This window comes from Salvelinus fontinalis, chromosome 28 (assembly GCF_029448725.1).
Source record: "Salvelinus fontinalis isolate EN_2023a chromosome 28, ASM2944872v1, whole genome shotgun sequence".
NCBI classification, from domain to species: domain Eukaryota; kingdom Metazoa; phylum Chordata; class Actinopteri; order Salmoniformes; family Salmonidae; genus Salvelinus; species Salvelinus fontinalis.
Window position 1 is genome coordinate 25,817,847 of NC_074692.1, and position 254,395 is coordinate 26,072,241.

Genomic DNA, 254,395 nt, shown 5'->3' on the forward strand with positions numbered 1-254,395 from the left:
CTCCCAATAAGGGATATATATAGGGCATGTGTTTATGGGCCAGTATTAGGCCCTGTCCAGAAGAAACCCTAAACCTGTCACACCCTGATCTGTTTCACCTGTCTTTGTGCTTTGTCTCCACCCCCCTCCAGGTGTCGCCCATCTTCCCATTATCCCCTGTGTATTTATACCTGTGTTCGCTGTCTCTTGCCAGTTTGTCATGTCTTACCAGCGTGCTTTCCCGTCTTCCTTTTTCTCAAGTTTGTTTTCCTAGTTTTCCCGGTTCTGACTATTCTGGCTGCCCTGACCCCGAGCCTGCCTGCCGTCCTGTAGCTGCCTGACTCTGACCTGATCACGAACCCAGACCTGTCCTCAACCTGCCCTTTGCCTGCCCAGTGTTTTCAATAAATCATCTAAGAACTGTACTATCTGCCTCCTATGTCTGCATCTGGGTAATATCCTGAGTCGTGATAAAACCAGCGTTTGCAAACTAGGGGTCGCAACCCCATGTTGGATTGCCTGATTTGAAAATGGGGTCACGAGGGAAACACAAATAAAATAAAATTGAGCTTGGTTCATAGAACTGGGTTACGTCTGTAACCTCAAATAGATGTGGTTGTAATAAACAGAGCAGTATCTGTTTTCTTCTAACAAATGTGGCTCTATCTTTTGAACGGTTTAAGCTACACAATATTATGACCCCATCACTGAAGATAAGACTCTCTGTTTCCTGCTACAATGCCCACAAGCCTCATTCGAACAGAGGGGATAAGATCAGGCACTAAATCAGACTGTGGGGAAAAGAACAATCAATTATGATGTTCTTTTCCACAAAGAAGATCATACAAAATTATTGCCTAATGATCTTATGAACTTGTTCAGTCACTTCAAACCATATTTACTTCAGACTGAAATACTGTCAATACTACTGTCAGACTGATTTGTAATAGACTGTTATAGCCCCAATTAAAAAGTTTTTTGAGTGGGGCCTCAAAATCATTTTTATATCAAATTGCGGGCCAAAGACATTTTGGAATCCCTAACCTAATGAGACTTCTAGGGGAACATTCTTTTAAGTTGTGTGTACGTTTGTTGTTAGCTGGGTGTACAACAAGGTTCCCCAACTGGCAGCCTGCAGGCCAAATTAGTTTTATTTGTCCTCCCAAGTTTTCTGAGCAAAAAACCCCAAATGTATTACATTTTTTATTTTCATCGTTGGACATAAAAGACTGTAAAAACACCAGGAAATCACTTCCAAGTGATATTAATTCAAGAAATATGTTCCCAAGTATTCTCACGCATAATAGAGAGACACATGATTGCATACAAATGTAAGCAAGGTTTGAAATTATTATGTTTTCATCAAACAATATATCGCTTTGGGCAATCTGCAAATTATTTGGAAGTATGTTCCAGCCCCCTGACAATCCGCTCAAGAAATAATCGTCCGCCGGCTGAATTTAGTTGATGATCCCTGGTATATAGTATGACTGAGGAGAGAAAGGAGCATACACAACAAACGAGGGAGAGAGAAAATAGCCTTTGCTCCTGTAGCATGCTGACATTCTGGTTGTGGCAGTCAGACCCACAGGACTGCCAACCCCATCCTTACCAACCGACGATGTCTGATCTCCTAACAGCCATGGGTAACAACAGCCATGGGTAACACTCTGAGGAATGAGAAGAGCACACCCTGTAAGGAAGCCACCCTGCATGTCAGCACACAGCTTCTCTAGCTTCCTGTCCCTGTGCTAGAATAAATGCGTATTACCGCTGGGAGGGAGATGTTCACATGTGATGTCTGTTCATCAAAGGGAAGCAGGCAGTAGCAGATGACTCCTTCACATATGCTACCCAAAGGCTCCCGCTGCCAACTGCAATATGACAGCCTGTGAGGGGGTGAGGGGTGAACATATGTGGACAACTGTCATCAGGCTTGAGATGTCGAATGACCACCTCTCTGGAACACAAACTCTTCTTGAAAATAAACAGGGAAATCTTGTTTGCTTGAACAGAGAAACACACACACACACACACACACACACTGCTATTTTTAATCCTGCCAGGAAATTAAGTGGAATGCTTTAATTAAACATGAAAGGAAACAGCTCTGAAGTTGTAAAATGTTAACACCTTTTAATGTGTGCCCTATGCGCTAATTCATAAAGGGAATGACTAGCCAAGAGCAGTACAAGCATGTCCTAAAGCATACAGTAGTAAATGTTTTTGATGTGTGCAATGCAGCCAGGAGAAGTTATGTAAATGTTGTTGGTATTATAAATATCACCAAACACTTGAGAAGTACGTTTGGGTCACCTATTCTGTTAGCATGAATTAAGGTACTGTGGTCCTCTTAAGACTAATGGAGTGGTTGGTGAACCATAACGCTAGGAGGCCAAAACATGCATATCCAGGAGGACTTACACACACACTCTTTCTCATGTAATTGGGCTACAAATGCAACCTTGTTTCCACTCACGACCACTCTCCCACCAACCTCCTTCAAGCCACAGCTATAAATAGACCTAGCTGTAAACACGGAAATTACTGAGTAATTACTGAGTGATCTGAAATATCAAGTTCCTTCCACAGACATACTTAGAATCTGTGCCGAATTCTGCACGGGAGATAGCTACACTGGTGTAAACATAAAGACGGAGTCAAAGCAGTAGCTACTGTAGCCTCCATGATGTAGCCTTCTTCCCCCTCCCCCCTTTGCAAATCTTACCCACCATGCAGGACTATCACTCTGTCTTTTCTGGAACAGTAAGTAATTACTTCCCTACATCACAGGATATTTGAGTCTTGACTCACCGTCTTCCATTTTAATACAGTATATTCATATGGTCAATGCCAAGAAAACACTCCTATGAACAGTATATATATATATATATATATATATATATATATATATATATATATATATATATATATATATATATACAGTAACGTGAGATCAACCAGAGTCTTGTGTGGAAAGGTGCTGCATCCATATTCAATTTACATATTTTCATATTCTCTCAATGTACAAAAAATAATCCCCCCTAACAGGTTATTTAATCATTCCTTAATGCTGCTGGCAACATGCGAGTCATTTTTTTTCCTCCCCCCACAGTTTTCTGTAAAAAAATGACTGTAAAATCCAGTATTCCCACTAATATATTTTTGGGACATACATGTATGTGATCATGTCTCAATGTAATCAAAGTATGAAATGATTGTCTCACACTGTCACGTTCCTGACCGGTTTTCTGTTATTTTGTATGTGTTTGACGGTCAGGGCGAGTTTGGGTGGGTAGTCTATGTTATGTGTTTCTATGTTGGTTAAAGGGTGACATTTACATCATTACATTTAAGTCATTTAGCAGACGCTCTTATCCAGAGCGACTTACAACTTGGAAAGTTCATACATATTCATCCTGGTCCCCCCGTGGGAATTGAACCCTGGTCCCCCCGTGGGAATTGAACCCACAACCCTGGCGTTGCAAGCGCCATGCTCTACCAACTGAGCCACACAGGACCTGATATGGCTCTCAATTAGAGGCAGGTGGTTTTCATTTCCTCTGATTGAGAGCCATATTAAGGTAGGTGTTTTCACATTGATTGTTGTGGGTGGTTGTCTCCTGTGTCTGTGTTTGTCGCGCCACACGGGACTATCTCGGTTTGTTTGTATGTTCGTTCGTTTGTGTAGTCTGTACCTGTTTCATGCGTTCTTCGTGTTTTTATGTAAGTTCCATGTCCAGGTCTGTCTACTCTGTTTTGTTATTTGGTTAATTATTCAAGTATAGTTCGTTTTTGTCTTGTTTAAATAAATAGAATGTCATTTCACAACGCTGCGTTTTGGTCGAATCCCTGCTCCTCCTCTTCGGATGAAGAGGAGGAGGAAATCCGTTACACACACACACACAAATACAAACACACAGCCAACACTGCTGTCCCATGTGCTGTACATGGAGATATTATACACTGGACTGTTTCATTTATAATGTTTTCGTAAACAAGGCCACCTATTGGTAGATGGGTCAAAATAAAAAAGCTGACACTGAATATCCCTTTGACCATGGTGAAATTATGAATTATGCTTGGGATGATGTATCAATACACCCAGTCACTACAAAGATACAGGCGCCTTTCTTAACTCAGTTTCCGAAGAGGAAGGAAACTGCTCAGGGATTTCACCATGAGGCCAAATGGGGATGTTAAAGCAGTTACAGATTTTAATGGCTGTGATAGGAGAAAACTGAATATGGATCAACACCATTGTAGATACTCCACAATACTAACCTAAATGAAGTCTGAACATAATATAAATATTCCAAAACATGCATCTGTTTGCAATAAGGCACTAAAGTAATGATGTAAAAAATGTGGCACAGAAATTAACTTTTTGTCTTGAATACAAAGCATTATGTTGGGGGCAAATCCAACAACGCACATCACTGAGTACCACTCTTCATCGGCAAGGACTAGGGAGTTTTTGTTGATGTTTATAAAAAGGAATAGAGCTAAGCACAGGCAAAAAAAAACCTGGTTCAGTCTGCTTTCCAACAGACACTGGGAGACAAATGCAATAACATAAAACTCAAAGCCAAATATACACTGGAGTTGCTTACCAAGACGACATTAGTAGTTATTGTAGGGTGGTTTGTGTCAAACTGTATTGCACACCTCTGGATTTAGGATGGGGGCATGTCCGGTGGTAATAACATTTGGTAATTAAAATAGATAACCCGGTGGTTTCACCTGTGGTTGTAAACACTTTTGATCTGAATTGTCTAGGGATCAAACCACACACCAGTTTATTTTTGCTTTCCACTTTAGGTATTTATAATGTCACGTTTAGGGTATTTAGTTCAGACTTGGCTGAGTGAAACTTGGTATGCCCTATCGATCATCTACCATGGAGCTTGGTCAAGTACCTGTGATGGATGTTGAAGCACCTGCAAAATCTACCAATAGGTCGGGTCTACTTTACTCCACCAAGACCATCTTAGCCAGCTAAGGCATTGTTGTTTGTTTGAACCAGATGCTTATTATTTTGAGAGGTACTTTGATGACATCACAAAACCATTTTATACACCAAGACTGAAACCCGCCTTGGCTAGGGCTCTGAAGGCCTTTAGTTTTCAACCGCCATTGCCCAAGATTCAAGGATCTGTTGAAACAATTGTTAGATCTCAAGGACGAACTGTAGTTTTTAAAATTATATAACTGCCTTAATTTTGCCGGACCCCAAGAAGAGTGGGGATCCACTATCCACTCTAATGGGGATCCATAATAAATACAAATACATTGTACAAAAGCTAAGAGAAACCAGGGAGAAACTCCTCAATCAAAAGAGTGAGCAAGCAGTGTTTGACGCTGTGGACTATTGGACTGGCGAATCTGATTCAAAAGCTGAGAAATAAGGATGGGGAACCACCGATGAAACTTTGTCAGCTATCTAACCAAGGACTCTGTGGCTTTAGAGTTGGATGGTATGTTACAAAAAGTTCTTTGTGTGAGAGTTGATGATACAGGATTTTTTTTTTACAGTTACCAATATGTTAATATAACATGTTTTGTTAACCTGATTAAACATATGGATTTGGTCAGGAATACAAACTACCAATGGTCAAAATTGTTGTCAGATGGGTTTGATTCAGCTGTTACTCTGTGAAACCAGTGTAAACTTTTAACAAAATTTTCAAAAGAATGTGAAGACATTGAAGTGGGTAATGTATTGTGCTTGTTTACCTACAGTACCAGTTAAAAGTTTGGACACACCTACTCATTACAGGGTTTTTCTTTATTTTTACTATTTTCCACATTGTAGAATAATATCGAAGACATCAAAACAATGAAATAACATATATGGAATAATGTATAAACCAAAAAAGTGTTAAACAAAAAAACATATTTATATTTGAGATTCTTCAAAGTAGCCACCTTTTGTCTTGATGACAGCTTTGCACACTCTTGGCATTCTCTCAACCAGCTTCATGAGGTAGTCGCCTGGAATGCATTTCAATGAACAGGTGTGCCTTGTTAAAAGTAAATTTGTGGAATTTCTTTCCTTCTTAATGCGTTTGAGCCAATCAGTTGTGTTGTGACAAGGTAGGGGTGGTATCCAGAAGATAGCTCTATTTGCTAAAAGACCAAGTCCATATTATGGCAAGAACAGCTCAAATAAGCAAAGAGAAACGACAGTCCATCATTACTTTGAAACATGAAGATCAGTCAATCTGGAAAATTCTTCAAGTGCAGTTGCAAAAACCATCAAGCACTATGATGAAACTGGCTCTCATGAGGACCACCACAGGAAAGAAAGAACCAGAGTTACCTCTGCTGCAGAGGATAAGTTCGTTAAAGTTACCAGCCTCAGAAATTGCAGACCAAATAAATGCTTCAATCAATCAATCAAATGTATTTATAAAGCCATTTTTACAGCAGCAGATGTCACAGAGTGCTATACAGACACCCAGCTTAAAACCCCAAACAGCAAGCAATGCAGATGTAAAAGCACAGTGGCTAGGAAAAACTCCCTTGAAAGGCAGGACCCTAAGAAGAACCCTAGAGAGGAACCAGGCTCCGAGGGGTGGCCAGTCCTCTTCTGGCTGTGCCAGGTGGAGATTATAAGAGTAATTGGCCATTTAAGGCCATATTGTTCTACACGGAGTTCAAGTTACAGACACATCTCAACATCAACTGTTCAGGGGAGACTGCCTTAATCAGACCATCCTGGTCTTATTGCTGCAAAGAAACCACTACTAAAGAACACCGATAAGAAGAAGAGACTTGCTTGGGCGAAGAAACACCAGCAATTAACATTAGACCAGTGGAAATCTGTCCTTTGGTCTGAGGAGTCCAAATTTGAGATTTTTGTTTCCAAACGCCGTGTCTTTGTGAGACGCCGAGTAGGTGAACGGATGATCTCCACATGTGTAGTTCCCACCGTGAAACATGGAAGAGGAGGTGTGATGGTGTGGGGGTGCTTTGCTGGTGACACTGTCAGTGATTTATTTAGAATTCAAGGCACACTTAACCAGCATGGCTACCACAGCATTCTGCAGCGATACACCATCCCATCTGGTTTGCGCTTAGTGGATTTGATTTTAATTGTTATTTTCAAATACAATATTTTTGGGGGCTTAGTTGTGGTCAATATGCAGTGTACAAATTATTATAATTATGTTCCGGAGCAAAACCAAAGGCCACCACATTTCTTAATTTAAGATAAGAACGAAGTAGCCGACTATCAAGGCACAAGGCGAGACCCAGATGCAGACACAGGAGGCAGATGGTTGGAGTCTTACAATGTTTATTCATCCCAAAAAGGGGTAGGCAAGAGAATGGTCGTGTACAGGCAAAAGGTTCAGACTCAGTTCAGAGTCCAATTCAGAGTCAGTTCAGAGTCCAGTTCAGAGTCCAATAGGTACCGAAGGTCAAGCAGATTCAAGGTCAGGGCAGGCAGGATGACCAGGCAAGCGGGAAAGTAGTCCAGAGTCCGGCAGTGGTCAAAACCGGGAAGATTAGCAAAAGAGAATAGAAAAGGAGCATGGGGAAAAACACGCTGGTTGACTTGACTAAACATACAGGACGAACTGGTAGAGAGACAGGAAACACAGGGATAAATAGACTGGGGAAAATAAGCGACACCTGGATGGGGTGGAGACAATCACAGGGACAGGTGAAACAGATCAGGGTGTGACAGCTGACTATTACTTTCATCACCATGAAACATTGAAATGAATGATGCAGCTGAGATGGCCAGTTAGCCTGTACAGTATACTACTATTGTTCATCCTCTCCTTCCGTCTCATAATCATTCCAGGTGAGTGTCATGCTGTTCTGTTATCTGTTCTAGTCTAGCAGGTATTCTGCCTCGCCTACACTCTATCTCCCCAGGCCAGTAATGGAGAAAATCGCTTTGTGGCGTCAGTTAAGATCATAAACACAGCATCCTATAAAATAAGTAGGCTTTATGTTTTATCTCCTGCCTTTTTCTTTTATGTCTGGTAACGTGCTGAGAGTTCCTTTCATTTTAATCTGATGATGGTGAAAAGCCTAATTTTCCAGCCACACACGGTATTATAAGTTAGAGGCTTTAATTACACTCGCACATAAGTCAGGTAGAAAATAACATGTATTTCTTTAACCTGTCTCCTCCCCTTCATCTACACTGATTGAAGTGGATTTCAAAAGTGACATCAATAAGGGATCATAGCTTTCACCTGGATTCACCTGGTCAGTCTACAGCAGTGGTTCCCAAACTTTTTATAGTCCCGTACACCTTCAAACCTTCAACCTCCCGCTTCGTACCCCCTCTAGCACCAGGGTCAGTGCACTCTCTAATTTTGTTTTTTTTTGCCATCATTGTAAGCCTGCCACACACACACACACACACACACACACACACACTATACGATACATTTATTAAACATAATAATGAGTGTGAGTGTCTTAGCAGTGCGATTTGCCAAGGCAGGATACTCTGAGCGCAGCCCAATCCAGAAATCTTGCAGTGGCTTCTGATTAAATTCAATTTTCACAGAACCGCTTGTTGCAATTTTGATGAGGCTCTCTTGTTCAGATATCGGTAAGTGGACTGGAGGCAGGGCATGAAAGGGATAACGAATCCAGTTGTTTGTGTCATCCATTTCGGGAAAGTACCTGCGTAATTGCACACCCAACTCACTCAGGTGCTTTGTTATATCACATCACAAGCTTGAGTTCATTTACGCACAAAAAATCATACAATGATGGAAAGACCTGTGTGTTGTCCTTGTTAATGCAGACAGAGAAGAGCTCCAACTTCTTAATCATAGCCTAATTTTTGTCCCGCACATTGAATATAGTTGCGGAGAGTCCCTGTAATCCTAGATTCAGATCATTCAGGCGGGAAAAAACATCACCCAGATAGGCCAGTCGTGTGAGAAACTCGTCATCATTCAAGCGGTCAGACAAGTGAAAATGATGGTCAGTAAAGAAACTTTAAGCTTTTCTCTCAATTTTTTAAAAACATGTCAATACTTTGCCTCTTGATAACCAGCGCACTTCTGTATGCTGTAAAAGCGTTACATGGTTGCTGCCCATATCAGTGCATAGTGCAGAAAATACACGAGAGTTCAGGGCCTTGCTTTAACAAAGTTAACCATTTTCACTGTAGTGTCCAAAACGTCTTTCAATCTGTCAGGCATTCCCTTGGCAGCAAGAGCCTCTCAGTGGATTCTGCAGTGTACCCAAGTGGCGTCGGGAGCAACTGCTTGCACACGCGTTACCACTCCACTATGTCTCCCTGTCATGGCTTTTGTGCCATCAGTACCAATACCAATATCTTGACCACCAAAGTCCATTTGATGTCACAAAGCTGTGTGATAGAAAAATGATGTATTCACCTTATTTGTTGGTAATGTAACAAATATTTACTTAACAAACAGTAAGATATTTCTGACCTGCTAATGCTGTGTTTTTTGGTCTCCACTCCAGCACCCTGCAGATAGTCTAGGTGTTGAAGACATGGGTTTTACTAGAGATAGCTTGAAGCTGACAAGTGATTGATGTTGGTGATTAAAAGATGGCATTTCATAGACAACATGTGGTGTGTGTGACCCGAGATGGAGAGAGCCTGGAAGAGTTTAGAACAATGCCTCATTCTCATCTTCCTGGCATCTGGAAAACTAAGCCGGGTTGGGCGTAAAACATCATCCTGTGTAGATAACCAAGGTGGCTTATGGGAGATGGAACCATTGTGACTAAGCATTTTTTAGGTTCTATATAATATCATTTTTTCATTTTCAGTTAGGCTCTCAGCCTAAGTCAGAACAAGACTGTTGCGCTGACGGTTTCATTATTGCAATAATAATCGATATTAAAAAAGATGATTGTTTGAAGAAATGACCAAGTCTCTCTCAGTACTGAATTTCCATGACAGCTGTCCAGTACTTAAAAAATATCCTCACCTGTTGTCCTGGTTTCCAGTGGTTTGCAGAAGAGGATGTCTCCCTTAATTGACCCCTCATAAAAGGTAACTGACATACAGTGGGGCAAAAAAGTATTTAGTCAGCCACCAATTGTGCAAGTTCTCCCACTTAAAAAGATGAGAGAGGCCTGTAATTTCCATCATAGGTACACTTCAACTATGACAGACAAAATGAGAAAAAGAATTCCAGAAAATCACATTGTAGGATTTTTAATTTATTTATTTGCAAATTATGGTGGAAAATATGTAATTAAATACTTATGATCATGAGGAAGGTGAGGGATCAGCCCAGAACTACACGGCAGGACCTCGTCAATAACCTGAAGAGAGCTGGGACCACAGTCTCAAAGAAAACCATTGATCCAGAGGAGGAATGGGAGAAGGTCATGTGGTCTGATGAGACAAAAATAGAGCTTTTTGGTCTAAACTCCACTCGCCGTGTTTGGAGGAAGAAGGATGAGTACAACCCCAAGAACACCATCCCAACCGTGAAGCATGGAGGTGGAAACATCATTCTTTGGGGTTGCTTTTCTGCAAAGGGGACAGGACGACTGCACCGTATTGAGGGGAGGATCGATGGGGCCATGTATCGCGAGATCTTGGCCAACAACCTCCTTCCCTCAGTAAGAGCATTGAAGATGGGTCGTGGCTGGGTCTTCCAGCATGACAACGACCCGAAACACACAGCCAGGGCAACTAAGGAGTGGCTCCGTAAGAAGCATCTCAAGGTCCTGGAGTGGCCTAGCCAGTCTCCAGACCTGAACCCAATAGAACATCTTTGGAGGGAGCTATAAGTCCGTATTGCCGAGCGACAGCCCCGAAACCTGAAGGATCTGGAGAAGGTCTGTATGGAAGAGTGGGCCAAAATCCCTGCTGCAGTGTGTGCAAACCTGGTCAAGAACTACAGGAAACGTATGATCTCTGTAATTGCAAACAAAGGTTTCTGTACCAAATATTAAGTTCTGCTTTTCTGATGTATCAAATACTTATGTCATGCAATAAAATGCAAATTAATTACTTAAAAATCATACAATGTGATTTTCTAGATTTTTGTTTTAGATTCCGTCTCTCACAGTTGAAGTGTACCTATGATAAAAATTAGACCTCTACATGCTTTGTAAGTAGGAAAACCTGCAAAATCGGCATTGTATCAAATACTTGTTCTCCCCACTGTATATATATTTTTTAATGTGAATTTTATTTGGCGTACCCCTGACAGCATTACGCGTAGCCCAGTTTGGGACAGTATGTCATGGAAAGAGGAGGTATTCTTAATGTTTTCTATAATAAAACATTATATTTTGTCATTATATTTCTAATCCATATTTCTCACCAATTTTGATCCTATATACAGTACCTACTGCACATTCACAATTCACTGACACGTTCCTGACCTTATTTCCTTTGTTTAGTCTTTGTTTAGTTGGTCAGGACGTGAGCTGGGTGGGCATTCTATGTTTTGTGTTTCTATGTTGGGTTTGTTTGGCCTAATATGGTTCTCAATCAGAGGCAGGTGTTTGTCATTGTCTCTGATTGGGAACCATATTAAGGTGTCCTGTTTGCACTGTTGGTTTGTGGGTGATTGTCTTCTGTCTTTGTGTTCTGCACCAGATAGGACTGTTTTCGGTTTTCACATGTATTGTTTTGTAGCTTGTAGTGTTCACGTTATTATTCTTTATTAAACATGTTGAACACTAGCCGCGCTGCGTTTTGGTCCTCTCCTTCATTCCAAGAAGAAAGCCGTTACACACACACCATCTTGAAACATTCAGGTCCCTAACTACACAGCTTTGGGATGGGAACACAGTATATAATTCTTATGAAGCCTCATTCACTTGACCCGTTTCCTGATTGAACGCGGTTGTTTTTCTACTTCAGGCCCACTGACAAACAAGCAAAATCATCGTTAAATATGAATTTAATTTGTCAATCAAAACTATTCAATAAAGTGCACATCATTTGAAATATACAGTATGTTAATTCGCTGTTGAGGAAAATTATGAAAAATTAAAACATGTTTTGAAGTGGTATAAGCAGTCGGAAGCCGACGTTAGCATAGTTAGCATTCAAATAGAGGTAGCATGGCTGTTAGCTAGTTATCTTATTTTACTGTATCTAAAGGTCACTATCCATACAGGCTGTATCCCTTATAAATCAATGTTTGAAAGGGAAATGTTGTTAGACGATATTAAGGACCAAAGACAGAAATGGTAGCAAAATGTTTTATCTACCCTTGTAGCTTTTCATTCCAAAACACCTATCTCTCACTTATCTCTCAGCAGCTCACTCAACTCAGTCTGCTCTCCTCTGTGTCAGAGGTTCTCCTCTCTGCCAAAGCGGACTCTCTCTCTCGTCTGTTCTCATCCTCCTAGATCTATCTGCTGCCTTCTACACCGTCAACCATCAGATCCTCCGCTCTACCCTCTCCGGGTTGGGCGTCTCAGGCTCCGCAGACTCCTGGATTGCATCCTACCTGGCAGATCACTCCTACCAGCTGACGTGGAGAGGATCTGTGTCTGCAGCACATCCTCTAACTACTAGTGTCCCCAAGAACCATGGTGTGACCCTGGACAACACCCTGTCATTCTCTGCAAACATCAAAGCAGTGACTCGGTCCTGCAGGTTTATGCTTTACAACGGCCGTAGAGTACAACCTTTCCTCACACAGGAAGTGGTGCAGGTCCAAATCCAGGCACTTGTCATCTCCTGTCTAGATTACTGCAACGTTCTGTTGGCCTGGCTCCCTGTTTGTGCCATTAAACCCCTGCAACTTATCCAGAATGCCGCAGCCCGCCTGATGTTCAACATTCCTAAGTTTCTTCCATGTCAGCCCGCTCCTCAGCACAATCCACTGGCTTCCAGTCGAAGCTCGCATCATCTTTAAGACACTGGTGCTTACCTCTTCCTTACCTTCAAGCTATGCTGAAACCCTACATCCTACCTTCTCATCGACGGGGCTGCAGTGGAGCAGGTTGAGAGCTTGAAGTTCCTTGGTGTCCACATCACCAACAAACTATCATGGTCCAAGCAAACCAAGACAATCGTAAAGAGGGCAGGACAAAACCTATTCCCCCTCAGGAGACTGAAAAGATTTGGCATGGGTCCTCAGATCCTCAAAAGGTTCTACAGCTACACCATCGAGAGCATCCTGACTGGTTGCATCACTGCCTGGTATGGCAACTGCTTGACCTCCGACCGCAAGGCACTACAGAGGGTAGTGCGAACGGCCCAGTACATCACTGGGGCCAAGCTTCCTGCCAACCAGGACCTCTATACCGGGCGGTGTCAGAGGAAGGCCCTAAACATTGTCAAAGACTCTAGCCACCCTAGTCATAGACTGTTCTCTCTGCTACCGCATGGCAAGCGATAACAGATCGCCAAATTTAGGTCCAAGAGTCTTCTAAACTGCTTCTACCCCCAAGCTATACGTCTCCTGAACATCTAGTCAAATTGCTACCCAGACTATTTGCAGTGCCTGTGACTAATAAAATCTGATTTGATTTGACCTCTGGTCTCTTAGCCCTCCCAGCCCTACGGGAGGGCAGCTCCCGCTCAGCCCAGTCAAAGCTCTTCTCTGTCCTGGCACCACAATAGTGGAACAAGCTTCCCCCTAAAATCAGGACAGTGGACTCCCTGCCCATCTTCCGAAAACATCCCCCCCCCCCCCAAAAAAATGTAATAAAATAAGCACTAGTCTTTTCCTGCTATGCACTGACTTAGCCGATAAATACTTTGTTGACGAAAAGTACTTGTTGTAGTCTCACCTAGCTATCTGAATGCAATTATTGTAAGTGACTCTGGATAAAAACTTCTAAATGACAAAAATTTAAATGTGGATAACATTAGGATATTTGCAATCTGTTGTGCCACAAAACTAACTAGCGAACACGTCATGTTAACTATATGGGAAATGCTAATTATGGCTTCTGAGTGATTATGCTACGTGAAAACAAATATTTAACATTTTTCAATTATTTTCCTCACCAGAAAATTAACATATCTTTTCATTTCTGTTCACATTATTTAAAAGTTTTGACAAATGTACTTTATATTTAACGACATTACCAGCTGTGTGTCAATGCCCCGGAAGTTGAAAAACAACCTGGATGAGCCCTTGTTGCCAGGCTGCATAAGGCGCATAGTACAGCCAGGTGCTCTCCAGGTATCTGTCTCAGCCACTTACACAGCTGGTCACTCCAGACCTTCCTGGTGTCAGAGCACATTGGTTCTGATCCATGACTTTAGCTGCTGCTAGACTCTTTCTTCATGGCTGACACCCTGTCTGTCTTTCTGTCTGTCAGACTCTCCCATACCTGAGCCTGCTCCTCGGGGTTCCCACAATGCATTATCAGTCACCTGTGTGTTGGTGGAGGGGCCAGCTAATACCGTACACATACAGTATTCTCCTATGTGTCTCTGGCCAGAACCCTGTCCTCTCTATTTAGTTTTTAGGACCGGAAATACAGAGACTCTCAGAACATTGAGTTATACATGTGCTGACACTGACTAGTGGAATCGCTTCTTACAGTATATTGGCCTGTAAAGTGTATATTGGGGCAACAACCCAAGCTCAAGGTGCCACAATAGAAAATGAGTTTCTCGCCTCGTATTGACCAGCCATATTGAAGAGATAACACAGCCAGCTCAGACGCACAGAGCTACAGTTCTGAAGACCCTGTCACACAAAATCCATGGAGCTGAACAAAATCACCTAGACAATTGACAAACCAGTTTCCTTTTTCCCCTCAACATCTTTTCTACACAGATTTCCATCTCATAAGCCTTGACTTCAGATCGACTTTTTAAACTTCCGGGACAGTAGTTTTTAATGGCTCACATTGGCTGAAAATTATTAAGAAACACAAATCTTTATGTGGTCATACAGCAAAACAGACACAGACACACACACATACATACACACACACAGCTTGTCATCTAAAATGTTTAACAGATGGTTATGTCATTCATTTGTGGAGTAATTCCATTGTTGAGTCTCACTATTCTAGATCAGGGGTACTCTTATCATCCGAGGTCTGGAGCCTGCTGGTTTTCTGTTCTACCTGATAATTAATTAGTCAGTCTCTGACTAGAGGGGAACAATGAACAAATGCAGTAGAACTGGCTTCGAGGTCCAGAGTTGAGTTTGAGGGTTCTAGATAATATAAACGATATTATTGTTTATTAATGAATCAGGTTTTGCCCATCCAGGTGGGTAATTTGTAATCCATTCTTTTTTATACGTTGATTTCTATTTCTTCTCATTGCACAGAATGGAGGTAGGAACAGTATGATGTTCAGCAGGAGTCCAAATCCATTTTCCTCAGATAGCATCAGATGGAACAGGAAGGCTCCTTGACCAGTGACGGTGGTTGCTATTTTCGTCAAGGTTATTAGGGAGGAGTCTGTCTCTGGGAGACAGGGGAGAGAGTGCTCTTGTTTTTGGGGCAAAATGTATTCAGGACAGAGTCATATCTATTTGTGCCCCTGGTCTGCATGCGCCTGGGAGCAGAGTCAGAGTCGGTGCAGATTTAGTGTTCGAGATCTCCTCAGCTGATATCTGAATCCAGATTATTTACTCTTGAAAGGACACCCTGCTCGTTTTAACTTAATCAGGTCAAGCAAACTCCGTTGTGCATGAAGATACATTTCTGATATTTTACATCTCCACTCCAAATTCAAATGCTCGACAAAAAACAACAGCACATTCACACATTACACAAGCACACGCATAGCTTGCATGGCACGCAGAATGAAATATGGTGACACATGCATTGCCATCTGGCTAAAATCCCTTGTGAAAGTGACAATAAATATACAAAACAAGAAATATACAAAACACAGAATGTCCCCAAACATATTCATTGGAGCGTCCACTGCCTCCCTCTAACCCTCGACCCAAGAGCCTGGAGGACGAGTATGATACCCACACCAACAGACAGACAAATAGCAGATGTGAGTGTGGATGACGTGGACTGTTTTAGTCTCATCTGTTTGATACTGAGGATAAGAAGCAGCTCTGGCTTTGGAGAGGGGAGCGACTGAGAGGGGGGCTAAGAGAGATATTCTTCCCACCAAGGTGCTGATGAGTTAAGATGATGATGCAGGTTCTGTGGTGGTAAATATGACGCTGTGCTACAGATTATAACCTCAGTACTTGACTACGTCCCAAATAGCACACGATTCCACATTTAGTGCACTACTTTCGACCAGAGCCCAAAGTATGTAGGGAATAGGGTGCCATTTGAGATGCAGACGCTCTTAGTCATCCCTTATGGTCCTTCAGACAACAACAGCATGTCTATGGCCTTTTCAGATGGCCATGGGTGGGTGGTCTGAGATGGGGAGAATTCTGGCTCAGAGACAACATGCTGCAATGAAAAAAATCCACTGACAAACAACAGTCCATTCCAGACCATATATATCCAGAGTTAATGTGATTTCTATTTTATTTTATACATTTTAATCAATTTATACCTCTCATTCTTTTTGGTTTATGAATGTTTTTGAGGGGAATTTACCAGTCCATTCGTATTTACTATTGGAAATGCATGTGAGGTCAAGTATACTTTTGAAACACTTTATTCAAACAGGCTGTCACTGTCTGACACTGATGTGGGCTAATATGTTGAAGTGATGCTAAATCACGTGGTTAACACCTGTCGATGAATGACGTGGAAGCAAACACACTTTTCACACTTCTCTCCAGTGAAACTTTCAACCAGAAATCCTTCCAGTATGGCATTTCTTTTGCACACAAAAATGAGAAGTGTTGCTCTCTTCGCTGCTCTAATGTCTGAGGCTTGAAACCAATGACCACAACCCAGCAGAAAAAACCTATGTACTTCAACAGATATTGTAATTTTGTTCACAAGCCACTTAACAACATTCCCCTAACAGCTTGTCCACCCGTAGAAAACAAATGTATTGAAATTACAGCTTAGTCAATCCTTAGCACATTATTATTCTGGTGACACATTTTAATATTCATCTCAACTCTCGAGGCTACAGAACATATCAGGATTTTTTTTAAAGCCATTTGTAAACTAACACTCACACTTTTCCCCCCATTACTAACGCGGACTTTGCTGATAGCTACTTTATTGAAGAAAAATGTACTTCCTATGACTGAGATACAGATATGTGGTTGTCCCACCTAGCTATCTTAAGATGAATTCACTGGATAAGAGCTTCTGCTAAATGACTAAAATGCCAATGAGATACCCAGGCAAGCTTGCATGACAACTAGAGAATCAAGTCGCCTGTAGCAAATTTTCCATAGTCTAATCAACACTGCATGCAGTGTTTCAATTGTCCCTTTATCTCCTGCTGCACTGATGATAAATTCCGTCAAGGTCTCCTGGTGTAGGTCTGGAAGTCCATTTTATTCATGGACCAGTGCTATAATATACACTGCGTATACAACAAATTAAGAACACATGCTCTTTCCATGATATAAACTAACCAGGTGAATGCTATGATCCCTTATTGATGTCACTTATTAAATCCACTTCAATCAGTGTAGATGAAGGGGAGGAGATAGGTTAAAGATCGGCCACTCCTGAGGTGCTGACCTGTTGCACCCTCTACAACCACTGTGATTATTATTATCTGACCCTGCTGGTCATCTATGAACATTTGAACATCTTGGCCATGTTCTGTTATAATCTCCACCTGGCACAGCCAGAAGAGGACTGGCCACCCCTCATAGTCTGGTTCCTCTCTAGGTTTCTTCCTAGGTTCCGGCCTTTCTAGGGAATTTTTCCTAGCCACCGTGTTTCTACACCTGCATTGCTTGCTGTTTGGGGTTTTAGGCTGGGTTTCTGTACAGCACTTTAAAAAAAAAAATTCACCTTTATTTAACCAGGTAGGCTAGTTGAGAACAAGTTCTCATTTGCAACTGCGACCTGGCCAAGATAAAGCATAGCAATTTGACACATACAACAACACAGTTACATATGGAGAAACAAAACATACAGCCAATAATACAATAGAAAAATAAGTCTATATACAATGTGAGCAAATGAGGTGAGATAAGGGCAAAAAAGGCCATGCTGGCGAGGTAAATACAATATAGCAAGTAAAACACTGGAATGGTAGATTTGCAGTGGAAGAATGTGCAAAGTATAAATAGAAATAATGGGGTGCAAAGGAGCAAAATAAATAAATACAGTAGCAGGGAAAGCAGTAGTTGTTTGGGCTAAATTATTTATGGGCTATGTACAGGTAATCTGTGAGCTGCTCTGACAGCTGGTGATTGAAGCTAGTGAGGGATGTAAGTGTTTCCAGCTTCAGAGATTTTTGCAGTTTGTTCCAGTCATTGGCAGCAGAGAACTGTAAGGAAAGACGACCAAAGGAGGAATTGGCTTTGGGGGTGACCAGTGAGATATACCTGCTGGAGCCCGTGCTACGAGTGGGTGCTGCTATGGTGACCAGTGAGCTGAGATAAGGCGGGGCTTTACCTAGCAGAGACTTGTAGATAACCTGTAGCCAGTGGGTTTGGCAATGAGTATGAAGCGAGGGCCAACCAACGAGAGCGTACAGTTCGCAATGGTGGGTAGTGTATGGGGCTTTGGTGACAAAACGGATGACACTGTGATAAACTGCATCCAGTTTGTTGAGTAGAGTGTTGGAGGCTATTTTATAGATGACATCACCGAAGTCGAGGATCGGTAGGATGATCAGTTTTACGAGGGTATGTTTGGCAGCATGAGTGAAGGATACTTTGTTGCAATATAGGAAGCCGATTCAAGATTTAATTTTGGATTGGAGCCCTTTCTCTGCCGAGACCTAGACCACGGCTGGCAAACAGACTTTTATACAGACCAGAATGACTGATGAACTTCTGTGGAGTAGGGATTGCAGAGAGCCACATCAAATAACGGGAAATACTCATCATAAACTTTGATGAAAGATACATGTTTTACTTAGAATTAAAGATACACTTGTTCTTAAACCTGTTCGGGACAGGGGGCAGCATTTTCACTTTGGGCGAATTGCATGCCCAAACTGAATTTCCTCCTACTCTGTCCCAGAAGGTAATACATGCATATTATTATTAATATTGTATAGAAAACACTCTGAAGTTTCTAAAACTGTTTGAATTATGTCTGTAAGTATAACAGAACTCATATGGCAGACAAAAACCTGAGAAGAAATCCAAACAGGAAGTGAGAACTCGATTTTCAAAACAGTGCCAAATGATATCCCTTTTAGTTATGGATGAGCAAACACTTCCTAGGGCTTCCACTAGATGTCACTGTCTTTAGATTCTGGTTATATGATTCTACTATAAAGGAGGGGCTCATAGGAGCTATTTTACTGAGTGGTCTGCAGAAATTCTCTGTCTCATTGTGTGCGCTCACGAGAGAGAGTGCTCTCGTTCCAATGCTCTTTCTTCAGACAATGAACTTCTCCGGTTGGATCCTTATTGATGATTAATGTTAAAAACATCCTAAATATGGATTGCATACATCATTTGACTTGTTTCTACGACCTGTAACGGAACTTTGAGTTTTTGTCTGGAGGGATTGCTCGTGCGTCATGAAAATGGATTACTGGGCTGAACATGCTAACAACAAGGGGCTAAATGATGGGCTTTATGGAACAAATCAGTCATTTATTGTCGAACTGGGAATCCTGGGTAGTGCCTTCTGATGAAGTTATTCGAAGCTAAGTGAATATTTATAGTGTTTTTGTAGCTTCTGTTGACGCCAAAATGGCGGCTATTTCTTTGGCTGGATTGTGCTCTGAGCGCCGTTCTCAGATTATTATTTTTCCATAAAGTTAAAAAAATAATAATCTGACACAGCGGTTGCATAGAGGATAAGTTTATCTTTAATTATGTGAATAACACTTGCATCTTTTATCAATGTTTATTATGAGTATTTCTGCAAAATCACCGGATGTTTCGGAATCAAAACATTACTGCACGTAATGCGCCAATGTAAACTGAGATTTGTTTTAATGTATATATGCACATTATCGAAGAAAACGCACAATACATGTATAACATGATGTCCTATGACTGTCATCTGATGTAGATAATCAAAGGTTAGTGATTCATTTGAACTATATTTCTGCTTTTTCTAACTCCTATTGTTGGCTGAAAAAATGGCTGTGTGTGTTTGACTTGGCTCTGACCTAACATAATCATATGTTGTGCTTTCACTCTAAATCATTTTTTAAATCGGACACCATGGGTAGATTAACAAGATGTTTATCTTTCATTTGCTGTATTGGACTTGTTGATGTGTGAAAGTTAAATAATTTCTAAAAATATATTTTTGAATTTCGCGCGCTGCCTTTTAAGTGGAATGTTGTGGGTGTTGAGCTAGAAAGGTTAATGTGAGTCTGGAGGGAGAGGTTATGGTCTAACCAGACGCCTAAGTATTTGTAGTTATCCACGTATTCTAAGTCAGATCCGTCCAGAGTAGTGATGTTGGACGGGCGTGCAGGTGAGGGCAGTGATCGATTGAATAGCATGCATTTTGTTTTACTTGCGTTTAAGAGCAGTTGGAGGCCACGGAAGGAGAGTTGTATGGCATTGAAGCATGTCTGGAGGTTAGTTAACACAGTGTCCAAAGAGGGGCCAGGAGTATACAGAATGGTGTCATCTGCGTAGAGGTGTATCAGAGAATCACCAGCAGCAAGAGCAACATCATTGATGTATACAGAGAAGAGAGTCGGCCCGAGGATTGAACCCTGTGGCACCCCCATAGAGACTGCCAGGGGTCCGGACAACAGGCCCACCGATTTGACACACTGAACTCTATCAGAGAAGTAGTTGGTAAACCAGGCGAGGCAATCATTTGAGAAACTAAGGCTGTCGAGTCTGCCAATAAGAATGTGGTGATTGACAGAGTCGAAAGCCTTGGCCAGGTCGTTGAATACGGCTGCGCAGTAACGTCTCTTATCGATGGCGGTTATGATGTTGTTTAGGACATTGAGCGTGGCTGAGGTGCACCCATGACCAGCTCTGAAACCAGATTGCATAGCGGAGAAGGTACAGTGGGATTCGAAATGGTCGGTAATCTGTTTGTTAACTTGGCTTTCGAAGACCTTAGAAAGACAGGGTAGGATAGATATAGGTCTGTAGCAGTTTGGGTCTAGAGTGTCACCCCCTTTGAAGAGGGGGATGACCGCGGCAGCTTTCCAATCTTTGGGAATCTCAGATGATACGAAAGAGAGGTTGAACAGGCTAGTAATAGGGGTTGCAACAATTTCGGCAGATAATTTTAGAAAGAGAGGGTCCAGATTGTCTAGCTCGGCTGATTTGTAGGGGTCCAGATTTTGCAGCTCTTTCAAAACATCAGCTATCTGGATTTGGGTGAAGGAGAAATGGTGGGGGCTTTGGCGGGTTGCTGTGGAGGGTGCCGGGCAGTTGACCGGGGTAGCGGTAGCCAGGTGGAAAGCATGGCCAGCCGTAGAGAAATGCTTATTGAAATTCTCAATTATAGTGGATTTATCGGTGGTGACAGTGTTTCCTAGCCTCAGTGCAGTGGGCAGCTGGGAGGAGGTGCTCTTATTCTCCATGGACTTTAGTGTCCCAGAACTTTGAGTTAGTACTACAGGATGCACATTTCTGGTTGAAAAAGCTAGCCTTAGCTTTCCTAACTGCCTGTGTATATTTGTTCCTAACTTCCCTGAAAAGTTGCATATCATGGGGGCTATTCAATGCTAATGCAGAACGCCCCAGGATGTTTTTGTGCTGGTCAAGGGTAGACAGGTCTGGAGTGAACCAAGGACTATATCTATTCCTAGTTCTACATTTTTTTGAATGGGGCATGCTTATTTAAGATGGTGAGGAAGGCACTTTTAAAGAATAGCCAGGCATCATCTACTGACGGGATGAGGTCAATGTTATTCCAGGATACCCCGGCCAGGTCGATTTAGAAAGGCCTGCTCGCAGAAGTGTTTTAGGGAGCATTTAACAGTGATGATGGGTGGTCGTTTGGTCGCAGACCCATTACGGATGCAGGCAATGAGGCAGTGATCGCTGAGATCTTGATTGAAAATAGCAGAGGTGTATTTGGAGGGCGAGTTAGTTAGGATGACATCTATGAGGGTGCCCATGTTTACAGATTTGGAGTTGTACCTGGTAGGTTCATTGAGAATTTGTGTGAGATTGAGGGCATCAAGCTTGGATTGTAGGATGGCCGGGGTGTTAAGCATGTCCCAGTTTAGGTCACCTAGTAGCATGAGCTCAGAAGATAGATGGGGGGCAATCAATTCACATATGATAGAGGGCACAGCTGGGGGCAGAGGGAGGTCTATAGCAAGCGACAACAGTGAGAGACTTGTTTCTGGTAAGGTGAATTTTTAGAAGTAGAAGCTCGAATTGTTTGGGTACAGACTTGGATAGTAATACAGAACTCTGCAGGATATCTTTGCAGTAGATTGCAACACCACATCCTTTGGCAGTTCTATCTTGGCGGAAAATGTTATAGTTAGGGATGGAGATCTCAGGGTTTTTGGTGGTTTTCCTAAGCCAGGATTCAGACAAGGGTAAGACATCCGGGTTGGCAGAGTGTGCTAAAGCAGTGAGTAAAACAAACTTAGGGAGTAGGCTTCTAATGTTAACATGCATGAAACCAAGGCTTTTACGGTTACAGAAGTCAACAAATGAGAGCACCGTGGGAGTGGGGCTAGGCACTGCAGGACCTGGATTAACCTCTACATCACCAGAGGAACAGAGTATAAATAGGATAAGGGTACGGCTAAATGCTATACGAACTGGCCGTCTAGCACGTTTGGAACAGAGAGTAAAAGGAGCAGGTTTCTGGGCTCGATAGCATAGATTCAAGGCATAGCGTACAGACAAAGGTAAGGTAGGATGTGAGTACATTGGAGGTAAACCTAGGCGTTGAGTAATGATGAGAGAGATATAGTCTCTAGAGACGTTTAAACCAGGTGATGTCATCGCATATGTAGGAGGTGGAACAGCATGGTTGGTTAAGGCATATTGAGCAGAGGATAGAGGCTCTACAGTGAAATAAGACAGTAATCACTAACCAGGACAGTAATGGACGAGGCATATTGATATTAGAGAGAGGCATGCGTAGCCAAGTGAACATATGGGTCCAGTGAGTGGTTGGGCTGAATGGGGACACGGCGATTCAGACAGTTAGCAGGCCGATGCTAACAAGCTAACAGTTAGTTGGCCGGGGCTAAACAAGCTAGCAGTTAGCAGACCGGGTTAGCAAGCAAGCAGTTAGCAGGCAAGCTAGCAGTTAGCAGACCGGGGCAGGCAAGCTAGCAGTTAGCAAACCGGGGCTAGCAAGTTAGCCTTTGGGGGACGTCGCGACGGGGGTAAGTCTGTTTTTGCTTCTTCGTGCGGTGACGTCAATAGACCAGTCGTGGAATTAGTAGGGTTCCAGGTAGCTCTAGGTAGCTAGCAGGCCTAGCAGGTTAGCAGAATGGGCCTTCAGCGGGCGTCGAGCCTGAGGGGCCTGTTGGAGTCCTCGGGCAGATTATGTCGGTATTCCAGTCATAGAGGATCGGCGGGGTTCCGTGCCCCGTACCGGCAGTAGAAGGGGTCTGGATATTGTAGCCCAGGAGTGGGCTTCGGTGGTAACAGGAGCCCTGGCCTCGCTAGCTTCAGGCTAATTAGTGCTTGCTCCGGGATGGAAACGCTAGCCAGGAGTGGTCACCCGGGATTGTGGTTAGCTAGTTGCGAAGATCCAGATAAAAATGTTCAGAGTTTGCGAAATGGAGAGAAATAGGTCCGTTATGCTCTGGTTTGAGTGACGTTGTTCGAACTGGCGAGGGCTTTCCGAGCTAAAGGTTAGCTGATGACCGCTAGCAATGTTTTGCTAACTGATAGTTGGTAGTTAGTTAGCTGGCTAGCTTCAGTTGAGGGATTCCAGATCCGAAGTAAATAGAAATACTTTAGAAAAAAAGCAGATCCACTCCACATTGGGTGAGGCGGGTTGCAGGAGTATTTAGAAGTTGAGGTTTAGGAAAATATTTTTTAAAGATATGCGAAGAAAAAGATGTAAAAAGATATATACAAGGGACACGACAGGACAAAGACGTCTGACTGCTACGCCATCTTGTATCTGAAGTGACATCAGCTGATGTAAGAAGGGCTTTATAAATACAGTCGTGGCCAAAAGTTGAGAATGACACAAATATTAATTTTCACAAAGTCTGCTGCCTCAGTTTGTATGATGGCAATTTGCATATATTCCAGAATGTTATGAAGAGTGATCAGATGAATTGCAAAGTCCCTCTTTGCCATGCAAATGAACTGAATCCCCCCAAAATATTTCCACTGCATTTCAGCCCTGCCACAAAAGGACCAGCTGACATCATCTCAGTGATTCTCTCGTTAACACAGGTGTGAGTGTTGACGAGGACAAGGCTGGAGATCCCTCTGTCATGCTGATTGAGTTCGAATAAGACTGAAAGCTTCAAAAGGAGGGTGGTGCTTGGAATCATTGTTCTTCCTCTGTCAAACATGGTTACCTGCAAAGACACGTGCCGTCATCATTGCTTTGCACAAAAATGGCTTCCCAGACAAGGATATTGCTGCCAGTAAGATTTCACCTAAATCAACCATTTATCGGATCATCAAGAACTTCAAGGAGAGCGGTTCAATTGTTGTGAAGAAGGCTTCAGGTCGCCCAAGAAAGTCCAGCAAGCGCCAGGATCGTCTCCTAAAGTTGATTCAGCTGTGGGATCGGGGCACCACCAGTACAGAGCTTGCTCAGGAATGGCAGCAGGCAGGTGTGAGTACATCTGCATGCACAGTGAGGTGAAGACTTTTGGAGGATGGCCTGGTGTCAAGAAGGGCAGCAAAGAAGCGACTTCTCTCCAGGAAAAACATCAGGGACAGACTGATATTCTGCAAAGGTACAGGGATTGGACTGCTGAAGACTGGGGTAAAGTCATTTTCTCTGATGAATCCCCTTTCCGATTGTCTGGGACATCCGGAAAAAAGCTTGTCCGGAGAAGACAAGGTGAGCGCTACCATCAGTCCTGTGTCATGCCAACAGTAAAGCATCCTGAGACCATTCATGCGTGGGGTTGCTTCTCAGCCAAGGGAGTGGGCTCACTCACAATTTTGCCTAAGAACACAGCCATGAATAAAGAATGGTACCAACACATCCGCCGAGAGCAACTTCTCCCAACCATCCAGGAAGTTTGGTGACGAACAATGCCTTTTCCAGTATGATGGAGCACCTTGCCATAAGGCAAAAGTGATAACTAAGTGGCTCGGGGAACAAAACATTGATATTTTGGGTCCATGGCCAGGAAACTCCCCAGACCTTAATCCCATTGAGAACTTGTGGTCAATCCTCAAGAGGCAGGTGGACAAACAAAAACCCACAAATTCTGACAAACTCCAAGCATTGATTATGCAAGAATGGGCTGCCATCAGTCAGGATGTGGCCCAGAAGTTAATTGACAGCATGCCACGGTGGATTGCAGAGGTCTATAAAAGCCTTTGACACTTATGAAATGCTTGTAATTATACTTCAGTATTCCATAGTAACATCTGACAAAAAATATCTAAAGACACTGAAGCAGCAAACTTTGTGAAAATTAATATTTGTGTCATTCTCAAAACTTTTGGCCACGACTGTACATTTGATTGATTGAAATAAGTATTTTTAAGCCCTGAGACAATTGAGACATTGCAAGACAAAATATTTAAGTGCCTTTGAACGGGGTGTGGTAGTATGTGCCAGGCGCACCGGTTTGAGTGTGTCAAGAACTCAACAGAATTCAAACAAGCTCAACAGTTTCCTGTGTGTATCAACAATGGTCCACCACCCTAAGGACATCCAGCCAACTTGACTCAACTGTGGGAAGTATTGGAGTCGACATGATCCAGCATCCCTGTGGAACGATTCCGACACCTTGTAGAGTCCATGGCCTGATGAATTGAGTCTGTTCTGAGGGCGTGTTATGAAGGGGTCATAATGTTTGGTATGCTCAGTGTATGTTATTTCCTGTGAGATGAGGTCTGATTCTAGGGTTGTTAGTAGATCTATGAGTCAGGACTACACAGATTTATTCTTATTTACCAACAACAAGAGGCTTAGGTAAAATAGGCCCCTTATAATGAAATAAATATTTGGTTCCACCAGAGACAGACAAACAAGACATTCTTTATGTAATGCAACATTACATTATTATTGTCACAGCAGCAGTTAGCATAAGCTCAGGTAAAATCCAAGGATAAGAATGTCCCACTGTTAGGAAAGGATGATAAAGATAATTGACTTAACTTGAAGAACAACCACAAAGCACAACAGCAACTCTATCAGGAAGCCACTCCCACGTAATGAAGACACAAAATACATAATTGAAACAACAGAAACCCATCATCAAGCATACTGTATGCATAGCTGAACTTAGTTGTATTTGGAATAAAGAATTCTGTTATTTTTTAAATGTTTAAATGGCTTCCTGATTAAGTAGCTGTCATATAGGTGGCAATAGAATCAATTTCCTCTCTCCTCACCCTCTCTGCTCTCACATTGTAATATGCAGAGAATAAATAGATGTTACCTGTTTGTCACACATGGTCCCAGCTATGTAATGTACTGGTACGGTGAGTATCATACATTTTCACCCCCCTTGCATTTTTGTAACATTTGTTGCGATTGAAATAGATGTAATAGTGATTTTTTTTGTAATTGATCTACACAAAACTACCACGGGTGTGCGTAGCCAAAGAGCTCCATATTCATGTCATCCAATAAATATAAACGCCTGGCGATTGCTAGATGGGTTTGCCGTCGAAAGAAAGATGCATATGAAGAAAATAACCCCATACTTACTGTAAAATATGGTGGTGGATCTTTGATGTTATGGGGCTATTTTGCTTCCACAGGTCCTGGGGCCCTTGTTAAGGTCAACGGCATCATGAACTTTACCCAGTACCAGGACATTTTAAATAAAAACCTGGTTGCGTCTTCCAGGAGGCTGATATTTGGCAGCAAGAGGATCTTCCAGCAAGACAATAACCCCAAGCACACATCAAAATCCACAAAGAAATGGTTAATTGACCACAAAATCAACATTTTGCATTGGCCATACCTCATGAGGTGAGGTATTGAAAACAAAATGTATTTCTCTGAGCAATGGTATTAGTATAAAATAATATATTTTTGAGCATACATGTAGGAACATCATTACAGTCCGACAGGCAGAGCAGTGGGAACAATGAGTTATCACACCATTCTGATTCACCGTTCTGGACTTCAGTGTTCCTTTGTTGTCATGTGTGATTCACTCCCACTGGGTACAGATGTCAGTTCAATGTCTAGTTTGGATTTACATTTGGTTGAGTTGTCAACTAATGTGAATTCAACATGAAATAAAATAAAAATGATATGGATTTAGGCTAAAAGTTGGGTGGAATAAATGTGAAATTCCCTTACTTTGATGACTTTTTGCAAATCATCACATTGAATTATTTTGTTGAAATGATGTGGAAACAACATTGATTCAACCGGTTTTTGCCCAGTGGGCTGCATCTGTATTAGAAAGTCTCCTTCATGACTGCTGTGTTTCCTCTATGAACAAAGCCAAACAAAACACAAAAGAATCAAATGCAACAACCCCCACCGTCCATTTCCATTAGGGGGAAATCAAGATGATTCACAATGACATGGCAACTTGGGAGGAAGGCAGGGGAGGCCTTTGCATTGAGCCTCCTTTTATGAGAGCAGAATCGTTTCTTCACCTGGAAACCTCACAGGGAGAAGGCTTTTATTCCAAATGTCTCCTTCACAGACACTCACTTCCCCCACACCTCTCAATACACCATGGGGCTCAGCCTCGGGCGTCATCAATGCTGCTATCCCTTTCTCCACAGCCTCCAGGCACACAGGAAAGCACACCTGCACACAGACACACATGCAAATGCTGAACGCACACGCACATACACACACAGGTAAACATATGGGCACACACACCTATAATTACTGACTATGCCGTCTCTGCTAACGTGAGAACATTGTGATGAAATTTAAATCACGCTGTAACGCTGAACTTCCGCGAGACAGATTGAATAGAGCCTTAATACAAGCTAGGATAGATTTTTGCTCTAACTTACATTGCTCCTGAGATTGATTTTGAGGTCGAAACAGGTTGTTTTTTCTTCTCTCAGATGGCCTTTTTGGAAACCACTGTACAGCCTCTCAAGAGACACAAAATAAAATAAGTAAAAAATTCAAACAATACATTTACAGCAATGGCAATTGCTTGCTACAGTAATACAATCCAGTCATTACAAATACTTATGGAATTCACATTTAAACAGGTCATTCACATCTACCCAGTGGCCTAGTCTTGCTGCTGATTTACCTATGAGCTGTACATATTTCCTCCACAGAAAACAATGAAGGGCAAGCACAAACCAAATCACAGTAATGAGAGAGAGAGAGAGAGATAAGAGGGAGAGAGATATTGAGAGAGAAAGAAAGAGAGGAAGAGATGAGAGAGAAAGAGTGAGGTATAGATAGATCTAAATGGGCTGGGTGATGAGGGCGAGGCAGTGGGCCGCCGGCTGTTTGTTCCACATCAGAATGTCAAGCACTGCAGCAGCAGCCTGCACTGAGTCACAGAGGTGAAAATAATGTCAGGCTCGGTAAGAGACGACGCACAAGGCTCTGTGGACCAAACACCAGTCGCAACACAGAAACAAGCAAGACCGGATAAGGTCAGATAATACAGTAGTACCATCACTATACCCAGTCACAGGGAATAGGCCTGTGTCTTCTCACAGGCAAAGATGCAACTGTAGAGGAGATCATGTTTCGTTTACCAAAAATATTGAATTTCATGTGTTGCACTATTTTTTGTTTGTGTTATGCTCTATCTATGCAACTACAGCCTCCCTGTGTTGTATGTGTCTGTGGAACACAGACTTATGTGGTGGCACCTCTTCAGGCTTCCTCCACAGCAGCTCCACAGGTCATGTCTGGCCCTGCAGGACAGTCTGGTCAGGAAGACGCAGATTCAGATGTGAGCTGCCTTTAAAGGCATGGTTGGTGTCTAATCAATCAGCCATCACCTTACACATAAAACTGCCACTAAAGGCTACTGTGACTCAGAAAGACAGCTGCACTGGGTGCCATGGATTGCATGCAGCAAGTGTTTTTGTTTGTTGTCATAAAAGTTTGTCTCTGCCCTCTTTGACAAAGGGCACATCTGAAATGGTGTTTTCAGACACCTGACATATGACAGACAATGTTAAGATTCATGGTGGATACAGGCTCCATCATCCAATTGGCCTGGCTCTTCTTGACACAGGCTCCATCATCCCATTGGCCTGACTCTTCTTGACACAGGCTCCATCATCCAATTGGCCTGACTCTTCTTGACACAGGCTCCATCATCCAATTGGCCTGGCTCTTCTTGACACAGGCTCCATCATCCAATTGGCCTGACTCTTCTTGACACAGGCTCCATCATCCAATTGGCCTGACTCTTCTTGACACAGGCTCCATCATCCAATTGGCCTGGCTCTTCTTGACACAGGCTCCATCATCCAATTGGCCTGACTCTTCTTGACACAGGCTCCATCATCCAATTGGCCTGACTCTTCTTGACACAGGCTCCATCATCCAATTGGCCTGGCTCTTCTTGACACAGGCTCCATCATCCAATTGGCCTGACTCTTCTTGACACAGGCTCCATCATCCAATTGGCCTGGCTCTTCTTGACACAGGCTCCATCATCCAATTGGCCTGACTCTTCTTGACACAGGCTCCATCATCCAATTGGCCTGGCTCTTCTTGACACAGGCTCCATCATCCAATTGGCCTGGCTCTTTTTGACACAGGCTCCATCATCCAATTGGCCTGGCTCTTCTTGACACAGGCTCCATCATCCAATTGGCCTGACTCTTCTTGACACAGGCTCCAGCATTCAATTGCTGTTTCGTTAAGCTTTTTTTGTCACACAAATTGCCACTACACGAAGAACATGATTACTTGGTGCCTGGAGGAACTTTTTCTTGTTTTACAGTAAGGGCTCAAACTCTATTAAAGGTTGGAGTTGGGGGTTATACGGTTAAGGTCCCACCTATGGCCAAGTGTTGTTACTGTACATATCTTTGAAATTGTCAATTGCTTACAATCTCAGACAATGCTTAGAACAGAGGTGTACAACTCTGACCATTATGTCAACAGTTTTTTGTTCATCCATTTGATTGAGGCTATTCCCGCTGAGACTGAGGCTGTACTAATATGGACACCGTGCAGGTCTGTGGACTCTGGGCAATCAAGTTCCAGGGAGAAAGAAAAATCAGCAGGACTGCATTCATCAATGACTTGAGTTGTGTATGTCTGGCTTAGACACATACAGTCTTCACAAAACCACATGCATTTCAAGGAAATTAGTGTCTGTCCTGGGAAATAAGCTGTTCACCCCCAAATCTCACTATACTAAATAGTAAAGTAATTAGCATCATGCCTTAAAAATATGAACATGTGCTAATGATGGTGCCACACATACATATTCAACATCCATTTGTAGGGGATGTCATAAACAACTGAGCTGGGTCTAAAGCACCTTCGACTGAATCCCTTTCAAGTGCTTAACTACTGACTATTTATTCGTGAATACATCCACCATATGTCAAGTGGTTCTAAGAATGCTCTACTTAACAATCACTTCAGACTTCATATGGTGAAAAAAAGTACTCAATAATGCATCCTTAAAATGTCAATCATTTGTCAATTAGATTCAAATGTTTGTTTGTGTAGAACGGTTTGGACATGCACAACTGCTCGTTGGACAGCTAATTACAACGTCTGGATTTAATTGATTGGGACTTTAATTGATCATTAACCAATACTGTAGAGACAACCACGTCAAGTCAATCTCAGGCCAAAACGTCTGTCATTCGTTCCCTCCCAACCACTCAGACATGTCGATGGCAACGGTTGGCAAACAAAAGACGTCCAGGCAGTTGTTCCGGAGGATGTAACATTACAGAACGTTCAAATAGAAATGTATTGATTGATTTTCCGTCAGCTAGAACAGGGGAGTCATGTCAACTCTATTCATTCTATTTCTATCTGCAACGTTCATAACGTTTCACACCACTAAATACAGCTCTGGTGACGGAGTTACACACGTATCTGGGCGGTCGCCTACCTCGCACGCCTTCTGCCTCCTCTCCTGCTGTGCTGTGCAGGGTGAATCATTCGCTCATGTCTTCAGTGTGCCTGACGGTGGTGGAGAGAGGAGGCCTGCGAACCCCAGTGCACAATTAATTAGTGATCATTATCCCATCTCCGCTTCCCTGAGTGGGCGCATGGCTTTTGTCCTGCCTGATTAACATAGCTAACACAGCCGCCAACGTGACACCCGCTGCCTCTCAATTGAGCACATGATTTAGGAACATGGCAGTGCATCATAACAGGCTGGCTATGGCTTTGCAGCAAGCTTGATAAACGATAGTATTCATTAGGGCCATTGTAAACATGGAACAGAGAGGAAGGAAGGAAGGAAGTACAGGAGGATGGTGGATAGCAACCATAAGAAAGAAACAGATGAGATCACACTCTTTTTGTTCTTATGAAAGTTTGACTTCAACATTGGGGGTGTCATATCATTGGGGAGGACAAGTTTGCTTCTTTCTAAGGGCATCATTTACTTGCCTGACGACTCAAACTGAATTATTCCACTGCTCTATTGTTCGCTACAAAACCAGAGTATCAACGCCAATGACACATTTCAAAATGCCGCTTTACCCACGTGTGTTATGGCTCTTGCCCAATATATCGGTTTCTGGGGCCAATCAGAACATTTTAAAATGTGTTTGCGTTCTAGAAATCGTCGGGGAGGTACTCAGATCCAGACTGGGGAGAAGAACCAAACGGCCGTGGCGTAGCGTTTGGCCGGTGCAAGGAGTTTGGGTAGCCAGCCATATCATTTACACCCCTCGACACACACAAAAACATGGTAACTGGGCTTCTAATTTTGGAGGAGCTTTTCAGGTCTATGAAGGAGCAGTGTAATTCTCACCTTTGAGACCCTACATCAAGTCTGGAGATTACCTTTTTTCAACCCATCCTCTGATACATGCACTGTTGCCCTCCACGCACCCTATTAAACCTTTCATCTGCAGTGATCCAGACAGAAGGCATCAATTACCAGCCTTAATATCCTGGCCTCTGTTTAACATCTAGCTTCCATTCAGTGGAGACATAAAATGAGAAGAAAAGCTTGATGAAGAATGGGAAAAAGTAATTTAATTGATGAAGAATGGAAAAGTTATTTAAGGACAATACTTTTTATTAGCGAGCTGAGGGATAAGCCACTTTAGGCTCTGGACAGGTCTGAAAATCATAAAAGCTTTCTCTGTGTGTGTGATGCCATGGAAATTCCTCCCGAATAGCAGATTTATTTTCTCTAACATTCTTATATCCAGTGGTCAAGTTGAAAGACATTTACATTTAGTCATTTCGCATACGCTCTTATCCAAAGTGACTTCCGGTAGTGAGTGCATCCATTTTCATGATCTACTGTGGTAAACTTTAACTCCATTCGTGTTCAGATCCACTGTCCGTTCCTAGAACATATGAATCCCATTATAAAAGGGCATGAAACCTCCTCCAGTACTGAAGCCCACGCAGCCAAAGTTGATTTGTGTTGACGCTTTTGTCTATTCATCACTTTAGATGCTGCTTTACAGATAGTGTGTTTGTCTTCTATTGGGGTCCTCTGACGCAAATACAAATGAATTGTGACCCTTTTCATATGCTGCTATTAATCAAGTAGGTGTGTGTGGCTTTCTTTCTCCCTGTTGCTGGATTTTTTAATCTTTATTTAACTAGGCAAGTCAGTTAAGAACAAATTCTTATTTTACAATGACAAACCCTAACGACGCCGGGCCAATTGTGCGCCGCCCTATAGGACTCCCAATCACGGCCGGTTGTGATACAGCCTGGGATTGAACCAGGGTCTGTAGTGACACCTCTAGCGCTGAGATGCAGTGCCTTAGACCGCTGCGCCACTCGGGAGCACTCCATGATACTTTCCTTCTAATAAAACACATACATGATGATGAAAGTGGTCCCTACTGGAGGACTCCCACTGACCCGTCATGACTCAGCGGGGTAGTGAGTAAACAAAACATGTGCTCCATTAACAATTCCAAAGTCGATAAACCAACAGGATATCCTACTGAGAATTGTGGCGAGAACCACAGCTGACGCTGATTACTCAAGGCTCAGGTCGATCAAGTCGGCGGCATGCCGTGAGAGAACAGAGTGCCACAGATGGGGGTGGATGCGGAGTATGTCTGGTGGTAAAGTATGGATCGTTTCCACTGTCTCCTCTCAGAGCTCAAATGGAAAAAGGTTAAAAGGTCCAATACAGCTGTTTTTATCTCAATATCAAATAATTTCTGGGTAACAATTAAGTACCATACTGTGATTGTTTTCAATGAAAATGGTAAAAAATAAACAAAAAAATGCTTACAAAGAGCAATTTCTCGAGCACGAATTTTGCTAGGACTGTCTGGGGATGGTCTGATTTGGGATGTGAAAACTGAAAAGTAACTATTATTAGCAGAGAGGTTTGAAACTCTCTTATTCGTCTGTTAACTAATTTACCGCCTGGTGATGTCACCAGGCAGGCAAACATTCCATCCCGATAAAACATGGTGAAATTTCAAACAGCTCTTACATTATCCTAACTTCCCAATTTCACAGTATTATTCCAACCTCATAATATGGGAATATAAAACACTGGAAAATCTTGTTTTTGACTGCACTGGACCTTTAAAGTCGACAAGACAATGTTGTTCTGATACTGCTTTCTCAGCATGAGGAGCACAGGCTGGTGTGTCTGTATGGATCCTTTTCAAAGTCTCCACTTAGAGCTGATACCGAACAATGTTGAAGTCCGAGACAAGAAGTGGTTGTGTGATAAAAGCCACCGACAGCCTGACAGAGACATCCCTCTCAGCAGGCCTCTCTGATCTACAGTCATTCATGTTCAAATGGAACTGAAAGTTTTCCGTTGAGAGACTCATGTTGTTTACCAAGAGATGGATAAAGTTCTATAATTGACGAGAACTAGGAGGGAACATGGTAGCCTTGCTTTGCTTTTTGACCCACATTTTAATGCTTCTTATGAAGATGAATTGGGTTAGTTGGGAGTCAAAAACCAGATGGCACACATACGCATCAACAGTATCACAAGATGTGTTAGAAATGTAAAAATCATTCAACTGCCAGCATCAATTTATCCACGCTTTGGCAATAACATCTTTGGTAGCACCCTCTAGCCTCAGGAAAACCAAGTCAGCCAAAACATTTCATTTTGGAAGGGCTGTCCTTTGCTTTTAAAAATACACTCAGATTTATCTGACCAAATCCAGGCAAATCTTTTCCATTCCCAAATGGGCCCACGAGATTAGCAGGCTTTGTAGAGGTCTAGCAGTCCTCTATTGACCTAGCCAAATACTATGGTTATTGTTAGCGCCTACAGAAAACGCATGCAAACATGACTGTCAGAGTGCTATGCAAGCTAGGACATTTTTTGAAAGCCTGGTATGAAGCAGATGAGTTAAATCAGAGATATGCTCTAGAGACAATGCTGCACCACAGATGAGGTGAATTAAGGGAAATAATAGTGGGATAGTGGGTGAATAGTGAAGGGATAGTGGGCAACCTTGGACAGCATCCAGCCGTGGATTATACATAGTCAGGATCATTATCAAAAAACAAAACCAGATTATGCAGAGGGAAAGAAAGTGAAAGCCAGTGGGGAAGGAAGTGGGAAATAAATACACAGGGAGTGGGACTGCTTAAGCTTTTCTAAACAGCTGGATCTGCCCAGTTCCACACAATTTACATACAATGGAAGCTAGATGTTCGGGGATTTTCAGTGAGCCACATATAACTTGTAGACCCATGTATAATGTGTCTCTTCACAGTTAAGTACAAAGGGTACTGTACTGTGTTTTGTCTGGGGGAATAGTCCGACTCCACACCCAGACCTGCCACTCATACTGCCGACCTGAGAGTAGCGGAGCCACAGCACCAGCCTGTGGTCACTCTTCAGAGGAAACTCTGACTGGCCAATCCTTAGTCAACGGCAGCCTCCCTATTCATATTACCGAGAGTAAGTTAAGTAGAGGGCTAATGAGCAAGACTGAGAAAAGCCCATTCCAGAGTTGCACGTTGTAATATTCTGACAAACAAAAAGAACAATCTGCGTTGTCCAAAATAAAATAATGGATCGATGTGCCTGACTACAGTCCAATTCTACCAGACTGTAGTTGGACAACAATGGTCCTCTGAGAGTAAGGGACCTGAGAAGGTCTGTTGTTTTCTTTTTCCAGGAAATGGATTTCTCACAAGGTGCACAAACCTGGTTTCCCAGGTCAAAATCAGATTCTTGTTTGAAAGAACAGAAAACAGCAGACAATGGGTCACACTAGAGACCAAGGCCTAACTGTAGAACTCGGTCTAGTTTCCATGGAGACAGACTGGAATGATTGACATTTTGACAGACTGCTGTGCTGGTCAATACCCATGTTTGAAGGTTGTTGATAATGGAACTGGCAAAAGCACAGCTGCTTTTTCACATTATAAATCATAAAATGATTTCAAGAACATTAGATTGTAAGACAGCAGACCAATGAAGGGCATATTACTGTGACATAAAACAAAAGACATGAGGCAGCTACCTTCGTCAGTAAAGATTAATAATGTAGTCAGTAGTTTCGATCCAATATTTGGAAAGTACAGTATTAAATACAGTGAACATTCAATAAAAAGTAGATTCAGAATATCAGATTTACCAACTGATTCAACTCCCAGGGACTCTTGGTCTTTGTTAACTGTAACATGTGTACTATTGTGTACCTAATGTTTCTCATTCTATTACTTAGACATGCAGACAACTAGACACTTGGGACAGTTTAGTGCTTGCCCAAAAGAACATTGACAGTGCAAATACAGTAATATTCCTTATTCAGTATTTTTTTAAAGCATGATTAAAAACCAATATTGATTCACATTTTCTCATACGATTTGTGTGACACAAAGAAATAATAATAACATTGATGACAGAGTTCTAAGAGACAGACTCAGTCCGGTCCCTCTCACCCTGTGCCATCTGTTCGACAGCGTTACAGTAGACAGCCCTGCTCCCCAGCTTAATGTACAAAGGCCGTTTCTAAGGCTCTAGTATTTTATGATGACTCAGGGCAATGGGAATGTTCTGGGACACTGTGTGGGAGGTTGGAATTAGTTGGTCAATTCAATCTGTAACAGTGAACAGACAGTAGGAATTAACTGGATACTGAAGGGTATTGGTGTGGGATAAGAGAAGGGGTACAGAGAGATTGTGGTCCAGAGACATCTCTCTCGGACTGCTTTGGAACACTGTGCTAGGACTGGGATATGTGTGTGTGTGTGTGTGTATGGGGGGGATAAACACTTGGGTAGACCACTGGTCAGTAACAATGCATTTGTAAAGGGTGTCTGAAAGAAAGGTTTAGTCCAGAGGCACCTCTCGGGGTATGAGTTCCTGGGGCATGGTGGCCTTTTTTGACTCCTTCATCTTGTCCAGGCCGAACAGCAGGTCCAGCTGGGTGATGGGCCGCAGACGCTCCTCCACCCCTGCTCTGGAGATGGATGGGACAAAGGTCAGAGGTCAACCAAAGATGCAGACATACAGTACCAGTCAAAAGTTGATACACCTACTCATTCAAAGGTGTCTTTATTTTTACTATTTTCTACACTGTAGAATAGTGACATAAAAAGACATAAAAAATATGAAACAACACATGGTCATCATGTAGTAATGAGTTCGTCACCTGGAATGCATTTCAATTAACAGGTGTGCCTTGTTAAAATTTGATTTGTGGAATTTCTTTCCTTCTTAATGCATTTGAGCCAATGAGTTGTGTTGTGACAAGGTAGGGGTGGTATACAGAAGATAGCCCTATTTGGTAAAATACCAAGTCCATAGTACGGCAAGAGCAGCTCAAATAAGCAAAGAGAAACGACAGTCCATCATTACTTTAAGACATGAAGGTCAGTCAATATAGAACATTTCAAGAAGTTTGAAAGTTTCTTCAAGTGCAGTCGCAAAAACCATCAAGCACTATGATGAAACTGGTTCTCATGTGGATCGCCACAGGAAAGGAAGCCCCAGAGTTACCTCTAACTTATCCACTGCAGCAGAGTTAAAAGCCTCAGAAATTGCAGCCCGAATAAATGCTTCAGAGTTCAAGTAACAGACACATCTCAGCATCAACTGTTCAGGGACTGCATGAAATCAGGCTTTCATGATCGAATTGCTGAACGAAACCACTACTAAAGGACACCAATAAAAGAAGAGACTTGCTTGGGCCAAGAACCACGAGCAATGGGTATTAGACTGGTGGAAATCTGTAATTTTGTCTGATGAGTCCAAATTTGACATTTTTGGTTCCAACCGGCGTGTCTGTGAGACGCAGAGTAGGTAACGGATGATCTCCACATGTGTGGTTCCCACCGTGAAGCATGGAGGTGGTGGTGGTGTGCTTTGCTGGTGACACTGTCAGTGATTTATTTAGAATTCAAGGCACACTTAACCAGCATGGCTACCACAGCATTCTGTAGCGATATGCCATCCCATCTGGTTTGGGCTTAGTGGAACTATCATACGTTTTTCAACAGGACAATGACCCAACACACCTCCAGGCTGTGTAAGGGATATTTTACCAAAAAGGAGAGTGATGGAGTGCTGCATCAGACAACATGGCAATCAACTGACCTCAACCCAACTGAGATGGTTTGGGATGAGTTGGACCGCAGAGTGAAGGAAAAGCATTCCATATGTTTTATTTTATAGTTGTGATGTCTTCACTATTATTCTACAATGTAGGAAATAGTCTAAGTAAACAAAAATCCTTGAATGAGTAGGTGTCCAAACTTTTGACTGGTACTGTAGGTGTTTTATGAAAAATGTTCAACCATCGCCAGCTTTTAAGAGCTGAAGACTTCTGTCGAAAGGAAAAAACACAAGCACAACAAAAGTATACTGTAACTTACAGCTACATTCAGCATAGTAAAAAGATCAAAGACCAGCAGTTTGATGCTTGAGTTAGAAACAGTAATGGTTGTTACTTGTCTTCCTCGTCCTCCTCCTGCATCTGCTGGGCTATCTGTTTCATCTGCTGCTTGCGGACGTAGTCTCTAACACGGTACATGGCAGCATCACGACACAGCTCCCTGAGGTCACTGCCTGATGAACCCTCCGACTTCTCTGCTATCTCCTTCAGATTAATGGCATTGCTTAGCTGAGGAAGAGAGGGACAAAGTGTTGGTTTAGTATACAGCACATTTATTCAGGCATGATACCGTAAATCATCACTATTCCAGATTTCATTGTCATTTGTTGTGATGTTTGTTACCATTTAACCTTGAAATCCAACAACAGTGGATAGGTATGAAACGACTCAAACTGGTTGGATATCAGAGGAAACGAAGGGGTGGAGATGGTGTTAGCTTACATTTTCTCCTGCCAGGATCAACTTCAGTATCTCTGTCCTCTGTCTTGTAGTCTACAGAAGTACATAACATAATGAGAGACAGTTTTTAACTTGACAGCTTGATTATCAGAGTGCATTCACAATGTTCAAGTGTGTATATCTCACTGGTAGGCCCACGTGAAAGGTGGTGGGCATTCTGCGCAGTATGGCTGGGTCCAGATCCTGTGGTCTATTCGTGGCCCCCATCACCATCACCTGCAAGAACAATACCACTACATTAACTAACTGTACAACCAGCAAAGCAAGATATTAAACCAATGGCCAATACTCACGTAAGAACAAATAAGACAAATCTAAGTTGGTGGTGGTACCTGGCTGCTTGCCCCAGTCTCCAGCCCGTCCCACAAGCTCATAAACTGGGCCTTCATCATGGCTGTGGCCTCATGGTCCAGACTGGAGCGATTCCTCAGGAAGGAGTCTGAAAAATAAGACTCCAAAAGTGAACACAGCCTCAAATATGATTATATAATGGTTGAGGTTAAAATAAATCAGAAAAGGATATCAATCAAGAGCATTACACTACTGGATATTAAATGAACAGCTCTCACTAATGGTTCACAAATTAGTTTTAAATCAAGAGAGATACGTAACGACACACTCACCAATTTCATCTATGAAAATGATACATGGCTGGATCTTGACAGCCAATGAGAAGACAGCAGCGGTGAGCTTCTGTGATTCGCCGTACCACTTGTCCGTCAGAGTGGAGGGCTGCAGGTTGATGAACTGGCATCCTGAGGCTTTGGCGGTTGCCTTGGCAATAAGAGTCTTCCCACACCCGGGAGGCCCATACAACAACACCCCTGAGGTGGTGACAGAGAGAATCAAATCATTCATTCACTTAATGCCCAAAAGTGTTACCCAAAATAATTTACTTTGGAAGAAAAAAATATGCAAAATACAACATGATGTGAAATGTGCCCTGAAGCATTCACCTTTGGGAGGCTGAAAGAGTTTGGATCCAGCCAGCAGGTGTCTCTTCTGGAAGGGAAGGATGACAGTGTCCTGCAGCTCATAAATGACCTCATCAAGCCCTGCAATATCCCTCCAGGACACCTACAAATGAAGAGCAGCAAAATCATTAGGCTTACAACTTTATAAACAATGTGCAAAACGACTTCTTTCCTCTAACTTACTGTACAAAGCACCGATTATGTAACACCACAAACTTGGTAAGTCACAAAAATACAATTTAAAGAAGAACTGTCACACTTTATAGATTTCCCTTACCCTCATGCTGCGTGGATCTACCAGGTGAGAAGCAATGTTCATCTCATATTCAGTGAGTTTGACACCCTCCACTCCAATCTGCTTCATCAGCTGCTCTGCCTGGAGGAGGAGATGGATGTCACTCTACTGCTTAACACAATTGTTGGTTAATCTAACAATAATAAATAAATATATATTATAAGATGAATCAGATCTAAACATTAACAATATGTGCGCATACCCTTTTCTTGGCCTGGATCTTCTGTTTATGTGTAGGGTCCATTGCCTCCACCACCCATTTGATGCCGTAGTAGGTGGCAGCTCCAAAGATGGTCAGTCTCACTATCATTCCCACTACTTCATTTCGGGAAAGAGGGCGCATCAACACCTCCTGGGGAATGTCTTTCAGCAACATCTCAGCAACCAGTTGTCAGCCCATTGGCAGAGAATGACAATATGCGGTGCACAGGGAACTGCCTGAAAGAGAAACTGGAAGCACAAAAGACAGTTTCAAGCTACTGTAGCAACTGAAGCAATAGTATGTTCAGCTCAAGCTTAGCTCACGTTCACCAAAGTCAAAGACTCAAGCCTACACTCCTTAACAGTACATCTTGGGCTAAGGTCAAGTTTAATCTTGTAACATACATGACTCATGATTAAGGTCATGCTGTTCTACAGTGATTCTCTATGAGATGAAACCACTGTCACGGAACGTCACTCCAGTAAATACAATTACTGCACACTAGCTACTGTCAGCTGCTAGTCCTAACAAAATAGCTCGCTAACGTTAGCCAACATCTCACTTCTGTCAACTGCACATCTGACTGCAAAAATGTGTTACAAATTCTAATTGCTTCCTCTCGTAGTTACGATCGGACACATAACAAACACTCACGATGAAGCTTGCTAGCTAGCTACTGCCTTCGGCTTAATTTGGGTTGCCATGGATGCTAGTTAGCTACCGTTATCATGAATGCTATCTAAATAGCCGGCTAGCTACATGTATAGCTATCTAGTAACGTTAGTCAAGCGTCAAAAGAAACAAATGAATAACTGGTATGTTCAAACTACATATATGCAGTCTCTAGAAAACCGTATGTGATGTCATAAAATAACGAAACAACCCTAGAAATACACTCACGAAATTTAGGCAACCCCACAGCGAACTAGCTAGCATTATGTGAAGTGTTACTGGCACTGTACACCGATCTGAGGCAAAGGTTCAATCCTCAATAGTTCCGGCCTAGTTCCGTCTCCGTAACCAGACAACTACCGTTCTTATTCTTCTTCTGTAGGTTTTATGGCGGACTACAACGCAGTTGCCGCCACCAACTGGATGGGTTGAAACCCAAACAAGGTACAAAGAAAATCCATACGTAATAAGAAACGAACTTAATCCATCCAAATAAAAATAGTACATTGACAAATCAAAACTCCCACTTCTTCCTTCTTTCAAATCTCCTTATCTCCCTTTTCAGGCTCTAGGGCCTGAGAGGGTGGTTCGGCTTGTGACAATATTTAATGTAACTCCTTCACCGAGAAATCTTTCAGCGCAAGGAACTGCTCCACCGGATCCACAATGATTTATATCTTCCTGGACCTTCTCTCCACCTTGGCAGTGCCATTAATCACCATAGCTATAAAAGCCATGAAGTCCACCTTCTTAACCCCTAAAATGTCAGGATCCTGCTGGTGAAAGGCAACCCCTGCAGCCTGCAGTGAAGGCCTATCCACCACCATGGACTCTTCAGGTGCACCATTCAAACCCTCAACCCTTTAATAGCTGCTGCATATGAAATGCTCTAGACAGCCCTGACTTTGGCCACGTCATTCTCTTTCATTCTTGTGCGGCATTTGAAAGACGTGGCTTCATGGATCCCACCACAATTGGAACATGTCACATTTTCATCACTTTTATAACACATTATATGATCTTTTCCACAACTTGGACATCTCGGCTTCTCCCTTCTGCGAACACTTGAAACATGACCAATTGCTTTACAATGATCACATTGCATTGGACTTGGGATGAATGCTCTGACTGTAGTTAATATACCCTAACTACACTTGAGTAGGGAGAGACTCCATATCAAAAAACAAAAGAACAGAGAGACTCTTGACTTTTTCTTCATTCACCACACGATTCATTTGACATGCATCAATCACTCCAGGAATACTTTGAATCTCTTCAACATCGACTTCCCACGATGTGCCAGATATAACCCCCTTGAGGGGTGCCCTGTTTCCAAGAGACACACATAACACTTCACACTTATCAAATCGGGTGAGACGCAACACACATTTTTCTGATCCCCCTCTCGTGATCCTTACAGCCTTCACTCTACCCAGCACTCTCTCTACCAGTTTGGATATCTCAAATTGATTCCTCAAGATAGGTAATTCGATCAGCTGCTCCTCATTTACAAACCGTACTCCTACAAGATACAAAGTGACATTCTCATCACTGTACCATACTTTGCTCCGTTTTCCATTATTTTGGACAAGATTCCAATTCTTCTTGATTCTATCACCATTAGACCGCTCCGCCCTCTTTTTCAGTCTCCCCACTCTCAAAGCCTAGACAAATCACTGTTCCGTCTCCCGACTACCATGCACCACAAATACTACTGAATAATAGTATTATAAAAATTTGACAGGATACCGTGTTCATCACAAATACATTTTTCTATTTAACAAGTAATGACACAAAAGCAGTCATCTGAGAGATACAGCATCCTAATTCCACATAGGAGCCACTGGGTGGCATACTTAGCACACTAGATAAAACAGAGAGGAGCACAATGGAGAGCAGCACGATAAGCATGTACAGTGCCTTCAGAAGGTAATCATACACCTATACAGTGCATTCACATTTTGTTGTTACAGCCTGAATTCAAAATTTCTTAAATATATTATTTTTTTCTCACCCATCTACACAAAATAGCCCATAACGACAAAGTAAAAACATGTTTTTACAAATGTTTGCAAATGTATTAAAAATGAAATACAGAATTATCTAATTTACATACGTATTCATACCCCTGAGTCAGTACATGTTAGAATCACCTTTGGCAGTGATTACAGCTGTGAGTCTTTCTGGGTCAGTCTATAAGAACTTTGCACACCTTTACTGTACAATATTTGCTAATTTTTCATTAAACAATTCTTCAAGCTTTGCCAAGTTGTTTGTTGATCATTGCTAGACAGTCATTTTCACGTCTTGCCATACATTTTCAAGACGATTTTAGTCTAAACTGTAACTAGGCCACTCAAGAACATTCAATGTCGTCTTGGTAAGCAACTCCAGTTTTATACTGAGTGTACACAACATTAGGAACATCTGCTCTTTCCCATGACGTAGACTGACCAGGGGAATCGAGGTGAAAGCTATTATCCCTTATTGATGTCACCTGTTAAATCCATTTCAATCAGTGTAGATGAAGGGGAGAAGGCAGGTTAAAGAAGGATTTTTAAGCCTTGAGACAATTGAGACATGGATGGTGTATGTGTGCCATTCAGAGGGTGAATGGTAAGACAAAGATTTAAGTCCCTTTGAACGGGATGTGGTAGTATGTGTCAGGCGCACTAGTTTGAGTGTGTCAAGAAACACTGCTGGGTTTTTCACGCTCAACAGTTTTCCGTGTGTATCAAGAATGGGCCACCACCCAAAGGACATCCAATCCCTGTGGAATGCTTTCAACACCTTGTAGAGTCCATGTCCTGACGAATTGACACTGTTATGAAGGCAAAAATGGTGCAAATCAATAGTAGGAAGGTGTTCCTAATGCTTTGTACACTCAGTGTATATTTGGCCTTGTGTATTAGGTTATAGTCCAGTGTCTGTTGGAAAGCAGACTGAACCAGATTCTGCCTGTGCCTAGCCCTATTTTGTTTATTTTTATCCTAAAAAACTCCCTAGACCCTGCCGATGACAAGCATACCCATAACATGATGCAGCCACAACCATGCTTGAAAATATGAAGATTGGTACTCAGTGATGTGTTGGATTTTCCCCAAACGTAATGCTTTATATTCAGGACATAAAGTTAATTTCTCTGCCACATTTCCTGCAGTTTTACTTTAGTGCCTTATTGCATAAAGGATGCATCTTTTGGAATGTTTTTATTCTGTAAAGTCTTCCTGCTTTTCACTCTGTCATTTAGGTTAGTATTGTGGAGTAATTACAATGATGTTGATCCATCCTCAGTTTTCACCTGTCACAGCCATTAAACTCTGTAACTGTTTTAAAGTCACCATTGGCCTCATGCCGAAATCCCTGAGCGGTTTCCTTCCTCTTCAGCAAATGAGTTTGGAAGGACACATGTATCTTTGTAGTGACTGGTTGTATTGATACACCATCCAAAGTGTAATTAATAACTTCACCATGCTCAAAGGGATATTCAATGTCTGCTTTTTAAAAAATGTCCCATTTACCAATAGGTGCCCTTCTTTGCAAAGCATAGGAAAGCCTCCCTGGTCTTTGTGGCTGAATCTGTGTTTGGAATTCACTGCTCGACTGAGGGACCTTACAGATGTGTGGGGTACAGAGATGAGGTAGTCATTCAAAAATCATGTTAAACCCTATTATTGCACACAGAGTGAGTCCATGCAACTTATTATGTGACTTGTTAATCAAATCTTTACTTCTGAACTTATTTAGGCTAGACAGAACAAAGGGGTAGAATACTTATTGACTCAAGATATTTCAGCTTTTCATTTTTAATTACTTTGTAAAATATTCAAAAAACATCATTCCTATTTCACATTATGTGTTAATGTGTGTAGGCCAGTGACACTCAATTTAATAATTTTTAAATTCAGGCTGTAACACAACAAAATGTTGAAAAAATGTGAATACTTTCTGAAGGCATAAAATATCATTGATTAGGACTCATCATCAGCTTTCACACAATATTAAACCTCCATCAGTCAGACTGACCAGGGGATAAACTATGGCCAGATATATCACATGATATAGTCTTGAAGAAGGCTACAGTATGTTCAGTGTAAAAAATGATATTGAGACTTACAGAAAACAAGACAACTTACTACACATTATTTTCCCACTTCATCTTCAAATCTGGCACATCTGTAAGGCACTGCACTTTTACCTGATCTGCATTGATGGTCGCCTATGGCATTGACTTTAAAAGGACTATTGCCTGTTTTACTGTATATGTCTGTGATCTACAGTGAGACGGCCAGCCCTTAGCTTTGAAATAGCGTATGGAGGTTTTAGGGCTGCTACTGCTAAAAAAGAAGAGTTAGACCTTATCTGACAGAGCACACTTTATCTCTAGTGACAGGCCTCTGAATCTGCTGAGATTATGGGTGTTTGATCTGTCGCCAAGCGCACCATGAAGTCCTGAGATGAATGTAAATAAAGCTTTTTTTAAATTTGATTTTCATAAAATCTTCAAGTCCTGTGATAATGGATGAGTCAGTCATTCTAACAGCAGCCAGTCAGATAGGAATGTAACAAATGTGGCTCTCCAGCATGCCACTTAGCACACCCGGGCCACAGGGATTACAATTATCACAGTTTGTGAGCTCACATTTGGAGCTGTTGTCACAGCTTGGGATAGGATACCAGAAATTCACTGATACGGCACAAAAAAAATGTTTTTTGGAGCAACACTGGTGGGGATCCATTGCAACATTGTTGTGAAAATAAGTTTAAATAAACAGTTGTAATCATTACTGTGCTTATCTGTGGGTACTTCAATTACATCTCTAAATTGCTTATGCAAAATTCCAATCCATGCAATTAGCTATAGCGTGTACCACCATGTAAAGCCCATCTTTTGTTGTTGTAAAACAGCAATCGACTGGAATTGCCAGACACCTTTGCTCATGAAGCTGTTTCATAAAAAAAAGCTATAATCCCCCTGTAGTGCAAAATCAGGTCCCTTGAGAAAGGCAGCTGACAGGGCCATTTTGATGGGTCTGGGCATGAAAACACAGTGGTGTGTATCTGCAAAGTGCAGCTGGGCCTCTGTATTCCCACAACACCTTACACCTCGCCTGAAACAGCCAGCTCTCTGGGTGTGGTGAAAAACACATTCAGCTCTAACAACTCTCTCTCATGACTTTTTCTAACGACTCTCTTTCATGACTCTGTCTCAGCCTCTCACGTTGTGGCTGAATTAAAAGTAACAACTGCAGTCCCGTGGGAAATATTTTCTGTGATTTTCCCTTTCTTCTGGGGAACATGATGGTTAATTGCTAGATCTCAGTTAATTGCTAGATCTCCCTGTGAAAAGATATTACACCTGGCAAGGTAAGAAAATATGTGAGTGGATTGTTTATTTGCCTGTTGCCCAGAGGAGCAAAATATGTATTTGTGTGATTGTGAATACCGGCAAAATTAAGTCCATGCAAGATGCCACATTTCTCTTCAATGGTAAAATTAGGTGTTTTGCACCACTATAAAATATCTTATTGTTTGCACGATGTGCTTCCATATCAAAACCAGACCACTCAAAACAAGCAATATTACATGAGATATTAATGCAGGAGCTCACACAAATGGTTTGCTCCTCTTATTTTACAGAGCGGTTCGTTAGGCCTGGCATTTAACTAACCTACAATAAACAGCTGCTAAATGTGCAGTACTTGATGAACTAATGGAAATTCAAATAATAATCAAATCAAATGTTATTTGTCACATACACATGGTTAGCAGATGTTAATGCGAGTGTAGCGAAATGCTTGTGCTTCTAGTTCCAACCACGCAGTAATATCTAACAAGTAATCTAACCTAACAATTTCACAACAACTACCTTATACACACAAGTGTAAAGGAATGAATAAGAATATGTACATAAAAATATATGAATGAGCGATGGCCGAACGGCATAGGCAAGATGCAGTAGCTGGTATAGAGTACAGTATATACATATGAGATGAGTAATTTAGGGTATGTAAACATTATATAAAGTGGCATTGTTTAAAGTGGCTAGTGATATATTTATTACATCAATTTTTTCATTATTAAAGTGGCTAGAGATGAGTCAGTATGTTGGCAGCAATCACTCAATGTTAGTGATGGCTGTTTAACAGTCTGGTGGCCTTGAGATAGAAGCTGTTTTTCAGTCTCTCGGTCCCCGCTTTGATGCACCTGTACTGACCTCGCATTCTGGATGATAGCGGGGTGAACAAGCAGTGGCTCGGGTGGTTGTCCTTGATGATCTTTTTGGCCTTCCTGTGACATTGGGTGGTGTAGGTGTCCTGGAGTGCAGGTAGTTTGCCCCCGGTGATGCGTTGTGCAGACCTCACTACCCTCTGGAGAGCCTTATGGTTATGGGCGGAGCAGTTGCCGTACCAGGCGGTGATACAGCCCGACAGGATGCTCTCGATTGGGCATCTATACAAGTTTGTGAGTGTTTTTGGTGACAAGCCGAATTTCTTCAGCCTCTTGAGGTTGAAGAGGAGCTGCTGCGCCTTCTTCACCACGCTGTTTGTGTGGTTGGAACATTTCAGTTTGCCCGTGATGTGTATGCCGAGGAACTTAAAACTTTCCACCTTCTCCACTACTGTCCCATCGATGTGGATAGGGGGCTGCTCCCTCTGCTGTTTCCTGAAGTCCACGATCATCTCCTTTGTTTTATTGACATTGAGTGTGAGGTTATTTTCCTGACAACACACTCCGAGGGCTCTCACCTCCTCCCTGTAGGCCGTCTCGTCGTTGTTGGTAATCAGGCCTACCACTGTAGTGTCGTCTGAAAACTTGATGATTGAGTTGGAGGCGTGCATGGCCACGCAGTCATGGGTGAACAATGTTACTATATCACTTGTGTTATTACTTTCCATGGTTAGTATTCCGTTTATGCATCTACTTAGACTGTCTTTCTTCAGAAGTGCTACTCTCTGAAGCCTGGTTGTACCTTATAGCTGAACACCTCTCGTCTCATTCTTCCCTTTTAAGCATTAGTGTAACCTGTATGATTAATGCCTATCGGATTAGGCAAAAAGCTCTTATCTGGCAAAGGAAGATGAAAATCCAATGATTCATGAGCTGACAGGAGATGTTGTCTGAGCGAGGACTCACGATAGGACTCACAAAGGGGAACTTCACACTGCGTCAAGTCTTCCTCAGGCAATGTGTGCTCTTTGTTAATTCCGAGAAGGTAACACAGACAGGCAGAGATGACCCACTGACATTGGCAGAGTAAGAAGATTACAAATGTAGTTTCACAATGACAGTTCCCCCCTGCTTTGTGTTCACTGGTATTTCCATGGTAACTGAGACACTGTCAACATAACAAGCAACTGAAAACAAAGGCTGATAATTGATGCCCTCTACTGCCATGATGTGTGGACAGCCAGAGAGTGAGGGGGAGTTAATGGCTTAGCATCCCATTTCCCTGCAAGGAAATATGTGGCATTCTTAAGGCGTCTTCTCGACTATACCATTAGGGTTTGAATCTCATTTTGTTGTTATTGAATCAAAGTATGTAGATACGGTCTGAACAAATTGAAAGCAAATCCTTAACATTTTCTTTTGGTGCATTCTAGTAAAGGCATGTTTAAATACAAATAACCCTCTTCATTTTCGATTCGTTGCCTGTTCAAGCAAAGCCACTGATTTAAACCACAGAATTGCGAGTTGTACATATACAATCAATCGTGAATAAGAAAATAACTGCTGAGTTGCCAAAAGAATGTGCACACACATGTATCTTCTCTCTGTAACTGCTGCATGACAAACAAACAACACCACAGTCATCCATCATCATTCACGTTGTGGATAAGCCTATGCATTTTTGGATTCGTTCCAGTATGCATATGTGACACTGCAGATTGTCTTTCCATAGTCCATTAGAGTATGGCAGTGAAAAATAAAGCATGCACTCTTCATTGGCAGCAGTCACATTGTCCACAATAAATCAAAAGGTTAATGTTCATTCAATGTGTCTTTTGATAATTGATGGCTCATTTCCCCGTGAGCTCTTGGTTGACACAATGTATTGGCAGGTCAAGCATTGTCCAGTGTGATTCAGATCAGTCAGTGTGTTTTTTTCTGTTGCCTTGATTTGTCCTTTAAAAATAGCGGCTAATGAGGATTGGATTCCATCACTACAGGGATCTTAAAGGAATACTACACTCTAAAATAATATTTTAGTATTTTGTCTGTTAGTCTACTTTTAATAATACAATTTCCCAAAACGTTTCATGTCAGCAGTCAAGTTTTCAAAATAAAGCAGTTTCAATAGAGCAAAAACTTGCCTTGATGCATCATATAGTATGATGCAAAACGCATGATAAAGGTTAAAGGTGATCTGAGGTGATCTTGAGGCAAACATGCTGCCAACCACCTAGCTAGCTAGCATTATCATTAAAAAAACATACATACTGTCATGTCAACAATCTGCACATCTAGCTTTAGCTGGCTAGCAAACGCTAGACAATGTAGCTAGTTAAAGTAGACTGCTTATTAGTAAGTAAAAAACAATCAGAATACAAGACACAAGATAGATAGATAGCTAGTTTGCTAACATTTGCTTTTAGCTACATTGTTGAACACAAAGGTTAGCAGCTAACGTTAGATAGCAAGTAGCAATCAGGCTAACTTTATTAAGGCAACAATGTCAACGCTGACCTGAACAGGAGAACGTTGGCCATTTGTGTGTGACTTTGTCACTTGTCAGTGCGTGTTGGCTGTGTCTGCTGTGTTTGAGTCTGGCGGCAGTAGTCTCATCTCCTTTCATTCCACTGGCTCCCAGATTGAGGCACAATGAAGGTCTTTTGAGCGCAAAGACACACCTTTCCCCAAGGCCAGCCCAGTGGCTATGGCTCGGCCAAACCCCCATGTTTTCGCTCAAACTCCATATTTCTTCTCTATCACTATACAAGCAGTGGTGCACCTTCTGTTGGGAAAAGCAACTGCAGATTTGGACTTTAAGGTTTGATGATTTGTCGGCATAAATTAATCATACACAGCTAATAATCCTTTAATTTTTTTTGTCCAACAATGTTTTTGCATACCAATTACTGTCAAAAACATGTCCAGAGGTGACTGTGGACAGGTTTACAGCACATACAGTTGAAACAGATTTACACTAATAATCCTGTAACATTAATCATCTTCTATCGCCGGGCCATGACCTATATTTCTTCACTGACTTTAGGAGTATATTCCTTTGATGGCTGTGCTGTAGGTCTCTAGCAGCAGGTTGATGTTTATTGTCATTAGTCTTGTCCTGGAGATAGAACTAAAGGTTGTCTCCGTAGATAGGCCAGCTGTAAAGTCAGAATTGGCTATATTGTAAAAATGCTTTTGGGTCTTAATTTAAAGTTAGGGTTAGGCATTAGGGTTAGCAGTGTGGTTATGGTTAGGGTTACTGTTAGGGTTAGGTTTAAAATCAGATTGTATGACTTTGTGGCTCTGCCAGCTGGTGACCACTCTGCAGAGCTGCCTCCAAAACAAGATTGATGATGAAAAACGCTAACCTGCTCTCTAGTCTGTAATGACTTAACCTTTGCTTGCTTTGTTTTTTATGCCCTAATGCACATGACCCTATGTCCAAGCCAGTCGCCTTACCCCAACCAAACGACCCCCAACAGGAAAGCAAGTGCCATTGTCTACAAGTTTAGTCCTGGTTAATGTACGCTAATGTTTCGTGAAGTTTTTCTGTGAAGTGTGCAATGCCCCTGAATGGGGTTTGTTATGTGTGTATCAATTGTAAAGTATGTTGGACCTTGTTGTACCGTCTACTGTGTTTTATTGTGCTGTGTTGCGGTGTCAACACCCCAAGGCCTCCACACCACCACAGTTGCTCTAAACATCCACCATTCTTACATCATCAACCCTCACCAGAAGAGCCAGAGCTGATGTAACAGTAGTAACTTTACGTCGTCCCCTCGCCCCGACACGGGCGCGAACCAGGGACCCTCTGCACACATCAACAGTCACCCATGAAGCGTCGTTACCCATCGCTCCACAAAAGCCGCGGCTCTTGCAGAGCAAGGGGCAACCCTACTTAAAGTCTCAGAGCAAGTGACGTAACTGATTGAAATGCTACTAGCGCGTACCCGCTAACTAGCTAGCCATTTCACATCCGTTACACTCACCCCCCTTTCAACCTCCTCCTTTTCCGCAGCAACCAGTGATCCGGATCAACAGCATCAATGTAACAGTATAACTTTACGTCGTCCCCTCGCCCCGACACGGGCGCGAACCAGGGACCCTCTGCACACATCAACAACTGACACCCACGAAGCGTCGTTACCCATCGCTCCACAAAAGCCGCGGCCCTTGCAGAGCAAGGGGCAACCCTACTTAAAGTCTCAGAGCAAGTGACGTAACTGATTGAAATGATACTAGCGCGTACCCGCTAACTAGCTAGCCATTTCACATCCGTTACACTGACTTAATAATAACCACCTGGAATGATGCATTTCAGACCTGAGCCAGGATAGAACCGTACAGGGCTGAATCCTCAGGTGACTTCCAAAAAGGAAAACCTCTGGGGATGTCAGTGAGGGTGAAGGCGGGCAGAGGGTAGCACCCAGTTCGCCCTTCTCCTACAGGAAAGGACGTTTAAGTTCAAAGCATGGGAGACTTGTCTGCTGAGTGAAAACAATTGGCCAGTTCCAGCTCCCATTCATCAAAGTGACAGCGGTCGCCACATGGAAATGAATGAATAAATAAAGGGAATGCATTCAGTGTGCAGATGAAGTGGAGCCAGCTGTGTAATGCAAGCAGGCAGCCAGAACTACTAAAGTGAAGACTGTCAGTGGTAGTGGCTGAGCCCATATCAGCAAATGACATCCGCTGTGGTCTGAGGAGCATTCATCTGTATTAACACTACACAATTCTAATTATTTTTCATAGTTGCCCACAAATCACACGTCAATGCTTTTTGAAAGGGAAGCAATTGTTTTTGTGTGTCTCCATAAAAACATTTTTTTCCCCCCACCTGGTTGTGGCAGTTTAGTCCAGGCCAAGGATTTTGTGTATACGAATGGAGAACATTAAGATTCCTTTGTATGTTTGTTGATAGGTACAGTATTTGGGTCATGCAAAAATACAGTGCATTCAGATCCCCTTGACTTTTTCCACATTTTGTTACGTTACAGCCTCATTCTAAAATGGATTGAATAGTTTTTTCCCCATCATCAATCTACTCACAATACCTCATAATGACAAAGCAAAAACAGGTTGATAGAAATTTTGCAAATGTATAAAAAAAAAAAAAAAAGGAAATATCACATTTACAAGTATTCAGACCCTTTACTCTGTACTTTGTTGAAGCACCTTTGGCAGCGATTACAGAGGCTTCTTGGTTATGACACTACAAGTTTGGCACGCCTGTATTTGGGGAGTTTCTCCCATTCTTCTCTCTAGACCTTCTCAATGTCTGTCAGGTTGGATGGGGAGCGTCGCTGCACAGTTATTTTCAGGTCTCTCCAGAGGTGTTCGAGCGGGTTCAAGTCCGTGCTCAGGCTGGGCCACTCAAGAACATTCAGAGACTTGTCCTGAAGCCACTCCTCCGTTTTCTTGGCGGTGTCCTTAGGGTCATTGTACCTGTTGGAAGGTGAACCTTTGCCCCAGTCTGAAGTCCTGAGCGCTCTGGAGCAGGTTTTCATCAAGGATCTCTCTGTACTTTGCTCCATTCATCTTTCCCTCGATCCTGACTAGTCTCCCAGTTCCTGCCGCTGAAGAAATATCCTCACAGCTTGATGCTGCCACCACGATGCTTCACCGTCAGGATGGTGCCAGGCTTCCTCCAGACGTGAACCTTGGCATTCAGGCCAAAGAGTTCAATCTTCTTGGTTTCATCAGACCAGAGAATCTTGTTTCTTATTGTCTGAGAGTATTTTAGGTGCCTTTTGGCAAGCTCCATGCAGGCTGTCATGTGTCTATTACTGAGGAGTGGCTTCTATCTGGCCACTCTACCATAAAGGCCTGATTGATGGAGTGTTGCAGAGATGGTTGGGACGATCTTACCCAATTGCTCAGTTTGGCCGGGCCGACAGATTTCGAAAGAGTCTTCGTGCTTCCAAACATCGTGCTTCCAAACACTTAAGAATGATGGAGGCCACTGTGTTCTTGGGGACCTACAATGCTGCAGACATTTTTTGGTACCCTTCCCCAGATCTGTGCCTCGACACGATCCTGTCTCGGAGCTCTACGGACAATTCCTCCGACCTCATGGCTTGGTTTTTGCTCTGACATGCACTGTCAACTGTGGGACCTTATATAGACAGGTGTGTGCCTTTCCAAATCATGTCCAATCAATTGAATTTACCACAGTTGGACTCCAGTCAAGTTGTAGAAACATCTCAAGGATGATCAATGGAAACAGAATGCACCTGAGCTCAATTTCGAGTCTCATAGCAAAGGGTCTGAATACTTATGTAAATAGGGTATTTCTGTTTTAAATTTTTATAAATTTGCAAAAAAATATAAAAAACTGTTTTTCTTTTGATGAGGATTTAATTTTTTTTACATAATTTTTTAATAAGGCTGTAACGTAACAAAATGTGGGAAAGGGATAGGGGTCTGAATACATTCCCGAATGCACTGTATGTGTTCACCCCTCACTGCCCTCCACTTAAGCTATGACCTGTCACATATTCAATATCCTTTTAAGGATCCGACCCTTTTTAAAAATGTTTGCCTAAAATGACATACTCAAATCTAACTGCCTGTAGCTCAGGACCTGAAGCAGGATATGCATATTCATGATACCATTTGAAAGGAAACACTTTGAAGTTTGTGGAAATGTGAAATTAATGTCGGAGAATATAACACATTAGATCTGGTAAAAGATGATACAAAGAAAATCCATGTTTTTTATTTTATTTTTATCATCATCTTTGAAATGCAAGAGAAAGGCCATAATACATTATTCAAGCCCAGGTGCAATTTAGATTTTGGCCACTAGATGGCGTCAGTGTATGTGCAAAGTGTTAGACCGCTCCAATGAACCACTGCATACAGTATCTGTTCAATATGTTGTATCAAGGCTGCCCAAATGTGCCTAATTGGTTTATTAATACATTTTCAAGTTCATAATTGTGCACTCTTCTCAAACAATAGCATGGTATTATTTCACTTTAATAGCTACTGTAAACTGTATAGTGCAGTTAAATGAACAAGAATTTTAACTTTCTTCCCACATCTGAAATGTCTATGTCCTGTTTTTTTTTGTTTCTTACAACCTCATGCTAATCACATTAGCCTACGTTAGCTTAACCCCAAGGTGTACGCGCAATGCCGTCGGGCGACCGCCAAACAAAAATGTGGTGCACATTAAAATATATATATATATATATATATATTTTTAAAATATATATATATATATATTTTGGTTTCACATTTTCAAACAGTCAATTTAGTATGGCCCACGTCAATAGAAACACAAACCAGCTCTACTGGTAGTACTGCTACTAACAGCAGTACTACACCTGCACCTGTCAACGACACAAGTTGTTCTGTTTCCACGAGCACATCCAATGCTTGCATCAGTAACTCTACATTTGTTGTTAGCCCAGCTAGCATGGACACTGACAGTTGAGAATCTGATGCAGCCGAAGAGCTACTGCCCCCTTACCCGGGAAAGAACCGAACAACAGACAGGGACGTTGGACCATCGAAGAGGTGCAAATATGATTGATTTGGGGTTCACTTATATTGGGAGTCGTGCCTTTCCTCAACCACAGTGTGTTATATGTGCAAAAGTACTATCTCATAACTTGATGAAACCTTCACTCTCGTGCAAAAAAATTGAAACAAAACATGCCAATTTGAAAAATAAGCCACAGGAGTTTATTGAGTGAGAATAAAATTGCCTTTTAGTAGTAAGACATGCATAAAAGCAACAGATACCATTAATAATAAGGGGTTAGAAGCGTCTTATATGGTGAGCTACCGAGTGGCAAGGACAGGCAAGCCCCATACTATTGTGGAGGACTTAATTCTTCCTGCTACCGCAGATATGACTGGGACAATGCTGGAGGAAAAGGCCCCAAAAACTATTCAGACAATGCCTCCATCAAACAACACTGTTTCACGACGCATCAGTGACATGGCAGGAGATATTTTGAAACAATTACTGTTTTAGCATACAAGCCAGTGAATTCTATGCATTACAGCTGGATGAGTCAACAGACGTGGCAGGCCTGGCACAGCTCCTGGTATATGTCCGCTATGTTTATGGGGGGTCAATTAAGGAAGACATACTCTTCTGCAAACCACTGGAAACCAGGACAACAGGAGATTATATTTTTAAAGTACTGGACAGCTTTGTGACATCAAATGGACTTTGGTGGTCAAAATGTGTTGGTATCTGTACTGATGGCGCAAAAGCCATGACAGGGAGACATAGTGGAGTGGTAACGAGCGTGCAACCAGATGCTCTCGACACCACTTGAGTACACTGCAGCATCCACTGAGAGGCTCTTGCTGCCAAAGGAATGCCTGACAGCTTGAAATATGTTTTGGACACTACAGTGAAAATGATTAACTTTGTTAAAGCAAGGCCCCTGAACTCTCATGTATTTTCTGCACTATGCAATGATATGGGCAGCGAGTATGTAACACTTTTACAACATACAGAAGGGCGCTGGTTATCAAGGGGCAAAGTATTGACGTTTTTTAAATTGAGAGACACGCTTAAAGTTTCCTTTACTGACCATAATTTTCTCTTGTCTGACCGCTTGCATGATTACAAGTTTCTCACGTGACTGGCCTATCTGGGTGATGTTTTTTCTTGCCTGAATGATCTGAATCTAGGATTACAGGGACTCTCCGCAACTATATTCAATGTGCGGGACAAAATTGAGGCTATGATTAAGAATTTGGAGCTCTTCTCTGTCTCCAATAACAAGGACAACACAGGTCTTTCCATCATTATATGATTTTTTGTGTGCAATGATTTTTTGTGTGCAAGTTTACGGACAATGTCAAATGTGATATAGCGAAGCACCTGAGTGAATTTGGTGCGCAGTTATGCAGGTACTTTCCCGAAACGGATGACACAAACAACGGGATTCGTTATCCCTCTCATGCCCTGCCTCCAGTCAACTTACCAATATCTGAACAAGAGAGCCTCATCGAAATTGCAACAAGCAGTTCTGTGAAAATGTAATTTAATCAGAAGCCACTGCCAGATTTCTGAATTGGGCTGTGCTCAGAGTATCCTGCCTTGGTAAATCGCGCTGTTAAGACACTGATGCCCTTTGCAACCACGTACCTATGTGAGAGTGGATTCTCGGCCCTCACTAGCATGAAAACTAAATACAGGCACAGACTTTGTGTGGAAAATGATTTAAGACTGAGACTCTCTCCAATACAACCCAACATTGCAGAGTTATGAACATCCTTTTAAGCACACCCTTCTCATTTACCTGTGGTGAGTTATTCACAATTTCCGATGAACAAATAAGGTTTTATTTGTAAGATGGTTAAATAAAGAGCAAATTGATTTATTATTATTATTTGTTCCCTGGACCTATAAGAGCTCTTTGTCACTTCCCACGAGCCGCGTTGTGACAAACTCACACTCATTCTTATGTTTAATAAATGTATCGTATAGTGTGTGGCAGGCTTACAATGATGGCAAAAAAACAACATTTGAGAGTGCGCTGACCCTGGTGCTAGAGGGAGTATGCAGCTGGAGGTTAAATGTTTGAAGGGGTATGGGACATTAAAAAGTTATCTTGGTTGCCTATAGATGAAATCCATGTTGACCAAAAAAGTCCCCTTCAAATCAAATCAAATCAAATTTTATTTGTCACATACACATGGTTAGCAGATGTTAATGCGAGTGTAGCGAAATGCTTGTGCTTCTAGTTCCGACCACGCAGTATTATCTAACAAGTAATCTAACCGAACAATTTCACAACAACTACCAACAACTACCTTATACACACAAATAAGAATATGTACATAAAAAAATGTGGCATTGTAGTGGATAGTGATACATTTATTACATCAAGATGCAGTAGAGGATATACAGTACAGTATAAACATATGAGATGAGTAATGTAGGGTATGTAAACATTATATAAAGTGGCATTGTTTAAAGTGGCTAGTGATACATTTATTACATCAATTTTTCCATTATTAAAGTGGCTAGAGATGAGTCAGTATGTTGGCAGCAGCCACTCAATGTTATTGATGGCTGTTTAACAGTCTGGTGGCCTTGAGATAGAAGCTGTTTTTCAGTCTCTCGGTCCCCGCTTTGATGCACCTGTACTGACCTCGCCTTCTGGATGATAGCGGGGTGAACAGGCAGTGGCTCGGGTGGTTGGTGTCCTTGATGATCTTTTTGGCCTTCCTGTGACATCGGGTGGTGTAGGTGTCCTGGAGAACAGGTAGTTTGCCCCCGGTGATGCATTGTGCAGACGTCACTACCCTCTGGAGAGCCTTATGTTTATGGGCGGAGCAGTTGCCGTACCAGGTGGTGATACAGCCCGACAGGATGCTCTCGATTGTGCATCTGTAAAAGTTTGTGTGTTTTTGGTGACAAGCTGAATTTCTTCAGCCTCCTGAGGTTGAAGAGGCGCTGCTGCGCCTTCACCACGCTGTCTGTGTGGGTGGACCATTTCAGTTTGTCCGTGATGTGTACGCCGAGGAACTTAAAACTTTAAATCTTCTCCACTGCTGTCCCGTCGATGTGGATAAGGGGCTGCTCCCTCTGCTGTTTCCTGAAGTCCACCATCATCTCCTTTGTTTTGTTGACATTAAGTGTGAGGTTATTTTCCTGACACCACACTCCGAGGGCCCTCACCTCCTCCCTGTAGGTCGTCTCGTCGTTGTTGGTAATCAAGCTTACCACTGTAGTGTCGTCTGCAAACTTGATGATTGAGTTGGAGGCCTGCATGGCCACGCAGTCGTGGGTGAACAGGGAGTACAGGAGAGGGCTCAGAACGCACCCTTGTGGGGCCCCAGTGTTGAGGATCAGCGGGGTGGAGATGTTGTTACCTACCCTCACCACCTGGGGGCGGCCCGTCAGGAAGCCCAGGACCCAGTTATACAGAGCGGGATCGAGACCCAGGGTCTCGAGCTTAATGACGAGTTTGGAGGGTACTATGGTGTTAAATTCTGAGCTGTAGTCGATGAACAGTATCTTACATAGGTATTCCTCTTGTCCAGATGGGTTAGGGCAGTGTGCAGTGTGATTGCGATTGTGTCATCTGTGGACCTATTGGGGTGGTAAGAAAATTGGAGTGGGTCTAGGGTGTCAGGTAGGGTAGAGGGGATATTGTCCTTGACTAGTCTCTCAAAGCACTTCATGATGACGTAAGTGAGTGCTACGGGGTGGTAGTCATTTAGCTCAGTTACCTTAGCTTTCTTGGGAACAGGATTAATGGTGGCCCTCTTGAAGCTTGTGGGAACAGCAGACAGGGATAAGGCTTGACGTCCTTAAATACACCAGCCAGCTGGTCGGCGCATTCTCTGAGGACGCGGCTGGGGATGCCATCTGGTCCTGCAGCCTTGCGAGGGTTAAATACGTTTAAATGTTTTACTCACATTGACTGCAGTGAAGGAGAGCCCACAGGTTTTGGTAGCGGGCCGTGTCAGTGGCACTGTATTCTCCTCAAAGCAAGCAAAAAAGTTGTTTAGTCTGTCTGGGAGCAAGACATCGTGTTCCGCGACGGGACTGGTTTTTCTTTTGTAGTCCGTGATTGACTGTAAACTCTGCCACATACTTTCGTGTCTGAGCTGCTGAATTGCGACTCTACTTTGTCTCTGTGCTGACGCTTAGCTTGTTTGATTGCCTTGCGGAGGGAATAGCTACACTGTTTGTATTCGGTCATGTTTCCGGTCACCTTGCCCTGATTAAAAGCAGTGGTTCGCGCTTTCAATTTTGCCCGAATGCTGCCATCAATCCAAGGTTTCTGGTTGGGGAATGTTTTAATAGACGCTGTGGGTACAACATCACCGATGCACTTGCGAATAAACTCACTCACCGAATCAGAGTATTCGTCAATGTTGTTGTTCGACGCTATAAGGAACATATCCCAGTCCACGTGATCGAAGCAATCTTGAAGCGTGGAATCCGATTGGTCTGACCAGCGTTGAACAGACCTGAGAGCGGGTGCTTCCTGTTTTAGTTTCTGTCTCTAAGCTGGGAGCTACAAAATGGAGTCGTGGTCAGCTTTTCCGAAAGGAGGGCAGGGGAGGACCTTATATGCGTCGCGGAAGTTAGAATAACAATGACCCAGGGTTTTGCCAGCCCTGGTTGCGCAATTGATATGCTGATAGAATTTAGGGAGCCTTGATTAGCCTTGTTAAAATCCCCAGCTACAATAAATGCAGCCTCAGGATATGTGGTTTCCAGTTTACATAGAGTCGAATGAAGTTCTTTCAGGGCCGTCGATGTGTCTGCTTGGGGGGTAATATACACGACTGTGATTATGATCGAAGATAATTATCTTGGTAGATAATGCGGTCGGCATTTGATTGTGAGGAATTCTAAGTCAGGTGAACAAAAGGACTTGAGTTCCTGTATGTTGTTATGATCACACCACGTCTCGTTAATCATAAGGCATACACCCCGCTCTTTTTCTTACCAGAGAGATGCTTGTTTCTGTCGGCGCGATGCGTGAAGAAACCACATGTCATATTGTGACTGTGTGTCACACTGGTTAAAATGTACACTGAAAGTAGATATGATTCGGATTAATATGGGATAGTTTTATTTCACTGCATCTTTTTCTTGGCAAAGATCTGTAGGGTCTTGTCACGTTCTGACCCTAGTTGTTTTGTTATTTCTTTGTTTTAGTGTGGTCAGGGCGTGAGTTGGGTGGGTTGTCTATGTTAGTTTTTCTATGATTTTCTATTTCTGTGTTTGGCCTGATATGGTTCTCAATCAGAGGCAGCTGTCAATCGTTGTCCCTGATTGAGAACCATATTTAGGTTGCCTGTTTTCTAGTGTGTTTTGTGGGTGGTTATTTTCAGTCTGTGTGTCTGCACCAGACAGAACTGTTTTCGGTTGATTCTTTGTTGTTTTGTTATTCACTGTTCAGTTTTGATTATTATTAAATATCATGAACACTTACCACGTATACCTTGGTCCTCACCTTCTTCCACCGACGACAGCCATTACAGGTCTTCATATGTATAAAAGCTCCATATTACCGAGACTACAGTATTTCAGTCTCATCTGCCCTTCAAAATCACATAATATTCATCACTTGAAACCAATTTTTTATGTGATATGTTGGATAAATCCATCATCTTGGAGTGAAACAGTAATGCACAGGGCTAGCAACTTTTTCTGAGGACAAAAATATGTTATTTTCATTCTGGTATGCAAGCTGTTGTGGGGTTCTAACTTGAAATATTGACATTTCCTTATTCATGTTACCATATTACAACTGGGTGTATGGAAATCTACTGAGTGAGAAACTGGAGTGCAGAAAGTTGTCATTCTGTCAGAACATGTTATTGTCAACTCTCATGTATCCTATGGAGAGAGGCAAAGAGTAACAGTCTGGTTTCAGTCACTGATAAGGTTGTATAGCCGTGGATTAGGAAGGAATGAGGAATGTGGGCGGAGGTCAGGCCAGATGATGTGAGAAGGAACAGTCCTATGACATACACATATAGGAGGCAGGGCCATGACTACACCAATGAGAGGAGCCACGTTAGTTCCTGCCTAGCAACAGAGGTGTATTGGCTGCTAGATGTGCAAGGAGTTGACTTTGCCCAGTAGAGGGTATAAATACATGTACTTGTGTAAACATGTCTTTGTCTTTGCAGCTGTTTGACCCAGTGGGTGAATAAATTTGGTTTGAGCTTTGACTAGTTGTCCATTAGTTTTTCACTCTGTTTGTCAGAACCTAACACTGTCATCCATAGAGTATCAGTCTAAGAGTGACACATTCATCATAAATTACATGGCAGCAGGCAGCTTGATGTTGCCCAACTTTGTGGAAAGTAGGCTATAACCAGCGGTTGGGATGACTTGCAGGGGGAAAACATGCCGATCCATCTAGCTGTGAACCTTATTGATTGCCTCTGATGTTTCTTTTGAATCAATCTCCATTAACCAATTACCATTTTCTCCATTACAATTCGTTCAGAGAGACAGATAATGGGAGGGCCTGTAGGAGAGGCCTATCTGTGATACAGGAGAGATTCCACCAGGTAAAGGGCTTTGTGTCCCTCACCACAACACTGGCTAATAGAAGGTGGCAGCTCACTGTCACTGCCTTGCTTCCCCTGAGGATTCCACAGACAGCATTTACTTTGGCTGATTAAAACTGCTGCCAAATAACATCACTCCTCTTTTATTTTGGTGGGGACCAGAACCCCTTTAACGGCGGTGATGTCTGTGTTCTTAGAGCTTCTCGTGGTTGGTTCCGACATGCGAGGGGAATTTTTTTTTTAATGGTTCCATTACTGATACCAAAGAAAATCAATGCCTGATTTTAAAACTTTTGTGTGAGATATGGTAAAAATGTATGCTAAATATACTGTGCTGAGGGAAGAATGAATGGGGATATATTTACATGGACATTAAATATTGTAAAGAAAACATTGATCAATTTACAAATAATACATTTGTCAATTGTTCAAATTAGGAAGGACGTGGAGTGCGCTCAACAAATGAGGTGCGACCAAAACATTTAATCGTAATTTGCTTTTAAATACATTTGTAAAATTGCAATATATTTGTTGGACACATGACAAGAGAACCTCAACAATAAAACAAAGCAAAATCTGTGAAGACCATGTAACAGTCCTGACCTATTTATGTTAGTTTTTATGTGTTTATGGTCAGGGCGTTAGTTTTGGGTGGGCAGTCTATGTTATCTGTTTCTATGTTGTTTTTGGTTTGCCTGGTATGGCTCTTGATTAGAGGCAGGTGGTTTGCGTTTTCCTCTAATCAAGAGTCATATTTAGGTAGGGCATTCTCACTGTTTGTTTGTGGGTGATTGTCTCCTGTGATGTCTTCGTTGTTGTCGAGATGTTATTCACTTTCGGAGCTGTTTGGCTGTTCGTGTGTTTTGATGTAACGTTCCTGTTCGTGAGTTTACGTTTGTGATGTGAGTTTATGTTCAGGTTCCGTTCTACGTCGTTTTTGTTATTTTGTAAGTTTGTTAAAGTGTTTGTTTTTTCGTATTGCCATCTTCATCAGTTCATCGTTGTTATAAAATAAAAGATGGCTTATTTCCCTGACTCCGCATTTTGGTCTGAAGATCCTTCTCTCCTCACCTCATCTGAGGATGAGGAGAGCGACAGCCTTAACAGACCATAACATGCTTGAACAGTAATCTTAATGCTGACGCAAACCTGACTGTGGCCACACACCATGGGTTTATTCTTAAAACCAATCTCCCCATTCCACTGAGTATCCTCTCATTATAAAGCTCCGGCTCTTCTGAGAGGTATTTGTATGGAGCCTTTCTCATACCTGATACAGATGGAGTGTGCTTGCTGGATTTATATCCTGTCAGCCCTTGGCCTCTGCTCTCCCAAAGCCCCCTGGTGCTGTCACCAATCTATCAAGTCCATCAGTGTTTCATGTGTCCTGTGGCACACCAGCGGGCAGCTCAAATGACCTGCCTCTCCTCCCTCTGCTGAGGCAGACTGAGCAAGCAAGGACCTCCGTTCCATCCACCAGGTAAGGATCTCTCTCCTCTGGTGTTTTACAGCATGATGTTATTTCAGAGAAACGTCTGATGCCTCAGATCTCATTGAGGTAAAAAAAAAAAAAAAACTATCCCCATTGCTCCACCTGTACTATACATTATTTGCTGGAGTAGGTAGGGGAATGGTTTGGGCTAAAACAAGTGTGGTCAAGTCCAAATGGAATTATAGTTGAATTTTGATGACTGATTATTTAACTATGTGATATTTTGTTTTCTGTATACTTGATATGATTGTATTTAGATCAGTCTGTGCATTTATCAAAGTATAATAGTATTTACAAATCGTGAAGTAGATGAAATTCTGGTCCCTCTTTGGATGATTCATTTTTGTTAATTGTTTTTATTTAACTTTGATTTAACTTGGCAAGTCAGTTAAGAACAAATTCTTATTTTACAATGACGGCTGACTCTGGCCAAACCTTCCCCTAACCCGGATGACGTTGGGCCAATTGTGCACCGCCCTATGGGACTCCCGATCATGGCCGGTTATGATACAGCCCGGGATTGAACCAGTGTCTGTAGTGATGCCTCTGGCACTGAGATGCAGTGCCTTAGAACAATGTGCCACTCAGGAGCCCATATTCATAAGTAATTAGACAGTCAAATGACCGGGCTTTATGGCAAACCGCCAGCTGATCATGAAGTGTAAGTCATCCTGTAAAAGGAAGGCTAAGCTTTATATCATCCTCCATTAAAACATTGTGCACCCCTATAAAAGCACAGCTTGGAGTTTATAGGGCTGTGAAGGGCATTGCAGAGAGTGGTGATATACAACCAAAGCAGCCAGCGACCAGCTGCCAGCAGCCACTTCTCCCTCCCTCAGCCCTGTCCAGTCCACACAGTTTTTCAATGCCAACACTCCATTAAATCAACCAGTAACCCATACTTCCTGATCCAATTTGCAAACAGTACAGTACAGTAATTGTTTGAAAAGAACAACATATTCAATTCCTCATGATAAAAGTTGAAAGATGAAAGAGCACACTGTGTACTCATAAATACAGTGCATTTGGAAAGTATTCAGACCCCTTCACTTTTTCCACATTTTGATACTTTACAGCCATATTCTAAAATTTAAAATTAAATTTAAAATTAAAATTCATCAACCTACAGTACACACATAATGACAAAGGAAAAACAGGTTTTAGACATTTTCCAAATTTAATAAAAACAAAAAAACAGAAAAACCTTATTTACATAAGTATTCAGAGCCTTTGCTATGAAACTTGAAATTGAGCTCAGGTGCATCCTGTTTCCACTGATCATCCTTGAGATGTTTCTACAACTTGATTGGAGTCCACTTGTGATGAATTCAATTGATTGACGTGATTTGGAATAGCACACACCTGTCTATATACAGTGGGGAGAACAAGTATTTGATACACTGCCGATTTTGCAGGGTTTCCTACTTATAAAGCATGTAGAGGTCTGTAATTTTTTATCTATATTATTTATTTATTTAGGATCTGCAGAGAAGAATGGGAGAATCTCCCCCAATTTTTTTTTAAAACATTTTATTTCACCTTTATTTAACCAGGTAGGCCAGTTGAGAAGAAGTCCTCATTTACATCTGCGACCTGGCCAAGATAAAGCATAGCAGTGCGACACAAACAACTCAGAGTTACACATGGCATAAACAAACATACAGTTAATAACACAATAGAAAAGTCTATATACAGTGTGCAAATGAAGTAAGTTTAGGGAGGTAAGGCAATAAACATGGGAGTGATAGATGTGCAGAAGATGAATGTGCAGGTAGAGATACTGGTGTGCAAAGGAGCACAAAGTGCGTTTGGCAATGAATATGAAGCGAGGGCCAGCCAACGAGAGCAATACAGGTCACAGTGGTGGGTAGTATATGGGGATTTGGTGACAAAACGGATGGCACTGTGATAGACTGCATCCAATTTGCTGAGTAGAGTGTTGCAGGCTATTTTGTAAAGGACATCGCTGAAGTCAAGGATCGGTAGGATGGTTAGTTTTACGAGGGTATGTTTGGCAGCATGAGTGAAGGATGCTTTGTTGCAAAATAGGAAGCTGATTCTAGATTTAATTTTGGATTGTAGATGCTTACTGTGTGTCTGGAAGGAGATTTTACAGTCTAACCAGTTGTCCACATATTCTAAGTCAGAACCATCCAGAGTAGTGAGGCTACTGGTGCGGGCAGCGATCGGTTGAAGAGCATGCATTTAGTTTTACTTGCATTTAAGAGCAGTTGGAGGCCACGGAAGGAGTCGAAATCCTTGGCCAGTTCGATGAATACTGCTGCACAGTATTGTCTTTTATCGATGGCGGTTATGATGTCGTTCAGGACCTTGAGCGTGGATGAGGTGCACCCATAACCAGCTCGGAAACCAGATTGCATAGCGGAGAAGGTACGGTGCGATTCGAAATGGTCGGTGATCTGTTTGTTTTACTTGGCTTTTGAAGACCTTGGAAAGGCAGGGTAGGATAGATATAGGTCTGTAATAGTTTGGGTCTAGAGTGTATCCCCCTTTGAAGAGGAGGATGACCGTGGCAGCTTTCCAACCTTTGGGTATCTCAGACGATATGAAAGAGAGATTGAACAGGCTAGTTATATGGGTTGCAACAATTGCGGCGAATAATTTTAGAAAGAGACGGTCCAGATTGTCTAGCCCAGCTGATTTGTAGGGGTCCAGATTTTGCCGCTCTTTCAGAACATCAGCTATCTGGATTTGGGTGAAGGAGAAATGGGGGAGGTTTGGGCAAGTTGCTGTGGGGAATGCAGTGCTGTTGACCGGGGTAGGGGTAGCCAGGTGGAAAGCATGGCCAGCCGTAGAAAAATGCTTATTGAAAATCTTGATCATCATAGATTTATCGGTGGTGACAGTGTTTCTTAGCCTCAGCTGGGAGGGGGTGTTTTTATTCTCCATGGACAAACTTATTGGAGTTTGTGCTACAGGATGCAAATTTCTTTTGAAAAAGCTAGCCTTTGCTTCCCTAACTGCCTGTGTATACTGGTTCCTAACTTCCCTGAAAAGTTGCATATTGCGGGGGCTATTTGATGCTAATGCAGTATGCCACAGGATGTTTTTGTGCTGGTCGAGGGCAGTTAGGTCTGGAGTGAACCAATGGCTATATCCGTTCTATATCTGTTCAAATACAGGTGTGCCAAGCTTGTACTGTAGCGTCATACCCATGAAGACTCAAGGCTCTTATCGCTGCCAAAGGTGCATTAACAGAGTACTGAGTATAGGGTCTGAATACTTGTGTAAATGTCATATTTCCGTTTTTTTCAACTTTTCCCCAAAATTAAAAAAACTTTTTTCCTTCGTCATTATGGGGTATTGTGGGTATGTTGATCAGGGGAAAAACTATGTAATCCATTTATCCATTTTAGAATCACTGTACGTTCGTTCTCACACTCTTACATGGATGGATTATGTCGTGAAAACGTATGTATGAATAAACGGTCTCCTAGGCTCACAGTGTACTGTAGATTTAGGAATTTTACTCAAAACCCCGTACTGCCTAACTAAACCTAAACTCCCTTTACTACTGCTTACTGCTCCAACAAGCTAATTTTATTTTTCTGCTTCTGAGATACATACTGTATATTGCTCACCTAAAGTCACAATGTATTTCCTCCTCTCTATTAACCATAGATGAACTGTGTTGAAAGGTTTTGAGTGGTGAGATGGGAGATGGGAGATTTTTCTTTCCATCTGGCTCTCAACCATTAGCCAGTGAATGCTACTCGTACTCCTTTTGATTGGAGTGTACTTTGTCAATCAACTGTATGGTTTTTTACCCCGCCGGCACATGGAAGACAAAAGTACACTCCAACATCCCATGGATGTTTCATGGAGTTCGTGGTGAGCTCACTCTCCATGCTTCAGCTAAGCTGAAGGAGGAGCACTGCAATAATGCCAGAAAAAACACGATGATGCTTTATTTTACAGGACAGAAATGACCAGATGTTGCTTCCAATAAAATGCATTTTAACAGCCTAACAATATTTCTCTAAAACCATGGGAAGGTATCGCATGATTCGTTTTCTAATGAAGGATTTCAGGCCAGCAATAGGAGGAGTAAGTGACCCTATCAGTGTGGTGTAATGATCAAACAGATGAGAGCAACCAGCCATATCTAGTGCATTGTAAATATCACATTCATTTAATTTATAATTGATTTATTCACCGACTGTTTTGGTTCATTTAGACATCAAAAGTTATTACCCTTTTAAAATATCACGCAGGAAATTGAGAATTAAACATTGAGTGACCAATCAAATGAGGCAGCAGGTTCTGTTTACTCTCATTTCATGTAGAATTTAGTAAGAAAGGGTACAATATCTCTGATAAACTTATTTGTTCTCTGAACTTGGTCGACAAATTCTTCTTAATTTTCAGCAAGATTCTCCTAAATGAAACATAATGTTCCCAGAAACTGTTATTAGTCATCAATTTGTTCTGTTTTCAGTAATATGTACTGTAACTGAGGATTTGTCTCATAATGTGCCATCACAGAGAGGGCTTTCTAATTGGATGTTAGATCTAAATTGGACCTCTTGTACTTTTCTCTTGGATGGAGAGAATAGAGCAGGAAGTACCCTGACAGCCAGGGATAGGAGCCCTGTAGCGGTGTTGGCGTATCTCTTCTCTCCTCCACTCCTCCTCTCATCCTCCTTCTCCTCTCCTTCTCTTCTCCATTTCCTGCACCATACTAAATGCATCCTCCATGTTCCATATGTTTTGGATATGTGACAGGAAATTGACAGTGAAGTGTAGCCGAAGGATTGGTAATTTTTCTTCTGTTAAGATAATGCAATGGTCTTAAAGCCATATACAGGCCCCATTCATTCATACCTACTGTCACGCCCTGGCTATAGAGAGGTTTTTTATTCTCTATTTTGGTTAGGCCAGGGTGTGACTAGGGTGGGCAGTCTATGTTCTTTTTTCTATGTTGTTGGTTTTCTATGTGTTTGGCTTGGTGTGGTTCCCAATCAGAGGCAGCTGTCTATCGTCTCTGATTGGGAGCTATACTTAGGTAGCCTGTTTTCCATTTTGTGTTGTGGGTGATTAATTTCTGTTTAGTGTGTGTTGCACCTGACGGAGCTGTTTCGGTTGTCACTTTGTTGTTTTTGCTTTTTAGTGTTCAGTTTCTATTAAACATGACGAACACTTACAACGCTGCGTTTTGGTCTTCACCATCTTCCGACGACAGCCGTTACACCTACCAGTGAGACATAGAAAATATGTGTGGTAGACAGGATACATACTGTACTGTCAATCAAGACAGGGAATATGTTTTTTGTTTTGATGCCAAACAAAAATGTATTTGCTTTGATAGTAATACAGAGTTGTTGTGACAAAAAAAAGGTAATATCTGAAGTCTGTGGCTTACATGTGTTTTATGTCTCAGGTCTTAATTTAGATTTATTTTTCCTAACCATGTAATGAAAAAATGTCCAATATGTTATCAGATGGTAGAAGCAATCTTCTGAGAATTAAATAGTCAAGGGATGGGATGATTATTAACCTGTTTTTGATTTGACATTTTCAGAATATGGATGTAGAATCAAATGCAATATTATTTTTGTAATGTTCCCTTTGTATTGTTTTGGCATTTGTATTGTGGGTGTACTGGAAGTTAAATAACTGGAATGAGTCTGATAATGACTTATTTCATCTTCCAGTTCTGTACACCACAATGTCACTCATTCACGCCAAAGAGCAAAGTGTCTCGGTCTTCACATTGGTTAGAGTAAAGAGCTCCCTTATGAGAAGTAGCAGTCAAATTCCCCATATTTTTTGACAGTGTCCACCAGTGTGCTTTCTGGAGGTCTGGCTGGGGAGCGGGGATGTTTAGCTGCCTGGAAAGGCAAGCAAGAGGGATCCCTCAGCTCTGATCTGAGAGACCATGGCTGATATTCCATCCCCCGGGGCACCAGGGCAACACTGACTCTTGTCAGACCCTGGAAGTCCCAACCTGTCTCAGAAATACTGTGGATCAAACACTGTGTGACAGAGCTGTCAAAACAGCTCTCGTCTCTTTGAAACTTAAAAGGACTGACTCAGAGTAATGATAGTGTTTATCAGTATGACATGGAGAATAACTGGACTCTATTAACTTGTACTCAAGTTAAAGCTGATGGTTATAGTGTGATTTGACAGTACGTGTTTCAAAATCATTGCACTGTCCTAGTTACTTACCTGTAAGTAAGCATTGTATTCGGGTAGGTGACAAATAAAAATGTATTTGAGTTCTAAGAGGATGGTCAAATCTATTGCAGACTTGCTATACCACCTCTCTCATATTTCACAAACTCTGATGTTCTGAATAATGCTCTGGGGATAAGATGGCCTGTTTATTTTCCCCTTGGAAATCTGAGGTACCTCTGCCAGAATATAAATGAATAAAGATAATACAGAAATATGTGTGTGAATGAAAAAACAATAAGGTAGATCATTTACGATAAGCTGGAAAGATTAATGACCGTTCCTGAGGATCCCAAATGAAAACACTGTTGTTGTACACAGTCCTTTGACAAGACATAATTAATTACCAGCCGCAGTGCATACAATTGTTTTTAAAAAATATTGTGTTTACTACATGGGTAAAATTTCATAATTTAGATGAATTGTTCTTAGGGACGATAATCTCCTAGCCCTGATTGAAGACTTCATGGGAAAGCCGCCAAAATGTGATGCGAGGGAAAATGAACTAGGAAGTCACAATATGCCCTGCTACATCCTTATACTAATGAAGGAAAATGCATAGTGATTTTAATCATGACTTTCAAGCAGTGGAAGCACAGTACCAGTACCCAACAGGAGAAACTATAAACAGAAAACAACTATGGGAAAATTAGGTTTGGGTTTGGTTTGCCACTGAAGTCAACGCGACTCAATAAATTATGGCCCATCTCACAGTAGAGATGCAGCCCCAGAAAGCATGGAGGATGGTTACTGCTTCATCTCATCGTCAATCAAACACTAAAAACATTTAAAGAACTGTCGATTTAGGATGGCACCTTGTATGCTATTGAGAGGTCTTTGGCAAGATAGGAAACAAATGGATGCAGAAGAATCCCAGACCAACCTGTAAAATATACTCTGATCTAAATCAATGCGCTGTTTTAAAATCTGAGTGGAACTGGAATACATTGTCTTTGTCCCAAAATGCACCCTGTTGCCTATACAGTGTACTACTTTTGACCAGGGCCCTGGTCAAATATAGTACACTGTATAGGCAATTTTAACTGTAAAACAGGACTGTAAAACAGTTTTTAACTGTAAAACAGGACAGTGGCATGCCACAATATCATTAATACTGCATTATTTCTCCTCCAAACTTAGACTTGCCCTTTTTTAAACGAGGAGACAAGGAAACGTATTGCAGGATGCAGGCTCCTTCCAATAACTAACGCACAGTTGTGTAATGTGTTATGTAAAAGCAGAAAGGCATGTGGCATTTCAGATTACTGCAAATGGGTAGAAGGTGAACAATTATAAACTGCTATTTTCCAACTAGTCCTATGGCACAGCTTATAGTGAAGGGATAGCATACTGTTCATAGACTACAATATAAGGCATTGATGAGTTTCATGCAGGGAGCCATTCAACACAAATTCTGCATATCAATGATAGATATCAATTTATTTCCACATCACCACACATAATTGGCTTGCTGATGATGATTTGTTTGGGCTATTCATTTCTTACTATTTTGTAGACGCTGTTCAGACAAAATAAATGACATGGGTACACCTGAAAGAAAAAATCTTTTTTTCATGCATGACATTTACCTTTGTTGTAATAATTTCAATTTTCCCCCTTCTGAAGACCATAAATGGTGAAAAGCAATTGATCTTGAGGTTGAGTAAGTGCATTTTAAAAAGCAGATAGAGAAGAGAATCAATTCAGAGGGAAGAGCACTGGTGCCACAATTGTTTGTGGGTATCAAAGGCTAACCTTTCCATCTCATGAAACAAACAGACCATAAATCATTGGTGATTGGACAGTGTAGCTTTACTCTCGCAAGGGCCTTGCAGTAATAGCCGCATCGGCACCGCTGATACAAGCAAGCAAAACTAATTTCACTGGTCTAACTTGAGTCTGATAAAAACTTTGTAATTTTGTTCTTTTTGGGGGTTAAGAAGGAGCCCAGGGGAGCATGATTTCAAAATGAACATGTCACTGGGGCTGTCTTCAACAAAACCAGGGATAATAATCCAGTGTAACCCCGCAATATGTCAATACTCTTACTGAGGTGTATAGACAAATTAAAAATTCTAAGACATAAAAATAAATGTGCGTGTCTGATACTGGTTATTTCTTGATTATGTGGACAGACTGTCCTTTGTGTTACTAAACTCAGCAAAAAAAGAAACGTCCTCTCACTGTCAACTGCATTTATTTTCAGCAATCGTAACATGTGTAAATATTTGTATGAACATAACAAGATTCAATAACTGAGACATAAACTGAACAAGTTCCACAGACATGTGACTAACAGAAATTGAATAATGTGTCCCTGATCGAAGGGGGTGGGAGGGGGGGTCAAAATCAAAAGTAACAGTCAGTATCTGGTGTGGCCACCAGCTGCATTAAGTATTGCAGTGCATCTCCTCCTCGTGGACTGCACCAGATTTGCTAGTTCATGCTGTGAGATGTTACCCCACTCTTCCACCAAGGCACCTGCAAATTCCCGGACATTTCTTGGGGGAATGGCCCTAGCCCTCACTCTCCGATCCAACATGTCCCAGACGTGCTCAATGGGATTGAGATCCAGGCTCTTCGTTGGCCATGGCAGAACACTGACATTCCTGTCTTGCAGGAAATCACGCACAGAACGAGCAGTATGGCTGGTGGCATTGTCATGCTGGAGGGTCATGTCAGGATGAGCCTGCAGGAAGGGTACCACATGAGGGAGGAGGATGTCTGTCTGTGTAAAGCACAGCGTTGAGATTGACTGCAATGACAACAAGCTCAGTCCGATGATGCTGTGACACACCGCCCCAGACCATGACGGACCCTTCACCTCCAAATCGATCCCGCTCCAGAGTACAGGCCTCGGTGTAACGCTCATTCCTTCAACGATAAACGCGAATCCGACCATCCCCCCTGGTGAGACAAAACCATAACTCATCAGTGCAGAGCACTTTTTGCCAGTCCTGTCTGGTCCAGCGATGGTGGGTTTGTGCCCATAGGCAATGTTGTTGCCGGTGACGTCTGGTGAGGACCTGCCTTACAACAGGCCTTCAAGCCCTCAGTCCAGCCTCTCTCAGCCTATTGCGGACAGTCTGAGCACTGATGGAGGGATTGTGCGTTCCTGGTGTAACTCGGGCAGTTGTTGTTGCCATCCTGTACCTGTCCCGCAGGTGTGATGTTCGGATGTACCGATCCTGTGCAGGTGTTGTTACACGTGTTCTGCCACTGCGAGGACGATCAGCTGTCCGTCCTGTCTCCCTGTAGCGCTGTCTTAGGCGTCTCACAGTACGGACATTGCAATTTATTGCCCTGGCCACATCTGCAGTCCTCATGCCTCCTTGCAGCATGCCTAAGGCTGGTGCACACAGATGAGCAGGAACTCTTTTGGTGTTTTGGTGTTTTTCAGAGTCAGTAGAAAGGCCTCTTTAGTGTCCTAAGTTTTCATAACTGTGACCTTAATTGCCTACCGTCTGTTAGTTTCTTAACGACTGTTCCACAGGTGTATGTTCATTAATTGTTTATGGTTCATTGAACAAGCATGGGAAGCAGTGTTTAAACCCTTTACAATGAATATCTGTGAAGTTATTTGGATTTTTACTAATTATCTTTGAAAGACAGGGTCCTGAAAAAGGGGTGTTTCTTTTTTTGCTGAGTTTACATATACCCCCCTATTATCTGTGTGTCCTCTGCAATGTTTCCTGGAAATAGGAGGTAAGAAATTGGTATGCATTAGTCCACATAGTCACTTTTTTATGATGAGCTACTTTCCCCTAATGATAATCATCTCCTGGAGTGGCACAGAAATGGTGATTAAATGTTGATTTTCCATCGGAGAGAAGGTGCGGGTGATGTATTTTATCACACTGAGTTGTCCTCTAAGGGCTGATTGCAGAGGTTATCTAGGAGCAAGAAAATCTCTCTCTCTCCCTCCCCCCAGGAAAGACCTTGATGGATCTGCTTTGTCCCTGAGTAGTAGAAGAAGGCTATGATTCTGTAATGGCCGACTATATCACGTACGTGTGCTGTGCAAATTTCCCTTCTAGAAACTGAATCAAGGGCATGGGGGACTGCATACATCTGAACAGACATGGTTGATTATTGAGTGAGATAAAGAGAGACTCATCTTCATTCACATGGCCGTTGAGAGTACATTGTGGCAACAAGTGGTACAAGTCAAGGCGGACATCATTATTGCAAATGAAAATAGCCTATAAGTGACACCCTTGGTCAAACTGACATTGCGACAATGATGGTAATACACAGTAGCAGCAGAAATTAGTCACTGACTTGAAATTCATGTCCTTATAGCTAGCTTTCATTGGCAGCATTATACTAGTATGAAAGCCATGTACTGTACAATAGGAGCAAGGCTTGTGTTAGGGAAAACATTCTCAGGTTATGCCCAAAGCCTGGTGGCGAATACATCTTTAGTAGAGCCAAGATGCAGTGGCATACATGTATGGCTTTTACAAAGACATTCCAACAATAGTTGTGCAGTAATGTTCTGACAAAAGAAGAAATACTTCCAGTTTTTCAAAAATGATACAAATCAATGTCTGCTCTCTCCTCATCCTAATATGAGCCACATCTGTTGAGACTGGACCCCGAATCTTTCACTTTCTCTCAGTCTGATCTCCGATTGGCATTTAAACAATGATTAGAGTGTTCTAGAATGGATTGACATTTGCTCTGAAGACGCAGGGCGTTGTCTGTTCTGGTCTCTGTATCTATCTATCTATCCCTGCATAATCATACTTGTAATAATTTAACAAACTACTTTCATAAAACTACCATAGTCACCTGCTTTAACATTTTATTTAGAGAACATATTGAAAGTTACTTAATAACTGCCAGAACTATTATGGCGTCCTTTATTGTTGTGAATAGTGGGGTTTCCAAACTCTGTATATGGTTCTGACTTGTATGGATATTGGAACAGAACCTAAGATTTTTATTAAGAAGAGCACCATAGCTAATGGAAGTCTTAATTGAGGTAAGAGCGGCACATTAAAATGCTAATGAGAGAGTGTGCTCCAACAGTGAGGCATAATCTTAATGGTAACTTAAGCACTTACTGCTAACTGTACACTGTGGTCTGAGGGAGCAGGTTGTCTGCAGTTCAGTCTGTTTATTGAAAACAACTAACTTTGGTTGTTTTCAATAAACAATCATCTTTACAGTGGATAAGGTGGACTAGCTATGAAATGCTTACCTACTACTTACAAAGTGTTATGCATTCCTCATATAGGTACCCTTCAAATTAAGTGAAGTGACTACTTTTTGTTGTGTTTTGAAAGTCACTTATTTTTGTTTTTAAAGTCACTACTTTTGGTTTCAAGTGAATACTTGAACACCAGCCCCCATCAAATAGGTAATTGCTGGTACTTTATCAGATGATCTGCAGAGGCATATTGTATTTTCAGCAGGACTCTTCAGTGACCTTCAGGAGAAATCAAGGGACATTTGACTGAGACTATTGAGTTGAAGACCGTTTTGAGCCAAAGTCCTGCAACTACTGTAATGAACATTGTTAGAGAAACAGCAAATGTAACTCCCAGCAAATGAAAGAGCAAATGTAACTCCCAGCAAATGAAAGAGCAAATGTAACTCCCAGCAAATGAAAGAGCAAATGTAACTCCCAGCAAATGAAAGAGCAAATGTAACTCCCAGCAAATGAAAGAGCAAATGTAACTCCCAGCAAATGAAAGAGCATATGTAACTCCCAGCAAATGAAAGAGCAAATGTAACTGTCACAATGATGACGCTGGAGAGACGAAGCAGGTACGGGGAGTAACATTTAATAAATAACGGACATGGAACGAGACATAAACAGCGTTAGCAAACAGAAAACAATCAATGCAGAAGCGGGGAACAGAGCTGGGGAACTGACACATATAGGGGAGAAAATGAACAGGTGATAAGAGAGTCCAGGTGAGTCCAATAACGCTGATGCGCGTGACGAGGAAAGGCAGGTGTACGTGATGGATGGCAGGAGTGAGTGATGCAAGGCATTCTGGCGCCCTCAAGCGCCAGGGGGGGGGCGGTGGGGGGGGGGGGGGGGGGGGCGGGGGGAAGAGCAGTAGCAGACGTGACAGTAACTTCCAGCAAATGAAAGAGCAAATGTAACTCCCAGCAAATGAAAGAGCAAATGTAACTCCCAGCAAATGAAAGAGCAAATGTAACTCCCAGCAAATGAAAGAGCAAATGTAACTCCCAGCAAATGAAAGAGCAAATGTAACTCCCAGCAAATGAAAGAGCAAATGTAATTACCAGCAAATGTAACTCCCATTCATGGAAATAAAAAGGCAGTCACACATGCAGAGGCATATAGCGCTAATGTCCAGTGCGTCTCTAAGGTATAAGTGACATTGAGCAGATCAGCACAGATCACCTAGTCAACTGTGTCCACTCCACTGCAGTACTTGATTCCACTCCACTGCACACATAAAAGTATGAATGTCGTATTACCACATCAATGCTAGGGGAGATTGATTTCATTCAGCCGTGTTATTAGAGACTTGGAGGAGAGCCAATGGACAGGCAGTGCAGTGCAGCGGTTGTCTTTGATAATTCAATTAGATGGCTCCATCCTTGTGCCATTGCCAGTTGACCTGCCTTCTACAGTAGTTCACGCTGATGATGTGCCTGAAACAAATGGCATCATTTGGCAGGGTATTATACAGTTCCTTATGTTCATCCAACCTATTGATAATGTTGACTACAATTAATGACGGCAAACAAATGGTATGAACATGACGAGGCTTTCTTTGCCGGTTCCTGTGAAAAGTTTGTGTCTATATTCCTTTGTAGAAGGTATTCTGATAATTGCTCAGAGTAGCATATTCTACGTTTAGGGATTGATTCATATACATTTACATTTTAGTCATTTACGAAATTGTTATCCAATAATACGACAACATGACATAGTTACTATAGTGCTAATGCTGCTTATCTGTAAGTGTCGACATTGAATGCAGACAATCTATTGCGATGTCAGAGGTCACAACGTAACTCTCAACAATTGGACCTTTGTGCTTTAGCAATGTGTTTAGTAGTTGTTTCCTCTAGTCCTTGGGTTCTGTGTAGTACAGAGATGTAGCTATTTTCCTCTTTCTATACTGGTTTGTTAAATGGATTGTATTGGCTACTCTCCTCATACAATCACTGCTGTAGAATACATCACTCCAGTACATTGTGTCTACACCCCCATTAGGTATTCCTGTAAGCAGCCTCTTTGAAATATCAAAAACGATTAGATGCAGGGCTCCTCTGACAGTCTGACTGCATTACATTGACTGTGAAGACTAGGAACCCCCTTTCAATCATAGCCAGAAAACAAATAAGGAAGGTCTGCATCATTTCTCAGCCACACATATTTGAATCTAATGGTAGATGTGATATCTGCTTAGAAGCCAAATTATTCAGGGAAAATGTACCAGCAGCAGTATACATGGTCACATATAAAATATGCAGTAAAAATGAACCAATACCCAGAGGTGGTACAGCACCGTTTTAATTTCACAGTATAATCTTCCTTTGGTGTGATAAAGCCCCAGAAAGAGTTCAGAGGGTTAGAAAAGCCTTCCTTTAGAGAGTGACCTCACACGCACTCCCTGTTATGATATGGGTAATGCATTCTCCTCCACGGCTCCAGGACCATGCGCTACTCCTTAGGGGATCGGGCTTTCAGCTCGACCGCCCCGAGCGTCTGGAATGCTCTCTATGACCACCTGAAGGCACCACAGACTCTGGGCTCCTTTAAAACGGGCCTAAAGACCTTTCTCTGTAGGAAGGCTTTCTGTTGATAGCTGTGCTCCTTGGTGTCCTTGTCCCTTGTAGCATTATCTGGGTTAATTGTGTCAGTTGCCCTGACTTGTGTCAATTTGGTTTTATTTATTTTTATTTTATGCACTTTGAGATGATTCTGTATAGTGAAAAGCATTTTAGAAATGTAATAAATAATGTATTGTTTTTAATATTCTCCCTCAGGTCATTACATTGTTTTTTGGGCATTTTGGAAGCGGAACCATTAAAACTGTCACTTTTCATGATGCAAAATGAGCACAAAGTAGACTTAGGTGACCTTGATGGGACATATTTGCATAAAAGAACACTCCAGTCCGACAACGTTCTGCTGCCTGTATAACGCTCAGAGTCAGCAAGCTGTTTCCTGCCACACTACACCAAACCAATGAATCTACTCTGAGTCCATGGAAATACAATGATCTGATGAACCTGCTTCACAACAATATTATTATTGTGTTGCCTGTGCTCTCTATACGTGATTCTCTATATAAATTGCATACATTTTCACTTCGCTGGCACACCACACAACACAAATTTACTCTGACTATCGAAAATGATCTCACAATGAGCCTGCTTCATCAAGTTTCAAGTTTTATTAGTCGTATGAGCAGGATACACATGGTATACACCGTCCAACAAAATGCTTACTTGCAGGTTCCTTCTCGACAATGCTACAACAATAAAAAATAATAAAGATAAGAATACGAACATAAAGTAAATGGCTCAGTAGAATAGAATAAACATTTTAGCATAAGTATAACAAAGGAAATAATAATTTATAGTCCAATATTTACACATATTTTTGGAAGGGGTATTGGGGAGCAAGTCTTGAAATGGTACTGCATTTAGTAATCATAATGCGTGTAGCAGGAATGTACACCGAGTATACAAAACATTAAGAACACCTGCTCCGGCAGGTAGCCTAGTGGTTAGAGAATAGGGCCAGTAACTAAAAGGTTGCTGGATCAAATCCCTGAGCTGACAAGCTAAAAATCTGACCTTCTGCCCCTGAGCAAGGCAGTTAACCCACTGTTCCCCGGGCGCCGAAGATGTGGATGTTGATTATGGCAGCCCTCACACTTCTCTGATTCAGAGGGTTTGGGTTAAATGCGGAAGATACATTTTAGTTGTACAACTGACTACTGTAGGTATCCCCCTTTCCATGACATAGACTGATCAGGTGAAAGCTATGTATGGTCCCTTATTAATGTCACTTGTTAAATCCAATTCAATCAGTGTAGATGAAGGGAGGAGACAGGTTAAAACCTCTATGGGATCGGTGTCCCTAAACGGGGACAGTTGTTGCTCAATATGCGATAATGTGACTAGAATGATGTTATAAACAACAGCCAACTTTCCGGGACATAGACATCTTATATGGGCAGAAAGCTTAAATTGTTGTTAGTCTAACTGCGGTGTCCAATTTACAGTAGCTATTACAGCAATAAAATACCATGCTATTGTTTGAGGAGAGTGCACAACAACAAAACACTTTTATCACCGCAACTGGTTTGATACATTCACCTCTGAAGGTAAATAATGCACTTACATTCAGTAATCTTGCTGTGATTTGTCATCCTGCGGATCCCAGAGATAAAATGTAGCATAGTTTTGTTTGATAAAATCAATGTTTATATTCAAATGTAGGAACTGGGTTCTACAGTTTGACCCCACTGCTGTCTCTGGCTCCACACCCACCTCGCCCGGCCATCTAGATGTGTGAAGGTTAGTGTATTTTCTGTAGGGAAGCTAATGATCCATAGTGTATGACATTCCTGGGAGTGTGTAAACTTACATTTTTGATTGTTCTCTATAGTTATGTACTTAAATGTATAAATTGACCAATTCAGCACATTTGGGCAAACTCCTGGCAGACTTGATAAAAATATTGTGTAGTGATGTAAATCTTCACTGGATCAGTCTGACACTTTGCACACACACTGCTGCCATCTTGTAGACAACATATAAATTACACCTAGAATCCTTTCTCAATGTATGGCCTTTCTCTTGCATTTCAAAGATGATGATAAAATATATATATATATATATGTTTTTTGTTCATATTATCTTTTACCAGATCGAATGTGTCATATTATCCTACATTAATTTTACATTTCCACAAACTTCAAAGTGTTCCCTTTCAAATGGTATCAAGAATATGCATATCCTTGCTTCAGGTTCTGAGCTACAAGCAGTCATTTTAGGCAGAAATTGAAAAAGGTTTCCGATCCTTAAGAGGTGAAGGATTTTAAGCTTTAAGACAATTGAGACATGGGTTGTGTATGTGGGCCATTCAGAGGGTGATTGGGCAAGACAAAATATTGAAGTGCCTTTAAATGGTATCCCCTTCAAATTAGTGGATTCGGCAATTTCAGCCACACCCGTTGCTGACAGGTGTATAAAATCGAGCACACAGCCATGCAATCTCCAGTGACATACATTGGCAGTAGAATGGCATTACTGAAGAGCTGAGTGACTTTCAACGTGGCACTGTCATAGGGTGCCACCTTTGCAACAAGTCAGTTCGTCACATTTATGCTCTGCTAGAGCTCCCCCGGTCAACTGTAAGTGCTGTTATTGTAAAGTGAAAACGTCTAGGAGCAACAACGGCTCAGCCGCAAAGTGGTAGGGCACTCAAGCTCACAGAACGGGACAGCCGAGTCCTGAAGCGCTCGGCAGTCCCAAACTGCCTCTGGAAGCAACGTCAGCACAATAACTGTTTGTCGGGAGCTTCATGAAATGGGTTTCCATGGCCGAGCAGCCACACACAAGCCTAAGATCACCATGCGCAATGCCAAGCTTCGGCTGGAGTGGTGTAAACCTTGCCGTCATTGGACTCTGGAGCAGTGGAAATGCATTCTCTGGAGTGATGAATCATGCTTCACCATCTGGCAGTCTGATGGATGAATGCATTGTGCCAACTGTAAAGTTTGGTGGAGGAGGAATAATGGTCTGGAGCTGTTTTTCATGGTTCGGGCTGGGCCCTTTAGTTCCAGTGAAGGGAAATCTTAATGCTACAGCATACAATTACATTCTAGACGATTCTGTGCTTCCAACTTTGTGGCGAAAGTTTGGGGAAGTGTAAGGGGTGCGTACTGGCGGCAGGGTAGTCAGGCGCAGGAGAGCAAAAACTTGGTTTACAACGGAGCAGTTTAATACATAAAACCACCGGCATCCAGAAAAAACTATCAATGGGTACAAAACCTGTCGCACACCAGATAAACGTGCACATGCACTTACAATAAACAAATCCGGACAAGGACATGGGGGGGAACAGAGGGTTAAATACACAACATGTAATGAGGGACTTGAAACCAGGTGTATGGGAAGACAAGACAAAACAAATAGAAAATGAAAAGTGGATCGATGATGGCTAGAAGACCGGCGACGCCGACCGCCGAACGCCGCCTGAACAAGGAGAGATACCGACTTCGGCGGAAGTCGTGACAGTAAGGCTCTTTCCTGTTTCAGCATGAAAATGCCCTCATGCACAAAGTGAGGTCCAAACAGAAATGGTTTGTCGAGATCGGTATGGAAGAACTTGACTGGCCTGCACAGAGCCATGACTTCCACCCTATCGAACACCTTTAGGATGAATTGGAACACTGATTGCAAGCCAGGCCTAATCGCCCAACATCAGTGCCCGACCTCGCTAATGCTCTTGTTGCAGAGTGGAAGCAAGTCGCTGCATCAATGTTCCAACATCTAGTGGAAAACATTCCCAGAAGAGTGGAGGCTGTTATAGCAGCAAAGGGGGGACCAACTCCATATTAATGCCCATGATTTTGGAATTAAATGTTTGACGAGCAGGTGTCCAAATACTTTGTCATGTAGTGTAGATAGAAACTGTCTCTGAGCCTGTTGGTATCAAACCTTGTGCTCTGATACCATCTGCCTGATGGTAAGGGAGTGAACAACATGTGGCTGGGGTGTGTGGGGTCCTTGACGCTGCTGCAGGCCTTCCTCAGGCACCGTTTTGAGTAGTGGGAGCACGATCCCACCACCGGCTGGAGGGTCTTGTGGTCGTGAAAGGAGCAATTCCCGTACCAGGCCGTGATGCAACCAACCAGGACACTTTCAACAGTGCAGCGGGAGTATTTTTCCAGCTGCCTTAGGAAGTAGAGACACTGTTGTGTAGAGACACCCTCTTGACAAGAGTGGTGATGTTGTTGGTCCATGTCAAGTCCTCAGTGATGTAGACGCCGAGGATCTTGAAACTGCTGACTCTCTCTACCGCATTCTCATGTATGCAGATCGCTTCCTCTGCTTCCTAATGTAAACAAACAACTCTTTTGTTTTGCTGACGTTGAGGGAGAGGTTGTTGTCCTGGCACCTGAATGACAGTTCACTTACCAATACCCTATAGGCTGACTTGTCATTGTTGGTTATCATATCTACAACCGTGGTGTCGTCAGCAAATTTGATGATGAAGTCGTGCAAAGCCACACAGTCGTGGATGAAAAGGGAGTACAGCAGAGGGCTGAGGACACACTCCTGGGGGGCCCCTGTGTTAAGAATCAGTTTAGAGGAGGTGTTGTTGCAAATTCTCACAGCCTGTGGTCTGGCTGTCAGAAACTCCAGCATCCAGTTGGTGTCCAGACACAGGGATGTCAGCTTGGTGGCGAGCTTGGAGGGAACAATAGTGTTGAATACTGAACTGTAGTCAATGAACAGCAATCTCACATAGGTGTTCCTCTTGTCCAGATGTGTTACAGTCATGTGAATAATGATGGGAATGGCATCTTCCGTGGATCTGTTAGAGGGTAGGTAAATTAGTGGGTCCAGTGTGCCTGGCATGCTGGCCTTGATGTAGGCCATGATCAGCCTCTCTAAGCACTTCATGGTGAGCGAGGTGAGTACGACGGGGCGATAGTCATTTGAGCATGTCACCTTGTTTTTCTTGGGCACTGGGAAGCAGGTGGGCACTATAGCCTGGGATTGGAACAGGTTGAAGATATTCGAGAAGACACCCCCCAGCTGGTCAGCACACACTCTGAGGACACGGCCAGGGATGCCATCTGGGCTGGCGGGTTTGTGAGTATTCACACTTTTGAGAGTTTTCCTCACGTCACCCTCGGAGAGTGAAAGCACCTGTTCATCCGGAGCAGCAAAAGTCTTCCTGGATGGCTTGGTATTTTCTGCATCAAAGCAAGCATAAAATGTGTTAAGCTCATCTGGGAGGGAGGCTTCAGTGGGCACCACACAGCTGAATTAGCCTTTGTAGCCTGTGATAGTCTGTAGTCCTTGCCACATGTGTCGAGAGTCTGAGTTGTCGAACACCAATTAAAGTTTGACTGACTATGTATATTCCTCATTGTTGATGGATGAGTCCTGGGTGGATGAATCTTTGAACATATTCCAATCATTATCTCAAAACAGTCTTGCAGCATTGAGTCTGCCTCCTCTGCCCAGCACCTCACTATTCTCTGTGTTGGTGGCTCCCTCTTGAGTTTCTGCTTGTAGGGGGGTAGGAGGGCGTGGGATGACGTGGGATGGCTTTGTATGTGTTATAAATGTTGTGTATACATGGTCCAAAACTTGTTTTTTTCTTGTGGGGCAGGATACATGATGATGATATTTTGGAAAAATGTGTTTTAAATGTGCTTGGTTAACATTACCAGCGACAATAAAGACTGCTTCTGGATGAGAGGATTCTTGCTGGCTAATGATCTTGTACAGTTCGATGACTGACGACTTGGTGTTTGCTTGTGGCGGAATGTAAACAGCTGTGATAATAACACACGTGAACTACTGCATATAGTGGGGTCTGCATTTTAGCATCAGAAAGTCTGGTGAACAGGAGCTCGAGATGTTTTTAAGTTCGGTACACCAGGAATTGTTGACGAGAAAACATACCCCTCCCCCCTACTCTTACCTGCAGCCACCAGATCCATAACGAAAATGGAAAAGCCACCTGGTTGAATAGCAGAGTCGAGTGTATTGTCCGTAAGCCATGTCTCTGTAAAAACAAAGACACAGCATTCCCTGACGTTCCTCTGCGATTGAAGCCTTTCTCTGAGTTCAACGTTTATTTTCCAGCGATTGGACATTAGCCATCAGAATACTAAGAGGTATGTGTAGCCAGAAGAAGAGGCTGTGAAGCCAGTCTTTTCAGCCTAGCTTGGAGTCCCCCTTCCTTCCTCTTCTTCATCACCAGCGTTGCCTTTGGTCATCTTGGTCAGAAGCAACAAGAAGCCCACTGTGAGGGGAACAGAAGAGTTAATGTATTATTCCAGATCTGGGAGGCTGAGAGATACAGTCAGTGTATAGATTCTGATTCATGATCCAGAAGTGTTTGTCGGTCATAGGGAAATTATTGCACAAACGTTCTGAGCAAATTAACAATTAACAAAAAAAAATCCATAAAAAAAAGCAAAGTCGAGTAGGAACCTGCAAGACGAGCACCCTCCTCAGCGCCGCCATCTTAATTACATCTCATGATATATTCCTGCTGTGCCACTATATGTCTCTCTATAGATTTTGCTTTCTTTGACTTCACTGCTGAGGAGTTGAACAGGAACACATATTGACCCATTGCTGAGTGTAATGAGCTGAAATGTTTTCTTTCCTCCTGCTCTGCTGTCTAATCAATGTCTTTGTTTACAGCACTCATGCTGGAAGCTGGATATAGACATATGCGTGCTGTTGGAATTGTTCTTATAGTTAGTGTAGTTATTCCCTTTATCTTTGAAGTAGCTCTGACTGACAGCCTTGTTGATAAGTTCAGAGCAGAGCAGTACTGGATATAAGAGAGTATCCCATAATGTACACTCTTGTTGTATATTCGTAAGTACAATAACTACCGTGCCGTAAATTAATTGCTCATTAAATTCATTTCTCTCCCATCTAAGCTATGTGGAGGTCAGATGCCTCTCCATACAATGTCAGTAAAAACATGTCAAATTCTTTACACATACTGTATGTCCTGAGAAGCAGCCAGGAGAGGGCATTAGAAAGCCACAGGAAAGGGTTTATTTTATTTTACCAGGTAAGTTGACTGAGAACACGTTCTCATTTGCAGCAACGACCTGGGGAATAGTTACAGGGGAGAGGAGGGGGATGAATGAGCCAATTGTAAACTGGGGATTATTAGGTGACCATGATGGTTTGAGGGCCAGATTGGGAATTTAGCCAGGACACCGGGGTTAACACCCCTACTCTTACAATAAGTGCCATGGGATCTTTAATGACCTCAGAGAGTCAGGACACCACGTTAAGTCCCATCCGAAAGACGGCACCCTACACAGGGCAGTGTCCCCAATCACTGCTCTGGGGCATTGGGATATTTTTTAGACCAGAGGAAAGAGTGCCTCCTACTGGCCCTCCAACACCACTTCCAGCAGCATCTGGTCTCCCATCCAGGGACTGACCAGGACCAACCCTGCTTAGCTTCAGAAGCAAGCCAGCAGTGGTATGCAGGGTGGTATGCTGCTGCATACTTAAAGACTATAAGTATGCAAATTGTAGCTTGCAATTGAGAGAATACAATTAAAATCCGCAGGTAAAATTGTTCATGTCTATTTGTCTACTTAAAAGCATACTTATAGTGTACTGTTACACTACGCACCTATTATTATATCTTAACCAGCTGATTTAGATAAGAATAAATATTTCAACTTACATTAAACGCCAAGCCTCCAACAAACGCTGGTTTCTTTCAATGGCTGGTCATGCTTCACACAGACAGCATCTGTAATAATAACTCTTTATTATTCATCGCCTCCCAATGGCTTACATACTGTACACACTATTCTTTAACGGTCAATGGTACACAAGCGTGCATGCACGCACGCAAACATACGCTAAGACACACATACAAACACACACACACACACACACACACACACTCGAAGGACACACACTGCACCTCTGTACTATTCTGTACTACTCTAACTTGGAGGTAGAGCTATGCTGGTCTAATTGTGTCTTGGAGCTACTCTTGTCATCTCTGGAGATCTCATTACAGGATCCACAAGCTGTTCAGGCACGTACAACCCCCCTTCGCTCTCTCAGCACATTAACCCATAGTTAATGTACAGTACAGCTCACTCAGATGAATCTCTATTGCACTGCATTGCATTGACGTCATACCTACATCAGTTATTGTTGATGATGAAAGTGTGCAGAGTGAAAGCATCGAGAAATAAAACAGACACAGAAAGAAATTCAAATAGATGGTTCCTCAAGTTAGGTCTCCCTTATTTACTGCATACTATCCATCCATATCTGACATGTCTATTTTCTTCTCTCTTGAGCTAACGATGTGATGTCAGTTCCTTGAATGTTAGCAAAGTTTGGTCGTTGTTGAGGATGTAGCTGTAGTAGGTTACTGCCAAATACCTCTCTCTAGTTGATGACTGCTGACAGTATTGTATAGTAACTCATTGTGGAGAAGTTTAAGAAAGAACATTCTCTCTTCCATTGATTTGTAAAAGGAGAACAAAAATGTGATTTATAATACCTTTCTATATTGTAACTATGCAGATTTTAAGTCCTTACGAATTTCATGTCATGTATCTTGTAAGAGAATTGCAATACCAGGATATTGGGTTCGATTCCCGGGACCACCCATACGTAAAAATGTATTCATGCATGACTGTGTTGCTTTGGATAAAAGTGTCTGCTAAATGTTATATATTATATTTCAGGAAGGCCAAACCTCTATTCCTCTTGGGTGCAAAGTCAATATTGGACCTGACCTCAACTTCTCCCAAAATGCTGTGCTGCAGGATGACACACTCGAAAGTGCAGTCATGCACAGCAAAAAACATTGGTAGGGCCTTTTAAAATCCTTTTAAAATCTTTTTTATGTTTTCTTGGTTTTGTTTTTCCTGGTTTTGGGTTTCCCACATTATTTTATTTTATCCCGTTTTTTTCACACCTTTTTTAAAACAAAAACAACAAAATTAGATTTTCTGAGTTCACAACAATGCTTAAACCACAGCAGAGGATGACTTTTGACGTCTGGAAAAAATCTAAGAAACTTTGATTTTTGAGTGTAGTTGCTCTTTAATTCAGTGAGCATACCCTGCATTGTTGGCGGGTTTTCTGTAGTGCAGTAAGCGCACATGTGATGTGATTCAGCCGCCAATGGAATGGGTGGAGTAAAAGGCCAGAAACACTCTTATTCAGAGTGTCATTTCATGAGGCTCTGAATATCTATACAGGACATTCTACTGACCTTACTGAGTATTACCTACAGGACTTTTACTGCTGCACCCAGAATAGTTATTGCTGTGAAACCAATATCTATTCGATATAGTTATTCACATATGTTGCATTTATTTGACCTTAGAACATGTTTTAAAATGTAATGCAAATGTCATTTAATATGAACAAATATGAATCATTGTTAATGTTTAGACAATTATTTTTCATATATCATGAATGGTTATTGACCCTTTTCTAAATGTTTCTACTATTACGTGTGGGACTTGTATTGTTTAAAAATGTACAAATAAAAGGAAATGTGTGGTTTAAACATATATTTAATGTTTATTTGTTTTAGCTGTTAGATGGTGACGACAGACATGGCAGGTCTGCTTCTAGCCCCTAAGCAACTTTGCAGTATTTTGTTTTTTTGTGTGTTATTTCTTACATTATTAGCCCAGAACGTTTTTGTGTTATTACATACAGCCGTAAATAACTGTTGGAAATCAGAGCGGTGGTAACTCACCAACATTACTACCAGGAATACGACTTTCCCGAATTGGATCCTTTGTTCGCACGCAACAGAGCAATTTAACTTATCCCAGAGGCTGCTCCAAAACTCTGCCGGTGGAGAAGAGGTATTCGGAGTGGACTTCTAGTCCGACTCAGGAGGCGGGCACACCATGCAGAAGTGTCTGGGAATGAGATTAGGTGTAATGTGACTAAAATGACTAAAATCGCTTTAGAGCATTTGCCATCCTTCGACCCAACATGTCACCCTTTATAAAGCACATGTTTATATCATTTTCGACATTGTGCGTTATGTCACATTTGACATGGGTGATTATGTCACACATTTATGCCACATTTATCAACCCTTTATAAAGCATGACATTCAGTTATAGATGCTTTGTAACACATTTATGTAGTACTTACAGTAATGAAGGCATGGTGAAGGCTTTATGAAGCCTTTTTAAGCTGAACGTCATTTAAAGCGGGACCGAATATGGGTGGTTGGAGGAATGGGATGGGATACGGCGGCCTCTCTCAATAGCAAGGCAATGCTCACTGAGTCTGTACATAGATTTCCTTAATTTTGGGTCAGTCACAGTGGTCAGGTATTCTGCCACTGTGTACTCTCTGTTTGGGCCAAACATTCTAGTTTGCTCTATTTTTTGGTGAGTTATTTCCAAAGTGTCAAGTAATTATCTTTTTCTCATGATTTGGTTGGGTCTAATTGTGTTGCTGTCCTGGGGCTCTGTGGGGTCTGTTTGTGTTTGTGAACAGAGCCCCAGGACCAGCTTGCTTAGGGGACTCTTCTCCAGGTTAATCTCTCTGTAGGTGATGGCTTTGTTATGGAAGGTTTGGAAATTGCTTCGTTTTAGGGGGTTGTAGAATTTATTAACCGCTCTTTTATGGATTTTGATCATTAGTGAGTATCGGCCTAATTCTGCTCGGCATACATTATTTGGTGTTTTACGTTGTACACAGAGTATATTTTTGCACAATTCTGCATAAAGAGTCTCCATTTTTAATGTTGTTTTTTACATTGGATAAAAGTAAAGAGTCAGAGCTAGAAAATATCATATCATACACTACAGTTGAGGAACAATGGGAAAGTAAATCTGCTTTGAAAGTTGATAAACTTGTTACGCCACTTTTGAGAAAATGTCCCTTGAATATTTTGGTGCACATACTGGAGAGCTCTTATTTGTCTAGACCCATTCAGCATCGTTCACAACCTCTTAAGCCTTAGCCCAACCCATCTCTTTAAGGATTCACATCAGCAGCCTGGGTGTCCAAAATAGCATAACTGGTGTATTTTAACGGCAACAAACCTATCGGTTTTTAAAGAAATGTAGTATATGTCAATCTAGCAAACCAGGCAACTAACTTTCTAAACAATGTTTTGGTTGGTTTCTAGCACATCATATTGGTGACAAAGTCTTATCTTTAGCTAATTTGTATTCATTATTACAGGAAAAATAAACTCACAACAATATCATTATTTACAAATGAATGGCAAGCTAATTACAGAAAATATCTTACAGTTGTGAGTGTGATGAAATAAAAGCAGGAGATTCTACCAGAGAATGTCTTGTTGGCCTAAAGGTATATATTCTGGTAAAAACTCATATCAAATAAAGTCAATGTTTATTTGTCACATGCATAGGATACAGGAGGTGTAAATGGTACAGTGAAATGGTACCTTGCATAGTGGAGTCTTTTGTTTGGACATGTACTGTAGCTAGCTAGCTAAACAATTAACCATAATGCCAACTCATAACGTTACAACCCTACATGAATCTGCAGGTAGCTAACCAACTAGACTCAATGTTAGTTAGCTAGCTAACATTAGGCTATAACTAGCAATGCAAATGGTTCTGATATACAAATAAAATTACTACACAGATCATACATGTAACGTTAGCTAGCGAGCCAGCCAGGTAACTTTAGCTAGTTAGCTAGCAGTAAGCTTTAACTTGCAATGAAAATGACTTTCTGACACAATCAGAAATGCATACTATCTGAAAATTTAGCTAGCTAGACTCTCTTACCCGGATGAATGCTTATCCTTCTCTGTCACGGATGCCATGGCTGCCCGTAGTTTGAAGATGTAATCCGGAGATATGTGTTTCATACAACACCCTTCTGTGTGTTCTCTTTTCGACTCCCTCTGCATATTTGCAATCAAATGCCAGAATTTTCTCCATCTCCTTATCTGTCATACTCTGCTTCCACCGGGCATTCCACTGATTTCAAAACTCTGTCCTCCAGAAAGTGGAGAGCAACACTTTTGCAGTTATTTGTGATATCTTTAAAAAAAGATGCATTAGAAAGGAATACCTGAGCAGCCCTTTCTCATAGACAGAAGCAGGCTACAGCGAGCTACATGGCAGACCAATCTGAACTCATCTCTCATGTCCAGCCCATCCATTATCTCAGTCAATCATGGCTAGCAGGAAGGTTCCTGGCTTTTTCTGTGGCTAAACCAACTAGAATCGTAATTTAACAATTGTATTTGTATTTACAGATGGCATACAAGTTTGTTATTAAGGCACATGAAAGTTAACATGTTCCAGAATACATTTTTACATTGAAATGCCTCGCCTGTGAAGTAGAGATGCGCGACATATGCCTAGTTTCCTGAAACAAGTCACATATTGTATCACATATCAAAATAACAGAACAGATCATGGATGGATCATTATTCAATGTATTTGAGCCTTCATTGGTACACCAAATATATACATTTTTTTTTATTTGACATATCTTCAAAGGATCTTATATCTACTACAGCAGTTGGGTTATGTTTACTTCCCACCCCCCATTAAACTATGCTTATGAATATCCACAGAATGCTCTGGCTCAGTGGCTGACTAGCTCCAGTGCTGGAAAGCTATCCTCTTTCTGGTACTGTACATTCCAATAATTGCTGTCAATGTTTCTGTAGAATAATTCTCAGATTGCAGTGACGAGCTGCCTACGTACTGTATATGCAATCAGACAACGGAACATAGTTTATAGGCCAACAGTTCGCACTTTTCCCAAACCAAGTCTCACAGAATCTCACAGCAGTACGACTGACTGTATTTGGCAATGAGTCCTATAAGATTCTGTGTGATGCACCCTTCCCCCTTCATTTGTCAGGGATTGCTCCCTCCATCTGTCTGAGTAATGAAGTCACCTCTCCCTGTTGGTTGGGCCCCAGGCATAAAAATACTATTGTCAGCATGACAATGAGTAACTACCTGGTCCCCTGCTCATGACAGCTGTGTGTCCTTGTCCACCTGCAACTCTTGCCCCCAGACCGCTCCTCCATCACTCCCCCCTCTACCACCCTTCTGCCACCCCAGCCCATCACTCACTGTCACACTATCTGTCTATGCAGCACGTAATCAACAATGACATGTGTAATGCATTCTCTGTCGGATGAACTGCTCCAGTCTCCGCTAGGAGTTGCGCAATAGCTATTGTGGAATTTAACTGTGTAATGCTAATCCACTCACACACAGAGTTTCTGTTGTGAAAATGTGGCGACAAACATTTGACCTGCAGCATTTTAATTTACTGGTACATTTCTCTACCAATATGCATTGGGTGTGTATCCTGATTAGGGCGTCCACCCACGGTGCTCACAATGACAAATCACATTTTGTTTATGGTAATTAAATATTAACAGAACATGCAAGTCCAGGATGCAACGATGCGCGGTTCTTCTTAATGAGTTCTGAGTACACTTTGAAGATGTTAGAATAACTGTCCACATTTACTTTTCCTCAGCCAACAAGACCAGTAACTAAGAACAAAAACACTAACCTATGATTAGGTGGCACGTGAGTTTCAAGTTTGGGGAAGCATATTTTCATAAAGCATTTCATGCATCATCACATTTGCAGATTTATGTAAGATAGCCTACTATTCGTAATGTGATGAGTAGATTGGATAGTCGTAATTTAGGCTAATAATATAACTCAATCACTGTTCACAAAAAAAGACAGTTCAATGCCTGGCTGAGGATGTATTGTGTAGAGGCCAGGCTATAGGCTATATCAGATATGTTTCTTCTTTCTTTGCATGGGAAATACACCTTTCATGCAATTATACTACACGTTATATGACTGGAGACATTAGCAGAATCTGTTTTAATACAACAAATGACAGGCTAGTCTACTCTGCTGACACTGACAAACAGGTCAATAAAAACTACGTTGTCCACATAATATACCTACGAGAAGAGGAGACACAAATAGAATATGACGTCCATCTAAACTGGAGGAGGAAATGATTGTCCAAAAACAAACTTTGAAGTGGTACTGACCAAACAATTATAAAGAGTGAATATGCGCAGGGCACACTCAGGACGACCTGCCAATGAGCCTATGTCAATCTACTTTCCCCCATAGTAGAAAAGTTGACCTATTCTATTGGTCAGCTTGTCGAGAAAGAAATAGCCCAAACAGACTCTGGGACAGTTGTGGGACGAAAGATCCCACATCCATACAACCAATAGGCCTAGGCTACATAAAAAAAACAGTAAAAATCAATGAGTCTGATGCAACAGATCAGAATGTTTAGCTTAACATGTTGATAAACTATTATTTCTTTAACATTATTGCGCAGCAATGCTCTCAAGGCAGTAGCTACGCGCGAAAGTGCATTTGGCTATCGACAAATGACAGAAAGTTGAAAACCAATAGAACATAGACTACGGATTTCAATGGTATATGGAAGTCTGTATACAATAATTGACTCCACAGATGTGGTTGGATTTTTCCAGGCTTCACTACCATTCAAAAGTCACTTAGAAATGTCTTTGTTTTTTAAAGAAAATCTAATTTTTTGTCCATTAAAATAACATCAAATTGATCAGAAATACAGTGTAGACATTGGTAATGTTGTAAATTACTATTGTGGCTGGAAACGGCTGATTTTTTTATGGAATATGTGCATAGGTTTACAGAGGCCCATTATCAGCAACCATCACTCCTGTGTTCCAATGGCACGTCGTGTTAGCTAATCCAAGTTGATAATTTAAAAATGCTAATTGATCATTAGAAAACCCTTTTGCAATTATGTTAGCACAGCTGAAAACTGTTGTTCTGATTAAAGAAGCAATAAAACTGGCCTTCTTTAGACTAGTTGAGTATCTGGAGCATCTTCCTTTGTGGGTTTAACTACAGGCTCAAAATGGCCAAAAACAAAGAACTTTCTTCTTAAACTCATCAGTCTATTCTTGTTCTGAGAAATGAAGGCTATTCCATGCGAGAAATTGCCAAGAAACTGAAGATATCGTACGACGCTGTGTACTGCTCCCTTCACAGAACAGCACAAACTGGCCCTAACCAGAATGGGAAGAGGAGTGGGAGACTGCACAACTGAGCAAGAGGACAAGTACATTAGAGTGTCTAGTTTGAGAAACAGATGCCTCACAAGTCCTCAAATGGCAGCTTCATTAAATAGTACCTGCAAAACACCAGTCTCAACGTCAACAGTGAAGAGGTGACGCCGGGATGCTGGCCTTCTAGGCAGAGTTCCTCTGTCCAGTATCTGTGTTCTTTTGCCCATGTTAATATTTTCGTTTTATTGGCCAGTCTGAGATATGGCTTTTTCTTTGCAACTCAGACATTAAAAAAAATAAAAAATTAACAAACGATTGCATTTAGAATTGTTGCGCAATGACTGGACTTATAAAAGTGCTGTCTGACAGATTTTCCGCTCAAAGGCTCTGTATCTGTATGCTGTGCGCAGGTGATAAATAAGATACATAAGGAATGTACACATGCACCAATTTAATTCCACAAACTTATACAAATGAACCCATAGACCAATAAGCATGACAGATCAAATGTATTTACATCAATGGGTATTTCCATCAATGAATAGGCTAAAAAGCCTTATTTTACAATGGGATAATTTGAGGGGGACAATTGGCTGGAGCCAATTTTATTTACTGTGTTTTCCAATTTTTTGCCCCAAAAGCCGGCTATTACCGGCTAATGGAAACCCTGGCACGTGCACGCACAAACACATACACACGCATTTACACAATCAGTGAGTGTACATGAAGGTAAGAGCCTCAGGGGAGCCTCAGCCTCCTCTAGTTCTCAGCTAGCTGCCATTAAGCCAATAGCTGCCATGTGTACTGTATTTGTGTACTGTATCTGTGTACTGTATTTCCCCCAAGGTGGGGAATGTAAAATATCAAGAACACTAGCCTATTTCACGGCACAGTAGTTGGCCTGCTATCAATTCTCCCAAGTAGAACATCATTACTCTGTATGTGTGTGTTCAAACAAGGCATAATTGACAAAATAATAGTTTCCTCTGTATTTACCAACACTATGAAACTGATTTGGCTCATCAGTGCTGTTTGTAAATCTTGCTGGTGTTTGAATAAGACATTGCAGTGGAAAGCCCAAGCCTTATGATGCGCTTGACATTTTTAGAGGACAGAAATGATGCATTGCTTTTATGAAATGATTAGAGGAGAGGTAGCGTGGCATGACACGAGAGCTCCAGCTATCTCTGGTGGTGAACCAGCTGGAAACCAAATTAAAACTGGCCTCAGGAGCACACAGGTGGATATAATGGCCATGCTTATTGGAGGAGGAACGTCTGCCTGCCTGGTGCTGCGCATGATATCTGTCCCTGGGTTTGGAGGATAGATGACATTCAAGGACATCTCTTGCAAGTAATAACAGCATTCAACAGCTTTAAAAAATATAACACACTTGTCAAGAAAATGTTGTCATTTGCACCTCTACATTTTGACCATTCATTAGGATGAATGAGGCACAAAATATGGTACCAAAAAGGTTTAGAGAAGAATTATTTATCTTCAAAGTTGGCCGGGCATTAGAAAATACAGTGGGGAAAGTTTCTTGTTGAGCATAATAAATTGGAAAGCTTTCAGTACTTTGTGAAGACATGCTATCCTGTGGGTGGGTTTTAACGATTAGAGAGTTGAGGCCAGAATCCAGTAGGAGACTAAGTGGAAACACAACAAAGGCAGATAATTGTGCTCGCTGTCAGTGTCAAACAACCACCAGCATCTGTCTTTACATCTGTAAAAATAGGCCCTGGCTTCCATGTAACATGCAGTGAACAGCATTGTGAGTAAGGAACATCTTTAGAAATCTTGGAATGTTCCATTATATACACTACCTTGCTCTGTGAACAATGGTTTACAATCTAGAATTCTTGAATGAATCCAGTTTTACAAAATGTACTCCTGGGTCATCATAAAAACATTTTTATTTTCCTAACTGTTCTTGGAGGACTAATATCAATTTGACAACATATTACTATTATTTAGCCATCTTTACGTTGGTTTATATATTAATTACTTTAAACTAATTTGTACATGCTTGTGGAATTGACATTCCCTGGTCAGATGACTCATAAGGATGGAAAAAGGCACGTTACTGCTCGGATAATCAGTGGCGAGCAATACAGTCAAAAGGAAAAAGAGAAAAGAATATCCTTTTGTATTTGTGAGAACAGTAGTTGCTTTGCATCCTAATCAGTTCATCGGGAGGATGAACAGCTTTTTGAAGCATATTAAATCTCTTAACAGGATAGCGAAATGTCCAAAGAAATTCTCCAAATGATAGCCTGAAGTAATTACAAGTTGATATGGTGACTGATAAGCAATTTCATATTTTGATCTGCAAAGATTCCTGGGATTGGCTTTATACCAAATACACATTGCTTGTCATTGTCAGTGTTGAACCCCCCTAAGGAGTTGCATTCCATTGTCTTATTATTAATTTTGTACATAGGTGGATGTTCTGTAAAAAAGCATTTCAAACAGTACTGTATAGCTCGCTGTAGGCCTATGGTATGCTCTCCATGTTTGACCCCCAGCTCAGCTGAAAACATATATTCTTCTAAAGATTCAGCAGTTGAAAGCTCTATGCCCTAAGGGGAGGGCACAGTGAACACAGTCCATTGAAGAGTCCACACACTAAACTACTCATCTCATCAGTACCAAGGCCTATAGCTATCTCATATGGAATGCTCTCAGACTGTCTGTCCATGGGTTTGCCCTCCAAGATTGAAACGGTATTCTTTTCTCAGAGGTAATGTCTTGCCTCAATGCTTCGGATGCTTTATCCAGTTCCGTATCATCCACTTTTGACCAGAACACCTCTGAACCACCAGTCGAAGGCCGAAGTTGGCATCTTTGGACATCTCCACCTCCATGCACCGTCCAGTGTCCCTGCTGATGATTGGACCATTCTGCAAAACAAGATGGGAAAAGATCATATCAGAAACACTGAGATTGTGTTCTTTTTCATTCTTCCAAATAACTTTGCATAACCTCAAATCACTCTCTATAATCCTGATGGTAGATATTATGGTTCAAATAGTGTTATTATACTCAGTACTGGGACACTTCAAAGTAGAATCCACATTGCTATTATCCTTCTATGAGCCAGTTGTGAATGCAAAAGCACTGAATGAAAGTGGGAAATGTGTTTTGCTATGACTCAGTGGGATTTTGCATAGTCTTCTGCAATGGAGGGACCTTTACCAGCAGCAACCACATTTAATCTAACATTTAACACATGGCTCATCGTATTATACAGAACAAATTATATTACCTCAATGCCTCTATATGTATGCATTACATGACTCAGTTATTCAAAAGAAGCCAGAGGCTTTTTTCAGAAACATTGATCAATTATTTGATTTGAATCCATTTGTGTTTTGTTTTTACCTGTGTAAAATCCCACAGCCTCTGGGAAACCCGCGAAACAGAGTCACATTTTTTCAAGCTGGGCGTGCGCCCTCTTCCGTCGTCAATGAGACATTTGGTGTCAGGCAGAAAGGTGGTCGACCCTAGGGGTCCTAGTTGTAGAAGCCCCTCTGTTGAGTAACGGGCAAGCTGAAACAGAGATGAACATCAGGCAGTTCATTTGATTGTAGCAAAAATAAGCATGGATCCAAAATACTGTACATTTGAGTAAATGCTGCAAATAAAATTGGCAAGTAGTTCATAGATATTGCAGTGCACCGGAAGGTATTTTCATCATCCTACTCTGATTCAATGAGCAAATTCATTAACCGTATGCAGACTTCAATTATCTTAATATTTTTGGAGCTAAGTCTATTATGTGACTTTCCTAGGGCATTATATACAGATAGAACGTATATAGTTAATTAATCCTAAAGATTTTCGCAACCAAATATTATCCCTAGACGTTTAATCCAGTACATGAAATGGTGTATGTCTGTGCCTCATATCTTTTACATAAGGATACAGTAGAGTTAACATATATTATTCATTACACTGATCCTCTCACAGAAATTAGATGCCAAAGATAAAGGGGTCTTCAATACAACCCACTTGACACACACTGTGAAATGCTGCTCTTCTCCATTGTTCCCCAGTCATCCAGCTAAGAGGGGGTATTGTAACGGAGCTACACGTAACTGTATGAACCAGAACAAGAGGAGGGTGATCAATGTAACAGAATGCTTTTGAACCCATACTGTTGAGGACTTGGCTTAGATGGAGAATATGTGAGCCTTGCAGCTGAATGAATGACTGCTGATAGCTGCCGGTTTATATTTTCTGTTACCACTCTCTTAAACCAAATACTCAGAGCTGGATAAACGATATACCAGCCAGCTCATGTGGGGCTGTACTGTAGCTATGACTGAAGCTGACTGGGTGCCCTTTAGCAGAGTGCTGCACTCATAAAAACCTTATAACGATTAAGAGACACCAATTTGGAACATATGAAAAATATGGAATGGGTTTGCCACGTACTTGTCCAGACTTTAAGGTACACTTGTTTGAAGGAGGCTATGGTTTGAGTAAAAAATATAAACTTTTACTACCTTGGGCCTGGTTAATATCCTTTTCACTATTTCTATTGAAATACCAAGAGAAAGTGTTTCTGTAACGGCTCTCTTTCGGTGAGTGAGTTGACCAAGGCGCAGCGGGTTGTGAATACATAATGAACTTTATTTAACAAGACGAAACTAAACACATGAAGAACACTTGAATAATTTTACAAAACAACAAAACGAACTAGACAGACCTAAACTAAGAACTTACATGAAACGAGGAACACATAAACAGAAACGACCGAACGAACGAGACGAGACAATACCGTGTGGTGCAAAAAACACAGACACAGTGACAATCACCCACAAACAAACAGTGAGAACACCCTACCTTAATATGACTCTCAATTAGAGGAAAACGCAAAACACCTGCCTCTAAACAAGAGCCATACCAGGCAACCCAAAACCAACATAGAAACGGAAAACATAGACTGCCCACCCAAAACTCACGCCCTGACCATCACACACATAAAAAAACACCAGAAAACAGGTCAGGAACGTGACAGAACCCCCCCCTCAAGGTGCGACCGCCGGGCGCACCAGCACAAAGTCCAGGGGAGGGTCTGGGTGGGCATCTGACCACGGTGGTGGCTCAGGCTCCGGACGCTGTCCCCACACCACCATAGTCACTCCCCGCTTCTGTATCCCCCTCCCATGACCACCCTCCAACTAAAACCACCTAAATGAAGGAGCAGCACCGGGATAAGGGGCAGCACTGGGATAAGGGGCAGCACCGGGATAAGGGGCAGGTCCGGGCTGAGGGACTCTGGCAGGTCCGGGCTGAGGGACTCTGGCAGGTCCGGGCTGAGGGACTCTGGCAGGTCCGGGCTGAGGGACTCTGGCAGGTCCGGGCTGAGGGACTCTGGCAGGTCCGGGCTGAGGGACTCTGGCAGGTCCGGGCTGAGTGGCAGCTCATGACTGAGTGGCAGCTCATGACTGTAGGGCAGCTCATGACTGGAGGGCAGCTCATGACCGGAGGGCAGCTCTGGCGGCTCCTGACTGGCTGGCGGCTCTGGCGGCTCCTGACTGGCTGGCGGCTCTGGCGGCTCCTGACTGGCTGGCGGCTCTGGCGGCTCCTGACTGGCTGGCGGCTCTGGCGGCTCCTGACTGGCTGGCGGCTCTGGCGGCTCCTGACTGGCTGGCGGCTCTGGCGGCTCCTGACTGGCTGGCGGCTCTGGCGGCTCCTGACTGACGGACGGCTCTGGCGGCTCCTGACTGACGGACGGCTCTGGCGGCTCCTGACTGACGGACGGCTCTAATGGCTCGGGACAGACGGGCGGCTCTAATGGTTCGTGGCAGACAGATGGCTCAGAAGGCGCTGGGCAGACAGATGGCTCAGACGGCGCTGGGCAGACAGATGGCTCAGACGGCGCTGGGCAGACAGATGGCTCAGACGGCGCTGGGCAGACAGATGGCTCAGACGGCGCTGGGCAGACAGATGGCTCAGACGGCGCTGGGCAGACAGATGGCTCAGACGGCGCTGGGCAGACAGATGGCTCAGACGGCGCTGGGCAGACAGATGGCTCAGACGGCGCTGGGCAGACAGATGGCTCAGACGGCGCTGGGCAGACAGATGGCTCAGACGGCGCTGGGCAGACAGATGGCTCAGACGGCGCTGGGCAGACAGATGGCTCAGACGGCGCTGGGCAGACAGATGGCTCAGACGGAGCTGGGCAGACAGGCAGTGCAGAAGGCGTTGGGCAGACGGCCGACTCTGCCCTGCTGAGGCGCACAGTAGGCCTGGTGCGTGGTGCCGGAACTGGAGGTACCGGGATGACGGCACGCACTTCAAGGCTAGTGCGGGGAGCAGGGACAGGGCACACTGACCTCTCGAAGCGCACTATAGGCCTGGTGCGAGGTACCGGAACTGGAGGTACCGGGCTGAGGGCACGCACCTCAGGGCGAGTGCGGGGAGAAGGAACAGTGCGTACAGGGCTCTGGAGACGCACAGATGGCTTAGTGCGTGGTGCCGGAACTGGAGGCACTGGGCTGGAGACACGCACCATAGGGAGAGTGCGTGGAGGAGGAACAGGGCTCTTAAAATGCACTGGAAGCCTGGTGCGTGGTGTAGGCACTGGTGGTACTGGGCTGGGGCGAGGAGGTAGCGCCGGAAATACCAGACCGTGTAGGCGTACTGGCTCCCTTGAGCACTGAGCCTGCCCAACCTTACCTGGTTGCATGCTCCCCGTAGCCCGTCCAGTGCGGGGAGGTGGAATAACCCGCACTGGGCTGTGTTGGCGAACCGGGGACACCATGCGTAAGGCTGGTGCCATGTAAGCCGGCCCAATGAGACGTACTGGTGGCCAGATATGTAGGGCCGGCCTCATGACATTTGGCTCAATGCCCAATCTAGCCCTACCAGTGCGGGGAGGTGGAATAACCCGCACTGGGCTATGCACCCGTACAGGAGACACCGTGCGCTCTACTGCGTAACATGGTGTCTGCCCGTACTCCCGCTCTCCACGGTTAGCCTGGGAAGTGGGCGCAGGTCTCCTACCTGCCCTCGGCCCACTACCTCTTAGCCCCCCCCCCCCCAAGAAATTTTTGGGTGGTACTCACGGGCTTTTCGGGCTTCCGTGCTAGACGTGTCCCCTCATAACTCCGGTTCCCTTCTCCGGTTGCCTCTGCTCTCCTCAGTGCCTCCAGCTGTTCCCATGGGAGGCGATCCCTTCCAGCCAGGATCTCCTCCCATGTGTAGCAACCTTTCCCGTCCAAAACATCCTCCCAAGTCCATTCCTCCTTCTTGCGCTGCTGCTGTCGTTGCTGTCCGTTAACCCGCTGCTTGATCTGGGTTTGGTGGGTGATTCTGTAACGGCTCTCTTTCGGTGAGTGAGTTGACCAAGGCGCAGCGGGTTGTGAATACATAATGAACTTTATTTAACAAGACGAAACTAAACACACGAAGAACACTTGAATAATTTTACAAAACAACAAAACGAACTAGACAGACCTAAACTAAGAACTTACATGAAACGAGGAACATATAAACAGGAACGACCGAACGAATGAGATGAGACAGTACCGTGTGGTGCAAAAAACACAGACACAGTGACAATCACCCACAAACAAACAGTGAGAACACCCTACCTTAATATGACTCTCAATTAGAGGAAAACGCAAAACACCTGCTTCTAATCAAGAGCCATACCAGGCAACCCAAAACCAACATAGAAACGGAAAACATAGACTGTCCACCCAAAACTCACGCCCTGACCATCACACACATAAAAAACACCAGAAAACAGGTCAGGAACGTGACAGTTTCAAATACCAATAAAGGTTTTTAAAACTATATGCTATCTGCTGCAAAATTCCATTTGGAAGTGGGTTCCTGCCTGGCAGCAAGGCTAATAGATTGTAAATGATTAAGTGATTTATTTTGTAATTCATTCATTTCACTCTTCTTTTTCTTCCTTCAAAATACCTCAAAAGGATTTTCTATCCTAGTGTTTACGGGTTGTGAAATGTGTAGTAAATGGCATCATAAGATGATTTATCAGTAGTGTGAACAAGAACTGGGCACAGGCCAAAGACATAATCCCTGTTAAAATGTGTTGACAGCGTTACAGAGTGGATGCCTTTATTTCTTAATGCAGTTAAAATGTTACTATTACAAATACTTAGCCAACATAACAAAATTATTCTGCCAAGCCAATCAACCTGTTCTCAAAGCATTATATTAGAAGCTGATGCTCAATTACTTTCTTGACGCCGTAAGGTTTGGGGGGAGCCTCTTTGGGTCAGGCTAATCATGTGTTCACTAATTGGCTCATTAACACAGTAGGGTAGAGCACAGTAAATTATGTTTGAAATACTTCCTCCTATACAATAAAACACAGAGGGAGACCACCTGCTACGGTAATCCCCTCTCCGCCCCTCGCTCTACCATGGAGTGACAGCACTGCAATGGCCCACTGAGATTACTGTACTTTGTGAGGGGCCATGCAGGCTTATGTTACATGTATGGCCCAGGCAGGTAGGCTGACTGTATATTAGCCTGGACAGAAGACAGGACATGTCCTCTCCCTATGGGGGCTGAGCCACAGCAGGAGACCAGTGTTTGATGTGAAACACCCTGAATGTGTCCCAAATGGCACCGTATTCCCTATGGGAAGGGTGCGAAGGTTGCGATTTGGTATGCAGGCCATGACTACTACAGAGCCCCTGGCTGGGGACTTAGGAGGCCTCTTAGCATAAGTGGTGAAAACAGAAAACAGGGAGCAACATCCAGTGCTCCATGTACACCATACATAGCTGAGATTCCTGCTGGGATGAGCCAGGGGGTTGAGTGGGGAGACCCTGGGCCTGGAACCTCCATCCTCTGCCATGCCCTATATTAGGATTAGCCAAATGGACAAGGTGTGCCATTGTCCTCCTGGTTTTAAATTTCCTTATAGGAGGCATGGTGGAAACAGAGACAGACTTTTAAGAGGCACAATAAAGATTTATTCAGCACAATTACATTTTTCATACGGAATTGGAAAGGTTCAGTAAAATCTAAACGGCTCCAAAAATTGAATTGGATCCTGTGTAGTAGCATAGTGCCAGTCATCGTTGTAATCTAATGATACAATGGCATAAAATTCATTTCCATTTGTTTATTTCCCCTGAGGTTAGGATTAAAGACTTGATGTAGCTTTACATTACTGGACTGCACTGAGCTCTCTCAGAAGGAGGGAAGGAGGAAAGAGCCACCCAGTGCTCAACAATTTATTTATATTCAGCATGCGACTGATAATAAACATGTCACTCCGCATCTGGAGGGTGAAAAAAAAAAAATCAGCCATGAATAATATTTGCATGATTGTTTCTCAGGCATGAGCTTCAGTTTTGCTGCATGTGCACAATAAAAATAGTCGCAAAGCCCCTTTTGCCCTGGCACTCACAGGTCAGCACCTAGTGAGCATTCTCTAATGAAACTTCCAGGGGGCTTTAGAGGCCAGGATTAGAATATTAGAACAAACAAATAAGAAAGCAAAAAGCTACTGGCTGATGAATTACTTCCACTTCAGGAGGACTTTGTAGTGCCTAGACTTCTTAAAACCACATTTAGCAGAATATATTCACAATTCTGAGCTTTTTCCCCAAAATGAAATGTTATTTTGCTTGGCTGTCAATAATGAGATACCATGGCATTACACTGTATAATGTAAGAATAATGCTTAAACACTGTTACTGTTAAGAAAAAAGGTACAGTCACGTTCAACCAACTTTGAAAATATGAACAGAGTCTTTATATTATTTGTAAATATCAAAGATAATAGGAGTGAAATCTGCTAACCTGTGAGGACATCCCGTGGCAGGGATAGAGGATGGCTTTGTCATCGTCCTCTGATCCCTGGTCGAGACAGTAGCCACTGGCTTTACTGTTTCTGACCTGCAACACAACAGACAGAGACCTTATTGTTCCTGATTCAGGTTAAAGTTTGCATTTGTTATTTTGAGAAGGAAATAAAAAGGTATAAATTGAAAACTGTTGTTATAACAGTCTTATCTAACACTTTTTCTATAATTTTGGTGTGTGTTGGAGGAGGTGTGTGTTGGAGGAGGTGTGTTGGAGGAGGTGTGTGTTGGAGGAGGTGTGTGTTGGAGGAGGTGTGTGTTGGAGGAGGTGTGTGTTGGAGGAGGTGTGTATTGGAGGAGGTATGTGTTGGTGGAGGTATGTGTTGGTGGAGGTATGTATTGGTGGAGGTATGTGATTTGAATGTGTATCACTTTATTTCCACCCTGTGAAGATATCTATCATGTTGTGTTGTCAGATAGGCTCTGCTCTGCTGGTCTGGTCAGTGCAGGGGGTGCAGCTGAAGTTCCAATGACAGATGAGCTTCAGCTGCTGCGCTATGGCAACACAAGGTAACTGTTTCTTGGCCTGTCGGAGATTTGAAATAGTGCCACCTAAATGGGAGCTGCTTTGAGGAATCCATTTGCAAGATGCCGGCGTAGAGAGCATTCATATCAAGACTGTAGAAGAACCAGGGCCACCAACATTGTGCTGCTTGATGAATCTGTAGTTTACTTCTGATATATGCCGACCATATATTTGAAAAGGCTGATTTTCTTCCCCTTCTCTGAATTTGAAATCAAAAAGTAAAAGGCTTGACTTATATTTTACAATGATTCTGAATTGACTGTCTGACTTCTTGCATTCAATTTCTCATCCTGTCAGAATATTTTTCGCTGTGCAAGGTTGTGCAGTCGAGCTCGAAACAATCAACTAGGCATCGAAAGCTAATAACTGTTTAATTAAATCTCATTACGGGGAAATTGAATTGAATCTTGTAGCTGTGCCGTGTTGCTATGGAAACATGATACCTTTACCTTTCGATGACTCCCTATGAATGAATTCATTTCCCTTCAACATGTAATCTTTGAAGTGCAGACGGGATGAAATACACTGTCAACGATAGATTGCTTGTGCATACAGTATTTAAACATATCTTGCCTAACACTGTATGTGATATTGAAACAAAAACTGCTTCTTATACTGAAGCATTCCTTACATCAAAGCACACTCTGCAATCACTGCTCGAGACAAGCTAATTCAACAGAAGACTGAAGAGGACATTTCAAGAATGTGTGGGTTGATGAATTAATGATCTCTTGGCAAACTAATGTGATGTTTTTATTCTTTGTAGAATGTTATTGTCAGCTTTCTTCAAACACACAGTTGGCTGCACATATTCCCTCTGTTTTTGTATTGTGTCGTGAAAATTGAATCCAGTACAGGTCTTCCACTACATCCAGTACAGGTCTTCCACTACATCCAGTACAGGTCTTCCACTACATCCAGTACAGGTCTTCCACTACATCCAGTACAGGTCTTCCACTACATCCAGTACAGGTCTTCCACTACATCCAGTACAGGTCTTCCACTACATCCAGTACAGGTCTTCCACTACATCCAGTACAGGTCTTCCACTACATCCAGTACAGGTCTTCCACTACATTCACTACAGGTCTTCCACTACATCCAGTACAGGTCTTCCACTACATCCACTACAGGTCTTCCACTACATCCAGTACAGGTCTTCCACTACAGGTCTTCCACTACATCCAGTACAGGTCTTCCACTACATCCAGTACAGGTCTTCCACTACATCCACTACAGGTCTTCCATTACATCCAGTACAGGTCTTCCACTACATCCGGTACAGGTCTTCCACTACAGGTCTTCCACTACATCCAGTACAGGTCTTCCACTACATCCAGTACAGGTCTTCCACTACATCCAGTACAGGTCTTCCATTACATCCAGTACAGGTCTTCCACTACATCCGGTACAGGTCTTCCACTACAGGTCTTCCACTACATTCAGTACAGGTCTTCCACTACATCCAGTACAGGTCTTCCACTACATCCACTACAGGTCTTCCACTACATCCAGCACAGGTCTTCCACTTCATCCACTACAGGTCTTCCATTACATCCACTACAGGTCTTCCACTACAGGTCTTCCACTACATCCACTACAGGTCTTCCACTACATCCAGTACAGGTCTTCCACTACATCCACTACAGGTCTTCCATTACATCCACTACAGGTCTTCCACTACATCCACTACAGGTCTTCCACTACATCCACTACAGGTCTTCCACTACATCCACTACAGGTCTTCCACTACATCCACTACAGGTCTTCCATTACATCCACTACAGGTCTTCCACTACATCCACTACAGGTCTTCCATTACATCCACTACAGGTCTTCCACTACAGGTCTTCCACTACATCCACTACAGGTCTTCCATTACATCCACTACAGGTCTTCCACTACAGGTCTTCCACTACATCCACTACAGGTCTTCCATTACATCCACTACAGGTCTTCCACTACAGGTCTTCCACTACATCCACTACAGGTCTTCCACTACATCCACTACAGGTCTTCCACTACATCCACTACAGGTCTTCCACTACATCCACTACAGGTCTTCCACTACATCCACCACAGGTCTTCCATTACATCCACCACAGGTCTTCCACTACATCCAGTACAGGTCTTCCACTACATCCAGTACAGGTCTTCCACTACATCCAGTACAGGTCTTCCACTACATCCAGTACAGGTCTTCCACTACATCCAGTACAGGTCTTCCACTACATCCAGTACAGGTCTTCCACTACATCCACTACAGGTCTTCCACTACATCCAGTACAGGTCTTCCACTACATCCAGTACAGGTCTTCCACTACATCCAGTACAGGTCTTCCACTACATTCACTACAGGTCTTCCACTACATCCAGTACAGGTCTTCCACTACATCCAGTACAGGTCTTCCACTACATCCAGTACAGGTCTTCCACTACATCCAGTACAGGTCTTCCACTACATCCAGTACAGGTCTTCCACTCAAAACCTGATTATGTTTTTGTATTGTAAACCTATTATTTATAGTGAATAGGGAATGTCTCACCTCCCCATATGTGATGGTGTTGTTGTAGATGCGCATCTCTGGGTAGACATTCTCCAGGTACCAGCGGAAGCTCCGACACTGCAGCCTCTTCCTCAGGGCCACCCGCTCAGACACGTCCCCATAGTCAACCCCAGGGTTCTGGTAGAAAACACGGAGAAATCACATTAAACCAGGACACAATGACTTAAGCTAAGCAACATATGACTACTCTTCATGTAATTAGAAAAATGTAGGCCTCAAAAGATTTCTGGAAGGAGAAAGGGTGGAAAAAGAAAAAAGTTAAGGAGCCTGAGAGAAGAAGAGTGTATTTGGTTAAGAGATGGATGGAGGCTGTCATGTGGGACAATCATTGTTCTTTCATTAGACATGACAGTATGCTGTGCAAATTCTAATCAGCTGCTTAATTATGAGTGTTCATGGCCCTGCCTCGCCGGGCAGCGTTGTGCATGGAGGTGGCTTCCCAAATTGATGTGGGGAATGCTTAATAACTGCTTTGCTCTGAGGTCTGCACTGTGCCCTGGCCTCCACAGCAGACATGCACTGCCTCATTAAGAGAAAGACTCACTGGCTGCGGTCCAAACAATGAAAAGACACACCCTATCCCCTCAGCCCTCAAATTAAGTGGACACTTCTAATGACGTATCATGACATCTGACGAGTATACACTTGCAGGGCAAGTGGCGAGGGAGGAAGGAATGATTTTGAAATGGACCACCCTTGGCCGGAAATGTGTCACTCGTTCAACCCGTGATGATTGTGTTTTCAGCCACCGGTAGCTTGTGGGTACTTTACATGCGCTACAGTCAATTATGATTGCATGTCTACTTGTCTTCTTATGGCTGTAGTCCCGTTAACGGGATCGATATGACAACAGCCATTCGAAGTGCAGGGCGCCAAATTCAAAAAACAGAAATCTCATAATTAAAATTCCTCAGACATTCATGTGTCTTATATCATTTTAAAAGGTAATCTTGTTCCTAATCCCACCAAAGTGTCCGATTTCAAATAGGCTTTTCAGCGAAAGCACTACAAACGATTATGTTAGGTCACCACAAAACCGCAATAATCACAGCCATTTTTTCCAGCTAAAGATAGCTTTCACAAAAACCAGAATAGAGATAAAATTAATCACTAACTTTCGATTATTTTCATCAGATGACACTCATAGGACTTCATGTTACACATTACATGCATGTTTTGTTTGATTAAATTCATATTTATATCACAAAATCTGAGTTTACATTGAGGCGTTAGATTCACTAGTTGCAAAAACATCAAGTGACTTTGCATAGCCACATCGCTTCAACAGAAATACTCATCATAAATATAGATGATAATACAAGTTATACACATGGAATTATAGATATACCTCTCTTTAATGCAACCGCTGTGTCAGATTTCAAAAAACCTTTACGGAAAAAGAAACCCCTGCTATAATCTGAGACGGCGCTCAAAAGTAAAACACCCCAGCCGCAAAGATGGCGTCAACATAAACAAGAAAATACATGATAAATATTCCCTTACCTTTGATGATCTACGTCAGAAAGCACACCAGGAATCCCAGGTCCACAATAAATGTTTGTTTTGTACGAAAAAATCTGTTATTTATGTCCAAATACCTTCTTTTGTTAGCGCGTCTGGTATACATATCCAAACACTAATTCTGGTCAGCGTTATATCGGACAAAAACTTCAAAAAGTGATATTACCAGTCGAAGAAACATTTCAAACTAAGTACAGAATCAATCATTAGGATGTTTTTAACATATAGCTTTAATAAAGTTCCAACCGGAGTATTCTTTCTTGTTTTCGTGAGCAATGGAAAGCAAGTGACTACCATGAGGAATAAGCATGATCAGAAAATGGCTGCTTGATGGACATCTGACTGATTCTGCTATCATTCACTCCCACAACACCATAGAAGTCTCATTATAATTTCTATTGATGGTTGACATCTAGTGGAACCCCTAGGCAGTGCACAATCATTCATATCTCAAGGTGATTTCATTGGGGACTCTTTCAACTCAGGATTTTGCCTGCCAATATCTCACAGACATAATTCAAACAGTTTTAGAAACTTTAGAGTGTTTTCTATCCAATACTAATAATAATATGCAAATATTAGCGACAATGACTGAGGAGCAGGCCGTTTGATATGGGCACCTTTCATCCAAGCTACTCAATACTGCCCCTTCAGCCATAAGAAGTTATATTACATATATAATTATTAATATATGCCTACTGTGTGATAGCTAGCAAATGTATTAGCTAACTTACGTTAGAAAAATGTTTTATTTCTACCATTTCCAAAATTGTTTTTACTTACGCTTGTACGTTGACTTCTCCATTGATGTTGTTTTTACGTTTTCGCAGACTTTTCTTAGCGGGTGTACAATTGTCGCAAATTGAATTATGGGGAGTTTCAGGCCCCGGAGTGAACATAATTGTACACTCGCAAAGCCGACTGAAAACGAGGGCTGAGGGGCTTATGTTGCTTCCCTTGCTTGGCCAATCATTTGGACGGCCCTCCAAGATGGCGACGGGGATTCCCCAAGGGCATAAGTGGATGAGGGTGTGTCTTTTAAGTGTTTGTACTGCAGCCTGTTTCTGTTTGGACCACAGCTGTTTCTAAACCATAAATATCAAATCATTTGTCGGTAACAATTAAGTACCTTACTGTGATTGTTTACAATTAAAATTGCCAAAAATAAAACATAAATAGCTTCTTAGCAAAGAGCAATTTCTTAAGTGGGGAGGGGGAAACAGAAAACTAGCTGTTATTGGCAGAGAGGTTTGGAACTCTCTTTCTTATTGGTCTTGTGATGTAACCAGGAAGGCCAAAACTCCATCCCACCAAAACAGGCTGAAATTTCAGGAGGTATTTTCAAACAGCTCTTACAATAAAAAAGCATTATCATAATTTTCTCAATTTCTGAGTATTATTCCAACCTCATAGCGTGGAAATATACACTGAGTGTACAAAACATTGTTCTTTCTATAATATAAACTGACCAGGTGAATGCAGATGAAAGCTATGATCCCTTATTGATGTCACCTAAATCCACTTCAATCAGTGTAGATGAAGGGGAGGAGAAAGGTTAAAGAAGGATTTTTTAAGCCTGGAGTCAATTGAGACATGGATTGTGTATGTGTGCCATTCAGAGGGTGAATGTGCAAGACAGAATATTTTGGTGCCTTTGAAAAGGTATGGTGGTAGGTGCCAGTCGCACCGGTTTGAGTGTGTCAAGAACTGCAACACTGCTGGGTTTTTCACGCTCAACAATTTCCCATGTGTATCAAGAATGGTCCACCACCCAAAGAACTTCCAGCCAACTTGACACAACTGTGGGAAGCATTGGAGTCAACATGGGCCAGCATCCCTGTGGAACGCTTTCGACACCTTGTAGTCCATGCCCGACAAATTAAGGCTGTTCTGAGGGCAAAGGGGGTTGCAACTTAATATTAGGAAGGTGTTTCTTGTGTTTTGTACACTCAGTGTATACAAAACACAGGCAATTCATGTTTTGATTGCAATGGGCCTTTAAGCATACTTCACTACATCCAGCCACAGGTATCAGCCATATTTTAATATCTGTGAATAATGAGCACTGGCATTGTCCTCTGTTATTTTTATTAGCTATAACAGATGCATTCCATTTGAGAGATGTTGTTTGGACTACATGATGGTGGTAATCACAGTGAATCAGACCCTGCCACCAGAGTAATAGCGTTCTCCTCCAGCCTTTCTAACCAATAACAAGATTATGTGATCCTGTGTGTGTGGTGTTGGTAATGGGAGATATATTTGTTATAGCATTATGCACAAAATAACTCTGCACCATGGGACAGAGGGTTAATAGAGCACTGTACAACTGTGTTCGTAATTACATTGGACGAAGAATGTTGGGCGATGAGGCAGTTTGTTAATAGGGTGCTGTCTTAGTTACTGTCCTCTTGCCTGTATCCATTGTGCCTCTCCCTGTGTTTTGAATGACCGCTCTGCCATATTAACAAAAGAATTGGCTTCCCTGGGATCATTAACGTAATGTGCCCCTGTGCAGGAGGCCTTGTTTGAGTGAAACACACTCCAAAGTTTGTTTCTAATGGCAATCATGTCTCGAAAACATTACAATTACTACCAGGCTATGTTTTAAAGCATTGTCACCGCCCACTGTGCCACTCAGATCATTGCGGTACTCCTTTACTAGACATGGCAATTAGTATTCTCCATTAATCCCTTTTTATTTATTATTGAAAATAGCTGTTTATTATTTTCCATGCCTATTTCAAAGGCCCTTGAAAGCAATTACGTCTTAACTGATGTGTATGAAAGTGGCACTGATTAAATTAGTCATTCATTTGGTTTCAGCTCTTCACTCCGCTCCACCACTCAGAGCCTGACGTCGTCGTTCAGATCTCACTGAGCTGCTCTGAAGGTTGAGTGGAATGAAATCTGAATATCCATTGAGGCCTAGCAGTCTGTCTAGAGGGGCCCACCCCGCTCGGCACAGAACAGGCTGCTGGTCTGAATGAACAAGTGGTGAGGATGGGATGGATGAATGGGTGGGGTGAAAGACCAGCCAGGCTCTTGTGACCAGCTGCGTTGTGAACCACAAGTCTTCAGGTCTCAAGCAAGGTTCCTTTAGATTAGTATTAGAATGCCTGTTGTGTCATATAATGTAATTATTTTTCTATGGATACAAAAGTCATGACTCTAGCCATTCTAGGTTTCTTCATAGGTCAGGTGCTGTGAGACTATGGTTACACTCACATTCATGGGGATGTTCCAGGCCATGTAGACGTGGGACCTGTACTCATCCATCCAGACCTCGGCGGCCCGCAGGGCGTTCCTCTTGGCGTAGTAGTCAATGTCATTGTTGTATGGCTTCTTGGTCCGCTCGATGTGCGCCACTCTGGCGCAGGGCAGCACCTCCATGCTCCCCCCACACTGCCACACCTAGAGGAGAGAACAGCAGAGAGAAGACAGTGACCCTGCAGTATGCCAACTCCATCACCATGACAAGGCATCAAAGGCTAGACAGAGGCAGAGGATAACATCAGAGCTGGCAAGCAAACTGAATCACCCTCATGTGGCATCAACTGCATCAGCATCATCAAGCATCACCTGGCATCACCATCATCAAGCCATCATCTAACTCAGATTAGGAGCCTGTGATCACTGATCTTCTGAGGGAGTCCTGCTCTATGGCTATGACAATGTCATCTTGTCCTTTATTTTGTTGTGTGTTATTTGTGTAACCCAAGTATGCCTAGTAGGCTAGCTCTACAGTGTAGCCTAGGCCTTCTATGTTGATGTATGTACATTTTTTAACCATCTTCTTTAGTTTTAAACAGCCTGTCTGGCATCGGTATGAGACAGAAACATTCAATCTAGTGTCAGAATTTACTACAAAGTGTAAATAGGATAATTTTGGTAATAAAGTCAGTCTCGTCCAAAACTGAGTTTTGTGTTTGTCAAAACTTACTGGAGGGTTGGGTATGAACTATGATCATGTCCACTTGCCCAATGCCCACTAACACAAGAGAAGCAGCTGTGCTGATTGCGCTCTATCAGCTGTGCGCTTTATCCAATCATAGCAGCCAGAACCTCCAGACAGTGAGACAGACCTGCCCATTACGCAGTGCCTCAGACTTGTTTAGTTTACATAAGACAACACGTCGCCAATGTTATGTTGAAATCACCCTTGGCACTAAGCCTTTTACGGAGTGGCCTCTTTCTTTTGTGTTTGATAGTGTCAATCGCTCTAGTCTGCCCATTTGTTGGGCAAAATGAGAATTGAGACAATCACAACTGTAACTTCCCATTTGCGAGCATTTGTGTCCTCCCACGACCTGTTTTGTAACATGATTCCCTATGAAACACTGCCTGACAGACTCACACTCCGGTAAGTGAGAAAGTTGTAAAAAACTAAACGGCACTGAAGCACAAACGTCGTCACTCACCAATGACTTGATAAGCTGATTGTGGCCTGGCTGCTCAATGTGCCTACTGGCTACTATTTGCTAGCTTCATTGAGTTGAAACTTAGCTAGCTAGCAAGTGATTTTGGGCACTGATAAATAACGTGTAGCTTGTGCTTTATTTACGATAGTTTAACAGCTTGCAGACATGTTATTGTTCTCAGAAATCAGCCTTGAGTGCACAGACAGAATGTCCTGACTCAATAGACTGTATGCAGTGCATTTTAGCACATTTTTTTACTTAATAAATACTGCACCAAACACTTTGCTAGATGTAAAACTGCATTACTAGGACCTCCTTGGCAAAAACGTCTAAATTAATTACAACTTTCTTGATTTATCTTAGATATAATTCTGACTATTTTAAGAAAGTGACTATTTTGAGGAAGTGGCTATGTTGTTGCAATGGTGACTCAGGAGGGACAAACAACCATACCTGTCAGGGTACAATATGCGAACATAACACACCCACATCAAATCACACCCCCAAGATAACTCTCAATTAGCTTCAGTCATTGCCGCTAGCATTTCTTAATGAGCAATCTTCAAAACGAGGCCAAATCAGGACGTGCAGTCACCATTTTAAAAGGACCACAACTTTTTTGTGTCATCCTCGATGATTTCAAATGCATTATCCACGTGTCGTTGTATTATGTTTTAACCTCTACAGGATCGGTGTCCCCCCAACCCCCATGGGACGATTAAGCTAACATAGGCTAATGTGATTAGCATGAGGGTGTAAGTAACATGAACATTTCCCAGGACATAGACATATCTGATATAGGCAGAAAGCTTACATTCTTGTTAATCTAACTGCACTGTATAATTTACAGTAACTATTAAAGTGAAAGAATACCATGCTATTGTTTGAGGAGAGTGCACAATTATGTATAAATTATGTATAAAAGTATGTATAAATAAACCAATTAGGCACATTTTCATTTTTTTTTATTTTTTTTTATTTCACCTTTATTTAACCAGGTAGGCTAGTTGAGAACAAGTTCTCATTTGCAACTGCGACCTGGCCAAGATAAAGCATAGCAGTGTGAACAGACAACAACACAGAGTTACACATGGAGTAAACAATAAACAAGTCAATAACATGGTAGAAAAAAAAAAGAGAATCTATGTACAATGTGTGCAAAAGGCATGAGGTAGGCAATAAATCGAGTAATTACAATTTAGCAGATTAACACTGGAGTGATAAATCATCAGATGATCATGTGCAAGAAGAGATACTGGTGTGCAAAAGAGCAGAAAAGTAAATAAATAAAAGCAGTATGGGGGGTGAGGTAGGTAAATTGGGTGGGTAGTTTACAGATGGACTATGTACAGCTGCAGCGATCGGTTAGCTGCTCGGATAGCAGATTTTTAAAGTTGTTGAGGGAGATAAAAGTCTCCAACTTCAGAGATTTTTGCAATTCGTTCCAGTCGCAGGCAGCAGAGAACTGGAAGGAAAGGCGTCCAAATGAGGTTTTGGCTTTAGGGATGATCAGTGAGATACACCTGCTGGAGCGCGTGCTACGGGTGGGTGTAGCCATCGTGACCAGTGAACTGAGATAAGGCGGCACTTTACCTAGCATAGCCTTGTAGATGACCTGGAGCCAGTGGGTCTGACGACGAACATGTAGCGAGGGCCAGCCGACTAGGGCATACAGGTCGCAGTGGTGGGTCGTATAAGGTGCTTTAGTAACAAAACGGATGGCACTGTGATAAACTGCATCCAGTTTGCTGAGTAGAGTTTTTGAAGCTATTTTGTAGATGACATCGCCGAAGTCGAAGATCGGTAGGATAGTCAGTTTTACTAGGGTAAGTTTGGCGGCGTGAGTGAAGGAGGCTTTGTTGCGGAATAGAAAGCCGACTCTAGATTTGATTTTGGATTGGAGATGTTTGATATGAGTCTGGAAGGAGAGTTTGCAGTCTAGCCAGACACCTAGGTACTTATAGATGTCCACATATTCTAGGTCGGAACCGTCCAGGGTGGTGATGCTAGTCGGGCGTGCGGGTGCAGGCAGCGAACGGTTGAAAAGCATGCATTTGGTTTTACTAGCGTTTAAGAGCAGTTGGAGGCCGTCTTGGGCAGTCTTGATACAACATTTTGAACAGATATGCAATGGTTCATTGGATCAGTCCAAAACTTTGCACATACACTGCTTCCATCTAGTGGCCAAAATATAAATTGTGCCTGGGCTGGAATAATACATTATGGCATTTTGTAACGGGGTGCGTACTGGCGGCAGAGAAGTCAGGCGCAGGAGAGCGAAAACTGATTTACAACAGTGTCGTTTAATAAACATAAAACCACCGTAAACAGAACAATAAATGAATGGGTCAAACAAAACCCGGTATCCACGAGCATAACGTACACAAGCACTACAAGAAACAATTCAGGACAAGGACATGGGGGAAACAGAGGGTTAAATACACAACATGTAATTGATGGAATTGAAACCAGGTGTGAGGGAAGACAAGACAAAACCAATGGAAAATGAAAGGTGGATATGCGATGGCCAGAAGGCTGGTGACGTCGACCGCCGCACGTCGCCCAAATTAGGAGAGGGACCGACTTCCGCTGAAGTCAATTTCAAAGTTGATGGTAAAAAATAAAATAACATGTTTTTTTTCTTTGTATTATCTTTTACCAGATCTAATGTGTTATATTCTCCTACATTAATTACACATTTCCACAAACTTCAAAGTGTTTCCTTTCAAATGGTATCAGGAATATGCATATTCTTGCTTCAGGTCCTGAGCTATAGGCAGTTAGATTTGTATATGTCATTTTAGGCGAAAATTTAAAAAAAAGGGGCGGATCCGTAAGAGGTTTCAAATGGTCAAATAAATATATCTATCTACCCTAGACCAACGCCTGTTACAGGGAAAGCAACATCACTGATCTTCCATAATGGCAAATGGTAAATGGCTCTGACAGACAAAACATTTGTATCTGCAGGATTTCTTGTTCGCTGTTATAGCTGCCTCCTTGTTTATCTTTTTACAAAGGAGTGCTTTTCCTTGATGCAGCAATTAGGTTGCATGGGCCATTATTTTCTGCTGAAGTAGGCAAAAAGGGGCCTAATAAATGGGTGTGTGTTGGAATGGCCCATAAATATGAGTGTCCCTGGAAAACTTCCTGTGACACATATAAACCCTGACACTGGATTACTCCCGAATAGTGTCTGCCTGTGCATAAGGGGTAATACATAAAACTAGACAGTAAATGCGTGTCATCCTGGAGAAAAACATCCATCACTGCCGAAAGTATTGATTGAATACAGCCTGAAAAAATGCTGTGACTCTTGCCCAGACACAAAGTTACAGCATAAAAAGAAAGTGTCACAACTAGTCACAACTAGAGAGAGAAAGAAATAGCTTAAATGAAAACTTTGTCCAGAGCAGAAAGACATTAGAGACGACAGCATATGGTAATGAACTTCTTCTCTCTTTTAAACTGCAGAGCCACCGGCACCCTGAGAGTCTCTTAATAACGATCATCACAACATAACAGATGTTCCAAACCATTAACATTCCACTGAACCCAACATTTACATCATTCTCAGAATACAAGGAGACAGACAAGGAGACTGCCTGCATGCCGCAGAAAAATACCCTGAAGAAATCATGGAGCTCCACCAGAGAACGTTATCGTACCGAAATACAAAGATGTACACTGAACAAAAATATGAACGCAACATGTAAAGTGTTGGTCCCATGTTTTATGAGCTGAAATACAAGATGTCAGAAATGTTCCATACGCACAAAAAGCTTATTTCTCTCAAATTTGGTGCACAAATGTCCTTATATCCCTGTTAGTGTAACGGCAGCCTTCCCTCTCTTCACTAGAAGAGGGGGTGAAACAGGGATCGGACCAACACGCAGCGTAGCCAGTGCTCAACATGTATAATTAAATGAAAACAGTGAACACTTACAACGAACAAAATAACAAAATGTGGCAAACCGAAACAGTCCTATCTGGTGCAGAACACAAACACAGAGACAGGAAACAACCACCCACAAGCCCCAACACAAAACAAGCCACCTATATATGATTCTCAATCAGGGACAACGATTGACAGCTGCCTCTGATTGAGAACCATATTAGGCTGGACACAGAAACAGACAAACTAGACACACAACATAGAATTCCCACCCAGCTCACGTCCTGACCAAAACTAAACAAGCAAAACACATAAGAACTCTGGTCAGGACGTTACAGTTAGCGAGAATTTCTCAGGTGAGGAATATCAAGAAGCTCAATAAACAGCATGATCAGTGGACAGGTGCACCTTGTGATGGGGACAATATAAGGCCACTCTAAAATGTGTAGTTCTATCACACAACACACTGCCACAGATGTCTAAAGTTTTGAGGCAGCGTGCAATTGGCATGCTGACTACAGGTATGTCCACCAGAGCTGTTGCCAGAGAACTGAATGTTAATTTCTTTACCATAAGCTGCCTCTAACGACATTTTAGAGAATTTTGCAGTACGTCCAACCAGCCTCACAAACGCAGACCACGTGCAACCACAGTAAGATTTGGACCTCCACATCCGGTTTCTTCACCTGCGGGATCAAGTTAGACCAGCCACCCGGACAGCTGATGAAACTGTGGGATTGCACAAGCGAAGAATGCTTGCACAAACTGTCAGAAACCATCTCAGGGAAGCTCATCCGCGTGCTTGTCATCCTCACCAGGGTCTTCACCTGACTTCAAATTGGCATCGTAACCGACCTCTGTGGGCAAATGCTCACCTTCGATGGCCAATGGCACGTTGGAGAAGTAGGCTCTCCACGGATAAATCCTTGTTTCAACTGTACTGGGCAGATGTCATGTGGGCGAGCAGTTTGCTGATGTCAACGTTGTGAACAGAGTGCCCCATGGTGGCTGTGGGGTTATGGTATGAGCAGGAATTAGCTACGGACAACGAACACAATTGCATTTCATCAATGGCAATTTGAAAGCACAGAAATACCGTGACGAGATCATTGTCATGCCATCTTCCGCCATCACCTCATGTTTCAGCATGATAATGCATGGCCCCATGTCGCATGGATCTGTACACAATTCTTGGAAGCTAAAAATGTCCCAGTTCTTCCATGGCCTGCATACTCACCAGACATGTCACCTATTGAGCACGTTTGCGATGCTCTGGATCGATGTGTAAGACAGTGTGTTCCAGATCCCGCCAATATTCAAAAAACTTTGCACAGCCATTAAAGAGGAGTGGGACAACATTCCACAGGCCACAATCAACAGCCTGATCAACTCTATGTGAAGGAGATGTGTTGCGCTGCATGAGGCAAATGATGGTCACACCAGATACTGGCTGGTTTTCTGATCCACGCCCCTACCCTTTTTTTGTAAGGTATCTGTGACCAACAGATGCATATCTGTATTCCCAGTCCTGTGAAATCCATAGATTAGGGCCATATTTATTTATTTCAATTGACTGATTTCCTTATATGAACTGTAACTCAGTAATATCTTTGAAATTGTTGCATGTTGTGTTCATATTTTTGTTCAGTGCATTTGAATGACATACTAATGATTCACCTCCCTAAGGGAGAATTTTGTTTTTGACTAGCAGTGACGTCACCATTGTTTTGGAGGGGTTAGTAAGGAATGCTTGACATGATGGGGGCTTTATACTGTAGGTGTACTGCTAATGTTGCATATGTTGTGCTAGCATGGACTTACACTGTGCTTTATGTCAAACATAAGGTGGTTTCATACCAAACCACATGCAACGATGCATGGTGGTCCACTGAGTGCCTGTTGGTATAAGGCATAGCAGAGAGAATTGAGGCAGGAGGATAAAGGTCATTGCTCAAATTCGATTGATAGATGGATCCCCAGTCAGGATGAATTGGGTCAAAAGTTCTATCTCTAATCTTTCTGTTGGACAGGGTTGCATAAATAAACATAAATAAATAAACCCATTGCATTCACTAGGGCCTTCCACTGACACATTGAGAATGCTCTCATTAGGAAATGTTGGTTTGGCTGCGTTTCTGACGCATCATTTGTGCCCAGAGGGGACATATAGTGTATGCTGTAAGTGTATGACCCCAAAAAGACTGCTGCTATGCAGAGCATATACTCTTCCATCTTTTCCCTAGTAGTTTGTGGCAGCTTATGTTTTAACTTGTTGTGATTCACCACACATTACGCAGAGGTATTTGAGCGATAGTGTGACAAGTACTATACTAATATAGTATGCTGTGCAAATACTCAAATAAGCCAAACAAATTCTTGCTGATAAGTGGGTCTGTGAAATTCATCGAGGTAATATGTTGGAGCCGCTGAGCCACCGAGCTATATGGTACAGTGTGACATGTTCATGGAAATTACAAACATGAAATATTAATAAAGTTGTTGTTACCATAATTTACATTTACAGTAACATTCAAGTGTGTTTATGTGAGTGTGTGTTTAATTTAATGTTTCATTCACTGAATTAATATGGATGCTTTTTGACCCATTTCATAGTTGTGAAAAACCTTTCACCTCCTCCATATCACACCCTCAATGGTTTCCTTTCACTCAACCAACCTCCATAATTACCCAGATTGGCTGTAAACCCTCTCTTAGATTAAACAGCAGTGGACCTTGGAGTGACTCTGGACTAAGAAATCAATCAGCCCCATTACCATTACTTACCCAATACGCACCTGCATGGCTACAACGTACCAACTACTTGCTTTCATTGTGAGTCTGTGGATGTCATTGTAATGCATTCACTAATGGATGACTTCTCGTTTTACTGATCAATGATTAGGTTTCAAACAACAAACACAGACTTAATCAAACAAACACACACTAATCTTCAATGTTGCCTCTAATAAAGCACAGGCACTTCACAGATGAACATTCTGTGGTAATGCACTATTGAAACTTCTCTTTGCGGTAATGCACGTAATGGGAGGAGATCCAGGCCGGAAAGAATCGCCTTCCATGGGAGCAGACGGAGGCAGCGAAGGAGGAACAACGACGACACCGGGGATCACGACCACGATGGAAGCCCGAGAGGCAGGCCCCCAAAAATGTTTTGGGGGAGGCACATGGGGTGGTTGGAGGAGCCAGGGTTTGAACTAGAGCCAACTCCCCGTACTCACCGTGTGGAGCGTGTGACCGGGCAGGCACCATGTTTTGCGGTGATACGCACTGTGTCTCCAGTGCGCATCCATAGCCCGGCGCGTGCTGTGTCAGCTCCCCGCACTTGCCATTGCGAAAGTGGGCAGCTGTCAGGACGGGTGGTGCCGGCTCAGCGCGCCTGGTCTCCAGTGCGCTTCCTCTGTCCAGGATATCCTGCGCCGGCTCTACGCGCTGTATCTCCGGTGCGCCTTCACAGCCCAGTGCGTCCTGTGCCAACTCTCCGCACTTGCCGTGCGAAGGTGGTCCTTTGTCCAGGACGCGTTGTGCCAGCTCTACGCTCCAGACCTCCAGTGCTCCTCCACGGCCCAGTATATCCTGTGCCGGCCATACGGACTGTGTCTCCAGTGCGCCTTCACAGCCCAGTGCGTTCTGTGCCAGCTCCCCACACTTGCCATGCGAAGGTGGTCCTTTGTCCAGGTCGCGTTGTTTCAGCTCTACGCTCCAGAGCTCCAGTGCGCCTCCACGGTCCAGTATATCCTGTGCCAGCTTCACGCTCCAGAGCGCCTCCACGGTCCAGCATATCCTGTGCCAGCTCCATGTACCCGGCCTCCAGTGCGTGTCTCCAGCCTGGTACGTCCTGTGCCTGCTCAACACACAAAGCCTCCAGTGATGATCCATGGCCCGAAGCCTCCAGTGATGATCCATGGCACGAAGCCTCCAGTGATGATCCATGGCCCAAAGCCTCCAGTGATGATCCATGGCCCGAAGCCTCCAGTGATGATCCATGGCCCGAAACCTCCAGTGAAGATCCATGGCCCAGAGCCTCCAGAGACGATCCAAGGTCCGGAGTCTCCATTGACGGTCTGCAGTCCAGAGCTTCCAGCGACGGTCAGCACTCCAGAGCCTCCAGCGACGGTCGGCAATCCAAAGCCTCCAGCGACGGTTTCCAGTCCGGAGCCTCCAGCGACGGTTCCCAGTCCGTAGCTACCAGCGACGGTTCCCAGAACGTAGCCACCAGCGACGGTTCCCAGTCCGGAGCATCCAGCGATGGTTCCCAGTCCGGAGCCTTCTGCGACGATCTACGGTCCGGAGTCCCCGGCGACGGTCTACGATCCGGAGTCCCCGGCGATGATCCACGGTTCGATTCCTCCGGCGAAGAGTCACGGTCCGGAGCTTCCGGCGACGATCCCCGCACCAGAGGCGCCACCGAAGTTGGCGGAGCCACAAGCGGAGTGGGGTCTGCGTCCCGCACTGGAGCCGCCACCGAGGGTAGATGCCCACCCGGACCCTCCCCTATAGGTTCAGGTTTGCGTCCGGAGTCCTCACCTTTGGGGGGGGGGGGGGGGGGGGGCTTTGGGGGTACTGTCACGCCTTGATCTTAGAGATCCTTTTAATTCTCTATTTGGTTAGGTCAGGGTGTGACTAGGGTGGGCAATCTAGGTTTTCTATTTCTTTGTTGGCCGGGTATGGTTCCCAGTCAGAGGCAGCTGTCTATCGTTGTCTGTGATTGGGGATCATACTTAGGCAGCCTTTTTTTCCACCTGTAGTTTGTGGGATCTTGTTTTTGGTACTGTGCTGTTTAGCCCTACTAGACGTTACGTTTCGTTTTGTATTTGCTGTTTTTTCGGGGTTCATTTAATAAATTTAAATGTACGCATACCACTCTGCACCTTGGTCCGATCCTTCCATCGACGAACGTAACAGTAACTGCTGATTGACACAGAAACACAGTTTCATAGTAATCTATTTACGTACACTTGTATGAATATATCAAATGTAATTTGGAACAACATGTAAACAAATATTGTTTATGATACTGTAAACATACTGAACTTTAATAATAGAGTATATTGTTGTGAAATTTTAAGTATTTTGTGTGCCATCTCTGCATTGGCTTGCCTCATTGAATAAAATGTATTTCTTAAAGCCTAACTGTTCTTTCTTTTACAATTTAAACACATTTACCATAGAAAATGTAATTGTTGTAGTAGTCTTAGGCAAACCATCTTCATTATCACAGTGGTACTTCCTAGTGCCACTCAGACCTTCTGGGGAAAAAAGTATCTGGCATTGAACTTGGTAGTAGTAGTAGTACGTTTTAAACTAGGACCCATCATCTCCTGCTTCGACATTTCATCTACCTAGATTACAAGGGTTGGATTCGCACTAAACAATTTCATGTCAGCACAAGGCATGTACAACATCTGGTATAATAATTAGCCTAATTTACATTGTCTACTGGTATGGTACTGTTTTTTAAATTGAGAACATATAGCTCAACAATATGTAAACAATGTGTGAGTTAAGCTATTCTCTGCTTCAGATGCACTTTCCAGTGGTGAATCATAAAGGCCCTAAAGGCTAATACCATTATACTGTACGCCTATGGCTGCAAAGGCATTGCATGCCATTATCATCAAATGCAAAATGGGTTCACAGGCAGATATCCAGAGATTACAATTGAACAAAAAGGTAATGTTAATTTGAGAATACAACACAGAAACACAGACAAATAAGAGACAGATTCCCTTCCCCTCTTTATTGCAGGATTGTGATCTGTGATGAATCAACATTGAATAATAGTTAAGTTAACAATTAAAACAAGTTTAAACACTTCACTTCAAAGAATCAACACTTTATTTAATATAATTTTAAAGTGTATAGGTAAGCTAACTCAAATATAAGGTTAGTAACAAGTTAGCTATTATTACTAAAGCATAATTTCAGGTGAACAAAAAAAAGTAAATACCAGAGGAGGCCAACCTCACTCTACGGATCACTGATCTACTTGGGCAGCAGATTTCTATGCAGCCCAGCAATAGCACACATGACTATCAACTCATTTGCTAAATTGAATCAGGTGTTAGTGCTGGGCTGGAACAGAAACCTGCACACCCAGCAGGGTTGGCCTGCTCCAGTTACAATAGGTTAATACATTGTGTGTGACTTTAAACTGTGTTTTTGTTTACAACATTTGCTAACATAGGCACACACACTGAGTGCACAAAATATAAGGAACACCTTCCTAATATTGAGTTACACCCCCATCTGCCCTAGGAACAGCATCAATTCATCGGGGCATGGACTCTGCAAGGTGTCGAAAGCATTCCACAGGGATGCTGGCCCATGTCTCCAATGCTTCCCACAGATGTGTCAAGTTGGCTGGATTCCCTTTGGGTGGTGGACCATTCTTGATACATACGGGAAACAGTCGAGCTTGAAAAACCCAGCAGCGTTGCAGTTCTTGACACACTTAAACCGGTGCGCTTGGCACTTACTACCATACCCCATTCAAAGGCACTTACATCTCTCCTTCATCTACACTGATTGAAGTGAATTTAACATGTGACATCAATAAGGTATCATAGTTTTTACCTGGATTCACCTGGTCAGTCTATGTCATAGAAAGAGCGGGGGGGGGGGGGGGGGGGGGCTCGAGCTATGCATTTGGTTTGCTAACTTGCTAGCTAAATGGCTACTTGCAAGATAAAGCTTCTTGGTTAAAACCAAACAGACAATCAATTCCCCCCCAGTTCCTTAATTTGTTCTGTGTGTAGATAAAATGTAATAAAATTACATTTGAAAAGGACTAATGATCCTTATGTTGGCAGTACTGTATAGTACAGGAACGGTATGAAGGTATGAAAATATGAATACCGCCCAACCCTATCTTCCATGTCTGGATTTTGTACACTGACCTTCTTCTCAACCCTGTTCTTTGCGCACTGTTGTATGACGTCAGTGTCAACACATGGGCACGTTCGAGGTCTTTGTTATTGCGAGCATGTTGCGCAGATGGGCAGATCTTGAAATATGTATAGAAACCCTGGATTGCTGATGCTATGTATTGTACATTGAGAGGCTTAGAAGCCACCAGTAGGAGCAGTCCTCCATAGGAATGATTGGATTTCTACAGTATTTCAATCAATTGTTTCAAGGACAAAATAACATGTATTTAAGTATTTTTATTGTTGTAATGGGGACAGTAGCATTAGTAATCTAAAAAAAATGTACTTCAATTTTTTTCCCTCCATTTTATGTTTTTTTCACATAATATTTGAAAGTATATATTGAGGTGTCTGTAATAGAATAAATGTCTCAAAAACGAATGTAGACGTTAATAAATGCATTTCTATAGCTTCCAAAATATATATTTTTTATAATGTTGGGGGAGTGCCAAGTAGAGGTACAGTGGTTTTACCAGCACCCCCTATCAGTCAACTAGTGTATATAAAAATCATTGGGATCTTGGCATGATGCCTTAAGTAAATAATTGCACCATGGAATCCCATCCAAAAGTGAGAATGTTCCTCAACAGTAAAACTCTTGCAAGGTTACATGATGGAATAAGAGTTTCTCTTATGACCATTTTAAGTGAATTTATATTTAGACTTTTATTATATTTTAACTTTTTATTAACGGTTGTTGCTTAATTGCAGAGTTGTGTCAATGAGGCTGTCGATTTTCAATTGGCTAACACTTATCATGTGGTTTGTGCAGGCTGAAATATGGTGCGTTGGGATGCTATCGGAAACTTTTGCAACAAGCATGGTAACAAGCATTTGTTGTTACACCCCTCTAATTACAGACTGCAATTACCACCAGTTAGTTACATGTTGTTATTACAAGGTAACTATGAGTTATTACAATTAATTACAATACTTGTTACAGTGTAATTACATTTGTAATTACACTGTAATAAAAAAAACTTAAATTAAGTGTTACCCTAACTGCAATCTGGACCCAGTCTTGTGAATTACAAAAGCATATAGGCTTCCTGTAGTCTCTTAGTGACGAGAGAGAAGAAGACTCACATTGAGATAAAGCACAGTATGCTTGACTGCCACTGCTCAAATAGAGCGTAATACTTGGATATGACATGTTTGGACATGTAGTGGGTAGTCGCACATCAGAGAGAATTGATAAAAACGTTAGCTAGCAGAGGAATAGCACAGTCAGGGACATCAATTAGCTGCACAATTTCACTTCACTCTCCACCATTAACTTTGACGTTTTATCTGTCCGTCTGAAATTGCCTGTACTGTATCTGGTATGTAATGGCTGGTGTTGTTTGTCATGGTTTTCTCTCCCCCTTCTCCCCCATCTCAGTCACTGTGCACACAAGAGTAATAGCTGGATCATTGCAGGGATTTGCCAGATAAACGTTGTACTCAGTGTCATAATTTGTGCCCAGAAGGGACATATGCTGTAAGTGTATGAACCCCAAAAGACTGCTGCTATGCAGAGCATATACTCTTCCATCTGTTCCCTAGTAGTTTGTGGCAGTGTAACAGGGTTATATTGGTGATTCCCCTTGCCACTTTATTGTTAAGCCAATGGATTTTTGGTTTTAGTTTTGTCTTGCCTTCACCTACTCAACATGGCATCTTATTGGCTGGTTTGCGTAGCTTGCTTACGAGGGAGGATGTTTCAGTTAGAATCATCCCAGTGAACAAGCACCGAACCAGCGGTAGGTTGTTGGTTGATGATTTAAATGTACAATTTATATAAATTTGTTTGTAAATGTTATTCGAACATCACTCATAAGATGCAGCGTTTTTTGGTGAATAGTTATTGTGCATTTTGTTGTAGAGAATTCCCGCCAATACTAGCTAGCAACTTACTGTGTCTGGTGGGGGGGTTCGTATATTTTGTACAGTGCGTGAGTGCAGAGTTGGATGGTGAGCCGTGCATTGCATGACGTGCAATTTTGTGCTGTTTCTATCAGGTACATTGTTCAAAATATTATATTGTATATTGTAATTGTTGTATTATTTTGGTAACTACATTGCCCAGTGAACAAGCACCAACCCAGCGTGCATGAGTGCAGAGTTGGGTGGTGAGCCGTGCATTGCATGACGTGCAATTTTGTGCTGTTTCTATCAGAATAAAGCTCCATGACTGGTGCTACAAGTTGGAGTTCGTGTCGATGATAGATTGTACACAATGCAAGAAGAGTACTGTTACAGCAGCTTATGTTTTAACTTGTTGTGATTCACCACACATTACGCAGAGGTATTTGAGCGATAGTGTGACAAGCACTATTGTAACGTTCGTTCTCCTCCTCGTCTGAGGAGGAGCAAGGATCGGACCAAAATGCAGCTTGGTATGTTTCCATATTTATTAAAGAAAGACGAAGACGGAAAACACTTAATAAACTACAAAACAAGAAACGACGTTACAAGACCTGAACATGTGAACTTACAGACAACGAAGAACGCAATGAACAGGAACAGGAACAGACTAACAAACGAAAGGAAACAGCCCCGTGTGGTACAACCACTGACACAGGAACAGGCTAACACGACAGGCACAGACTAACAAACGAAACGAAACCGCCCCGTGTGGTACAAACACTGACACAGGTACAATCACCCACCAACAAACAGTGTGAACAGCCTACCTTAATATGGTTCTCAATCAGAGGAAACATAAAACACCTGCCCCTGATTGAGAACCATATCAGGCTAATTGAAAAGAACCCAACATAGAAACACATAACATAGAATGCCCACCCAGCTCACGTCCTGACCATACTAAACAAAGACAAAATAAAGGAAATAAGGTCAGGAACGTGACAACTATACTAATATAATGCCGTGCAAATATTCAAATAAGCCAAACAAATTCTTGCTGATAAGTGGGTCTGTGAAATCCATCGAGGTAATATGTTGGAGCCGCTGAGCCACCGAGCTATATGGTACAGTGTGACATGTTCATGGAAATTACAGACATGAAATATTAATAAAGTTGTTGTTACCATAATTTACATTTACAGTAACACTCAAATGTGTTTATGTGAGTGTGTGTGTTTAATTTAATGTTTCATTCACTGAATTAATATGCATGCTTTTTGACCCATTTCATAGTTGTGAAAAACCTTTCACCTCCTCCATATCACACTCTCAATGGTTTCATTTCACTCAACCAACCTCCATAATGACCCAGATTGGCTGTAAACCCTCTCTTAGATTAAAAAGCAGAGAACCGTGGAGTGACAATGGACTAAGACAAATATACAACATACCAACTACTTGCTTTCATTGTGAGTCTGTGGATGTCGTTTTAATGCATTCACTAATGGATTACTTTTTTTTATTGATCAATGATTAGGTTTCAAATTACAAACACACACTAATCGCACTATTGAAACTTCTCTTCCTTTTAATCTGTAGCAGAACCACATGCCTATTGTAACATTCTGTATCTATTGAAACATACTGTATCTATTGTAACATTCTGTATCTATTGTAACATATTAATACAGCTTGTTTTCTTTGTATACGGCATGCTGTTCAGAATGGATAAACAAACAGGGTTGTGTGTGTGATTGCAGTGCTTGGCTACTAGAATATACCCTTTCTTGCACTAAAAGTCCAATCAAGATCAATATCTTTCAGTCGTGATTTCCAAAGTGTCAAACTTGTGAATTACAACAGCATATAGACTTCCTGTAGTCTCTTAGTGACAAGAGAGAATAATCAATTTGTGATGAAGCACAGTATGCTTGACTGCCACTGCTCAAATAGAGTGTAATACTTGGATATGACATGTTTGGACATGCAGTAGGTAGTCGTACATCAGAGAGAATTGATAAAACAGTTAGCTAGCAGAGAAAGAGCACAGTCAGGGACTTCAATTAGCTGCACAACCCGCGCGGCGTGCAGGTCAAACGATTTGCCGTAAGCACCAACACTTAGTGCACTTAGTGTTAAATAGTGCAAAAACAATTGTAAAGGATGAATTGCAAAAAGGAATATTTGTGGAAATATATCCATGAACAGATATGAAAAGAAATAATTTGTTTTCCGTGTGTACCTACCGACCTGGCAATGTCTCTTCTTTTCTCTCCCGGGTGTGAGCTGTGCGGGGGGGCTTTCAGATGAAGACCCCACAATATTATCAGCATGGTCAATTTCAGGCGGCTCCATATCCAATCCATCCGACTCCAGCTCATCCAATACTGTAACATCTGCAATGATGTCAGCATCCATTCCTTTGGTTCGGCTTGCAATTGTGAACTACACACATCATATGTTGTAGTCAGTGTCTGATTATAATCTCGCAGAGGGAATATTACATACAATTTCCAGCCTTTCGTAAATAAAATAATTAGACCGCTCAAAACGGCCACAATTGTTTATCATTACACTATTGTTCTAAATTCAATCACCCTCTTTACCCTCATCATTCAGTTAATTGAAATTCAATTGGGAAGTAACATGCACAAATATCAATTTCTATCGCCCATTCATCCATTTATGCCATTTATTCAGTGAGGAGAGGCAGATTTAGGTACCAACGTCCTACAGCGCATTTGTCATGGCCCCCTAATAGGTGTAAAGAAAGAAAACAGGTAAAAAGCCTCTTTTTGTGGTTTTCTGACAACTGTGCAATGTAAAAAAAACAAATATTAAGGAAAGATCCGGGAAGGAGCAGGATGTTGCTTTTTTTGGCAGATTTTCTAAATGTACAAAATCAAACATCAATGACCTTTGGTGGTTGTAGTGTTAAAACGCAAAATCATCAGTGATGATGTGACCTTTGCAGCATGATGAGACAGCGAGAGAGAGCATCCCAGTGTTAGTCAATCAGAGCGAGAACAGGTGGCGTGCAGCAGACCAGTACCAGGCAGAAGGAGCAGACTGCTGGCTTCTCATGTATGTCACGTCTGTTTCAGGATGTCTTCTCACACTGCTGTCTCGCTCTCGTATCTTTGGAGGTGTCAGCCAGGGCATTAGCAAAACAAATCAGACCAAATGCCTTCTTTTCCCTGGACACAAAAGGCATAATGATGATGTGATGATTGTTCCAGGGCTGCGTGGAAAACACATTTACGCCATGCTGAGAGAGCCTTGCCTGTAGCACAGCTCTCGCCTGATCTCCTCAAATAGGCAATAATTGATCTGCAGGTGCATCATCTGGCCTGTCAAGTCACATTAAGAAGTGTTTTTTTTTTACCAGCAGTAATACACATTTGTACCAAGGTAAAATAAACATTTGTTTCAAAGTTTGGTGTTTTACCCTGATCTATGAGCGTTGACGTTTGTGCCTTTATAGGACTCCTATGGCATTCTATGGAGTCAACAGTCATGTATCATGGTCAGTTGGTAACCTACATAGAAGCATCATTCACACATGACCTTTTTACCTCTGAATAGATCAGGAAATAAACATATGTAAAGTCCTACACCAGTCTCCTTTTCAGCTCATTTATCAACTGATTTATTTAACCTCATGGCATGGCACAAATGGGGAGTGGCCCTTTCTTCTTTTGTTCTCTATTGCTCCTCTATTGTAAATCAAGCAAGGGGGAAGCCAATGACGTCATTAATCCCCATCAGACTAACTCCTTGAACGCCCAACTAATTGATGTTTACAGTTGTGTCTAAAAAAACACTATTTTATTATTATTATTTTTTTGTGTGTACTTTACTGTATTTATACTAACAGTAAAAGTTCAAAAATCACTGGAGGACGTCTTTAAGTATCCTTCTATGGTTTCATAGGAATACTATATACACTGAGTGTACAAAACATTACGAACACTGGCTCTTTCCATGACACCAGGTGAATCCAGGTGAAAGCTATGGTCCCTTATTGATGTTAAATCCACTTGTTAAATCCACTTCGATCAGTTTGGATGAAGGTATAAGGGCACAAGGTGAGATCCAAATGCAGACACAGGAAGCAGATGGTTGAGCTCAGATATTTATTAATCCAAGGGGTAGGCAAAAGGTAGGTCGGGGACAGGCGAGAGTTCATAAACCGGGTCAGAGTCCAAAACAGTACCAGATGAAGGGCAGTCTCGATGTCAGGCCAGGCAGGGGTTCAGTAACCAGATCCGAGTCAAAACAGTACAAGGGGATAGGCAGGCTTGAAGACAGAACAGGAAGAGTGGTCAGGAAGGCGGGTTCGGAGTCAGGACAGGCAAGGGTCGAAACCAGTAGGGCTAGAACCAAAGGAGACTGTAAAAAAATAGGAGCAAGGAAAACCGCTGGTTGACTTGACAAACAAGACGAACTGGCACAGAGAGACAGGAAACAAAGGGATATATACACCGAGGATAATAAGCGACACCTCTAGGGGGTGGAGACAATCACAAGGACAGGTGTGACAGAAGGGGAGGAGACTGGTTAAAGAAGGATTTTTAAGCCTTGAGACAATTGAACCTGGATTGTGCATTTGTGCCATTCAGAGGGTGAATGGGCAAGACAAAATATTTAAGTGCCTTTGAACGGTGGCCCGTTCCTGTAGGTTCATGCTCTACAACATCCGCAGAGTACGACCCTGCCTCACACAGGAAGCGGCGCAGGTCCTAATCCAGGCACTTGTCATCTCCCGTCTGGATTACTGCAACTCGCTGTTGGCTGGGCTCCCTGCCTGTGCCATTAAACCCCTACAACTCATCCAGAACGCCGCAGCCCGTCTGGTGTTCAACCTTCCCAAGTTCTCTCACGTCACCCCGCTCCTCCGCTCTCTCCACTGGCTTCCAGTTGAAGCTCGCATCCGCTACAAGACCATGGTGCTTGCCTACGGAGCTGTGAGGGGAACGGCACCTCAGTACCTTCAGGCTCTGATCAGGCCCTACACCCAAACAAGGGCACTGCGTTCATCCACCTCTGCCCTGCTCGCCTCCCTACCACTGAGGAAGTACAGTTCCCGCTCAGCCCAGTCAAAACTGTTCGCTGCTCTGGCTCCCCAATGGTGGAACAAACTCCCTCACGATGCCAGGACAGCGGAGTCAATCACCACCTTCCGGAGACACCTGAAACCCCACCTCTTCAAGGAATACCTAGGATAGGATAAAGCAATCCTTCTGCCCCCCCCCCCCCTTAAAAGATTTAGATGCACTATTGTAAAGTGGCTGTTCCACTGGATGTCATAAGGTGAATGCACCAATTTGTAAGTCGCTCTGGATAAGAGCGTCTGCTAAATGACTTAAATGTAAATGTAAATGTAAACGGGGTATTGTAGTAGGTGGCAGGCACACCGGTTTGAGTGTGTCAAGAACTGCAACGCTGCTGGGGTTTTCACACTCGACAGCTTCCCGTGTGTATCAAAAAATGATCCACCACCCAAATGACATCCAGATTCAGATCAACTTTATTTTCCCACCAGGGGGAAATTCATTTGGTCATATGCTTTAAAAGGCAGTACATAAAACATGAAAACTACACAAAATAATTTATTCAAAGTGCTATAGCTACACATTTAAAGTGAAAGTGCAATATGTTTTATACTCGAGGGACCAATAGACAATTTATTATACAGCCTAATGGCTGTTGGAATAAAGGAGTCCCCTTATCTATCTGTTTTTATTTTCTTTTGAAGATGTTTCTTTCCCCTTGTCCGGCTGCTGCTGTGACTGAATTTTGAGTGAAGGGGATGAGTACTGTCCTGTAAAATGCTTTCAAGTTTTAGGGGGATGAGTTTTGTGTACAGGTTGGGGGCTGATTCTTGATCTATACCAATTATCCTTCCCGCCGTCTTAATCAAGCGCTGAAGCTTGACTTGGTCTTGCACTCGCATGTTTCTGAACACGCATATCAGACCAAAGGACAGCACACTCTGCAGGGCAGATTTATAGAACATTTGTAAGACATGGCGGTCAACTTTAAAATGGTTCAGTTAGACTGGAATTTATTGCAATTTCTTTATCTTTGCAAAGGCACAGTCATTGAATTTCAGTTTATTTTCTATTTCGATTCCCAGGTACTTATGTGGTCACTCTATCGACTGATTCCTCATTGATCTTAAAAGGGGGTAGTGGAGTTTTGTTCCTTCTGAAATCAATTTCCATCTCTTTTGTTTTCTTAACGTTTATTTCAAGAAAGTTATCTGCACACCACAGGACAAATTTGACTGTTTTCTGTCAAAATCTTGGAGAGGCTTGGTCTGTGTAAGGGGTGCGAACTGGCGGCAGAGAAGTCAGACGCAGGAGAGAAATAACTGTGTTTCCAACGGCGCAGTTTATTAACAAAACCCACCGGAAAACAGAATAATAAAACACATGGGTACATAACCCAACGCACACCAGGACAGACGTGCACAAGCACTTACAACAAACAATCACAGACAAGGACATGAGGGGGAACAGAGCGTTAAATACACAACATGTAATTGATGGGATTGGAACCAGGTGTGATGAAGACAAAACCAAAGGAAAATGAAAAGAGGATCAGCGATGGCTAGAAGGTCGGTGACTTTGACCGCCGCCCGAACAAGGAGAGGGACCAACTTCGGCGGAAGTCGTGACAGTCTGGGTGGAGGAAATCCACAACAGCGGTGTCATCTGCATATAAACAATGTGTGGGTTGCGTCAGAGGCTTGACAATTGTTTGTGTACAGTGTTGCATGTATCGGTGAAAGTACGCAACCTTGAGGGGTTCCCGTATTCACCGTTGTAGTAGAAATGGTGGAGTTAAACTTAACTTGTTGAGTACGGTTTACAAGGAAACTATTTATCCACTTGATCGGTAGAGAGTTAACACCCAAATTCACCAGCTTATCCATGAGTAGGTGGGGTTGGATGGTGTTAAACACACTACTGAAGTCAATGAATACAATTTTCACTAGGCTATTTGCCTTTTCTAAATGTTCGTAAATATTGTTCAGCATGCCCAGTAACGCATCATCAACACCCCTGGAGTCATGGTAGGCAAATTGGTTTGAGTCTATTTGGGACGAGAGACCAGAGAGATTATTTTTTTCCATTATTTATTCAAAATGATTCATAGGTACAGATTTCAAGGGCTACAGGGCGTAATCGCTATATTCTTTTGGCCTGTTGTTTTTAGGTATTGGGACAATCAGTGACTTCTCCCATGAGTCTGGACTTATCCCACTGTTCAGTGACAGCTAGCACACCTTCTGGAATGGAAATGCGAGTTCGTCTGTGCCTTGCTGCTGACGCCGTCTGGACCATATAATTTTCGTGGGTTTACACATTGAAAGTATTGCTTGACGTTATTCTGTATATCAACAGCTGGTATGCTGTCTATACTGTCCAATGCCACTTTCTGCTGCGATGTAAAATCACACATGTCAATAGAAACTGTTCAAATAATTTGCAAAAGCAAAGGTCATACACGATCATGCAATGTCTCTTTGGTTTGTAGACTGTGATGGTTTGTAGCCCTTGCCAGGGTTTCCTACTGTCTTTCTCCTTGAAAAGGTTTTGTAATTTGTCCTTGAATGGTATCTTGCACTCCTTAATTTATCTTTTAAGTTGCCTCTGAATATTTTTCCTTTCCTCTTTACTGTCACCTGATTTAAACACTCTTTTTTTCTGGTTGAGGAGCTCTTTTAATTCCTGAGTTACCCACGGTTTATTATTGAGGAAGATGTTAACTTTCTTTAGGAACTACATATCCTAATGTTAGAAAGCAGAATATAAACTAGATATAGGCTACTGTGGGTGGGGTAGGCTAAATAATTTAAATGGAATAAGCTTAATTAAAAGAATAGTGATAATGGAAACTAAATATTCAAGGCAAAGCATGCCCAAAGCTTGTGGCTGGACAGTACCATAATGAAATTGGAGCCAGAGACATGTTTTTTTAAACTGCTCAATTATGCTATGCGCCTCGCTCCACACTTGCCCATTTACATGCTCTGGCATTCAAAAGCAGCCATGCTTTAGGCTAACAAAGAACTGTCAATCATATCAATGGATGGAATCAGTGAATGAATGGCTGCAGCAACCATTACATGGTCTGACAAGCGGCATAATAAATTAGGCCTAATTAATCTAATCAAATCAAATTGTACTTGTCACATGCGCCGAATACAACCTTACAGTGAAATGCTTACTTACAAGCCTTAATCAACAATGCAGTTTTAAGAAAAATACAAAAAAATAAATAAAGTAACAACCAATTAAAGAGCAGCAGTAAGATAACAATAGCGAGGCTATATACAGGGGTACCGGTACAGAGTCAATGTGCGGGGGCACCGGTTAATCAAGGTAATTGAGGTAATATATACATGTGGGTAGAGTTATTAAATTGACTTATGTATAGATAATAACAGAGAGTAGCAGCAGTGTAAAAGAGGGGGGCATTGCAGGTTGTCTGGGTAGCCATTTGATTAGATGTTCAGTAGTTGTTTGGCTTGGGGCTAGAAGCGTTTTAGAAGCCTCTTGGAGCTAGACTTGGCGCTCCGGTACCGCTTGCCGTGCGGTAGCAGAGAGAACAGTCTATGATTAGGGTGGCTGGAGTCTTTGACAGGGTTTTGGGCCTTCGTCTGACACCGCCTGGTATAGAGGTCCTGGATGGCAGGAAGCTTGACCCCAGTGATGTAGTGGGCCGTACGCACTACCCTCTGGTGTGCCTTGTGGTCGGCGGCCAAGCAGTTGCCATATCAGGCAGTGATGCAACCAGTCAGGATACTCTCGATGGTGCAGCTGTAGAACCTTTTGGATCTGAGGACCCCATGCCAAATCTTTTCAGCCTTCTGAAGGGGAATAGGCTTTGTTTAGCCCTCTTCACAACTGTCTTGGTGTGCTTGGACCATGTTAGTTTGTTGGTGATGTGGACACAAAGGAACTTGAAGCTCTCAACCTGCTTCACTACAGCCCCATCTATGAGAATGGGGGCGTGGTCGGTCCTCCATTCCTGTAGTCCATAATCATCTCCTTAGTCTTTATCACGTTGAGGGAGAGGTTGTTGTAATGGCACCATGGCTCTGACCTCCCTATGTGCTGTCTCGTTGTTGTTGGTGATCAGGCCTACCACTGTTGTGTCATCAGCAAACTTAATGATGGTGTTGGAGATGTGCCTGGCTGTGCAGTCATGAGTGAACAGGGAGTAAAGGAGGGGACTGAGCACGTACCCCTGAGGGGCCCCCGTGTTAAGGATCAGCATGGCGGATGTGTTTTTACCTAACTTTACCACCTTGGGGTGGCATGTCAGAAAGTCCAGGATCCAGTTACAGAGGGAGGTGTTTAGTCCCAGGGTCCTTAGCTTAGTGATGAGCTTTGAGAGCACTATGGTGTTGAACCCTGAGCTGTAGTCAATGATAGCATTCTCACATAGGTGTTCCTTTAGTCCAGGTGTGAAAGTGCAGTGTGAAGTGCAATAGATATTGCATCATCTGTGGATCTGTCGGGGCGGTATGCAAATTGGAGTGGGTCTAGGGTTTCTAGGATAATGGTGTTGATGGTGTTGATGTGAGCCATGACCGGCCTTTCAAAGCACTTCATGGCTACAGATGTGAGTGCTACGGGTCGGTAGTTATTTAGGCAGGTTACTTTAGTGTTCCTGGGCACAGGGACTATGGTGGTCTGCTTGAAACATGTTACTATTACAGACTCAGACAGGGAGAGGTTGAAAATGTCAGTGAAGACACTTGCCAGTTGGTCAGTGCATGCTCAGAGTACACGTCTTGGTGATCATACAGTTGTCCGGAACAGCTGATGCTCATGCATGTTTCAGTGTTACTTTCCTCGAAGCGAGCATAGAAGTAATTTAGCTCGTCTGGTAGGCTCATGTCACTGGGCAGCTCTCAGCTGTGCTTCCCTTTGTAGTTTGTAATAGTTTGCAAGCCCTGCCACACCTGGGGCAGCAAGTAGCATAGTGGTTAAAGCATTGGACTAGTAACCGAAAGGTTGCAAGATCGAATCCCCGAGCTGACAAGGTAAAAATCTGTTGTTGTCCCCCTGAACAAGGCAGTTAACCCACTGTTCCTAGGCCGTCATTGAAATTAAGAATTTGTTTTTAACTGACTTTCCTAGTTAATTAAACAAAGGTTAAATTAAAAAAAACATCAGATGAGCGTCGGAGCCGGTGTAATTGGACAAAATAACAATTATCTTGTTTAAACGACTTAGTATCTTATTAGAAAGACTTAATATCTCGTTTGATAACAAAATATTTGTATTTTTCAATTAAAACAAAAAACTAAATATCCTTGGGATGTTCAGTCGACATTCACTAAAATGTTGTATACAACATCTGTAACGACCACCACATAACATTCTCCCAAAGTTCTCATTAGGTTTTCAGGTAATAACCAGTAATTAGTTCTGTGAAAGTTCCCAGAACATTTGTTTGGTCGCGGCAAATGTTCTCATAATATGAATGAAACATTTGCCTGTCGTGAAAAGAACATTCCCATAACACATTTAATCTGTTCTTTAAAGGTTCCCAGAATGTTTCAGTAAGTTGTGGGAACAATCTGGTGAAAACAATATGGAGACAACAAAAAAGATATGTTCCCAAAACACAAAAACTGTCCAGTTTGTATAACATGAACGTCTAGCAACCCAAAGGTTGCAAATTTGAATCTCATCATAGACAACTTTAGCATTTTAGCTAATTATCTTCTCTGGGATATGTGGGACGCTAACGTCCCACTTGGCCAAAAGCCAGTAAAAATGCAGAGCGCCAAATTCAAATAAATTACTATAAAAATCAAACTTCATGAAATCACACATGAAAGATACCAAATTAATGCTAGACTTGTTGTGAATCCAGCCAACATGTCAGAATTCAAATAGGCTTTACGATGAAAGCACACCAAACGATTATGTTAGGTCAGAGCCAAGTCACAGAAAAACAGCCATTTTTCCAGCCAAAGAGAGGAGTAACAAAAAGCAGAAATAAAGTTAATCACTAACCTTTGATGATCTTCATCAGATGACACTCATAGGACTTCATGTTACACAATACATGTATGTTTTGTTCGGTAAAGTTCATATTTATATAAAACAATCTGAGTTTAGGCGGGACGCTACTGTCTCACTTGGCCAAAAGCCAGAGAAAATGCAGAGCGCCAAATTCAAATAAATTACTATAAAAATCTAACTTTCATTAAGTCACACATGAAAGATACCAAATTAAAATTACACTGGTTGTGAATCCAGCTAACATGTCAGAATTCAAATAGGCTTTCAGCGAAAGCAAACGATGCTATTATCTGAGGATAGCACCATAGTAAACAAAGAGAGAGAAGCATATTTCAACCCTGCAGGCGCGACACAAAACGCAGAAATAAAAATATAATTCATGCCTTACCTTTGATGAGCTTCTGTTGTTGGCACTCCAATATGTCCCATAAACATCACAAATGGTCCTTTTCCGTCGATATATATCCAAAATGTCCATTTATTTGGCGCGTTTGATCCAGAAAAACACTGGTTCCATCTTCTGCAACGTGACTACAAAATCTCTCAAAAGTTACCTGTAAACTTTGCCAAAACATTTCAAACAACTTTTGTAATACAACTTTAGGTATTTTTTTACGTAAATAATCGATAAAATTGAAGACGGGATGATCTGTGTTCAATACAGGATTAAAACAAACTGTAGCTAGCTTTCTGGTCACGCGCCTCTAACAAACAGTACACTTCAAGTGACCCTCGTTCAAGATGGCCGTACTTCTTCATTACACAAAGGAAAAAACATCAACCAATTTCTAAAGACTGTTGACATCCAGTGGAAGCGGTAGGAACTGCAAGAAGGTCAATTAGAAATCAGGATTCCCAATGAAAACCCATTGAAAAGAGAGTGACCTAAAAAAAGAAAATTCTGAATGGTTTGTCCTCGGGGTTTCGCCTGCTAAATAAGTTCTGTTATACTCACAGACATGATTCAAATAGTTTTAGAAACTTTTTCCATCCAAACCTACTAATAATATGCATATCTTATCTTCTGGGGATGAGTAGCTGGCAGTTGAATTTGGGTATGCTTTTCATCCAAACGTGAAAATCCTGCCCCCTATCCTAGAGAAGTTAACAACTTTTCAACTACTTACTACTGTTTAGCTACTTTGCATGCTAGCAAACCCTTACCCTAACCCTAACCTTAACCCTTTTGGCTAACCCTTCCCCTAACCCTAACCATACCCTTTTAGCTATCCCCTCTAACCCCTAGCCTAGCTATCTTTAGCCACCTAGCCACCTAGTTAGGATTTGTAACATATCATACAATTTGCAAATTTGTAACATATTGTTAATTTGCCAAAATTGTAAGTTGTTCTATGGTTTATAACACAAATTGTAATTTGTAACATATCATACGAAATGGGTGATGGACATCCACAAATTAATACATATCATACGAAACGTAACATATTCTAAATGGAGTGTCTCAGATTTACAGAATAATACGAAATGCTCTGAGACCAAGTTTCCCCCACACCGCTGGTGTTGTGGTGCGTGAGCGAGTGTGGGGGAAGCCAATCGCTAAAATAGAACTTGGTTCTATTTGAGACGCTCCAAATGATGCAAATCCCCTCCTAACTGTATATCAGGAAAATACAAACCCATGTGGTTGCTTGAAAGACGAACGAGGATACTCATACTAACCACACTAACCTTACTATTTGTGATGTCATTTGAGTATGTAGTATGCTTATTGGTTATAGTATGGATATAGTTAGTATCCCAAAAGTTCCCGGATGTCATACTATATTCGTTAAAATACGAAGTGTACAAGCAGTGGACACTATTTCTGTGCTTTTGGGGCCCATAATGCAAATCTGTAATGCAAATAATGCAAATCTGTCCATCTATAAATAGCACACCCAACTACCTTATCCCCAAACTGTTCTATTTTTTTTGCTCTTTTGCACCCCTGTATCTCTACTTGCACATCATCATCTGCACATCTATCACTCCAGTGTTAATACCAAATTGTAATTATTTCGCCTCTGTGGCCTATTTATTGCCTTACCTCCCTAATCTTCTACATTTGCACACACTGTACATAGACTTTTTCTATTGTGTTATTGACTGTACGTTTGTTTATCCCATGTATAACTCTGTGTTGTTTTTGTCACACTGTGTCACGTCCTGACCTTAGAGATCCTTTTTATGTCTCCGTTTTGGTTGGTCAGGGCGTGAGTTTGGCTGGGCATTCTATGTCTGGTGTTCTATGTTGTCCTTGTGTTGTATTTCTATGTCTGGCCTGATATGGTTCTCAATCAGAGGCAGCTGTCATTCATTGTTTCTGAGAATCATATTTAGGTAGCCTGTTCCCACCTGTGTTTGTGGGTGGTTGTTTCCGGTTTAGTTTTTGTGTCACCTCTCAGGACTGTGTGTTTGTCGTTTTTGTTGCTTTGTTTAGTGTTGCATATTTTATTAAATTATATGAATATTTACCACGCTGCACCTTGGTCCTCTTCTTCTCCTCCAAACGACAAGCATTACACACTGCTTTGCTTTATCTTGGCCAGGTCACAGTTGCAACTGGCCTACCTGGCCTACCTACTGGCCTAAACTGGCCTACCTGGTTAAATAAAGGTTAAATTTAAAAAATGAATAAAAAATTCTTCAGAAAATGAGTGTGACTTCACAACATTTTCAGATTTGAAGAAAATGGCGGAAAATAAGCAGACAAAGTCTGACGAGAGCGGATACAAATTCATTGTTTTAACTAATTATGACAAATGTTTAGAAAATATTTAGCAATGTAATAAAGTAACGCCTTTTCAAATAATACGTTCTCAATGGACATTATTAATGAAGTTGTAAGATGTCTAGCTAGTAATTTGTTAGCTATGCTAACAAGATAGCAAGAAGTTGCATATCAACAGCATCAACTTCCGGTAGATAGGCGAAGCGCTAGTACACTCAAATGAAAGGATACCATTCATTTACACTATACTAAAATGAACTAATAGTATATAGTATGTAGTATATACTCATTAAGTATGTAGTATACAGTATGTTAGTATGGGTATTCGAACATAGCTTAAGTTTCCCTTTTTATCTGTAGATTAATCGTCGGAGTAACGAAACACAATTTTATTATGATCTACAAAGAACCAGCTAGAAAGGGGACCATATGCATGATCAGGTAAAATAACAACCCAATGTCTCCCAGGACAAACTGCTAGCAACACCTATCTAGCTTAAAACCTGATGAGGACAGAGGGCGCTGTTGTCACTTTGGGGGAAAAATGTGCCCAATTTAAACGGCCTCGTACTCAATTCTTGCTCGTACAATATGCATATTATTATTACTATTGGATATAAAACACTCTCTAGTTTCTAAAACCGTTTGAATTATATCTGTGAGTAAAAGAGAACTCATTTGGCACAAACTTCCTGACCAGGAAGTGGAAAATCTGAAATCGATGCTCTCTTCTGGGTCCTGCCTATAAATGGGCATGATACCTATTAGTATACATGCACGTCATACACCTTCCCCTGGATGTCAAGTTGCAGTGAGAGAAGAAATGGAGTGTTTAATGTACATTAATATTTCATGTGTGTTTCGAACTGTCCCTAAATGTATATAGTTGGTTCACGGATGGTTTTAGTATTTTAACCTGCGTGTGATGATCACGTCTAGTGGGAATCGACAAAATCAACAAGCATATTCGCATGCACACATGTAGCCATGGTGTCAGTCTGAGATCTTCAGAAGTTTGGCTGAGGTCCTGCAGACTTAATTTTCTGCCTCATCTTACTTGACAGGCAGCTGACTGATTTGACAGAGAGTGTGGGAAATTAGTAACTAATACTGGACAATGTTGGTCCTTTCCAGTGACTGTAGAAGCTGCCTGGGGGGTCACAGAGAGTTAAGCTCTAATATTTACTAGTCATGTTGTTAGCATGGATGGCTGAGACAAAGGCAATGTACCGAGGTATGACCCAAGGAGACCTCCATGTTGGAGTTTATAGCCAAAAGAAAACATACATTTTCCATAACTACTTCACTGATAGTCAACTGTAAATGTACTGTAAAATGCCCCTCTTTTGCAAATTGCACACCTTCTGAAATTGGTAACAATTTATAAATACTTTATAAATGTGGGTATATACCACTATGTGTCTATGCTCCACAAAGGGAGGTTTGCAATCAACCATATGGTTATGCAAATCTATACCTTAGACTTAGATAATGGCCTTCTCCCACTGACAATCACACAAATCACAAAATTGACATTTCTGAGTTATAACACTTGAAACATTCAAAAGTCTATACAGATCTCCCCTATATCGCATACAGTACATTTCTACGATTAGCATATACAACGGTCTGGTAACAGTCAAGTTGTCACGTTCGTCATATGAATTGGACCAAGGTGCAGCGTGGTATGTGTACATTCTTCTTTAATAAAGAAAGAACACTGAACAAATTAACAAAACAACAAAACTAATGAAACGTGAAGCTATATGAAATAGTGCAAACAGGCAACTAAACATATAATAAGAACCCACAAACACCAAAGGGGAAATGGCTACCTAAATATGATCTCCAATCAGAGACAACGATAAACAGCTGCCTCTGATTGGAAACCATATCAGGCCACCATAAACATACAAATACCTAGACCTACAAAACCCTAGACAATACAAAAAACCCTAGACAATACAAAAACTAGCGTAATCCACCCTAGTCACACCCTGACCTATCCAAAATATAAAGAAAACAGAGATATCTCAGGTCAGGGCGTGACAGTACCCCCCCCCCCCCCCCCCCCAAAGGTGCGGATTCCCGGCCGCCAACCTGAACCTATCGGGGAGGGTCTGGGTGGGCATCTACCCTTGGTGGCGGCTCTGGTTCTGGACGCCGCCCCATCTTTACGCTGATCCCTCCGCCTTTGTAGAACCGGACCATGGATCGTCGCCGGAGACCCCGGACTGTGGCCCGTCGTTGGACGTTCCGGACTGTGGCTCGTCGTTGGAGGTTCCGGACTGTGGCCCGTCGTTGGAGGTTCCGGACAGTGAAACGTCGCCGGAAGCTCTGGACTGGGAACTGTCGCCGGAAGCTCTGGACTGGGAACTGTCGCCGGAACCTCTGGACTGGGAACTGTCGCCGGAACCTCTGGACTGGGAATTGTTGCCGGAAGCTCTGGACTGGGAATTGTCGCCGGAAGCTCTGGACTGGGTACTGTCGCCGGAAGCTCTGGACTGGGTACTGTCGCCGGAAGCTCTGGACGCCGGAAGCTCTGGACTGGGTACTGTCGCCGGAAGCTCTGGACTGGGAACTGTCGCAGGAAGCTCTGGACTGGGGACTGTCGGCGGAAGCTCTAGACTGGGAACTCGCCGGAAGATCTGGACTGGGAACTGTCGCCGGAAGCTCTGGACTGGGAACTGTCGCCGGAAGCTCTGGACTGGGAACTGTCGCCGGAAGCTCTGGACTGGGAACTGTCGCCGGAAGCTCTGGACTGGGAACTGTCACCGGAAGCTCTGGACTGGGAACTGTCGCCAGAAGCTCTAGACTGTGGAAGCGCACTGGACGCCTGATGCATGGTGCCAGAACTGGTGGTACTGGGCTGAGGACACGCACCTCAGGGCGAGTGCGGGGAAGAGGCATAGTTCGTACTGGACTGTGGAAGCGCACTGGAGGCCTAATGCGTGGTGCCGGAACTGGTGGTACCGGGCTGATGACACGCATCTCAGGGCGAGTGCGGAGAGGAGGCACAGGACATACTGGACTGTGGAGGCGCACTGGAGGTCTGATGCATGGTACCGGCACTGGTGGTACTGGGCTGAGGACACTCACCTCAGGGCGAGTGCGGGGAAGAGGCATAGTTCGTACTGGACTGTGGAGGCGCACTGGAGGCCTAATGCTTGGTGCCGGAACTGGTGGTACCGGGCTGATGACACGCATCTCAGGGCGAGTGCGGAGAGGAGGCACAGGACATACTGGACTGTGGAGGCGCACTGGAGGTCTGATGCATGTGCCGGCACTGGTGGTTCTGGGCTGAGGACACACACCTCAGGGCGAGTGCGAGGAACAGGAACAGGACGTATTGGACTGTGGAGGCGCACTGGAGGTCTGATGCGTGGTGCCGGCACTGGTGGTACCGGGCTGGGGACACGCACCTCAGGGCGAGTGCGGAGAGGAGGCACAGGACGTACTGGACTGTGGAGGCGAACTGGAGATCTAGAGCTCAGAGCTGGCACAATGCGTCCTGGCTGGATGCTCACTTGAGCCTGGCAAGTGCGAAGGGCATAGAGCGCACCGGGCTATGAATGCGAACTGGAGACACCGTGCGCATCATTGCGTAACACGGTGTCTGACCAGTCACATGCGCCCCAGCACGCCCGCTCTGTAGCGCTGTCAATGCTAGCATCTCTCTCCGGAATCTTGCCGAACTCCTCATCCGACTCCCTGACTGGCTCTGGTTCGCTCCTCGGCTTCGCCGACTGCTCCATGTGCCCCTCCAAAACTTTTCTTGGGGTTTCTGTGGCCTACCTCGTTGGTATAACTCCTCGTAATATCACTGTTCCGCTTTTTCTGCCTCTATTTCCTCCTTCGGAAGGCGATACTCCCCAGCCTGCATCCAGGGTCCTGCTCCATCCAAAATCGCCTCCCAGGCCCATTCCTCCTGAACACGCTGCTTGGTCCATTTATGGTGGGTTCTTCTGTCACGTTTGTCATATGAATCGGACCAAGGTGCAGCGTGGTATGCGTACAAACTAACAAAACAACAAAACTAACGAAACATGAAGCTATATGAAATAGTGCAGACAGGCAACTAAACATAGAATAAGAACTCACAACCACCAAAGGGGAAATGGCTACCTAAATATGATCCCCAATCAGAGACAACGAAAAACAGCTGCCTCTGATTGGGAACCATATCAGGCCACCATAAACATACAAATACGTAGACCTACAAAACCCTAGACATACAAAAACCCTAGGCAATACAAAAACCCCTAGACAATACAAAAACTAGCGTAATCCACCCTAGTCACACCCTGACCTAACCAAAATATAAAGAAAACAAAGATATCTCAGGTCAGGGCGTGACACAAGTTTCTCTAACACAGAGGCTCCTAAACCCTTTTTGCCTTGTAATATACAGTACCAAATACAACAGTACCTAGAAAAATTTGAATAATCTTGTGATACCAATGAAACCAACTAAATTGAAACTAATTATTATAGCCTTTACCCAGTTTTACTTCATGACACCGAATGGGACTAGCCACGAGCCACCAGTGATTCCTGACTCATCGTTGGGAGGGAGACTGCCCTAAAGGTCCTTATTTCCATTTCTGCCACGGAGCTGCAATTCTGTGAAAAATGTTGCGTTAAATTAGAGTGAAGCAACAAATGGATGAGGGAGGATTAAAGGGGATTGGGATATCTTATTGCTTTTTAACAAAGCCCAGTGAATCCCTCAACAGCTTTACTGTCAGAGCCTTACAGAGATTTACACTACAACGCAGAGCGGAAATATTCACAACTATAAGAAGAAAGACTTGCATTTGTGGGCTTGTTTTACCACTTGACTTAATAAGCTGTGTGTGTGCTCAGTTGTGTCTTAGGAATTTGTGTCTCTGTCTCTGGTCTTAACTGAAATTATTCTCACTGGCTTCTAGACCCAGGAGAGATCTCCTCCTTTTAACATAAAATCTGAAAGATTTGCCCATTTCAAAGACATAGCAGGAAATCCTGACCACAACGTGATATCTTCTCCCATAAAGCTGTTTTGCTTTGTAAAGAAAAATAAATATCCCTCACATCCGTTTCTTGTATGCTTTTCTGACAGACAGTGTGACTTTGAAGACGAATTAAATTTGAGAACCCCACTGTGCAGTGTGGACACCTAGCATTCAAAGCACTGATGTAATCCCTCCTCCATGCATATCACATATACTGTACATGAATTGATTCAGTACGTGGACATGAAGAACAAAGCATTTTAAAAGGAACTTAAAATCTTTCCCTCAAATGTTCAGTATGAAAAGTAGAATAATTAAGCATGTCCTCTATAACAGAGAGATGGGCCATTAAAAAATAATTGCTACACCTTGGCTTGAGCATAATTCATTCGGCCTACACCCCCCACTGGTGGTTTTGTCAGTATTTACAGTACCAGTCAAAAGTTGTCACACCTACTCATTCACAAGTTTTTCTTTATTTTTACTATTTTCTACATTGTAGAATAATATTGAATTCAAATCAAATCAAATTTTATTTGTCACATACACATGGTTAGCAGATGTTAATGCGAGTATAGCGAAATGCTTGTGCTTCTAGTTCCGACCATGCAGTAATATCTAACAAGTAATCGAACAATTTCACAACAACTACCTTATACACACAAGTGTAAAGGAATGAATAAGAATATGTACATAAAAATATATATGGATGAGCGATGGCCGAACGGCATAGGCAAGATGCAGTAGATGGTATAGAGTACAGTATATACATTTGAGATGAGTAGTGTAGGGTATGTAAACATTATATAAAGTGGCATAGTTTAAAGTGACTAGTGATACATTTATTACATCCAATTTTTAATATTAAAGTGGCTAGAGATGAGTCAGTATGTTGGCAGCAGCCACTCAATGTTAGTGATGGCTGTTTAACAGTCTGATGGCCTTGAGATAGAAGCTGTTTTTCAGTCTCTCGGTCCCCGCTTTGATGCACCTGTACTGACCTCGCATTCTGGATGATAGCGGGGTGAACAGGCAATGGCTCGGGTGGTTATTGTCCTTGATTATCTTTTTGGCCTTCCTGTGACATCGGGTGGTGTAGGTGTCCTGGAGAACAGGTAGTTTGCCCCCGGTGATGCGTTGTGCAGACCTCACTACCCTCTGGAGAGCCTTATGGTTATGGGCGGAGCAGTTGCCGTACCAGGCGGTGATAAAGTCCGACAGGATGCTCTCGATTGTGATTCTGTAAAAGTTTGTGAGTGTTTTTGGTGACAAGCCAAATTTCTTCAGCCTCCTGAGGTTGAAGAGGCGCTGTTGCGCCTTCTTCACCCCGGTGTCTGTATGGGTGGACCATTTCAGTTTGTCCGTGATGTGTATGCCGAGTAACTTAAAAGTTTCCACCTTCTCCACTACTGTCCCGTCGATGTGGATAGGGGGGTTCACCCTTTGCAGCACTTGTTGACTGCTGTTCCTTCATTCCGCGGTCCGACTCATCCCAAACAATCTCTATTGGATTGAGGTTGGGTGATTGTGGAGGCCAGTTCATCTGATGCAGCACTCCATCACTCTCCTTCTTGGTCAAATAGCCCTTACACAGCCTGGAGGTGTGTTGGGTCATTGTCCTGTTGAAAAACAAATAATAGTCCCACTAAGTGCAAATCACATGGGATGGTGTATCGCTGCAGAATGCTGTGGTAGAGGGCCTCCCGGGTGGCGCAGTGGTCTAAGGCACTGCATCGCAGTGCTAGCTGTGCCACAAGAGACTCTGGGTTCGAGCCCAGGCTCTGACGCAGCCGGCCGCGACCGGGAGGTCCTTGGGGCAACGCACAATTGGCTTAGCGTCGTCCGGGTTAGGGAGGAGTTGGCCGGTAGGGATATCCTTGTCTCATCGCGCAATAGCGACTCCTGTGGCGGGCCGGGTGCAGTGCACGCTGACCAGGTCGCTAGGTGTACGGTGTTTCCTCCGACACATTGGTGCGGCTGGCTTCCGGGTTGGATGTGCGCTGTGTTAAGAAGCAGTGCGGCTTGGTTGGGTTGTGTTTCGGAGGACACATGGCTCGCGACCTTCATCTCTCCTGAGCCCGTATGGGAGTTGTAGCGATGAGACAAGACAGTAACTACAAACAATTGGATACCACGAAATTGGGGAGAAAAAGGGATTAAAAAAATGAATAAAATAAAAAAAGAATGCTGTGGTAGCCATGCTGGTTAAGTGTGCCTTGAATTCTAAATAAATCACAGTGTCACCAGCAAAGCACCCCCACACCATCACACCTCCTCCTCCATGCTTCACGATGGCAACTACACATTCAGTGATCATCCGTTCACCTACTCTGCGTCTCACAAAGACACGGCAGTTGGAACCAAAAACCTCACATTTGGACTCATCAGACCAAAGGACAGATTTCCACCGGTCTAATGTCCATTGCTCGTGTTTCTTGGCCAAAGCAAGTCTCTTCTTATTATTGGTGTCCTTTAGTAGTGGTTTCTTTGCAGCAATTCAGCCATGAAGGCCTGATTCACGCAGTCTCCTCAGAACAGTTGATGTTGAGATGTGTCTGTTACTTGAACTCTGTGAAGCATTTATGTGGGCTCCAATCTGAGGTGCAGTTAACTCTACTGAAATCCTCTGCAGCAAAGGTAACTCTGGGTCTTCCTGTCCTGAGGCGGGTCTTCATGAGAGCCAGTATCATCATAGCACTTGATGGTTTTTGCGACTGCACTTGAAGAAACTTCTTGACATTTTCCAGATTGACTGACCTTCATGTCTTAAATCAAGGATGGACTGTCGTTTCTCTTTGCTTATTTGAGCTGTTTTTGCCATAATTTGGACTTGTTCTTTTATCAAATAGGGCTATCTTCTGTATACCACCCATACCTTGTCACAACACAACTGATTGGCTCAAATGCATTAATGAGGAAAGAAATTCCACAAATGAACTTTTAACAAGGCACACCTGTTAATTGAAATGCATTCCATGTGGCTACCTCATGAAGTTCGTTGAGAGAATACCAAGATTGTGCAAAGCTGTCAGCAAGGCAAAAGGTGGCAACTTTGAAGAATCTCAAATATAAAATACACTGCTCAAAAAAATAAAGGGAACACTTAAACAACACAATATAACTCTAAGTCAATCACACTTCTGTGAAATCAAACTGTCCACTTAGGAAGCAACACTGATTGATAATAAATTTCACATGCTGTTGTGCAAATGGAATAGACAACTGGTGGAAATTATAGGCAATTAGCAAGACACCCCCAATAAAGGAGTGGTTCTGCAGGTGGTGACCACAGACCACCTCTCAGTTCCTATGCTTCCTGGCTGATGTTTTGGTCACTTTTGAATGCTGGCGGTGCTCTCACTCTAGTGGTAGCATGAGACGGAGTCTACAACCCACACAAGTGGCTCAGGTAGTGCAGTTCATCCAGGATGGCACATCAATGCGAGCTGTGGCAAAAAGGTTTGCTGTGTCTGTCAGCGTAGTGTCCAGAGCATGGAGGCGCTACCAGGAGACAGGCCAGTACATCAGGAGACGTGGAGGAGGCCGTAGGAGGGCAACAACCCAGCAGCAGGACCGCTACCTCCGCCTTTGTGCAATGAGGTGCACTGCCAGCGCCTTGCAAAATGACCTCCAGCAGGCCACAAATGTGCACACCATGGTTAACAGAATCAGAATTAATCAGACCATCTTCTAAGCTCTTGAGAATGATTAGAATACCCGGCGGCAGCATCATCATAATGTGTTGCAATGCAAAGGTAGTGTGTGTCTACCCTGCCCCTCCCAACGTTAATCCTGGACCTATGACACGAGTGATGTTTCAAAGCAGAATGAACTGAAGGCTTCATATACTCTTCCTCTCTCTCTCTCTCTCTCTCTTTCTACATACAGAAATTGTATAGTTCAAACCAGGACATCTCAGGGATGTGATGCTGCTCTTTCAACTCTACTGTCAAAACATGCAAAGCAATTGAATCCCCTGCTTCTCCTCGGTAGTCCCTCTTGATTGTACTGCAGTGAGTTTGTTTGTGAAATGTCTAGCATACTTGCGAATTCCGCCGTTTTTTGTGTTACAGTAGATTAGATGTCAAAATAATGTATATCTTGTCAAACACATCGAACATCTATCTAACACCATCAAACACCACTCAATTAAAGTTAAGTTAGTAAAGTTAAGTAAGTATGGTGACTTCAGACAGAGTTGGGTGGTTAATAAGCTTCACTTTTTCGGGGCATAATAGTTTCTGAAAACAGAGGGTTATGAAATGAACAATACGTCTTAATGCCTCATCAATGTGTGTTTAAAGATAGATGCAAGTGAAGTCACACTTGAAAGAGGCCTTTAATGAAGTTTATGACTCGTGATAATAGGTGCACCGACAAGTTCAGCCTTATTGCTACTCCCTCTGGCCCTGAATGGGTAGAGCTAGTCAAACTATCTGACTGTCTGTCAAGTGCTACATTATGTTTTTGATACCCACATAACCATGGCAATCTTCAAAAGGCTGTTGGATTCAAGAATTTTAAAGTCTTGAAAATAAGCTGCATGGGCTGTTAGGGGATAAGTTTGCTTTTCAAAACCTGATTCACCATAAATTACTGGCAGATTACTGTTACAGCACTATACTTTATGAAACAATATAAACTCAGTCCAATTATCTGTGCCCACAGACACTACAATGCAAATTCTAAACGTGTTTTAATGCTATCTGGTTTAAATGAAACAGCGCATTAAAACAACTTTGCATCAAAATGACTGCTTATGTAAATACATGTAATGTCATCGCTAATCACTTTGACATAGAGTACACAAAAGCTGCCCATATCTATAGCGTATTTACTTCAATATTAACTTTGAGAACTGGGACAGCCACATTTTGTAAACTCACACCATTGAATGAATGGAGCTTTAAGAGTCCCTATATGGTATTATAAGAAAAAGAAAGCTATATATCACTGTAGTTCCTATTCTCCTCTGTCCTCCCTCCTGTGACAAGTGGTGAGGTAGTGAGGCACAACCTACTGTAATGAAGCATAGAGTAAATACCTCTGTCCATTAAGCTCTAGCAGATTGATTCAGGCCCTCTAAATAATGCATGTATTGAAAAAGACAAATGCTTGATCAATATGGTATGGTCTCCCCCATTGTTACCTTTGCACTGTGCCTATTGATAAAAAACGGATCTTTTCTCCCATGTCCTCTCGGTTAAAGGACTGTATTATGTGAGAATGAATCATTCATGTAATGGGGAGATGAGCCAGTGGAGGAGAGGAAGAGATACAGTATATCTGTATATCTGTAGTCGATATTTGATATACGACACAGATCAGGTCTCCTGTTGCAGTGATCTTTCACACTAATGTAAATATTTCTCATCTATCACTTTCTTCTCCCAAGGCTCATCATGTCTACCTTCAAACCATGACGTAGTTTAGCCAAATGATCAAATTCCCTCAGTAAGTGGCTCAAATCAGTCCTATTTTTTTTTTTAAAGTGGTCTGTTTGTTTTAGTGGGCCCACACATGGTCAGCCACTTTGTCATTTGCTGCCTGATGGACGTGGGCCTCCGGGTGATTTAGCTTTAGCAGCGGCTGGAACTGGAATGGCTGGTTACCACAGAAGGCTGAGGCTTAATGTGGGCTCATAATGACAGGGCTGACCTTTTCAAGGTGACTCTCTCGCTCTCTTTGCTGTGGATGTGGGGATACGGAGGAAAGCAAAGCAAACACCATTACAGAGAGATCTCCTCTCCTCTTCGATATTATGATTGTGTACCCTCTTCCCAGTATGAACTCTATTGTGATTTTGTAAACATCATAGAGCTATAACACTATTTAATTCTGTGGTCAACATGAACTGTGGTAAGTGTAGTGTGAGGACATCTTGAAATGTGTAGCTAACAACTATGTACCACCACCACCATTGCAAAATGACTTGTGTTTTTGATAAAAGGAACTATCCTCTAACAATCCATTTGGCAGAGTGTCGGTCTCCCGAGCATAAAAGGAACATTTGCTGTAAAAGGAACAAACAGTGGACAAACTAGCCACAGCATCTGAAAACAACATTTCAAAGTGGTGAGTGTTTTACCTGAAAGCTTTGGCATTACCCAAGTTCAATAGTGTACCAATCTTTGTCTGGTTTTCTTTAACTACAGAAATGTTTGAAGTTTCAAGACACAAACTCCCTCCAATTATGTTCAACTGTAAAAAAAGAAACAAAAAAAGAACACAGTCTTATTTAAAGGCATGTGAATGTCCTTTTCTACTGTGTGGATTCCCTTTTCTCCCTTTTCAACAAGTACCTGGAAATATCCTGCCAAACAACAAACCCTGAAAGTGAAGCGGCAGGAGTGTATCCTATCTTTTGGGTAAGAGAGGACCCAGATGAGTTGAGCGATGTCCGTCTCCTCTACAACTTTGTGTTGATGTTTCTGGTGTTTTAATTAAGCCAATTCCCTCTCAAACTGAAGTGAGATTATGACCATATGCCAGGGATGAACCAGAGCCAGTGTGGATACGGTAGAGGGGCTTTCAGGAAATGATTGCACAGTTTTTGTTAAATACATGTGCAATGGCTTGGGTTGGTTGAATTAATTTGATTGTCCCAAGAGAAGTGCCCTGGTGGGATCACTCACAGATGAGTTTAGTTAAATTGGGGCTGAGTAAAACCTGAATTCTTGAAGAAAACCCTGCAGAGCGCATAGTGCCTATATACCGACAAGACCATTTTGGTGGGAACTAACCTGTAAAGAATATGTCTGTTTATCATTTATTTCTAATGTAACAGACTAACAAATGTCTTACAGACATACTTGATTTGTATCTACAAATTCATAAGTAGGTATTTATACTCCCTGTAACTCTTGATAAACCCTTTACAAACACGTGCAGTGGCACTCTTGACCCCTAGATATATTTTATGGATGTATGTACAGTACCAGTCAGTTTTACCTAAATGACCTACATTTTACACATACTGAGATAGATTGGCAAACGGTGTTATCAAGGTACTTTAGGTCATTTAGCCATGATATTAATGTTGTTGATTATCGATGCCATTGCAGCTCTTCCAATAAAATATTAGTATTAAAGTAGTTTATTTTTGATGCAGTTCACTTTGACTTACAAATGACTGTAATTTTAAACCCATCCCCAAGCTATGTACTGAAACATTTACTTTAACGTCATTAACGTCAATAGTCAATGTATCTTATTGTTTTTACACATTGACTACCTCTCTTGTATCTGTCTTTTCCTCCTCTTCTCTCTAGTGTAAATACATCTCTATACCGTACATGAAGAAATCCAACAAGGATCTTATACTTCTGATCTTGATTCCCTCCAATGCCCTTGTTTTATTCAGCTACTGCTTACTCAAGGTCTCCACAATCACACAAAACACCACTGTGGCCTATGAACCCAACACCAGCTCATCTCAACATCTCTATCCCTCTCACTCTCTAGCTTAACTTAACCTTTCTCTTCTTTTAAAGAGGCCAGCGCCTAGATGCCAGCCCAGAAAACCCTTTTATACGGAGAGTAGAATGCACAGTAAATTACAATACTCCATAACCTTTGGCTGTGAACTTGGCCTTACATCCACGGCCATGGTGAAATGGTCCTGGGCAGCAGACAGCTACTGAGAGCTGCCCTGGCTAATTGTTAAACATGTTCCTGTCAATCTCTCTCTCTCTCTCTCTCGTTGTCTCTATATCCATTCATCCATCCCTCTCTGTCTCTCTCTGTCTCTGTCTGTCTGTCTGTCTGTCTGTCTGTCTGTCTGTCTGTCTGTCTGTCTGTCTGTCTGTCTGTCTCTCTGTCTGTCTGTCTGTCTCTCTCTCTGTCTGTCTGTCTCTCTCTGTCTGTCTCTCTCTCTGTCTGTCTGTCTCTCTCTGTCTGTCTCTCTCTCTGTCTCTCTCTCTCTCTCTCTCTGTCTGTCTGTCTCTCTCTCTGTCTGTCTGTCTCTCTCTCTGTCTGTCTGTCTCTCTGTCTGTCTCTCTCTCTCTCTCTCTCTGTCTGTCTGTCTGTCTCTCTCTCTCTCTGTCTGTCTCTCTCCCTCTCTGTCTGTCTCTCTCTCTCTCTCTCTGTCTGTCTCTCTCTCTCTCTCTCTGTCTGTCTCTCTCTCTCCGTCTCTCTCTGTCTCCGTCTCTCTCTGTCTCTCTCTCTCTGTCAAATTCAAATTCAAGCTGCTTTATTGGCATGAAAAACATTGTGTCAATATTGCCAAAGCAACAATGTATACAATATACATTGTAATAAAATTATAAACAATGACAAATAATAATATAGAATGGCAGTAAATAATAATACAAAATTAAATATAAAAATAGTAACAAGAAAATGGTAACAGTCAATAATCGAATGTAATGTAATAAAAAATGAAACTTTAACTAACTTAAAACTAAATAACGGTCATCTTCACCATTACATCGGTACTACAACTACTACCATCATTACCACCACCACCACCACCACCATCATTAAACTGCTATCATTACCATTACCACCCATACCACTACTATTTGGAATGATAAACAACAATAATAATAGTAATAACAATAACAGTAATAACAATAACAGTCATAATAAGTAAGTTACTGCTTACTATGCAGATGTTATTATTCAGTGTCCCTCAGGCTATGGCAGGCAAATACATATTTGGCTGCAAGAGGAGCCATTGCTCCTTCTCCCATGAGTATTTTTCGTTTTTCCTCTGGGTTTAATTTTTAAGTTAAAATTTGGAATAAATGTAGACATTTCTGTGAATAATGAATCTCTTGGGGAGGAATATTTATCACAGTAAAGAAGAAAGTGCATCTCTGTTTCTACCTCCCCTGTCAGGCAGTGACCACATACACGCTCCTCTTTGGGTAGCTATGTCTTTTTATGTCTGCCGGTTTCTATTGCCAATCGGTGGTCACTCAGCCTGTACTTGGTAAGGATCTGTCTCTGCTTCGTATCTCTGACAGAGTAGAGATATTCAGCCAATTCATATTCTCTGTTTAGGGTCAGATAGCAATTTAGTCGGCTTTGGGATTTTGTTTTGTTTTTCCAATGTTGTATATATGAGTCCTTTGATTGGTTCATGATTTTGTTTATTGGAATTCTTTCTTTTGAAGCAGTGCTGGTGTCAGCTTGGTTGGTGAGGTCCAACACCAGCTGACTGAGAGGGCTCGTTTCTGGGCTCAGCTCTTGGGTTTGAAGTGCTTTAAATTGCAGACTCGAATTTGGACTTGAATTTAGATGTAGCCAAAATTTTAATGATCTTTTCTGTATTTTCATTATTACTGGAAAGCGGCCCAATTCTGCCCTACATGCATTAGTTGGTGTATTTCTCTGGACTTGTAGGATTTTCCGACAGAATTCTGCATGTAGGGCTTCAATCGGATGTTTGTCCCACATTTTAAAGTCCATTTTATTGAGTGGCCCCCAAACCTCACTTCCGTAAAGAGCTATTGGTAGGATTACACTGTCAAATATTTTGGTCCAAATTCTAATTGGGATGTTGATTTTGAATAATTTCATTTTTATTGCATACAATGCTCTGCGGGCTTTTTCATTTAGTGCATTCCCTGCCCTATTAAAGTTTCCCGATGCAGATATGGTCAGACCAAGGTAGGTGTAATTTTTTGTGTGTTCAATGATGGTGTTGTTCAGGGTGAATTTATATTTGTGTTTCTGACATCTATTTTGTTTTTGGAAAATCATGATTTTGGTTTTTGGGAAATTTATTGCCAGGGCCCAATTATGGCAATATTGCTCTAGAATATTAATGTTCTGTTGAAGACCTTCTTTGGTTGGTGATAGAAGTCCCAAGTCATCAGCATATAGCAGGTATTTCACCTCTGTGTCAAATAGTGTGAGTCCTGGGGCTGGAGAATTGTCCAACATGTCTGCTAATTCATTGATATAAATGTTGAAAAGATTTGGACTCAAACTACAGCCTTGTCTCACACCTCGACATTGTGAAAAGAATTCTGTTCTTTGGTTTTTGATTTTTATTGCACACTTGTTTTCTGTGTACATACATTTTATTAAGACATACACCTTACCACCAAGCCCACTTTGTAGAATTTTGTAGAATAGCCCTTCGTGCCAAATAGAATCAAATGCTTTTTTAAATTCAATAAAGCAAGCAAAGATTTTGCCCTCTTTTTTTTGGTGGACGTGTTTATTAATTAGTGTGTGTAAGGTGTATATATGGTCAGTAGTGCGATGGTTAGGGAGAAAGCCAATTTGACATTTAGTTATTACATTTTTTTCTTGAAGAAAGGTTTGAATTCTTGAATTCAAAATACTACAGAAAACCTTTCCCAAGTTACTGTTTACACAAATTCCCCTGTAATTATTGGGGTCTGATTTGTCTCCACTTTTGTGGATAGGAGAGATGAGCCCCTGGTTCCAGACATCAGGGAAGCAGCCAGAAGTTAAAACCATGTTGAACAATTTAAGCACAGCATTTTGCAACTCAGGTGTGCTGTTTTTCAGCATTTCATTTCTGATGTTGTCTAGACCACAAGCCTTCTTTGATTTAATAGATTTGAGCTTTTAATTTAGTTCTTGTTGGGTTATTGGGTAATCTAATGGATTTTGGTTGTTTTTAATGACTGATTCAAGGATGTTCAATTTTTCTTTAATTTCTAATTGGTTCTGTTTTAAGTCTTTTTGTGGGATGTTTTTGTATAGATTATCAAAATAAGTTTTCCAAATTCCTACATCTTGTATGGCTAAATCTTGTGGCTTTGTTGTGCTTAAATTGTTCCACATTGTCACGATCGTGTGGCGGATTAACGGACCAAAATGCAGCAGTTGGAAAATATGCCATCTTCTTTTATTATAACACGAAGATGAACACGACACAAAAACACTTTAACAAAACAACAAAATAACAAAACGACCGTGAAGCTACAAACGTTGTGCACATACAAACAGGCTACAAACGTTCTACATAGACAATTACCCACAACCAATGAGAGCCTATGGCTACCCTAAATAAGGCTCCCAATCAGAGACAACCGAAATCAGCTGTCTCTAATTGGGAACTCATTCAGGTAACCATAGACTCTCCTAGATAACTAACCACCGTAGACAATGCTAAACATCTACACTCAACACAAAACCATATACTACACCCATTAACCCCTTTACCAAATAAACACCCAAAACAACAAAACATAAACATTCCCCATGTCACACCCTGACCTAACTAAAATAATAAAGAAAACCAATAATACTAAGGCCAGGGCGTGACATAACCCCCCCCCTTGAGGCGCGAACTCCGGGCGCACCATACACAGTCTAGGGGAGGGTCTGGGTGGGCTTCCATCCACGGTGGCGGCTCCGGCTCTGGTCGCGGTCCCCACGTCACCACAGTACCTAAACACCTCCTAGGCTTCCTCCAAACGACCCCCCTCCACCTTAACCCCATTGCATTCAGGGGCAGTTCCGGACTAAGGGGCAGTACCAGGGTAAGAGGCAGTACCAGGGTCAGGGGCAGTACTAGGGTCAGGGACAGTACCAGGGTCAGGGGCAGTACCAGGGTAAGGGGCAGCACCAGGGTAAGGGGCAGCACCAGGGTAAGGGGCAGCTCCGGACTGAGGAATGGCAGCTCCGGACTGAGGGACTGCAGCTCCGGACTGAGGGACTGCAGCTCCGGACTGAGGGATGGCCCATGGCTGGCTGACGGATCTGGCTGCTCATGGCTAGCTGACGGATCTGGCTGCTCATGGCTAGCTGACGGATCTGGCTGCTCATGGCTAGCTGACGGATCTGGCTGCTCATGGCTAGCTGACGGATCTGGCTGCTCATGGCTAGCTGACGGATCTGGCTGCTCATGGCTAGCTGACGGATCTGGCTGCTCATGGCTGGCTGACGGATCTGGCTGCTCATGGCTAGCTGACGGATCTGGCTGCTCATGGCTAGCTGACGGATCTGGCTGCTCATGGCTGGCTGACTGATCTGGCTGCTCCTGTCTGGTTGGCGGCTCTGGCAGATCCTGTCTGGTTGGCGGCTCTGGCAGATCCTGTCTGGTTGGCGGCTCTGGCAGATCCTGTCTGGTTGGCGGCTCTGGCAGATCCTGTCTGACGGACGGCTCTAGCGGCTCCTGTCTGGCTGGCGGCTCTAGCGGCTCCTGTCTGGCGGACGGCTCAGTGGGCTCATGGCAGACGGGCGGCTTTGTAGGCTCATGGCAGACGGGCGGCTTTGCAGGCTCATTGCAGACGGATGGCTCAGATGGCGCTGGGGAGACGGATGGCTCAGATGGCGCTGGGGAGACGGATGGCTCAGATGGCGCTGGGGAGACGAGCAGTTCAGTCATCGCTGTGCAGACGGCAGACTCCTGCCGGCTGAGGCGCACTGTAGGCCTGGTGCGTGGTGTCGGGACTGGTGGCACCGGGCTGGGGACACGCATCTCAGGGCTAGTGCGGGGAGCAGGAACAGGGCATACTGGACCCTGGGGACGCACATTAGGCCTAGTGCGTGGGGCCGGAACTGGTGGTACCGGACTGGGGACACGCATCTCAGGGCTAATGCGGGGAGCAGCAACAGGATGCACAGGACTCTGGAAACGCACAAGAGGCTTAGTGCGTGGTGCCGGAATTGGTGATACCGGGCTGGAGACACGCACCATAAGGCTAGTGCGTGGAGGAGGCACTGGTGGTACTGGGTTGGGGCGGGGAGGTGGCGCCGGAAATACCGGACCGTGCAGGCGTACTGGCTCTCTTGAGCATTGAGCCTGCCCAACCTTACCTGGTTGAATGCTCCCGGTCGCCCAACCAGTGCGGGGAGGTGGAATAACCCGCACCGGGCTATGTAGGCGAACCGGGGAAACCATGCGTAAGGCAGGTGCCATGTATGCCGGCCCGAGGAGACGCACTGGAGACCAGACGCGTTGAGCCGGCCTCATGACACCTGGCTCAATGCCCAATCTAGCCCTACCAGTGCGGGGAGGTGGAATAACCCGCACCGGACTATGCACACGTACAGGAGACACCGTGCGCTCTACTGCGTAACACGGTGTCTGCCCGTACTCCCGCTCTCCACGGTTAGCCTGGGAAGTGGGCGCAGGTCTCCTACCTGCCCTTGGCCCACAACCCCTTAGCCCCCCCCCAAGAAATTTTTGGGAGTTACTCACGGGCTTTTCGGGCTTCCGTGCAAGACGTGTCCCCTCATAATTCCGGTTTCGAGCTTGATTCTCCGGCTTCCATCCACGTCTCCTAGCTGCCTCCTTAAACCACCTCTCCTGGGCTGTGGCTGCCTCACCTTTCACACGAGAGCAGCGATATTCTCCAGTTTGCGCCCAGGGTCCTTTTCCCTCTAATATCTCCTCCCAAGTCCATGATTCCTGTGTAGCTAGGTCCTGTTGCCGCCTTCCATGCCGCTTGGTCCTATGGTGGGTAATTCTGTCACGATCGTTCTCCTCCTCTTCGTCGGAAGAGGAGAAGCATGGGTCGGACCAATACGCGTCAAGGTATGCAGTCATAATGAATTTATTTAAATGAAAGACGAACACTTAATACAAACTATACAAAATAACAAAACGACCGTGAAGCTACAAACGTTTGTAGCCTGTCTGTCTATGCACAACGTTTGTAGCTTCACGGTCGTTTTGTTATTTTGTATAGTTTGTATTAAGTGTTCGTCTTTCATTTAAATAAATTCATTATGACTGCATACCTTGACGCGTATTGGTCCGACCCATGCTTCTCCTCTTCCGACGAAGAGGAGGAGAACGATCGTGACACACATGTCCCAGAACTGATTTTGGTCAATTGCGTTTTCAATTTCATCAAGTGTCTTGTTGGTATAATTCAGTTTCTTGCGTTTCAGTGTATGTTTATACTGTTTCAGAGTTTCAAAGTATTCATATCGTAGCTCTGGGTTGTTTTGCTGCTTATGTTTTTTGTTTGACATTTGTCTTAGGTGTTTTCTAATTGTTTTACATTCATTATCAAACCATTTGTCAGAAACATTTTGTTTTTTGTTTCTGATGTTGCATTTCTTTGGTTTTCTCAAATTTGCTTTCGATGCTGCTTTTTGAAATATGCAGTTGATGTTTAGAGTAGCCGAATTGACACCATCTTTATTGTTTTGGTATTGTAAGTTATTGAAAAACTGTATAGAGTTCATCATTTCATTTGAGTTCAATGTTTCAATGAATCTCTGCACTGTTTGGAGCCCATCTGTACGATTGGTTTATGTTGTAGAGTTTATTGGGCAGTTTTTTTGAATGAATATTGCCGGTTAATTTCTTCAAAAACACGTTGATCTGACTGTGATCTGACAACGGTGTCTGTGGTCTGACAGTGAATGCACTAATGGAGGGGTCAATGTCCGTGATGGCATAATCGACTACACTTGTCCCAAGAGCTGAGCAGTAAGTAAACCGACCTAAAGAGTCCCGTCTGATTCTACCATTAAGCATGTACAGGCATAAGGCTCGACAGAGATGCACTAACTCCTTCCCATTTTTGTTCAGTATTTGTCTCTCTCTCTCTCCGTCTCTCTCTCTTCGTCTCTCTCTCTCTCTCTCCGTCTCTCTCTCTCTCCGTCTCTCTCTCTCCGTCTCTCTCTCTCCGTCTCTCTCTCTCCGTCTCTCTCTCTCCGGCTCTCTCTCTCCGGCTCTCTCTCTCTCTCCGTCTCTCTCTCTCCCCCTCTGTCTCTCTCTCTCCCTCTGTCTCTCTCTCTCTCCCTCTGTCTCTCTCTCTCTCTCTGTCTCTCTCTCTCCCTCTCTCTCTCCCTCTCCCTCTCTCTCTCCCTCTCTCTCTCCCTCTCTCTCTCCCTCTCTTTCTATCTCTCTCTCTCCCTCTGTCTCTCTCTCTCTCTCCCTTTCTCTCTCCCTCTGTCTCTCTCTCTCCCTCTGTCTCTCTCTCTCTCTCCCTCTGTCTCTCTCTCTCTTCGTCTCTCTCTCTCTCTCCGTCTCTCTCTCTTCGTCTCTCTCTCTCTCTCTCCGTCTCTCTCTCTCTCCGTCTCTCTCTCTCCGTCTCTCTCTCTCCGTCTCTCTCTCTCCGTCTCTCTCTCTCCGTCTCTCTCTCTCTCTCCGTCTCTCTCTCTCCCCCTCTGTCTCTCTGTCTCACTGTCTCTCTCTCTCTCTCTCTCCCTCTGTCTCTCTCTCTCTCCCTCTGTCTCTCTCTCTCTCTCTCTCCCTCTGTCTCTCTCTCTCTCTCCCTCTGTCTCTCTCTCTCCCTCTTCGTCTCTCTCACCAGTTTCAATGAGTAGGCCTTGGAGACATAATTGCTCCCAATCTCCATTCCATTAAAGGAATATACACTGCTCAAAAAAATAAAGGGAACACTTAAACAACACAATGTAACTCCAAGTCAATCACACTTCTGTGAAATCAAACTGTCCACTTAGGAAGCAACACTGATTGACAATAAATTTCACATGCTGTTGTGCAAATGGAATAGACAAAAGGTGGAAATTGTTTCTTGGCCCAAGCAAGTCTCTTCTTATTATTGGTGTCCTTTAGTAGTGGTTTCTTTGCAGCAATTCGGCCATGAAGGCCTGATTCACACAGTCTTCTCTGAACAGTTGATGTTGAGATGTGTCTGTTACTTGAACTCTTTGAAGCATTTATTTGGGCTGCAATCTGAGGTGCAGTTAAGTCTACTGAACTTATCCTCTGCAGCAGAGGTAACTCTGGGTCTTCCTTTCCTGTTGCGGTCCTCATGAGAGCCAGTTTCATCATAGCGCTTGATGGTTCTTGCGACTGCAAAGTTCTTTAAATGTTCTATATTGACTGACCTTCATGTCTTAAAGTAATGATGGACTGTTGTTTCTCTTTGATTATTTGAGCTGTTCTTGCCATAATATGGACTTGGTCTTTTATCAAATAGCCCTATCTTCTGTATACCACCCATACCTTGTCGCAACACAACAGATTGGCACAAACGCATTAATGAGGAAAGAAATTCCACAAATGAACTTTTAACAAGGCACCCCTGTTAATTGAAATGCATTCCAGGTGACTAACTCATGAAACTGGTTGAGAGAATACCTAGTGCGTGCAAAGCTGTCATCAAGGCAAAGCGTGGCTACTTTGAAGAATCTCAAATATCAATATATATTTTTATTTGTTTAACACTTTTTTGGGTACTACATGATTCCATATGTGTCATTTCATAGTTTTGATGTCTTCAATATTATTATACAATGTAGAAAATAGTAAAAATAAAGAAAAAACCTGGAATGAGTAGGTGTGTCCAAACGTTTGACTGGTCCTGTACATGCAGGTATACAGTTGAAGTCGGAAGTTTACATACACTTAGGTTGGAGTCATTAAAACTTGTTTTTCAACCACTCCACAAATTTCTTGTTAACATACAATAGTTTTGGCAAGTTGATTAGGACATCTACTTTGTGCATGACACAAGTAATTTTTCCAACAATTGTTTACAGACAGATTATTTCACTTACAATTCACTGTATCACAATTCCAGTGGGTCAGACGTTAACATACGCTAAAGTGACGGTGCCTTTAAACAGCTTGGAAAATTCCAGAAAATTATGTCATGGCTTTAGAAGCTTCTGATAGGCTAATTGACATAATTTGAGTCAATTGGAGGTGTACCTGTGGATATATTTCAAGGTCTACCTTCAAACTCAGTGCCTCTTTGCTTGACATCATGGGAAAATCAAAAGAAATCAGCCAAGACCTCAGAAAAAAAATGTAGACCTCCACAAGTATGGTTCATCCTTGGGAGCAATTTCCAAACGCCTGAAGGTACCACGTTCATCTGTACAAACAATAGTTTGCAAGTGTAAACACCATGGGACCACGTAGCCATCATACCGCTCAGGAAGGAGACGCATTCTATCTCCTAGAGATGAACGTACTTTGGTGTGAAAAGTGCAAATCCTTCCCAGAACAACAGCAAAGGACCTTGTGAAGATGCTGGAGGAAACCGGTACAAAAGTATCTATATCCACAGTAAAAACAAGTCCTATATCGACATAACCTGAAAGGCCGCTTAGCAAGGAAGAAGCCACTGCTCCAAAACCGCCATAAAAAAAGCCAGACTATGGTTTGCAACTGCATATGGGGACAAAGATCGTACTTTTTGGAGAAATCTCCTCTGGTTTGATGAAACAAAAATAGAACTGTTTGGCCATAATGACCATTGTTATGTTTGGAGGAAAAAGGGGGACGCTTGCAAGCTGAAGAACACCATCCCAACCGTGAAGCACGGGGGTAGCAGGATCATGTTGTGGGGGTGCTTTGCTGCAGGAGGGACTGGTGCACTTCACAAAATAGATGGCATCATGAGGCAGGACAGTTATGTGGATATATTGAAGCAACATCTCTAGACATCAGTCAAGAAGTTAAAGCTTGGTCGCAAATGGGTCTTCCAAATGGACAAATACCCCAAGCATACTTCCAAAGTTGTGGCAAAATGGCTAAAAGACAACAAAGTCAAGGTATTTTAATGACCACCACAAAGCCCTGACCTCAATCCTATAGAAAATTGTGGGCAGAACTGAAAAGTGTGTGCAAGCAAAGAGGCCTACAAACCTGATTCAGTTACACCACCTCTGTCAGGTGGAATGGGCCAAAATTCACCCAACTTATTGTGGGAAGGCTGTGGGGGGCTACCCGAAACGTTTGATCCAAGTTAAACAATTTAAAGGCAATGCTACCAAATACTAATTGAGTGGATGTAAACTTCTGACCCACTGGGAATGTGATGAAATAAATAAAAGCTGAAATAAATAATTCTCTCTACTATTATTCTGACATTTCACATTCTTAAAATAACTGACCTAAGACAGGGACTTTTTACTTGGATTAAATGTCAGGAATTGTGAAAAACTGAGTTTAAATGTATTTGGCTAATGTATATGTAAACTTCCGACTTCAACTGTATATTAACTCAATAGCCTGTTTGTTTAATGATAATGTCTTTTATTTTCTTCACACAATACCAGAACTAAAGAAAAGGTTTGAAATAAAAATACTATTTTATGGTGAAAGACAAAGAGAGACTGTTATGCCGATGTTTGTGACATTGGTGTAAAGTTATTATTATATGACTCAAGGAGAGTGCAATTACTTTATGTAAGCACAGTGCAAATGTCAGACCTGACACAAGTCATCCAACTGAGCAGAATAAGAAAGAGTAGTAGATCAGTACAGAACACAAACTCCAGTGGATTTGTTATAACACTCTACTTAGTGGCCTTGTCTGAATGAATCTCCTACCCTTTGAACCCACCCAGTGGCATGGTTTGCTGTGTAAAGACAGGTCCGGTGAATAACACAACACAGTTAACCTTGAAGACTGAAATTCGGGATGGCACACCGAATACTGAAATAACCATTAGGAGCAATGAGGAAGTTGACTGTTCACTGAAATTAAACCTGAAACAAACATTTACTGCATAATGAGACATGGAGAACATATTACTGTCTGAATGCCTCTTACTATTTGGGGGGGAAACCTTGCTATTGATGAGGATATGTTACGCTAGTCCAGTTGGAATGATGAGGACTCTGAGACGGTCATTAGCTACTATAACACTGCCTTCAGGTTCATCTGAGGGGTTGAGTTATCAATAAACCAACCAGGATCTATCCTCTCGCCTCTGGAGTCAGTTTTCAAAGGCTACAGATACCCTTCTGAAGCACCATTCAAGCATTCTGAAGATTTTGAAATGGAAGTGATAACATTAAATGAAGAAGGATCTTTCAAGCATTTCTCATTTCAAAAAGCAGAGTGAGTTTACATTCAGAGTGCTTCCACTTGGCTGAGGAGAAACATTTTCTGAATTGAAACGCTACCAATTCTTCAACCAAGCTGCCGCTCACATGAAGCATTAAATTCAACTAAAATCAGCTGCAAAGATTTTTACATTTTCAGTATAGGGCTTTAAGGCCTTTGTGTTGACTGAATATTTATTTGCATTAAGGGTTTTCCCTCCCATCTGAGAAACTTTCTGACTTTGCAGAGTTTAAACTTCTCTCTGTTGATACCTCTGGGTATTGAATCTTAAGCTGTAACCCTTTAAGCTACAAAAAATAAGGAAACTTAATCATGAGCCATTCCAAAGACGGGAAAATATATTTCATAAATATTTTCACCAGTGACTTCTAAGTGATCCGGCGCTACTGTACCTAATATTGGATTTGTAATGACTGCTATTGTGTTCCGGCACACTAGCCTTTCCTTTCCACCTAGCAATCAGAACCCAAACCCACTAGCTTTAGCTGAATAGACTCATTAACAACCCCAACTTTTCTAATGGCATTTCTAACTACTGTTCTTGTGTGGTTATGATGTAATACCTTCATGTTGTAACTTCTCAAAAATAAATGTCTCCATTTGAGTATAGGAAAGGAATGTGGATGTATTTGATAAGCAGAATGAATCAGTGTTGTTGTACTCACCCGCATGCCAAGCTCAATGTTCTCGCCTCCATAGACTTCCATGCCAGGATCAAGGAGGCCGATCTCACCAAAGTATTCTCTGTCCACCACAAAGGAGCAGCCGATCATAGCTGGCGTCCTAGATGAAAAGAGAGAGGGAGAGAGGGGGAGAGGCTTTCAAAAACTGTGTTCAATTGTCTTGATCAGCTTCAGTGACAAACCTTTATACACCCACTGTGCATTCTGTTGATTAGAGCCTTTACTAAAACAACAGGATTCATAGTAATGTTTATAATCACTGCACACAAGGCAGTATGCACCCCGGGCTACATTGCAGGTCGATACACGATTGCCTTGAATTTATTTAGTTTCCAAATCTATGCAGAATTAACCTTGGAAAACCCTTGAATAACAATGCATTTTATATGTGTTGCTATAAAAATAAATAACAGAGGACACCATTGTTTTCTCTTAATTTTATATTTGCATGTGAGGTACAAGTGTACTCAGACATGAACGTGTTTTGATAAATCTACAGTCTGTGAAAATACCACAGGCTCAGGGTATGGCATGTCTTTAGATATGCATTTCTCCATGGGTGTTACTGTTAAACATCAAAAGGACCAACTTCCAGAGACATCCTAATAATACAATGTAACTAAGTATACAATAAAGCTTTTCAAGAAAGATTGCTTTAGGGACATTTGAGGGGTATGAGGGGGAAGCTATGATGGGGACAATGTCCTCTAGTAAATATAGATGACACTGTCAGAAATGGCAGGAAGTTTCCCAATGGAACACACACATGCCATGAGATGTGATGGCCTGAGGAGGATAGGATGGGTTACTCTTTTCCACTCCACCCTGCTCTCCCTCTCAGGGTCTCTAAAGTAGTTTTATATCCGGGACTACTGTCACCATAGGCATGCTTTTACTGGCTTTATCCATAGAACTTTAAAGTGCTCTGTGACAAAGATTTCATACTTTATATAGAAATATAGCAGTCCATGTTGTGTGATGGCACGCATCGTTAAAAGGCTTCTTTTCAATCTGATCAGCGTTTAGCCGTTATTTACTACAGCATTGTGCCTGCAGTTAGTACACCATACATGAACATGCACAGTGGAGAGTACAGTCCACTACGACTGGGCCTACAGTAAATTAGTGGAAGGAGGCTATTGGAGAGGAAGGATGAAGAGGAGACTCTATAATGATTTCATTGATAATATTCAAAATAATGTTGTTTTAGGGCTATCAAGGATGCTGTGCATGTATATATTTGTATGCATATATTTGTGTTTAGACGATAACTGTAGTAGTTTCTTTTTCACAATATAATCTGCTTGGAGTGTGCTTTTTGGAATTATTGTGGGGGAAGAAAGAAAGACACACACACACACTCAAAAAACAACCTAAGCATGTCTAATTCTCTCATCAAAAATGCTTTGTCACCACTTCCTACTGCAGTCAGTTCTCTATAGATATCTGGCAAAAAAGCTCCCTTTTCCAATGTACACACTGCTTACACCTTCTATTCTTATGTTATTACGTTTTCATACACTCTTTGTAACCTGACAAAGTTTATAAAAGAGGCGTGTTTGCTTTTATATTGAACGTGCCCAAATACATGAGTGCGAAGGCAATCGGTCTCAGCTCTGAATAGCCATAGGTCTATTGTTGGTGGGCAGAGAGCTTGAGGAAACAAGTACAGAAATGATTTCCAATATGGATCCACACGGCTGACACACTACCTGCCCCTTTAGGCACTCTGTCCAGTCATAGCAAAGTATCAATAACAGGACCGCAAATAGCAAACAGCACCTGCAATTTTTGCTGTTTTGTGACACAGAATTCTTAAGCTCATGCTTAACATTATTTCTGGCACATTTTGCAAGGCACATTTTGGAAAGACAATTTATGTCTAACTGGCAATGCATAGTTCGGTTGTACGCAATTCAAATAATGATAAGCAAAGTAGCATAGCCATATTGTCAGAACAGCCTGTTTGAAATCTTCCTTAAGCGGGTAAGGCTGATTCTTATCTTGTCTCTGCTGTCGCTCTTGGTTGGCTCCTGACATTGTGTGAAATTACAATCATATTCTAATATGCTTTAATGCCTCAACAAGAAGACAAATGGCCCATAAGTTCAGCAGTCACCTCCAGTGTTCAGACACAGCATTTGGGGTTATATGAATAATGAATTTAATCTCTTTATGACCTGATTTACCAAGTGTGTGTTTTCGACCTTGCCCAGCCAAACACGTCTGGAGAAATATGTTTCTGTGTGATGTAGAATATATGATATAACACTTTAATCGTGAACATATTAATTAAGCAATAATACATGAGAGACCATGTGTTATGGCATTTTTATCACAATGGGCTACCAGCGTTAAAAAGCAAGATTCTTTCTCAAACTATACATTTTTCAACAAAACGTGAAGCTACATTCACTAACACTTGTTGTCCAGTGCAATCGTAGGTATTCTCTGGTCGTTAGTTCTATTCATATTGAATGCCATGTAAAGCAAAACTAACCAAAGCTGGTTGATAGTTCCAGAACTTTGCAGGTTGCTATGGTAAACAAAAATGGTTGCTATGAACTTCCCCCCTGCTAGCTAGCCAACAACACAGCTAACACAATCACTTCAGACTGAAGCAGGAAAGACAGCAAACTAGCTACATTTTTGTTTCGTTTTGGCTTTTTTTGTATTGAAATGTTTTTGTATATATCCATAAAAATTATGCTGGTTCACGATTTCGACTGACTGTGAAAAGCTGGCTCTCTGTCTCCTCCCTACTTCCAACAATGTTTCACTTTTGAACAATGTTGCAAATGTCAGAGATAATGTCTAGATGCTTTTTACAGTGGAGATCAAGTTCATAAATTGCATGGCTGGACAGTGCATTTGTAAAAGTAGTAGTAGTAGTGTGTTGCTAGGTAACAACCTAAAGGATGGCAAGTTTTATGAATGAGCAGCCATGTGTAAATTGTCTATTATAAAACTGCTTGTTTGGATCCTGGATGGATTGGACGATCAGCGTTCCAAGACGTGCTGTATTGGTCATCATCACAGACACTCCTATGCTTGCTAACAGTTCCATCTGAAAATGAACACTGCGCCGCCATAAAAATATCATGGTAATTTTACTGTCCGAATCATCTCTTGTATTTATCTCAACACTCACATTATTTCCCTTTGCTTCCAGCTTAGCATTTAGTTTGGTACAGCATGGTTAATATAAGCCTAACTGTCTGCCTGCCTCGGAAACAATGTTTCACTTTTGAATTTCGATTTCTGTAGCTAGTACTATACATAGAGTGAATGGTGCCCAGACCAGACAAAAAAAAAATTCAGCCAGTCAAAATCAAATCCAAGTAAATACCAATAGAAAAGAACCTCAAACAAACGAAAATGCAGCTAGTGTACTGTCATTCCAGGTTAAAAGTTTGACATGAGTGAATGAGTTAGCTGCAGTTGCCTAGCTAGCTAGCAAATAACAAGACATGTTTTCCAGCCTGCATAGCAACCATTTTGTTTAGATCTGAAGACCAGTCCTTTTGCATAGCAACTATGCCAACATAATTAATGACTAGGGTCGTGTCTGTAACATGACCAAAATTACTAACAACCAAATTTTTGTCTGGACTATCCCCCTCATTTTCGAATGTTGCTATGGGCAAAGCCAAACAACGGAAGTGATGGATTCGACTTCCGCTTTACTTACCTACTTGCAGTACACCCGTGGTAAATTTGCTAGAGTAAATTATTTGAACGATTCAATTTATAGTGTAAAAGTCAAGTAAACAAGTGTAAGTGTAATTGTATATGTATTTCATTCAAGTTCGCTAAAGGTGCTAGACCTACAAGTGTAAGGTTCTGTATTTATTTTCTTAGTCAACCTTGTGTTCTGTTTCGTTGTGTTCTTGAACGTAGCCCTGTTTCTTTGTGTTCTTCAACGTAGCTCTGTCTTTCATTTTTGTTCATTGATTTCACCTGTGTTAGTTACTCACCTGGTCTCATCAGCTCCTTATTTAGTTCTTTCTGTTTGTGCCTTTGTGAGGTATTGTTCGTTTTGACTCTACTAAGCCTTTTCCTAGCTCGTGTGTGAGAACCAGTTATAGCCTTCGGTCCTAGTTTTGATTCACCTGCCTGTTTGCCTACCTGTGTATTGCCTGCTTGTGACCACGATTCCTGCCTTCTGTGAAGGCGAAATAAACACCTGCCTCGCTCTGCGTGTGAATCTACACCTTTTTCTCCATGAGTATTCATTACAACAGGTAGTTATGTTGTGATAATTACTTTAGTTGTGTTGTGTAAGAGTTAAGGGCCATCCACCAAGCCTATAACGATAACTATAATGATCAACTAGGCTACATAACTATAAAACGTTGGTGAGCATCCACAGGAAAGTTTGTTGTTCTACAGTCCTGCACCTGTCAATCAACTGATCAACATATCCTATTGCACGCTGCCTATTAATGTGGTACCACAAAACAATTTGAGGTCACTAAGGCACAGATACTGGTTCAGACCATTCAGTGTTTTCAGGGTGTGTTCATTGTCATAGTGACAACTGCAAATAATAATTCAATGTAAATGTAGCCCTAATGAAAAATAATATAGTAACTTGTGTAACAGGGTTGGTTATGTTTCCACTTGCCTCTAAAGAAATGTGTATTTAATGTTCAAGCATTCTTATTGGTTAGTTCAACTCTGATGACAATAAGGTGTGTTGTGATTGGCCCCGCTTGCAGATAGGGGGAGATCGCGAACGTCAGGTCTTCCCAGTAGGAAAATGTGATGCAAGGGGTAGGTCACGTTCTGAATACTGTTTTCTATTTTCTATTTTACAATGTGTACAAGTTTGCTGTACGTTACTGATTTATACATGTGTGGGTATATGGTACCTGTTAGGGATTGAGGGGCTTTGGCATATGATTGCTGTAAATAAGTGTGTTAGCTAGCATACACCGATGTCATGGTCACGTAAGCCACTGCTAACACAGTTGTCTTCATGCTATAGATTTTGCCATCGACAGCCATCAATAACGTTAAGCCCTGCACAACTAACGTGCTGTTTCCCATTTAACAACAGGTATTTACACATGTTATATTTTGTATTCTATTTTTGTATTTTGTTCGCCCAGTAGGAAAATGTGATGCAAGGGATTTTGCCATCGACAGCCATCAATACCGTTAAGCCCTGCACACATCAACAACAGTCACCCACGAAGCATCGTTACCCATCGCTCCACAAAAGCCGCGGCCCTTGCAGAGCAAGGGGAACCACTACTTCAAGGTCTCAGGGCAAGTGACGTCACCGATTGAAAGGCTATTAGTGCGCACCACCGCTAACTAGCTAGCCATTTCACATCCGTTACACTCACCCCCCTTTTGACCTCCTTTTCCGCAGCAACCAGTGATCCGGGTCACGGCACTAATGTAACAGTTTAACTTTATTCCGTCCCTCGCCCCGACCCGGGCGCAAACCAGGGGCCCTCTGCACACATCGACCACAGTCACCCACGAAGCATCGTTACCTATCGCTCCACAAAAGCCGCGGCCCTTGCAGAGACTACTTCAAGGTCTCAAAGCGAGTGACGTCACCGTTTGAAAGGCTATTAGCGCGCACCACCGCTAACTAGCTAGCCATTTCACATCCGTTACACTTGTATTTAAATGTAGCAATTCAACAACAAACGCCCTTTAGCCTGCACATATTTTACGGCATGTCATTGTCTCATTGCTCAAGTGGTTTACAAGTGATTTCCATTTTTCTATTGGTTGTCTATTCCTTTGGGTATTTTTCACTGTGCTCATCTAGGCTATGTCCTGTGCAACTATTTGTGATGCATCAGTGTAACAATGTTATCATAACCGGCCAAAAGTGATCACACCAATGAACTTTCTCTCCTCCCCGAAATTGATTTTCTATGCTGTAGGCCTGTTTTACATTCGGCAATTAGTAAAAACAAGCCTGCTTCTTTCCCCAATTAGGCTATTAGGCTTAGTATTTTTTTAAAGTATCAAAATAAATGGCCTCTAGCTTTTGCAGCCTATAGCTTTCCTGGGATTTCACAATAAGAGGAATGGCCTATTGCGGAGAGGGTTTGTAGCCTATTGCCTGTTGGCACAGGAACAACTGCACAGGAACCGCTGGAAGAGAGGCTTGCGATGTGTAGCAGAAGTAAGAAGCTAAATATTAGCTAGATATTAGGCTATTCGTTAATGGATATTAGGCCATTCGCTGAATATTAGGACTATAAGCTAAATATTTACCCGTCAAAGTGCAAGAAACAAAAGTTAACAGATGACGAAATGGCAAATCTGTACTGCCTTCCTCCAGGCTGCGCTCTGTGGTCCCCGGGCACGCTAGGTCTACGTTTTTAAACCAGTCAATTATTATACCTGGGCTACGACAACACAGTGCAACAAGGAATGTATTATTGTTTTCAAGGGAATACACAATTATTGTCCATAGGTTGTAAACTACAGTGATGTACGCGAATTTTAACCGCTCAAACGTCCTATTTAGTTTCATGCCGAAATAACTGCATAGACCTACAGCCTAGGCCTGATTATGTAACCATTTGGATCAGTTTGGGTTTATTCTCAACAGTTTAGAAGAACAAGCAAGGTACCTTAGCAGGCCGCTCATATGGTTTATTTCGTCAGGATGTATCCCAGTGTCAAGATAGGCCTACTATAGGCCAACACACCGCCCGTTCTTAGTACTGTAGACTATATTACATTCAGCAAGCAAGAGCAAGCGTGCATCTCTCCTCCAATAGGCTATTAGTAGGCTAAAGAAAAAAAGTTTGAATTAAGTGTCCAACAAGCTTTTGTAATCTGGCTTTTCCTGGGACTCCACAAGATTTAAGAGGAATAACCGTGGCAGTAGAGAGGCCAGGTACTTAATTGTGCAACAGAACAGAGACCGGCTTGAGATTGAACCTATAGCCTAAGTAAAAGCATAAGCATATTAGACAATTTATAAGCTCAATGATAGGCTTAATACTGCAGTGAATATATTCAGTACATTTACTCAGCGAAAGAAAAAAAAGTTTATCAGACAACGAAATCATAGGTAGTTACACTATGTGCGCTCTCAAGGCAGCGACAGAAAAGCTCCCATGTTTCAGTTTTTAGGGACAAGAAATGTATTCTACTTAGGCTACAACAACACAGTGTAATGAAGAATGATATTATTGTTTTCAAGTGGGTACAAAACTATAGTCTATGCTGTAAAGTGCAGGGAATAGCCTATGTAATAGTGATGCGAGGGTCAGCTGTTTGTTCACCCGCACCCGTCCACAATTGCTAAAAACCCATCCACAACCACTTACTGTATGTGATAAAGTGAAAATCTGAGGCCGGCACCCAGCCCTAACCTGCAAATATAAAAATGCGCTATAGGCTACAGTCAAAGACTGCAGAACGAGTTTGTGAAAGGGGTGCAGGATCATTTTTTTGCCTGATTTAGATATGTTTCTGCTTATAATTTCCGACATTTTCGTAGGCTATATGTTAGTCGACTTGTCTGTAATTATATACATGTAGTTTGTATCGATAGATTATCGATTAGATACAATGTAATATATCTATAGAATGAATGCTTCAGTCTAGTTGTTGTGTTGACCGTGTTGTTATGTTGTATTGCTACCATGCTGTGTTGTCATGTGTTGCTGCCTTGCTATGTTGTCTTATGTCTCTATTTATGTAAGTGTTGTGTTGTCTCTCTAGTTGTGATGTGTGTTTTGTCCTATATTTATATTGTATATATTTTTAATCCCAGGCCCCCGTCCCCGCAGTAGGCCTTTTCCCTTTTGGTAGGCCGACGTTGTAAATAAGAATTTGTTCTTAACTGACTTGCCTAGTTAAATAAAGGTTCAATAAAAATAAATAAATAGTTGACATCGGTGAAGTTTTCTTTGTCATCTTTCGCGGTGCAAAGCCGTTTAGGGGCTGGGGAGAAAATAGAATAAAGTAACAACAAAAACGTGATTTTCTGTGCAAAATGTGCAAATACATCAGTTTGACCAGTTGTAAGGAAAAAGAAAGCTGTGAAAACAACCGAATGCGTTTCGGATAAGATTTCAGTTCGGCTTCGATGGATATTTTATTTGGTTAAAATACTATCAGCTTTTATGATGTTTTATGATGAAGACAACACCTCTACAGATGGTATCTAACTGAACATTGCATTCTCTCAAGATGCAGAAAGAAAGAAATCATATTTCTCCACTCCTGTTCCCAAGTCCACATTTTGCCTACATTTGGTGTCCAATTTTTCTGCAAGAAATGCTTAATTCTGCAGGGGGTATTATTAAGGTTATAGCTCCATTTCTACGTGACTAGTATTACTAGAGAACGTTGGTTAAGTATGTACTGTATTACCTCAGAATGTCCGTTATTCCAGAGGCGCAATATATTTTAATGATGTATTTGGACATGTTCATTCCATTCGCACAAAACGTTTAAATAAAAACATTCACTGTGAAAGTCCACACATGTAGGCCCTTCATATATAGTCTATGCGCATCACTTTGTTCAATTTATCAATCAAATATTTTTTATTGCTGAACACCTGTCAAACTCAAAACACAGGACGTTGATTCGCACGGGACTAGTATTTTCAGAGGACTTTGGAGTTTGCCAAAAAACAGTAGGTTATTCTGGTTAGTCAATGTCCAGATTCCATTTAACCCATCTAAACAGTAGGCTACAGTTCACTTGACATGCCATAGGTCTATTTCAAGTCCCATCTTGAGACTGTCGAATTTGTATCGAGCTTCACGATCATCACACAACATAGCCAGCACTGCTATCATCCTCTTTTACCACTTCACCAATATTTTCCAAACATTACTTTTCTGGCCCTCCCTTCTCTATATTTTCAACTCTCCTTTTGCAGCTTTTGTCATTTGTAATTAAACCGCTACAATGTCATTTTTGCCTCTAGATTGATGTTAACTTTTTCTGCCCGTTCCCAAAAGCATTATTTGGGGATTGGCTGTGTAGGCTATTTGAATAACCGCTCAAATGCCTTGCATCTACTGTAGCCTGCCTGATTGGGCAACCATTTTAATCAGTTTTTTTCTAGGCCGTTTAGTTTAGATCCAGGCACATAACATGCTGACCAGACCGCTCCAGTCGCATGCGCCAGTGTTGCAAAATAAATGTAAACATACATGTTATTCAATTATTGCACCCACACTGCTCTGCGTTGCCACGGGCTAAAATAGAAGTCAGTTCTATTTGTGACGCTGATCACGGTGAAAGACCTGCCTCTCCCATGTCCTCATTGGTTTATAGAAGCAGATACCCACATACCATCTCCTCATTGGTTATGTCCACGTGGGTGATTGAAAGATGAACTGAGTTGGGTCTTGTTGTGGTAACTATGAAAGTTAGATGCCAATTGCCATATAAAGTTCAAAGAAGAAGTAGCCTGGAAGGAGGAGAGATGACTAGAAACGATTCGGTTGACCGTTTGTGTTGATTAATTGTCGGAGTAGAGGACCTTGTGCATTTCAGGTAAAATAACAACTCAACATTTATATCTCTGGACAAATTAGCTAGCAACAGCAAGCTAGCTAAATAGGACAAATTAGCTACCAACTGCAAGCTAGCTAGCTAAATTGCCATAAATGTTTAATGGTTTTCGACCTGTCCCCAAATTAATATGATTGGTTCAGAGTTTGTTTTGATATTTTAACCTGCGTGTCGTGATTGCGTTTGGTGTGGAGGGGCAAAATCAATTTGCGCACGATGCGCCGGTTTGGGTATGGTTGTAAGGCCAGTAATATGATGTATTTCGTCAGGATGTTTCGGTTAACAGAAACATGCTAATGTAGTGATTTCTAGTGGCTCGCATATAAATTATGATAATACGAGCATGGAGGAAGTTGTATCCATAGTTTCCGCGTTTGTCTTCCGTGTTTTAAAAGCGTTCGAAAATGAGGTGGATATCTTCGGGTGAAAGAATGACATTGTATGAATTGACTTATCAAAATAACATTTTAATGAAAATATGTAAATCATTGTCATTTTAATATGTCGTTAACAGTTTCATAAAAGTAATAAAGCACACTAGACAGTGCGATATCATGCATACAGTCACAGGTAAATGGCCACTGCCTCTTGTGTCTTATTGCTTAAAGTGGATCTGACAGTGTTTTAACTACTTTGCAGATATGAAACAAACAGACATAATCAGTCCAGATATCAAATTCACAGTTTATACTTCAAAATCAACTTTATAAGAGGTTTAAAAAATAGGTTCTATGTCACTGAAAATTCCATGACAAACAGTAATGCATTGTTGGCACAATAGATAAATGCAGTTCAATGCACGATTAACATAATTCCCCAATGCCTTTCTTGCTATCAGGTTGCAAATCACAGCCGGCCTGGTACATTGTTTGCTGCCACAACCCATTCAAGATGCATTGTTTCTGTTTCAATGACTCAATATTTTGAACAAAAACGGACAACTAACTAAGGCTGGGAATGTCAATACAATTAAACTAGCAAGGGCAATGATCACAAGTCAGTCATAACGTGGCTAATAGGCTAGCGTACGTGTCAAACACAGGGCTCGTGGGCCAAATAGGACACACTCGCGAGTATAAAGTCAACAGTTGAGTCATCAATGGGACCCACGAAATTACAGCACTCGCATCAGTGAATTCAACTTCAATTGCGCTGATTTCGTGGGTCCCGTTTAAGCGTGCAGCGGAGGGAAAGTGTATAGACACATGCCACAGTCCTAGCTAGGCTAGTAAAATGTTTTGAGTGCTCCAAACAGCAATGCTGCATTCAACCGCACCAGTGATCCATGGAGTGCAAAAAATAAATAAAACATGTTTGAGGTTTAAATGTTGCAACAACCTATAGCTATGTTTTTGTTATTTAGAGTTATTAAATACTTTTTGATTAGGGTCACAGCATATTATGCACATCTGCAAGTATAGCAGCAAAGGCTGGTCAAATATGATTTCTCTCTTTTGTTTTAATATGTTAAAATACTAAATACAGCATCCTAAGTATATACAGTTGAAGTCAGAAGTTTACATACTGTCACGATCGTCGTTAGGTGGAAGAGAGGAGGACCAAGGTGCAGCGTGATATAAATACATGTTCCTTTTTAATGAAGACGAAACACACACGTTTACAAACTAACAAAACAACAAACCGACGACCGTGAAGCTATACAAAACAAATAAGTGCAGACACTGGCAACTTACACATAGACATAGACAATCACCCACCACCTACCTAATGACTATGGCTGCCTAAATATGGCTCCCAATCAGAGACAACGATAAACAGTTGTCTCTAATTGAGAACCAATCTAGGCAACCATAGACTTACATAAACACCTACACTGAACACAACCCCATGAACTCTACAAACACCCCCTAGACAATACAAACACCCTAGACGAGACAAAAACACACACATCCCCCATGTCACACCCTGACCTAACTAAAATAATAAAGAAAAACAAAGATAACTAAGGCCAGGGCGTGACACATGCATCTAAACTGTTTTTCACAATTCCTGACATTTAATCCTAGTAAAAATGCTCTGTATTAGGTCAGTTAGGATCACCACTTTATTTTAAGAATGTGAAATGTCAGAATAATAGTAGAGAGAATGATTTGTTTCAGCTTTTATTTCTTTCATCACATTCCCAGTGGGTCAGAAGTTTACATACACTCAATTAGTATTTGGTAGCATTGCCTTGAAATTGTTTAACTTGGGGCAAACGTTTTGGGTAGCCTTCCACAAGCTTCCAACAATAAATTGGGTGAATTTTGGCCCATTCCTCCTGACAGAGCTGGTGTAACTGAGTCAGGTTTGTAGGCCTCTTTGCTTGCACACACTTTCAGTTCTGCCCACAAATTTCTATGGGATTGAGGGCTTTGTGATGGCCACTCCAATACCTTGACTGTGTTGTCCTTAAGGCATTTTGCCACAACTTTGGAAGTATGCTTGGGGTCATTGTCTATTTGGAAGACCCATTTGTGACCAAGCTTTAACTTCCTGACTGATGTCTTGAGAAGTTGCTTCAATATATCCACATACTTTTCCATCCTCATGATACCATCTATTTTGTGAAGTGCACCAGTCCCTCCTGCAGCAAAGCACCCCCACAACATGATGCTGCCACTCCCGTGCTTCACGGTTGGGATGGTGTTCTTCGGCTTGCAAGCCTCCCCCTTTTTCCTCCAAACATAATGATTGCCATTATGGCCAAACAGTTCTATATTTGTTTCATCAGACCAGAGGACATTTCTCCAAAAAGTACAATCTTTGTCCCCATATGCAGTTGCAAACCGTAGTCTGGCTTTTTTATGGCGGTTTTGGAGCAGTGACTTCTTCGTTGCTAAGTGGCCTCTTAGCTTATGTCGATATAGGACTTGTTTTACTGTGGATATAAATACTTTTGTACCTGTTTCCTCCAGCATCTTCACAAGGTCCTTTGCTGCTGTTCTGGGATTGATTTGCACTTTTCACACCAAAGTACATTTATTTCTAGCAGACAGAACGCATCTCCTTCCTGAGCGGTATGACGGGTGCCTGGTCCCATTGTAAAGGTTTTCTTCCAGGGGTGAAGGAGAGGACCAAAGTGCAGCGCGGCTAGTGTTAAACATGTTTAATACCAGAACAAGTGAAACACTACAACCAACATACAAAATAACAAATGTGTAAAATCGATACAGACCTATCTGGTGCAGAACACAAACACAGAGACAGGTAACAAACACCCACAAAACCCCAACACAAAACAAGCCTCCTATATATGAGTCTCAATCAGAGACAACGACTACCATCTGTCTCTGATTGAGAACCCGCACTAGGCTGACATAGAAACAGACAAACTAGACACACAACATAGAATTCCCACCCAGCTCACGTCCTGACCAACTAAACACATACAAAACAACAGAAAACAGGTCAGGAACGTGACAGAACCCCCCCCCCTCAAGGTGCGAACTCCGGGCGCACCCCTAAAACTCAAGGGGAGGGTCTGGGTGGGCATCTGTCCGCGGTGGCGGCTCCGGCGGTGGACGAGGGCACCACTCCACCATTGTCTTTGTCCACCTCCTTAGCGTCCCTTGAGTGGCGACCCTCGCCCCCGACCATGGTCCAGGAACCTTCACCAACTCCCCTCTACAATAGAGGAGACAACTCAGGACAGAGAGGTAGATCAGGACAGAGAGGTAGCTCAGGACAGAGGGACAACTCCGGACTAGTGGCAGCTCCGGACTGAGTGGCAGCTCCGGACTGAGTGGCAGCTCTGGACTGAGTGGCAGCTCCGGACTGAGTGGCAGCTCCGGACTGAGTGGCAGCTCCGGGCTGAGTGGCAGCTCATGACTGGAGGGCAGCTCATGACTGGAGGGCAGCTCATGACTGGAGGGCAGCTCATGACTGGAGGGCAGCTCATGACTGGAGGGCAGCTCATGACTATAGGGCAGCTCATGACTGGAGGGCAGCTCATGACTGGAGGGCAGCTCATGACTGGAGGGCAGCTCATGACTGGCTGGCGTCTCTGGCAGCTCCTGACTGGCTGGCGTCTCTGGCAGCTCCTGACTGGCTGGCGGCTCTGGCAGCTCCTGACTGGCTGGCGGCTCTGGCAGCTCCTGACTGGCTGGCGGCTCTGGCAGCTCCTGACTGGCTGGCGGCTCTGGCAGCTCCTGACTGGCTGGCGGCTCTGGCAGCTCCTGACTGGCTGGCGGCTCTGGCAGCTCCTCACTGGCTGGCGGCTCTGGCAGCTCCTCACTGGCTGGCGGCTCTGGCAGCTCCTGACTGACGGACGGCTCTAGCGGCTCGGGACAGACGGGCGGCTCTAATGGCTCGTGGCAGACGGGCGGCTCTAATGGCTCGTGGCAGACGGATGACTCAGATGGCTCGTGGCAGACGGATGACTCAGATGGCGCTGGGCAGACAGATGGCTCAGACGGCGCTGGGCAGACGGATGGCTCAGATGGCGCTGGGCAGACGGATGGCTCAGATGGCGCTGGGCAGACGGATGGATCAGATGGCGCTGGGCAGACGGATGGCTCAGACGGCGCTGGGCAGACGGATGGCTCAGACGGTGTTGGGCAGACGGACAGTTCAGACGGCGTTGGGCAGACGGGTAGTTCAGGCGCCGCTGGGCAGACGGGCAGTTCAGGCACCGCTGGGCAGACGGCAGACTCTGGCCGGCTGAGACGCACTATAGGCCTGATGCGTGGTGCCGGAACTGGAGGTCACGCACCTCAGGGCGAGTGCGGGGAGGAGGAACAGGGCTCTGGAGATGCACTGGAAGCCTGGTGCGTGGTGTAGGCACTGGTGGTACTGGGCTGGGGCGGGAAGGTGGCGCCGGATATACCGGACCGTGAAGGAGGACACGCGCTCTTGAGCACCGAGCCTCCCCAACCTTACCAGGTGTAATGGTCCCCGTAGCCCTGCCAGTGCGGCGAGGTGGAACAACCCTCACTGGGCTATGCAGGCGAACCGGGGACACCACCTGTAAGGCTGGTGCCATGTACGCCGGCCCGAGGAGACGTACTGGAGGCCAGATACGTTGGGCCGGCTTCATGACATCCAGCTCGATGCCCAACCTAGCCCTCCCAGTGCGGCAAGGTGGAATAGCCCGCACTGGGCTAATCACGCGTACTGGGGACACTGTGCGCTTTACCGCATAACACGGTGTCTGACCAGTACGACGCCCTCTTACTCCACGGTAAGCCCGGGGAGTTGGCTCAGGTATCCAACCTGGCTTCGCCACACTCCCCTTTAGCCCCCCCCCCCCCCCCCCAATAAATTTTTGGGTGAGCCTCTCGGGCTTCCAGCCTCTCTTACGTGCTGCCTCCTCAATCCACCGCTCCTGGGCTGTGGCTGCCTCCTTCTCCTCCCGAGAGCGGCGATTCTCTCCCACCTTTGCCCAGGGTCCTTTTCCGTTTATGATTTCCTCCCATGACCATTCCTCCTGGTACCGCTGCTGCTGTTGCTGCTGCCCGTTGCCACGCTGCTTGGTCCGGGTTTGGTGGGTGTTTCTGTAAAGGTTTTCTTCCAGGGGTGAAGGAGAGGACCAAAGTGCAGCGCGGCTAGTGTTAAACATGTTTAATACCAGAACAAGTGAAACACTACAACCAACATACAAAATAACAAATGTGCAAAACCGATACAGGCCTATCTGGTGCAGAACACAAACACAGACACAGGTAACAAACACCCACAAAACCCCAACACAAAACAAGCCTCCTATATATGAGTCTCAATCAGAGACAACGACTACCATCTGTCTCTGATTGAGAACCCACACTAGGCTGACATAGAAACAGACAAACTAGACACACAACATAGAATTCCCACCCAGCTCACGTCCTGACCAATTAAACACATACAAAACAACAGATAACAGGTCAGGAACGTGACACCCATGGTGTGTACACTTGCGTACTATTGTTTGTACAGAGGAACATGGTACTTTCAGGCATTTGGAAATTGCTCCCAAGGATGAACCATACTTGTGGAGGTCTACAATTTTTTTCTGAGGTCTTGGCTGATTTCTTTTGATTTTCCCATGATGTCAACCAAAGAGGCACTGAGTTTGAAGGTAGGCCTTAAAATACACCCACAAGTACACCTTCAATTGACTCAAAGTATGTCAATTAGCCTATCAGAAGCTTCTAAAGCCATGAAATCATTTTCTGGAATTTTCCAAGCTCTTTAAAGGCACTGTCAACTTAGTGTATGTAAACTTCTGACTCACTGGACTTGTGATACAGGGAATTATAAGTTAAATAATCTGTCTGTGAACAATTGCTGAAAAAATTACTTGTGTCATGCACAAAGTAGATGTCCTAACCGAATTGCCAAAACTATAGTTTGTTAACAAGAAATTTGTGGAGTGGTTGAAAAACAAGTTTTAATGACTTCAACCTAAGTGTATGTAAACTTCTGACTTCAACTGTAAGTGGACATTATAAAGAGACATATTTTTTCTAATAAAACAATGGCCAGTTTGGGTCGCAGTTGCTAGCTATTTATTTAACAAGATAAAAACACAGAGCCTAACGTTACCTAGCCATCGATTAAATGCAATTATCTTCATTGTCTTTGCTTATGCCTGCCCATACCATAACCCCATCGCCACCATGGGGCACTCTGGTCACAAAGTTGACATCACCAAACCGCTCACCCACACGACGCCATACACGTGGTCTGCGGTTGTGACGACCTACTTCCAAATTCTCTAAAATGACATTGGAAGTGGCTTATGGTAGAGAAATTAACATTCAATTCTCTGGCTACAGCTCTGGTTGACATTCTGGCAGTCAGCATCCCAATTGCACACTCCTTCAAAACTTGAGACATCTGTGGCATTGTGTTGTGTGACAAAACTGCACATTTTAGTGGCCTTTTATTGTCCCCAGCACAAGGTGCACCTGTGTACTGATCATGCTGTTTAATCGGTTTCTTGATATGCCACACTTGTCAGGTGGGTGGATTATCTTGGCAAAGGAGAAATACTTACAACCATGGATGTCAACAAATCTGTGCACAACATTTGATATAAGCTTTTTGTATGGAGTATGGAAAATGTTGGGTATCTTTTATTTCAGCTCATGAAACATAGGACCAACACTTTACATGTTGCGTTTATATTTTTGTTCAGTGTACATATTTGCGGAAATCTATTCAGGTGTATTCTGTGGCTTTGGCTAATGTGTACTAATGATCTAAAGTCGAGCTGTTGCTACTGCCTGTTTACACACAGTCCAGTTCAAAGTGAACGATGGCAGGCCCATGTGGCACATGGCTTCTTTGCATATAGACCGACTGTATGTCTGATTGGCTATGGAACACCGGTCTCCGTAGACTCTGGTCCTGGTCAGGACAGATGTTTTATTTGCTGCAGTGTCTATTTATTGTCCAAATGCATGGCCGCTATAGAATTTTCACAAATTACTTACTATATGTCATTCCCAAACATTCTGAGAATTTGTGAAAATGACCATATCTGTCACACCCTGACCTTAGAGATCCTTATTTATTCTCTATGTTTGGTTGGGTCAGGGTGTGACTCGGGTGGGAAAATCTATGCTTTCTATTTCTTTGTTGTTTTGCCGAGTGTGGTTCCCAATCAGAGGCAGCTGTCTATCGTTGTCTCTGATTGGGGATCATATATAAGTTGTGATTTTCCGTTTGAGTTTTGTGGGGGTGTTATTTTCTGTTTAGTGTCTGTGCCTGACGGGACTGTTTGCTTTTGTTTTTGGATTTGTTATTTTTGTTTGAGTGTTTCTTGTAAATAAATATCATGAACACTTTCCACGCTGCGCTTTGGTCCACTCTTCCTTCCACCGACGACGAGCGTTACAATATCCAAGTGCTCGCTTGTCAGAAAATGTAGTAAAAAAGAAAAAGTGTCATATTCTTTCTAGGGGTGTATGTGAACAGATTCTAATAAGATTTCATGTTGCTAAAATGCTGTCAGTTCCACTTTAAGTATATCATGAGCAGAATAGGCTCTAACAATGGGAATTCCAAATCACCCGTTGTATAAAAATACATAAAACATGATTTACCTGAGGCCCCTAGATTAATAATTATGGTAATCATAAATTCTATGATTACAGTGACGATATTGCTTCCATACAGTAGAGAACCAACCCAATAAACACAGTTGTGTAAACTAGAGTATTGTACAACGCTCACCCACCGTATGGAAAAACACAAATGACCCAATATTCAAGGCTTCCTCTCGTGCACCGCACTCATCAATAATAAGATATTTATCATTTTAATTAGATACTTTTTTTCAATAGAGAGGTTCACTGTTGGTTGTTTGGCCTGTACACTTGTACCAAAGAGCTATAGAGCCATATAGTTGATGGCTCTAACAATGTACAAGTCATATCCGGTACCGAGCTATCCATATTTCATCAAAGATCCTCATCTATAATGGAGGGGGTGCTCAGCTATGGTGAGGGCTGTTACCTGATGGGAGCGGTCTCATCGCCCTTGTCCAGCCACTCCTGAGGGGGGATGATGTACATGCACCACAGGCCCCAGTTGTAGCCGTGGGCCGCGTTGGCGTACTGCTGCACCTCGAATGTGTTGAACTTGATGTTGTCGATGGCCGGGAGGATGATCCGGGTGTGGTCCTCCTTCACCCTGGTCAGGATAGGCTCCGCCCTTAGTTAAAATAAGAGACAGACATCAGGGATGAGCTACTGTACTGTGACACTGTCATAGAATAGTTCTCAAGCACAACCATCAAACAAACATCCATCAACATATCTTTAGGTGGGTAAAACAGTAAGGAAATAAATTGAAAACATATGCCCAGCAATAAAAAAGCAGTGTTGGCTCCCTTGAGATCTTTAGCTACTATTTCCCATGTACAGGGTTGCCAGTGATCCTCAATAAAAATCCGTTCTCCAAAAGCCTGCTGTTCAACAGTGGGTCGTGCTCTAGGGTGTTGTTTGGCACATTCTGTGTCAGAGTACATCAAGCAGTGAGAAGCACTGTGTTGGTGTCCCCAGGTCATTGAAGTGGCTGGCTACAGAGTTGACGTGTTTTGTGTCCTTTCTTTCCTACTCCGTTGGCCTAAGACATGCATGCTGATACCGATAGGTAGATGGTAAGGGAATAATCCAGGGTCGCTGTCAATTATTTAGCCATACTGTCAGCCCTGGCTATATTTTGATCATCTGTCTAATGTCGGAAGGTCTGCTTCAGTACAGTTTTAGAGCAAATATCCATACCGAGAAGCATTATTCTCAATCTGACAGGAGGCTGCAATTACGACTCATAATTAAGGTAACTCTTAAAAATACCCACTCCCTTATCTCTCTCCATTCTCATCCTCTATCTCTCTCGCCACCTTTTCTTAAACTCTCTTTCCACTTCTCTCTCGCTTCCTCCCCTTTCTCTCCATTTCTTTAAAACCAAGCCCATTTATCTTCCAAAAGCAGAATTATTCTTCATCACATCAAGGTAGGAGAAAGAGTGCAGGGGAATGGATCCAAATGGAGCTATAAGTGGGTTTGCCAGTAAAAATGACTGACAGAGGCACTACTTAGTAAAAGCAATCATTTAATAACAGTGGAGTGATTGTAAAAAGCTTCCCATCTCATTGAGAAAGATTGGCATATGAGCGACCTGGGCCTCTACTTACTTTAAGGCATAATGGCAATGCTAAAAGTCTGTGTGGGAGAGGGTTTGAGTTCACCATCTGCTGTTGGAAAGTTGGGTTGTATCCAGGTAAAGAAAGGTGTTGATGAACCAAATTGTCTGACAAACATTATTTACCATATGTGTTTTGAAGTCAAACTGGAATGATGAAACATAATAATTGAAGGGTGATAAAGAATATTGCAATGCTACTTAATATTGTCAATGAACACTTTGAAATTAATTGAAAATGACTGCATAAAGATTCATTAACTCTAGGATTTGTGTACAGCCCCCCCTACCCTCCCAGTTATTTCTGAGCTATCTATTGACATTGATATGTCATTTCTCAGCCACTACTAAATATAGATTTCATTCTGCTTCGAATGAGTAGGCTGTGTTTTAATTCCATAAACAACCTTCTGTAAGCTTCGCATTGCCATGTGCCTAACATGGATAGGCAAGGATGAATACAATCTCACATGCTGAGATGTTGCTGATGGTAGATTCTGTATGCATTCTCTAACCTTGAGGACCCAGAACCCCCTTCTCCAGTACACTCCATCAGCCATTCATCTTCCCTTGTCCTTCAGAGTCTAGGGTACTGTAGCACCCCAGAGGTAGCTAGCAGCATGCTCAACACTAGCTACCTCAATAGGTACCTCAGGGATCCAAGTGTTGATGAGGGAGAAGACAAGGCGTAGAAACAATGAGGGATCAGGTTTGACTGATGATGCTTGTCATTTTCCCCCTCTGCTCTTCCTATCTTTTCATATGCACCATCACCGGGAGGGTTATTCACCGACATCTGTCCAGATTCAATCTGGTTTCATATTCAAATAGTGTTTTTTCCCTCAGCGATGACTCATGTAATATTGTGAATACATTGTGGCAATAGGTCTTGCCATTAGTTGTTATTCTAGAGCTTCTCTCATTTTATTCCTACCTTGCCTGGTTTCAAGCCTTTTTCAAGAAATGTACAGACGTTTTGGAAAAAATGATTATTGTATCTGTTGTTTATTTCCATGATTTGATTTATTGAATGTCTACATGCTACAAAATAAACAGCCTTAAAAAAACACACGCAAAACCAATTAAAAGATTGTCTAATATTACGATCAACACTGATTTTCCCAACCTAAGCAAAGTCACACATACCTGGGGTCGTGGAGCGTCATATGGTGGGATAAAAATCTGCTCAATCTCTATCTGTGTGTACTTGAGTCTACATGCCACCTTCTGAGGATGGCTCCTCTCCCTATCTGTCCTACTTTGTCCTCTGTACAGAGCCCAGAACGCAGGCCATGTGAGATTACAACTGCATTTTTCCAGATTAATGGAATTCCTGTTTGAAAAGTTTCTCAAGCACGGATTTATCAGATAATGGGATCTAGCTTCATTCACAACCATACACCCACAGAACTGCAGGCACCAAGTGCCTAAAATAGGATCACTTTCATTTGTTTGCAGGCCAAATGCAGCAGAACATGTAAATTGCCTGTGCAGAAAGTAGAGGCAATTTCATTGTGACATACTGTAGCTTCCATTTACGAGAACATTAACGCTGTGTGTGTATGTGCATTCACATTTCTGTGTGTGTTTGTTTGTGTGAGAGAGAGAGAGAAAGAGAGTGGGCATCTCAGACTTCATCGCTTCCGGTCATGTTCTAGCACAGTGATGGGCAACTTTGATGGGGCCACAAAAAAGCTGAACTCATCATGAGGAGCCACAGTGGCTCGTGGGTCTGCGTATCTACATCTGATGATCAATGGCCCCCACCCCGGTCAGTAATTCGACCATGCTTACTGCAAGTTCAGATAGCTGGCCACTTGACTAATTTACCAATCTAAACATGTGCTAATTGAGTGACTGCCGATGCACAATCAAATTTAGAAATTGCACCTTGTGTATTCTATTATTCGAACTCTCAACAGTAAGTTGAGATCCCGACTGAGTTCCTAAAAAATGTAGGGTGAAATTGGTCCGCAGGCCTAGAAAAGGTGGGCCGTGGGCCGCCAGTTGTCCATCCCTGTTCTAGCACATTAAGACTGTACACTGTGCACAGATCTTAAACTATCCAGTCTTCCGAGTTGTTTCTTTGGATAAATAATGCTTGAATCTGTAGCAAAAAGAACAATATTATATACTAATCCTGTAAAAATGACTGCTCCAGATGAAAGGTAGGGAAGGTAATTCACACTGAATTTAAAGTTACAGTGAAATAGATTTTGCCAAAATCCTGATAGATTCTTGATATTACTTTGTACGTTTTCAGTTTACCTGGTAGGTATACAGTATAGGCTTGGGGGTAAAGGCTGATTTGATAGCGCTGTTGCATTAGCAGCATAAATCTCTGTCTATTCTGTATTTTTGGATGCCTGCCTGGTGTGTGGTCTGAAGCACTCACTGTGTAAGCGTTTATACCATCCTTCTCTTTTCAAGATGGATAAACACTGAACCAAGACCAGTCAGTCAGAGCGAGGTGGAAAGAAAAGGCATGTTTCACTTTAGCTCAGAATTCAAAATAATACTTGTAGTAATAGACCTGGACAGAGCAGCAACACTGAGTTCTGTCACGGCTGTTGAAGGAACTGGACCAAGGTGCAGCGTTGTGAGCGTACATGCTTTTAATAGTCTATGTCACCAACAAAATAATAAACAATACCAAAACAAACCGTGAAGCTTAAGGCTATGTGCCATCAAACAAAGTTAACTTCCCACAAAGACAGGTGGAAAAAAGGGCTACCTAAGTATGGTTCTCAATCAGAGACAACGATAGACAGCTGCCTCAGAACCACACCCGGCCAAACACAAAGAAATAGAAAACATAGAGATAAAGAAACTAGAATGCCCACCCTAGTCACACCCTGGCCTAACCAAAATAGAGAATAAAATACTCTCTATTGCCAAGTCGTGACAGTACTGTCCGCAAAACCTGACACTAACGGGGAGGGTCCGGGTGGGCTTCCTTTACGGCGGCGGCTCTGGTGCGGGACGTAGACCCCCCTCCGCCTCTGGCTCCCCCACTTTGGTGGTGCCTCTGGTGCGGGGACGGGAATCCTCGCTGCGGGCCCCGGACTGGAAACCCTCGTTGCGGGCAGCAGACTGGGCACCCTCGCTGGGGATTCCGGACTGGAGAACGTCGCTGGAGGCTCCGAAATGGAGGCCGTCGCTGGAGGCTCCGGACTGGAGGACGCCAGCTGGAGGCTCCGGACTGGAGGCCTTCGTTGGAGGCTTAGTGCCATGACTCCTCACTGGAGGCTTCGTGCCATGGATCATCACTGGAGGCTTCGTTCCATGGATCATCACTGGAGGCTTCGTGCCATGACTCCTCACTGGAGGCTTCGTGCCATGGATCATCACTGGAGGCTTCGTGCCATGGATCATCACTGGAGGCTTCATGCCATGGATCATCACTGGAGGCTTCGTGCCATGGATCATCACTGGAGGCTTCTTGCCATGGATCATCACTGGAGGCTTCTTGCCATGGATCATCACTGGAGGCTTCGTGCCATGGATCATCACTGGAGGGGGGAGACGTATGGGCAGTCTAGTACGTTGAGCTGCCACAGGGCTCACCAGGCTGGAGAAACATACAGGAGGCCCTGCCCTTCTGGGAACAGGAACAGGATACACTGGGCCGTGGAGGCGCACTGGAGGTCTTGAGCGTAGAGCCTGCACAACCCGTCCCGGCTGGATGGTTATTTTCGCCCTGCAGATGCGGGGCGCAGGCACAGGACGCACGGGGCTGTGCAGACGCACCGGAGACACAGTGCGCAGAACCGGCGCAGGATATCCCGGGCCGTAGAGACGTACTGGCGGCCAGATGGGCTGAGCCGGCATCCTCCGACCTGGCTGGATGCCCACTCTAGCCCGGCCGATTCGGGGAGCTGGAGGTAGCGCACCGGGCCGTGCACGCGCACTGGAAACACTGTGCGCTCCAACGCATAACACGGTGCCTGACCAGTACGACGCTCGCCACGGTAAGCACGGGGAGTTGGCTCAGGCCTCCAACCTGACTCAGCCACACCCCCTGTGTGCCCCCCCCAAAACAATTTGGGGGAGCTGCCTCTCGGGCTTCCTTGCTAGCCGTGTCCCTTCGTAACGCTGCCGCTCTGCTCTTGCTGCCTCTAGTTCCTCCCGTGGATGGCGATACTCCCCAGCCTGCCTCCAGGGTCCCTTAACGTCCAGGATCTCCTCCCAAGTCCAGGAATCCTGGACACGCTGCTCCTCCTTACCACGCTGCTTGGTCCGCTGTTGGTGGTGGGAAGTTCTGTCACGGCTGTTGAAGGAATTGGACCAAGGTGCAGCGTTGTGAGCGTACATGCTTTTAATAGTCGATGTCGCCAACAAAACATTAAACAATACCAAAACAAACCGTGAAGCTCAAAGGCTATGTGCCCTAAACAAAGTCAACTTCCCACAAAGACAGGTGGAAGAAAGGGCTACCTAAGTATGGTTCTCAATCAGAGACAACGATGGACAGCTACCTCTGATTGAGAATCACACCTGGCCAAACACAAAGAACAAGTTCATTATATCCATTAAAAGCAGGAGCACCGGAACTGGCAGTGTGAATCCAGGCCCAGCCAATCAGGGTGGCTATTATTGTTTATAAATACACTGCTCAAAAAATAAAGGGAACACTTAAACAACACAATGTAACTCCAAGTCAATCACACTTCTGTGAAATCAAACTGTCCAGTTAGGAAGCAACACTGATTGACAATAAATGTCACATACTGTTGTGCAAATGGAATAGACAAAAGGTGGAAATTAGAGGCAATTAGCAAGACACCCCCAATAAAGGAGTGGTTCTGCAGGTGGTGACCACAGACCACTTCTCAGTTCCTATGCTTCCTGGCTGATGTTTTGGTCACTTTTGAATGCTGGCGGTGCTTTCACTCTAGTGGTAGCATGAGACGGAGTCTACAACCCACACAACTGGCTCAGGTAGTGCAGCTCATCCAGGATGGCACATCAATGCGAGCTGTGGCAAGAAGGTTTGCTGTGTCTGTCAGCGTAGTGTCCAGAGCATGGAGGCGCTACCAGGAGACAGGCCAGTACATCAGGAGACGTGGAGGAGGCCGTAGGAGGGCAACAACTCAGCAGCAGGACCGCTACCTCCGCCTTTGTGCAAGGAGGAGCAGGAGGAGCACTGCCAGAGCCCTGCAAAATGACCTCCATCAGGCCACAAATGTGCATGTGTCTGCTCAAACGGTCAGAAACAGACTCCATGAGGGTGGTATGAGGGCCCGACGTCCACAGGTGGGGGTTGTGCTTACAGCCCAACACCATGTAGGACGTTTGGCATTTGCCAGAGAACACCAAGATTGGAAAATTCGCCACTGGCGCCCTGTGCTCTTCACAGATGAAAGCAGGTTCACACTGAGCACATGTGACAGAGTCTGGAGACGCCGTGAAGAACGTTCTGCTGCCTGCAACATCCTCCAGCATGACCGGTTTGGCGGTGGGTCAGTCATGGTGTGGGGTGGCATTTCTTTTGGGGGCCACACAGCCCTCCATGTGCTCGCCAGAGGTAGCCTGACTGCCATTAGGTACCGATATGAGATCCTCAGACCCCCTGTGAGACCATATGCTGCTGCGGTTGGCCCTGGGTTCCTCCTAATGCAAGACAATGCTAGACCTCACGTGGCTGGAGTGTGTCAGCAGTTCCTGCAAGAGGAAGGCATTGATGCTATGGACTGGCCCACCCGTTCCCCAGACCTGAATCCAATTGAGCACATCTGGGACTTCATGTCTCGCTCCATCCACCAACGCCACGTTGCACCACAGACTGTCCAGGAGTTGGAGGATGCTTTTGTCCAGGTCTGGGAGGAGATCCCTCAGGAGACCATCCGCCACCTCATCAGGAGCATGCCCAGGCGTTGTAGGGAGGTCATACAGGCATGTGGAGGCCACACACACTACTGAGCCTCATTTTGACTTGTTTTAAGGACATTACATCAAAGTTGGATCAGCCTGTAGTGTGGTTTTCCACTTTAATTTTGAGTGTGACTCCAAATCCAGACCTCCATGGGTTGATAAATTTGATTTCCATTGATAATTTTTGGGTGATTTTGTTGTCAGCACATTCAACTATGTAAAGAAAAAAGTATTTAATAAGAATATTTCATTCATTCAGATCTAGGATGTGTTATTTTAGTGTTCCCTTTATTTTTTTGAGCAGTGTATTTTCGTTGTAGCCTATTCGCCAATAATGCAATAGGTCCACTTGATTCAGCTGCCCTGAATGCCCTGCATTCCCATTTTAAACCATTTTATTAGTGTGAAGATACCACCTCTGCCTACCCGGTGGGCCCAGAGAGCTCATTCAACACTTGTAGAAATCATCTCTCTCCCTCCATCATCTCTCTCCCTCCATCCGACTGACCATCAGTCCAGTGAGATACAGGTCATTTCAATGTATGCTACAACAACTGACCTATTACCAGTGTCATCATATAGCCTAGCTTGACACTCTAGTTTTGAAATATAAGGGTTATTTATATTAAGGGGAAGGCCTACATGGAGAAAAACAGACCTCTCTTATATGAAATTAGGCAAATTAATTTAACAATATCTATTTCCAGTCAATAGCCTATCATTTTTAGGAATGTAATCTAATTGGAAATAGAATTTAGCTCTGTGCTTCTCCACCCATGCACTATAGTTAGGCCCTATAGACTATTAATCATTTAATTGATATCACACAATACATTGTAGGAGCACTTGATCTCCTGCACCCAGCAGAGAATTGCATTGTGACTCAGAAAGTGATCTCGACTAAGAAAATGTTGGTGACCACTGTTCTAGTCTATATAGGTTATGGAATATTATTATGTGTATTAGAATACTGTTATAATTTACCTTTCCTTTGATGGTGTTTAATATACAGGGCCTGGTTTCACACTGCCAGTTCCGGTGCTCCTGCTTTTAATGGATATAATGAACTTGTCACGCCCTGGTCATAGAGAGGCTTTTATTCTCTATTTTGGTTAGGCCAGGGTGTGACTAGGGTGGGCATTCTAGTTTCTACTTTGATTGGACTGCTCCCGAGCGGCGCAGCGCTCTAAAGCACTACATCTCAGTGCTTGAGGCATCACTACAGACACCCTGGTTCGAATCCAGTCTGTATCACAACCGGCCGTGATTGGGAGTCCCATAGGGCGGCGCACAATTGGCCCAGCGTTGTCCGAGTTTGGCCAGTATAGGCTGTTATTGTAAATAAGAATTTGTTCTTAACTGACTTGCCTAGTTAAATAAAAACTAAATGGTTACATTTGTGGCCGCCTACCCTACTATCTCCTGGTCTCTGAGACAGTGATCTGAGAGATTGCCAAGCCTATTAGGATTATTACTGTTATATCATGGCATTATATTCTAGTCTCATAGTCTATTAATTAAGCTATAGGACTCTAGTTTATTATGTGTAGGTCTATGTGAGTCATGGATTTACATAGGCCTACAAGACTCTTTGATCTGTAATGTAAAATCACATGTTAGATTGTTTGTTGTGTGCGATTGATTACAGTAGGGTATAGGGTAGGTAATGTTTTTATGATAATTTAATGATGATTTGAGTGCCTACATTTTGTCCCACAAACGTTTTTGCTGGCTGTGCCATTAACAGATTTCTGCCTATGCCACTGATTTAAAAGTGATTAATTTCCAAGCTTTGAGAAATATGTCAGATTACTTTTTAATTGTTTCGCACATTTAACTACATGGGATAAGGTCTGTGTGTTGCCATCTATCCCATTTCCTTTGTTTGGAAAACAAATGGTAAGTTCACAAATTTGTCTAAGATAAGCACCTAATTGAATTCTGTTTAAATATATAAAACGTTTCTGAACTACGAATGCAACGAATGCAAAGCACACAATCTAAACCAGTTGAGAGGTCCTTGGAAGAGGATGGAACAGTCATATTGCTATTTTCTCTTTTATTGGTCCTATTTTCCATTCCCTGACCTCAATCTGAATCCTGGGAAACGGTGGGATCACAAGGTGTATCAGCATCACAGCACCATCAAAGCGTGGAGTTGTGAGCCGTGCATTTCATTACAGCCATGCAGCCAACATCCACAACCTCTAATCTCCCCCACACACTCAGCAGGCACACATACACACATAGCGTTCGCGTGAACTATTCATTAATAACCTGAGATTGCAATGGTGCAGAATAAAAAAATAAACAATATCAATTTATATGAGGCGAGTGAGTTCAGAGTTCAAGAGGTGTGGATGCTTATTACAACCCTGCTGTATTTGCACCACATTAATTGTATTTACTGAACAGAAAAATGGAGCTTAGTGGGATTAGAATGTTCGCCTCGGAATGAATGACCCTGTTTCTCAGCCTTGGATGTATAGTTGTACTGGAATTGCTTCAGAGGGAGGAAATGGATTGTTCACATATTTAGATGACACAAAATAATGCAATGATATCCTGTAAAACTGAATGTAAATATGTTCCATCCATTCCATTTGTGAAAACTATTCACGTGAGAACTATCCACACTTAAATAAAACAAGTATGATGCAATTATATCTAACTATCCTATACATCCAAACATGTGTATAATCAATTGCATACTGGACTCAATCATGGACACTCTTACTGACAGTTGTGGCTGCTTTGCGTGATGTATTGTTGTCTCTACCTTTGTGCTGTTGTCTGTGCCCAATAATGTTTGTACCATGTTTTGTGCTGCTACCATGTTGTGTTGATACCATGTTGTTGTCATGTGTTGCTGCCTTGCTATGTTGTCTTAGGTCTCTCTTTTTGTAGTGTTGTCTCTCTTGTCGTGATATGTGTTTTGTCCGATATATATACTGTATATAGATTTATTTATTTTATTCCAGGCCCCCGTCCCCGCAGTAGGCCTTTTCCCTTTTGGTAGGCCGTCGTTGTAAATAAGAATTTGTTCTTAACTGACTTGCCCAATTAAATAAAAAAATAAAATACAAAGGGTAAGCAATATCAGCTAGACAGCTTCTTGGCTTCAGAATGCCAGCAGGTTCACTTGGATCAGCAAACTGGATGCCTGGGTATGCACTGGTAGTTTTTACAAGGTCATTCACTGTGTCTCATGACAAAAAGGCAGGGGAACAATCCATCTCACTTATTACTGTAGTATGTGCCATATTGCATAGTCATATGATGATGAATACAGGGGCTTGTGACTATAATGAATGGACACATCTAAGGCTGCGCGCTAGCAGAACAATACACCACATACATTCAACAAATTTGTAATGTTTTTTCCCCCCTATTCCCACTGAAATATAATCTATTATACTCAGATCTGTGCACACATACTGTATAAGCACACTCACAGTTGAAGTGGGGAAAAATGGACTGTATGCAACACAAAACCTGTTTCCTACAAGAATGTAGTGGCTGATGCTTTTCATCTCATATACAGTATCTCTATGTTTTTTTAACATACCACAGCTTCTTCGATAGAATCAGTGGAATCCAAGTGCACAGCTGTACTTTTCAGAAATATAGACTCATGCAAAGCAAATGCACGGCTGCTGCATCGAACAGAAGCCACGCTTTAAATGTAGAGTGTGAGTGTATGCGTGCGTGCGGCGTGAGTCATGAAGGCAGCAAGTGAGCTAACTCAAAGGATCATTTTGATAGATCCCTGCATGTAAAACAGGGGAGCGAACATCAGAAACAATGAGGGTGGACCCGTGGAGGTGAAAGGATGGTGAGTGGGCGGAAAAGCACATCCATTTTTTAACAGGAGCAGATGGGGAAACAGATGAGGGAACCACCAGGGTATCAATTATCATCACCCACTCCAACTCCTGATGACACCAACCAACTCCCCGATGTAGCTGGCTGACTGGCAGAGACACCCTGTGGGTTTGGAATGTCCATTAAGTTCTCACTAAAAGTACTCCTGGGCGAGAATCAAGGTACATGAGATCCTCCTTTGCCCAGAGGTCAAAAAGATGACAGTGATGAATGATTAGCGGGTCAGATCACAGTAGATGGACTGTCTGTGGCAATATGTGATTTGGTTTGATTTTGTATGATACTATCTGTGCTCATATTTGTGTATGTCTTTTTCAGTTGTATGCTGTTTATTATAGTCAAATCTGTGTTGGAATCACACAGTTGTTTATTCATAATTAGTGAGGAGGAGACCAGGACTTTTTCCTGACCACGTGACCTGACTTGGTAAATCTAGTCAGACCACGTGACCTGACTTGGTAAATCTAGTCAGACCACGTGACCTGACTTGGTAAATCTAGTCAGACCACGTGACCTGACTTGGTAAATCTAGTCAGACCACGTGACCTGACTTGGTAAATCTAGTCAGACCACGTGACCTGACTTGGTAAATCTAGTCAGACCACGTGACCTGACTTGGTAAATCTAGTCAGACCACGTGACCTGACTTGATAAATCTAGTCAGACCACGTGACCTGACTTGGTAAATCTAGTTAGACCACGTGACCTGACTTGGTAAATCTAGTCAGACCACGTGACCTGACTTGGTAAATCTAGTCAGACCACGTGACCTGACTTGGTAAATCTAGGCCCTAGATTTTCATGTTACAGTCAAACTCTATGCTTTATTCATAACACAATAGAATTCAATACTCTTGAACAAGATATTTAACCACAATTTTATTGAAGCGATAAGTAAATATATTCTGCAAATATTTGTTGTCTTCTCTTCCCTTTCTGGCTGATGTTTCAGTTATGAAGCAGCGGTGGTATCTTGTTAGGTGAAGTGCTTGAGCTACAGCCAAGGAGGCAGACAAACAACTTATTACCCAAACCTTTGGTTCCAGCCCTCCCCCAGCTTCCCCCCAGCTTCCCCAGGAACACACCACACACTCTACGTCTTGAAAAGGATGACAGGCTCAAATTATGTGCCAATTACAAGGCGCTTGAGTAACTTGTTTGGTGGTAAGCATAGGTGCCAGCCAGACATTGGGTTGAGACCCCCTTAAGTAATTTCCATCATGCTTATAACACTAAAGCCTAAGGCCGGAGGAGGGTGAAAAAATGTGGCAAAAACAACATTTAATCTGTTATCTCTTATTTCATTGTCCCACCACTGTAAAAACAAGGCTTAGGCTTATTTCAGCGACTTACCCTACAGTACGGTGCAGGTAACATAATTGAAACTCAAACAGTGTCTTTTCTATTGGCCATTAGTCACAGTTCAGAAGTGATGAGTTTGAACCTCAGGAAAAGCTTATTAACTGTTCTAACTAATTCAAAATGGAGGTCATGTTCCCTGAATGTGCTGGCTCAGTAACAATTCCTCATAGCGTAAGCACAGTTTAGCTGAGGCTTAATCAAAATGCTTGAGGGGCGACCCGCATATGTAATATACGATTATGTAGGGCTACAACCATTGCACTCTAACATGAACCCCAAGAGTAAAAAGGACAATGAGGAGATACTGTATGAAGATGAAGCACAGTTCTTACCAGGCAGTGTTGAACTCTACATGGGCATCAAAGAAACCTACGACCGGGGCGGTTGCAGCATTCCAACCGTGTATCCTGGCTCGGATCAGGCCTTCCCTCTTACTGTTGCGGACGATCTTCACCAGACCTGGGTAACGCTTGTTCACATACTGGTCCAGATTGAACTTCAGCTCCACTGGAAAAACAAGAGAACGTGAATCAGTTATTTTGGATAACAGAAACACTGACAAGTATTGACTTCACTGCAAATGGGCCTGTAAGTAAGAACTTCATGGTAAGGTCTGCACCTGTTGTATTCTGCGTATGTGACAAATAACATTTTATTTTAACATTTTATTTGAAATGAATAGCTTGCAGAAAGTGTTGAATCTGGTATACAACAATACACTTGTTATTCTGAAAAGAATGGGGTTATGAATTGTCCCAAGAACAACAGAGCTCAGCATCATGAGTTACATGGAGTAAGTAAAACTAGAGCGACCCAGCACAACACAGATTACCTTATTCTTTCTGTACTGTAAAAACCTTATCTCCCTCTCTACTCCCTCTCTACTCCTTACTCTACTCCAAGGGATGAGCCTAGCTTTCTTTCCGTGTCACTGTCATCCCTGGAAATAAAGGCTGTGAGGTAAACAAGCAATTCCACAAATGGCAGACTAACTGACTGACTGAGCCCAATGTAATGTTTGTGGAGGATTGACAAGTGTTTGAGGTTCTCCCATCAGGTTGCTAAGTACTCGACTTTCTATGGGAGGGAGAGAAAGAATAATAAGGGCAATTGGCGTGCACAGTTTTATAACGGAGCAGACGCCTGGGGCAGACGCCTGGGGCAGACGCCTGGGGCAGACGCCTGGGGCAGACGCCTGGAGCAGACGCCTGGAGCAGACGCCTGGAGCAGACGCCTGGAGCAGACGCCTGGAGCAGACGCCTGCTCTGCACATAAATCAACCACTGAAAGAACCCCAGGGCTAATAACAAATAAAATGTTATTTGAGGTTGACATTGAAAATGGTTAAGGTTAAGAATAGGGAAAAGGTTAGGTCAGGGTTATGGTTTGGTTAATGGTAGGGGTGAAGGTTACTAACCGTGACAGTAGGGTGCATGTCTCTGTCTCTGTGCCTGCCTGTTGGCTTATGTGAGTGTGTAGACGCATTTATGTTTGTTTACTTGAAAGGTTTGTGACCTATGTGCAAGCTGTGGCTACACAGATGCAGCTAAAAGATGATGAAACCCAACAGAGTGCAATAATTGCATGGCTGTTTTGCTGGGAGGGAGAAATGTTAAAGGATCCCCTCTGGTGCACAGCAAATAAATAGAAAGTTGGAATGCATCGGCAGCACCGGAGAATTATGGACCAAGGAATAGGTTTTAAAGGGATTGACAGTGCAAAACAGAAAATATGAGTTTTAATTTAATAGCCCCCACGACATGCAACTGTTCAGGGAAGTCAGGAACCAATACAAGCAGTCAGTCAGGAAAGCAAAGGCTAGCTTTTTCAGACAGAAATTTGCATCCTGTAGCTCTAACTCCAAAAAGTTTTGGGACATTGTAAAGTCCATGGAGAACAAGAGCACCTCTTCCCAGCTGCCCACTGCACTGAGGCTAGGTAACATGGTGACCACCGATAAATACATGATCATCGAAAATTTCAATAAGCATTTCTCTACGGCCGGCCATGCTTTCCTCCTGGCTACCCCAACCCCGGCCAACAGCTTCTGCCCCCCCCCGCAGCTACTTGCCCAAGCCTCCCCAGCTTCTCCTTCACCCAAAACCAGATAGCAGATGTTCTGAGAGAGTTGCTAAACCTGGACCCGTACAAATCAGCTGGGCTAGACAATCTGGACCCTCTCTTTCTAAAATTATCCACCTCCATTGTTGCAACCCCTATTACAAGTCTGTTCAACCTCTCTTTCGTATCGTCCGAGATCCCAAAAGATTGGAAAGCTGCCACGGTCATCCCCCTCTTCAAATGGGGTGACACTCTAGACGCAAACTGTTATCGACCTATATCCATCCTGCCCTGCCTCTCTAAAGTCTTCGAAAGCCAAGTTAATAAACAGATCACTGACCATTTCGAATCCCACCGTACCTTCTCCGCTGTGCAATCTGGTTTCCGATCTGGTCACGGGTGCACCTCAGCCACGCTCAAGGTACTAAACGATATCATAACCAACATCGATAAAAGACAGTACTGTGCAGCCATATTCATCGACCTGGCCAAGGCTTTCGACTCTGTCAATCACCGTATTCTTATCTTTAGACTCAATAGCCTTGGTTTCTCAAATGACTGCCTCGCCTGGTTCACCAACTACTTCACAGACAGAGTCCAGGATGTCAAATCGGAGGGCCTGTTGTCCGGACCTCTGATTTGTCTCTATGGGGGTACCACAGGGTTCAATTCTCAGGCTGACTCTCTTCTCTGTATATATCAATGATGTCGCTCTTGCTGCGGGTGATTCCCTGATCCACCGCTACGCAGACGACACCATTCTGTATACTTCTGGCCCTTCTTTGGACACTGTGTTAACTAACCTCCAAATGAGCTTCGATGCCCTACAACACTCCTTCCGTGGCCTCCAACTGCTCTTAAACGCTAGTAAAACCAAATGCATGCTTTTCAACCGTTCGCTGCCCGCACCCACCCGCCTGCCCGACTAGCATCACCACCCTGGACGGTTCCGACCTAGAATATGTGGACAACTACAAACACCTAGGTGTCTAGCTAGACTGTAAACTCTCCTTCCAGACTCATATTAAACATCTCCAATCCAAAATCGGCTTTCTATTTCGCAACAAAGCCTCCTTCACTCACGCCGCCAAACTTACCCTGGTAAAACTGACAATCCTACCAATCCTCGACTTCGGCGATGTCATCTACAAAATAGCTTCCAACACTCTACTCAGCAAACAGGATGCAGCCCCTTATACCACACACCACTGACCTGTATGCACTCGTTGGCTGGCCCTCGCTACATATTCGTCGCCAGACACACTGGCTCCAGGTCATCTATAAGTCTATGCTAGGTAAAGCTCCGCCTTGTCTCAGCTCACTGGTCACGATAACAACATCCACCCGTAGCACGCGCTCCAGCAGGTATATCTCACTGGTCATCTCCAAAGCCGCCTTTCCTTCCAGTTCTCTGCCGCCAGTGACGGGAACGAATTGCAAAAATCGCTGAAGCTGGAGACTTAAATTTCCCTCACTAACTTTAAACATTAGCTATCTGTACATAGTCCATCTGTAAATAGCCCATCCAATCTACCTACCTCATCCCCATATTGTTTTTATTTACTTTTCTGCTCTTTTGCACACCAGTACCTCTACTTGTACATCATCATCTGCTCATTTATCACTCCAGTGTTAATCTGCTAAATTGTAATTACTTCGCTACTATGGACTATTTATTTCCTACCTCCTCACGCCATTTGCACACACTGTATATAGACTCTTTTTTTCTATTGTGTTATTGACTGTACGCTTGTTTATTCCATGTGTAACTCTGTGTTGTTGTTTGTCTCACACTGCTTTGCTTTATCTTGGCCAGTGTCACGGACGTTGAAGGAGGAGGACCAAGGTGAAGCGTGGTGAGCTTACATTTTCTTTTATTTAATCAAAATGGCGCTGAACAAAACAATAAACACTACAAAAACAAACCGTGAAGCTCAAAGGCTATGTGCTAAACAAAGGCAACTTCCCACAAAGACAGGTGGAAAAAAGGGCTACCTAAGTATGGTTCTCATTCAGAGACAACGATAGACAGCTGCCTCTGATTGAGAACCACACCCGGCCAAACACAAAGAAATAGAAAACATAGAAATAAAGAAACTAGAATGCCCACCCTCGTCACACCCTGGCCTAACCAAAATAGAAAATAAAAGCCTCTCTATGGCCAGGGCGTGACAGCCAGGTCACAGTTGTAAATGAGAACTAGTTCTCAACTAGCTTACCTGGTTAAATAAAGGTTAAATAAAAAATTTAATTAAATAAACATTTGAAGCATGAAATTCACACATATTGCACCGTACAGGTAGCCATAGGATTTCAGGGTGGTAATGGTAAGGTAGTGAGAACATGCCGAGCGTTAGGCAGGTAGCCTAGCAGTTAAGAGTGTTGGACCAGTAACCGAAAGGTCACTGGTTTGAATCCCCAAGCTGGCAAGGTGGAAAAATCTGCCATTCTTCCCTTGAGCAAGGCAGTTAACACACAACATGAACTGCTCTCCAGGTGTCAATGATGTTGATTAATGCAGCCCCCTGCACCTCTCTGATTCAGAGGGGTTGGGTTAAATGCAGAAGACACATTTTGGTTGAATACATTCAGTTATGCAACTGACTAGGTATACCCCTTTCTTTGCTATAGATTTGAATTCCAACAGGCTCATTAAACCGTTTACATCTAATACTTTGTGAGCTGGAACAATGAATGAATGTTTGGGACTGTTACTGTATGGTATACACAGCTAGACTAAACCCTGATCAAGTAGAACATGCATTTAGCTCCCCCGACCGCCCAGCTATGGCTAAGGAGCAACCCTGAAAAGAAACCTCTCAGCAACCAATAAATGTCCCAGCTAAAGGATGTGTCAGAGAGACAAGAAAAGCATGTTCCCTGTGTGTGACTCATTATGCCACTGTGCTGTGCCTCAAGTAGCCAAGCCTGCATGTTAATAGTCTAATGTCACTGGAGAGAATAGCTTCTACATGTGCACACATAACCTTCCCCAATCACAACCATTAAACAATGGGGTATTCAGAGAGGGGAGAGTAAGTGGGTTGGTATTTTGACGCAGCGGCTGCCATTTGTGCCTACCTCGTTTGGTTTAAATGGTTGCCTATTGCCTCTATGGGGACAGTAGGCATGTGCCAATGTTGACTCTTACTTGGTCCTCTTTCAAGATGTTATTTATGCGCCTCCTCTCTGCGCCAGCCTGGGGACGCTGGGACTAAGCCCAACTCCATGCCAAGTGATGGAGGGCCAAGTGTCGGTTGGAATCTAGTTCATTGTCCCTGTCCACTGAAACAGGCAGGCTTCTGGGAGTCGTGGCTGAGCAGGGCTGGCTGCCATGGGGCGTGCAGGTGTGTGGAAGCAACCAAAACCTCACGCAGACCAAATCACAGTGGAGGTTTTTTTTCTGGTTATTTTTAAACTCACTAACAGTGTTCAAGAGCACACCCCAGAGGGTTCATCATCCCTCTCTCCCGCTCTCTACTTTTCCCTCGTTCATTCTCCTCTCTTCTCTGAACACACACACATATACACAGACAGACAGACAGACAGACAGACAGACAGACAGACAGACAGACAGACAGACAGACAGACAGAATCCCACTTAAATTGGACATGTATTTATTGTTAAGAAACTTGACTAGTTTGTTTTATAGGGGAATTGACACCTCTGGCACTTTTCCCACACACAAACAGATGCAATTCTTGTTTGTGACACCACCCTCCACTTTTAAAGAGACAAACATGAATTGGAGAAGTAATGTTTGTGGAGCAATAAGCCAAAACAAAATGCAGTAACACAGAGATTGTGGTTCTTCTAATGAAATATTGGAAACAATCTAGTTGAATCTTCTGGTTTTGCTTGCTCTTTAATATCTAGGTCGGCAGACAGTAGCAGCACTGTAACAAATGCTGATGTAAAATGGGCTTTATAAATTCAATTGATTGATTGATTGATTGAGTACAGCCACAAGGAATGAACAGTTAGATGGTTATACTGAAGAAGCATCTAGACTAGAAGTCTTACCACTGTCACTGTTGTCGTCCACCAGGATGATCTCCTTGAGAAGGTGTGCAGGGGTGTGGTTGACCACGCTGTGGACGGACCGCAAGATGACCGACAAGGCCTCATTCACAAAGATGAACACCACTGAGATCTGAGGGAGGTCCTCTGGGTAGGTCAACTGCTTGCACCTGTAATGAAACAAATCAGACCGTTTTAGAATTATGGAACACAATTCAGGATTTGGAGAGTGAAACGGTCAAAGTGAGCTGCCCTCTATCATTTGAATACACCAAGTTTTGTTTGGATGTTCTAAACATTAATTGTATGAGACAGAATATGTTGAAATGCAAAATGTAGGAAGAGTTGTGTATGTACTGTATGTTCAGTGAATGAATGTTGTTTTATATTGTTGTCCCCTAAAAGTGTAACACGGTCCCAAACCATTTTCTGACAAAGCAAAGTAGAGAAAATAGGAACACATATCTTTCTTGTGAGGGTTGTGGCAAGGGAAAGCTGCAGCCCGGCTGTTAATGGAAGATGCAGCGCTTACCTGGCTAGCTCTCTGTCTCTGTCTCTCTGTCTCTCTCTCTGTGTCTCAACTCAATTCAAGGGCTTTATTGGCATGGTAAACATATGTAAACATTGCCAAAGCAAGTGAAGTAGATAATAATAAAAAGTGAAATAAACAATAAAAATTAACAGAAAGCATTACACTCACAAAAGTTCCAAAATAATAAAGATATTTCAAATGTCATATTATGTGCAAATAGTTAAAGTACAAAAGGGAAAATAAATAAACATGTCTCTCTTTCTCTCTCTCTCTTTCTCAATTCAGAAATTAAGAGTAAACATTACACTCACAAAAGTGAAATAATAATATAGACATTTCAAAGGTTGTTGTAACCGTGTTGTACAGTTGTACAGTGTTGTAACAATAGTTGAAATACGAAAGGAAAAACAAATAAACAGATAAATATAGGTTGTATTTACAATAGTGTATGTGCTCCACTGGTTGCTGCTGTGATCTTGCTGCTGTGATGGCACGCTGTAGTATTTGTGTTGTTTCACCCAAAAGATTTAGGACGCTATCAAGATTGGATATTTTTTTCAAATTCTTTGTGGGTCTGTGTAATCTGAGGGAAATATGTCAATAGCAAGACTATGCTCACTGAGTCTGTACATAGTCAAAGCTTTTTGTTAATTCTTTCCATGTGTCAAGTAACTATCTTTTCGATTGCTCATGATTTGGTTGGGTCTAATTGAGTTGCTGTCATGGAGCTCTGTTTGTGTTCGTGAACAGAGCCCCAGGACCAGCTTGCTTAGGAGACTGTTCTCTAGGTTCGTCTCTCTGTAGGCGATGGCTTTGTTATGGAAGGATTGGGAATCGCTTCCTATTTGGTGGTTGTAGAATTTAACATCTCTTTTCTGGTTTGTTCACTGACCACAACCCACTTGTTTTTCTGAGGTCAGACACATTGCTGATGCTCTGTCCCGTGCTCCTTTAACCTAGCTTGTATCTTTTCACTGCTGACCCCTACGGGCTGTCTGCTCCTCTTTCCTCTTAAATTGCTCCCCAGGTATCAGGTCTGCTGAATTTGAGGGGCGACAGTCAGCTGGGGGACACGGGGCTACTGCTAGGAGCCGGGATTGGTATCCTTTTTTAGTTTTTTAGTTTTTGGGGAAATTTGGATTGTTTTGAACATGTTGGAGGAAGTTGGGTTGAGGGTGGGACCCTCATTTTAAGGAGGGGGGTGTCACGGCTCCTCCTCTGAAGTGCAGGGGGCGGTTCCTCTTGCAGGCAGAGGAGGGTCGTTAGTGATTGGAGCCACCTGGACTCAGGGTATAAAACTGCTTCACTAATCACCTCTCTCTCTCTGCTCCTCCAGGTATGATCCTGTTTTGTTTGTTCCTTTGTAGTTTTGCATAGTTTTCACTCAGTCATGTTCACACACACTTATTCACGCATCCATGCACTTTACATACACCTTACATTATGATACTTCCACACCTCATTCCTTTTTCTTAGTTTAAAGTTAATAGTTTTGTTTATAATAAAGAACACTTTTAATTGGCCTATACCTGTTGTTCGTGTCCCCTCATTTTTGTCACAGGCTATGAGCCGGCTTGTGACAATAATAATACAGTGGATTCTCTCTCCCTCCAGTCTCCACAGCCAACTCTCTCTCTCTCTCTCTCTCTCTCCAGTCTCCCTCCTTCTCTCTTGATCTCTCTCTCTCTGTCTCTCCCTATCCCTCCTCTCTAACTCCCTCTCTCTCCTCCCCACGCTCTCTCTACAGACCAGGAGCTCAACTGCTCCCACTGATTAGGCCTCACACCAACATCATAGTAACTGGAACTGTGGAGCAGTGATTCTAGTGATTGGAATCCGATTTCATGTTGCCGTTTTAAATGACCCAGTTAATGAAATGAATAGCACACGACTACAGTCATGGTTGCTGCTGTACACAAGCACACAAACATGCACCAGACAGTAGCACTTTCATTATAGATGCTGTTCATTATCATAGCCGGTTGGACTCCTACCATTGCATTTACCTAGGGATTTCACAGTAGCGTAATACTTTCCAGGCATCTAGGGGTAAAGCTGGTCACACTGAAACTGATTCCTATGGCAACCACTGGTACACATGATCATCTTGTAAACCATCCCCCACCAGCATCCTAATTATATTTAAACTACAAATCTCTTTACGCTTCCCATGCTTGTTATGCTCAACAGTGCTGTGTTTTTTCATCTTCTATTTTTCTGGCGTAATCTGGTGATAATGAGGGTGCAAGCCATAATGAGATGTTTACATTTTTGAAAATTTCTCACGTTTAGTTGAAATTAAATGTTTATGAGGTGGTGTAGGCAAAACCGCATCACAACAAATTGATTCAAACTTGACTACTAAATATTTCCCCTCTAATGGGCTTCTTCATTTTCACTCTCTCTTGCTCTGAGTAGATGAGAGCAGAGTGCACAAACAAAAATATTCCTTTAATAACATGTACTCTGCAGTCTACACATTATGCTCATTCAGCCTGGCCTCAGAGCCATATGAAGCATACTACGCATATTTTTCTGCACCTCCAAGACATATAATACGTACTAATGGTCTAGATACTTTAGACAGAAACAAAAGCAGTGATGTTGGTCGGGAAGGATGGTTGTGCATATACCACGACTCCCTATCAATCCAAAGGTTGCGTGTTCGAGTCGCGTCAGAGACAACTGTAGCATTTTATCTAACCCTACCCCTAACCCTTATTCTAACTTTTCATTAACCTGTTTGGGCTGCAGGGGCAGTATTGAGTAGCCGGATAAAAGGTGCCCATTTCAAACGGCCTCGTACTCAATTCTTGCTCGTACAATATGCATATTATTATTACTATTGGATAGAAAACACTCTCTAGTTTCTAAAACCATTTGAATTATATCTGTGAGTAAAACAGAACTCCTTTTGCAGCAAACTTCCTGACAGGAAGTGGAAAATCTGAAATAGATGCTCTCTTCTAGGGGCTGCCTATTAAAGTCCTTGATATTTATTTGTTTAGATGCACTTCATGCGTCTTCCACTAGATGTCGACAAGGAGTGAGAGAATAAATGGAGTGAATAACTTGATCTGGGCTCGTATAATAGCTCTTTGTGTGACGTGTCACCAGTTTCCTGTTTTCTGAAGAGCGCGTCAAGGGACCTGGATTTGCTTTCTGATAAGCTGTCGTTATGGACGACTAATATCTCCGGCTTTGATTTTATTTGATACATGTGACAATATCATCGTAAAGTATGTTTTTTCAATATAGTTTAATCAGATTATTGAATTTTTTTCGGGAGTTTTGCCGTGTTCCGTTCTCTTCCGTTTGTTGACATGGAGAGATTCGCGCCACTTGGCAAGTGTGCTTGCTAAATCGAGAGGGAAAAAGGCTGTTCTAAATCCAAACAACGATTGCTCCCGACAAAGGACCCCTTGTACAACATTCTGATGAAAGATCAGCAAAAGTAGGACCCATTTTATGATGCTATTTCATATATCTGTCGAACATGTTGTGCTAGTCGTTTGCGCCCAGCTTTGGGGTACTCTCTCGCTATACCTAAGCTGGATGTCGTAATGATGTTATTTTTTAGAATTCTAACACGGCGATTGCATTAAGAACTAGTGTATCTATCATTTCCTATACAACATGTATTTTTTAGTTATGTTTATGAATAGCTATTTGGTCAGAATATGTGTGTCAGAAAAAGTGTCAGAAAAATATCCGGACGTTGTGGGAAAAAGATGCTACGTTAGCACAATGTATAACCACTGATTTCAGCTCTAAATATGCACATTTTCGAACAAAACACAAGTGGATGTATAACCTGATGTTATAGGATTGTCATCTGATGAAGCTTATCAAGGTTAGTCAAAAATTATATATCTTTTGCTGGTTTGTTACGATCGCTAACTTTTGCTACTGGGAAATGGCTTGTGTTTCTGGCTATTGTGGTAAGCTAATATAACGCTATATTGTGTTTTCGCTGTAAAACATTTAAGAAATCGGAAATATTGTCTGGAATCACAAGATGCCTGTCTTTCATTTGCTGTACACTATGTATTTTTCAGAAATGTTTTATGATGAGTATTTAGGTATTTGACGTTGGTGTCTGTAATTATTCTGTCTGCTTTCGGTGCAATTTCTGATTGTAGCTGCAATGTAAACTACGATTTATACCTGAAATATGCACATTTTTCGAACAAAACATAGATTTATTGAATAACATGTTATAAGACTGTCATCTGATGAAGTTGTTTGTTGGTTAGTTTGGTTGGTTCTTGGTTAGTTAGGTTAGCTTTGTGCATGCTACCTGTGCTGTGAAAAATGTCTGTCCTTTTTTGTATTTGGTGGTGAGCTTACATAAATATACCTGCTGTTTTCGCTGTAAAACATTTTAAAAATCGGACATGTTGGCTGGATTCACAAGATGTGTACCTTTCAGTTGCTGTATTGGACTTGTTAATGTGTGAAAGTTAAATATTTCAAAAAAATATATTTTGAATTTCGCGCCCTGCACTTGAAGTGGCTGTTGTCATATTGTGGCCGGCCTCGGGCTTGCAGCCAGAAGAAGTTCCTGCTACGCCAAACTTTGTCGTTTTAGTTCTAACCTTTAACGTAAATCATCCTAACCTTTGTTGTTAGTTCTCCTAACCACCAACGTAAATTCTCCCAGTAAATTCTCCTTTGTTGTTACAACGCAACAAGCAGCCTGGTCTCAGAGACATACGTATAATACTCTACGTCCGCTGGGTGGTTGTTATCCTTGATGATCTTTTTGACCTTCCTGTGACATCGGGTACTGTAGGTGTCCTGGAGGGCAGGTAGTTTGCCCCTGGTGATGCGTTGCACAGACCGCGGTACAATTGCCATACCAGGCGGTGATACAGCCAGACAGGATGCTCTTGATTGTGCAGCTGTAAAAGTTTGTGAGTGTTTTAGATGAAAAGCCTAATTTCTTCAGCCTCCTGAGGTTGAAGAGGCGCTGTTCCGCCTTCTTCACACCACTGTCTGTGTGAGAGGACCATTTCAGTTTGTCTGTGATGTGTATGCAAAGGAACTTAACTTTCCACCTTCTCCACTACTGTCCCTTTGATGTGGATAGGGGGGTGCTCCCTCTGCTGTTTCCTGAAGTCCACGATCATCTCCTTTGTTTTGTTGACGTTGAGTGAGAGGTTATTTTCCTGACACCACACTCCGAGGGCCCTCACCTCCTCCCTTTAGGCCGTCTCGTCGTTGTTGGTAATCAGGCCTACCACTGTAGTGTCGTCTGCAAACTTGATGATTGAGTTGGAAGCGTGGATGGCCACAGTCATGGGTGAACAGGGAGTACAGGAGAGGGCTGTGAAAGCACCATCGTCGGGCCCCAGTGTTGAAGATCAGCGGGGTGGAGATGTTGTTTCCTACCTTCACCACCTGGGGGCAGCCTGTCAGAAAGTCCAAGACCCAGTTACAGAGGGCGGGATCGAGACCCAGGGTCTCCAGCTTAATGACGCGTTTGGAGGGTACTATGGTGTTACAGTAAATACTGAGCTGTAGTCAATGAACAGCATTCTTACATAGGTATTCCTCTTGTCCAGATGGGATAGGGAAGTGTGCAGTGTGATGGCGATTGCATCGTCAGTGGACCTATCAGGTAGGGTGGAGGTGATATGGTCCTTGACTAGTCTCTCAAAGCACTTCATGATGATAGAAGTGAGTGCAATGGTCGCGATAGTAATTTAGTTCAGTTACCTTAGCTTTCTTGGGAACAGGAACAATGGTGGCCATCTTAAAGCATGTGGGGACAACAGACTGGGATAGGGATTGCTCTGAGGACGTGGCTAGGGATGCCATCTGGGCCAGCAGCCTTGCGAGGGTTAACACGTTTAAATGTTTTACTCATGCTGGCCACGGAGAAGGAGAGCCCACAGATTTTGGTAGCGGGTCATGTCAGTGGCACTGTATTGTCCTCAAAGCGAGCGAAGAAGTTGTTTAATTTGTCTGGGAGCAAGACGTCTGTGTCCGCGACGGGGCTGGTTTTCTTTTTGTAATCCGTAATTTACTGTAGACCCTGCCACATACCTCTCGTGTCTGAGCCGTTGAATTGTGACTCTACTTTGTCTCTATAGTGACGCTTTGCTTGTTTGATTGCCTTGCGGAGGGAATAGCTGCACAGTGTATATTCGGTCGTGTTTCCGGTCGCGTTGCCATGATTAAAAGTGGTGGTTCGCGCTTTCAATTTTGCGCGAATGCTGCCATCAATCCACGATTTCTGGTTAAGGAAGGTTTTAATGCTCACAGAGGGAAAGACATCTCCGATGCTCTCGTTAATAAACTCGCTCACAGAGTCAGCGTATACATCAATGTTATTGTCTGAGGCTACCCGGAACATGTCCACGTGATCGAAGCAATCTTGAAGTGTGGAATCCGATTGGTCAGACCAGCGTTGTATTGACCTGAGCGCGGGCATTTCCTGTTTTAGTTTCTGTCTATAGGCTGGGATAAACAAAATGGAGTCATGGTCAGATTTGCCGAAGGCAGGGCGGGGGAGGGCTTTATATGCATTGCGGAAGTTTGAGTAGCAATGATCCAGAAAGCTACCAGCTCTTATTGCACATTCGATGTGCTGATAGAATTTAGGAAGTATGGTTCTTAGGTTAGCTTTGATAAAATCCCCAGCTACAATAAATGCAGCCTCAGGATGTTTGGTTTCCAGTTTACATAGAGTCCCGTGAAGTTCTTTCAGGGCCGACGAGGGATCGGCTTGGGGGGGGGGGGGGGTGGATATACACGGCTGTGACTATAATCGAAGACAATTCTCTTGGAAGATAATGCGGTCGGCATTTGATTGTAAGGAATTCTAGGTCGGGTGAACAAAAGGACTTGAGTTCCTGTATGTTGTTGTGATTACACCATGAGTCATTAATCATAATGCATACACCCCCGCCCTTCTTCTTAACAGAGAGATGTTTGTTTCTGTCTGCGCGATGCGTGAAGAAACCGGGTGGCTGTACTCTGACAACATATCCCGAGTGAGCCATGTTTCCATGATGTATCTCGGGAAGGCAACTAGTGCACTAATGTCATCCACCTTGTTATCTAGAGATTGGACATTGGCGAGTAATATGCTTGGAAGCGGTGGATGGTGTGCTCTCCTTCTGAGTCTGACCAGTATGCTATTGCACGACTAACGTAACATAATACATCATTCAAAATGGAGGGAACAATATATGTATAAAATCGTACAAATTGCCCTGAGACCAGGTTAGCTTATCTGGTGAGATAACAGGGCATCCTGGCTCTGTGCATTCTGGCATTTGAAGTGCTGACGTTGAAAAGCATGAGTTCAGGTGTAGTGACACATAAAAGCGTCGTGCGCACTGAGTCAGGGTTGTGTGCCTAGTGACAGTGGGGTTGTCCGGGAGGGAATGTGTGTATGTGTGTGGCTGCGTGTGTGTGTGCACCAGATGGAACTCAGCATGGCTGCGTTCTGTCCTCTCTACCGATTGAAGCTTGTGGGGATTGTGCAGTCAGTCAGTGCTACCAATGACGTCTCAATGCACCAGAGACCTGTGTGTGTGTGTGTGTGTGTGTGTGTGTGTGTGTGTGTGTGTGTGTGTGTGTGTGTGTGTGTGTGTGTGTGTGTGTGTGTGTGTGTGTGTGTGTGTGTGTGTGTGTGTGTGTGTGTGTGTGTTTGACTGGAGTGAAATTGAAAATGATATGGAGAGGAGAGACTGTCAGGGTGTTTATACATGGTAAATTATACCATTAAATGATCTGATATATAACATTATATTATACCGTTAAATTAGAATCTGAAGCTGTTGTCTAAATAGGTCATACTATAAATCAGGGGTTCCAAACTGTTTTGGCCCGGCGACCCCATTTTGATAACAAAAGAAATGTGTGACCCCACCATGTAAAAAAGTGATGTAATGTTTTAATTGGGGCTATAACAGTCTATTACAAAGCAGTCTGACAGTAGTTTAGACAGTATTTCAATCTGAAGTAAGTATGGTTTGAAGTGACTGAAATGCATCAGGAAGCTATTGGAAAGTTTAGAAGATCATCAGGCAATAATTTTGTATGATCTTCTGTATAGAAAAGAACATCATCATTGATGATGTTCTTATTCCCCCAGTCGTCTGATTTAGTGCCTGGTCTTGTCCACTCTGTTCTAATGAGGCTTGTGGGTATTGTAGAGGGAAACAGAAGACACATACATGCTCTTGAGAGTCTTATCTTTCAGTGATGGGGTCATAATATTTTGTAGCTTAAACCATTAAAAAGATAGAGCCACATTTGTAGGAAGACAACAGAAACATCTGTTTTTACAACTGGATCTAGTGGTTGCCGGAGGTTACTGACGTAACCCCGGTTCTATGAACCAAGCACATTTTAAAAAATGTATTTAAGCGCTTCTCTCACGACCCCATTTTCAAATCAGGCTTTTTCAAAGATAAAAGATGAAATTAAGTCAATATCTGCTTCACATAACATGACTAACAATGCAACAGCTATGTGTAAGAAGTTGGTAATAGCTTAATCATGATCTTTTGAGATACTTTTTTTACCCCCCATCATGGGGTCCTTCCTTTTCTCTCTCTTCAAGTTTCTTTTATTCTCTGTGACAGCTTTTCTACTGCCTCTTTCAATCAGCCATACAGGCATTATAAACACAAGTCATATCTGGCAATGAATACAGGTGAATCTTTGTGCAATGGATTTTCTTTAGTGGGGACACAACCACAAGCTGACAACCATACCAAACCGAATGAGGTATGTTTTATTTGGGCTTAGTTAGATTTTTCATGCCTAGTTGTTAGCCAGCATATGTTTAATAGTTTCCATAATAATGACAGACAGAAGGAGATGGGGCAATGCACCAGATCACTTCAATTGAGTTGTGTCTATGGCCAAATTCAGTGTCGAGGTTGTTAAGTGATATTGTAGTTCCAATGCCCTAGTTACTGAGTCCAATTTAGGCCATCGTTCAACCTTAAATGTGTACCTGTCTGCAGCAACGGGGAGGCTTGTTGGTCCATAACAGGATGAGCGATCGACTCATCTGTTTGTAATGAAACTAAACTCACTGGCAGGCTCTCATAATTTGACCTGGAACGAGCTGTGACAGAAACAGAGCGGCAGATTAAGACTTATTCCCATCACACTCCCTCCTCGGCCTGCGACACTGTGCCGGTCGGGCCGGTCCGTCTGGTTTTCACAGCCATGTTATTCGCTATGAAATTTCACATTAACCTGAGATAACCTGTGCTGCACAGGAAATGTGAAAGCAACTCTCCCCCTATAGAAAGTCTGTTCTCAGAAAGACAATTGTTTACCTTGTCATTTCGCTGCCCCGTTGAGGAGATAAACTCAGCTTTCGGGGGAGAAACATACAAGCTGAAAGCATTTTACTTACCATTGACCACCGCGGTGACCTTGCGATCCCATTCCCAGGTATCGGAGGCTTAAGAAATGAGGTAGCGCACATCCACGTGCCCTTCCTGTTGATTTATAGTCTAGTTATAGTCTCCTAGTCACAGATACTGAAGAAGGACATGTCTTTGGGGAACCAACCACATCTGTTGCATTGCTTTGATAAATGTACCAACATTTATCTCAATGAATACTGGAGCAATCAAATCAAATCAAATTGTATTTGTCACATGCACTGAATACAACAGGTTACAGTGAAATGCTTACTTACAAGCCTTTAACCAACAATGCAGTTTTAAGAAAAATAGGTGTTAAGTAAAAAATTGATTTTACATAAAAGTAACATAATAACGTAACGTAATTACATACATTAAATAAAAGTAACAAATAATGAAAGACCAGCAGTAAAATAACAATAGCGAAGCATATACAAGGGGTACCGGTATAGAGTCAATGTGTGGCGGAACCGGTTAGTTGAGGTAATTGAGGTAATATGTACATGTTGGTAGAGTTAAAGTCACTATGCATAGACAATAAACAGAAAGTAGCAGCAGTGTAAAATAAGGGGGGAGGGGCAATGCAAAAAGTCTGGATAGTCATTTGACTAGCTGTTCTGGAGTCTTATGGCTTGGGGGTAGAAGCTGTTAAGGAGCCCTTTGGACCTAGACGTGGCGCTCCGGTACTGCGTGCCGTGCGGTTGCAGAGAGAACAGTCTATGACCAGGGTGGCTGGAGTCTTTGACAATTTTTAGGGCCTTCTTCTGACACCGCCTGGTATAACGGTCCTGGATGGCAGATGTACTGGGCCGTATGCACTACCCTCTGTAGTGCCTTTGCGATCGGAGGCCGAGCAGTTGCCATACCAGGCAGTGATGCAACCAGTCAGGATGCTCTCGATGGTGCAGCTGTAGAATATTTTGAGGATCTGAGAACCCATGCCAAATCTTTTCAGTCTCCTGAATAGGCTTTGTTGTGACCTCTTCACGACTGTCTTGGGGTGTTTGGACCATGATAGTTTGTTGGTGATCTCTCAACCTGCTCCACTACAGCCCCGTCGATGTTAATGCGGGTGTGCTCGGTTCTCCTTTCCCTGTAGTTCACAATCATCTCCTTTGTCTTGATCACATTGAGGGAGAGGTTGTTGTCCTGTCACCACACGGCCACGTCTTTGACCTCCTCCCTATAGGCTGTCTCATCGTTGTCGGTGATCAGGCCTACCACTGTTGTGTCATCGGCAAACTTAATGATGGTGTTGCAGTCGTGCCTGGCCGTGCAGTCATGAGTGAACAGGGAGTACAGGAGGGGACAGAGCACACACCCCTGAGGGGCCCCTGTGTTGAGGATCAGCGTGGCAAAATCTACCCTTACCACCTGGAGGCGGCATGTCAGGAAGTCCAGGATCCAGTTGCAGAGGGGGGTGTTTAGTCCCAGGGTCATTAGCTTAGTGATGATCTTTGAGGAGGCTATGGTGTTGAACGCTGAGCTGTAGTCAATGCGTTCTGCATTCTCACATAGGCGTTTCTTTTGTCCAGGTGGGAAAGGGCAGTGTAGAGTGCAATAGAGATTGCATCATCTGTGGATCAGATGTATGCAAATTGGAGTGGGTCTAAGGTTTCTGGGATAATGGTATTGATGTGAGCCATGACCGGCCTTTCAAAGCACTTCATGGCTACAGATGTGAGTACTAAGGGTCGGTAGCCATTTAGGCAGGTTACCTTAGTGTTCTTGGGAACAGGGACTATGGTGGTCTGCTTGAAACATGTTGGTATTACAGACTCAGTCACGGACAGGTTGAAAATATCAGTGAAGACACTTGCCAGTTGGTCAGGGCATACTCGGAGTACACGTCCTGGTAATCTGTCTGGCCCTGCGGCCTTGTGAATGTTGACCTGTTTAAATGTCAGACGGAGACGGAGGGGATGAGGAGTGAGGATGTAGAGATCATTCAATCACATTGACTACAGAGAGCGTGATCACACAGTCGTCCAGAACAGCTGATGCTCTCATGCATGTTTCAGTGTTACTTGCCTCGAAGCGAGCATAGAAGTTATTTAGCTCATCTGGTAGGCTTGTGTCACTGGGCAGCTCGCGGCTGTGCTTCCCTTTGTAGTCTGTAATAGTTTGCAAGCCCTGCTACATCCAACAAGTGTCGGAGCCAGTGTAGTATTCAATCTTTGTCGTGTATTGATGCTTTGCCTGTTTGATGGTTCCAGTCACTGGCTTTATCAATGAATGCATCGATGACGTCGTCCCGACAGTGACTGTACGTACATACCCCAACCTGAATCCATGGATTACAGGCAACATCCACACTGAGCTGAAGGGTAGAGCAGCCGCTGTCAAGGAGCGGGACTCTAACCCGGAAGCTTATAAGAAATCCTGCTATTCCTCAATGCCATCGGAAGAATCCCAGAACATATTCCAGTCTGTGCTAGCAAAACAGTCCTGTAGCTTAGCATCTGCTTCATCTGACCAATGTTTTATAGACCGAATCACTGGTGCTTCCTGCTTTAGTTTTTGCTTTTTAAGGAGGAATCAGGAGGATAGAATTATGGTCAGATCTGCCAAATCGAGGGTGAGGGAGAGCTTTGTACGCGTCTCTGCGTGTGTGGTAAAGGTGGTGTAGATTTTTTCCCCCCTCTGGCTGCACATTTAACATGCTGGTAGAAATAAGGTAAAACAGATTTAAGTTTCCCTACATTTAAGTCCCCGGCCACTAGGCATGCCGCCTCTGGATGAGCATTTTCCTGTTTGCTTATGGCCATACACAGCTCATTGAATGCGGTCCTAGTGCAATCATCGGTTTGTGGTGGTAAATAGACAGCTACGAAGAATATAGATAAAAACGTTCCTGGTAAATAGTGTGGTCTACGGCTTATCTTGAGATACAGTACCTCAGGCGAGCAAAGCCTTGAGACCAGCTGTTCTATCCAACCGAAAAAAGTTTAAAACCCGCCAGCTGTATGTTATTCATGACGTCGTTCAGCCACGACCAGGTGAAACATAAGATATTACAGTTTTTAATGTCCCGTTGGTAGGATATACTGTACATGCTCGAAGTTTGTCTATTTTATTGTCCAAAGATTGTACATTGGCTAATAGGACCGATGGTAAAGGCAGATTAGCCACTCGCCTTCGGATCCTTACAAGGCACCCAGACCTATATCCCCGATATCTCCGTCTCTTTCTCCTGCAAATACCTAGGATGAGGGCATTGTCAGATGTGTAAAGTAAATCCTTAGCATCCGACTCGTTAAAGAAAAAACCTTCGGTACCGGGTGAGTAATCGCTGTCCTGATATCTAGAAGCTCTTTTCGGTCATACGAGATGGTGGCAGAAACATTATGTACAAAATAAGTTACAAATAATGTAAAAATACACACAAAATAGCACAATTGGTTAGGGGACCGTAAAACGGCAGCCATCTCCTCCGGCGCCATTATTGCCCAATCCAGGTGTGAAAATCAATATCGTGACATGTCTTGATTACAAATTATACAGATTAATTGAAATAGAAAATATTGTATAATGTCTCATTTGGAATGATCAGGGAGTCAAGAGGGAAACTAGAGAGCAACAGAGAGCTAACAGCAAGGAAATTGCATTTTCATATTGACTGAGGTATAGGCTAGAAATGTTTTTCATTTTCTTTTTCATTCATACGCTATTCTTTTCTGCCCTCTGTGAAGCTCAGGTGCTAGCTAGTACATTGTGGTCCCCTGTGGCTCAGTTGGTAGAGCATGGCACTTGCAACGCCAGGGTTGTGGGTTTGATTCCCACGGGGAGACCAGTACGAATGAAAATGTATGCACTCACTACTGTAAGTCACACTGGATAAGTGTCTACTAAATGATGTAAATCTTATTTACCATCCTTCTTTAAGACTTATTATCGAAGCATTGTGCTACAGACCACCCAGCAGCTCCTGGTTGGGATAAGAAAGCCTCTAGTTAACTTCCTCTGGATCACCATTAGAAAATGTCACAGCTGGAAGGATTTCCATCATAAAGCTCATACCACTGAATAGGGATAATAGGGTTTGTCCCTGGAAATGGTCGCTCTTGATAAATCCTAATTTGACCATGAGCTGTTAGTGGTATGTAATTAATATGAATAGATCGGCGGTAGGTCTTAAAATCCTACAAAAGGAGAACATCTAGATCACATCCAATGGATACAGAGACGGAGGGGATGAGGAGTGAGGATGTAGAGATCATTCAATCATCCCCCCAGCCTCCCTGTGGTCATCAAACACCTCTCTGCTCAATGACTCCTGTGCAATTACGGTACTAGATCAGAGGTGTCTTGTGTTAGCCTTTCCACACTCTCCTACCGACCCCAATCCTACACTGTGTTGGCTAGGGTATTTTCTTTTCACATTGTTCTTTCGAGCAATGTTTCAAAAACCAAGGGGAATGCATAAGCAGGTCAATGCAGTACAGATGGGCTTGGCTTGGATCAGTAGGGTGGAAATGGTATCAGTGTATTGACGGTGTGTCTTACATTGTTTCTGCACAGCTCAATTCAGTCCAATCTGCAATGCCATAAACTCACATAATATGAAAATAGTCCTAACCCAGGTTTTGATTACAATTAAAGTACTTGTCTTGTTTCGCTCAGTAGACATCTTGCTACTTGTCTAATTAACTACCCCAACAAGATCATTCAGGGACAATGTTTGTTTTAATTTAATTCCAGCCGTGGTCCAATATAATTTTTTTAACCTTCTGTTTCAGGAAGTGATGTCACTGAGTAATGCCCCTATGTATAGGACTTTCCACTCCGACCTGGGATATGGATGCCTGATGAAGACCTAAGGGTCGAAACGTTGTAAATAAGTATCACCTGGGAGCGTAAGCAGCAGTGTGCCTTTCTGTTTTCCATGGGTTTTCCTACAGCTCCATCACCTGCGTAAACTACCTGGATGTGCCGATGTTCTTCAGCTTTTGTACCAATATTATGCAGCAGCGTAAGACAAGAATACTTTAAGCTAAACATATTGATTTCCTGTATGCATATGAGGCTCTCTGTATCTTCATCAAACAGTGTGTTTACAGGTTATTATGAACTGCTTTGCTTTTGGGAGGGTTTCACCCTCTGGAATGATCTGTTTACATCTCAATATGGGCTACCTTGCTGAGCATAGCTTTGTTAACGGAAGAGTGAACAATTGTGTTCATTTAAAATAGAGGCAGGTCGTTCAGTACTAATGCCAGGACAGATACACACAAACATGCACACCATTGCACACGCGCACACACACGCGCACACACACGCACAGACACAGACACAGACACAGACACACACAGACACAGCCACACAGCAGGGACCTGCATGTATCATTATTTCCACAGGGTATACATAACGTAGAGCCGAGTGTCAAAACACAGGACTGACTGCATCTATCACTAGAGAGTAAACAACAACATGGAGATTACCGGTTTAGCCAAACCACTAACACTGACTTTCTGTAGACATCAAACCGCTAACACTGACTTTCTGTAGACATCAAACCGCTAACACTGACTTTCTGTAGACATCAAACCGCTAACACTGACTTTCTGTAGACATCAAACCACTAACACTGACTTTCTGTAGACATCAAACCGCTAACACTGACTTTCTGTAGACATCAAACCGCTAACACTGACTTTCTGTAGACATCAAACCGCTAACACTGACTTCTTGTAGACCTTATATCAAACCACTAACACTGACTTTCTGTAGACATCAAACCACTAACACTGACTTTCTGTAGACATCAAACCGCTAACACTGACTTCTTGTAGACCTTATATCAAACCACTAACACTGACTTTCTGTAGACATCAAACCACTAACACTGACTTTCTGTAGACATCAAACCACTAACACTGACTTTCTGTAGACATCAAACCGCTAACACTGACTTTCTGTAGACATCAAACCGCTAACACTGACTTCTTGTAGACCTTATATCAAACCACTAACACTGACTTTCTGTAGACATCAAACCGCTAACACTGACTTCTTGTAGACCTTATATCAAACCACTAACACTGACTTTCTGTAGACATCAAACCGCTAACACTGACTTCTTGTAGACCTTATATCAAACCACTAACACTGACTTTCTGTAGACATCAAACCGCTAACACTGACTTCTTGTAGACCTTATATCAAACCACTAACACTGACTTCATGTAGACATTATCAAACCGCTAACACTGACTTGCTGTAGACATTATCCTCTTCATAAAGAACCATTTCCTAAAATCCTATTTTCCACCAAGCAGTTTTCAGCTGGTATTATTAATGAGTAACTTTTCTTTACACTCTCTCTCTCCTTTCGTTGATTTTTCAGCGTGAAAGAAAGGGATAGGGTAGAACAAAGCGGTTTGCATTAAATGAATTGTTATCGCTGGCAAAGCCCAAAGAAGGCTCTGGCTGTCAGATTTCCTCCCTGAGTCTCTCTCTGTCTGTTTTTGTTCTTTGACACAGGCTGATCTAAACGCCAGTGGCAGGCCTTATTATCCGCTCCCAGTCATTGTATCGGAGATGTAGTCCTACATTCTAAATATGAAATTCATTTTAAAAAGACCATTAATATTCCCAATGGGGTATCCACGGTTAATTTTATAAAAAATGCTGCTGTACTTCTTTCTTTTACTGCATTATGTGAACTAGCCTGCTGCCCCACTATCAACATCATCTCTTACTGTCTGGCACAATGTATTTCATGTAAGGCTTACTCGTGTTTTATGCAATTTCCTTTGTATGCCGCCGGTCCTGTCTGTGCTTTGAGCTGCCCTGGATGCTGATGCAGCCTGCAGTGGCCTAGCTAGGGAGACAAACCTAAACTGCACTATTTACTTTATTGAAACTCTGTTGTCTGTTTCACTTATACTTCTCTGAAATAATAAATACACTCAGTTTGCTCCTCTATTCACGCACCTTAGTTAGAGAGCGACGTAAATAAAACATAAATGAATAAAATGAATCCTACTTTTTGGGTCTGTAGTCGGGGATGCTGCGGTCCAGGGAGATGCGGTCACTGAGCTGGGCGTTGTAGCCATAGTCCTCGTACTTCCCCTCCCCGTCAACATGGCTGTCGTCCCCCAGAGTAGCAGCTGCTCCTCCCTGGCCCAGACCTCCAGGCCCCTCCACCAGCCCCATGGGCTTAGCCAGACCTGCAGAACACACACACACACACAAAGGCACATGCAGGCACACACGCATGCAGACATGAATGTGCACACACACACACACACACAACACACACACGCACGCACGCACACACGCACACGCACACACACACACACACACACACACACACACACACACACACACACACACACACACACACACACACACACACACACACAGGGTGACAGAGAGAGAGACAATGATAGGTGAGAGAAGAGGCCATGCAGAGGGACAGCTGATTGACATTCATGGGCTGTGAGGATCACAGCCCTTAGATTCGGCAAGGCTCTTCTGTAGGACATCATTACTCTGTCTGTCTATGGAGGTACTGCAAATACCAACCTGGACATGGATTTCTCAAGATGACAGAGCAGAGCAAGGAACAGAGAAGAAGCAGTGGTAGTGCAAGACATAGAGATACATACAGTATAATGTTTCGATTAACATTTCTATGGCACAAGTATTAAATTACAGATGTGTACATTGCCATGGAATTGATAATTTTACAGGATATCAGGTCTAAAACCACTGTTGGAATTCTCCTTATTTGGAGAAGAACAGAAGATAATCTTTCGGTTAACCTAATTACAATTAAAACTAGCTACCAGTGATTTTAATGCAGGAAAATTGAAATACGTTTTACCTAATTTCTACCAGCATGTCACCTGTGCAACAAGAGGCAATAAAACTCGAGATCACCTTTGCTCAACACACAGAGACGCATACAAAGCTCTCCCCCGGCCTACATTTGGAAAATCGGGCCATAACTCTATCCTCAAACAGTGTACCAGTGCCGTGCTCAATATGGAAGTGGTCCGATGAAGTGGATGCTAAACTACTGTTATGCTAGCACAGACTGGAATATGTTCCGGGATTCATCCGATGGCATTGAGGAGTTTACCACATCAGTCACTGGCGTCATTAATAAGTGCATCAACAACGTTGTCCCCACAGTGACCAACCAGAAGCCATGGATTACAGGCAACATGTCACGTTCCTGACCTATTTATGTTAGTTGTTATGTGTGTTAGTTGGTCAGGACGTGAGGTTGGGTGGGCATTCTATGTTTTCTGTTTCTATGTTGGTTTTGGTTTGCCTGGTATGGCTCTTGATTAGAGGCAGGTGGTTTGCGTTTTCCTCTAATCAAGAGTCATATTTAGGTAGGGCATTCTCACTGTTTGTTGGTGGGTGATTGTCTCCTGTGTCCGTATGTTATGTTCGTACCACATGGGACTGTAGCGTTTGTTTGTTTCGTTTCGTTTCGATGTCGTCTGTTTCCTGTACGTAAGTTTATGTTTAGTTATGTAAGTTTATGTTCAGGTCTCGTCAACGTCGTTTTGTTATTTTGTAGTTTTGAAAGTGTTTGTTTCGTTTCGTGTTGCCATCTTCATCGTTGTTATTCATAATAAAGATGGCTTATTTCCCACAAGCTGCGTTTTGGTCTGAAGATCCTTCTCTCCTCACCTCATCCGAGGATGAGGAGAGCGTCACCCGTTACAGAATCACCCACCACGCTAAGACCAAGCGGCAAAGGGAAACTAAACGGAGTAAGGGACAGGAGAGAAAGGAGCAATGGACATGGGACGATGTTTTGGATGGAAAGGGTGTCTACACATGGGAGGAGATCCTAGCTGGTAGAGATCGCCTCCCATGGGAACAGCTGGAGGCACTGAGGAGAGCGGAGGCTACCGGAGAGAGGAACCGGAGCTATGAGGGAACGCGTCTGGCACGGAAGCCAAAAAAGCCCGTAAGTAATTCCCAAAAATTTCTTGGGGGGGGCTAGGAGATAGTGGGCCAAGGGCAGGTAGGAGACCTGCGCCCACTTCCCAGGCTTACCGTGGAGAGCGGGAGTACGGGCAGGCGCCGTGTTACGCAGTAGAGCGCACGGTGTCTCCTGTACGAGTGCATAGCCCAGTGCGGGTTATTCCACCTTCCCGCACTGGGAGGGCTAGATTGGGTATTGAGCCAGGTGTCATGAGGCCGGCTCAACGCGTCTGGTCTCCAGTGCGTCTCCTCGGGCCGGCATACATGGCACCTGCCTTACGCATGGTTTCCCCGGTTCGCCTACATAGGCCGGTGCGGGTTATTCCACCTCCCCGCACTGGTCGGGCAACCGGGAGCATTCAACCAGGTAAGGTTGGGCAGGTTCAATGCTCAAGAGTGCCAGTACGCCTCCACGGTCCGGTATTTCCGGCACCACCTCCCCGCCCCAGCCTAGTACCTACAGTGTATACACTACGCACTAGGCTACCAGTGCGTATCCTGAGCCCTGTTCCTCCTCCACGCACTCTCCCTGTAGTGCGTGTATCTAGCCCGGTGCCTCCAGTTCGGGCACCACGCACTAAGCCACCTGTGCGTCTCCAGAGCCCTGAACATACTGTATCTTCTCCCCCTACTAATCCTGATGTGCTTGTCCTCAGCCCGGTGTCAACAGTGCCGGTACCACGCATCAGGGATAGAGTAGGCTTTGAGAATACAGTGTGCCCTGTCCCTGCTCCCCGCACTAGTAGGAAGGTGCTTATCATTAGCACGGTGCCTCCAGTTCCGGCACCACGCACCAGGTCTACAGTGCGCCGTATCCGGCCAGAGCCATCCGTCTCCCCAGCGCCATCTGAGCCATCCGTCTCCCCAGCGCCATCTGAGCCATCCGTCTCCCCAGCGCCATCTGAGCCATCCGTCTCCCCAGCGCCATCTGAGCCATCCGTCTCCCCAGCGCCATCTGAGCCATCCGTCTCCCCAGCGCCGTCTGAGCCATCCGTCTGCCAGGAGCCTGCAAAGCCGCCCGTCTGCCATGAGCCTGCAAAGCCGCCCGTCTGCCATGAGCCTACAGAGCCGTCAGCCAGACAGGAGCCGCTAGAGCCATCAGCCAGACAGGAGCCGCTAGAGCCGTCAGCCAGACAGGATCTGCCAGAGCCGCCAACCAGACAGGATCTGCCAGAGCCGCCAACCAGACAGGATCTGCCAGAGCCGCCAACCAGACAGGATCTGCCAGAGCCGCCAACCAGACAGGATCTGCCAGAGCCGCCAACCAGACAGGATCTGCCAGAGCCGCCAACCAGACAGGATCTGCCAGAGCCGCCAACCAGACAGGATCTGCCAGAGCCGCCAGCGAGCCATGAGCAGCCAGAGCCGTCAGAGAGCCATGAGCAGCCAGAGCCGTCAGAGCGCCATGAGCCGTCAGAGCGCCATGAGCGTCGAGAGCCGTCAGCCTGCCATGAGCGTCGAGAGCCGTCAGCCTGCCATGAGCGTCGAGAGCCGTCAGCCTGCCATGAGCGTCGAGAGCCGTCAGCCTGCCATGAGCGTCGAGAGCCGTCAGCCTGCCATGAGCGTCGAGAGCCGTCAGCCTGCCATGAGCGTCGAGAGCCGTCAGCCAGCCATGAGCGTCGAGATTCGTCAGTCAGCCATGAGCTGCCCTTCAGCCTGAAAAGGCTAAATACCCAGAACTGCCCATCAGTCCAGAGCTGTCTCTCTGTCCGGAGCTGCCTTTCAGTCCGGAGTTGCCCCTCTATCCTGATCTCCCTCTCTATCTTCATCTACCTCTATATTCTTATCTATCCCTCTATCTTGATTTATCTCTCTGTCCCGGTGTTATCCTTATTAGGTATATTATTAAGAGAATTGTGTGGGGGAAAAAAGAGGGTGGACATTCTTGGAGGGAGGAAGTTAGGATGGATTATGGTGGGGTGGGAACCGCGCCCGGAGCCTGAGCCACCACCGTGGTTAGATGCCCACCCAGACCCTCCCCTAGACTTTGTGCTGGTGCGTCCGGAGTTCGCACCTTGTGGGGGGGGTACTGTCACGTTCCTGACCTATTTATGTTAGTTGTTATGTGTGTTAGTTGGTCAGGACGTGAGGTTGGGTGGGCATTCTATGTTTTCTGTTTCTATGTTGGTTTTGGTTTGCCTGGTATGGCTCTTGATTAGAGGCAGGTGGTTTGCGTTTTCCTCTAATCAAGAGTCATATTTAGGTAGGGCATTCTCACTGTTTGTTGGTGGGTGATTGTCTCCTGTGTCCGTATGTTATGTTCGTACCACATGGGACTGTAGCGTTTGTTTGTTTCGTTTCGATGTCGTCTGTTTCCTGTACGTAAGTTTATGTTTAGTTATGTAAGTTTATGTTCAGGTCTCGTCAACGTCGTTTTGTTATTTTGTAGTTTTGAAAGTGTTTGTTTCGTTTCGTGTTGCCATCTTCATCGTTGTTATTCATAATAAAGATGGCTTATTTCCCACAAGCTGCGTTTTGGTCTGAAGATCCTTCTCTCCTCACCTCATCCGAGGATGAGGAGAGCGTCACCCGTTACACAACATCCGCACTGAGCTAAAGGTTAGGGCTGCCGCTTTCAAGGAGTAGGACACTAATCCGAACACTTATAAGAAATCCTGCTACACCCTCCGACGAACCATCAAAGAGGCAAAGTGTCAATAAAGGACTAAAATCGAATCCTACCAGCTCTGACGCTTGTTGCATGTGGCAACACGTGAAACATGTGTGTTTCTTGTTTTGTACTATGTTCTATTTATTATAAAATTTGCACTCCCTTTACTTGCTTCCCGACTCCCAGCGTACACATTACAACAGTGCATTCGGAAAGTATTCAGACCCCTTGACTTTTTCAACATTTTGTTATGTTACAGCATTATTCTAAAATGGATTAAATAGTTGTTTCCCTCATCAATCAACACACAATACCCCGTAATGACAAAGCAAATCTGTTTTTTTAGACATTTTTGCACTTTTATTTGGAATAAAAACCGGATATATCACATTTACATGAGTATTCAGACACTTTACTCTGTACTGTGTTGAAGCACCTTTGGCAGCAATTACAGCTTTGAGTCTTCTTGGGTATGACACTACAAGCTTGGCACACCTGTATTTGGGGGGCCAATCAAGGACATTGAGACGTGTCCCGATATCACGATCGTCATAATGATTGGACCAAGGCACAGCGTGCGTAGAATTCCACATGTTTAATAAATAATAAACTCACCAAACAAAACATAAGAAAAAATTAAACGTGATGTTCTGGGCTGCTCACAGGCAGCTACACAAAAACAAGATCCCACAAACTAAAGATGGATAAAGGGCTGCCTAACTATGATCCCCAATCAGAGAACCATACCCGGCCAACAACGAAATAGAAAAACTAGAATGCCCACCCAAATCACACCCTGCCCTAACCAAATAGAGAATAAAAAGGCTCTCTAAGGTCAGGGTATGACACCCCAAGCCCATCCTGCATTATCTTGAGTGTGTGCTTAGGGTTGTTATCCTGTTGGAAGATGAAAATTCACCCCAGTCTGAGGTCCTGAGCGCTCTGAAGCAGGTTTTCATCAAGGATCTCTCTGTACTTTGCTCTGTTCATCTTTCCGTCGATCCTGAGCAGTCTCCCAGTCCCTGCCGCTGAAAAACATCCTCACAACATGATGCTGCCATGACCATGCTTCACCATAGGAATGGTTCCAGGTCTCCTCCAGACTTGACACTTGGCATTCAGGCTAAAGAGTTCAATCTTGGTTTCATCAGACCAGAGAATCTTCTTTCTCATGGTCTGTGAGTCCTTTCGGTAGGGCTGTGGCAGTCACAAATTTTTGTCAGCTGGTGATTGTCAAGCAAATAACTGTTGGTCTCTCAGTAATTAAAAGTTAATTAACATCAACACATTTAGCATCTCCTGGCTTCCACACATAGCCTAAAAGCAACTGATGCAGACCTTTGTACCATCTACATTTTAAAAAGTCTAATAAATCCATGCACCTTCACAATAAATCCATTATTTATTTTAGACAGGTTTAAAGAAGCATGATATGAAGAAAATGTAGTCTATTTTAGAAGAACAGAATAGCATACTCTGAGTTGTCCTTATTTTATGTCCTGATCTGGCTATGCCATATGGCTGTGGACTACACGAGTTCATTTAGCCGACAAGTTTGCTTAGAATTCTGTGGCATTATTTTATAGTGAAGAATACAATTGAACAAAGCTGAATAAAATAGAAAGGACATTTTCTCCAAACGATTTGAGGGGGTGCACACATATGGCTATTCTGTGTTGAGCGGTTAACAAAGAAATAGGTATTTCTATATGCTTAATTTAGAGTTATTCATGTAACTTTAATTGTTCTACAAACGTTGGGCTACATGTTTTGATTTTTAATACATTGTAAGGCTGCATGATGCAAATCTTATGAAGATTTGAAAAAAGTTGTTTGAAAGGCATGAAATCTGCTTAGTTTTATGCGCAGGCTGTACACACTACATCAGTAACTCATTCCCAATTTGACAAGCATTTGGTAATTCCTAGAATTTCACGGTGGCATACCCTCTGTGTGACCGTAATGCACCCTAAAAAAAGCCATGCTTTTTGCGGCCACTCTCCCTGAGTGCTGAGCCCCCCGAATCAGCTCTCACTCACATGGCTCTCCATCACATGATCAATTCTTTCTCACAGGCTACAAGTGAAGACAGACACACCGGGGACGCAACTGTGTGGGTCCTTATCCAATTCCGAGGTGCATATTGAAGATATTGGAAGAACTGTCCACATTTACTTTTCGTCAGCCTACAAGATGAGAAGGCCTAACGTATAGCAAAAGCACTAGCCTATGTCAATCTACTATCCCCCATAGATAGATCCCAAATTAATACAACCACTAACATCAGCAAAACATTTTTTACTCAATGTGGCTGACGCAACAGATCAGAACATTTAGCAGCAATGCAGCAATGCAGCAATGCACACATGGTAGTAGGCTATAAGCGCAAACGTTCCATTAGCAGAAAACACCAGTATCAAAAGTGACTGCAAATGCAATTATGCATGTAATGCTTTTATTATAAAAGTGCATTTTATATGTGAAAATGATCTTCCCCAAACTTGAAACTCATGCGCTGCTTATGTATGCCAGTTAGGCTCTACACCTCTTGTAAAGCTGATTAATGTGCTTAATTTTAAGAAGCTATTTGACAACTTTAGTTGTAATACAAACCTTATCAAAACACAGAGCTAGGCTACATGAGGTGTGCGACTATGATTAGAAAAAGTTGCAAAAAAAGGCACTGTTTTTTTATGTTGGGCATCATTCACAAGTGATAATATACAGTTGAAGTCGGAAGTTTACATACACCTTAGCCAAATACATTTAAACTCAGTTTTTCACAATTCCTGACATTAAATCCTAGTAACAATTCCCTGTCATTAGGTCAGTTAGGATCACAACTTTATTTTAAGACTGTGAAATGTCAGAATAATAGTAGAGAGAATGATTTATTTCAGCTTCTGTTTCTTTCATCACATTCCCCGTGGGTCAGAAGGGTTGGGATGTTGTTCTTCAGCTTGCAAGCCTCCCCATTTCTCCTCCTAACATAACAATGGTCATTATGGCCAAGCAGTTCTATTTTGTTTCATCACACCAGAGGACACTTTTCCAAAAAGTACGATCTTTGTCCCCATGTGCAGTTGCAAACCGTTGTCTGGCTTTTTTATGGCGGTTTTGAAGCAGTGGCTTCTTCCTTGCTAAGCGGCCTTTCAGGTTATGTCGATATAGGAATCGTTTTACTGTGGATATAAATACTTTTGTACCTGTTTCCTCCAGCATCTTCACAAGGTCCTTTGCTGTTGTTCTGGGATTGATTTGCACTTTTCGCACCAAAGTACGTTCATCTCTAGAAGACAGAATGCGTCTCCTTTCTGAGCGGTATGACGGCTGCCTGGTCCCATGGTGTTTATACTTGCGTACTATTGTTTGCACAGATGAACGTGGTACCTTCAAGCGTTTGGAAATTGCTCCCAAGTATGAACCAGACTTGTGGAGGTCTACAATGTTTTCTGAGGTCTTGGCTGATTTCTTTTGATTTTCCAACGATGTCAAGCAAAGAGGCACTGAGTTTGGTGGTAGGCCTTGAAATACATCCACAGGTACACCTCCAATTGACTCAAATTATGTCAATTAGCCTAACAGAAGCTTCTAAAGCCATGACATTTTCTGAAATTTTCCAAGCTGTTTAAAGGCACCGTCACTTTAGCGTATGTTAACTTCTGACCCACTGGAATTGTGATACAGTGAATTATAAGTTAAATAATTTGTCTGTGAAAAATTCCTTGTGTCATGCACAAAGTAGATGTCCTAACCGACTTGCCAAAACTATAGCTTCTTAACAAGAAATGTGTGGAGTGGTTGAAAAACGAGTTTTAATGACTCCAACCTAAGTATATGTAAACTTCCGACTTCAACTGTATAATTCACAAGTGATAGGCTAATATTATCACCCATCAGACTATTCTTGATCTAATCCTGTCTTTACATATACTAAATAATATATGTGGGAAATTTGTTTTGATTTAGAATGGACCATTATCATGCACCTGTATCAAAAAAGGGGCAGCGGGAAAAAATCCATGTCATCTATGCACTTAAATAGCGAATGGAGGACAGATTTCGCGTGGTTCTTTACATGCCAGCCAGATAGGCTATACTCCTGTTGTAAATATAAGCAATGTGCTTAATATTAGGAACGTTTAAAAATAAATATTGTAAGCCTAGAGAAAGCTAAGGGGAGCCTCCTATTTTTAGTAGAGGCCATCACTCCATTTTCTCGCGCAATTGCATAAACTGTAGAAATGTTGCCCAACATGAGCTCAAGGGCTCTCATGAAGTGTTCGATTTAGATTTTCGATTACGTTTGCATTGATGTCAGAGTGAATAGAGGGACAATAGAGTGCTGAGTACCAGTTTGGTAGGCTACTAATGACTAAACGGTCATGTGAAATTTGACTGCCGTCATGACTTGTGACAACCTTTGTAGCAGTAATCTGGTCACCGCAACAGCCCTACCTTTAGGTGCCTTTTGGCAAATTCTAATCGGACTGTCAGGTGCCTTTTACTGAGGAGTGGCTTCCGTCTGGCAATTCTTCCATAAAGGCCTCATTGGTGGAGTTTTGCAGAGAGGGTTGTCCTTCTGGAAGTTTCTCCCATCTCCACAGAGGATTTCTGGAGCTCTGTCAGAGTGACCATTGTGTTCTTGGTCACCTCCCTGACCAAAGCTCTTCTCCCCCAATTGCTCAGTTTGGCCGGACGACCAGCTCTAGGAAGAGTCTTGGTGGTTCTAAACTTCTACCATTCAAGAATGATGGAGACCACTGTGTTCTTGGGGATCTTCAGAAATGAAATGTTCCCCAGATCTGTGCCTCGACACAATCCTGTCTCGGAGCTCTACGGGCAATTCCTTTGACCTCATGGCTTGGTTTTTGCTCTGACATGCACTATCAACTGTGGGACCTTATATCGATAGGTGTGTTCCTTTCCAAATCATGTCCAATCAATTTAACTTACAACAGGTGGATTCCAATCAAGTTGTAGAAACATCTCAAGGATGATCAATGGAAACAGGATGCAACTGAGCATGCAATTTCGAGTCTCATAGCAAAGGGTCTGAATACTTATGTCAATAAGGTATTTTTGTTTTTTATTTGTAACAAATTTGCAAAGAAAATATGTTTTCTGTGTCATTGTGGGGTATTGTGTGTAGATTGATGAGGAACATTTTTATTTTATCCATGTTAGAATAAGGCTGTAACGTAACAAAATGTGGAAAAAGTGAAGGGGTCTGAATACATTCCAAATGCACTGTATGATCACGCTCTTCTTGTAAGACCTTTATACAGGTTATCATTCACAAGGCAGCAGGGCCAGACGGATTACCAGGATGCATACTCAGAGCATGCGCTGATCAGCTGGCGAGTGCCTTCACTGACATTTTCAACCTCTCTCTGACCCAGTCTGTAGTACCTATATGTTTCAAGAAAAAACCCTTAGTCCCTGTGCCAAAGAATGGCATGTTAACCTGTCTAAATGACTCACATCTGTATAGCCGTAAATGCTTTGAAAGGCTCACATCAAAACCACCCTCCCAGTAACCCTGGATCCACTCCAATTTGCATACCGCCCCAAAAGATCCACAGATGATGCAATCTCTATTGCACTCCACACTGCCCTTTACCAACTGGACAAAAGGAACACCTACATGAGAATGCTTTTCATTGACTACAGCTCAGCGTTCAACACCATAGTGCCCTCCAAGCTCATCCCTAAGCTAAATACCTCCCTCTGCAACTGGATCCTGGAGTTCCTGACGGGTCGCCCCCAGCTGGTGAGGGTAGACAACAACACGTCCGCAAACACAGGGGCCCCTCAAGGGTGCGTGTTCAGTCCCCTCCTCTACTCCCTGTTCACCCACAACTACATGGCCATGCACGACTCCAACACCATCATTAAGTTTGCGGACGACACGACGGCAGTAGGCCTGATCACCGATGACGATGAGACAGTCTATAGGGAGGAGGTCAAAGACCTGGCAGTGTGGTGCCAGGACAACAACCCCTCCCTCAACGTGGGCAAGACAAAGGAGCTGATCGTGGACTACAGGAAACGCAAGGATGAACACGCCCCCATTCACATCTACGGGGCTGTAGTGGAGCGGGTCAAGAACTTCAAGTTCCTCGGTGTCCACATCACTAAGGACCTATCATGGTCCATACACACAAACACAGTCATGAAGAGGGCATGGCAACACCTCTTCCCTCTTAGGAGGCTGAAAAGATTTGGCATGGGCCCTCAGATCCTCAAAAAGTTCTGCAGCTGTACCATTGAGAACATCTTGACTGGCTGAATCACCGCTTTGTATGGAAACTGCTCAGCATCTGACTGCAAGACTCTACAGAGAGTAGTGTGTACAGCCCAGTATATCACTGGGGGCGAACTCCCCGCCATTCAGGACCTTTATACCAGGTGGTGTCAGAGGAAGGCCCTAAAAATGTTCAACGACTCCAGCCACCCAAGCGGTACTGGAGAACCAGGTCTGGGACAAAATGGCACCTGAACAGCTTCGACCCCGAAGCCATAAGACTACTGAACAGTTAATCAAATGGCTAACCAGACAATTTATGTTGACCCCCGTTATTATTTATTGATCTTAATTGTTTTGCACTGACTCCCTTGCACTGGCTCTCACTAGACTCTACCCACACACTCATAATACACTGCCACTCCAACATACACACACACACACATACTACATACACTCACTCACACACACACACACACACACACACACACACACACACACACACACACACACACACACACACACACACACACACACACACACACACACACACACACACACACACACACACACATACTACATACACTCACTCACTCACTCACTCACTCACTCACACACACACACACACACACACACACACACACACACACACACACACACACACACACACACACACAAAAACATACACATGCATATTGACGCCACACACACATAGACACACTTTCACACTTCATAAATGCTGCTGCTTCTCTGTTTATTATACAGTGACTGGAAAGTATTCACACCCCTTGACTTTTCCCACATTTTGTTGTGTTACAGCCTGAATTTAAAAGTGATTACATTTACGTTTTTTGTCACTGGGCTACACAAAATACCCCATAATGTCAAAGAGGAATTATGTTTTCCAAAATGTTTACAAATGAATTAAAAATGACAAGCTGAAAGTCTTGAGTCAATATGTATTAAACTCTTTTTTTATGGCGAGCCTAAATAAGTTCAGGATTTAACATTGGCTTACCAACTCACATAATAAGTTGCATGGACTCACTCTGTGTGCAATAATAGTGTTTAACATGATTTTTGAATGACTACATCATCTCTGTACCCCACACATACAATTATCTGTACGGTCCCTCAGTCGAGCAGTGAATTTCAAACACAGATTCAACCACAAAGATCAGGGAGGTTTTCCAGTGCCTCTCAAAGAAGGGCGCCTATTGGTAAAAATAAAAAAGCAGACATTGCATATCTCTTTGAGCATGGTGAAGTTATTAATTACACTTTGGGTGTTGTATCAATACATCCAGTCCCTATAGAGATACAGGCGTCTTTCCGAACTCAGTTGCTGGAGTGGAAGGAAACTGCTCAGGGACTTCATCTTGAGGCCAATGGTGACTTTAAAATAGTTAATGGCTGTGATAGGAGAAAACTGAGGATGGATCAACAACATTGTAGTTACTCCACAATTCTAACCTAACTGACAGAGTGAAAAGAATGAAGCCTGTACATAATAAAAATATTCCAAAACATGCATCCTGTTCGCAACAAGAAACTAAAGTAATACTGCAAGAAAAGTGGCAAAGCAATTAACTTTTTGTCCCTAATACAAAGTGTTAACTACACGATCAAAAGTATGTGGACACCTGCTCATCGTACATCTCATTCCAAAATCATGGGCATTAATATGGAGTTGCTCCCCCCTTTGCCGCTATAACAGCCTCCACTCTTCTGGGAAGGCTTTTCACTAGACGTTGGAACATTGCTGTGGGGACTTGCTCCACTCAGCCACAAGAGCATTAGTGAGTTTGGCCACTGATGTTGGGCGATTAGGCCTGGCTCGCAGTCGGCATTCAAATTCATCTAAAAGGTGTTTGATGGGGTTGAGGCCAGGGCTCTGTGCAGGCCAGTGAAGTTCTTCCACACCGATCTCAGCAAGCCATTTCTGTATGGACCTCGCTTTGTGCATGGAGGCATTGTCATGCTGAAACAGGAAAGGGACTTCCCCAAACTGTTGCCACAAAGTTGGAAGAACAGAATCATCTAGAATGTAATTGTATGCTGTAGCGTTAAGATTTCAGGTCACTGGAACTAAAGAGCCTGAACCATGAAAAACAGCCCCAGACCGTTATTCCTCTTCCACCAAACTTTACAGTTGGCAGGTAGCGTTCTCCTGGCATCTGCCAAACACAGATTCGTTTGTCGGACTGCCAGATGGTGAAGCGTGATTCATCACTCCAGAGAATATGTTTCCACTGCTCCAGTGTCCAATAGTGGCGACGCTTGGCATTGCACAGTATGTGGCTGTCCACATACTTTTGTATATATAGTGTATGTTTTGGGGCAAATCCAATACAACACATTACTGAGTACAACTCTTCATGTTTTCAAGCATAGTGGTGGCTGCATCATGAGATGGGTATGCTTGTAATCATTAAGGACTGGTGAGATTTTCAGGATAAAAAATGAACTGAATGGAGCTACAGTAAGCCCAGGGAAAATCCTTGAGGATAACCTGGTTCAGTCTGCTTTCCACGAGACACTGGGATATGAATTCACCTTTCAGCAGGACAATAACCTAAAACACAAGGCCACTTACAAAGAAGACAGTGAATGTTCCTGAGTAGCCGAGTTACAGTTTTGACTTAAATCTACTTGAAAATCTATGGCAAGACTTAAAAATGGCTACATGCTTATATAAATTACATATTTGTCTATTTGGTTTTCAACACATATGCAAACATTTCTTGAAACATGTTTTCACTTTGTCATTATGGGGTATTTTGTGTAAATGGGTGGGGGAAAACTATATTTTATCCATTTTGAATTCAGGCTATAAAATTGTATTACCTCAACTACCTTGTACCCCTGCACATTGACTGGGTACTGGTACTCATTGTATATAGCCTCGTTGTTTTTTTTTGTGTTACTAATTCCTTTTATATTTAGCAAATTTCTGTCTTTCTTTTTAACTCTGCATTGTTGGAAATGGGCTTGTAAGTAACCATTTTACTGTAGTCTACACCTGTTGTATAAGGCGCATGTGACAAATAAAATTTGATTTGATTTGAACTGGAACTGACAGTGATACTACTGGCCACTAAAGTGGTTCTCTAGACTGCTATAATTCCCTGCAGAGGAAGGGGTCAACTGGGTAAATAATACAAAATCTATCAACAAACAAATACAGCTTTTCTACTACATTTCGATAGCCATTCACTAGGTCAGGGCTTCCCTAACTCGGCCCCCCTTGTCTGTTTAAGTATAGAGTGAGTCTTATTGCTTTTTCTCCCATCTGGATATTTTAGCCTCTGCTGCACGTTACCTAGGTATGATGTCTCATAGCTTTTCTGGTTTGGATATTTTAAACTCTGCTGCACAGTGACATTGTAGGGACTTAATTTGATATTCCTGTCATACTTCCAGAGTGGTCTCCACAGGAAAACCATGTTGCCTCTTCTCAACAGATGGACAGAAACAGCAAGTAAACAGCGCATACTAATGAAGATCTAGGGTCACACATTCCCCAACAAGCCATTGCAATAAATGTTTTTTGGGGAGGTTCTGGGAGATTTGCCATTGGAGCTGAACAGTTGGCAGTTGCAAACTGTCACCTCCCACGAGAGGGATCCCATCAGGGGCAATGCAGTGGTGTCATCTGACAGCCCGGGTGGGGCTCACTAGCATTATGGACTCAGTCTGAATCCCAATCGTCCACTCTCATGACATTGAGGCAATCTAAGAAGCAACTGAAAGTGAAATCTGGAGTGCCACTCTCTCTGCGTGAGACTCGGAAACAGCCTAGCATCCCTGCAGTTTTGTTTTCCGCGGTCCTGGTTATTTTGCTCCCCTCACTCCCCGCTTCTTCTGGCTGGCTGAAGCAAATTCCATTACAGGAGAAGCGGATGCACTCACAGAAGTCTGTCTGCTACTGCTGATGTCTGCTGTCTACAGCTGACAGAGTGGAGGAGAGGTATTTTAAAATAGGCCTAGTGCGACTGACAAGGTTTAAACCCGGGTCTCTTACACGTCAGAAGAACACATTAGCCCACTAAGCTAAAGCCTAGGCAGTGGCCCAGGGACCCAATGCTACTCTACACCTCAAGCAATGTGACTCATAGTGTGAGTGCGGTTCAGAGGACTGGTTTGACCCTGTATTGTTTTGACACTTTATTGAGCAGCAACAGCAAACAGAACCAGCTCAGGGATTTATAGAAGTGGTGAGTGGACAGTTTATGTGGTTTTTGAGCTGCCTTTGTTGTGCTGCTGCCGATAAAGTTGTGCTTTGGTAATACCTCAGAGGATAATTTGTTGTAGCTACAATTTCTCACTCTGCTGCTGATTCATCTTTTCATGTTTCTCATGTTCTTTTTATGGAGGCTGAATATTCTGTTGCTTGGAGCAAAGCAAGAAATCCTTACAATGCTACAACTTAATAATGAAAACAGACGGGGAAAAGAAAGCTTTCATTTTTGTTGTTAAGCTTTTGATGAAAACCGACAACTCCACCACAAAGATTTTTTTTACCCCTTTTTCTCCTCAATTTCATGGTATCCATGTCACGTTCCTGACCTATTTATGTTAGTTGTTTTGTGTGTTAGTTGGTCAGGACGTGAGGTTGGGTGGGCATTCTATGTTATCTGTTTCTATGTTGGTTTTGGTTTGCCTGGTATGGCTCTTGATTAGAGGCAGGTGGTTTGCGTTTACCTCTAATTAAGAGTCATATTTAGGTAGGGCATTCTCACTGTTTGTTTGTGGGTGATTGTCTCCTGTGTCCGTATGTTATGTTCGTACCACATGGGACTGTAGCGTTTGTTTGTTTCGTTTTCGTTTCGATGTCGTCTGTTTCCTGTACGTAAGTTTATGTTTAGTTATGTAAGTTTATGTTCAGGTCTCGTCAACGTCGTTTTGTTATTTTGTAGTTTTGAAAGTGTTTGTTTCGTTTCGTGTTGCCATCTTTATTCGTTGTTATAATAAAGATGGCTTATTTCCCACAAGCTGCGTTTTGGTCTTCAGATCCCTCTCTCCTCACCTCGTCCGAGGATGAGGAGAGCGTCACCCGTTACAGAATCACCCACCACGCTAAGACCAAGCGGCAAAGGGAAACTAAACGGAGTAAGGGACAGGAGGAAAACAAGGATTTCTGGACATGGGAACAGATAATGAATGGAGAAGGTCCCTGGGCTAAGGCAGGAGAAAATCGCCGTTCTCAGGAAGAGAGGGAGGCAGCTAAAGCCCAGGAGCGGTGGTTTGAGGAGGCAGCAAGGAGACGTGGCTGGAAGCCCGAAAAGCCGTGGGAACAGGTGGAGGCACTGAGGAGAGCAGAGGCTACCGGGGAGAGGAACCGGAGCTATGAGGGAACGCGTCTGGCACGGAAGCCAAAAAAGCCCGTAAGTAATTCCCAAAAATTTCTTGGGGGGGGGCTAGGAGGTGGTGGGCCAAGGGCAGGTAGGAGACCTGCGCCCACTTCCCAGGCTTACCGTGGAGAGCGGGAGTACGGGCAGGCGCCGTGTTACGCAGTAGAGCGCACGGTGTCTCCTGTACGAGTGCATAGCCCAGTGCGGGTTATTCCACCTCCCCGCACTGGGAGGGCTAGATTGGGTATTGAGCCAGGTGTCATGAGGCCGGCTCAACGCGTCTGGTCTCCAGTGCGTCTCCTCGGGCCGGCATACATGGCACCTGCCTTACGCATGGTTTCCCCGGTTCGCCTACATAGGCCGGTGCGGGTTATTCCACCTCCCCGCACTGGTCGGGCAACCGGGAGCATTCAACCAGGTAAGGTTGGGCAGGCTCAATGCTCAAGAGTGCCAGTACGTCTCCACAGTCCGGTATTTCCGGCACCACCTCCCCGCCCCAGCCTAGTACCTACAGTGTCTACACTACACACTAGGCTACCAGTGCGTATCCTGAGCCCTGTTCCTCCTCCACGCACTCTCCCTGTAGTGCGTGTATCTAGCCCGGTGCCTCCAGTTCCGGGCCCACGCACTAAGCTACCAGTGCGTCTCCAGAGCCCTGAACAGACTGTATCTTCTCCCCCTACTAATCCTGATGTGCTTGTCCTCAGCCCGGTGTCACCAGTGCCGGTACCTAGCATCAGGGATAGAGTAGGCTTTGAGAGTACAGTGTGCCCTGTCCCTGCTCCCCGCACTAGTAGGAAGGTGCTTATCATTAGCACGGTGCCTCCAGTTCCGGCACCACGCACCAGGTCTACAGTGCGCCGTATCCGGCCAGAGCCATCCGTCTCACCAGCGCCATCTGAGCCATCCGTCTCCCCAGCGCCATCTGAGCCATCCGTCTCCCCAGCGCCGTCTGAGCCATCCGTCTGCCAGGAGCCTGCAAAGCCGCCCGTCTGCCATGAGCCTGCAAAGCCGCCCGTCTGCCATGAGCCTACAGAGCCGTCAGCCAGACAGGAGCCGCTAGAGCCATCAGCCAGACAGGAGCCGCTAGAGCGGTCAGCCAGACAGGATCTGCCAGAGCCGCCAACCAGACAGGATCTGCCAGAGCCGCCAACCAGACAGGATCTGCCAGAGCCGCCAACCAGACAGGATCTGCCAGAGCCGCCAACCAGACAGGATCTGCCAGAGCCGCCAACCAGACAGGATCTGCCAGAGCCGCCAGCGAGCCATGAGCAGCCAGAGCCGTCAGAGAGCCATGAGCAGCCAGAGCCGTCAGAGAGCCATGAGCAGCCAGAGCCGTCAGAGAGCCATGAGCAGCCAGAGCCGTCAGAGCGCCATGAGCAGCCAGAGCCGTCAGAGCGCCATGAGCAGCCAGAGCCGTCAGAGCGCCATGAGCAGCCAGAGCCGTCAGAGCGCCATGAGCGTCGAGAGCCGTCAGCCTGCCATGAGCGTCGAGAGCCGTCAGCCTGCCATGAGCGTCGAGAGCCGTCAGCCTGCCATGAGCGTCGAGAGCCGTCAGCCTGCCATGAGCGTCGAGAGCCGTCAGCCTGCCATGAGCGTCGAGAGCCGTCAGCCTGCCATGAGCGTCGAGAGCCGTCAGCCTGCCATGAGCGTCGAGAGCCGTCAGCCAGCCATGAGCGTCGAGATTCGTCAGTCAGCCATGAGCTGACCTTCAGCCTGAAAAGGCTAGATACCCAGAACTGCCCATCAGTCCAGAGCTGTCTCTCTGTCCGGAGCTGCCTTTCAGTCCGGAGTTGCCCCTCTATCCTGATCTCCCTCTCTATCTTTATCTACTTCTATATTCTTATCTATCCCTCTGTCTTGATTTATCTCTCTGTCCCGGTGTTGTCCTTATTAGGTATATTATTAAGAGGATTTTGTGGGGGAAAAAAGAGGGTGGACATTCTTGGAGGGAGGAAGCTAGGATGGATTATGGTGGGGTGGGAACCGCGCCCGGAGCCTGAGCCACCACCGTGGTTAGATGCCCACCCAGACCCTCCCCTAGACTTTGTGCTGGTGCGTCCGGAGTTCGCACCTTGTGGGGGGGGTACTGTCACGTTCCTGACCTATTTATGTTAGTTGTTTTGTGTTAGTTGGTCAGGACGTGAGGTTGGGTGGGCATTCTATGTTATCTGTTTCTATGTTGGTTTTGGTTTGCCTGGTATGGCTCTTGATTAGAGGCAGGTGGTTTGCGTTTACCTCTAATTAAGAGTCATATTTAGGTAGGGCATTCTCACTGTTTGTTTGTGGGTGATTGTCTCCTGTGTCCGTATGTTATGTTCGTACCACATGGGACTGTAGCGTTTGTTTGTTTCGTTTTCGTTTCGATGTCGTCTGTTTCCTGTACGTAAGTTTATGTTTAGTTATGTAAGTTTATGTTCAGGTCTCGTCAACGTCGTTTTGTTATTTTGTAGTTTTGAAAGTGTTTGTTTCGTTTCGTGTTGCCATCTTTATTCGTTGTTATAATAAAGATGGCTTATTTCCCACAAGCTGCGTTTTGGTCTTCAGATCCCTCTCTCCTCACCTCGTCCGAGGATGAGGAGAGCGTCACCCGTTACAATCCAATTGGTAGTTACAGTCTAGTCTCATCGCTGCAACTTCCGTACGGACTCAGGAGAGGCGAAGGTCGAGAGCCGTGTGTCATCTGAAACACAACCAACCACTGCTTCTTGACACAATGTCCACTTAACCCAGAAGCCAGCCGCACCAATGTGTTGGAGGAAACACCGTACACCTGACGACCTGGTCAGCGTGCACTGCGCCCGGCCCGCTACAGGAGTCGCTAGTGCGCGATGGGACAAGGATATCCCTGCCTGCCAAACCCTCCCCTAACTCAGATGATGCTGGGCCAATTGTGCACTGTTCCATGGGTCTCCCGGTCGCGTCCGGCTGCGACAAAGCCTGGACTCGAACCCAGAATCTCTAGTTGCACAGCTAGCACTGCAATGCAGTGCCTTAGAACACTGCGCCACTCGGGAGGCCCGATGTATACTTACTTGACCCCCTAGATTCAATGCACGCACCCGTTCTGAAATCTAATTAGCATAATAAAAAAAGAGCCATCAAAATCTGTGTGTTTAAGCTAGAAACTTCTGGGTTTTTGCAAGGGCTGCGTCTCAATCAACCACGTCGATATTGGCCTTCTGCATCTACAGTGGAAGATGGCAGAGCTACAGTGGTGTTTGTCAGACCATGAGACATCCCGAAAATTGGTCTTCTCATGAAAACGTCCGTAGAGTCCAAACAGTTTTGACTAATATGACCCCACTATGGAAAGATGTGACTCTCACAAACACGAACATGTTCTCCGTTTTGCTCTACGACGCCCACAAGCTTCACGTGACTCGTGAGAATGTCTCCCGTGACTGCTTTGTAAAAAATTCATGAAGATAAATAGGTATTTTTGGGACTAGGGTTACACATGTACCTTTTATTTTATTTTATTTTGGTTCCTGATGCTTTCCTATATCCCTCAGAAGCATTTCAGACACCTCAAACCATAACCCTTTTGATTTATTTTTTGATTTATTTTTTATTTTTTTGCCATGTATGAACGCTTTATTCAATGCATTTCTATGGGCTAATAGCAGGCCAAATTCAATTTTTCATCAAATAATATGTTTGGGGGGGATATCGACATGGGTCCTAAAAGTCTAAATCAAGTTGCTAAATGGTCCATCTTATGACCATACTAAAACAATTATATATGTTAGCTTAGTAGATATTGACATTTAAATATTAAATTCAACTGTGTTTTATTACTGTAACGGTTGTCCTCCTCCTCTTCATCCGAAGAGGAGGAGCAGGGATTGAACCAAAATGGAGCGGATTGTGAAGACATGATATTTTAATAAACAAGACGGAAAAAACACGAAACGAAATACACTTGGATGATTAACAAAATAACAAACAGAGAGACAGCTCTGGACTGAGGGGCAGTTCTGAATAAATAGCCGCTCTGGGGTGAGGGACAGCTCATGACTGGCTGACGGCTCTGGACGCTCATGGCTGGCTGACGGCTCTGGACGCTCATGGCTGGCTGACGGCTCTGGACGCTCATGGCTGGCTGACGGCTCTGGACACTCATGGCTCACTGACGGCTCTGGCAGATCCTGTCTGTTTGGCGGCTCTGGCAGATCCTGTCTGGTTGGCGGCTCTGGCAGATCCTGTCTGGTTGGCGGCTCTGGCAGATCCTGTCTGGTTGACGGCTCTGGCAGATCCTGTCTGGTTGGCGGCTCTGGCAGATCCTGTCTGGTTGGCGGCTCTGGCAGATCCTGACTGACGACTGGCTCTAGCGGCTCCTGACTGACTATCGGCTCTGACGGCTCGGGACAGACGGATGGCTCAGACGGCGCTGGGGAGACGGATGGCTCAGATGGCGCTGCGGAGACGGATGGCTCAGATGGCGCTGCGGAGACGGATGGCTCAGACTGCTCCTGTCTGGCGGAAGGCTTTGGCTGCTCCTGTCTGGCGGAAGGCTCTGTAGGCTCATGGCAGACGGGCAGCTTTGCAGGCTCATGGCAGACAGGCAGTTCATGCGCCGTTGGGCAGACGGCAGACTCTGGCCGGCTGAGACGCACTGTAGGCCTGGTGCGTGGTGCCGGAACTGGAGGCACCGGACTGGGGACACGCACTTCAAGCCTAGTGCGGGGAGCAGGGACAGGGCACACTGGATTCTCAAAACGTACTATATGCCTGGTGCGTGGTACCGGCACTGGTGGCACCGGGCTGAGTGCACGCACATCAGGACGAGTACGGGGAGAAGGAACAGTGTGTACAGGGCTCTGGAGACGCACAGGTAGCTCAGTGCGTGGTGCCGGAACTGGAGGCACCGGGCTGGAGACACGCACCATAGAGAGAGTGCGTGGAGGAGGAACAGGGCTCTGGAAACGCACTGGAAGCCTGGTGCGTGGTGTAGGCACTGGTGGTACTGGGCTGGGGCGGGGAGGTAGTGCCGGAAATACCGGACCGTGCAGGCGTACTGGCTCCCTTGAGCACCGAGCCTGCCCAACCTTACCTGGTTGAATGCTCCCCGTCGCCCGACCAGTGCGGGGAGGTGGAATAACCCGCACCGGGCTATGTAGGCGAACCGGGGACACCATGCGTAAGGCTGGTGCCATGTAAGCCGGCCCAAGGAGACGTACTGGTGGCCAGATATGTAGGGCCGGCTTCATGACATTTGGCTCAATGCCCAATCTAGCCCTACCAGTGCGGGGAGGTGGAATAACCCGCACTGGGCTATGCACCCGTACAGGAGACACCGTGCGCTCTACTGCGTAACACGGCGTCTGCCCGTACTCCCGCTCTCCACGGTTAGCCTGGGAAGTGGGCGCAGGTCTCCTACCTGCCCTTGGCCCACTACCTCTTAGCCCCCCCCCAAGAAATTTTTGGGTGGTACTCACGGGCTTTTCGGGCTTCCGTGCTAGACGCGTCCCCTCATAACGCCGGTTTTGGGCTTGATTCTCCGGTCTCCAGCCTTGCTTTCTTGCTGCCTCCTCATATCGCCGCCTCTTTGCTCTCGCTGCCTCCAGCTCAGCTTTGGGGCGGCGATATTCCCCTGGTTGAGCCCAAGGACCTTTTCCATCCAGCTCGTCCTCCCAAGTCCAGTAGTCCTGTATATAATCCTGCTCGAACATCCGCTGCTTGGTTCTGGAGATTTGGTGGGTGGTTCTGTAACGGTTGTCCTCCTCCTCTTCATCCGAAGAGGAGGAGCAGGGATTGAACCAAAATGCAGCGGATTGTGAAGACATGATATTTTAATAAACAAGACGGAAAAAACACGAAACGAAATACACTTGGATGATTAACAAAATAACAAACGGAGTAGACAGACCTGGACGACAAACTTACATAAACACGAAGAACGCATGAACAGGGAAAATAGCCTACACATAAATAACGATGAACAAACAAACCGAACAGTCCCGTATGGTGCGACAAACACTGACACAGGAGACAACCACCCACAACGAACACTGTGAAACAACCTACCTAAATATGACTCTTAATTAGAGGAACGCCAAACACCTGCCTCTAATTAAGAGCCATACCAGGCAACCCATAAACCAACATAGAAACAGAAAACATAGAATGCCCACCCAAACTCACGTCCTGACCAACTAACACATACAACAAACTAACAGAAATAGGTCAGGAACGTGACAATTACAAACCACTCTGGATCGGTAAAGTCGATATTGTTAAGTGTGTAAAGTGACTTGAAATATTTAAATAGACAAAGCTCAAGCCATTTAATATAATTCACATTCTAGGCACAATCTAACATAGAATGATTGCATTCACTAAAACCCATGAGTAGGCCAAGTCATTTTCTACAACAATGAGAGACAATTGTGACACAGACGAGGAAAACTATTGAGGCAAAAGGCAAATGCTCCAGCTACCATAGTATTCTGCCAGTCCTGTGAATGTCAGTGGGCCTCTAAGCCACATCATGTTACTGTACTGTAATGTTAGCCAGACTGTGTGGGCCATTGGATTGGACCTGTATGCAATGAGCTTAAACATTCACTTGTTCAGTCAAGGCAGACAACAGGCCTAACATATTGTAGTTATGCGACTATTAATCACAATACATCTGGGGGGGAAAAATCAAGGATAGAAGGTTTTTCCAGGACACTGACGACAGACTTGTTAGATTGACCTGTAATTTATCGCCGAAAAAAAAACACTTTTTAGGTGACTTTGCCACTGCTTATTCACTATGGCAAAGTCAGCTAAAAGAGCTTCAAGCTTCTTAGCCTAACCAGAAGCCTCTCTAGAGATGTCTTTGATACTATGGTGTTGTGATGATTCATGTTGTATCACTGATACATCCTCAACACATTATCCTCTACTTCCTCTAGTTTCATCCTTCAAACTGCAGATTAGCAAAACACCTTCATTATCCCACAATGAAGTAATTACAGGGAAACATCTGGTTGTTCCACTGCAAACACACAGGCACTATTTCCAGTATGAAGAGGTTAGCAGCACACTATGGGGAGATGAAGGGTGTGTGCCAAATGGTACACTATCCCTATAGTGCACTACTTTTGACCAGAGTGTTATGGGCCCTTGTCAAAAGTAGTGAACTTTATAGGAAATAGGTTGTCATTTGGGACGCATAATGATGTACTGTTCCAACACCCTCAGATGGACAGATTTGTTTCTGTGCAGATATGGGGACAAGAAAGGCTGGCTACCATCAAACATCAATGTCTAAGTGCATATCCATCTCGATGCTCAGTCGCTCACCTCAGGATCCATTTTTATAGAGGCGCCCACTACAGGATACATTATAGCGTCATAACAGTGATAAATTATGTAACAACCCTCAAACAATTTCTGATTTGGGCTGATGGGATAGATTTTCAAACTGAAAGACACCTCCATTTTGTGAATGATTTAAAGGGAGAGTGGAGTTATGCGTGTCAAAAGTGATGCTGAGATGTGATAAATATTGATGTCTTGGATGTGGTTGAGTGATCTGCTGTTCAAATAGAGGAAAATAACTACTCGTAGTTGGTTTTAAAAGTTCAAATGTGGGCGATCCATAAAGCATTGGCAACAAGAGAAATGCATAACGCATAAAGGATAATGCATAAAGCCTTGATTTGCTGCTCATGACAGAAAAAAGGCAAGCTAATGGGTCATCAGGATTTAGAGGGGTTACTTGTATTTGTAAATTGTCATTGTCATTGTGATACTGTATCTTGAGACCCAATGAATCATCATAACAATCCAAGCTTGCATGGTAAAACATGCAAAGGACTGAAAGAAGAAAGTACTGTATCAAAAGTACAAGTGCACAAACAGCACCATTTAGCAATTCTTAGGCAAAAATACTTTACAGTCAACATGCAGTACAGTAGATCTGTCTATAAGTCAGGAAATATGCCAGTTTCCTAACGCAAATTAAATATTTTCACATGGATCTGACCTCTCAATTAGGAGGGCGAGGACAACTGATGTCAGGGCTTTGTAGCAAATCATGAAATTAAAGTTTTTAAATAGTCACAGGAATGAAATTGCTGGAGTTTTTGACCACCATATGAAATCTCTAGCTCTTCACAAAGTGTAATTATCTTGTAGCTCAAATGCAGATTGTCAGATGAGGCGTTGAATACATTACAGAGATTCAGATTCCTAAAAGCTGGAACTGAATAGATTCTCATCAGTTACTGAAAATGTTTGGTTGATGATTCCTCATTTACATATCATTACTGGAAAATATATTCCATCACAGGCTCCATTCCCCCACTCCAATCTGCTGGGGAGGTGTCTGTGGCTTTCCAAAATAAAATTACACTCACAATGTGATGAATACCATTAAGGTACGGGTTGAAGCATCAAGTGTGTATGGGGTATGAGGTGATGAAACATAATTTAATTTCTAATTCTTCGTCAGGAGTTCTCTCTTTCCATACTTTAACATATAAACAACATTTATTTCTGCAGCATAATTGGAAATTATAAATACGAGTCATATCTACTGCTGCAGCTGGACCATCCTCAGAGGCTGCTGCCATGCCATCTAATCACCTCCGCTCACTCAGGATGAAAGCAGGACTCAGTGACATGCATCACTGATGACAAACACTCAGCCCTGCTCAGCTCAGCCTGTCTATTTAAGGACAACAATGAGCCGGAGGCTGTGACACACTGCAGGGTCACTCAGTCAGAGGACAGAGAGGTGAGCTGGGGAGAACAGTGCATGAATGACAGGGCATTCATCTTGGGAGAAAGTAAAGTATCAACTGCATTGTATTTTTTGCTTGACTTCATTGTGAGACTCAGAGCTGACCTTAGGCCAGTGTCTTAGGGCAACTTTATAATACTCCTTCGTGATCGATGATTTTAATTACATCTTGATACAACAGGGACCTTATCACATTAATGCAACACAAGTTGAAACGTGTAAATTAGGTATAACATATGAATGTCTTGATGATTATTGGTATACTTGTATACACGTATACTTGTTTTTAAAATTGTAGCCTAAAACATAAATACGCAGATCAAAGAGGATCTGTCGGTGAATCTTAAATTGCACTGAGAGGAAGTAGAGATCTGCCACTTTTAATGCACTGCTTAGGTCACAACACTGTCCTATAAGCCTGTTAACAAGAAGCGTAAACCCAGATAGATGATTATCCAGTAGAGGATAGTGCCTCTTCAGCAGAGGAGAGGAGAACTGCTGATGACCCTAGCCTCTTGTCAGTTATTTCCATAGTGAATTGCAAAGTTACAGATAGCACACTTTACTGTTGTTCTGGTGAGGAATCACCTCATGGAAATATTAGATAGTATTAGATTAGATTGCTCCTGTAATTGCTTCCCAAATGACACACTATTCTCTATACTGTATACACTAGAAAAAGTGTTCCAATGGGTTCTTCAGCTGTCCCCATAGGAGAACCCTTTTTGGTTTCAGGTAGAACTCTTTTAGTTCCAGGTAGAACCCTTTTGGGTTCCAAGTAGAACCTTCTCCACAGAGGGTTCTACCTGGAACCAAAAGAGTTCTACCTGGAACCTAAATATCACCAATATCACACACCGAGTCAAAGAAAAAATTAGATAACATCGTCCAAATCACTGACTGAGCAATACTGGAATAAATGCTTGCACAATGCACAGGAGCTGCATCACTTTGCAAAGCCATGTAATAGATGAAGAGTTTGTAAATGTCTTCTAAATCTAATCTAAGCCTTAATCCCTTGGTATGTCATTGTTGGACAATAAACATATGAAAAATGTCCTAATTCTTCAAATCACTGTCGGACATGGTAATAGTTTTTGGCACACAGGGTTCTCACTCTGTAACGCCAATCCCAATGGCAATAGAATACAATCAGTGATCTGTTCCCCATTTAAAAATCGAGAAATAAATCAGGATATAAATGTATGATTAAGTGTGTCAATAAATATCTGGATGCTAAACATGGAGAGATGCTGACAGAAGGGAAGGATTCCTCCTGACTCTGTCTAACTCTGTCTCTCTGTTTGACTCTGTCTGACTCTGTGCACTCCAGGGAAAATACATGGTGGCTCCCCGGCCCCTCGCTCCAGACAAAGTCCCCTGAATGAGAGGATGTATTATACTTTTGGTGAGCCAGTGCCTCCTGGCTCCAAAGGCAAAGCATAACTCAAACTGACAGAGGGACCTCTTTCGTACAAAAATTATGCCAGCCAGCACCAAAGCATAGTAATAAGATCAAATATAACCCCTCAAACTAGGAGTGTTTTGTGGCCATGCTATATAGCATTAAGAGTAGATACAGACTGTCCTTGACCACTTTTGACAAAGAGAATAATAAACTGACTTCACAACACTTTCACCAAAATCCTGTTTATAATACAATAGTTCTGACATGAACAGGCAGTTTGCTGAGCACCAAGCACAAATACTACCATGATAGTGTGATACAGTGGATACAAGAATGATCCTTTTTGAACCTGCGTCTATGGAAAGGATTTGATGTTAACCTTTTTACCTTGAGGTTTACCAACTTGTCAGCGGCAGAAGCTGGCTTTTGTTGACATCGACTAAACAGGGAGTTTGAGGGAATTATACTTTGTCATTAGATGCATACACTAGTTCAAACAAATAAATGATGGCACAGGCTGCTTGTCTCACAATTTGTATAGGATTTCTATATACTATTGATAACATAAAATGTAAAAATGTAAACATATGGATGATTCTTACTGTAATTGTGGAATTGACTGAATGCTAAATAGTGATGCATGCATTAGCTGTCTCAAAATAAATGTTGGACTTTTCAGTGTCTGAATCTCTCATGTTTCATGAGAGAGTAGGACCATGGAGCATAATGAGAGATGAGATAGCCTGTAGTTGTTTTTAACATGATTTAAATTATGCTGTTTTGCCAGACAGACCAAACCTCCTGCAACACATTTCAATGACTAAAGGTAACATAAAGAAATAAGTCTTTTTTTTCATTCGATTAGAGAACCATTTAATTTGACCATCTTTTACATTTCAGACAAAATTATTGTATTTGGGCCAAGGGAATGACAAAAGCACAACTCTGTAGCCAGAGCCAGGGTTTTCACCCCTATGGGATTCTCAATAATAATCAACTCCATGAGTCCAATACTAACTACTTTTGGCTGGTGTTTTTGATAGGCATTAGACCAGGTTAAGTGCACAGATTAGGAACAGTTGCATTGATTTTACTTGAGTAAAACCCATTCACTTGTTGGCAATAATTTGTGACTCCATGAAGAGCCACTGTTCATCACTGGATGACTCACTCTGCACATAATAACTGTACCATAATGACTGATACTGTCTGAATGGCTGATATACCAGTTGCATATTTATCTTATTGTCCATTGTCTGATAAAATTCAATGTATTTGGAAAAGTAGGCTGTTTATAGTTTTAAATAGGCAGTTTATAGTTGCTCTGTAGTAAAATAACAGTAATTCAGGATGTATTTAACTATACAGAGATATGACTCCACAGTTAACAATGCTGAAAATGAGAAATATCTCATACTTGAGTAAAAGCTATATGCTGAATATGTTGTTAAAGTTATAATAATACGTACCATTTAATTGGTTGTAGACAACGTCCTCCAGCCGCTCCAGTCTCTGAAGTATGGACTGCCTGTCCACCAAGTTGGAAACTTTGCCATTCCTGGCCCTCAGTCTCTGGTCTGATATCCTGCCGATCTGAATGAGTTCCTCAGAACGGTCCTGTATTCTACAATATACCGAGAACAATATGATCCCCACAAAAACAAAAATGTTAACCGTGAGCAAAGTTTTTATTTTGCGTGCCACAGCCATGAACCCTAATAGAACAGTTGGGCAGAAGCCGTTAAGCCAAATAATAATGCATTTGGAGTACTTTAGCTACTTCGCCTGTCGGCTGTATTACAATGAAAAGCAGATGCTTTCAGTGGAAGTCAACTTTGGGAGTCCTGAAACAAGGAGCTGTCCTTTCAGCACCAATGAGATGCCGGCGGAACGCTTCTCTAGGGCTGATGTGGGGGGGCTACTGTTGACGTCCAAGCTTCGAGTCTCCCAGACTGTGGTATGCAGATGCTGTATTGAGGAAGTTCAAGGTTGGTAAGGACGCTGGAAAAAAAATGCTTTCTCTTTAGATCATATGCAACGCCGCACGCCTGTACCTTTACAGAAGCGCTGCTGTTGAAGATACATAGAACGTATTCTGTCGTGTCCACTAGAAATAAATAACGTCAGACACGAACCATAGTCTTAAATAGGAGCGAGTATTTACTGTAGAAAAACATCTATGCGTGCACTGCAACGTGGAAAGTCGTCAAAATCTCAGTCACGAGGACCACATCAGCTCGTCCACCCTGAACAGTGCATTATTCCGTATTTGCGAAGCAGCATACTCTATTACTGCTTTGACATTTCCTCTCTCAAAGGCGTTGTGGTCACTGGATTCGCCCTGATCCTGAAATAGATTTGGATGTGTCTTGAAATGTGCACATGCCTCCCTCAAATATGCAGCGAGTTTCTGCCATCAATCCAACATTCGTCGCAATAGAACGTTGAGGTGCCGATAGATAGAAGTTCAGAACGGGTTTTGTCATCAAATGCTGTCAAACGGTTCCGATGCTCGCGCTGCCTGACTGCATGGTGAGTGAGCCAACCCTTCTCTTTTGCTAGCTCTCGCATGCTGTCTTGCATCCCACCCTCTCCCTCTCTCTTTCAGCCTCTCTCTCAGAGCAAGAGCGCTGCTGTGTTGTGACGTTTAGAGGCATATTCATGATCTGTCTCAGGGATAAAATAAACATGAATATAAAAATAATGTTATTTGAATTCATATGGTGCACTGCATCCGGTCAGATTCCAGATTGATTGTATTATCCTAATACCAACAGAATAAATCATACATAGAATAAATAGTCATGTTGATTGAGCTACCATACTCCCAATAAGCATTTATTGAAATTAAAATAACCGATACACTTCCCTCTACTAATCACAACAACAGCCAGAAAAAGGTTTATCAATTATTATTGGTATATGACTTGATTGAGTGCAAATTGATTTCAAGTCCAACCTCATCAGAGATGTCTTAGACAAACCTCAGTGTAATTACACAAACTGCAAACAGGTATCACAGGTGGAAGTAGCCTATTATGTTAAATGTGTATGTACTGCACCTGCCTATGCAAATATCATGTACATACTGTAATAGTTTTGTACCCTTTATAATATAAAAGGGCAATGGCAAACTTTTCAGCCATTGAAGTCAGATACTTGAAATTAAGACGTTTGGCGGGAAATAGTGTAAACAATTAATTAAAAGAAGTAATATTTTAATATAACTATAACTAATATAAAAAATATATATATTTTAATGCTTTTAATTTATTTTTTACACTATTTTCTGCCAAACGTCTTAATTTCAAGTATCTGACTTCAATGGCTGAAAGGTTTGCCATTGCCCGTCCTACTAGAGACCAACTGCTGCCTGATCAGTTATTCCAAATAAATCACGATTCTAGTAAATTACAGCCAAACAGAGCCAATCCCTGAGCACTTTCTCTTGATTAGAGTAACCCAGAAGTAGGCCCTCCAAAAAAATAAATCCCTGGTCTCTCTCCTCAGAGGAGCCAAGCGCAGATTTATACTCTTTGATTTGTTTGACTTTCCAATACAATCAGATGTGGGCTAAAACTGTAAAACATTTATTGACTGCAAAATGCTGCTTGGAAAATGGTAGGGGTACAAAGAGCAAAAGGCTTGTAAATGTTTTCTGGCACTAGAGTCAATTCCTTGATGAGATATTTTAAGGTTGAGTCAGATATATATTTTACAGATAGAGGTTGATAGTCCCAGTGCACATTTTTATTTTTCAATCCATGTTATTTCTTCAGGCAACTGTTCTGAAATCAAGGCCTTCAAGTAGTAGCATAGTGCATTCTTCATTTTACATTTATGGTTTACGTGCTTTATCAGGCCAGTGAGGTTGCTAACCTCGTCAGGCTGAATTGCTACGAGCTGGCTGGGGTGAGATTACCTAGTCACCAGCTTTACATTTATTTATCAGGGGCATCACTCTCGTTTCAAACTTGCCCACATTGGTAACGGTATTGTAATGCTGTTATCCCCATTGGTAATACCCACAAAACACATTTCTACATTGATTGTAGCACTCAATAGTCCCACCATGACTTCCTCAAATCTCCAAATCTAAAATGGCAACATCCTTTGTACATGGAGCCTTTCCCCATTCCCCCAGAACCAATCAGATGTTTTAGTGAAGGATCTTAATTGAAACCATTCTAATTCAAACCATTCCAACAGAATGGGAACGTGTAGATGAAAAATCTAAATTCATTTTCCATTTCATTCAAATGTAAGATGAGATAAAACAAGACACGTGGACTACTGTTTAACATGCAATGTTAATGAACGAGAAACAAATACATTGTTCTATTGAACTTCACAACTGCATGATAATAGGCCATGTGTCTATCCTGCTAGGCTCAGAGTAGGTAACACGCTAGGTAACACATTGGCTCCTCGGTTGTTATTCATACACTTGAATCTATCCCTTTTGTTCTCATGCTCTGCATGACAAGCAGCTTTGAAATAATTGGCTTTATCTGCGGAACGTAATGAGGGTTCCTGCTGAATATGAATCACATTACAAAAGGGGCTGATTTGGTTTGTGGAGAGAGAAGTCTGCTGCTGAAACAGACAGGCTTAGGGAATCATTCAGTAGCCACCTTATCCACCTCTGGTGACCCACTGCTGTTCATACTACTACTACTACTATTATAACAACAACTATGATACCAATACTACTAGTACTACTATTACTACTACTACTACTACTATGATACCAATACTTCTACTATTACTACTACTACTACTACTACTACTACTACTACTACTATTATGACTACAACTATGAAACCACTATGACTACTACTACTACTACTACTACGACTACTATTACTACTACTACTATTACTGCTGCTGCTGCTGCTGCTACTAGGAATACTGCAACTCCTACAACTACGAATATTACTATTACTAATACAGCTCTTAATATTACAGCAGCGAAAAAAAACATATTTTAATAAAATGTGTATGGTATATTATTGTATTATCTCCATTGCTCTGCCTTCTTTCTCCTTCTCTACCAAACATTCCCTGTGACCTGTTCCTGTTTTGTGTTTTCAGAATGAGGACAGCTAAGCCAGACACAATCTAGCTCTGAGGCCTTTTAGCTGTATTAGCCTGGCAGTCTGCCAGACACACCGTACTCTTCCAGCTCACAGTGTCTCTGCATGACTCTCTCAAACCTGTGAAAGTGACCGGATGGAGAGGAGAGGCTAATAAGCTTCATTTTCCATGTTGAGCACCAAATCAAATTGACATTTGACAAGAAATGCCACAATTTGGATGTTTTTAACACACTGTAGTTGAGCATGCATCCCATGTTCCAGTATGCTACAGAAATGTACACCGTACTGTATACGATATCCTTTTATTAACTTTTTATTTAATCAGGGGAGCCCAGTTGAGACCAGGATCTCTTTTTCAATGGTACCCTGAGACCACAAAGCAATGGATAAAAAAATCTACAAGATAAAATAAGATGTACACTACACCAGAACATCACCAACATCACAGCCTTTATAAACAAGTTACTAAATCAATCAGTCAAAACAATTGCACACCTCTGTGAACTCATCATCAGGGTTTTAAAATGCCCTAGTGGCACCAGGGAATCCAAATGTAATGAATTTTGTTAGTGATTCAAAAAATGTGGAGCGTGAAAACTAAAAGCGGATTTACCTTATTCAGTGGAGACCTACAATGTTAAGAACTTAATAAAATAGTAGAAATGTCCAATATAATATGGGACTGGAGTTTTTCAAGTGACGGCTCAGTCACATAGTCAGGAAAAGCTCCTGAACTGTGTTACCCATAGCACATGTGGTGCCTAGTCTGAACAGCAAAACACATGAGCCATTGAGTCTCCACCACCTGTTTTCCCACCCTTGAACGGAAGCTTTTAGATGAGTGTACAGAACATTCTCATCCTCTGAAGCTGTTCTCCGGCTGGATGTGGTTCACAGGAGTCAGCCATGGACTGCGTCCCAAGTGGCACCCTATTCCCTGCATAGTGCACTCCTTTAGACCAGAGCCCCATGGGCCCTGATCAAATGTCGTGCACCATATAAGGAATAGGGTGTCATTTGGGGCACAGACATGGTCTGCTGAGTCCTTTAGAGATGTACTGCGGTCAGAAGAGATGCTATTACGCAAGAAAATCCAGAGGTCAGACATCATGGACATCAACGGCAGTGTATCTACTGTAAAAATACCCAGACCAAAGGAAATGGTAGAGAGAGTGCAAATAGACACCCACTGCAAGGCAGCAGTCGCCAAGGGCCAAATGTAGAGTTCACTGCGCTATTTGAGCAGGTAGGAGGTGTTAGAGAAGGTCTGGGGTTTTCACTGTTCAGCCTTGTGTCCACTTATAATGGAGGTTCTTTCATAGTATCTTCAATCAAATCAATCAAATGTATTTATAAAGCCCTTCTTTACAGAAACCCAAACAGCAAGCAATGCACATGTAGAAGCACGGTGGCTAGGAAAAACTCCCTAGAAAGGCCAGAAGCTAGGAAGAAACCTAGAGAGGAACCAGGCTATGAGGGGCGGCCAGTCCTCTTCTGGCTGTGCCAGGTGGAGATTATAACAGAACATGGCCAAGATGTTAAAATGTTCATAGATGACCAGCAGTGTCAAATATTAATAATCACAGTGGTTGTCGAGGGTGCAACAGGTCAGCACCTCAGGAGTAAATGATTGGCTTTTCATAGCCGATCATTTAGAGCAGGGGTCTCAAACTCAAATACCCAGTGGGCCAACATGTAAAACCTGAACAAAGTCGCGGGCCAACATTGAACAAATTAACCTTTTAATATGGACCCAAACAAGTTTTGCTTTAACATTGAATATGGAACAAGCATCGCTTATTACCATACATTATATAATTTAATAGTGGAGACATGCAAAATCGAATTTCAAATGAAAAAACACATCAATGGCATTCATTTATTAAATAAATACAAATAAATAAAAATCGTATGCCTCTTTTCTATTTGCAGCCTTCTGATTTAAATACCAAAATAAACTTTTTCCACTGGCTAATAATTTTACAAATAAAATGATAATAAATCAATCAACCATTCAAGCCCATGCCTTGTAGCAAGAAAAAAGTGCACAAAGAAAACGTTAATTATTGCACACTGATCTAATCTGATGTGCCCAAGCCAGATACCTGGCATCTCTTCTTGGATGCTAGTTCATCAATGTCTGGGCTCAGGCTCTGACCTGAAGAAATCCTCAGTATCGAGCGAAGGTGTTCATCAGTCAGACGTCTCCTGTGAGTTGTTTTGGTCATCTTCATCGAGGAGAAAAGTTGCTCGCATAGATAAGTGCTGCCGAACATGGAGAGCATCTGAGCAGCTTGGGTGCGGAGCTTAGGCATTGTGTCAGGGATGAACCGTGGAAACTGTTCGGCGCTCACAGCATCATACTTTGACTTCAGCGTGTCGTTGCACTGGAGTTCAATCAGCTCCATTTGGATGTTGGTTGGTGCATTTTCCACATCAACTGCGAAGGGATTACTAAGCAGTTCAAACCTACATTTCTGAACATCGAAGTCGGCAAATCGCCGGCTAAACTCAGCGGCGAGAACACTGAGTTTTTCAGCAAACTGTGCGCATGGGAACACGGCGGTAGAGATCTGCGCTTTTATGGTTTGGCAGCAGGGAAAATGGCAAGCGCTGACAGTTGTAGCGTCTATGTTGCTATGACTACTGTCACAGAGGAGAGGGCGTTTCTGGGTCCTGTCCTGATTGGCGCGCGAAAACAACAGCAGAGCATTATGGGATTCGTAGTATTAGCGGTGAATGCGCTGTATAATACCGGCGGGCCAGCTCTAGTAGTAATTTGGTATTGTCTCGCGGGCCAAATATAATTACCCGCGGGCCAGAGTTTGACACCCATGATTTAGAGTATCTCTACCACTCCTGCTGTCTCTAGAGAAATGAAAACAGCAGGTCTGGGACAGGTTGCACATCTCGTGAACAGGTCAGGGTTCCATAGCCGCAGGCAGAACAGTTGAAACTGGAGCAGCAGCACGACCAGGTGGACTGGGGACAACAAGGAGTCATCAGGCCAGGTAGTCCTGATCCAGGTAGTCCTGATCTTACTTTTTCTAATCCACTAGGCCAGTGGTTCCCAAACTTTTTATAGTCCTGTACTCCTTCAAACATTCAACCTCCAGCTGCGTACCCCCTCTAGCATCAGGATCAGCGCACTCTCACACTTTGAATGCCTGCCACACACACACTATAAGATACATTTATTAAACATAAGAATGAGTGTGAGTTTTTGTCACAACCTGGCTCGTGGGAAGTGACAAAGAGTCTTATAGGACCAGGGCACACATAATAAAATAATAATAATCAATAATTTTGCTCTTTATTTAACCATCTTACATATTAACCTTATTTGTTCATCGAAAAGTGTGAATAACTCACCACAGGTTAATGAGAAGGGTGTGCTTGAAAGGATGCACATAACTCTGCAATGTTGGGTTGTATTGGAGAGTCTCAGTCTTAAATCATTTTCCACACACAGTCTGTGCCTGTATTCAGTTTTCATGCTATTGAGGGCCGAGAATCCACTCTCACATAGGTACGTGGTTGCAAAGGGCATCAGTGTCTTAACAGCGCGATTTTCCAAGGCAGGATACTCTGAGCGCAGCCCAGTCCAAAAATCTGGCAGTGGCTTCTGATTAAATCAAATTTTCACAGAACCTCTTGTTGCAATTTCGATGAGGCTCTCTTGATCAGATATCGGTAAGTGGACTGGAGGCAGGGCATGAAAGGGATGATGAATCCAGTTGTTTGTGTCATCTGTTTCAGGAAAGTACCTGCATAATTGCGCACCCAACTCACTCATGTGCTTTGCTATATCACATTTGACATTGTCTGTAAGCTTGAGTTCATTTGCACACAAACATTCATACAATGATGGAAAGACCCATGTGTTGTCCTTGTTAATGCAGACAGAGAAGAGCTCCAACTTCTTAATCATAGCCTCAATTTTGTCCCGCGCATTGAATATAGTTGCGGAGAGTCCCGTAATCCTAGATTTAGATCATTCAGGCGAGAAAAAACATAGATAGATAGAACATAGATAGATAGATCAGTCGTGTGAGATACTCGTCATCATGCAAGGGATCAGACAAGTTAAAATTATGGTCAGTAAAGAAAACTTTAAGCTCGTCTCACAATAAAAAAAAAAACCTGTCAATAGTTTGCCCCTTGATAACCAGCACACTTCTGTATGTTGTAAAAGCGTTACTTGGTTGCTGCCCATATCATTGCATAGTGCAGAAAATACACGAAAGTTCAGGGGTTTGCTTTAACAAAGTTAATCATTTTCACTGTAGTGTCCAAAATGTCTTTCAAGTTGTCAGGCACTCCCTTGGCAGCAAGAGCCTCCCGGTGGATGCTGCAGTGTACCCAAATGTGTCGGGAGCAACTGCTTGTGCACGTTACCACTCCACTATGTCTTCCTGTAATGGCTTTTGCACCATCAGTACCAACATGAGCAGCAGCTACTTTTGGCTACATACGAACCGTTGGTGGTATTTCTGCGAGACAGTAATGGTTAATGTGATTGGATGTTAATTATTTGACTTGGCTACCTGTACTTGACATTGTGTTGTTATTTTCGCTGTACACTAAATGGTTTCATTTTATTTTTGGCAGTGAACCGAGGCTACTAATGCGGAGAAAAATAACTCACCCAAATGTATAGCCCCGTTGGAAAATATAAATGGACAGTTTGAAAATGTGAAGAAAAGAAAAAAAGAAAAAAATGTGAATCACATTTTATTTGGCGTACCCTCGACGACATTGCAGGGGTAAGCGTACCCCAGTTTTGGAATACCTGCACTAGGTAATGTTGTGCCTACAGTAGCTTTTATCATATGATAAGTTCTTAGGGCTAGGCCCCTTTTCTCTCCACTTCCTGTCTCAATGACGTGCCCAAAGTAAACTGCTTGTAGCTCAGGCCCTGAAGCCAGGATATGCATATAATTGGTACCATTGGAAAGAAAACACTTTGAAAGTTGTATAAATGTTAAAATCATGTAGGAAAATATAACACAATATATATGGTAGGAGAAAATCCCAAGAAAAACCAACCAGACTGTTTTTTTTTTGGAGATACCATCCTCTTAGAAATGCAAGAAAAAAGGTCATATTGAAAATTAGCTCCCTGGATGCAATTCTTATGTCTTCCACAGGGTGTCAGCAGTCTATGTTCAAGGTTACAGACATGTAACTTAAAAAACGAATAAGAAATATCAATTTTAGATGAAGACATTACACACCTGCTAAAATCGGTTTCCTATTGAACATACTTCTTTCTGTAAGAAATATTACAGTTTGATTACATTTTAGGGTATCTGAGGAGTAAATAGAAACATATTTTGACTTGTTAATAAAACTAAGTTTAGTGGTAGATTTTCAGATTCCTTTCTTTGCAAGTTGAACAGGTGGATTACTCAAATCGATGGTGCCAACTAAACATACTTTTTGGGATATAAAGAAGGATTTTATCTAACAAAACGAAACTACATGTTATAGCTCGGAGCATTTGGATGACAAATCAGAGGAAGATTTTCAAAAAGTACTTGAATATTTAATCGTTATATGTGAATTTATGAAACCTGTGCTGGTGGAAAAATATTTTGATGTGTGGGGCGCCATCCTCAAACAATCGCATGGCATGTTTTCGCTGTAATAGCTACTGTAAATCGGAAAGTGCAGTTGGATTAACAAGAATTTAAGCTTTCAGCTGATTTAAGACACTTATATGTACATAAATGTTTAAAATCCATAATATTTATGATTATTTATTTGAATTGCATGCCCTACAGTTTCACTGGAAGTGAGCGGGACTCCTATCCCTAAGAAGTTTTAAAGAGCAGCAGTAAATAACAATAGCAGGGCTATATACAGAGGGTACCGGTACAGAGTCAATGTGTCAATGTGCGGGGAGCACCAGTGTCGAGGTAAATTAGGTAATTATGTACATGTAGGTAGAGTTTTTAAAGTGGCTATGCATAGATAATAACAGAGAGTAGCAGCAGCGTGGGAGGGGGGGGTAGCCATTTTATTAGCTGTTCAGGAGTGTTATGGCTTGGGGGTACAAGCTGTTTAGTAGCCTCTTGTATCTAGACTTGGCGCTCCGGTAACGCTTGCTGTGCCGTAGCAGAGAGAACAGTCTATGACTAGGGTGGCTGGAGACTTTGACAATTTTTAGGGCCTTCCTCTGGTATAGAGGTCCTGGATGGCAGGAGGCTTGGCCCCGGTGATGTACTGGGCCGTACGCGCTACCCTCTGTAGTGCCTTGCGGTCTGAGGCCGAGCAGTTGCAATACCTGGCAGTGATGCAACCCGCCAGGATGCTCTCGATGATGCAGCTGTAAAACCTTTTGAGGATCTGAGGACCCATGCCAAATCTTTTCAGCATAGAAGTTATTTAGCTCATCTGGTAGGCTCGTGTCACTTGGCAGCTCTCGGATGTGCTTCCTGTGTAGTCTGTAATAGTTTGCAAGCACTGCCACATCCGACGAGCGTCGGAGCCGGTGTAGTACGATTTGATCTTAGTCCTGTATTGATGCTTTGCCTATTTGATGGTTCATCGGAGGACATAGCGGGATTTCTTATAAGCTTCCAGGTTAGAGTCCCGCTCCTTGAAAGCGGCAGCTCTACCCTTTAGCTCAGTGCGAATGTTGCCTGAAATCCATGGCTTCTGGTTGGGGTACGTACGTACAGTCACTGTGGGGACAACGTCCTCGATGCGCTTATTGATAAAGCCAGTGACTGGTTTGTTGTACTCCTCAATGCCATCGGAAGAATCATGGAAAATTATTCCAGTCTGTGCTAGCAAAACAGTCCTGTAGTTTAGCGTCTGCTTCATCTGACCACTTTTTTATAGACCGAGTCACTGGTGCTTCCTGCTTTAATTTTTGCTTGTAAGCATGAATCGGGAGGATAGAGTTAAGGTCAGATTTGCCAAATGGAGGGCGATGGAGAGCTTTGTACGCGTCTCTGTGTGTGGAGTAAAGTTGGTCTAGAACTTTTTCCTCTCTGGTTGCACATTTAACATGTTGATAGAAATGAGGTAAAACAGATTTAAGTTTCCCTGCATTAAGATCCCCGGCCACTAGGAGTGCCGCCCCTGGATGAGCATATACCTGTTTGCTTATTGCAGAATATAGCTCATTGAGTGTGGTTTTAGTGCCAGCCTCTGTCTGTGGTGGTATGTAGACAGCTACGAAAAATACAGATGAAAACTTTCTAGGTAGATAGTGTGGTCTGCAGCTTATCATGAGATACTCTACCTCAGGCAAGCAAAACCCTGAGACTTCCTTAGATATCGTGCACCAGCTATTGTTTACAAATATGCATAGGCTCCCGCCCCTTGTCTTACCAGAGGCTGCTGTTCAGTTCTGCCGATATAGTGTATAACCCGCCAGCTGTATGTCCTTCATGTCGTCGTTCAGCCACGACTCGGTGAAACAAGATATTACAGTTTTCAATGTCCCGTTGGTAGGATATACGTGCTTTTAGTTTGTCCCATTTATTTTCCAGCGATTGAACGTTAACTAGCAGAACGGAAAGCAAGGGCAGATTAGCTACTCGTCGCTTGATCCTCACAAGGCATCCTGATCTCTTTCTGCGAAACCTACGTTTCCTTTTCCAGTGAATCACCAGGATCTGGGCCTGGTCGGGTGTCCATAGTATATCCCTCGCGTCTGACTCATTGAGGAAGAACTCGTCCAATTTTAGGTGAGTAATCCCAGTTCTGATGTCCAGAAGCTCTTTTCGGTCATAAGAGACGGTAGCAGCAACATATTACACTGACTTCTAATACAGTGCTGCCTGCCCTGAGAATGTGCCAGTAAGTTCATACATTATCACTTTGACCTCAGTCAAACACCTAAGACCCAGTGCCGTCTACCTTAGCTCATTTTGATTCGCCCACTTCTCCTGCAGTACAACCGGGGCCGTTGATTTGCCTAATGCCTTAAAGTCAATTGCAATATTAATAACTCAGTGGACTGGAATCTACGCTGTTAAGTTTCAAATGGCTTGTTGCCGTTTTTGTTTTGTTTTTCCCAGATTAAAACAGTCTCGCTAAAGGGAGGCAGCTGAGCCAGCCGATGGAATGGAGTGTTTATCAGCAACAAGCCTCATTAAGAGACCATGTGCTTCCTGACCTTCATACACAAGTCTTTCTCTACCTATAATTCATCATTCTGAACCACTCTGGTCTCAGAAGCAAGTTGGACCAAACAGACACTCTTGAGGGAGTTTGTCTGTTGAACAGCAACCCAACACATTGGCCCTGAGTTGAGCTGGCTGTACGGATCGGCTGCTCAAATGTATGGACACGATGTAAAACTGTACGGACGGCTGCTCAAATGTATGGACACAATGTAAAACTGTACGGATCGGCTGCTCAAATGTATGGACACGATGTAAAACTGAATTGACTGAATTAACAAGCACTGCTGATCTGATATTTCATCTGGAGAAGATGACAGCGAGTGTGATTGTTGTTTGTAATTGAACAAATCGGAATTAATATCAAAATTAATGAGTGGGTTTATCAATACGAACATAAACCTGACTTTTTCAGTGTGTACCGTATATATTAATGGAACAGGGTGGGAACTCTCCAGACTACCCTGAAATGTTTCTTGATTTATGGCAGAAGCAATTATGTTTTGCTAGTGTAGCGA

General features: G+C 43.1%; 2 protein-coding genes across 3 annotated transcripts; both read right to left on the reverse strand.

Moving 5' to 3' along the window:
- Positions 1-35,610: 35,610 nt before the first annotated feature.
- atad1a (ATPase family AAA domain containing 1a) lies at positions 35,611-40,924 on the reverse strand. Of its 2 annotated transcripts, none has more exons than XM_055887320.1 (10): positions 40,816-40,924; positions 39,916-40,163; positions 39,696-39,794; positions 39,401-39,521; positions 39,068-39,268; positions 38,777-38,883; positions 38,571-38,660; positions 38,427-38,477; positions 38,041-38,213; positions 35,611-36,551 (listed from the first exon to the last, which is right to left on the reverse strand). In XM_055887320.1, exons 2-10 carry the CDS (start codon positions 40,087-40,089, stop codon positions 36,422-36,424), a joined length of 1,146 nt encoding a protein of 381 aa, XP_055743295.1. In that variant the 5' UTR covers positions 40,090-40,163; positions 40,816-40,924; the 3' UTR covers positions 35,611-36,421. The 2 variants fall into 2 exon arrangements, with proteins under 2 accessions (XP_055743295.1, XP_055743296.1); XM_055887321.1 differs by lacking the exon at positions 40,816-40,924 and adding an exon at positions 40,570-40,788.
- Positions 40,925-93,160: 52,236 nt separating this feature from the next.
- galnt9 (polypeptide N-acetylgalactosaminyltransferase 9) lies at positions 93,161-243,248 on the reverse strand. The gene is made up of 11 exons (XM_055887322.1): positions 242,107-243,248; positions 214,314-214,497; positions 197,393-197,559; positions 191,640-191,814; positions 178,996-179,193; positions 161,014-161,131; positions 108,968-109,153; positions 104,198-104,335; positions 101,064-101,159; positions 94,647-94,814; positions 93,161-94,165 (listed from the first exon to the last, which is right to left on the reverse strand). The coding sequence occupies exons 1-11, from the start codon at positions 242,345-242,347 to the stop codon at positions 94,019-94,021; spliced, it is 1,818 nt and encodes a 605-aa protein (XP_055743297.1). The 5' UTR covers positions 242,348-243,248; the 3' UTR covers positions 93,161-94,018.
- Between the last annotated feature and the right edge of the window lie 11,147 nt (positions 243,249-254,395).

Bases quoted from the DNA above. Each gene is read 5' to 3' on its own strand.
- atad1a (XM_055887320.1), bottom strand. From the start codon at position 40,089: ATGTTGCTGAAAGACATTCCCCAGGAGGTGTTGATGCGCCCTCTTTCC. The intron at 39,795-39,915 runs GTATGCGCACAT...CTCCTCCTCCAG, and splicing joins AGATCCAGGCCAAGAAAAGG to GCAGAGCAGCTGATGAAGCA. The intron at 38,214-38,426 runs GTAAGCTAACAC...TCTCTTCCTCAG, and splicing joins TGATCCTGGCAGGAGAAAAT to CTAAGCAATGCCATTAATCT.
- galnt9 (XM_055887322.1), bottom strand. From the start codon at position 242,347: ATGGCTGTGGCACGCAAAATAAAAACTTTGCTCACGGTTAACATTTTT. The intron at 191,815-197,392 runs GTAAGACTTCTA...TTGTTTTTCCAG, and splicing joins GGACGACAACAGTGACAGTG to TGGAGCTGAAGTTCAATCTG. The intron at 109,154-161,013 runs GTGAGTACAACA...TCTCTCCTCTAG, and splicing joins ACATTGAGCTTGGCATGCGG to GTGTGGCAGTGTGGGGGGAG.